At 37.6% G+C, this 288358-nt stretch overlaps 2 protein-coding genes across 4 annotated transcripts; both read right to left on the bottom strand.

Moving 5' to 3' along the window:
• Positions 1-114076: 114076 nt before the first annotated feature.
• On the bottom strand, positions 114077-274762 carry PXDN (peroxidasin). 3 transcript variants are annotated; one of them, XM_072634323.1, is made up of 23 exons: positions 274137-274762; positions 186654-186725; positions 185219-185290; positions 173776-173847; positions 164652-164723; positions 164008-164079; positions 162092-162261; positions 159704-159821; positions 156924-157093; positions 154625-154897; positions 149751-149867; positions 147945-148103; positions 146452-146564; positions 143508-143664; positions 138898-139006; positions 138121-138278; positions 132015-133518; positions 128490-128624; positions 127349-127557; positions 123207-123327; positions 122569-122701; positions 118076-118189; positions 114077-116661 (listed from the first exon to the last, which is right to left on the bottom strand). In XM_072634323.1, the coding sequence occupies exons 1-23, from the start codon at positions 274187-274189 to the stop codon at positions 116536-116538; spliced, it is 4299 nt and encodes a 1432-aa protein (XP_072490424.1). In that variant the 5' UTR covers positions 274190-274762; the 3' UTR covers positions 114077-116535. The 3 variants fall into 3 exon arrangements, with proteins under 3 accessions (XP_072490424.1, XP_072490422.1, XP_072490423.1); XM_072634321.1 differs by lacking the exon at positions 274137-274762 and adding an exon at positions 251031-251551; XM_072634322.1 differs by lacking the exons at positions 173776-173847; positions 274137-274762 and adding an exon at positions 251031-251551.
• Positions 274763-278084: 3322 nt separating this feature from the next.
• Positions 278085-288093, bottom strand: LOC140520408 (ribonuclease H1-like). The gene is made up of 7 exons (XM_072634324.1): positions 288027-288093; positions 286955-287065; positions 284171-284267; positions 282422-282476; positions 280713-280797; positions 279116-279240; positions 278085-278431 (listed from the first exon to the last, which is right to left on the bottom strand). Exons 2-7 carry the CDS (start codon positions 287043-287045, stop codon positions 278354-278356), a joined length of 531 nt encoding a protein of 176 aa, XP_072490425.1. The 5' UTR covers positions 287046-287065; positions 288027-288093; the 3' UTR covers positions 278085-278353.
• Between the last annotated feature and the right edge of the window lie 265 nt (positions 288094-288358).

Here is a 288358-nt window from a genome sequence, read left to right as displayed (position 1 = left end):
CATGTCAAAAAAATGTGTCTTATTCTGCATATTTAATCCAACACCCTGTAGCAATAAGTACCTTGGCATATACAGGAGGGCCTTCTACACAGGTTCCAAGACCTGCTTTTCTGAAAGGAAGGCAACTTTTGAGGCAATCTTCTTTAATCATATACACCAATAGAGAAAGTGCAAGAAGAGAAATGATGACCAACAAGACAGGGCTTCCAACTGTCTGACCATAAGCAATACATACATCACAGAACACCAGACAGATCCAATTGTCTGACTATTACATACATACCTAGTTATCAGAGAGAGGAGCACCAACATCTGAGTTTTCAAAGACGGGGAGGTTCTTAATGATACCCACAGTTTCATCTGGCACACAACCTTCTTCCAAAAAGTAATCCACTCTTTAATAATTTGGGGTCATGGGTCACAGTACTTTGCAAAATGGTTCTGCCAATTCACAGCTCTAGCTTGTAGCATTTGTCATTTTCCTTTTTTTTGTCAGTTTACAAATCTAATAAGCATGATGTAATACTTGAGAGTCATTTTAATCCGCATTTCTCTAATTATTAGTGATTTGGAACGTTTTATATGGCTGGTTATAGTGTGTATATATGTATATATGTATACATATATATGTATGTAAGTATATATATGTATTTGTGGATGTATGTATGTATATGTATATATTCCAGATGTTTCTGACAACAATAAATTCTGTCATCCCCCAAACAACAAGCCTCTGACTTTTATGAACAGACAACGTCTGCATGGACAATTTAACCTCTGCCCCTACCATTACAAATACTTGTCCGAAGGCAAATATCTCCTGTCAATCCAAAATAAATTATCTGAGAAAGGAACTTTTCACCTTTTGTGGTGGTAGCATTCTCACCCCAAACAGACGTCCTTCTCTAGCAATAAAGAGCTATGGGACCAGCACTGGGGATGAAGGGAAATCCTGAGATCTGCTAACCATTCTGGGCAGCACCTACCATGAACACATTTTTGTCAAGGTAAACATGCTTTTGATTTTGTAATATTTTATTCTCTACTATAATATTATATACTTATTGTTTATATAAGGTATGACATTGCATGCTTGCAAATGTCTTGAAACCTCTCTAACATTTACATGGCACTTTAAAGCTTAAGAAACACTAGATCTACCTTATCTTATTTGATCAGTGCTAGATTATAAACTCCATGAGTGATGGGTATTATAATGGAAAGGACACCAGCTCTGGAGTCAAAGAAATTGAGTTTAATTCTGGTTGTGGCATTTACTTACTACCTGTGTGACCTAGGACAAGGAAGGAGAAGGGCAAGAAAAGAAAGGAAGCATTCATGTAACACCTACTATGTGCCAGGTAGAATGCAAAGTGATTTTTTAAAAACTATTTCATGATTTTATTCTCACAACAATCCTGTGAAATAGGTTCTATTTTTTCAATAATTTTTTTTGTTTAATTGTACAGTTGAGTAAACTGAGGAAAACAGAGTTAAATGACTTGCCCAGAGTACATTAGCTAGTAAATATCTGAAGCTGGATTTGAACTCAGGTCTTCCTTCCAGGTCCTGTGCTCTAATCCACTGTACCACCTAGGTGGGTACCTTTAAAGAAGTGGTCAATTAATCAACCTGACTTCAGTTTCCTCACATGTAGCATAAAGGGGTTGGACTATACGATCTCTAGAATGCCTTCTAGATGTATATCTAGAATCCTATGACCACACCAACCCCACCAATCTAGGGTTTTACACGTATTTCAGTATTTCAAACAATCTGTGATTTCATTAATGTGGGTCATTTGTTTCCTTTTTAAAGAGCTTCTTTACCTGGACCCTTCCTACCTTTCCAGTCTTCTTACTCCTTTATACACACACACACACACACACACACACACACACATTTGTATACTATACTCTTCAATCTAGTAACACAGGCTTCCTTGCTCTGTGTGTGTGTGTGTGTGTGTGTGTGTGTGTGTGTGTGTGTGTGTAAAACCCTAGATTGGTGGGGTTGGTGTGATCGTAGGATTCTAGATATACATCTAGAAGGCATTCTAGAGATCATATAGTCCAACCCCTTTCTTCTAAGTGTGAGGAAACTGACGTTAGGTTGATGAAGTGACCACTTCTTCATCTCTCCTTCCTAACTTCTCCGGCTTCCTCCAGGTCTCTTTAATGATCGTTACTCCCCTCTTCTGACAATCTCCAACTTATCCTTTCTGTATCTTTTCTGTGTATATTGTTTGTATGTTGTTTCCACCTTTAGACAGTTATCTTCTTCGAGGTGAGGGCCATCTTTTTCCTTTCTCTGTGAATCCTCATCATTTAGCCCAGTTCCTAGCACATAGTGGATCCTTAATAAATGCTTGTTGACTGACTGACTGAACCACTGACACACACCCCTGCCACTCTGGCTCCAGGTCAGCTTCCATATTGATTGCTGCTCCTACCACAGAAATTTTCTTTGTGCAGGAACTGCAATGATCTCAGAACTATGCTGACTAGATAGAGCATCTATCAGGATTTGCTATCTCTGGCCCTGGATGCTAGAATCCCTCCATGGGGATCATCACTATGATCCAATGTGATCTCAAGCTCACACCTTGGACACTAGGCTGGGGGTGGGGGATGATTCCTGCCTCTGCTTACCCTCATCTTACTTCTGACTAGTCCCACACTACCATGACTCAAAAGTCAACCTAAAACTAGGCTCCTTGTCCAGTATCCACACCAAAAAATACCTACATACTGCTACTAATCAACACACAACACCCCTCAAAATGACTAACATCCACAATCAGAATCCCAGATCCTACCAGAAAGAACTATGGGTAGCCTTGAGTCCTCTTTGACTGAGGCACTAAACTATAGTCTTCAAGAGTTACCTGAAAGAAGTAACATGGTCTAGGAGAAAGGGGTTTGGGTTTGGATCCAGGAAATGTGGGTTCAATTCCTAACTAGGCTACTTATTCCCTATATTACCTGAGAATGTAAGTTCCTTGAGAGGAAGTTCACTTCCATCTTTGTGTCTCAGCACCTGGCACAAGGCTTTGAGGACTCTGTGCTTTGAGAGCTAATCCAGTCTTTGAGGCAGCTAGTTGGTACAGTGAATAGATCTCCAGGCCTAGAGTCAAGAAAAACTGAGTTCAAATCTGACTTCAGACACTTACTAGCTATTTGACCCTGGCAAGTCATTTTACCCTGTTTGCCGCAGTTTCCTCATCTGTAAAATGAACTCAAAAGGAAATTGCAAACTGTTCCATCAAAACCCTTAGAAGGAGGGGGGAGGGTCACAAAGAGTTAGACATTGCTGAAAAAGCACTAAACAGGCCATACTTTGGTGAGCCTCTGACAGGGCGTGCTGTAAGGGTTTAATGAATGGACGTCAAATGGTTAAATGAATGAACAATTGAAGAAGCAATGTTCTACATTCCACTTGGTTTTGAAGTCCTAAGTTCGAATGGCAGCTCTGGCATTAGCTAGGGAAGTGACATTATGTTACTTCTCCTTTTAGTGGTACAATTGCCTTCCCCATAAAAAAGAGGATTAGACCTGATCATGTATAAGGTTGGAAGGAGTATTTTGCAGTGAAAAGATTCAGTGGTACTCTAGTCAGAGCACCTAAGTTCAGATCCTGCCTCTGACATTTACTATTGTAAGTAGAAGGGCAAGATACAACCTCTCTGGGACTCTCTTTCCTTATAGGTAAAATGGGGGCTAGGGAGGGAGGGAGACTAGATGATCTCTGAGGTCTGTTACCGCTCTGGATCTATGATTCTATGATCCCTCGTGCTCTAAAGTCTGCAAGCTATACAACAAATTGATCATTTATATCATTCCAAGAAAAATCATTTAACTTGAGGGGAACTATAGAAGGGCAAACACCTAGGGCCATGCAGACAAGGCTCAGCAGCCTGCAAAACCCTCTCAGTTTTGTGGAAAGGCATTGCTTAGGATGAGATGCAAATTACTCTTAGAAAATGCAAGAGCAGCTGGCATTTTTTGTGAGTAAGCCATTCCCAATTTAATTACACATGACTCTAGCTTCATTGTCCACTAAGTACAGATACCAGAGCTGGCACATAGAGGAGATGGGGAGCGATATAGGATTGTGGGCCAAATTCCAACTGGACTCAGGTCAGAAAAGCATCCCCTATTTTTGCAATTCCAAAGGTTGATCAGGTGACCAAGGGAACTACATGACCTTGGTTCTGTATATAGAGCCCTCTGGTTTGGTAACTGGCTTTTTAAAAGGAAACAGCTGCTTGCAATTTTTCTTTTAATAAAAAAATATAAGTTTTTCAAATCCTTCTCACTGTTTGCATCAAGTCATTTTACTTTAGATTCCAGATACTGGTTCATTTCATTAACCCTGTCTTCTGAGATACCTGTGAGATTCAAATTAAGTTAACACTCAAATTGGAATACCTGTAGCAGAAAATTTTGCAAAACTAGGAGGAAAAAAAGAGAAAGAATCCTGGAAGCTTATGATCAATTGAGAATATCCACATGTTAAAAAAATAATCATACCTTTAAATTATATTTGTATTTCATTTTTAAATTGTTATCTGAATTTTGTGGGTGCATTTACGGTAGATAAACTCATTTGATAGATAAGAAAACTAAGGCAATATATTCATCAATTTCTTGGTTCACTGTAACTTGTTATTTGCCCACACTGTCTCAAGGTTAAGAATATATATGCCTAATTGAGAAATGGAGAATATTGGAATTGGTAATAATACTGGATCAGCTATTATGCTTAAGTAATATACAAACTATACTAATGATTTATCTAATGACATTTTACAGTTTAAAGAGAGCTTTCTTTCCAATAACCCTATAAAGTAGGATGTGGAAATAATATTACCCCAGTCAGTTGCCAAGATTTGTTGTCAATTCTCCCTTCCCCAATCCATCTCACATCCCATTCCTTCTGTCCACTAAGACAGCCCAATCTCCTAGTTCAGGCCCTCAATCCTTTTCATTTAGACTATTGCAACAGGTGCCTAATTGATCTTTAATCTTTCAGTCTTTTCCCTCTCCAATCCCTCTACCCAAAGGCCAAGATAATTTTCCTAAAGGAAGTTTGGCATCACTACCCCGCACATCCAGTTACTTCCTGTTCCCCCTAGAATAAAATACAAATTTCAGTCTGGCAGATAACCTGGTTCTCCCCTCCCTTTCTAGGTTTATTTCTTCATATTAGCAAGCTTCATACCCTCTATGTTCCAGTCAGATTGGCCTGCTTGGTGACCACCAAACTCAGGATTCCTCCTTCCTCTGTAAAGGCAATCCCCCCGCCCCGCCCCTCCCGCATACTTGGAGAACATTCTATTTTCACTTCTGCCTCTTAAAATTCCCTGCCTTCATTCTACATTAAGCTCACATGGTATCCCCTATGGGAAATCTTTCCTGACTCCCCAAATTGGTAGTCATTTTCCTCAAGTTATAGTCTTTATGCTTATTGTTTGTAAGCATTGTATTAACAACTCAAATGCAACGTAAGCTCCTGGCAGGTAGAGACTGACTTTGTTTTGTGCTTGTATCATGAATGCCTAACATACAGCCTTGTAAATAGAAATAGCTTAATAAAGGTGCGTGGGAACGGATTAGATTCATAGAAGAGAGAATTGAAGTTCAGAAATCAATCAATTAACAAGCATTCATTTAGCACTTCCTATGAGCTAAGCATTATGGTAAGTGTTGGGGATAAAAAGAAAAAGCATAAAGACAGGAGGCAGCATGTAAATATATGGATATTAACAAGATATATATATATATTGTAGATAACAGGTGGTCTTAGAAAAGAAGGTATGAGCAGCTTGAGATGTGCTCTTTCAGAGACAGTGTTAAGTACCTAAAGAAGTTTAACAGTTGAGCTGAGCCTTAAAAGGATGCCAGGCACTCTAAGAGATAAAGGTGAGGAGGGAGGGCATTCCAAGCATCTTGGATGACTAGTGCAAAAGCACAGAAATTATGTGTGAGGAATAGCAAGTCAGCCAGTATTTCTGCACCATAAGTAGCATGAAGGAGAGTAATGTATATTCCTCAGAATGAGAAAGGATAAAACTTATAACTATGGGCAGCGAGGTAGTGTGGTGGATAGAGGGGTGGGCTTAGAATCAGGAAAACTTAAATTCCTGAGTTCAAATCTGGCCTCAGACATTTGCTAGTGGTGTGAGTCACTTAACCCTTTTGTCTCAGTTTCTTCATCTGTGTGTATTCATCCTTCATTGCCAAAGAAGACCATGCCATCAGAGAAATGGAGAAATGATGACACGACTTGCACTTGACTTTGTTTTGAGTGAAGGAGGGCTGTGCAGGTCACCAGCCTCACTTCTCCTCCAGAGCCATCTGAATCCAGTGACCAGATATTCATCAGGATGACTGCAGATGACCCAGGATGAGGCAATTGGGGTTAAATGACTTGCCCAAGGTCACACAGCTAGTGAGTGTCAAGTGTCTGAGGTGAGATTTGAACTCAGGTCTTCCTGACTCCTGCACTAGTGCTCTATCCACTGCACCACTGTGGTAGAGAAGGAAATACCAAACCACCCCAGTATCTTTGCCAAGAAAACCCAAAATGGGGTTATGAAGAGTTGGACATGACTGAAATATGACTCAACCACAATACCAAGAAGCTGTAGTTAAGCGTTTTTAAGAAACAAAGATGTCTTACATACAATAAAAGGATATAAACGTATAAGACTAGATATTATAGAAAGCACTAAAACAACTAAAATTTTCTTGATCTTGCCACATATTCCTATTCTAATACAAGTCGTTGGACTAAAAGGCATCTGAAGTTCCAACTCAGAATCTATTATACTTCTGGCAGTTCTCATTCTTTAAAGACCTGTGGATCTTCAATCATCCATCTGTAATATAATTTACAGGAATATTCCCTTCATTAGTGAATATCAACCTGTACAAATCTTCCCATCTCACACAATTCCAAAGATTCATAAAGGAAAGTTCTTGCCACTAAGTAAGTACGTATCAGCATCAAAAATTTATACAATTTGTCAGTGGAGCTGACATTCAAGAATAGCCATTATCATCTATTTTGCCACTTCAGCTTAAGGACCATTAATGGGAGTTTTCCATATGACTTGTAGCTGAGACCTTCCATATGTGTGATGACTTATCTTCCCCATCCTTGAGAATGGGAACTCTCTTACTTTTCTCTTTGTATATCTAGCACTTAGCACAGTGCTTTGCACAACATAAGCATGTAATAAATGGTCTTTTCTTTCCTTCATTCATTCATAAGGAGAGATCAAGTTGTAACAGAAGAGTTTATATTTGATCAACAGGCAGCCACAGGAGGTGACCATTTGAATATGGTCAAATCTTGGAAAAATCACTTCTGGAAGTTGTGTCAAGAATGGATTGGAATAGAGAAAAACCAATTAGGAGGCTATTGCAATATTACAGGTGCGGAGTGATGAGGGTCTGAACTATAGTTGGCTGCTTGTGAAGAGATACAGAGATAAAAGCAAGAACTGGAAATTAATAAATGTGTGGTGAGAAGTCAAGGATTATCTCAAGGTTTTCAACTTGAGGGAAAAGAAGATGGTCATACAAACATCTAGCAGCTGGAACCAAGTCCAGAGTTGTTTTCCTTACAACTGGTTGCGGCAGAAATATTGGGGAAAGAATGTATAAGGGATCCATGATCTTTTTAAGCAATAAGATCCTAGACTAATAATCATTAAGATTAATATTATTAATAATGACTGAGTTAATTAAAATGTGCAATTCTTTAGAAAGCCTTCTAGACTTATGAACTTCCCAATCCCTAAAAGACTGAACTCACCTAAATTCCATTAACCTTATGAGCATTAGCCTCAATTTATAGATGAAGAAAGTGAAGATCAGAGAGGTTCAGTGCCTTGCTTGGAATTGTACAGCTAGTAAGTATCTGAGACACAGTTCAAATCTGTATTTTTCTGATTGTAATGGTATTATGCCACTCTGTCTGTCACTAACCAAAATTCAAACCCATGTGAACCTGTTATCCATATTGTCACACACACACATACACACACAAATACACACACTTTATTTTTTTACATTCTTTTTTTTAAATTTTGAGTTCCAAATTCTCTCCTCCCCTTCCATCCTTTCTTTCATCCACTGAGAAGGCAAGCAGTATAACTATACATGTGAAATCTTGCAAAACATATTTCAATATTAACCATATTTCACAAAAAGAAAAATTAGAAAATAATAATTCAATTTATACTCAGAGTTTATCAGTTCTCTCCAAGGGGATGGATAACACTTTTTCATCATGAGTCCTTTGGAATTGTCTTGGATCATTGCATTGATCAGAATAATCAAGTCTTTGACAGTTGGTTATCATTACAACATTGCTGTTTATTGTGCACAAAGATTTCCTGGTTATTCTAACTTCACTTCATTTCAGTCCATATAGGTCTTGCCATGTTTTTTCTGAAACCATTCCATCATTTCTTATAGGACAATAGTACTTGATCACAATCATATGCCATAACTTGTCTAGCCATTACCCAGTTGATAACCATACCCTGGATTGCCATCACAAAAAAGAGTTCCTGTAAATATTTTTGTACATATAGGTCCTTTACCTTTTCCTCTGAGCTCTTTGTGATACAGAGTTAGTATTGTTGAATCAAAGAGTATACACAGTTTTATATCCCTTTGAAATTTGTTTTAGGATTATTCCCCAGAATGGTTGGACCAGTTCACTATCCTACCAGCAGTTCCTTAGTATACCTATATTTTCATGATGCCCTCCTGCATTTGTCATTTCTAATAAGTGTGAGGTCTTACCTCATCATTGTATTAATTTGCCTTTTTCTAATTAATAATGGTTTAGCTTCATTTTTTTTCTTCTGAAAACTGCCTATTTATATAGTTTGACCATTTATCAATTGGGAAATAGCCTTTATTTTTATAAATTTATTTCAGTTCTATATGCAATATATATTTGAGAAATGAGGTCTTTACCAGAGAAACTTGCAATAGAAATTTTTGATATCACTTCATTGTCTAAGGTACCTTTTAGCATAATGTAGTTTTTTTGATTATTTCTTTTATTTAGTGCCAGGCCTAGAGGCCTGAGGGCTACCCGAGTCTTACCTTACCTCTATCGCAGGTCTTCTGCTGGCCAAACCGGATAAACGTATGAGAGAAGAGACTTTCCGGAGTTGAACAAGGGTTAAGCTTTATTCAGGGTCTCAGTTACATGTGCAGGGGAAGCTCTTCCTTAGGAGGGAGAGAGAAAATCTCCCAAGGAGGCAAAGATTTTACGATAAGAGATTGGAAGCAGAAGTGTAAGTGGGGAGAGAGGGGGAGGGGAGAGCGAAGAGAGGGAAAACGGAGCCCTCTGTCCTGTAAGGGCCCCTCCCGAGCTAAGAGAGCCTTCAGGCTTTCCTGACCCTACTTAAGCTCTCTGGCCGCATAGTTTGCACCTGAATACCGTGCCTGTTAGATAACAATAGGTGTGCCCAGATCCGGGACAGTCTCGAGGGGGACGCTCCTCCCATCACGTTTCTCATGGGAAGAGGCGGAAATACAGGAGATTGCTCGGTCTCACTCCTCGATTCCCTGGTGTTTTATGGGAGGCCTCGTGAGAACTCTAAGATTTAGAAGTTCCCACCTTTACCCGCCCGAGACTGTCCACATGGAATTGAGTTTCCATCCCCAGCAATTTAGGTCTATTTTTCAGTTTTGGGGGCAGAGCCAAGATGGCAGAGTAGAAAGACACATATATGTGGGCTCTCCCCACACAGTCCATAAAATACCTGTAGAGAGGGACTCTCAACAAATTTTGGAGCAGCAGAAGTGGAGAACAACAGAGTGGAGATTTCCAGCCCAGGGTGACCTGAAAGGCCCACAGGAAATGTTGGTTGCACCAGACCCAGAGGGGAGCCCAGCCCATTCTTGGTGGTGTGGTGCACAGCTTGTGAACAACCCTCAGGGGCAAAATCTCTGGTCCCAGTAGCAGCAGATTTGCAGATCCCTCAACCCACAGGCCCCACAGGTCAGTGACAGGGTTTTTTCAGCTGACCAGGAAGGGAGAAGGACCTTCTCATAGCTCCGGCCTTAGGCAGGGGCCACAAAGGCCACATCAGGCAGGCGGCAGCAGTTCCCAAAGCAGTCCTTATAGTAGCCCGTATCCATTGCTGAATCGTAAAAACCCTGGGGGCACTGAGCAGCCCATTCTTACCTCAGCTTTGTGTAGAGGCCCTGAGGGAGCTGATCTTTATCTCACATTGAATGGCAGCCCTGCCCATGCAGCTTATCTAAATCTCAGCTCCCAGTGCTAGCTTGGTGGAACTGCAGGCCTGGTGGCTGTGGAGAGGAAACTCTGCTAAGATTCTGGACACAAAAATCTCTCCCAGCTATCAGACCAGTGTACACACTTGATTGTGCCACCTTGGAGGAAATGAGATCTTACAGATCACCAGAGTATACCCTACTCTTGACAAAGGACCCAAAAGTCAAGTAACTGGTTGAGAAAATGCCCAAAAGAAGGGAAAAAAAATGAGACTATAGAAGGTTACTTTCTTGGTGAACAGATATCTTCTCCCATCCTTTCAGATGAGGAAGAACAATGCTTACCATCAGGGAAAGACATAAAAGTCAAGGCTTCTATATCCCAAACATCCAAAAGAAATATTCAAGGGTCTCAGGCCATGGAAGAGCTCAAAAAGGATTTTGAAAATCAAGTTAGAGAAGTGGAGGAAAAATTGGTAAGAAAAATGAGAAAGATGCAAGAAAAGCATGAAAAGCAGGTCAACACCTTGCTAAAGGAGACCCACAAAAATGCTGGAGAAAATAACACCTTGAAAAATAGGCTAACTCAATTGGCAAAAGAGGTTCAAAAAGCCAGTGAGGAGAAGAATGCTTTCAAAAGCAGAATTAGCCAAATGGAAAAGGAGGTTCAAAAGCTCACTGAAGAAAATAGTTCTTTCAAAATTAGAATGGCACAGATGGAGGCTAATGGCTTTATGAGAAACCAAGAAATCACAAAATGAAAACAAAAGAATGAAAAAATGGAAGATAATGTGAAATATCTCATTGGAAAAACAACTGACCTGGAAAATAGATCCAGGAGAGACAATTTAAAAATTATGGGACTGCCGTAAAGCCATGATCAAAAAAAAAGAGCCTAGACATCATCTTTCATGAAATTATCAAGGTAAACTGCCCTGATATTCTAGAACCATAGGGCAAAATCAATATTGAAAGAATCCACTGATCACCTCCTGAAAGAGATCCAAAAAGAGAAATTCTTAGGAACATTGTGGCCAAATTCCAGAGTTCCCTGGTCAAGGAGAAAATATTGCAAGCAGCTAGAAAGAAACAATTCAAGTACTGTGGGAATACAATCAGGATAACATAAGATCTAGCAGCTTCTACATTAAGGGATCGAAGGGCATGGAATATCATATTCCAGAAGTCAAAGGAACAAGGACTAAAACCAAGAATTACCTACCCAGCAAAACTGAGTATAATACTTCAGGGGAAAACATGGATTTTCAATGAGATAGAGGACTTTCAAGCATTCTTGATGAAAAGACCAGAGCTGAAAAGAAAATTTGACTTTCAAACACAAGAATGAAGAGAAGCATGAGAAGGTAAACAGCAAAGAGAAATCATAAGGGACTTACTAAAGTTGAACTGTTTACATTCCTACATGGAAAGACAATATTTGTAACTATTTTTTGCTTTTGCTTTGACCAAGATCATAATTACTATCCCTGCCTTTCCTATATCAGCTGAAACATATTAAATTCTGCTCTAGCCTTTTTAACTCTGTGTGTGTGTCTTTCTCTTTCAAATCTGTCACTTTTAAACAACATATTGTTCGATTCTGGTTTCTAATCCATTCTGCTATTTGCTTCTGTTTTTTGGGTAAATTCATCCCATTCACACTTGCCCAATTCTAAATTTTAAAGAATTATTTTCTTCAGTGAGCTTCTGTACCTCCTTTTCTATTTGGACAATTCTGCTTTTAAGGAGTTCTTATCAGTAGATTTTTTTGCCTCTTATACCATTTCTCCAATTCTATTTTTTAAGGGAGAATTTTCTTCTGTATATTTTGTGCCTTTTTTTTTACCAATCTGTTAGTTCTCTTTTCATAATTTCCTTTTTCTCATTTTTCATAATTTCTCATTTCTTTCTCTAGTTGTTCTACTTCTCATATCTTTCTTTAACTGTTCTAAGAATTCTTGTTGGGTTTGAGTTGAAGTATCATTTTTTGAGGCTTTTTTGTAGCTGTTTTCATATTGTTGTCTTCTTCTGGGTTTATGTCTTGGTCTTCTCTGCCACAGTGGTAGCTTTTTATGGTCACATTCTTTTTTTTTTTTCTCTTTGCTTGTTTTTCCAGTTTATGTCTTGATTTTGAACTTCATGCTAAATTTGGGCTCTGCTCACTTGGGGGTGGAGAGGCCCTGTGTCAAGCTATAGATTTTCTTGTGCTGCTGTTTTCAGAGCTAGTTCTGAGGGTCTGAAAGTTCTTGTTGCTTCCAAGGTGGTATGATCCTAGGAGTTAAGGTCAATGCTCTCTTAGTCTGAACTCTGGTCTTTATCCAGAAAGGGTCCCTGGTCCTCTGTAACCACAAGCATTAGTGTTCCTCTCTGCTTTGGTACTATGACCTACTTTGGTACTGTGACTTGCTCCCTTGTGCTGAACCACCCATCCTCTTCTCCACCCTGGAACTGCAAAACAGAAATTTGTATGACAAAGGAATTGCCAATCAAACTGTACACAATGCCAGCAAGGAATCCCCTGTAATTTGTTTCTGACCAGTTGTCTGATTCCCTTACTGTCTCTGGGCTGAAAGCATCCAAAACTGCTGTTGCTGCTATTGCCCCATATGTGGGCTCCAGACAGGCTTCAAAACTACTGCTGCTGCAGCTGTTGCTGCTGCCTCACATATGGGCTCCAGACAGGCTCCCACCCTGCTGCCAGAGACTTCTCCTGCTGACCTCTTGGGTTTTTTTGGGCTGAAAAAATGCCCCACCCTGGCCTTTCACTGGCTCTGATGTTCCAAAATTTCATTTAAAGCATTGTTGTAAAGTTGTTTGGAAGGGAATATCAAGAGAGGTCAGCTGGATGTCTACCCCTAATCTGCTATCTTGGTACCATCTTGCCATATTTAGTCTTTAGTCAATGTTACCAAACTTGGAGAAGCTCATTTTTATGTCTTGATATAACTGCTATTTTTTCTGGTGATTGAATATATACAATGCATTCTAAGTGGCATGACTGATGTTCTACATGATGAGTCATTAAAGAACAAAACAGTCCCTTTAGCTGATCTCTATTCTAAAATCCCAACAGGAAGAAACATGCTGTTTCTCATGGAAACAGCAAGGAGAAAATGACTAAATGAGAACTTCTGGGCAAGAATGAAAACAAAATAAAAATACACCCTCATTTCCTAATTGATGAAATATTCGCAAATTTCCTTTCTATAAAAACAAATAAACAACTTTTGATGAGAGACAGAGAGAGAAACAGGGAAAAATAAGAAAGAGGGAAATACACAGTAATCACTAACTGTGAAAAATATTTTACAGTAAGTTTCTCTGGGAAGGCCTCTTTTCCTACCAATATAGAGACCTGAATTAAATTTATGATAACACAAGTTATCCCCCCAGTTGATAAATGGCCAAAGGAAAAGGCAGTTTTTAGACAAAGAAATCAAAACTATCTATAGTTATATAAAAAAATGCTCTAAAGCCCTATTGAGAAATGCAAATTAAAACAACTATAAGGTACCACCACACAGCTATCAGATTGACTAAAATGACAAAAAAGGAAAATGACAAACAAAGGAGAGGATATGGGAAAATTGGGACATTAAAGCGCTATTGGTGAAGTTGTAAACTGATCCAGTCATTCTGGATAGCAGTTTGGAACTATGCCCAAAAGGCTATAAAACCATGCATGCCCTTTGGCATAGCAATAACACTACTAGGTCTGCATCCCAGGAAATTTTTAAGAAAGGAAATGAAAAGGAAAAGGATCTCCATGTACAAAAATATTTATAGCAACTCTTTTTTGTGGTTGCAAAGAGTTGGAAACTAAGGGAAACAGTTGGAGAATTGAATTATTGGAGAATAAATGAACACATTTTGGCATAAGATAATTGTGATGGAATATTACTCTCTTATAAGAAATGAGGAGCAGAATTCAGAAAAACCTGGAAGGACTTACACAAATTGATGCAAATTGAAGTGAACAGAACCAGAAGAACAGTATACAAAGTAACAGGACTGTACAATGATCAACTGTGAATGACTAAGCTATTCTCAGCAATAGCGAAGGACTGATCAATTCCTAAGCAATTCAGAAGAACTTATGATGAAAAATGCTATCCACCTCCAAAGAAACAATTACTGGACTCTAAATGCAGATAGAAGTATACTTTGTTTTGAATTTTTTTCTTTGGGTTTTGAGTTTTTTGTTTTGTTTTTTTGTCTGTGTTTTCTTTTATAACTAATATGGAAATGTTTTGCATGATAACACATGCATAATTTGTGTTAAATTGTTTTCATCTGTAAAATAGCAGTAATAGTGATTTATCTCCCTCTCCTCCCCACCCCCTACTTTCATTACTTCATGGGCTTATTGTGAGACTTCTAAGGGATCATATATTAGAGGACTTTGCCATTTTACAGATGAGGAAACTGTGACTTCTTTTCTTTTCTTTTTTAAGCAAAAGTCATTGGGTGAATTGAACAGACTGGAAAGCCTCATTTTTTTTTCTCATTTGATGCTGTACCTACAGTTCCACCATCAGATCTCCTCATGGCTACAGACCAGGTCTTGTTTATTCGTTATGTTCTTATAGAAACTAATAGGTGTATTGATAATGCATTTTTGCTTGTTATTAATATAATTTTGCTTAAAGGGAAGATCTTTCCCATCCATTAATAGACCCATGTGACCTGCTTAAGTCACATGGAACAGGAAGGGGTGGAGCAGGAAGGGTAGAACAGGAAGGGTGGAACAGGAAGATGCAGGGCTAGAGCAGAGCTGAGAGGAAGTTAGTCAGAGAGTAATCAGAGTAAAAGACAGCTGGGTAGTGTGAGTGAGAGAGCTTGTGGTTTGTGGAGTCTAACACAGGGAAGGCTTAGGGATGGTATCACCCCTTGCATTGTTATTGTGTATAGATTTCTTTGTTACTACGATGAATTTGGCTTTATGATGTTGGGACTTGGCTTTATGGTATTTAAATAAATGTTTTGGTTCTGTCTTCCATGTGGAGAGTCTGTGGTATTTCAATTTAAAACTGTGCCACCATATTCGTGGCCGCCATAGGTGCTGTGAATATTACATTGGCGCTACAATAGGCCATCATGATCATGGAATCACAGGATTTAGAGCTGGGACTTAAAACCTCATCCAGTCCAACTCCATTATTTTACAAAAAGGAAATAAACCCAAAGCAATTAAAAGACTCTTCTAAGGTCATGCAGTAGTAAGAAGCAGAACCAGGATTTGAATCAGAATCTTCTAACTCTATATCTGTCATTCTTTTTACCATACCATGCTACTTCCCCTAATATATAGCATTAAAGATGACACTACTTTAAGGATCTATCATTTTGAACCTCTGTGGTAGGAGCTCCTTTAACTCTTCTCTATATAACTTAAAAGTCTTAGAGAATAAGCTGTTAATTGACAGATACATGGTCATCAAGCTAGTAAATGCCAGAAATCTCCTCATCACTATGCCATACCTTTTCTCTCATCAATGAATACTATATTGATTTAGTCTGCAGGTCCTAAAATATTGTCCAGGATGGAAAGCTTCTCTAGCTAAAGCTTTAGACTAGCAATGCAAAAAATAAGTTCTTTGCAACTCTCTCTATTGAAATGGCCATTGCTTGAGATCACACTATTTACAAATACACTGGGCTTGTTTCATCCAGTCACCATCTGTAGGCAATTAATAATGTTCCTTTAATGAGCCAAGTACTCCCCTGCTATCCATTTAGTCAGATTTAGTTAGAGGGGCACCTTGTATAAAAGCAAGCTTCAGCTCGACTTCAGAATAAAAGCCTGAGAAAATTCCTATGAATCATTCTTGTTGGCTGCTCTAATTCTCCTGCCTAGAGATGGGGTTTGATAACTCTGGAGTTACTGAGTTGTGACTGCAGAAATGAGGGGAGACTTTAAAGCAGCCATAGCAAATCAAAGGGAACCTCTTATCTGGGGAAAATACCAAGGGCACCTTCCACCTCATGAACTTTCCAAGTTCCTAAAGCCACTGACACTCCCTGAGGATGTAGTAGAAGCTGCTTTGGGCTTTTTCTCAATCTGTCTGACTTGAAAGTTCTCTTTGTTTTATACCTGTACCATCTGACCTAGGGCAGGTATTATCTTGAAAACATTTGATCATGGAAAACATAACTGTCTTAAGACTTGGAGCTAGAAAGGACCTTAGAGGTCATGTAAGTCAACTCCTCATACTGTTGTTCAGTGGTTTCAATCATGTCTGACTCTTTGTGGCCCCATCTGGCGTTTTCTGGGCAAAGATACTGGAGTGGTTTGCCTTTTCCTTCTCCAGTTCATTTCACAGATGAGGAAACTGTGTCAACTAGGGTCACACAGCTAGTAAGTATCTGTGGTGATATTTGAATTCAGGCCCAGCACTTTACTACATCACCTAGCTGTCCTATTCCCCATGTTACAGATGAGAAAACAAAGATCAAGTGATTTGCCCAAGGTCATACAACTGAAAAGTCAGGATCTGACCCTAAGTCTTCTGACCACAAATCCAGTGTCCCTTTTGTAAGCAGCAAAACACTAATAAATAAGATAAAAAGCTTGAAGTCTTTGTACAATGCAAGTTCCTCTGTGAAATCACTTTTTAGGGCCCAGTCGGTTCTAAGTCTTAGTTCATAGAATCACACAGAAGCCATGTAGTCTACAGAAAGGACCCCCACCCTAACATGTTCATCAAGTTGTGGTCCAGCCTCTCTGCTTGACGACCTCTAAGGGAAGACATTTTCCTACCACCTGAGGAAGTTAACCTGAATCTCAGAAAGCTCTTAGTGTTAGAAAGTCCATAGGAGAGGCTTCAGATCTCAGAACTGGAGGGGATCTCAGAGGTTACCTTGTTTGAATAACATGTGGAAAAGAGTCTCATCTACAGAACTGAGAGGAAAGGGGGAAAGAGAAAAACAAAAGGTTATTCAGGTCATAAATAAGCAGTGTGTATATAATCATGGGAAAAGAGTAGCTAAGAGAATGTCTATCAGTTTGTATTCAAAAAAACAGTGCCAAGGCTTGAGTCAGAAAGATTCATCTTCCTGAGTTCAAACCTAGTCTCAGACACTTACTAGCTGTGTGACTCTGAGCAAGTCCCTTAACCCTGTTTGCCTCAGTTTCTTCATCTATAAAATGATCTGGAGAAGGAAATGGCACACCACTCCATTATCACTGCCATGAAAACCCCAAATGGGGTCACAAAGAGGCGGGCATGACTGAACAACAAGTCATCCAGGTGTATTGATGCATAGCATAGCGGAGAAAATGCTCAAGCTGGAATAACAGGCCTTGAATTTGAATTCCAGCTCTGCCTTTTACTACCTATATGGCCCTTTTGGTAAGTCACTTCATCACCTCTCTGGGGTTCAGTTTCTTCATCTGTAAAATAAAAAGGTCAAACCAAATGAACTGTAGGATCCCTTCAAGCTCTGAGTCTATGATGCTATTACTAGATTTGCAAGCCTTAGGCTCAACACATTGCTTTACCTACTAAATAGAACTCAAATATTTGAGCTTCTCATTCAAGATACTTCATGCTCTGGCCCCCAAGTCATTTTTCCAGTCTTAGCTCCCACTATTCCTCTACCTATATCATACATCCTAGACAAAGTGAGCCACTCATCTACTGAAACAGTCTTTATGTGTTTGCTAGAAAGATTGGCGGGGGGGGAGGAGGGAAGGAGAGGAAGGAGAAGCAGGCTGGCAACAAGCATTTTTAAGCACTTGCTCTGTGTGATGGGGAGACAGATATAAGCCAAAAGAATAACAATTCCTGACCTGGAGGAACTTATGTTCTAATCAAGTAAGATAATATACAGAAGGAGCTAAAAAGTAGTGAGGGGAGAGAAAGGTACCTGGGCGGGGGAAATGGAATCAAAGTTTGAAATGTGGTCATCCTCACCCAAAGTGGAGGCCCCAGGAGTCTTTTCATCAATGAGAGAAGGGGGCCACCATCGCAAGACGTGTTCTAAGGTAAGATGGCTGCAGGGTCTGATGAATGTTCCAAATAGAGGAGATCCCAAGTACTGAGCAAAGCTTAAGGATCAGACTACAGCTAAAGCATGGTGCAAAAATCTGGAAAGTCAGAAGCAAAGCCCAAAGAGGAATGAAGATTGGTCAGCCAAACCTCCTGCCCAAAATGGTGGCCCTGTGAAAAATCACCAGAGGGAAAATGGGGCAAGCATGGTGGAGGATATTCCAGGATGAAGAGGTCCCCAGGCATTGAGGGAGGTTCAGAGGTGAGACAGCAGCTGAAGCATGGTGGCAAAGCCTGAAACGTTCAAGAGGGAAATGAATTCCCCAAACTCAGCCTCTGTTCCTGGCTGATGTGCCCCTATATTTTTGCAGTTATGGAGAGGGAGGTCAAAGAGCAAATAGAATGCAGAGCTAGAATTTAACCTAGGTTTTCTGACTGTAAATCCAATGCTTGCTCTACTACATAAGCAATTCTCAAAATGTGGTTTAGGAACCCCTAGGGATGCTCTAGAGTCTTTGAGGGAGTCTGTGAGGTCAAAACTAACATCATAATAATATGTTTTAATTTTAAGAGAGTAAAAATGGACAGATATAACCTGAATCTTCAACAATTTTTTAAGTGTATAAGGATCCTGATACCTGAAAGTTTGAAAACTGTTGTACTACATCATACCACATGATGGTACAAGGGATGTTCAGATGAACATGGGAGAGTCTCATTCAGGCTGATTCAAAAAGTGAGACTGTTCCACCTGAGCAGAGGTGAAATCTCCCTTTTAATTCTGTGTTTGAAGAAATGACTTCATGATTCAGTTCAATCCAAAATATATTTATTATTCACGTGGTTGTCATATTTTGTTCTCAAAGAGGACCAAAATGACATCAGCATGTTAAAATCAAGTTATAGTGTGTCTGTCTTTGGATGATCAAACCAATACAAGCTCGGAATGCTCCACCAAAGCTCAGTCCATGTGAACATTTGGGGTGAATTCTCTAAATTCACATATCTTCTGTTTCTTTTCAACTACCTCAATTCTGCTTTGCTCACAGAGCACATCAGTCTCTTTAATGAGAGCACACCATGCTGGGCAGTCCTATGCCAGTGTCTACCATGTCTTGCAATCAATTCCAAAGTTCTTAAGAAAGATCAGGAGAGTGTCCTTGTATCGCTTTTTCTGACCACCATGTGAGTGCTTGCCTTGTGTGAGTTCTCTGTAAAATAGTCTTTTAGGCAAATATATGTTTGGCATTCAAACAATGTGGCCAGCCCACTGGAGTTTTACTCTCTGTAGCAGAGTTCGAATGTTTGGCAGTTTCATGTAAAAAAGGACCTCGGTATCTGGTACTTTATCCTGCCACATGATCTTCAGAATCTTCCTAAGACAATTCAAATGGAAGCAATTCAGTTTCCTGGCATAGCACTGGAATACCGTCCAGGTTTCACAGGCATAAAACAATGAGGTCAACACAACAGCTCTGTAGACCTTCAGTTTGGTAGTCAGTTAATATTTCTTCTCTTCTACACTTTCCTTCAGAACCTCCCAAACACTGAGCTAGCTCTGGCAATACATTCGTCAACCTCATTATCAGTATGTACCTCCCTGGAAAGAATACTGCCAAGGTAAGTGAACTTATCCACGGTATTCAAAACTTCTCTGTATGTTCTAATCAGTGGTTCCATGTATGTGTGACGTGGTGCTGACTGGTAGAGCACCTGTGTTTTCTTGGTGTTGATTATTAGGCCAAAATTAGCACAAGCAGTAGAGAATCGATCCATACTTTGTTGCATCTCAGCTTCAGAGGCTGCACCGAGTGCACACTCATCAGCAAACAAAAAAATTGTGTAGCAACAATCCCACCACTTCAGTCACCTCTTATGCCAATAGAAACAGGCATCAGATATGGGTTCAAGTCCTGCCTCTATAAAGTACTGGTTATTTAACCCTAAGCAATTCATTTTCACTTCCAGTGCCCCAGGCAACTCTCTAAGACTACAAAATACAAACCCTTGCAAATTTGGAGGGAGTTTCCACATGAATAGTTTCCCACAATTATAAGATTACAAATTAGTATCAAAAAAATTCAAGTCACTAAGCAAACTAAAACTGCAAACAGGATGGCTAGGGGAAAGCACTAAAAGACTTGGGCACATCCATTCCTGTACACAATTAAATATTATTAAAACTGAATTATCTATTTATTAAGGCATTCCCTGCAGAACCTCTACTTAGAAACATTTCATTAGCAGTTAATTCTTGATATACTGAAGTATTAAATTCAAAGTTTTATATGCACTTGAAAGAAAAAAATGCATTAATTTTAAAAAAACCTATTTCTACTGTTCAGATGTGCTTTCTTCTTCATATATTCATATCACTAAGATTTCCTTGCATAGAATAAATTGAAAAGCTAATGAAGATCAGAGGCAGGTAAACCTTTTCTTCATAGAATAAATATTACAATTGGTATTAAGATCAATGATTTCATTGCTTGCAAACCTCAGTCATTTGAATGTTTGTAAACTAATAAGATTGGAGATTGGAGCTGTCATGTCCCTTGTAGATGGCACGCCTGGATGAGTAAACTCCCCTATCAATGTAGTTCAGAACCTTCTCTTGAAATTTAGTTTTGGAGAGTTTCCCAGAGACCTAAGAGATTGTGACTTGCCTTGTCTGCATAAGTCATATGTAGGATCTGAACCTAGGGCTTCCATCTCTAAGATCATGTCTGTATCCACAATAATAGGCTCCCTCTATTTATAGTTTAGAAAAATTCACTTAATAATTTTCTCTTAAGTTGTCCATTGTTTTTTCTGAAGTATGGTGAATGACTTCTAGTCCTGGGGTCAGAATCTTCAATTCTAATTTCAGTCCCTCCCTGTGTGACCTCAGACAAATCACTTCAGCAATCTGGATCACATTTTCCATCTTTGGAAACAGAAGAGTTGTAGTGGTATAGTATAAAGGCAACTGATTCCAGCCAGATTGAAATTCCTCCACTGACACTAACTATATGACTTTGGACAAGTCACTGTGGGCCACGGTTTCCTCAACTAGAAAAGGAGGTGTTGGACTAGCTGGCCTTTCTCCTCTAGGTCTATGAACCTATAGATCTCCAAGATCTATGATTCTGAGACTATTGGGTCAACATAGGGATAACAATTGCAGAAATGTAGTACGGAACCAGGAGGGGGCAGAAGAGAGCTTTGTAAGTCTTCCCATAGAGAACTGCAAATGAAATCCTCCAGCATGTTTTGTTCATGCTTGACTTCCGGGGCTGGAGGCCAGTAAGAGGGCTAAAGTATACTGGCTATTTCCCCCAGAGAAACAATGGAATGGTCTTCTGCCTTGATCAGTCAAATTTCCCTGTGTTTAGCCCTCTTTTTCCCCTCCCCTCAAATAGATTACTACTGTGGGGCACTTAGCTGCAGAATAAAAGTGTCTTTCTCTCCTCCTAATTTGCACCACACCCACGTGCTGGCTTCCAAGGCAGCCCATTGATTCCCAAATTATTCCCAGACCTTCTTTTCCAGGCTCGCCTGGCTCTAATCAGACTCTCCTCCCACCCTCCTTCCTCCAGCTGTCATATCCCTGTGGATACTCACTGCCAATACTTTCCCCCACCAGCCAAGCATCACACTCCCAATTGTTATCAAGGACATTATTCACTTCCCCTGTATAAGATTTTTGAATCACTCAGTAGGCACACATCCCATCAGGCCTTCTTTTCCTGTATCTTTCACTGCTTCGATCCATTTTTTCCTCACACCTCAATTATTTAAGGAGATCCTTTAGCCACAGAAGAGAATAAGCAGGCTGCTATCTGGAGTTCAGACTCCTTCACAACCAGAATCAAAGGTAGCCTGAGGTCTCAATCCCCCAAAGCATCAGGATTCAGCATGACAGAGTAAAAAGAACACTAGATTCGGAAACAGAAAACCTGGGTTGAAATCCTGGGACCTGTCGTTTACTATATATATGACTTTGGGCAAGCCACTTTCCTCTCCAGAACTAAATTTCTTTAACTGTGAAATTATAATCCAGAATCTAGCTCTACAACATCTCCTCATGTACTTTACATTCTAGCTAAATTGATTAATTTTCTGTTTGCCATCTATGGCATTATATTTCCCATCTCCAGGCCTTTGCATAGACTGCACCCTATGCCTAGAATGCATTTCTTCCTCTCTTTTGATTCTTTGAATCCCTAATTACCTCCTACACGAGACCTTTTGGAGCTCCCAGTTACTAGTGCTCTCCATTTTCCCAAATTCCTTTGTCAATGTTTACTTTTCTATATAGATATTGTCCCAATATCAGTAAAATGTAATCTCCTTGAGGGCAGGAGGTCTTTTTATTTGGTTTGTTTGAGGGGGGTTTTTTTGCATTTTCATCCCCAGTGCCTAGCACAGGACCATAGTATGTAGTCATGTAATGCTTATCCCCACTTTTTGGCTTTCTGTAGCTCAAAAAACTGTAACAAGTAAGCAACTAAACTCTGGTAAAACTCTCTCCAAAGATGGGCTAAACCAGGGTGACAGAAACCAACAGGCCTCAAACCTGTTGGTGAGTTAGGGATGGCTATCCCAAGCACGTGAAGACTTCCCCAGTAGAAGGGACAGATGAGAACTATTTGTTCCAGTGGCCATGGAGGCAGCTAATGCAGGAGCACTAGAGCCATTAGACCTTAGTCAGACAAATCTAAGACTTCAGGTTATCCATTTCACCCCAAGCCATAGCCAGTCGTCCTGACTTCTATCTTGCTACTGGACTTTGATGACTGAAAGAAAGGGAGAGGTTGATGACTGTGCAATTCTGCCTTACTTAAATCCAATTCACGCACAAGTCAAAATATCACTCATGATATAATTGGTCCTCCTCAAAAATGAAGGACAAAAACCAACCACAAAATTCATGTGAAGCCTCTCTTAACCCATTTTCATTTTAATGCTTTCCCTTTGTTAATTATTAACTATTTATCCTGTATATTGTAATTCTCTCTAAATATATATTATATATGTCTATATATACATACATACTTATATATCTTGTTTGTATATTTTTGTTTGTATCATGCCTCCCCCATTAGAATGTGAGCTCCTTGAGAGCAATGACTGTCTTCTCCCTTTCTTCATATCCTAGGCACTTAAACAAAATGCTGGGCACATAGTAGGCAATTAAAAAATACTTACGACAGACATTGAATTGAATTAACTGAACTGAAATGAAATGAACAAGGGGATAGAACAATATAATCTCTTGGTGGGCAGTGGATAGAGCACTTGACCTGAAGTCAAGAAGTCCTGAGCTCAGATCCAGTCTCAGACTGGCAGTGTGACCCTGGGCAAGTCATTTAATCTCTGTTTGCTTCCGTTTCCTCATCTGTTGTTGGGGGTGGAAGCTCAATTCCATGTGGACAGTCTCGGGCGGGTAAAGGTGGGAACTTCTAAATCTTAGAGTTCTCATGAGGCCCCCCAGGAAACAGCAGGGAATCGAGGAGTGAGACCGAGCTATCTCGTGTATTTCCGCCTCTTCCCATGAGAACGTGATGGGAGAGGCATCCCCGCCCTCGAGACTGGCCCAGATCTGGGCACACCTATTGTTATCTAACAGGCACGGTATTCAGGTGCAAACTATGCCGCCGGAGAGCTTAATTAGGGTCAGGAAAGCCTAAAGGCGCTCTTAGCGTGGGAGGGGCCCTTACAGGACAGAAGGCGCCTCTTCCCTTTTCCTCTCTTCGCTCTTCCCTCCCCCCTCTCTCCCCACTTCCACTTCTGCTTTCATTCTCTTACTGTAAGATCTTTGCCTCCTTGGGAGATTTCTCTCTCCCTCCTAAGGAAGAGTTCCCCCTGCACATGTAACCAGGACCCTGAATAAAGCCTAACCCTTGTTCGACTCCGGAAAGTCTCTTCTCTCATACCTTTATCCGGTTTGGCCAACCGAAGACCTGGGACAGGTAAGGTAAGACTCGGGTAGCCCTCAGGCCTCTAGGCCTGGCAATCTGTAACACGGAGGTAATAATTGCACCTACCTCAAAAGGTTGTTGTGAGATCCAATGTGATAATAACTGTAAAGCGGTCAGCACAGTTCCAGGCACACAGTAAATGCTGTATAAATATTAACTATTATGAGTACCTTGGACCTCTAAATCTTGTGCTCCTGCAATTCTCAACGATACCTAGCAAAAGTCACAACAAAGATGCATAATGCTGGCATGGAGCAGTGAAAGGAACCTTCAAGTTAGAAGATTCCACTTACTGGTTATATAGCCTTTGGCAGGTGAGACTAGCCTCGGTTTCCTCTTCTATGGAAGAGGAAAATTCTGAGACTAAAATAAGGTGTTTTTGAAAGTTCTTCCTAGCCTCACCTCAATTCTTCCACGACTTCAATATGGAAATTCTGCCCAGAGGAACTAGAATTGGGAGGGACCTTAGAGATCATGTCTTCTGATCCAGCCCCCTCATTTTGCAGATGAGGAAATTGAAGCTGAGAAGGGTTAAGCCCCTTGCTCAAAATCATAGATCTAGCAAATAAATGATTGGGGATTTAAACTCTGCTCATCTGACTCCAAATCTGGTATTCATTTTACAGAGAATATTTCTGGCATTCACCATACAAAGCTGGGGACACAGGTTAAAAGTGAAAGAGCTATAATCAAACCCAGGTCTCCTAACTCCCAATTCCAGACATTCTTGCACTAACCCTCATATTGGCTCTCTCACCTCTTACAAATCAAATCGGAGAATTATAAGCCCAGAATTTCAAGTTACCTCAGAGGTCTTTTAGTCTAACATTCTCATTTTGCAGGTAAGGAAACTAAGACCTAGGAGTGTAACTGGTCCAACCTCATGCTGACATAGGCACGTACACCTGCATGTCATGAAAAATAATTGCCTTGATTTCCAAAAAGCGGGTGAAAGATGAAATTTTTGTGGGCACCTTGGGGGAGGGGGTTCTTTATGTCTTGATAGTGCCCTCTACTCAGTAAATATTGCTTCAGGGGTGACTCTGGGTGATGTCTGACTACCCATGAGCACCTGCCATCTATTCTGTCAAAACAGCTTCACCATATCACCAGGAGTAAAGTATAATTATTTCCATTACAAAGGGATATAGTTATTGATGGATGTGGATAAGATGTAGTTGCAAATATGGATATAGATGGATATTAATATAGATGTAGATGGAGATGGATAGAGATAGAGATAGAGATAGATGAATATGGAGAGAAAGAGAGGGAGAGAGGGACATGGACATAGATAAAGATATGAATGAATAGGTATAGAGATAGAAATAGATATAGAGATATGTATATATTTTTAAAAATCCAGGTTAAAAAAATTGCAAGGTGGTAAGGAGACAAAGGTGAAATAATAAAGAATCATGGCTTAGTTTTTTGTACTGATGCAACAAACATAGAATGGCTATACTTTAAACTTCGTATTGCCTGTTCACACCATGACAAAACATGTTTGAAGAAGACTAACGCCCAAAGCTGTGCTGAGTGCAGTGGATTGTTTGTGACACATTTCAGAACTTTTGATCAGTCTACAACGTTTGTATGGAAATGTACGGTCACTTCCAGCAGGAAAAGGCCTAGAACAGAAGCCCCCTTCTCTTGCCAACACTGCTACCTCTCTTTATGAACATCTCCTCCTCTCCCCAGGTATAGCTCTTCTCACTCACAGCCAGCACTTTATTAGAATCCCAGCTCACTTTACTGTGGCACTTTCAGGTTATTAACAACAACAGCTGACATTTTTCTAGCACTTTGAGATTTACAAAGTATCTTACATATGTTATCTATTTTTATTTAATCCTCACAATGTACAAAAATCTTCAGTTGAAGGTAATACAAATGTTATTGACCCCATTTTACAATTGAAAAAATTGTGACTAAGAGCACTGAAATGATTTGCCCAAAGTAACACAGTTTGGGGTGCAGGAGATAGGAAGGGAAAGAAGGGAGGAAGAGGCCTTCTGATCCCAAAGTCAGTCAATGCTGTTTCAGCTACACCACACTGCCTCTCAGAGAGGAAAATTAAAGATGGAAAAATCACTGAAAAAGTGTCTTGCAGTTACCCAAATTTACTCTTATGAGCTGCCTGTGCTGGAATCAATTTTAACCAGCTCAAGAGAGCTCATTGTTAAATTTTCAATGTGAGCACTTACACTTTGGAAATTTGTAAATGTTACAGATCAGGCCTTGACTTAATATTTTATTAATTATTTAGACTTAAGAAAGTGCTGAAGAAAATGTTTATGTTAACAATGCAGATTAAACTTAAAAGCATGTCATGTGTCCTTTTCTTTTTTCTGGAGAGCCAATTGTTAACAGTATATGTTTGTCTGTAAACCTGAATTTTTTTTTCCTAGAGACTGAATAAAGCTGACCATGAGCTTCAGGCAAAACATGTGACTTACAGGTCAAAAGAAAGTTCATTATTTATGCACATCACAAACGATGAAAATCAGCCAGAGAAGTTCTATATTGTTAACAAAGATACTTATTTTAAATACAATGGAAATCTTACCTGTGACTGCTAGTCTAAGCTTGGAAGCCAAGCTCTATAATTGAGGAACTGTTATTTTTTATTTGCTTACACAGTAGGATTTGATCCCCCTAACACATAAGAGGTACAGAGATAGAATGGATCCCTAGCTGATGCCTTTGGATGCTTGATGCAACTGCCTTTGGAATGCTAATTACTTTACATGAAATTAGACCATGCATAAACCAAGGTTCCAAAGGCAGTCTTATCTTATCCTGGATGAGACTAGATGTCTACGGACATATATCCATGTAGGTGTAACTGAATAAAAATGAAGCCAAGAGTACACAAAGGTTCTTGTTACTTTGGCCATGTTGAGGGATACACAGTATTTTCATTTCACTACAGATGAAGAGGATGTGATCATCCAACCTCAAAAGTTAGTTAATAGTAAATTGACAATCATTTATTAAACATTTACTATATGCCAGACACTTTATTATCTCATCCCTTAGAGGGGATGAGATACAAAGAAAGGCAAAAATTAGGTACTTGTACTCAAGGAGTTCATATTCTAATGCAGGAGACCACATGCAAACTATGTACATTGGTATTCATTTAATATCATTTTGGACTTCAATAAGGGCCAGCGCCTGAATTAATCAATCAGAAGAAGAGCCTGGACCTAACAGCCTCTTTGTTCTCTGAAGTAAACTCAGAGAATAGCTCTTCCTTTGTCAACAAGGCCAGATAGCACTAACTTAGCATTCTTTATGAGACTCTTAACCAGAGCCACTATCTTGAATAATGGACCATTTTCCATATCTTAATATTTTGTGGCCATATACTATCTTATGGCATGTTAATGGTAAAGAAAACACAAATATCCTGGATTGTAATTTCAATTGAAACTTTGTCAACTCTCTTATCTTATTGTATTTACAACTTATTCAATTATGAAAATTCCTTTCTCATGGTAAGTTAAACACATATGAAGACCATAAATCTGAGGGACACAGACATCCTGGGATTGTCCTAAAACAGATTTAAGCCTAGTCATTCTTGTATCAGACAGTCAGAAGTTTCCCTCTGGCTCCATGATCATGTATCTACTAACTTTAAAGGAATAAACAATATGAATTTACATATTGCCAAGCCTGTTTGCGTCTTTGACCACACTTTCAGGTTGACAACATATAAAATACAGTGTAAATCAGAGCTAATCTCAGAAAGAAGGCGCTAGAAGTAGAAGATATCAGGAAAGACTTCTTGTCGAAGAGGGAATTTTGAACTCAGTATTGAAGGATGCCAGGGAACCCAGGAGGCAAGATGAGGATGAAAAGCATTCTAAGTATGAGGGACAGCCTATGGAAAGGCACAGACTGGAGATAAAGTGCCCCATCTAAGAAACAAGAAGAAACAATTCTTTGTGTATCATAGATTACCTATGGATAAAGGAGAAGGTGTGAGAAGATTGGAAAGGTAGGAAGGGGCCAGGTGGTGAAAGGTTTTAAATGATAGACCTGCATACTCCAGTCATAACAGCCTCTCACCATATTTCCAAATCTTTAAAGATTTGCAGGATACTTTGATGATTTTGTCCTTTTGATTATTACCATTGTGATATGGATTGTAGATACTATCATTCCCTCTTCCTCTACTCCATAACACTTAGAGAAATTAGGTACTGATTTCTCCACAGTCACAAAGAGCCTCAGGAACTAAGTCCTGACTCAAGTTCAGCAATCTTAACGTTACACAGTATAGTTTCTCCGCAATGGTAGAAAGAGCATTTAGGGCTTCTCTGACCCTAATTAACTGGCAAGTCACAACCCTTCTTCAAAACTCTGCCTCCTGTGCTACTTCTGGATGATCTCTAAGTTGCCACCCAGTTACAACATTCTAAATTCATAAATCTTTTAATAGTCAGTTTTTTTGACAAAAGACCTCTCTGAGCTAAAGTTCCTCTTCTATATAATCGACCTCAGGAAGGTTACTGTGAACCCAGCTAATTGGAATAGAATGTAAAGACCCTTTGGAAATTGTAAAGCCTTCTAAAAATGTGAGGTAATATCCAGTGAGGTTGGTATCTATATGTCTATTTTAATAACATTACCAAGCTTGATGAAATTTATCAGAAATTTAGAGATTTAAGGGACCTGGAAGATCATCTCAGCCAACTGCCTCATTCCACAGCTAATGAAAAGAAGGGATAGAGTGTTAATGATGTGTTCAAGGTTATAGAAGCAGGTAGTAGAAACACAGAAATTTGGACCTAGGGTCTTTTGACTTCAAATTCCATCCTCTTTCACTTCTCTGAATCCAAGTCCTGTGTTTCTCCCCCATACCATGCTGCCTCCCATTCCCTGAATTGATCTAATTCCCTTAGTTCTGGCTCCATCTTTGTCAAGTAGCCATCTGTTTTTAATTCATTTTTCCAAGTAGGTTTCTCTACAGGGAAAAGAATGCATTGAGTGACCAGTGCAAGCATATTGGCCCTCCTGGAAGTCCTATTGTTCATTGTAAATTAATAAGTTGGCTTACTGACACAATTTCATCTTGTGGGAATATGGGCAGGGAGAGCTAATTTTCCCAGGACCTGATGATCACCCCTTGAATAACAATAATGGCATACTTCTTCATGTCTAATTCTATAGTCACCAGACATTTGTCTACACATGATCCTAGAAGCATAGCACATTTCATCTTTCTTAAGAGTTTCTCCCTTTGTTTTTGTACTATAAATTTTTAAGTATATCTCTGTAACAGCAAAGACCCTGGCATACATAAAAGGGCCTGCTGTACAGGTTCTTAGATCTGCTTTTCTAAAAGGAAAGCAACTTTTGAGGGGCCAACAATCACTTTAATCAAACACACATACCAACAGAGAAAATACAAGCAGAGAAATAAAGACCAACAGACAGGGCTTCCAACTGTCTAACCATAAGAAACACATGCACCAGTGGTCAACAGACCAATCCAACTGTCTGACCACTACATACATACATAGTTACCAGAGAGAGAAACACCCACATCTGGATTTTCAAATGGGGATCTCTTTATTGGCTACTCAGGATCCCCTCTGACCAAACAAACACTTCCAAGGAGCAAGCCCCAAAGTAAAACCTCACCTCAGACTATTTATATAATTTTCAGAGCTGGAGGGCACAACCCTCTGATCTAGTGCCTCAATAGAAATTAACAAAAGGTATTGAGTCCTTTTAATTAATGGGCAGGCAAGATTTTAACTCTTCCTCTCCCCCTTTAACCTTACATTAAAATTACAATCTCAAAATACCCCTACTAAATGGTAAGCTCCGTGATCTTTGAAAACCACACCAGTACCTAAAAGACTATTCTGTCTTTTGGGCATCAGATAAAGATTTGTTTAATTAAAGTGAATTAAAATTGTTAAATCTTAGAGTTAGAAGAAACCTTAGAGTTCACCTCTATATCACCCTCAACAAGTGGTCATTCAGCTTTTGATCAAATATCTCTGGTGATGAGGTGATAGGTAGATAGATATATGGAGGCTAGATGGATGGACAGACACATAATATGCTCACAACAACCTAGTGTAGTCCTAATCCCGAATAGCCATGAAATTTTTTGCATGATATTCTCTGTCTTGAGTATTGTATTCAGTTTGGGTGCCACATTTTAACAAGTTGGAGAATGAGTTTAACTAGGGTGGTAAAGAAGGGTCTTTTTTTTTTCAAGGGGAGAAAGAGAGAGAAGGAAGACAGAGAGAGGAAGGAAAGAAGGGAGGAAGGAAGACAGGAAGGCAAGAAGGCAGGAAGGCAGGAAGGAAGGAAGGAAGGGAGGAAGGGAGGGAGGGAAGGAAGGATGGAGGGAAGGAAAGAGAGAGGGAGAGAGAAAGAAAGGAAGGAAAGAAAGAAAGAAGGAAGGAAAGAAAGAACATAGAAAATAGAAGGTCAAAGATTTTAGAAGTAGAAGTTAAAAGATTTTAGCCTTGAAAAGAGGTTGGTAGGGACAAGATATAGTAATAGTTGCACTTTAAGAGTTGAAGGAATTTTGTGTAGAGGAGAGTTTAGATTTACTCTACTGGAAAAATTTTCTAACAATTAGAGCTACAAAAAAGTGGACTGAACTGCCTCATGATGTAGTGGTTCCCTCTAACTAGGTCTACAAGCTGAGATTGGATCACCACTCACTGGAAATGTTACAGAGTTGATTTTTGGTCAGAAATAAGAAACAGAATGGTACAATATAAATGATGGGTACAGACTCTGGGAACCTCCTTGAACTCTTCTTGAATATTCCAACTTAATCTGGTTTTTCATACCCAAGTCTGTTACCCTTAACCTAGCCTGACCCTCCATTGTCTGTTGGTTCCCATCCTTGATTACTTCCCACCCAAGCCCTTCATTGTCTGATACCTCCCAATTGCCTTCAGCTGTTTCCCACCCTTGATTATATCACTAGTTACCCCAGTCCCATCCAGATCCTCCTTAGACCCCTCCTCCCAGACTACTAGACCACCCCCAGATCACTCCCACAGCCTTTCTTTATGTAAATTCCATCTCACCTCTATGAAGATGCTCAGATTCAATCCAGTTCTGATTCTGTCTAGCTGAGATTCTATCTGGCCTGCTTGTCAATATGTCACAAATAGTTAGGCTTCTTAAGAGTCAACCCAATATGATGAATCTTTAATAAACTTTGTTTTACTTTGGCTGAAAGAAGATGAGTTAAATTCATTCAGCAGGACCCACTGTGTTGGTATTTTAGGGTCCCAAGCACTCCAGACCTCAACATTATGGTTCCCTGATCCCATCAGAAAGAACACTGATTCTGGGACAAAGAACATGGGTTCAAAATCTACCTCTGATACTTGTTGCTTGTATGATTTAACAAGACATTTAATATCTTAGTTTTCTTATTTGTGAAATGATGGGACTGAACAGTTTGAGCTCCTTGAGTAATGAAGAGCACGTTTATGGTAAGCACGCCAGAACTCAAAACTAGACCAGATGACTGTCTCCAATACTCTTTCCAAAACAATCACTAGGTCAATCAGTCCCAATTAGAGACACAAATTTATAATACCCATCTTAAATAACCATCAGCTCAACATAATTATTCTACAATTATGAAATTCCTTTTGTGTTCATAATACTGTGTTCGTTGCTATAAAGATAAATACAATAAGGGCCCTACTCTTAAGCAATTCAAAATTCAACCGTGGAGATAAAGGATGTCTACACATAACATAATACAAAGGAGAATGTGGTGGTGGTTGTTGTCCTTCCTTTTGGAAGAGGACCAAAATGACATCACCATGATAAAGTCAAGTTTCAGTGTGTCCGACTGTGGTTGATCAGACCAATATGAGCTTGGAGTTCAGAATGCTTAGCACAGATTGGGCACAGCTAGGCCATGTGAACATTTGGGGTGGATACTCCAAATTTGCGCATCCTACATTTCCTTTGTGCTATTTCAATTCTATTTTGCTCATAGAGCACAGCACCTTTTCTGATGTGGGCATGCCATGCTGAACAGTCCTGTGTCAGTGTCTCCCATGTCACACAACCAAATGCAAAGTTCTTGAGAGTGTCCTTGTTTCACTTCTTCTGACCACCATGCAAGTTCTCCATAAAATAGTCTTTTTGGCAAGCATACATTTGGCTTTCGAACAACATGGCCAGCCCATAGGAGTTGCACTCTCTGAAGTACAGTTTGAATGCTTGGCAGTTCAGTTTGAGCAAGGACCTCAGTGTCTGGGACCTTATCCTGCCAGGTGATCTTCAGAATCTTCCCAAGATAATTTAAATAGAAGTGATTCAGTTTCCTGGCATGATGCTGGTAGACTGTCCATGTTTCACAGGCATGTAACAAGGAGGTCAGCATGGAGACACAGAACTGAGCTAAATGTCTACTGTGAGCAGCAATTGAATTGGGAGTCTCATGGGAAGGCCAGAAAGCAGAGTCAGGGCAAGAAAGGCAGGGAGAAACTGCTATATACCTGTAAAATCATTAATAATTAATAAGAAAATAGAATAACTATTGTAATTTGTGTAAAGAAGAAAAATTCTTAACTATTTAATACAAAGAAGAAATAGGAGACAAGTAGATGGGTCTTGTCTATAAAAACTAAACAAGGTTTTAGCAAAAAGTATTCTGGAATATAAATGAACGAAACGTTGTAAAAACAAAACTCAGCAATAATTATTCCTGACAAAATACTAATATCCAACATCAAAAATTAACAAAAATAGAGAAGTAAGACCCATTTCCTAATGAGTAAATCATCAAACATTACAAAATAGTTCTCAAAAAGAGAAATCAAAATGAACACTAACAAATTTAATTCAGCAAACAGTTACTAAGTTCCTCACTGGTGAAACCCACCTAAAAAAAGTACAAATTAACTAATAATATCTCTAAAATATATTGCCATTTATTGCCATTAACTGGTAAAATGCAACTTAAAATTTTTAAATCTTTAGTATTTAACCATTAGTTAAATAATATTAATTTTTATTTTTAATATAATTGATTAATTAATTTAAAAAATAAATATTAACTAAAAGTAACTATATTTATTGTTAGTGCGAACACAGAGGAACAGGCACACTATCTATTCCATTGCTGGTGGAACTGTGAATTATTTCATTCTTTTTAGAAGGCCATTTGGCAATACACAAAGTTGTTTATACACTTTTACCCAGAGTAGGACTATGCCCGAAGGTTGTTATTGGAAGGAAAAAGTAAGATGTCTACATGAAAATATTCAGAAAAATATAATGCACAATAGCAAAAAACAGGAAACAATCTATAGGAATAGTGATTAGAGAACAACTGGACAGAATGTGGTAAATTAATTTAATTGAATGCTATTAATCCACAACAAAATGACACAAATGGATACAAAGAAAATTGGGAAAGGCTATGAATTGCAGCAGGTTAAAAGAAAAAGAAAAAAAGCAGATAGGAAGCAATATCACACTTCAACTATATTTTTTAAAATAACTGCAACAAAATCCAGAAAATATCACAAAAACACAATGATGAGAAGGGCATTCAGAAACAAACAAGATGTTGTCATTACCATGTAGATGGGTGTGTATGTATTCATCCTTCACTCCCTGAAGAAGACCACTCCATCAGAGAAATGACAATGTGACTTGCACTTGACTTTGTTTGAGTGAAAGAGGGCTGTGCAGGCCACCAGCCTCATTTCTCCTCCAGAGCCCTCTGAGTCTAGGGACCAGATATTCATCAGGATGACTGGAGATGACCCAGGATGAGGCAATTGGGGTTAAGTGACTTGCCCAAGGTCACACAGCTAGTGAGTGTCAAGTGTCTGAGGTGAGATTTGAACTCAGGTCTTCCTGACTCCTGCACTGGTGCTCTATCCACTGCACTACCTAGCTTCCCCAATATGTAAAAATAAGCTATATAAAGGATAAATAGGAAATAATTCACAGATGGAGGGTACTGGGATTAAGAAGGTTTTGGAAAGGGGTCTTGGAAAAGATAAAATTTTAGTTGGGATTTAAATGAAGCCAGGAAGGTCAGTAGTTGGAACAGAGGAGGGAAAGTGTGAGAGGCATGGAAAACAGCCAGAGAAAATGCCAAGAGCCAAGAGATAGCGTATCTTGTTTGTGGATCAGCCAGGAGGCCAGTGTCTCCGGATCAAAGAGAACATGTAGCGGAATAATGTGTAAGAAGACTGAACCTAGAAGAACTCTTCAATATTACCGTCACAAAAACACCCAAGGTCAAAGGTGGAAGGGAATTCAGACATTATTTTGAGAAAGATACTGAAGCTCAGAGAGGAAAAAATGACTTGTTTAAAAGACACACATCAAGTAAATGAAGAGCCATGACAAGAATCTTTTGCCTTCTCAAGTCTAGAGTTCTTCCAACAATTCTACAACATTTCCTTCATTTTCATCCTACATATGAAAATTTAAAATTTGATTTAGAAGCCTTTGGAAATTTTCTTAACACTACTTCCCCAAATGGATCATTCAAGTAAGTAGGAAACAACCTCATCAACGTAAAACTTGGACAAACTTGTCAGCTCTTCAAACGAAGTTGTCAAGTATCAGTTGTTAGCGTGACGTGATGAACTATTCTTGTGTGAGTTGATGATTGTCCCAACTCTAACTTGATTCAGACTAAAGGAGGTTCTCCTTGCTAGCATGATGCATTTGTAGTCAAAACTCACAGACATGTGCTGTGTGACCTGTTTGTTCTGCATCCTGCTCCATCCCAAAGTGGTCACTGCTTGCTTTGGCTCATATCAAAAAGCTACATGACTTTGGCTTCAAAGAGTACTTAACACAAAGGCAACAAGTTTGAGTTGGAATCCAACTAATTAAAGGATAGGGATCTGAGTTGACTTTGAGTTCAATGTTGGTCTAACACATGAGACAGGACAAAATAATGTGACATCACCTTGGGCAGTCATAGTAAATAAACAGCAATGAGAATGAAGGAGCTCATGCTTCCACTGTGCTCCACCATGATCAGACTGTACCTAGAATATTGTACAATGACATTTAAGGAGGAATGCTGATAGACTGAGGGTGTCCATGATAATGAGGGAGGAGGATTCCCTCCCTCAAACTCCTCCCTACAATGAGGATCCATGCTTCAAGAAACTGAGCCTGTTTAGCCCTCAGAAAATGTCTTAGAAAAACTGTGATAGCTATGTTTGAACTTTGAAGACCTTATGGGGGAAAAAGAATGAGACCTGCTGTGTTTGCTTTCAAAAGGCAGAATTAGAGAAGCAGTACAGCATGTGGATAAAGTTCTAGACTTTCTCAGGAACACCTAGATTCAACTCCTGTCTCTGACATTCTTTGGGCAAATCACTTAATGTCTCTGAGCTGCTGTTTCCTCCTCTGTAATATGAGTGTTAGATTTTTGTAGCTCAGTCTGATGATAGATAGACAGAAAGATAGAGAGAGAGATAGATAGATAGATAGATAGATAGATAGATAGATAATAGATAGATATAGATATAGGTTTATGTATATGTATGTATGTGTATTTATATGTGCTAAATTGAAAAGGACTTTAAGGAACTTTTAGTAAAGTCAGTTTTTAACATATCAGTATGTCTTGCTTGCCATATATGTAATAGAATGGTATTGTGATTTTAATACCTATTATATATATATTTTTTAATTTAAACAGTAGATTTTCCGGTTCCAAATATCATTTAAAATTGTTTATTTGCTCACCTCAGTGTTTGTTTCTATTGATAACTATTGTTTAGAATTTTTTTAAAAGGTTTTTTTTGTTGAATTAGGAACCTAGCAAAAGATAAGTACTGAAGATACTAAAGACATATGTTCCCAGTACAAGATTCTTGAAAAAAGGAAATGAATGAAAACTCAGCAGATGTCCATGATCATGTTGCTGCCATATAAAAACACCAAGTAAAATGTTTCTCAGTGTCGCCTGTAGTAACCATTTTACTTGCAGGATTTCTAGTTATGGGCAACCTTCTCCAGGAGTTGGGAACTCGACTGTCATCCAGGCATTTCCTAAAGGGCTCATATATACTCTAATGAAGAAAACTTTTGCTCCTACAGATGGAGAGTCTATTCACCGGGCACATTCTATTTACTGATATAGGAATCTAAAGTAATTCAAATAAGCAGATGAGTTGTATAAAGCAGCATGTTGATTTCCCCAAATCACATTTGATCCAAACTCACTCATTTCAGGCTGTTTTCCCATGGAGTCATTATATCAAGAACAGACATAAATATAATGAACGGCCCATATTCACTATTCCCTGTGGTGGTTCTAATGATCTTTGACTGGTTAACTCATTTGCAGGAGTGCTTGGGGAGGGTCTGGAGCTGCTTCTCTTCTCTCCCTACCACATGGTTGGTAGGGATCATCTCCACTATCCCTAAGATAAGAACTACAACTGCTCACACTCTGCGGGCCACTAATATGAACATCTGTTTCCCTAGCACCCAATACAACATACCAGGGTGCGTAATAGGCACTGGCTGATTGATTAACATCCATCTCCTTGATATAACAAAGCTTCACTCATTATCATTGCTCCATGAGAAACATAATAGAATCCTTCTGAACATACTCTACAGGATGGTGGGGTTTTTTTAACATTTCAGAGGAATTTACTTATTTTACTGCCACTCTTCATCCAGAGTTGTAGAGAAAGAAAATGCTTCCAGAAAAATGGGATGATTTTAACCCTGAGGGCATGGGTCTGAATATCATCTCTTCTGCTTTTTATGTTGGCTGCCTTGAGCAAAGCGTTTGACCTTTCCAGGCTTTCCTCATCTGTAAAATGAAGTATTTACATTAAGATCCCTTCCTACAATCCTATGATAGATCTAAAGAATTTTCCCAAAAATCTCTTAATACTCCTATAGTCTAAATTTCATACCCAGTGAGTGATTTTTTCCAGTATATTAGATAATGAATCCTGGCTTCCTTCAAGTTCCAACTAAATTCTCAACTTAGACAGGATGTCTTTCCCAGTTTCTCTCTTAATTCTAGTCCTTTCTCTTTGCTAATTATTCCCTTTATGTCATACGTATCACACATACACGTATCCTTGTACATATGTGTTTCCTTATTGTCTCCCCCATTAGACTGTGAGTTCCTTGAGGGCAAGGATTGTCTTTTGCCTTTCTTGATATCCCCAACGTTTAACGCAGTTCCTGGCACATAAAGTAGGCACTTAAACACTTGTTGACTGATTGAAAAACAGCTTCTGGAATTGACTAAACTGCTATTTGGAGCTACAAAGTTGTTTCTTACCAATATTAGATAATTATGTATAATGAAAAAGAGTACATTCATGTGTGCATGCATGCGTGTGTATGTGTGTATGTGTATGTACTCTGGTATTTGCTGCTAGGTCTGTGAAACATACCCAACTACTTTTTACTTTCTAAATAACTCTGTCCTGCTAAGGATCATCATTTATTTTTTAATGTGGTCACTGCCTTTAGGTAAACTAGGATCATAGATTTAGAACTGGAATGGACATTAGTGGTCATTTAGTCTGACTCTCTCAATTTTCAGATGAGGAAACTGAGGCTCCCGAAAATGCAGCAGCTTCCTTGACTGAGCTTACAAAGGTTAGTTGATTGTTGTCCTTCGTTCTGGAAGATAATCAAAATGACATCACTATGCCAGTGTCAAGCTCCAATGTGTCTGACTGTGGCTGATCAGACCAATGAGTTCAGAATGCTCTACCACAGGTCAGGCACAAATAGTCCATGTAAACATCTGGGGTGGATGCTCTAAGGTAGTAAGTAGCAGAGCTGGGATTTAAAGCTGGGTCCTCTAACAGCAGAATCAACACTCAACCTCTCATTCCGTGCTCCTGGTTAAGCAAAAGGAAACCACCACAGGAAGACAAAATTTACTGACTGCCCTCAGGGAAGAAAATGAACACTTTGAAATATGTAGTTTACTTATGGTTTCCTGTCCTGGATGAGGGAGGATGTAACTAACCTCACCTGATTGAGTTTGTAACTAAGGTGGTTTCATCAGGTGCTTTTTAAGACTTATATTCTCTTCCCCTGTATGAAAGTGACATGATTTATCCATGTTTGATGAACATTAAAAAAAAATACCCTCAGATTTTTGTAACATTTAAGGTTTAGAAAGTTCTTCCCTCACATCCATCATATGAGTTAGTGCAGATGTTCCCTAACTTAGCTGACCTATCTGCAAGTTTCTGGATGGGGAGGAGCTGACCTTTGCTGACTGAAATTCGTTACCAAAATTCCAAGTGGTCAAGCTCTGCTTGGTTTCAACTTCATGGGAACATCATGCCCCCTCTATTATAATCTAATAACCTCTATTATAATCTGATAATCTCAACACCATGCTAATTGACTCATTTTTTGATACTTAACACCAACTCAACTCCCTCAATTGCCTGTCCTCTCTGATTAGAGAGCTAGAAGGTACAGCAATAAACTCCTCCCTAAACCTTTCTTGGGTAGTCAGTTAGTCAAGTGGAGAGAGTGATAGAATGCTCATCTTCATGAGTTCAAATCTAGCCTTGTATGACCGTGGAAAAGTCACTTAACCCTGTTTTGCCTCAGTTTCCTCATCTATAAAATGAACTAGAATAGGAAATGACAAACCACTCTAGTATCTTTGCCAAGAAAACCCCAAATGGAGTCGTGAAGAGTCAGACACAACGAAACAACAACAAACCTTTCTTTATAGAGGTCTCAGAACTGTAAGAATTGTCCAAGTAACTCTCCATTTTCCATCAGCAGCTCTGCTTGTTTTGGACTACATGGAACATCATACACCATGATGACCTTTATCTCCTCAGCCCTTTTCACTTCCCTTTTGTGTGTTATCTTGCCCCATCAGACTGTAAGCCCCTTGAGGGCAGGAACTGTCTTCTTTTTTCCCAGCATTTAAGACAGTACCTGGCAAATAGTAAACATTTACTGAATCATTGAACAACAGTCTAGATATATGTGGTGAGTGCAAGTGAGGAGTAATAGATAACATCAAGGTTTAAAAGCCTGAATGACTAGGAAAGTGGTAATGATCACAATAGTAACAGGGAAATTAAAGAGAGAAAGGTACAGGCAAAAAGAAGAATTTTATTTTGTTTCTCTGAACAATGCCATATCCCCTAATAACTACTGCTCATTTGATGAGAGGACCAGTAACTCTTTGCTGGAACCAGATGAGTAGGATCACAGCATTCAGGATAGATTTCATTTCATTCCTCTGTAAGAAAACTTTGCCAAAGTTCATGCTCAAGCATATCTAGGGAGCAGGAAATCCCACTGCAAGAAAGTTATTTCCCATTGTTTACTTAGAAAAAGGGAACATCTTGCATCAGTAGATATGTACATGTGTTTTCAAAGTACATATATGGATAACCAACTTTCAAAGATAAGCATTCACTGAGGCAGAAAATCACTAGCCTGGGGACAGAAAAACTCTTATTATGAACATAGAATGTTAAGAAGTAGGGGAAACTTAGAGATTCTAGAGAAACAGAAAAGGAAACTGAGTTCTGAAGAAGGGAAATGACTTCCCAGTTAATTAGGGTCAGAGAAGCCCTAAATGCTCTTTCTACCATTGCAGAGAAACTATACTGTATAATGATAAGAGTGCTAATCTTGAGTTAGGACTCAGTTCCTGAGGCCTTTTGTGACTATAGAGAAGTCTATTCCTAATATCTCTGAGTATTAGGGAATAGAGGAAGAGGAAATAATAATATCTACAATCCATATCATACAGGGTTATGGTTATGATCAAAATGGTAGAAGACACAAAATGTCTTTGTTGCTATTCAGTTGCATCCAACTCTTTGTGATCTCATTTGGGATTTTCTTCACAAAGATAGTGTAGTGGTTTGCCATTTCCTTCTTCAGCTCATTTTACAGATTAGGAAACTGAGGCATACAGGTCACATAATTAGTAAGTATCTGAGGCCAGATTTGAACTCAGGAAGATGAGTCTTTCTGTGTCTGGCACAGCACACTATCCACTGCACCAACAGTGCCTTGCAAACCTTTAAAGCATTTGGAAATATGGTGAGAGGCTATTATGACTAGAGCATGTAGGTCTATTTTAAAGCTCTTCACAATCTGGCCCCTTCCTACCTTTCTAGTATTCTCACACCTTCCTCCTTACACATAGGTACTCTCTGATCCAGACATATTTGACATCTTTGTTGTTCTTCAAACAGGGCACTCTGTCCCCAGTCCATGCCTTTCCACTGGCTATCCCTCAAACCTAAAATGCTCTCCCTCCTCATCCTGCCTTTTGACTCCCCTGACCTCCTTCAAAACTCAGCTCAAATTCTACTTTCTGCAAGGGGCCTTTGTAATGGTAATTTAAACGGGAAGATCTTTCCCATTCATTAATAGGCCCATGTGACCTGCCTGAGTCATATGGAAGCCTGAGTCACATGACTCTGAGTCACAAGGAACCTGTGGTGGGAGAAGTTTGCTGAATAAGTGGAACAGGAAGAGGAGGAGCTAGAGCAGAGCTGAGAGGAAATGAGTGAGAGAGCAATCAGAGACAGGACGGATGCAGGCTGCTGGATGTGAGTGAGAGAGCTTGTTTGTGATTTTGTTTAAGGGAGCTGGTTTGTGGGAAGCCTAACAAGGCAAAGGCTTGGGGCTGGTGTTGTTCTCTGCATTGTTACTGTGTATAGATTTTTGTTACTATGATGGATTTGGCTTTCTGGTGTCTGAATAAGTGTTTTGGTTCTGCCTTCCAGGTGGGGAGTCTGTTATATTTCATAATTCAGAATCATGCCAGGATGTTCACAGTTGCCGTAGGTGCTGTGAATATCACACTGGGGCTACAGTCTTTCTTGGTATCTTCTACTGCTAGTGTCTTCTCTCTGAGATATCTCTAATTTACACTGTCTATATCTTATATCTGCATAGTTGTTTTCATGTAGTCTCCTCCATTACAATATGAACTCCTTGAGGGCAAGGACCTTGTTTCTGCCTTTCTTTGAATCTCATCCCTTAAAATAAAATTTAGTATATAGTAAATGCTTAATGAATACTTGTTAACTGAATATCTATTAAATGAGTAACTTGTGACAGGGAGGCTGGGTGATTACATTCTCTCACTTAAGGCCTTTTTCACAATGAAAATGTGTTTTCCTGAGAATGAGAAAAACAAGTAGACTTAGGTACTCTTGGTTTTACTTTATTCAATTATACCTGCATAGATATGTGTTCACAGATATCTGTTACCGTTAAGGATGAAATATGACCGCCTTCAAAGCTGTAGTCTGTGCTCTCAGACAAGTAGAGTCTCAAGTTCATGCAAAGTAATAAGTTCTTCCTCCCTTCCTTTCTTCCTTCCTTCCTCTATTCCTTCCTTTCTTCTTCTTTCCTTTCTTTCTTCCTTCCTTCCTTCCTTCCTTCTTTCCTTGCTTCCTCTCTTTCCTCATTGTTTGCTTGCTTGCTTTTCTTGATTTCTTATTTTCCTTTCTTTAAAGACTGGTGCTCTTTGTCTTATTTAAGTTGGAAGTTCAGGGGCTAATCATGGTCCTACCATCCTGTTGCACTACCCTTTGGCAAAAGAGCTTTGATCTGCTCTTTCAAATTGGGCTAGTTTATTTCTCCTTTGGCAACTTTTTGTCCTCTCTGCTGTCCCCACCCTCACCACCACCACCACCACCACCCCTACTATATGAATTTAGAACTTAGTACAGATAGGTAATCAATTTATCCCACTGCAGCTCAGAATTCCTGAACTTAAGAGATCTAACAGCCTCAGCCTCCTCAAAAGCTAGGATTACAGATATATACCATAGCACCTGGTCTAGTTTCTATTTCATAGACTTATTTCAACCTTTGCCTGGAGCCTTCCATATAGAACAAATGCTGTTACTGTTTTTTTGTTGTTGTTGTTTGGGAGAGGAGGCATTGAGTATGAGTGTATGTTTCCAGACTTGTGATTTCATCAGTTTTGAGAGCTCTGACTGAGGAACTTTCTCTACTAAAGCAGATCTGGGGGTGGGAGGGCTGGGAAGGGGACAATGTCTCCGAAAATTATAGCATTAGAGAGCTGTTTTATAAATACACAGATTAAGTGATATGACCAGATTTTACATAGTATGCATCAGATTGAATTTGAACCCACGACTTCCTGTCTCCAAGGCTAGCTCTCTACACAAAACTGTTATAGTTACATCACACAGATAATCAACCCTTATAGTTGCTTTAAGAGCCATTCATCTGAGCTGTAATTTGCCCCCCTTGACAAGTATTCTGTCCCAAACCCTAAAATTAAAAGTGATTATAACTAAGAGAATAGCAATCCAGGTAAAAGGGTAGATTAAAAGAGTTGTACAAAGATTCTTGAAGAAATCCTTGTCCCCAGCTACCAGTTAATTCTTGAAATCCTACTATTAGATTGTTCTATTAGAACTTCATCTTTTTAGCTTAAGTCTTCAGCCTTTCGAAGTGGAATTAGTTCTGTGAGGACCAGCAATTTTCAAAGCCTCTGACCTGAAATAAGAAGAAATAGGTTCAATGCTCATTTCCATGAGTTGTATAATTACCTGCCCCTCTGTGTCTCAGTTTTTCCTCTCTAAAATGAGAAGGTTTGACTAGATTACCTCTAAACTCCTTCCAGCTCTGTATTGATGATCCTAATTCCTGCATGCACAAGAGTGTTATGAGGAAAACTTTTTGGATACTGTAAAGTGCTATAGACCTAAAGGACTTATTGGAGTGGAACTTCATTGATGCAATTCACAACATTTCTATAAATAACATATAGATTATTATCTGGAAGCTAGGTGGCACAGTGGATAGAGGGCCAGACCTGAAAGACTTATTATCTTGGGTTCAAATTTGACCTCAGACACTCAACAGCTGTGTGAGCCTGGGCTAGTCGCTTAACCTCCTTTGCCTCAGTTTTCTTATCAGTAAAATGAGCTGGAGAAGGAAATGACAGACCACTCTATGTCTCTGCCAAAAAAAACAAATGGGGTCATAAATAGTAGGACAAGACTGAAAATGACTGTCTGAAACTGAATGATTATTATTTTCCCAGTTATGAGTCTGGATAAAAATGCTTTCCCTCTTCCTAAACACCCAGGCATATAATGAGATAAAACTTAGAAAATCTTGCAGTTTCCTGAGAATGTCATGAAAATTCACACCATAATTATAATAATTCTTGGTGATCTTGAGACTTTATGCAAACTCTGAGGATCTAAGCTAGTAATAAATATATTCAAAATAGAAAATCTGAAAAACATTTTTTACGTTTTGGAGTTGACAGTTTCATTCCATAGACAGATAGCCATCACAACACTCAATAAGCTTTTGATAAGGTGTCTTTGTAGAAAGAGTACTTGACATGGTATTAGGAAAGATTTGGCTTTGAATGTTGCTTCTTATATTTATTAATTGCAAAACTTACTTCATCTCTGTCAGGTTCAGTTTTCTCATCTGTGAAATAGAAATAACAATTTCTATAAGGTCTACTTTACCATGTAGGGGCACCTAGGTGGTGCAGTGGATAGAACACCAGTGCAGGAGTCAGGAGGACCTGAGTTCAAATCTCACCTCAGACACTTGACACTCACTAGCTGTGTGACCTTGGGAAAGTCACAACCCCAGTTGCCTCATCCTGGGTCATCTCCAGTCATCCTGATGAATATCTGATCACTGGATTCAGATGGCTGTGGAGGAGAAGTGAGGCTGGTGACCTGCACAGCCCTCCCTCTCTCAAAACAAAGTCAAGTGCAAGTCATGTCATTATTTCCCTGACGGCATGGTCTTCTTTGGCAATGAAGGACGAACACACACACCTTACCATGTTGTTGTAAGGATTAAATGAGTTATTTTATGTGAAGTGCTTTGCAAACCTTAAAGAGCTACTATTATATCTAAAATGCTCTCTCTTCCTTCCCAACTATCCTCACAACAGCCTTTGAATTCTTTTCCATTCCTTAGAGCCAACTCAAATTCCACCTTTTCCATAAAGCTTCCCCTAATTCCTCTGCTCCAACTTCCCAGTCAGTAATGCCCTTCTCTTCTTCTAATATCACACATAATGCATTAGCATTTGAGAATAGCATAGCTTTGAGAACAACTCGGTCATGAAATTTCACTTTGTTTTGTTTTTATCTAGATAAGATTTCATCCTTTCAGGAAATGTATGGAAATTTCTTTCATCAATGCCTGAGGTTAAAGGAGGTTAAAGGATTTACCCATGGTCCCTTAGCTAGTATCAGTCATAGAGACAACTTGAACTCAGGTTTTCCTGACTCCAAGTTGGCCCTCTAACTGCTATATTATGTCATTCTGCCTTTCCTAAATCACTTGTCATCTTTTATTTTGAATCACCTGTATCTGTGTATATACCAGATCCCCCTGCTAAATATAAAGACAAGGACTCTATTTCACAGAAATTTTATTTTCTCCCCAGTCCCTAGGACAGTGCTCTCTGTATACTGTCTTTGTATACAGCACCTAACATAATACCATTTTTCTGTAGAAACACCACCATCAGTGTTGTAAACTGATCTGACCATTCTGAAGAGCAATTTAGAACTATGCCCAAAGGACAATCAAACTGTGCATACCCTTTGATCCATCAATAGCACTGCTAAGTTTATATCCCAGAGACATAAAAAAAAGGAGAGGAGGGAGTTGGAGGGGAGAGGACCTATTTGTGTAAAAATATTTATAGCAGCTGTTTTTGTGGTGGCTACAAATTGGAGATCAAGAGGATGCCCATCAGTTGGGGAATGGGTTAAACAAGCTATGGTATATGATTGTGATGGAATATTATTGTGCTATAAGAAATGACAAGCAGGAGAGTTTCAAAAAAACCTGGAAAGACTTACATGAATGGATGCAAAGTGAAGTGAGTAGAACCAGGACAACATTGTACACAGTAAGAGCAATATTGTACAACAAAGAATTGTGAATGACTTAGCTATTCTCAGCCACACAATGATCCAAGATAATCCCACAATACTATCCCCTTCCAGAGAAGAATTGCCAATATTTGAATACAAACTGAAGCTCTATCTTTTTTACTTTCTTTTTTTTTAATTCCAGTCTTCTTGTACAAAATGACTAATATGGAAATGTTTTACATAATTGTGGAAAAATAAAGAAGAGAAAAGAAACACCCCCTACCTTCTAAGTCCCTGGAGATTCTCACCCTGAGTCATTCTCTAGCTTAATAAGGTCCAAAGGAGGAGCAAAAGCCTCTGTTTGGTTTTTAGAGCTATTTACAGTTTGACTCTAACCTACATTTTCATGTATACCAACTATTGCATACCAATTTCCTTCACACACTAGAAACTCTAACCATATTGGCCTATTTACTACTCTCCACAGCCAAGCTTCTAACTCCTGTGCCTTTTGCACAGACCATTACCATACATCCACTTTATATCTCCACCTCATGAAATTCTCAGCTCCCTTCAATGTTTAACTCAAGTACCACCCTCTATAGGAAGTCCATCCCCATCACTCATTAGCAAGGATCCTCTTCCCAGAAATTTCTTTTTATCTGCTTATATATTTCATATTTAATTGTCCATTTTCAAGTTACTAAAATGTGAGCTCCTTGAGATCAGAGACAGCTTTGATTTTTTTTTTTATTTGTATCCATGGATCTTGGCACAACTTCTGGCAAACAGTAAGAACTTAATAAATGCTAAGGCAGCTAGATGGCACAGTGACAGCCTGTTGTCAGGAAGACCTGAATTCAAATCCAGTCTCAGACACTTACTAGCTGTGTGACCCTGGGCAAGTCATTTAACCTCTGTTAAATCTACTGCCCTAATCTACAGAAGAAGTAAATGACTATCCACTCTGGTATCATTGTCAAGAAAATACCATGAGCAGAACTGGCGTGATAGGATCCATGGGATCACAGTCAGATACAACTGAACAACAACAACAAGGGTGTCATGGTCGCCAGAAGCTTAATAAATACTTATTAAGTTAAACTGAACTAAGAAATAGTAGTTGAGCTGAATCGAATTGAATTACACAAAGTTAGCCTGCCTCATCAGGGAAGTTTGTCATACTTTTTCATACTCATAAATTGGGGAGGATCTTCTTCAACTTCTGAATCATTCTTGGAACACTATGATTCCCAGGCCTAAGCTACTGGCATCACCAATATGGGAGCAGGCCAGACATCTGTCAACTTTGGGGTTTTCCTTCATATACATAGGCTATTTAGTTTAGAATTCTGTTGGGGGGAAGTCTAGCTGACCACAGGAGACAGGACTACATACAAACATGCACCCTCAGAGATTCTGAAAGCAGGAAAACACTCTCTAAATATTTGCTGGGAAAATATTTTTTAGCCCTTTCCGTAGAAGACAAATGCTCCACTAAGTGGTAGTGCTTGCTGCCAGATTTGAGAAAGGAAGCAAAGGTAGGGAAGTGCTTTGGGCATGACACAGTCAAATCTCCTGATTTTTCTCTTCTCTGCACCCACTCACTTGCTTATTTTTTGTTGGCTCCTCACTTCATCTGACCGTGAGACAGCTGCAACTCCAAGAATTACTTTTCCTCATTTGGCTGTTGATTCCTCCTGGAAAGCCAACACAGCTGTAACCTTGGCCTGTTAATTCTGCAATAAAAAGCCATACCACCATGGGGACTGAGAGGAAAACAAATGGCCTTGTGTGAAAAGGAGACCTGGCAGAAGGAGCAGGGTCACTGTGCTGTGTCAATGGCACTGTTCGTAAAGCCAGCTGTCTATTTGTCCGTCTGTCTCAGCTTTGAGTTTTTACACTTGACCCAAATTGCTCACATACCGAAGGGCAATCAACAAGCCTTCTGCTGTCCACTGGGGAATTTTTATGAAAACAAATGGGTGAGAATGGTTGATTTGTCCCAGAGAAAAAAAAGAAAACAGAAAACATGGAAAGTCACTTCCTTTCCTGATTCCCAACTGCTAGTGCTAGTACCTATCTTTCATAACACTTAATATTTAATTAGTTTGTGTATATTTGTCACGTACACACACAGACACATATACATACACACACATTTCTCTCCCCTATTAGAATTTAAGCACTTTGCAAGTAGGGACTATTTCATTCTTTGTATTTGTATCTGTAGGACCCAGTGCAGTGCTGGGTACATAGTAGGAGCTTTAAAAAATACTTTTTGGTTGATTGAACTTCTCCAAATTTTATTGATGTCCACATGACGGAGAAGATGTGGCATAGTATTGTCACTATAGCCATTGTCAGAGAGTCATTTTCCAAGCATTTGCATTTTCCTGAGTACTCAGGAAAGTCGACAGAAAGGCCTTACTTCTCTTCCATGTTCAGTGGGCAAAGGTCAGGTGATTAAGAACTTGTGTAACTTTTTGTTGTCCACGAAGATTTCTGCCTAGTCACATGCCCTACATGGATTTTTTCTCTTGGAAATTCCTATTTCCCTGACTTTCCAAAAGTTCTCTTGCCTGTAAGCACAATCACAGATCAAGGCATGACTGTACTTTCCAAATGTATGACTGCTTCTCCCTAGGGCTTGCATGATACCCCCAATAGTATTTCATCACACCCCATGTCAGCTCTTGATTTCCCTATACTTGTTAAAAACAGGGCATCAGATTGGATATGCTGGCAACCAAAGAAAAGACACTTACGGAGAAGTGAAAAAGAAAGGTACAGAGTGCAATGGAGAGACAGCCTGGGGTGGTGCAAAGAGGGTAGCAATGAATGTCAAAGACCAGGATTTGAACTCCAGCACTGACTCTCACCAGTGGTATGTGCTGAGGAAAATTGTTAAACTTCTCTTAGTCTCCATTTCCTCATTCTAAAATGATATAATATGCCCTACTAATCCTCCAAAACTTTTGTAAAGTAGCATTGTGTAGTAGCAAGAATGCAGGATTCAGTCAGAAGGCCTAGGATCAAGGGCTGGCTTCCTCTCTAACTAGCTAGCTTATATAAACAATTTGTTTGACCTCCCTAGGTCTCAATTTTCCCATCTATAAAATCAAACAGCCACACTAGGTGATTTAGTTCGACATCAACTGACCTTCCCAACAAACATGGAAGAGCAGTGAAGCCTGTCTCCTACCCTGAGTATCCAGGAGAATATCAATGCTTGAAAAATACCCTGTCACAATGGCCCAGTGACAACTGAATGAAATTAGACGGCATTAAGAGAGTTAATCAGTCAACACCAAGTACTATGCTAACTCTGGGGATACGCAGAAAGGCAAAAACGCTGTCCCTGCCCTTAAAGAGTTCACATTCTAATGGTGAGACAAGATGTAAAATAACTATATGTGTGTGTGTGTGTGTGTGTGTGTGTGTGTGTGTGTGTGTGTGTGTACAAAATAGAGAAGGAAGATAATGATTCTAGATTTAGATCTAGAACTAAAAGTCCCCTTTAGAAGTCCAACTTCTTTATTGCACAAATAAGGACACTGAGGCTCAAGATAATAAGTAACCAGAATGAGAGACAGAATTTGAAGCCAGACAGTGTATAGGGCAGTTAAATGGCACAGTGATAAAACACTGCCAGGAGTTAGGAAGACCTGAGTTCAAATACAGCCTCAGGCACTTACTAGCTGTATGACCCTGGGCGAGTCGCTCAACCTTGCTTGCCTCAGTTTCCTCATCTGGAAAATGGATTGGAAAATGAAACAATAAACCACTCCAGTATCTTTGCCAAGAAAGTCCCTATAGGGCCAATGTGATATTCACAGCACCTATGATGGCCATGAATATCCCTGTACAATTCTGAATCATGAAATATAACAGACTCTCCAGAGGGAAGACAGAACCAAAACATTCATTCAGACACCAGAAAACCAGATCCATCATAGTAACAAAGAAATCTGTACACAATAACAGAGGGCAACACCAGCCCCAACCCTTCCCTCTGTTAGGCTTTCCACAAACCATCTCCATTAAACCAATCACAACCAAGCTCTCGCACTCACACTAGCCAGCCTTTCCCAGCTCTGATTGCTCTCTGACAGCTCTACTCTAGCCCTGCCTCTTCTTGTTCCACCCCTTCCTGTTCCATGTGACTTAGACTCATGTGACTGAGGCTTCCATGTGACTTAAGCAGGTCACGTGGGTCAATTATTGGATGGGAAAGATCTTTCCATTAAGAAGCAAAATTATATTAACAGCAAGCAAAAATACGTTATCAATACAGTCCCAAATAGGGTCATGAAGAATTCTAAACATGACTGAAAAACAACTAAACAATGAAAAACAACAGAACTATGACTCCAGAATTAGTGTTTTTTTCCTCCATTCCTAAAGGATCTATGACTAAAATTTGGGAAAGCTCTTCATAGATTACTATATAAATATATTATTGATTTTGAATTACATGACCTCTACAATCCTTTTCAATTCTATAATTTTCTGACTCTAGCCATGACTATGTCAATAGTTGCATAAATCCCTAACTATGTGATAAGCTATCTCATTTTAATAATTATTCTTATTAGAATATATACTGTAAAATGTTCATACATACTTGTTTTGCTTGGAGGAAATTTTCTACCAAGTGTATGAAATATCTAAAGACTAAACCCTTTCCCTCCACAGAGTATATGGCCATTTCTCCAAAAAAAGTTCAGGACTATTGGAGGACTGCAAGGTCAGTGTGGTCAAAACTGTGATATGGTAACAAAAAAAAGACAATTTTAGGCTACATTAATAGAGTTCTGCTATCTAGAGCTAGATAGGTGACCCATATTGGTCTTCTATAGCATTGTGTCAGTTCAGAGAAGATGCCACTTTTAGGTAGTACACTGATAAACTGGAAAATATTCAAAATAAGGCAATCAAGAAGGCTTTAAGCTCATGTCATTACTTGATGGAACTGATGGTTAACCTAGAGAAGAAAAAGACTAGAAAGGACATGATGGCAGTCCGTAGCATAATTTAGCTATGATCTAAAGAGCCATTAATGGACAGGTTAAACTTGACCACAGAAATGCCATAGTAGGAGCAATAGGTGAAAGTTATGAACTTTGACCTCTATGTAAAGAAAAATTCAATATTTAAAGATATCCAAAAATGAAATAAGCCAACTAAAGAAGAAGTTGTTCTTTATCTCAGGTATTCAGGCAAAGACCTGATGACAATTTCAAATATGTTGTAGAGGAGACTCTCATTTAGGAAGCGGGTTGTTCTCAGTTGGATGGATGGATGGATGAGCAACAAATGAATGAAAAAAACATTCATTAAGCATTTACTAAGTGCCAACATTTTTTGCAAAATGGAAGGGGGAGAGGAGTGGAAACAAATATATTATTGAGCTATTAGCTAACACTGAGTTTCTGAAATTGTGCAATTCTCTCTCTCTCTCTCTCTCTCTCTCTCTCTCTCTCACACACACACACACACAAACACACACACACACACACACACACCTCACATAAATTATATTTGCCAGATGTTTTTGTTGAAAACTCAAATCTAATTTTGAGAGAGAAAGTGGGAAATATCACCCCAAGTGGCTTGAAGAGAAGAACCTCAATTTTTCTTTTATTTTCATAATCTGTCAGCATAGATTATTATAAAAAATAGTCATTATATCCATATGCTGTAGCATGTGGAACAACTCCTCTAAAGGAGGGAGAAGGAAAGAATAGGAAAGGCATGCTTTCTTACTCAAATGGATGGAAGTGTGTTAAGTGCTGGTGGAATTCCACACTTTCAGGATCCCCAGGATGCATAACATGCTTGTTCAGGGTAGAAGGTGTTCCCTAACGTTTGTACCCAAGAGCTTTACTTCCTTTCCCCCAAAATTAAATCCCTGTGCTCTCTAATTCCATTTATTTTTCCCCTGACGCCACTCCTACGACATACTTTAGTTATGATGGTAAAGGTAGTGAAAATGTAAATTCTTGGAAGACAGCAGTCATCTCACTATTCTTAGGTTCAGAGATAAAGAGCTGAAAAAGACCCTAGAGACCATCAAATACAACTTCCTTATTTTACAGAAGAGAAAACTGAGTCACAAAAAGGTTAAGTAACTTATCAACTTTTTGAGCCAGGATTTGAATTCAGGTCTTCCCAATTCCATTGCTAGTACTCGATCTACTGTAGCACCAGGGCTTCTTAAACTTTTTTCCACTTGAGACCCCTTTTTCAATTTCGAGTTTGTTGTCCTTGCATTACCTGAGGGCATGCACAGTTCAAAGTGTGTATGTTTTGTGTTCAGAACCAAGGCTGCAGTGAAGTTGCCTGATCCACAGGCAAGTGATGCCAGAAATATCTCAGATTCATTACAAATTTGATTTTGAATTAATTATTTATTGTTGTACATTCAGAAACCTTTTTACTTTTGCCAAAGTTTCCAGGACCCCATATGGGATCAAGACCACAGGCTGAGAAGCATTGTACTATACCACCCAGCTGCCTATTTCTATCTATAACACATAGCCCAAAGCTTCTCACATAGTAGGCACTTGTTAAACAACACATAGAACACATTGTAGGTGGTAAATCTTTTTTCATTGACACTAAAGTTAAGAAAATTCTAAGATTATAGTACAGCAGGAAGGAGACAGGATTTGAGAGCAATATGACATACTCAGAAGAGCACTAGATTTGATATCAAAGAGCCTGGATTTGAACTATCACTCTATTGCATGTACCAAGCTACCTGGCCTTGGAAGGGACTTCAGCAGTCATCTAGGTCAGTCCATACCCAAAAGGAATTCCTATTATAATAGACCAACAGGTGATCATCTAGGTGCTCCCTAAAGATACATCATCTTACTTTTGTACAGCTCTACTTGCCAGGATGATTTTTCTAAATTTGCCTCCATACTTCCACTTGTTTCTCCTGGTTCTGCCCTCTGACATCAAGCAGAATAAACTGAATCCTTACTTCGCCTGCTCCTGATGTCCAGTTGTTTTACAATTGTGTTTAATTTTTCATGACCCCTTTTGGGGTTTTCTTGGCAAAGTTTTCCATTTGCTTCTCCAGCTCATTTTGCAGATTTGGAAACTGAGGCAAATAGGGTTAAATGACTTGCCCAGGGCCACACAGCTAGTGTCTGAATTCACATTTGAACTCAGGTCTTCCTGACTCCAGTTGACACTCTATCCACTATGCCACTTAGTTGACCCACACAATAAACCCTCAAATGCTTAAAGATAGTTATCATGTTCCGCTTGAATTCAGGCTAATTATTCTTCATTCAATCTTCATATAACATAGACTCAAGCCTTTCAATCAATCAGTCCCCATATAGCATGGACTCAACAGTCCGTGAGTAGCCACAGCTGCCTGAATGCGGACCCAGCTAGTTGGGTAACTCAGCTCCTTTCCTGTCTGTCTCACCCTCCGCTTCCTTCTCCTCTCCAAAGGAAGGTAAATGTGAATGGCCAGAAGATTCCCGATTAACGTGGGGTTTACTGATTCCTTCCTCTCCCTTCCCTTCTCTTCTCTTCTCTTCCTTTTTCTTTCACAAAACCTTAAACCTGAAGCTTATAGATTGTGCAACACTAGGCCCCTGCCCAAGCTCCACATAAGGGCTGTTTTCTGGACTTAAGAGTGATTATCAATAGTAACTGTGGCTGTTTCCCTCCCAACCTGATGTAGTTATTTTTTTTTGCTTCATCAAAGGGACCATTTCCTGATTCCTTCTTAAACAGGCCTATTCACCGAATGGGTATTGCCTCTCCCATTGCATTCTGGGTCATCTCCAGTCATCCTGATGAATATTTGGTCACTGGATTCAGATGGCTCTGGAGGAGAAGTGAGGCTGGTGACCTGCACAGCCCTCCCTCACTCAAAACAAAGTCAAGTGCAAGTCATGTCATCATTCCTCTGATGGCATGGTCTTCTTCAGCAATGAAGGAGGAACACAATATAGCATGGACTAAAGGCCTTTCAATAAATCCCCCTATAGCAGGGAATCAAGACCTTTAAGGCAGTCCTCATGTAGCACACACTCAAGACCTTTCGATCAATATCCATATAAACATTCACCACCAGGTTCTCCTGGGAGCACTCTCTGGTTTATCAATGTCCTTCTTAACTCTGGGGTCCAGAAATGAATACAATGGGGCAGGTGATCACATGGTGGTCAGAAGAGGCAATACAAGGACACTCTCAAGGTCTCTCTCAAGAACTTTGGATTTGATTGTGCAACATGGGAGACACTGGCACAGGACCGCTCAGCATGGTGTGCCCACATCAGAAAGGGTGATGCTCTATGAGCAAAGCAGAATTGAAATAACACAAAGGAAATGTAGGATGTGCAAATTTGGAGTAACCACCCCAAATGTTCACATGGACTATCAGTGCCCAATGTGTGACAGAGTATTTCGAGCTTATATTGGTCTGATCAGTCATAGTCATACACGCTGAAACTTCACTTTATCATGGTGCTGTCATTTTGGTCCTCTTCCAGGATGGACCACAACCATCATCTGATAAGGGCAGAGTACAATGAGACTAATACCCTATTGTTCCTGAAAGCTATGTCTCCTAATGCAGTCCAAGATCAGATCAGTTTTTTTGCATACTGTGTCCCACTTTTGAATTGTACTAAATCTGTTGCCCACTAAAACCCTGAGGTCTATCTCAACAAAGCAGCTATTTAATATGCTCCCTATCTTGTACTTAAGGTGTTGATTTTTTTGGTATTCGAGTTTAAGACTATCTCCATGTTGAACTTCATCTTTTCCTATTCTGCCCAATGTTTTGCTCCAGTAGTGTCAAATAAAAAGAAACAGATCCCTGTGGTTGCATACTGATTTAGAAAACCATAAATTAACATCATCTATATTATATTGCATTTTAATATATTTTGTTTAACATTTTCCAATTATCTTTTCCTCTGGTTGTGGGTACTCAGGAGTTTTGCAGCCTGATTTGGGCTTGCCCTTCTAAGTTTGTTGCCTTTGCTCTAGCTTTGAAGATCTTTTTTGGATCCTGACTCAGTTATCTAACATGCTAGCTATCCCTCCCAGTTTGTGTCACTTCATTTCTCTGTACCTCAGATTCCTCACCTGAGGAATGACAAAATGAGGGGGTTGAACCAGATGATCTTCAGCTCTAAATGCTCTCTCTTTTCCCTCTCTTCACCCTTTCCTTTCTTTTTTCCTCTCACTATTGTAACAAAAATTGTCTTCAGGAAGTGGTAGGGAGGGAAGTGTTTTGGTAAGACTTGAAGAGATGAGTTATCCCAAATCCTTTTTTTTTTTCACCAGCTCAGTCCTTGAGAAGGAAGAAAATTCCATTTGAACTGTCTTAGGAAGATTCTGAGGATCATCTGGCAGGATAAGGCACAAGATACTGAAGTCCTTGCTCAAGCTGAACTGCCAAGCATTCAAACTATGCTTCAGAGAGTGCAACTCCAATGGGCTGGCCACATTGTTCAAATGCAAAATACACATTTGCCCAAAAGACTATTTTATGGAGAACTCACATGGGGCAGGTGATCACATGGTGGTCAGAAGAAGTGATGCAAGGACACTCTCAAGGTCTCTCTCAAGAACTTTGGATTTGATTGTGCAACATGGGAAACATTGGCACAGGACCACTCAGCATGGCGAGCCCACATCAGAAAGGGTACTGTGCTCTATGAGCAAAGCAGAATTGAAACAGAACAAAGGAAACATTTGGAGTAACCACCTCAAATGTTCACATGAACTATCTGTGCCCAATCTGTGGTAGAGCATTCTGAGCTCGTATTGGTCTGATCAACCACAGTCACACCCACTGAAACTTCACTTTGTCATGGTGATGTCATTTTGGTCCTCTTAGAGAATGAAGGACAACAACCAACCAACCAATCAACCAACCCTAACACAGTAAGAATATGAAACAAGGATAGAGTGGCACTTAGCTTATCTGGACTACCCTCCCTCCTGGCTCCACTCTGCTCCCCCTCCATCTCCTATCCCTGTCTCTGTCTGGAAAGTCATCAGGATTTGACAATGTGGTCTCACATACCTACCAAATCTGAGAGGCTCTCGCAACATACTTCTTTTATGCTTAATCTTCATTATTAACATTTTTTCCACCTCTTTCTTAAGCCTAAACAATCAACAAAACAAAAAATCAAGCCCTGATTTGTAGTGTTGCATACTTCTGAGGAATAAATGCTCACTAGGCTCTCTAACTGGTTTGCACTGGCTCCTGCACATCTCTATTTCTGCCCTTTTTTTTTGCCCCCACTTTGAAGCCCCAGAGAAATACGCTTAGTGTAGGTATGAGTCTAGTCAAAAGTCTTCCCAAAAACAGTCCCAAAAGGGATTATTAAGATCCTTATTTCTTCTACCACAAAAGTGCTTAAAACACAAAATCCTCATAAATGCATTTGACAAAGACTTAAAGCATAAATCAATAACCTATAATTAATGATACCTTCCAATATTTTGTGGCACTGCTAGCCCACATTTCACCTTCACCCCAGCTTACCACCATCTAAACAAAATCCCTCAAGGTCCATATATTCTGGTCAGCCAGCGCTTGGCTCCTCTTCCTGGTAGTAATCACATTCTCCAAGAAGTGTGTAGTAGCTGTAAAGAAAACCTCCTGTTACTATCACCTGACCTCTTGAATCTACAAGGTAGACACCAAGGTTAGAAAAAAAAAATCTCAATATCATAGATTCATTGCATTCAATATGGGAAAGAAACACAAAGCAGAAGAAACAGCCAATTCTCAAGCTCATCTAGATTGGTACATGTTCTCACTAACATGGATAAGTAGCCATCACAGCTATAGAGGGGGAGGAGCCCCTCCCTATCCCTTATGGAAATTCCAGGAGAGAATTGTCTGAGTCCTAATGATGGGGTACTGAGGTGCATATGCTTGGACCACAATCCTAAAATCACAATTCTCTTTAAAAATCACATTTCTCCCTAGCCTTAAAATACTATTCCAGGAAGTTTCCACTCAGTCAAGAACATAGCCTGCCCCAGCAACAACCATTATCTCCCTTCCTGCTGCAGTAGCCAGCTGTACCTATAGAACCTATTATTCTGAACCAGCTGTGTACTGGCTGAACGGGCTGTGTACCGAGTCATAACAACATGTACTACTCACTGACCAGTCACATGTATCTTAGACTTAGACATACATATACTCCCTTACGTTTATCTTATCTAACAAGATATTGATGAGAGCAGCCTGGGTATTTCTTAATCAGCCCTGATTGTTAGTTGACTTAGTGGCATTTCATGCCTAAAAATCACACCTCTAGGTAGCCCTTCTTATGCTATTTCCCGATGAACTCTGGGTAAAATACCTGAGCAGTACATACCAAAAGTGCATGTTCCTTAAGAACTGACCACTCCTTAATCCCAACACAAAACACCTTGTTAGCATATTTGGCACATGTTTCCTATAGAATATCTTATATAAACTTTACCCGTTCCCCTCTAAGGTTACAAGTTCCCTAAGAACTCTTGTTCCCTGAAAAGCTTAATAAATCTTCACCTTGACCTCAATAATGCTTGAGTCTGTGAACTCTTCTCCAGATGACCCAAGCAGTGAATTTCAGTCTTGGAGTTCTTGTTACCCTTCTAGCCCTCATCCGTAAGACACAGGTTCAGAAAAGAGAAAGGAAAGAGGAAGAACAGAAATTGTCTCTCTCTCCTTAATTCTACTGAGTGGGCTGCTATTGCTCCTCTGTAGCCATTACAGGGCTAAGGGGAGGCACGCAATCAGTGTTTTGCCTTTGAATGTACTTTAGCAAGGGGTCTGCTCACCAGAAGGTGCCAGGTTGCATGCTCAGAGCTCTAGTAGATGTAGTCTAGCATATATGTATTCTAGCACATATGGAGATGGCTACCTTGATTACAAACCTCTCCTTTATATATCACTTTAAGCACTTCTCCTTGTATTAAACCCATGAAATAGCCAGTACATGTATTCCCAATCCCATTTTTACAAATAAAGAAACTGATGTTCAGCAGTAATAGGTAACTTATGCAAGGTCACCCGACTAGTAAGTGACAAAGCTGGGATTTACATTCAGTCTTTATGGTTCTAAGTCAGAGGCTAGTTTCAAATAAAGGTAGCTATGTGTTGTTGGAGCAGGTTCTGCTCAGGTAGTTACGTGTCACAGTAGATAGACACCTTGGATAAGGAAAACCTGAATTTAAATTCTGCCTCAGACACTTACTGGCTATGTAACCCTGGGCAAGTCACTTTTCCTTTCTAGGCCTAAACAATTTTCTCATATATAAAATGGGGATAATAATAGCAGCTATCTCACAGGGTTTTTGCAAGGTTAAAATGAAGTAATAAATGTGCGTAAGTGAATTTAGGCCATTACGCAGAAAATCCTCCTAATAATTAATTCTATTCAAAAGTAAATTCCAAAGTAAATTGGTTTGCCTGTAAGATACTGTGAGCTTCTTATCACCAGAGGGCTTCAAATGGAGCAAAACTGACCCCTTACTGGATATGGGTTTAACCAGATATTCTCTGAAATCTCATCCAATTCTGAGCTTCTGTGTAATCAACTTAAACAAAGTATCACTTATATCGAAGACTGCAGTTAATTTGTAAAACTTCATAGTCCTTAAGTTGTGTAAAATACAGTAATTACTGTATTTTTACCCTTTCAAGGTAGGAAAAACATCTCATCTCTAAACTAAATTGACAAGGCTATTTTCTATCTGGTCTCCTGGTTTCAGAAAAGTCTAATTAAATATAGCTCAAGCCTCTGAACTTAAATGATGACCCAGACAGGGAAAGTCCACAGGTCTCAGTCTCTCTGTGTCTGTGTCTGTGTCTGTGTCTGTGTCTCTCTCTGTCTCTCTGTCTCTCTCTGTCTCTCTGTCTCTCTGTCTCTCTCTGTCTCTGTCTCTGTCTCTGTCTCTCTGTCTCTCTCTCTCTCTGTCTCTGTCTCTCTGTCTCTGTCTCTGTCTCTGTCTGTCTCTCTGTCTCTGTCTCTCTGTCTCTCTCTCTCTGTCTCTCTCTCTCTCTCTCTCTCTCTCTCTCTCTCCACCCAGAAGCTTATAGCAATTATCCCCTTGATGACCACCAGAAAAGAGTGGGCAGCTAGGTGCAGTGGATAGAGCACTAGTGCAGGACTCAGGAGGACCTGAGTTCAAATCTCACCTCACACACTTGACGCTCAGGAGCTGTGTGACCTTTCGCCAACTCACTTAACCCCAATTGCCTCATCCTGGGTCATCTCCAGTCATCCTGATGAATATCTGGTCACTGGATTCAGATGGCTCTGGAGGAGAAGTGAAGCTGGTGACCTGCACAGCCCTCCCTCACTCAAAACAAAGTCAAGTGCAAGTCATGCCATTATCTCTCTGATGACATGGTCTTCTTTAGCAATGAAGGACATACACATACACACACACACACACACACACACACACACACACACACACACGGAAAGAAAGCTCCTTTCTCCACTGAAGGTTTTTGGATACACACTCTCAGGCTCTGGCTCAGCACCCAATTAAAGGGCTTTTCTTTACCACAGAATAAACCAATTAAGTGAACAAGAAATAGTCAAAGAATACTGAGCATGCTCTGAATCTTAGGCTGCTTCCGCCTGGACACATCAGCCTACTTCCACAAGTAGGCTCACCAATGTCCTCATGTGGGTTATCACCTGGCAGAGTACACTGTGCAGGCTCTAAGGGCTGGGCCCCCACTGGCCAACCCCCTTCCTTTACATATATGTATACATGTCGGCATGCAGCTGATATTTAAAATGTTCCAAGTTTTGCAGAGCATTTTATACATATTATCTCATTGGTTATTTGAATGACTATGAGATACTACTACAAAGATTATTACTCCCATTTACAGGAGACTGAGTTTCAGGAAGTTAAAATAATTTAACTATGGTCACACAGCTGATAAGAGTCAGAGACTGGCCTGGAAGTCAAGCTCTTTGGATTCCACTTGGGTCTGGTTTTCTTTCCATGACAACATACCAAGGTCAAAAGTCATCTGAGGACATGTCTTGCCAAATCCCTTCCAGATTAGCAAGAGTCAGAGGCCTATGTAGTCAGCTGGGAAGTCAGCTGTGTCAGACAAAGGCCAGAAAAATAATTTGTGTACATATACATAGAAATTTATGTGTGCATATACATATGCATGTGTGCTTATGTATGCTTGTTTTATATGTACATGTGTATGTATATGCATGTGTGTAGGAGTATATGTATATATATATATATATTCTGAAAGCATTGTTTATTTTACTAAAGTAAAAGTTAAATTAACTGAAACATTTCAGGAATATGCATTTGGCTTGTTTAATTCTCTCTTAAATTAAGAAATTAATTTTCATTTTAAAGGGGAAATAATTTCTGAGTATGTGTTTTGAAGAGGAGGGGTATTTCAGCTGAATATTGTTAAATCTCATTTTGTAGAGAAGAAATTCCAAATCCCAGCAGATGAAATGACTTAACCAAGATTGCCCAGAATTAGTAGCACAACTACCAGGGGTGGGGAACTTGCAGCCTCAAGGCCACATGTGGCCCTCTAGATCCTCAAGTGTGACCCTTTGACTGAATCCAAACTTCATGAAACAATGGTTACTCTTCTTAAACCTTGCCTCTTCTATTTGGGTGATCCTGGGGGTGTAAAATTTTCTAGATTTTCACTTGTATTCCATTCATAATTCCTAAGGCCAGAGATTTCATTGAAATGCCCCTCTTTAAGCTCCCTAAATCTTGGTCACTAACATACTAACTCTATAACCTACCGATAAATGGCCCAGAGTCACATGATTCATTTACGTCTTTGGGGGAGCTTATAAGGAAGGAGAGAAATAAACATTTATTAAGTACCGACTATGTTTCAGGGATTGTGTTAATTATTTTATAAATATTGGCTTATTTGATTCTCACAATAACCCTGGGAAATAGGTACTATTGTGATCACCTTCCTATAGTTAAAGACTTTAAGTGACTCACCCAGGGTCATACAGCTGGTATCTTAGGTCACATTTGAATTCAGGTCTTCCGACTTCCAAGGTTCAGCGCTCTACTCATACCACCTATCTGCCTCTATTAATGTTTTTAATTATTATAAGGCTTAGTAATAAGATCAAAACCATTTTCCCCCTCTGATCTCAATTCCTATTGGGTTAGTGGGGGAAGAGGAAAAAAAATTCTTTCCCTTCCATTCTCAACAGTCAGAGAAGGTTAATCTTCCCTGACTCCTTTCTGTAATACCAGCTATTCAACTATTTTCCTCCATTGCAATCCCTGTGCACTAAATGAATTAACAAACATGAGTCACAAAGAAATTATGATCAACCATAGTTTTACATGAAATCAATAAAGAATTAGAAACAGCTTAAATAAATAGAGAAATCATGCAGGAATGTCAGTTGCTGGCACTGGAAAATGGAAATAAAGACCTGGCCTGTGTAGTCAAGCTTGTAGTGCACAATATCTAATCTCTAAACCAGCATTGCAGAGTCTCTGTAGGGGTCTTTCCCTCTTCTTTTCCATCCTCTTCCTCTCCTCTATCCATATGTCTCTGCTTCTGTCTCTCTGTCTCTCTCTCTCTTTCTCTCTCTGTCTCTCTCTGTCTCTCTCTTTCTCTCTCTCTCTCTGTCTCTCTCTGTCTCTGTCTCTCTGTCTCTGTCTCTGTCTCTGTCTCTCTCTCTGTCTCTCTCTCTCTCTCTCTGTCTCTCTCTGTCTCTCTCTGTCTCTCTCTCTGTCTCTCTCTCTCTCTGTCTCTCTCTCTCTCTCTCTCTCTCTCTCTCTCCACTGCCCTCTCCCTTTCTCTTTCTCTCTCTCTTCACCCTCTCCAGTTTTACCAGTACATTCTACTCCAAATCCAAACTCCAGATGAACTTCACTTAATAGTCATCCCAGGTTTACCTTCTCTGGTTGGAGGGAATTACATCTCCTGGTATTTGATTGCTTAAATAAATATATGGCCTCAGTGACTTTTTTTATAATTTACCTCTTTCTCACAAAAGTAGATTTTAAGAAGAAAAATAAAAGGTATGATACATTAAAGAACTTGCTCACTTTCCCAGAATCATCCTGGTTTCTAATGCTACTTTCAAGGGAGAGCTAGCATCAGAGCCACTAAAACTCTTCTCCAATTACTTGTGAATTGGGAAAATTCTATTTACCCATTTTACAAAATCCTGGGCAGAGGCAGACCTCAACTAATAAAAGCCATTAGAAAAAATAATTAATTGGAAGAGCAGTCCAAATATATTTAAACCATAGTTAATCAATCCCCTATGTAACAAGGCTCAAGCAGAGGCCTTCAGGAACATCCGATGTTTATGAGTATATGGGCAAGGCCATTCCCTGAAATAGTTCTGTTGAAAAAAAGAGTTTTCTCCTCTTACACACTCCTCTCATCTTACTATAAAGGGTTTTTCATATAGAATGCCTTTGTAAAAAGTATCTGTGGCTCATTTTAAAGGATCAAGGAAAGCAAGAGAGAAAAAACTAAGTTTCAGTCAAACAAAAATAGACCTTTTTAAATACAATTTTACATTCTCACTGTCTCTCTGGATCTCTAACCCATTCTGTCCTTGTGTCTCCTTCTTTGTCTATTTTTCCCCATTTCTTCATCTTTTTCTGTCTCTGTGTGTATCTCTCTCTGTCTTTCTCTACCTCCCTCAGGTTCTGTATATATTTCTCAGCATCTATCTCTCTTGAGAGACAGAGAGAGACAAAGTGCCTCTTTCTCATGCTCACCCATGCAGAATATGGAATGTTTAGAAGCCTCAGACTTCAAAATTTCCTTTGGAACATAACCTATGGATGGCCAGGGGAATGAAAGAGAAAAAGAGTCACAAAGATACGAGGTGTCTCCGCCCAAGTTTTTAGAGGGCAGTAGAAATCAGATTGCTTTATACTATTTTCCAGAGTGTAAATAATGAGACTAGCCCTTTGCCGTGTTACTCCAAACCTTGCAGGCTATGATAGCCACTGCCTGCAAAAACATCACTGGAGGAAGCTGTTGAAAAATCTGTCTAGTCCCTATGGTTACCACAGAGTAACAAGTTGTTCCCAGGAAAGTGGAAAAAAAAAAAGAAAGAAACATTATGAGAAAAACAGAGCCTCCCTAATTTACAGCCTAGAGGAGGGAGGAATCTCCTTAGCTAACATACCAGCAGAAAAGAACACTGTGATTATGATTCAGAGGACACAAAACAGGATCTAAGAGTCAACAAGGGCATGAAAATAAACAGACCTAAGCGGAGCAAAATACGGTCATGACCAATAGGTCCCTGTAGATTTTCTCTTCTCCTCACCCCACCCCCAACCCTACCTTTTTAGGAGGCTTTCTAACATGGCAATGAATCCCGCCATCCTACTCAAGGCTGCAACGGGGCCTAAGGCCTCTGGGTGGAATGTTCTTCTGCTTCCCAGAAGAGCTCCTTTCCCCCCACTGCTCCTAGGGCCTCTCTTCCCAGTTTATTCTCCCAAAGCATTGCCATGAGCTGGCCCCAAGGGCCTCCATGTTTTCCAATCATTCAGCCCCTGCCAGGTAGAAATATTTGGCTTGAGCTCTCCTGGCTCCCCATTATACAAGTCTCACTTTCCAGACATTCTTACACCACACTCTTCCCATGCAAGATCCTGGAAGCCAGGGAGGCTGCTGGTTATAGCTAACTTCAGACAGAGCTGAGGGCAGCACCCCACCCTGTGTGCTATGTCCTTTGAGGCAAGTTTTATTGATCCATCAGTCCTTCCTAGAACACACAGGTTGCTTCAGGGTCCCCATTCCAGAGGCAGATTTGCTTCATGTATCCAAATCATTTCAGATACAATGACTTTGGAAAGCAGACCCAGTGAATTTCCTAGGTTGATCCTAAAACTTCCATAAGAAAATAGATATCAAGAAAGAGTTTCAAAGAATCTTTTTTTTAACACACAGAAGAAATTTTGGGAGACAGATAAGCAGGGCAATGTTAAATTAAATATATATATATATTTTAAAAGATATACCTAATAGAAATCATGACATTTTTTCCTGTTCTTTGCATAAAGAAATGCTTATGTTGGTTGAAGTTTATCAAGTTTATAATAGTAAAAAATGTAAATATAAAAATATAATAATAATAAAAAGAATTTTTTAAAAAAGTATTTATCCTCTCTAGGAATGTTGGGTCTTGGGACTTGTTAAGAGGTTCTGTCATAGCTTCCTTTCTTTACGCTAGAGTTGTCTTGTTCTTGCTGTTTCCACAGCTTGAAGGATCCTTAGCCCTAGACTTTAAATCTAGAAGAAAGACCTAGACTTTATATCTAGTCCCATCCCATTTTTTTACAAAGACAAACCTAAGGTCCAGCAAGGTTAAGAGGCTTGTTCATCACATAGTTTGTGGTAGAAACAGGATTTAAATTCAGGTTCTTTTTAATTCCAAAACCAGGCCCTTTTTCTTACAGTGTGTTGGAATTGATCAACAAAAAATAATCAATAATCACCAAACATTTGTGTCAGGCATACAAAAACAAAAATAGAAAACAATCTATGCTCTCAAAGAGCTTACATTCAATTGAGGGAGACATGCTCATGAAGAAGTAAATACAAAATAAATACAAAGCGTATCTTGGTGGGAAGGCACAAGCAGCAGAGAGAATCAAGAAAAGACTCATGTAGAAGGCGGCACTTGAAGCACCTTTGAGGAAATTAGGGATTCTGAGAGTATTTTCCAGGCATGAGGAACAGGTTACATAAAGTCATGGAGATAGGAGGTGGAATGGTTGGTATATGTGAAGAATAGTAAGAAGGCTACTTTTGCTACATTACACAATGTGTGGACAGCTACATGGCACAGAGGATAGAGTGCTCAGCTGCTAGTCAAGAGGACTCATTTTTCTGAGTTTAAATGTGGCCTCAGACACTTATTAGCTATGTGATCTGGGAAAGTCACTTAATCCTCCTTGCGTCAGTTTCCTCATCTGTAAAATGAGCTGGAAAAGAATATGGAAAACCACTCCAGTATCTTTGCCAAGAAAGCCCCAAATGGGGTCACAGAGAGTCAGAGATGACTGAAATGGCTGAACAACACCATAGTGCTTGGAGGGGCAGGGGAGCAAGGAATTCCTAGGAGCTACAGAAATTCAATCTGGCCATATTAGAGTGACAACACCAAAGTGACAGAGAAGTTCTTAGACCAGGTAAGGAGTTCCTGGACTAAACTGGAAGCTACAGGAATGAGACCCATCCACAACTGAATGGTAATATGGAGTGATAGAGGAATTCCTAGATCAAGCCAAGGACCTGCTTCAAGCTAGGAGCTTAGATAGCTAAAATGGAACAACAAGGCACAGAGCCTCAGTGATGAGAAAGAACCCAGAACTTGCCTTTCCCTGGCATGGTGAATTATGTGGACATAGCATAGTGCCTTGCACATAGTAAGCACTTAAGAAACGTTTGTTGACTTTGACTAGTGGCCAGATGGAGATGCCACCCTGTTTTGTCAGGTCAGTAAGAGTGGAAATACTGGACCCCAGGCTTGGGAGATGGAAAAGTTACAATCTAAGAGCTCATTATCAATCAATCAATTGACAATATCATAAATCCTATGTGCCTGGCACTGTGCTAAGTATTGAGGATATAAAAAGAGTCAAAAGATAGACCATGCTCTCAAGGAGCTCATAATTTAGGTCATAATCTGGATGGAAGAAAGGCAGGCCCTAGGGTAGACTTTCTGGGACTTTATGTTATTCCATTCCATCACCTGAGAGGAATAACAGGTATACCAAAAATGACCATGTCAAACCACCAATGTTGTCATCCTGCTTCATATGTAAGGACAAGGCAATCAAAAAATTCTTTATTCACATCACTGAAACCAAGATGAATATCTTGACAGTCTTAAATTGCTTGAATCATGAATATCTCCAAGGACAGAATCTTTTACTCCTGTATTAAGGAACTGTCACAAAAGAATGATTTTCAAACCTCCAGGTATTACCCTCAGATTTCCTCCATGTAAGAACTATCTGCTTGTCAAGACCACTGAATTCCTCAAAGAAAAATAAAATCTTTAGTCTATCTTTAAAAAAAAAAGAAGAAAACTCTCTTAAGAAAACTTTATAAAACTGGAAAATGCCATTGATCATCACTTCCCCTCTTTGAGTTTAAGGTTCTTTCTCTGTAAATTTGGGTGGGGAGTAAAATGGTTACTTTCAAAGATTCTTCTTTCTTAAAAGTGAAGAATTGAAGAAGAACCTTTAACTACTTCTCAAAATTATGCTGCTGGGCCCTCAAAGGCAGAAATGTTAGGATTTTATCATTTTCAGGATCTAGACTTCATTAGTCAACCATGCATTTTGAAGCTTTTCCATGCCTTTATGACTGGTCATCATGAGTTTCAGAAGCAAAAAAAAAAAATCATTTCCTCATGGCCAAACTCTCTGATGAGTCTCTGAATTTAACTAGACTGATCTTTAGATGATAAATACACAGTTCTCACATAGTGGGGTGGGGGTGGGTGGGAGTATAGTGGGGAAAAGTATTGAGTTTGGCTTCAAAAGAGATCAAACTTCAAATCCCATCTCTAACACTTGGACAAGTCATTCTACCTCCCTGAAACTCAGTATATTTCTCTGTAAAATGAAGATAGAAATAACTATCTGTAGCACCTACCTCAAAGTGCTGTTGAGAAGATCAGATGAGAGACAGTATATGTGAAACACTTCAAATCTCAAAATTGTATATAAATGTATATATGTACATACATAGATACACACATTTTTACATATATATACATATAAATACAAATATTTGTATACGTATATGTGTATTTGTATCTATCTACATCTAGATAGACATAGGTAAAGATAAAGATTCTGCCCAGCTCTGGTTTGTATTCTTCCTGAATTGTCTTTGAAGACCTAGGAGCACCTTCACCCTACCCCACCCCCAATGACTAGAAGCTTAGTAGAAGAATGACAAGCTCTCATACTATCTAACCAAAAAACTCTTTCTTTTTCCTAAGCAGTGCAAGAAAAAGCACTGAGCCTGGAGTCAGGAAAACCTAAGTTCAAATTTAGCCTCAGACACTTACTAGTTATGTGACCCTGGGAAAGTCATTTAACCTTCTTTGAGTTTCCTCATCTGTAAAAAGAGCCAGAGAAGGAAGTGGCAAACCAGTATCTTTGCCAAGAAAACCCCAAATGGAGTCACAAAGAATTGAGCACAACTGAAATGACTGAACAATGATGATGACAAAGAGTATTAGGAAAGTGCTGCCAGAAAAGTCAGGAATCGCAGGGGAGAGTCCTGGGCAAATTGGAGCAATGAGAAGGCACAGGACATTTAGGTTTAGAAAATAATAATAGGAAGGGAAAAGCATGATCATGTGGAGAGAACATTGGATCTGTAGTAGGAGAACACTGGTTTGAACCATGTCCCATATGATATTTTTCCCCTGTCTATACCTTGGTTTCTTTCTCTATAATACAAGAGAGACTCTAATGCCCCTCCTAACTCCACAGCCCAGGACTCGCAGGAAAGTGTAGAGATGAGAAGATTACTCTACCACATCACAAAGAGCCAAACTGAATCTAATCTCTCCCACAAAGACGGAACTGCACAACATTTTGCTTTGTAAAGAAAACTTGTGATAGGGCTCTGAAAGTAGGGCTTTCACATTATGGGAGTAACTCAGATTACTTCCACTTGAAGCATGGAGATGGATAACAGTAAAAAGAATGTTCATATCAATCAAAAAGGAATTATTAGGAGCAGGTAGGCATCACAGAATATACAGCATCAGCCCTGGAATCAAGAGAACTTGAGTTCAAATCTGGCTGCAGATACTGGACACTTATTACCTGTGTGACCCTGGCCAAACCCTATTAAATCCCTATTGCCCAAAAAAAAACCCAAAAACAAACAAAAAAGACAATTGTTAAATGCCTACTATTAAACCCCTATTGCCCAAAAAAACCCAAAAATAAACAAAAAACACAATTGTTAAATACCTACTATTGCTAGGCACTGTACTAGGCTCTATAAATTTAAAAATGCAATAAACAAAATAATCCCTACTCCCAACAGGCTTACATTCTAATTGGGGAAACAACAAGGATAAATATAAGTACATTAAAAAAAGAATAAAATTATTATCATATTACATTATTATTATAATATTATAATTCCCTGGTCTGATTAAGCTTCAGTGACAAAATAATTGGATATTATGGTATATTTCTTTAAATTTAAAAAAAAATGAAACCTCTTACCTTCGTAGGTGTTCCAAGATTTTGAAGAAGTTATATGGAGCAATAATTTTCACATCTGTTTTTGGCAGACATTTCTACAGTCAGAGGGAAACAGGGGGCTGAAGCACTTATTCCAGGGATTAGGAGCAAGACCCCACTTGATAAGTGCTTACTAAACAGCTCACCTCTCAACCTCAGAGCCAACAAGTCTATACAGGGGAAAAATAAAAGTTGCCTGAGACAGTAAGACTTGGTCCTTAAAAAAAAGAATTCTTGTCAAAATAAATACCAGGGAGAGGAGAAGGTAATAGCATATCCCAAATCATAAATTTCTTTTTTTTTCTTTTTAGAGTTGTAAAAGACCTTAGGGATCATTTAGTTCAATGCTCTTTTAATAAAGTGATCAATTTATTAAATTCTTACTGTGTCTCAGGCACTGAGCTAGAGTCCAAGAAAAATGAAATAGTCACTGCTTCCAAAAAGCATATATTTTGTAATAAATGAGCCATTGTCTAGAATCATACATTAATTTTTGACAGAGAACAAAGTAGAATCCAGGCCTCTGTACCCCTGGTCCTGTTCTTTTAAAAATACACCACAGCCTCAAAGACAAGATACAGGGGGAAAAGTGCTAGATCTGGAATCAAAGGACATGGGATTGGGGCAAATCACTTAATTTGGAACTTAAAAGTGCATTGCAAACACTTCATTTTTTTTTTTAGAGAGCCAAGAGTTAAACATGTACCAGTAAACCCCTAAAACCATTCTGGGCCTTTGTTTCTTCATTTCTAAAATAGCAGGTTCCAGTCAATTCAATCAACATTTAATAAGCACTTACTATGTGCACTGAACTACAAATACGAAAAAAGTCTCTATCTTCAAACATCATACAATCTAATGAGAGAAGACAATACAGGAAAGGAAGCTGGAAAGAGATTAGGGCTGAACCAGGGAAGTCTCATAGTCTCTGGAGTTCAAACCAGATAGAGCTATAGATGGAAAGTGAAGAGTTAATTAGGGCTAGACAACTTCTAAGGTACTGTCTAGCTCTCATTCTGTGATCCTACAATCATTAAAAAGCTTTCTCATTCTTATAAAACTCTTCACAGGAATGTGTCTAGCTTTGAGCTTCTGTCCTCTGTTAACATTATTATATTTGCCTGAACTGATCTTTCTTACAACCTCCTCCTTCAAAACTTATACCCATCCTTTAAGGTACAGGTCCAGTGCCACCTCTGCCACAAAACCTCCCTGATCTCCTAGATAGAAGTGGGCCCTTAGTCATCTGAACTCTCAGGTTACTTATACATACTAACTGCCTTGTCCCTCATACCACTGGTTTTTGTACCTGGTCTTCCCCACTATAAATTCCTTAAGAATAGGAATCCTCCATATCATCCAACACAAAATTAATCATTGACTCGTTGATATTGCTTTAGAGCTGGAAAGAAGCTCTATATTCTCTAACCTAATCTCTTCATTTTGCAGATGAGGATGCTAGGCAACAAAGAGGTGAAATGATTTGCTCCAGGAAAATGGTTGGTTGTTGTCCTTCATTCTCAAAGAGGACTGAGTCAGGGTCAAGTTACAGTGTGCCTGACTTGGACTGATCAGACCAATACAATCTCGGAATGCTCTACCACAATAGGCACACGTAGTCCATCTGAACATTTGGGGTGGATTCTCTAAATTTGTTCATCTCATGTTTTTTTTTGAGCTACTTCAATCCTGCTTTGCTCATCGAGCACAGCACCTTCTTTGTTGAAGGCAGGCCACACCAGGCAGTCCTGTGTCTCCATGTCACACAATCAATTCCAAAGTTCTTAAGAGAGACCTTGAGAGTATCCTTGTTTCGCTTCTTCTGCTCACCATGTGAGCACTTGACTTGTTTTAGGCAAGTTTATGTTTGGCATTCAAACAACTTAGCCAGCCCATTGGAGTTGCTCTCTCTGCAGGAGTCATTAAAAAAAAAAAAACCTTTCCAGAATCTGTCCTGGGTTTACTGCACAGCCAATCTAATCTCCCTCAACCACCATAACCTCAGTTATATTCTTAGGCACTGAGGCTGAGAGACAGAATAATCATTCTAAGGTCCTTCCAGATCCTTAATCATCAATCAACTTACTGGCTCTTAGAATCTTTGTCTTGCTTCAAGGCTCAGCTCAGATGATACCAGTTCACAATGCCTTCAATGTTCCCAACCCACTCCTTTGAATGTAAGTTCCTTAGGGGCAGAGAATCTTTGCTGGTACAATTATATTGTCAGCACCTAGTACAATGCTTTGCATAGAGAATCCTAGGATTATACACCAAGAGTTAGAAAGGACCTCAGATCTGGATCTCACTTCATTACCAGATGAGGAAACTGAGGCCCAGAGAAATGGAATGATTTGCCCACGATCACTTAGGAAATAAACATCACAAGTGGGATATGTGGCATTCCTTCCACTATATCATGTTTGAATTGAATTGAATCAGAAAAGAAATACATATACATATATATACATATATGTATATATATGTATATGTGTATATATATATATATATATATATACACACACAGAAATGGATGTGGGCCAGTCATGTAGAAAGACTATGCCACAACAGAACATCTCTTGTGCTGTACCAGTATGGTTATAAAGGTAAGAGATCTCAAGGAAGGTCTCCATTAACCAGTGCCTGTATGGAAGATTTACAAGAGAGGAAATAGCTAAGTTACATGGGATGATTCGATATGAATGTTTTATGATTGGCACCATTGGTGGGAATACCCACAAAGATGACTTCACAGATCTGTGGAAGTGCCAAAATGTAAGAATGATTCATTATTCTTCCTCCACTTGCCCTTCACACCAGTCCCATTCTCAAGCTGTGTGGTTAATTAAGATGTGGTTGGATTGCCTCTCCAAATATACAGCCTCACTAGGAAATTCCATTCATAATTAAGAAGAAGTATAACACAGTGGACTCAGAGACAAAAGCCCTGTTACCCAGAGTTAACCCTGATGCTCACAACTGTATGAACCGGGACAAATCATGAAACCTCATTTCCCTCAGAAAGCACTCCATAACCCACAAATTTAGAGGAAGGGAAAACAAGAAGCTATAAATACAATGTTGTCCTTATAACTGCAAGCCCAGACCATCTGAGATTGAGGCAGCCCTCCAGGAGACTTCAGAGACCTGCTCCTGAAAGAAGACATTTGGTGTTCCCCTACCATGTAGATGGCGGTAGCCTCTTTCCATTAGCCTTATGGTCAGAATTTATTGTGTCTTTAAAACTACCAGCCTGAGACAGTTCCTCTCTTTCTTATGGTGTCTAGGGGGTGAAGGCTGTTCATCCATATAGCAGGGACATCATGAACTAAGCTAGGTGGAGGAAAGTAGCAGCAAGGTTATAATAAGTTCATGTATGATCTTAGATCCAGAACTGGAAGAAATTTTGGAGGCCATCTATTCTAACAGATGGGGAAACTGAGGCCAAGAAAAGTCAACTTGTCAAAGATCATATTGGTAATAAGAATCAGAGCTGAGATTCAAACCTAAGTTCAGTGACCATAGAGCCCACGCACATTCTACTATGCCACATTGCCTCCACAGGAAGATGGGTTCAGATTCCATCTCTAACACTTACTCTGTGACTATGAGCAAGTCATAACACCTTTCTCAACCTCAGTTTCCTTATGTGTAAAATGGGGAATATAATGCCTGCAAGATCCACCTCATAGGATTGTGATGTTCAAAGGAGAAAATATATGTGAAGAACAACACAAACTTTACAAACAAGCTGTAAAAATGTAAGGTATTTTTTATAATTTAGAGGTATTATTAGCATCCATATAAGACTCTCCAAGCATGGTTTGTGATAGATGCTGTTTCAAGAAACTGAGAAACCACTTGAGTGTGTAAAAAATGGCACAGACTGTGGAAGCCAAGCACACATCTTTTCTTCAGAAATGAAGTCTTTCAAAAGTAAGGATATCTCAGACACCCACACACCCACCCTCGGGGGCCTGTGGTCACATCCTTTGAGCAATCAGACATTTGTAGGGAGGGTGGGGGTACTCTTCAAACTAAAAACAGTGCCTGATCCTTAAAGCCATCTGTGCAAAATGACACAGACCCAAGGTTTTGAAGAATTTAAGTTGAAGTCCAAAGAAATTTGACAGAGTTCAAATAAGGTTTTCAAGAAATATTGAAAATTCAACTCAGAGGATGAATTTTGGACTTCTTCAGGATAAGGAAGGCCAAAATTAGCCTTCAGCTGCTCGTTGGTATCCTGTCTGTTAATTTACCATTAAGCCACAGTCTAAGGACTATTCTGTTGCCTTACCTGATATGAGGGCTCTATTCCTGCAAAGCTAGTGTAGGTTGAATTTTTTTGATCAATTTTTTTTTTTATTAGATAATGCAGTAAGTAAGAGTGCTGATCCTGGAGTCAAGAAGACTCATTTCCATGAGTTCAGAATTGACCTCGGACACTAGCTGTGTGATCTTGGGCAAGTCATTTAATCCTATTGGCCTCAATTTCTTTATCTGTAAAATAAGCTGGAGAAGGAAATGGCAAACCACTCCAGTTCTTAGTCAAAAAAACCCCAAATGGAGTCACAAAAAGTCAGACACAACTGAAATGACTGAATAACAACTGTCAATGCCCTAGGCAAGCTCACTATGTAAAGAAATAAACAGTAAATATTTTGGTAATACAAATAGCCTTTATATATGAGAAAAGGAGGACAAATTTCAAGGCTAAAAGAAGTTGGAGCAAAAACATGAGTCAATGCAAGGTAGGCAGTGGCGAAGCTGAGCAGGCCAAGTTGACTGGAGCTTAGAGATACAGAGTAGAATAAAATTATCTCATCTCTCTTTCTCATCTGAAATATCCAATCAGTTTCCAAGTACTATCTAGCCTATGTCCACAGCTCTCACATCTGTTACCTCCTCTTTCCTCACATGAACTTCACCCCAGTTCATCTTGGCTAATGAAATAAGAGCCCAGTTGATTTCCTCACTTCAGCCTTTACCCTTTCCAATCCTTCCACAGCAACCAAAATAGTCTTTTTAAGACATAATTCTGCTCAATGCTACACCCCTGTTCAAGAATTTTCTGAGCTACCTATTGCCTGTAGGTTAAAACACAGATGGATCAGCCCAGCAGTTAAGGCCCTCCAAAATCTTATTCCAACTTAGAAATGCATTTATATTTTTCATCACTCATCACTCCCTTTGACAAACTAGACTGTTCAACAAACTCATTCTGTCATCTTCCCTGCCTTTGTGTACTTTTGCAGATTTTCTCCCTATACCAGGAACACATTCTTTCTTCGTCTCTGCATGCTGAACTCTGCATGCAGTACTCAGCTTCGGTTCCCCCTCTCCATGAACTTTTCCCTGATTCCTCCCCCAAAACTTTTCTCCCTCATCAAGTGTTCCTAAAATACTTTGTCAAAATGTTTCCTTTGTTCCTATCACACTCTACCTTGTATTACATTTCATTGTGTATATGTTCTACCTCCCTTAGTAACACACACACACACACACACACACACACACACACACACACACACACACACACTTTGAGGGCAGGGGTTGCTTTCTTTTTCATCTTTTTAATCCTCTGAACATCATAGTACTTTTCATACGGCAGGTTTCTATATTCCTTTAAATGAATTGAATGATACATAACAAATAATAAAAATAATATATTAGAAGCCCTTTGATATGATACAAAAATTTTTCTTTAGGGTCTAATAGTAGGGAGGAGAAGTTATTGCTGGCTGGAGGGAATTTGACCCCAAAGAACTAAAAATGAACTATGCCACCATAGAAAGATGGTGAACTACAGGGGAGGAATGATGACTATAGTGATGAAAATAACCAATATGTTGGTTTGTTTTACTTAACATACTTCTTTATTACAATGGAAGTGGGGGGGGGGGGGCATGGCATTAAAAAATGACAATTTTTAAGCATCATCAATGACTCATTAAAGATAACATTCAAGTTTTAATTTAAATAATGAGTAAGGCTTCAATAGAGGGATCTGGGAATGGTGGGTGGATTAGAAGTCACTTAGACTTTCTCAGTCACAGATTCCTCATCTATAAAATAGAGATAATAATAGCACTGTAGTTGTTTACATGTAACTGGGGAAAAATTAGGTACTAAGTAAATACCAAAAAAAGCTATGCTTTCATGAAAGAAATATGTCATCAACAGTAGAAAATGTTTATCACTTCATTTGTTAGCTAAAATATAATAAGGTTTTCAGATTCAAATGATTACTTAAATTTACTGCCACAAGTCGATTAATTATTCTTGTTCAGTTGAGAAAAAAACTAAGCATATATTTACATGTAGTGAATGGTTTTCTTATCCTTATTTAGAAATACCTTGGTCTTTAAAATAAAATGATAATTCCTTCTGCAAAAAAATAATAATAGCTCTGTAGTTCCAGGCATAAGAAACAGCTTGAGAAAATGTATGAAGGTGGAAAAGTACAAAAAAAATGGGCAAAGGATATCAGAATGTAGTCCAACAGAATGGGAACACATTGGGAAATAGTACTAAATAAATTCATCAGATGTGATAACATTCTTTGTTACTCATTAGTAAATCAATAAAGTTGTTTGAGGAAGGGTAACCTTTTCATACAATCAAGCACAGAAATGGTAAATATAGTTCAGTAAGCATCATGAGCAGCATCGTGCAATTATATGTACCATAAACTAGGTGGTACAGTCAATTGAGCACTGGGGTTGGAGTTAGGTAGACCTGAATTCAAATTCTGCCTTAAATAATTACTTAGCTGTGTAACCCTAGGCAAGTAACAACCTTTCTCAGTCTTTGGCTCTTCATCTGCAAAATGGGGATGGATAATAATAGCACCTACCCTATAGGATCAAATGAGGTAAGTAAAACATTTTACAAACTTAAAAAATAATACATAAATGCTAGATATTATGTACAAAGGAAAAAATACAAAATGAGCTCTGCTACTATAGTACCTTTTGCACATTTATCAGACTTTTCTTGCTCTCAATTTTCTTCTCTAGAAAAAATGAGGGGATTGGATTATGGTCCCTTCATCCTCTAAAATTCTACAAAGCTATGTGGATTTTTTTCCCTTTTTTGAATCATAAACTTAGAATTGAAAGATACCACAAAGACAATCTAGTCCAGCCTAAGTCAAATCTTAAATTTCATTTAAATGCATTGAACAATTGATCAAACAGATTCCTGTGATGGGGAACTCACTAACCCCTGAAATGTTTATCATATTTTTGAATGGATCAAATGCTGAGCTACATCTGCTTCCCTATAACTTCTATTCTCTAGTCCTGGTTGTGCCACCAAGAAGAATAAATCTATCCCATCATCAACCTAACACTTTCAATGTTTTTTTCACATTGATTTTATTTTTAATTGAAGGAATAAAACAAATATTTCTGTAACATAGTATAATAAAAATATGATTGCACATGAAACTGTGGATCTGTTATTAAATATCTGAAGTCAGCCATAAAGTCCTCCTCCAAGTTTTCTCTTCTCCAGGCTCAATATTGACAAGTCTACACTTGCAATGATTTCTAGCCAGTTCATCTTCCTCATTGATCTCCTCTGGACATAATCTAGCCTGTCAATGTCCCTTATAAAATGTGGTGGCCAGCAGTGAGTAAGAAATTCCAGATGTGGTGTGACCAGAGCAGAGAAAACTGTGACTATGACTTCCCTAATATTCAACCATATATTTCTATTAATGAAGCCAAATATCACAATAGTTTTTTGGCTGCCACGTTTTGCCACTGATGTATTAAACTTGCTGTCCACTGAAATTAGCCCTTCTTTTCATGTGAACTGCTTTCTAACCATTCCACCATGCTGTCTTTTTCAACTGTGAAATTTATCACAATTACATTTCCTATCTTCAGTTTCATCCTGTTGAGAATTTTTGACAATCTTGACCTTTTCATCCAATGGGTTAGCTCCTTCTGAGCTTTATCTATCCTTTAATCTAAGACATTGATCAAAATGGTGAATAGAATAATGTCAGAAAGATATACTGTGTGCCTCCTTTCAAGGCAGCATTGATCTATTTATCTTGTCCATGGCAATATAATGAGAAACTTCATCAAAGGTCTTAATAAAATAGAAATCAAGAAATACTTGGAAGAGCTAAGCTGATAAAGTAGAGAAAGTAACCCAACCAAACTCTCCCAAGATTCCCTTCTGAAGAGGGCACAGTCAATAAAATATTGAACTAAGATATTTTTCCAGCCCAACACAACTTAAAAGGTGGGAAGGAGATAATATATGAGAATGGGATGGGGACCAATCTGTTTTGTTTTCTTTATTTTTGCAAAATAGCTAATATGGAAACAAGTTTTGCATGACTTCACATATATAATAGATGTCATTTTGTTTGCCTTCTCAGTGGATGGAATAGGGGTTGGAGTGAAGGAGAGAATTTGGAACTCAAAAATAATTTAGTGAATGTTAACAAACAACAATTAAAAAATAAAATACTGCAGTGCTTTTGATATAGTTTGTAGAAACATCACTTCCTATAGTGCTTCATGAAGTCCATGTTATTATTCATGTAAACACTCTTCCTACTGATCTAGATCACATCTCTTTGATGAGCAGTAGATAGCTTTCCTAATTGAACTGTAGTTTTTTCTCCTCATCCCTCAAATTAAGATGGGGTGGCCAGTTTGTGATTCATAAGTCTTCCTAAATTTGATACATCTTGGTCTTCAGATGATGAATTCACAATTAATGGCTAGACTTGAAGCCCTTCTAGTCTGATGGGACCTGCTGAGCCTATGCTCAACACTGCAATGAGGTACCAGGGCTAAGACTTCCAGGAAAGAAAGAATATTGAGAGGACTCACAAAAATATATGGCTATAGTAATTGTGGGCAACATAATAGGTTCTATGCATGCAAACATTTTTGTGGTAGCCCTTTGTGTGGTAACAAAAATAAGAGACTAAAGGATGCTCATCAATTGAGGAACAGCTAAACAAAATGGCAGGTGAATGTAATAGAAAACTCTGGCACTTTACGGAATGAAGAAAGAGATGATTTCAAAGAAACATGGAAGATATGTATGAACTGATACAGAATAAAGTAAGCAGAACAAGAACAATTTATAATATAAAATCAGTAATATTAAAAATGAACAATTTTGAAAGACCCTGATTGACTAAATGATCAACAATGGTTTCTAAGACAGATAAAGAAAGATTCTGTCCACCTCATGACTGAGAGAGGATGGACTAACATGCAGAATAAACAAGCACATTTTAGGATATTATTAATGAAGGGATTTTTTTTACTATGATTATGTTATTGACAGAAAAGTTCTATATTTCTTTTTTTCAGAGAATTAAAGGAGACAAGATGATAAAATAAATGCTTGATATTAAAAAAACAAAATATTAACATTTAAATATATTACATATTTTAAAAAGAAATCAAAATATATACCTATATGCATATATATACATATACACACATACTATATATACACATACATATATATAGACATATATATATATATACACACACATATGCATTCTTCCTTTCACATTACTCTATATTGTGGAAGTGGTCCTGTTTGGGGAAAAAACAGTGGCCTAAAAGTCAGCAGACCTGGGTTCCATAGTCCAGGCTAAGCTGTTCTATACTGATGTGGCTTCTTGGAGCCCTAGTTTCATCTTTACCAGGAGTGAAATTAGACTGAGAACCTTTCCAAAATCTAAAAATGTAAGAAAATCAGGCATGAACTACATCTTCCATGAATATTTTACTTAAAGGTGGAGCCAATAAAAACAAATGCTTTTATTATAAAACAAAATTCATCAAATAACAATTATTGCTCATAGAATTAATTAGCAACATCTAAAAGCTGAGACAATCAGGTAGAAAAACCCTTTGAATATTTTGATCAGATACTTACCAGATGTCTAAGACTGACAACAAAGAGAAATAATTGTTGGCCCATTTATCAGCCTTCTAATCCCAAAGTACAGAACATATATCTGCATCTTTTGATGGTATCAAGTGGCATAGTTGCCATATGGACTCAGTTATCAATGTATAATAACCTTCATTTATAGAAGTCAATTGATTTTTTAAAAAAGATCATACAGGTTAACTAGTCCAATCCCCTCATTTTCTAAGTGAGATAACTGAGGCTTAACCAGGAAAATGAAGTGATTTACCCAAGGTAAAAAAATAATTTCAATTTTCATCAGGAAATACTTGGTAGATTCAAATTTTAAGGTGTAAGGTTATTATGTATGAGTCAGCTGTATGATATGGCAGGCAAGAAAGCTAATATTCTCTCAAGAATTACTGAGATGAGGATGTAACAGTCTGTTTTCATCCTTCCCTAATCAGGTTATAACTGGAATATTATTCTCAGTTCTGGGTTCATTTTATGAATGACATCAATAAGAAGCACAGAAACCAAAAGAGGGCAATCAAGATGCTGAAGGGTCTGGAGCCATATGAAGATTAGTTGAAAGACCTGGATATGGACCAAGCTTGACCCCAAAGAATAGATAAAGGAGAAGGTATTTTCCCATCCCTTTTATAGATTTTGGGAACTAGAGGCATAGAATTCATCATATAATGCTCAACTTTTTTGATATGTCAGTTAGTTTTACTGAACTTTTTTTCCTCCTTTTTAAAAATTCTTTATGGCAGCAAAGCATAGAGGAAATCTGATCTGGGAGTCAAAAAGAACTGCCTTCAAGACGTGCCTCTAACACAACTGACCATGTGACTCTGGGCAAGTCAGTGCTCTGGAAAACTCTTCAAAACTGAGATGGAGAGAAGACAAGATAAGAAAAGAGGCCCATCTATGAGTTCACTATACCAATATAATCACAGGTTAGGTTTCTATCCCTATCTCCTTAATTCTTTATTACAAGGGAAGGCTCTCTGGAATAGGAAAAGGGGAAACAGTGGGAAATGTAGGTGATACAAAGAAAATGGGAATCAATACAATTTTATTTTAAAACAGAAAAAAAGGACTGGGAATGTTTAGCTTGAAGAAGAAAAGTCATGATGGGAAGGGTTAAGAGAAGGGAGCTTGTTAGATGCCTTCAGTTTTTGAGGGGCTGTCATTCATAAAAGGGATTAGATTTTTTTCACTTGATACCAGAGGTCAGAACCAGGATTAATGGGTAAAAGTTGCACAGAAACAAATTTAAGATCAATATAAGGAAAAACTTCCCAACAATTAAAACAGCCTGAAAGCAGAAGAGGCTACCTCAAGAGATCATGATTTCCCCTTTGGAGGTCTTTATACAAATGGCAGATGGCATAACATTAATTTGTGTATGGTGATTCTTGTTCAGATGAGGGCTGAATTGGATGGCCACTGAGGTCCCTTCCCATGCTGAAATTCTGCAATTCTATGATTATTTATCATGATGAAAATTTGGTGTTGGTAGGAATACTTGCATAAAGTCATGTATTCAGGGTTTTGATGATATTAATAATTTGCTTAAGAACATATCAACAGATACTATTTATTCTAGATCTAATCCTTTGGATGAATTCCAAGCTTGAATATGCTACTGCCTGGTAGCATGCATATATTTTGAAAAGAAGGATGAGTAAAAACAATAATGTTCTTATCCAATTTTCTTGACAATTGTTTTGAGTTGCAAGGAGACAGTCAATCTACTAGAGTAACAAACTATGGAAACCTAGGATTAAAAAGGTGAGTGGTGCATAAAAGTAAAATAAAACATAACTAAATTAATCTGATATAGTGACAATTCTGGATATGGAGAAAAGCACTGGATCTGGAATAAAAAAAAACTAGGGTTCACAATTTCACATGTGACAAGACCATCTGTGTAACCTTGGAGCAGTCAGTGGGTCTGTGACTATTAGTGTAAGTAGTAACTATTAAGTTCCTACTATGTGCTGGGCACTATGCTAAGCACTAGCTAGACAAAGAAAGGTAAAACAAAAACAAAATAGTCCCTACCTCAAGATGCTCACAATCTAAGGTCAGAGATAACATGCAAACAACTACATACCAACAAGATATGTATGGGATAAAATGGCGGGGGAAGAGGCATCTCAGAGGGAAGGCACTAAGGATAAGGAGGATGGGAACAGTTTCTTGTAAAAGGAGGAAGTTTAGCTGAAACTTGAAGAAAGGCAGGAGACAGAGATAAGGGGGAAGAAAACCACAGGCATGAGGGACAGTCATAAAAAATGCACAGAATTAGAAGACCGAGTGTCCTGCACGAAGATCAGCTAAGTCAGTGTCACTGGACATCCTTTCCTCTGTGTCTGTCTCCTTCGCTATAAAATCTATGTAATTCTTTAGATACTCTGTACCCAGAGTTTACAATATTGTTCTTGTCAGCCCGGAATAAAGAAAAGCCAGATTTGGAGCCTGGAAATCTACATTTAAATTCAGATTTTGACATATCTGAGTAACTGTGGACAAATCACGCTTTTTCTACTTGGTGTAGTGAATAGAGAACTGAACTTGGTAACCAGGAAAACCTGAATATAAGTCCTCCTTTGTTAGTTATGTAACCCAGGACTAGTTACTTAATCTCTCTGAGCTTCAATTTATTCAGTTATATAAGGGGAATAAGATTAACACCTCTCTCATAAGCCTGTTGTGAGGATTAAATAAGAAACACAAAACACTTCACAAATCTTAAATTGCTACAGAAATGTTAGCTATAATGCTGTTGTTTTTGTCCTTATATGTTTATTACTCTGAATTTCAGTCTCTATACCTGTTTTAGAAAATGGTCCCACTATTACAAAAACAGTGCTTTTCAACCTTAAAAAGGTTGAAGTCCTGTTTTCCAGTGTGTGTGTGTGTGTGTGTGTGTGTGTGTGTGTGTGTGCGCGCGCATGCGCGCAAGAGAGACACAGAGAGAGAGAGAGACAGAGAGAAACAGAGACAGAGAGAGAGAGAAGAGACAAAGAGAGAGAGAGAGAGAGAGAGAGAGAGAGAGAGAGAGACAGAGACAGAGACAGAGAGAAACAGAGAGAGACAGAGAGAGACAGAGATAGACGAGAGAGAGAATGTTTCAAAGATACTTTATGGTGATTTTCATCACTGTCCCTGAATTCTGTTCCAGGATGACACCATCTTCATTTCTAATGGAAGAAATATGCACATGTTTGGAGACTTATGGGAACAGGGTCACAACATTTTCCCAAAACACTTGCCAACATATTTGCTTGATACCTAAATAATTCAGCTCCTAATATCAGTTTTATTATTATCATGATACTCATTTGTAAAGCATCCACATTGAGAATTTACTCAATCAGATAACATCACATCTAGATAATATGAACTACTGAACAGAATGAATTTGTGTCTGGACAGAATGAATTTGCTTCCAAGAGGGTAGTCAGACATATAACCCTTTGCTCAAGTCTCAATATTATCACATCCTATTAAAGCCAATGTGAATTATCAAGACATCTAAAACAGAATAATTCTCCTAAGTTCAATACATATATGAGTTGCTTAATCAATGAATAAATCTCATGCATGTTATTACTTATGAGGATATGTATTTATCCTTCTGAGTACCTGCATGATAAAAACTATCACTCCATGACAAAGAATATTTTACAAAAGAAACTCTATTAATTTTCATATCTAGTGTTCAAGATTAAGGAGATGATAATGATGATACACTCTTACCTTATTAGACAACAATGAGAGTACTGTGCTCAGTTCTAGAGGCCATATTTAAGGAATGACATTGATAAGGTAGTGAGCATGCAATGGAGGACAAGCGAAGAGTCAGCATGGTACAATGAAAAGAGTACTGGCTCTGGAGTAAAGGGACATGGGTGGAAATGCCACCATCCCATAATATTTGTGTGACCTTGAGCAAGTCACTTAACTTCCCTGGACCTTAGATTCTTTATTGACAAAAGGAAGGGGTTAGAGCAGATAGACTCTGAGGTCTGAGAGGCTGTCATGGTGGGAATCCTTGAAATCATGCCACTTGAACATCAGTTGAAAAACAAGAGATGTTAAGACTGATGAAGAGAAGACATAGGGGGAATATGATAGCAATGTCTGAAGTATCTGAAGAGAGAAAGATTAAGCTTGTTTTGGTTGATCCAGAAAAGTCAAACACGGAACAATAGATACAAATTTCAGAGAGTAGTAAGGGAAAAATTAGGCTTGATGTAAAGAAAAACTGCCTTGTATCTAGGGATTGACCAAGTTCAAATGAGAGGCCTCAAAAAAAAGAGCATCTTGTCTGGTGTAGAGGGGATTCTCATTCAGGCCTGGATGGAACTGGATGACTTTGGAGATTCTTTCCAAATATCAGATTCTGTGAGTATCCTGGCCTCGTGATGTCTTTGTTATTTCTCTTAATACTGTAAAGAACATAAATTATAACCAGATAGAAAACAGTATAAGCTCAGCATGCACAAATGGGCTACAGATGTTAGTGGCAGTAATATTTAAGTGCATTCCAAGCTCCAATGAGCTAAACGGGAATCCATGCCAGGATACAGAGATCTGATAACATGACCACGTGTCACCAACTGGCCCTGCTTCAAGAGGAAGTTTTCATTCACAACTGTCTTCCTCTGATTATGAAACCAGAAGCTACGGAGTTGTCAGTGGGCTTTAGGGATATTTAGGCAATGGCAATGAAAAGAGGAGGTTAATACATCTCATAAACTTTGCAATAAAAAGTCACAGTGCAGTCATTCCTCACTTATCTAGAGATGACTCCATTAGAAACATAGACCTAACTCGAGGGTGGGCCAGTCCACCATGAGGACCTTAAACTGAGGGGGAAAGGAGACCAAATGATAATGCTGAACTGAATGTGCTCTCATGCCTATATCTAGCAAATTCAATTACAAAAAAAATTAGTTCATTTTTTCTATAGTATCTTAAGGGCTTTTCACAGAATCTCTGAGAAGTACAATCTATAATAACTAATATCTCCATTTAATAGCTGAGGAAATGAATGACTCAGCTATTATCCTAAAGCTATTGAAAGATGGGGCTGAGATCTGAATCTATGTCTTCTTACTCCAAATCCAGTATTTAGCACAAAATTGATGGGACAGTAAAAATAGACTTCATTAATTCCACCCCTAAAAGTACTCTCAGACCTTCATTCATAACCTTCTTATCCTTATTTTTCATACACTTCTAACAATCTCAGTTACCTGGCCTTCAAACCCACAAGGGATGGAGCAAATAGATGAGAGGCAGAATATCCATCTTCTAGGATTTATTTTTCTATTAAGTTTGTTTGAATATGGACAAGTTATTTCCTCTTTCCTAGATCTCAGTTTCCTGCTCTATAAAATTAGTTCTTAGTAGATCTCTTGGATCCTTCCTTAGTCTAAAAGTCTATGAATCTGAGTCTATCATTATAAAATAAGGAGCACTGTGTCCTAGTAGCTAGCAACCTAGCCTAAAAGTCAAGAATATCTGGTTCAAGTCTCACTTCTGACACATACTGACTGTGTGACCCTGGACTTAAGTTCTCAGTGCCAGAGGGGTCAAACAGCAAACAACCTGAAATTGTAGGACTGCCAATCTAACCAAATTAAAATGTAATTGGAGAAATGTTTAACAAAATAAATAAAATATAATATGATATTAATTTGTGGTTTTCTAAATCAACGTGCTGGCTGAAGTAATCCATTTCTAATAAGGTTTGGCACTATTGTTCTAGGCAATCCTCTAAAGCTATAAATTTCAGAGAAACTGCCAAGGCACACTGAGGGCACTTCCTTATATGAGAGTTCCCCTACGCAAGTGAAATCACACATTCAGTCCCTACGGCTGTGATTATAAACATCAAATTAGAAGTAGTTGTAGAATCATAGTCAAGTATATGGACTGATAACCATAAGAAATGAGAGCTGACTCAGAGGAGACAGAAAAATGGGGAGGAAAGGGACAAAACTCAAAAAATCAAAATAGTTTGCAAATGTGTGGGCTAGTGCCTAACAGCAGCTCACCTCAGTAGCTCTTGAGAGCCTTGCTTAATTCAAGAACACTGAATTAGCTGATGTTCACAGTGATGGTCCTAGAAACCAAGATCCAGAGTGAGCTTTTTAGGTACCCAGAATGATATGCTTAATTCTTATTTTCTTTTAGTCTGGTCTTAATCCACAGTCCATATTAGTGAAGGACTATTTAAAAACTTAGGGGAGAGATTAAACTTATATTCATAATATAAAAATGATCTAGTCCAATCCTCTCATCTGATTGGTAAGGAGACTGAGGCTAAGAAAGAAATGACTTACTCTAAGTAAGAAAGAGACATAGTCGAGACGATAATGCAGTCTCCCCAGTTTCTGGAATCTTTCTATGACCCCATGCTGCCTCTAATTTTCATCTGACTGTCTATTTTGCTTAGAACAATTTGGCCAAATATTCCACTGTATATTTTTCTCCTATTTTTAATTCAATTCATAGCACAGAAAGGGAGAGAAACAATCTTCCACTCTAAATAAGGAGAGAACCATCTTTTTTCCAGTATCAATAAAGCTTTGTCCACATAGATCAAATGAGCATTCTATTTATTAAGTGTTGATGTGTGTTGTATTTGGCCCATATACGGATGATTGCTTCTTTTTTTCTCCTTATTTTTTATAAGGGGTAATAAGGTCACTGTAATCTCATTCACTTTAGTTGAGTCCCAAAGGGAAACATGTTTTCAGAAATAAAGAGAGCTTTATATGTCAGTACTCCGTGTATCTATGATCTCAGTGATGTGGGTCCTCCCTTCCATGACAAAGACTATATCCCATTGGTATTTTCTTGTTTTACATAATTCTTGTGTATTTACTATAAGTGCATTGGGATAAACTCAGTGGGTTTGAGGCATTCCTTAAGGTCTTTCGATATGATATGGTTACCATAGCAGCATTCAGACTGTCCATTTGCTGCCCTTTGCCTTTTTCCGGTCTGCTTTTCTTATGATATATTTTCTAGCTGATAACTCTGAGGGTTTGCTTCACTTTTTTCAAGCAAGTCCTTTTTGGTAATACGTTATAGCTGCCTAAGATTATATTTCCCTCTAGATTACTTGGAGCTTTGAGTCTTCAGAAGCTTTAGTATGTCTTAAGACTCACAGCCATATAACATAAAGGAAATAATTTTTGCATCAAAGAAAATTTTTTCTTTTGTTTTATTTGATATCATTGGAAGTCCTGTACAATTTCCCAAATGCAATATAACCCACTTTCTTCGTCCCATTCAGCTCACTGTTTATGTGCCATGTTCTAGGGCATTGATAGTAATGGAATAACTCAATGAATTATCTATCCAGTTATGTATCATACTCTCCATAATGGGCATATCTTATCCATTTCATTCTTCACGTGTATATGGGTTGGCCAATATCTTTTGAAAAGTCATGGGCCTAACTAGGCAGGCACTATAGTATTCTCTAGTTTGCAACTATCAGTACAATTTTATCATAAAAAACAGCATCGGTCTGACCACACCATAAAGATAGTGCCTCTTCCATTAGATGCAGGGACAGACACCTTTCATGACATTGCTGAACATGGCTTTACTTTATATAAACCCCTTGAAACCGATAATCAGAATATCATCAAATAAAGTTGACTATCACTGAATATAATAAGGAATCTTTCCTATCTACTTACTTAAAGTATTACTTGTAAATTTTGTTTAAAATGTGTGAAGAATCCTTGTCACAGAAGATTCTTTAAGGCTGTGTTTCCTTATTGTTTATAATAAACAAATAATAAAAACTTCAGGATCTTTTACCCTTTGAACCTTTTAGTCATACGTGATCCGATATAGAAAATAATTTGTGAAATACTACTTAACTCCTCATATTTTCACCAAGGACATACTCAATATGTATGTAGATCACTCTCATGAAAAATTATAGAAACAAGAAAGGTGACATATGTATCTGAAGGTACTGGTGTCTTCCTCCAACCCACCTCCACCCCTTTCTTAGTAATAATATTATTCATGGTTGATTCTAATAGTTATATATCTTCCTCTGTGTATACACATATACACATATGTAAATATGTGTATATATATACATTTATATGTTTATAAAAGTACACATATATGTGTATATATTTGATTTCTCAGTGCTTTCAAATTCATGTCACTTCTGACATATTTCTTCTAGATGCTTCTTATCTGATTCGACTTACCTTTCCCACGTCACCTTTTTAAGCGCCATTTTCATTTCCTCACATAGTATGACTGTGGTCACTCTCCCTCTCCAATGCTGAACCATTGCTATAAAAATCCAAACCAATCTGGGAATGATCTAAAGTGACTATTTCCCTTTTTATCTATGTATCTCTGGCACCAAGCACATTGCACCGGATGGATGCATAACAAATACATACAGATTAATTTGTTGCCTGATGTGGTTTTTCAGTTCATTGGGTTTCCTCTTTGTTTTCAAAGCTTCACCATCATTGAGCGGATCCTAGTTTAAATATATTCCTTTATGATTATTTCTTTCTTTCGGCACCAAAACCTTATTTGAATTAGTTGCTGCAATTGAACAGTTTCTTGCTCTCATCTTTATCCTTCTAGCGTGGTGAACTTGACCTTTGCTCAAGCAAGTCAGTCATCTGAATGTAAATAAGAAAAACTTATATTATCAAGTTATGGCATTTAGCTCCATAATTTTTATTCTACCTGAATTATAGGGTTCTAGTGAAGAATGTTTTATCAACTATAAAGTGATATAAAACATGAGCTACTATTATTGAACTGTTATGAATCTGATGTTTGTGAAGTTAGCAGTAAAGAATTATTATCATCATTTTACTTTTTAAAAAACTGAGGCTTAGTGAAATTAATGACTTGCCCACTGTCACTCAACTTAAAAGTGTCAAAGCCCCAGGTGTACAAAATATTTATGGAAGCTCTTTTTTATGTTGGCAAAGAATTGGAAATTGAAGGGATGCCCGTAAGTTGAGGAATGACTGAACAAGTTATAGTATATGGTTGAGATGGAAGACTATTTTGCCATAAGAAATAATAAAGGGATTAGTTTCAGAAAAACCTGGGAAGATTATATGAACTGATGCAAAGTGAAGAAAGAAGCATCAGGAGAAAATTGTCCACAGTAATAGCAATATTATAATGATCATTGTTTGTCCTTCCTTCTAGAAGAGGAAGGTGATGTCATGACTTGCAAGTGAATTGGATTTAAGTGAGGTAGCGCTATGCAAAGTCATCAGTCTCACTCTCTCCTCCTGAGCCATCTGGGTGTAGTGGCAAGATATAGGTAACGATGACTAGAGATGGCCCTGGATGAGGTTGGAGACCTTGATCTTTTTAAACTAAGATTTTTCCCAGGTCTCAATTTGTCTGAAGCAATACTCATTCAGTGATTAAGGTCATATAAGAAATGAGGCAAAAAAATGGCCTCTTTTACCTAGTTAAAAAAAATTAATCTGGGAGGGTAAGCCCTCAGGGTTTCTGGCCAAAAGAGAAGCAATTGCTACTTACATTCACTCTGAGACATCAGAACCCAAACAATGACCTAAGTAAGCTTAGGCTGGGACCTATTCTTGGCCAATCAGTGAGAGTGCGTAATAAATAGCTCTGATCAATACAATGATCTATGACAATTCCAAATGACCTATGATAGAAATTGATATACACATTCAGAAAGAGAGCTGATGAACTCTAGGTACAGAGTGAAGTATATTTTTTTCATTTTCTTTATTTTTCTTGGAGTGTTTTTGGGGGGAAACAATATGGAAATACATTTTGCAAGGTTTTACATGTATAGTGAATTTCATATTGCTTGCCTTCTCAATGTGGGGAGGGGGTGGGTTGAAGGAAGGAGAGAGTATGAAACTGAAATTTTAAAAAGCTGAAAGTTAAAATAAAAAAGCAAAAAATAAATTTTACATTCTTTTCATTACACTATACTATTCTATACTATCTCTTATATTTAAAATAAGAAGATTGGACCAAATAATGTCCACCTATATAGACATTTCCAGTTATCATGAGATCCTACACAAAGATCATTCTTATAACCAGTTTTTGAGTTGGAAGATGTTTAACAGATTTCTTGGAGTCACACTGCTAGTTTTTGGAAGAAGAGGGACTAGAAAAACCCGGGTCCTTGCATTCCTAATCATTCAATTAACTACTCTGTCAAAAACCATTTACTAAGTGGTTTGCTGATGATACAAAAATAAAAATAAAACAATCCTTTCCCTCAAAAAGCTTACATGCTTATCATGTGCTGCTTCTTTGACAAACCGTACTGACTCTGAGTCACTGCCACTGAACTAAAAGGAAAATTTGGCTTTTAAAAAAGTCATTATTTCTAGTACTCAGGAAAGAGACACACAAGTTATTCAAACTTAGAGTTCAATCTCACCATGCTGACAGAGGAATTACTGAAAGATATGACAGCATCTCAAGGTGTAAATGGAACATTAGAAGTATGGACTACTACTAATGGATCTTTTGTAAACTAGTGAGACAAGAGATCAAAACAGGGTCTGGGAAGAGCTAAAAAGCAAAACAAAAGCACAACTGGGTGAGAGATGACTTGAGAGAATTTTCATTCTGAGTTAATAGTCAACCATTCTGCATTCTCCACTGGAGTAGAAGGCAAACACTTGAGCCAAATGTGCGCCAGGGCACTGCATTCCTGAAAGAGAAGAGGCCAAGCTAGGAAATATCTTCAAGCACTCAGAGAGAGAGAGGAGTGGAAAAGTATACTCTTCAATGGCTTATTTTAGACAGATTAATTGCCTGAAAGAATCTGGCATTCCTTGTCTGAACAATTATGTATTTTTTAATATGTTCTCTGGCCTGTTGAGAGAAGGTAAATGCTTTGTCTTGTCTCATAGGAGAAAGCAGACTCTGTATTTAAGTTTATAGATTAAGGAGGAAAAATATCATGATTTTTCAATAAAAGACGAGCCAATAGTAGAGACTGAAAGTTAATTTTTAAAACATGATTAATAGGACCATACTCCACAAAAGCCCTCCAAGGAGTCGATTTAGAGTCAGAGGACATGAGTTCAGATCCTGCCTTCTATTACTTACTATCCTGCCTCTATTGCTTACTAACTTTGGGTAAGTCATAATTTCTCTGAGCAGGGCTTTATTTCCTCATTTATAGAAAGAATGAGTTGGACTAGATGAAGTCTCAGGTTCATTCTAGTACTCAGTGTCTGATCCTATAATCTTCTATGACTTATCAAAGCACAGAGGTGAACTTTGATTTTTGAAGGCTATCCTCATGGGTTTCATTCACCACCGGGTCCTACCACACTGGAAAGAGTTTAGATATCAGCCTAGTGAAGAATTATATATTTAAGATCCAAGGACTAGAATAGCTAAGTTTATAGAGGCTCACTACTAGGCTGATTCTTTGGCCATGTCAACTATCCAAGATTATTATTTACTTCAACCGTAGGAAGATGTGATTGTTGAGTTAAACTATAAAAGGCTGTCAGAGAAAAAAAAACAAATTAGACATTCTGCTTGGTGGCAGAAGGTAGAACTAGGCATTATGGGTAGGAATTTCAGGGAAACAGATGGATGCTTGATGTTGTGGCAAACATATAAAGAAAGCCATCTAAAGATGGAATGGGCTGCCTCAGAGAATAAATGGGTTCACTCGCATTGAAGGCCTTCAAGGAAAGGTGGAAACTTGTCAGGAGCATGGTAGAGAGGATTCCTTTTCAATTATGGGTTAAACTATACAACCACTGAAATCCCTCCTAAGTGTAAGATTCTGTGCTTATGTAACTTAGTTAATAAGATCCATTCTATGTCATCCATAGCACAGTTCTGAGATCCTATTAAGTATTGAATACTTTGAGATACTAGGAAGGACAAATTATCATATTTCCCTCATGATATCTCCATCATACTGAAACTAGTAAGCAGGAAGAACCAATGTATTTTTAAAACACACATACAAAGTTATTTAAGTATGAATTGTTATAAGGAAATTAGTGTTTGTGGTATGCACCTGGACTGAACCAAGTCAACATGTTTCAAGGATTACTTCATGGCTAGATATTTTTAAAATGTTTACAAAATTCTATCCAGCAGCCCTAGAAAGGATCATACTTTCCAACACCAACTTTTATTGTGAAGCCTATGAATGAATTGCCAATGCATTAATGCCAACTGATCCTGAACCTCAAGCTTAATCTTTCTCTTTAAAAGTCCCTAGGGCATTGATTCTAACAGCTCAATTTCATCTCTCTATAAACCACCTGTTCTTGACTACAGCTGCAGGTTTCACAGCTCTCCATGGTCTACGAATGAATTTCCAAAGATGCCAAATTGTAATGCATGTATACATCACTTCAAGGTCGTTTTGCAACAGTATGTCACATCATTTTTGATTATGGATCGTGCTCTGTCCCATATCCCTCCTTTTATGCTCTAAATTAATGACTTGAAAATTGCATTATTCTTGTAATTCTACTATAAATTCTCTCTCTACTTTGGGTCTCAAAACAGCCCTTTCATACCAAGAGAATTTGTTGAGACAAATGTTTCTTTCATCAAAAGGAAAAAAGCCAATCTTTGCCATACTTGGAGCATTGTCCATTTTCAGAGCCTAGCCCCCTGGAGAAAAGAACATTAAATGTTGCCCTAGTAACCTGAATGTGTTGATCCAGGGATGAAAGTGCCCAATTTAGACTCAGAGAATACCATGCACAGGTCATGGTAACTGGTCCAAAAAATAAAAAAATACATCAGGAAGAAGAAGAAAAGGTAGAAGAGAAGGAATAGGTAGCATATGAAAGTGGATAGCCTCAGAATCAAAATTGCTTCTATTGTCATTTAGCTTCTGATGCTTACTTTCCTTGCTGCAATCCTGGGCAAGTCACTTATGTTAGAGTCCCCAAACAAGTACCTAAGTCTATAAGCTGCAGAACAGTTGACAATCAGCATCGAGAGAGGGAATTTAATATCTAGGAATTCCCACACCACTGGAATTCCAGTTCTGGACAAATAATAAAAGTAATTATCATAATTTAAAATAATATCCTAGTCCAAAGAATGATGCCCATCATCTATGTCAGGAACCTTCCTGTGTATTTTTGTGGGACAGGAGAAACCCAAATAATCCTATTCCTACACTGATAGCATTTGTTATCTAAACCAGGGGTGGGGAACCTGGGGCATCGAGGCCATATGTGTCCCTCTAAGTCCTCAAGTGCAGCCCTTTGACTGAATCTAAACTTCACAAAACAAATCCCCTTAATAAAAGGATTTGTTTTGTAAAACTTGGACTTGGTCAAAAGGCTATACCTAAAGACCTAGAAAGCCACATGTAACCTTGAGGCCATAGGTTCCCCATTCCTGAACCATTTCTTCAGTGTAAGAAGCCACATTCACACATTTATTTGGCTATCTTTTATTAAGAACTAACTATGTGTAAAGAACTTTTATAATTTGGGGGTTGAGGAAGAACCTAAGGATCACAGAATCTTAGAGAAAGAGCCAAACCTTATAACTGGCATCTGATGGTCTTAACTGCATCTCCTCCTTTAGTGAGGAAACTAAAATCTAAAGAGAGACTAAGTGGCTTGCCCCAAACCATAATGACAACGCTTAGAACAGATAGCAGGTCTCGTGACTTTCGGTCTTTCTACTGTACCGCACTGAATTTCATTGTGCCCACCTTCGTAGAATATATTACCATTTGACAGTTTTTGTAACTTTTATTTTTACTTGTAGCATTATTTCATTTTTCATTTGTGGATAACTTACGTCTCCAACTAGATGGCAAGTTTATCAAGGAGAGGAACCATGTTGTATTTCTTTTGTGTTCTCTATAAGAGGAATTCTCAAAGTGTGGTCTGGGGACATCCAGGGATACCTGCCTTTCAGAAGGTCTACAAGGTTGAAGCCATTTTTATAATAAAACTAATTAATTTCTAGTCTTATAAATGATTTCTACTAATTTCTAATTAGAACTATGGACAACTAAATGGTACAATGGATAAAGTACAGTGCCTAGAGTCAGGAAGAATCATTTTTGTGAGTTCAAATCCAGCCTCAGATATTTAATAGCTGTGTGACCCCAGGCAAGTCCCTTAACCCTATTTGCTGCATTTTTCTCATCTGTACAATGAGCTAGAGAAGGAAATGGCAAACCACTCTAGTATCTTTGCCAGGAAAACCCCAGATGGGGTCACAAAGAGTCAGACATGATTGAAAAAACAATTAAACCACAACTAATACTAATTTAATTTCATATAGCTCAATATAACCCACTGTAACTCAATTAAACAAAAGATCTTTCAGGGTGAAGAGTCAACAATAATTTTTAAGAGTGTAAAGGAATCTTGAAGTCAAAAAGTTTGGGAAGCCCTATCCTGTAGTATCTAGCACCTGCCAAATAGTGCCTTGCACATAGTTTATGATAACTGCCTCGTAATCCTCATCATAATACTTAGTACTTGTGTGGCCTTGGGGGTGTCACTTAGGTTTCCTAGTTTTTCTTTTCTCATCTGTATGAACCCTCAGTTCTCTTACAGTTATGATGCCTCCCACGATTGCTGAGATTGGTCATACAAGGCCTTAATCTTATCTTCTTTACCACGTTCTGTGCACAAAGTAATTGCTGCTTCTCAGCTTCAGGTGCAGCCATCTGTCCTCCACCACTTATTCCATCTCCCCTCCATGACAGGATCACCTGAAATGATTCCATTTGGAACACCATGAAATCTTGACACTTGCCACTTTCCATATTCCCATCACTGACAGGAGCTACAGTTATTCCTTCTATATAGTGACTTTCCCCATCATGGTTTCGATAACAGACTAAATGGGGGCAGTTTTGCAGAAGCCACAGATAACAGGAAGGCCAGCAGACAACACAGAAAAGTTTAAAAACTTAGAAATGCATAAAATATATATATTGTATTGCATAATACCTACACATTTTATCTTTCAATACCATAATAATTCAGACTTCTTCTCTGGTATGAAGGGAGGATCAGAAAGTTTTACATGGATTTTCTAGTTCATGGAGGTGCCATGCCCCTAACCCCTTTGATAACTATAGTCACTAAATACTGCTGAGTGAAAATGCATAATTCTATCTCTATGTAAATTTCATTTGGGAAAAAAATTAACCTTTTTTGATAAGACATACACATACAAAGTATCAACAACCTTATCTAACTTGATTGGGTATAGTTTCAAACCTTAACAGTTATTGCTTCAGATTTCCATGGTGAAGACATTAATTTCTTAAGATTCCCTGCAAGCTATGTCCTGTGTCTAATAGAGAAAAAAAAAAATGTGGATGACCACAAGAACCATCTGTGAAGGAGAAGTGTTAGCTTATTTTTTCGTTGTGACTTTAGGCTCCCACAAGCCTGTAGCCAAGTAGGCACTAGTGCTTCCAATGACACTTTCCATCAATCAGAGCTCGGGGTGGAGCTCAGATGCCTTTCCTTCCAGCAGGCTATCAAATATATGCAGCTGACTTGCAGCTGTTTTTGCTTAAGTGCCCTACAACCAAAAGCCTAAGAAGGGCTCTCAAAGACAGAAAAAAAAAAATCAATGTATGTATATGTAAAGCATTTCCCCAGATTGATTTCTTTCATTCCTTTTTGAGTAAATGAAAAGAGTTTTTAAAAGTTCTTGGATGTTGTTTTGCTAGGCTATGTGTAGGTTATATTGCTGTAGTGGCAAGCACATTGTTAGGGGGCTAATCTTGCAATAGAATTCTTTACTCTCTGCTCTTCTCACTGTGAGTAGGTAGTCACTGGAGTGAATAATGAGCTAGACCCAGAATAGACTGGCTTGGAGATGGTTCTTTTTTGCTCTTCCAACCAAACTGGCTTATTTCCTACTCTTTCTTATACAGCGTTCCATCTCTGATCACCGTGGTTTTATACACACTGTCTCTCTTGCCTGAAATGTTCTCTTTACTTCTACCTATTGCATTTTAATACATACTGTGTTGTGTCCAATAGTGCTACTGTGATACTGATTATGTCTCTGACTCTAACCAGTTAAGTCATTTGTCTTCAGGCCAGTCCCATCTCCCTCAATCTAAATCCTAAATCCTCCTGATGATAAGACAGCTGCGTTATGTTTAGACCTAAATCAAAAGCCCTTTCCAACTGCCTTGGAGATATTAAGTGTCCCATCACTGGAAGTCTTCCAGCAGAGACTGAATAACCACTTGTTGGGGCTATATTAGAGGGTAGTATTGGCCACATTTAGGTTGGATTACATGTCCTCTGAGGTCTCTTCAAGTGCTGAAATGTCATGTGAATATAATTCCTAACCATGTGCCTTCGAGCAAGAACGTTTACCTGTAATGTCCTTAGCTTCCTTCTCCATAAAATGAGAACATTCATGAGAATATTATTGCCTCAGGAGAAATAACAAAAAAAAGAGGAATTCAGAGAAAATATATTAAAGAACTGATGCCATGAAGTAGGATGTACATAATGAAAATAATAGGAAAAATAATAAGTATGTACCCGTTACTTTAAGGTTTGCAAGTTGCTTTACATATATTGTCTCATGTGTGCCTCATAACAACTTTAAGAGGCAGGCGCTATTATTGTTCTAATGTCTGAGATGAAGGAAGATTGAGAGAGATTAAGTTTAGTTCAGTTACATATTTATTAACCATCCACTATGTGCCCGACACAATGCTAGGGGCTAGGAATAATAATAAGAAAAAGACATCCCCTGCCTAAAGCAGCTTACAATCTAATGGGGACAATGCACAAAGTGAAGGGAGGTAGAAAGGATTTTTCAAGGAGTCAAAATCAAGCAGAGGCTGCTGATAGAAAATGACAAGTTACCTGAAAAATTCAGATCTTTGTCCTCTGAAAGGGAGGCTTTGGGAGCAGTTTAGTGCTCTACCCTCCAGCCCTCCAACCAGAGACGACAGGTAACTGAGGGAGTTGAGAAAGTGCTGAGGATCAAAAATTGAGAATATCAACATGGTGATGAGGTTTCAGGTGATCACTTTATCCTGGATGAGTCATAACATGCCTTGGAGTTGAAACCAAATAGAGCTGCTGGTGGAAATTGCGGGATTACCTGACTTGCCCAGGGTCAGGCAGCAATGAAAATGTTGGAGTCAGGACTGATATGTGGGTCTTCCTGACTTCAGGATCAGCAGCCTATCCACTGCACCACCTAGTTAGCTGTCTAAAACAGTAGGTCTCCAACTTTTTGTTCTCAAGACCCATTTACACTCTTAAAAATTATTGAAAACTCTACAGACTTTTTACTTGTCATTTATAGATATCAATATTTATTGCATTAGAAATTAAAATGCCTTAATATTGCTGTGAAAATAGCTTTAATCACCAGGACTCCTTGAACAGGTCTCAGGCACTCACAGATGTCTTTAGATCATACTTGGAGAACTGCTGGGCTACAATAACATTAACCAAAAAGAGCATTAAAGGATAAGTTATTTTTAATTCTCTCTTTCTCTCTCTCTGTCACCCCTTATCCCTGAGTCCTGGGACTATTTTCCAAATATTGGAAACAACATTTGCTGTGAAGGTGAGGGAAATGTTTTTCCTCTTCCTGAAATTAGAATGTGCACAGCTGTCCATACATCACCCTAGCCACTGGCAAGCCATGAGCAGAAGGCGGGGAGGGGACGGTGCCATCAAGAATAAAATCAATTTTTTTCAATAGTCTGTCAAAAGAAGAAATGAAATAGAACAGGAAATCCCTCCAGGCAGTCTTTAGCTGTAATTCCCCTTTGCTTCCTGTGATTTTCCTTTTGATGGAGACAAAGGCATCCACATCATGTATCAACTATTCTGTGTGACCAATAACAAGAAAATCAACTTGTGGCCAGTTAGAGGCTTATTAAGAGTTTACTACATGCCAGGCACTGTGCCATGCATTGAGGATAAAAAGAAAGGCAAATATATTGTGTCTGCTCTAGAGGAGATCTCAGTCTAATTGTGGAGGGAACATGCCAAATAATTATGGACACTTAAGATAAGTAATGGAGTAGCACCAAATATCAAGCATATCTTCCCTCTGCTTTTGGCAAATGACCATTTGAGTAAACTCAGTCCAGTATGTCCTAAAAATCAAAGGCTTCTTTCTTTTTTGGCCTAGTTAACAGCCAGAATAGTCATGTAGTGAGAATAACAGATAAGAAATGGATACTGAGTGCTACAGTCATACCCAAGGAATGTTTAAAAAAAAACACACACAAAATCTAAAAGGAGGCATCCAGTTTATTAAATAGCTTTTCTAAGGAAGATTTCTGGAAAACCATGAATAAAAGTTGTGCAGGGTAGGAAAGTTGTAGGAGCCCACATTAATATGATCATAAATCCATGAAGTATAAGTAACCTGGGTAGGTGGTATGGTTAGCCAATTATGTTTCAACTAGAAGATTCTTAATGAAGGATATAATTATAAATTATGTCAGCTTAGCCTAAGCTCCAGTAAGAACTCCAAGACATTTCCTGAAACTAAGCTTTATCTGGAAGGCAGGTTGGCATAGTATACGGTGAACAGAGCATTTCCCTTCAAGTCACATCGAGGTTTCATTGGCCATAAATCATCAATTTATGACATGATCTTGCACAAATTACTTAAATTCTCTTCTCACTCAGCTTACCTCACTCTCAGGACTGAATCACCTCCTCACCAACAGCCTTGTCCACCTATGGATGACTACTCGTCACCCTTACTCTTCCCTCCCAGTTCTTCCTTATGTTTTGTCTTTCCCTATTAGAATGTAAGCTACTTCTAAGTAGGTACCATCTTGTTTTCTTGTAGTTGTATCCTCAGCATTTAGTAGAGGAATGGGCATATGGTAAATGCTTAAGAAATGTTTTTATCTATCTAACACCTATCTCTCTATCTAATCTATGTATGCCTCAGTTTCCACATCTGTAAAACTAAGATAATACAATCCCTTACACATAAATATAAAAGAGACTGATATTGCCAGAGATTTTCCCTCTTTCTCAAGAATTTTCATCTTAAAAAGGGAAGAAGTCAAAAGAATGGAGTTTAGAAGATACATCTTCGCATATCAATAGAGACAGGTTAGAGAAATACAGACATGAACACACACACAGACACACACAAAATAGTACAAAACCTCCCTAGTAACCACATGACTCTCTACCACCTACCATGGTTATTTATTTGTGGTATTGTCCCTTATACTTACAAGTCTAAGGCAGAAAACATTTTGTTTTTATTTCACACTCCCAGCATGGTGCCTGCCACATAGTGGGGATTAAATAATCCGGACATCCTGATATCATACAAACCAGTCACTCATACTCTCTACTCAAAAGAACAACCCTGGAGATAAATGAGTAAAACATCACAAAAGCAAGGCATTGTTTTGCTAACATTAGTAACTACACAGAAGACCTCTTTAAATGTATTTCTCTATAACAACATAATTGCTTTCATTTTAGAATCTACCCCTTTCCCAATCCCAAATACTCCAACTTTTAGAAAACAGATAGTGCCAATTATACATCTTGGGGATGGGCAGGGACAGAGTGTGGAGCTAGAAGAGGTAGGATTCCACACCATGCTCTCTCCTCCTCACCTGGAAAGCTACCCTCAGTGCTACACGAATGGCAAGCATTTGGTTAATATAGTCAATGATGCACCAGCTCCATTTCTCTATTATTAGAATCAACTAAACCTGCAAAAAGATTTTTTAGTTTCAAAAGTGGGAGATCCATTACCAAGAGGAAAAATGGTTACCGAAAATAAATGAATGAGTCTTCAAAAATCATAGCCCCTCGAAACAGAAGGCAACTTCAAGATCTTCTCTCCTTTCATTCTGCAGAAAAAGAAATAGAGGTCCAGAGAAATGAAATGAATTATCTGAGATTGTACAGCTGGTCTTTGGAACAAATAGGTCTAGAACTCAGGTCTCTGGATTATTAGCACAAGGCTTTTCCCCATTATTCCAAGGTATCCTTTACTAAATATTGCAGAAAAATACAAAGAAGTATAAGAGAAGACCCCTGGCTGCAAGGAGACTATATATTAGTGGAAAGAACAGTGATAGTAAAGTCAGAGGACCATGATGCTAACTTCCTATGTCACTTTGAGCAAGTCACTTCTAGGTCTCAGTTCCTAATTTATAAAAGAAAGAGCTACAAATATTCTAGTTACTGGGGTAAAATCCCACTATTCAACAAAAACTGCTGGAAAACTGAAAAGGAGTCTGGCAGGAATTAGATTTAGGCCAGCTTCTTGTACGACATGCCAAGATTATATATTTTTGATCATTCTGTGATAGTATTCATTAACCAGCACCAAATGATTTGCAGGAGAAAGAGAATGAGACAGATAGACAGAAGAGACAAACAGAAAGAGACAGAGAGAGACAAAGAGACAAAGACAGAGAGACAGAGAGAAAGATTAACAACCTAAATTGAATTTTTTAAAAAAAGCCTTCTGCTAGACACTCTAAGCACTTCTGGGAAAATGTAAGAGAACACCACCTGGAGAGAGGAAGCTGTCTTCTGATAGTGCCATGTGAGTCCCATTTGGATTCCTTTGTCACTGTACACATTTTTGCTTTCCTGTTCTTACCTCCCTTTTTAACAACTTATTGATCAATGAGGGAGGATATTTACAGCAAGGATTACCCTCAATACCCCTACACCTTATTGGTATTTACATGACAAAGAGGAAATTACACTAATCAATCTTGTCTCTCAATGTTTTTGAGATATTCTGGATCAAAATATAGAAGAGGTTTCATATATACATACATATGTATGTATATGTATGTGTGTATATATATACATATGTTGAGATATATACACACATATGTATGTGTATATATATATATAATATATACATATTGCTTGTCAACTTAGGCAGCAATTAGAATAAAGGGAAAGGTTAAAGATTTTCTTTTCTGTTTACATGAAAATAAAAGCCTTCAAAATAATTCTTAAATATTCTTTTGGAACACGTAAATGTCAAAATTTTTGTAGTACTTTTCTGACCCTCATCATCTCTTAACTGAACAATTGGTGTCTCTGTCTCAGTGTCTTCCCTCTTCAATCCATCCTTTGCATAATTTCAAAATGTCTATTGCTAAAGCAAAAGGTCTATCCATGCCACTCCCTTCCTCAAAAAGCTTCAGTGGATCTCTTTTACTCTTTTTATTTTTGGTGAAGAAATCAAGGTTAAGTGACTTGCTTAGAGTCACACAGCCCGTAAGTTTCTGAGGCCACATTCGAACTCAGGTTCTCCTGACTCCAGAATTCTATTCACTGTACCACCTACCTGCCCCTTCTTTTGCTCTTGAATAAAAGAATGAATGCCTGTTGCATTTAAAGTTCTTCATAATGCAACCCTAATTTATCTGCCTAGATTGATTACACATTTCTAACCCTCACACATTCTACATCTCACCTAAACTGGCCTCCTTGCTCACTGTACAGAAACCTAATTCCCAGCCTTTAAGTAGACCAGTTCACATGCCTGGAATGCTCTCTCTCCTAATCTCCAAATAACAGAATCTCTAACTTTTTAAGGTGCGGATTAAAAGCCACCCACTACCAGAAAAACCGTATTGATCCCTCTTTTAACCTTTCATTTCCTCCTGAAATTACTCTGAATTTTGTCATTCAGTAGTTTTCAGTCACGTCTGACTCTTCGCCACCCAATGTGGGGTTTTCTTAGCAAAGATACAAGGGTGATTTACCATTTCCTTCTCTAGTTTTTTTTTTTTACATTTTGCAGATGAGGAAACTGAGGCAGAGTTAAATGACTTCCCCAGGGTCACACATCTAGTAAGTATCAGAGGCCAGATTTGAACTGTCATCTCAAGTCCAGGTCAGATACTCTATCCACCACCCACTTAGCTGCCCTGACATAGATATACTTTGTGTATATCTATGTCTAAATATATGTTTATAATTGAAACACTTAGATTTACTCTGTGTGTGTGTGTGTATTTGAAATATATATGTGTGTATTTGCTTTGTGTAATATATATTATGAATATATAATCAACACTTTCTTGGGCTCCCTTTAATTTGCTATGAGGTCTTATATGTCTGTATGGCAGACGTTTATTTATTCAATCTTAGAAAAATAACAGGGATAGAGAGCTGGCCTTGTACTCAACCTGAGTTTAAGTCTTCTTTCTGATACACACTAGCTATGTGACCAAGAGGGAGTCATGTGATGTCTCTGCACCCCAGGCCACTTTCTAAGACTTTAACTTAGAGCTGAGTTGCTGATTTGTGTTTCCTCTTATTTATGAAATCATGTGCCCAGGTCAAAAAATAACATTGCATTTTATTTATCTATGTGGATATTATTCCTTCCCAGTAGGAGAGCTTCTTGAAGGCAGAGACTGATTCCTTTGTGTTGTTGTATATTTAAATATGTAGTCCCTTTGTACCTTGTACATAGTAGGCATTATTGCTCTTGTTTGTCCTTTCTCTTCGACACAGCTAGCTGGATAACTCAGCTCCTCCTCTCCTGTCTGCCTCCCTCTCCCCTTCCTTCTCCTTTCTAAAGGAAGGAAAATTTGGATGGCCAAAAGATGCCTAGCTGACTTAGGTTTTACTGGCCCCTTCCCTTCTCTTCCCTGTCTTTTTCTTTCCCAAAACCTTAAACCTACTGCACTCTGAAGCTGGGACGCCAATGGGTGCCTTCTGGACCCTCTAGCTTTACAGTGATTATCTATAGTAATTCTTACTGTTTCCTTCCCAGTCTGACGTCTTTCTTTTTCTTGACCTCATTAAAGGGGCCATGCCCTGGCTACTTCTTAAACAGGCCTATTCAATGAATGGGCATTGCCTCACCTTAAGGGAGTACCTGCAAAGACCTTGGCCTAAAGGGCCCAAGGTCTCCCAGTGCAACCTGGGTCATCTTCAGTCATCCTGATGAATATCTGGTCACTGGATTCAGATGACTCTGGAGGAGAAGTGAGGCTGGTGGCCTGCATAGCCCTCACCGACTCAAAACAAAGTCAAGTGCAAGTCATGTCATCATTTCTCTGATGGCATGGTCTTCTCAGGCAATGAAGGAGGAACACAAAACCTTTCTTCTCAAAGGGGACTAATGACATCAAGTGCTGTCTTGACTTGCAAGTGATTTGAATTTAAGTGAGGCAGAGCTGGGCAAAGTCATCAGCCTCACTCTCTCCTCTAGGGCCATCAGAGTTCAGTGACAAATCACAGGTCAAGACAGTCAGTGAAGACCCTAGATGCAGTGGGAGACTATGGCCTTTTGAAGCTAAAGTCTTTCCCAGGTCTTGGTTTATTTGAGGCAATGCCTATTCAATAATTAAAGGCTAGGTAAGAACTGAGGCAAAAGAGGGCATAGTTTGCCTTTACAAAAGAATCAGTCTGGGAGGGAAAGACTCTCAGAGTTTCTGGCCAGCACAGAAACTGTTGCTATTTACACTCACTCTGAGCCATCAAAACCCAAACAACCAGTAGATACTAAATAAATGTGTGTTGGATTAAATTAAGTATGTTAAGGAGAAATATGACCATTTCCCCCCAAAATCTCACTGGGATGCTCATAGGGTGGAGGCATCAGGGGGATGAGGATAGGGTTGACTGACAAATTAAGGAGTTCAGTATGGGTTCCCACAAATGAAGCCCAACTTTAGGGTTAGTACTCAAAAGGTGCTGGGTTCAGTGAATTCTCTTTCTTTCCACGGATTCATTTGGTTACCTCTCCTTCATTTTTTGTTTTATCCTTCCCAGGATCATACATGGAGAGATCTAAGCAAAGGTGTAGTGGTAAATGTTTAATGATCAGCTCTGGGAGGAGTGAAGAGGGAGGTATTCATGATACACTTTTAAGTTCAGTCTACATTTTTCCCCCTTTCTCCATCACTTTATTATGAATATATAATCAACAAAATAATCAGTCAAGCCTTGATTTTTAGTGGTTGCTTAATAATCAATTCAGCTTCTCTATAATTTCCCTGGTATAAGGAACTTTAGAAATGATATGGTCAAACCCCCTTATTTTATAGATGAAGAAAAAGCAGGTTCAAGAGGTGGTGTTGCTCAATTACTTAATCAAACTCTTTGGTTAATTTATTAACCCAGCAGCACTATGTTACAGTTGCCTCATATGAAGATCAGACTTAGAAGCTTCTGCTTATGAAACTGATGCATTATCTTCTGTACCGACCATCCTTCTCTTGATGGTGGCTTGGGAGAATCATTAATACACAAAATCATTTGATCACAAACAGAGTATATTTGGGAACACCAAAATATTGCCATTTGTTTGCTCGTCACCAAGGCATTGTTCTAAGGCACAGATGAGAATGTCAGCTGCTGTACATTCCCTGAAACTAGGGTATGAAATATGCAGCCCACCAACAAGCTGCATATTAGGATGAGCTCCAATGTTTGGAATTTCCAAATGATTCTTCCATATTTTCCTACTCAGATCCCTACATTTGTTCACCTTAAGAAGTGGTACATTCCTCTCATTCTAGGAAATCTTCAAGCAGCGGCTGGACAACCTCTTCTTATAGTGGGGATTCCTTCAATGTAAGAGTGGAACTAGATGACTGTTAAAGTTCCTTCTAACTATCAAAAGTACTGTGGTTTTTGAGGTCTTCCACTTTCCTGGGCTCCGTTTAATTTGCTATGAGGTCTTATATGTTTGTGTGGCAGACTTTTATTTATTCCATCTTAGAAAAATAAGTGGTTTCTCTCAAACAGTTCAGGATGTATTTTTAACACAGTAATTTTGTGGAACTACCTTTCAGTAAATTCCCATGTATTATCTTGTTTCTTCCTTTCAAAGGGATCTCATTTTAAGGATGTGGTCTTTAACAAAATATGCAATTTTCAATGACAGAATTATGTCATTAGGGGTGGGGTGGGGAAGGTGTAAAATCACATTCAGGATCAGAGTTTCTCCTCCTTTTTCTTCCCAAAGTCTAATGCTATTTTGGAGAAGTTTTTAATATAGTGAGATATATATATGTGTGTGTGTGTGTGTGTGTGTGTACACATATATATATATATATATATCAATTCAGAACTGTCTTTTTAAGTGACACTGGAGTGTATAAAAAGTCAAATATGAGCATATGTCCTAGAATTGGAAGAGATCTTAGGAGTCATCTAGTTCAGCCCCCTCATTTTACAGATAAGGAAACTGAGGGACTGAGGCAAAGTGACTTATCCAAGATGAGACAGATAATAAATGTCAGAAAGGGGATTTGAACCCAGATCCTTTGACTACAGGGAAAAATGACTATTTTTCCCTGTCTCACTCTATTTCCAGTAAGTCTGACCTTTTCCAGTGGTTCTTGCCCATCTTCAATGTTACCACGGTCAGTCAATTCTGTGGACCTCAGAAATTTAAGGCAACTTCATGTGTGATCACCCATTATGTTCTCAGGAACAATTATAAAATTTTTTTCAAATGTTTCTTTAGTAATATGTTTTTGTAGCTCTGACAGTGAATAAGCTTCTGACTACAGAAAGCAAAGTTGTTCTGGGAATTTCAGTGAACAAGGAAGGCACTTGGATTTTCCTCCTGTAAGAATTATATTTCCTTCCGCTGGTGATTCTGTTGTTTGAACAAAGAAAGGCTGAGACACGCTGTAAAAACAGATGGAAGCAATGTTATTTTTAACAAACTGAACTGCACAGAAATGAAAACAGTAAATCTTTATTCTAGAGATTTTAAATTTAACAACTTAGAACCCCCAAATTTCTGAACAGAACAAAAAGAAAAAACTTATCCTAAGCTATTAAATTAGAATTATTCAAAGGAAATGCCACTCCTATTCTAAGAGACTTCAGGACATAGATGAAATTAGTTCTGGAGTCAGAAAAAACTGAGGTCAAATCTCACCTCTGGCACTTAGTAGATGTTTGAAAACAAGCAATTCACTTAATCTTTCTAGCTCCTTGTTTCTTCATCAAAGACCAAGAGACTGAGAGAAACAGACACAGAGAGAGAATAATTCCTATAGTGGATATAGAGTTGTAAAGATCAAATTAGATAATAATCACTTTAAAGCTAAATAAAATTCAAGCTATTGTTGCATATCCCTATAATCCCTGAGGTTAAGGCTGGTGGATCACTTGAGCTAAGGAATTCTGAGCTGCCATGAGCTAAGTCTTTTTATCATAGTCTGCACTAATTATGGTATGAGTATGGTGAGCCCCCGGGAGCGGGAGTGCCACTAAACTTGACTGAGAAGAGACAAAGTGGCCCAGGTCAGGAGAAAACATCAGAGCTTCCTTGCCTGACTTGTTTTTGGAGGGGGTGTACGGGAGGGGAGAGGGAGTGCTCCCAGAGGCAACTCAGCAGTACAGTAGATAGGATGCTGTCTTGAGTCAGGAAGAACTAAGTTCAAATTCATCCTCAGCACTTCTAATTGTGTTATCCTGGGCAAGTCTCTTAACCTTTGTCTACCTCAGGTTCCTCAACTGTAAAATAATAGCTCCTACTTCAGAGAGTTGTTGGGAGGATTACAGGAGATAATCTCTGTAAAGTACTTGGCACCTGGTAGGCACTTAATAAAAGCTTATTCCCTTTCTTCATGCTGATCAGTAATAGAGTAGGCCAATGAATGATTGCTGGGCTTCCAACTGAGATGAGCTAGGGGAAACTAATCCTTAAAAAAAAATGAATGTCAATAACTACGATGCCCTACAAATGTTAACAGGAATGAAATTATTCATTAACTAGACATAATCAAATTAGCAGACCTAACCTTATCTCCCCCTGCCCCTTCAGAACTTTAATTTGTGAGTCTTTAATACTGCCTCACAGCTGGTTTGGGAAGGAAGAGAAGTAAAGTAGGCAATGAGAATAATGTGGAAAGGTCAAGTAGAAATGACCCCAGGGTCTTTTCTCAGATGTATGACCTTTGAAAACTACGCACAATTTCTTTATTTCTGTTTCTCCACCTTTCAAATGAGGACAATACCTGTGTGACATGCAGGGTTTGGGGAAGGATGAAATTAAGTGACATACTGAATTTACAAATTGTTGAGAAAACCAAGTCTCAAGCAATGCTCAGTGTTTATGCAACTTCACCTGCTATAGGAGAAAGATTTTCTGGGATGGAAAGACCAGTAGTAGATCAAGGCCCTTTTGATGGTTGTGTGACCTCAGGGGGAAGAAAATTCTCTCAAGATCCCTTTTTTCTCATCACTCCATCTGGAGTCTGTTGCCCTGTGTAGTTTCAACTTCAAAGAATAAGATGCCTCTCCCAGGATAAGTTTGTCACCTCTAAACTCACCACCATGCTGCAAACTCAAGCTTTGATTGACTTTACCTGCCTCAATCAGCTTTCCCTTCTGTTTGGATGGCTGCAAGGTGGAGTAGCAAACTTTTCCTTTACAGAAGGCAAAAATTGTACTCTCAGATCATTCCATCTTGCATCTGCTGTCCTGACTGGTTTCACCTTCACAGAACAAGATGTGCATGTGCTGAGTATCTCCTGGTGTCCTGTCCCTCTCCTTACTCCCCCACCTTCTTCCTCCTTTTGTATGTGCTCTCTCCCTTTAAACTGTAAGCTCATTGAGGACAGAGACTGTCTTTCTTTTTATAAATTATATTCCCAGGATTTAGCACAATGTCTGTCACATAGAAGATGATTATTGGATTGGCTTGGTTTTGTAAAACACGATAGTAGGATTAGATGATCTCTAAGGTGCCTTCCAGCTATAAGATTCTTTAAATACATCTGTTGGCTCATAAATCCCTCCATAACCCTATATGTTATCTCCCCACCTACTCTGAGATCGAGTCATACTGCCCTTCTAGATGTTCTTCAAACATGGCACCCCCTTAGCAATCCTGATCATAGTCAAAGTAAAAGTGAAAGTAGACCTAATTAAAAGAGATAAGGAAGGAAACCACATCTGGCCAAAAGGTACTATAGACAATGAAGCAATATCAATACAAAACATATATGTAACAAGTCGTATAGCATCTAAATTCTTAGAGGAGAAGTTAAGTGAATTACAGGAAGAACTAGACAGCAAAATTGTCCTAGTAGGGGATCTCAACTGTTTCCTCTCAGAACTTGGTAAATCCAACCAAAATATAAACAAGAAAGAAGCTAAGAAAGTCAATAGAATATTAGAAAAGTTAACTATGACAGACTTTTTGGCATGATTTAGGCATAAAGGATGACACCATAGGCAAATTAAATGAGCAAGGAATAGTGCAGCTATCAGATCCATGGGTAGGGGAAAAAATTCATGACCAAGTAAGAGATAGAGAGCATTACAAAATGTAAAATAGATAATTTCTATTATATTGCATTAAAAAGTTTTTGTACAAACAAAACCAATGCAACCAAGATTAGAAGGAAAGCAGAAAGAAAGGAAACAATCTTTACAGCAAGTGTCTCTAACAAAGGTCTCATTTCTCAAATATATAGAGAACTGAGTCAAATTTACAAGAAAGAGTACCAGTCACTCCTCAACTGATAAATGGTCAAAGGATATGAACAGGCTATTTTTGGATGAAGAAATCAAAGCTACTATACATATGTGAAGAAATGCTCTAAATCACTTTGATTAGAGAAATGCAAATTAAAACAACTTTGAGGTACCATCTCATACTTATCAGAGTGGCTAATATGGCAGAAAAGGAAAATTATAAATGCTAGAGAAGATGTGGGAAAATTGGTACACTAATGCACTACTGTTGGAGTTGTGAACTCATCCAACCATTTGGGAGAGCAATTTGGATCTATGCCCAAAAGGCAGCCAAACTGTGCATACCTTTTTATCCTGCAATACCAATACTAGGTCTATATCCCAAAGAAATCATTAAAAAAGGGGAAAAGGACCTACATGTGCAAAAATATTTATAGCAACCCTTTTCATGGTGGCAAAATATTGAAAACTGAGGGAAGGCCCATCATTTGAGGAATGATTCAACAAACTGTGGCATATGAATATAATGGAACACAATTGTGCAATAAGAAACGATGAAAAGGCAGATTTCAGAAAACCCTGAAAAGACTTGTACAAAGTGATTCAAAGTGAAATGAGCAACAACCAAGAACACATTGTACACAGTATTAGCAACAATGTGTGATGATCAGCTCTGAATGATCCAGTTCTTCTCAGCAATAGCATGATCCACGACACATGCAAAGGACTCATGAAGAAAAATGCTACCCATATCCAGACTCTGAATGAAGATCAAAGCATATTTTTTCCACTTACTTTCTTTTTTCTAGTGTTTCTTTTCTTTTTGATCTGTTTGTTTTCACAACAATTCTAATATGGAAATATTTTTACACAGTAGACCATGTATAAACTATATCAAACTGCTTACCTTTTCAAAAGAAGGGAGGGGAGAGATGGAAGGAGAAAAATGTGTAACTCAAAATCTCATAAAAATGAATGCTAAAAATCTTCTTGTTTTGTAATTGGGGAAAAATAGAATGCTATGTTTAAAAGTTAAAAGTGACACCGCATTTCCAAATTCCATCATTTTCACTGGCTGTGCCCTATACCTGGAGTATTCTCCCTCCTCATCTATGCCTGCTAGCTTACATGGTTACCTTCAAGTCTTAGTCCCATCTTCTGCAAGAAGTCTTTCCTATTGCTCCTTAATGCTAGTCACATCCATCTGTTAATTTTCTCCAACCTAAATCTTGTTTGTGCAAAGTTGCATATTGTCTCCCATATTAGTAAGCTTCTTGAGAGCAGAGACTGCCTTTTGCCTTTCTTTGCAACCCCAGCACTTAGCACAGTGCCTACATAGTATGAATGCTAGCTGACTTAAAACCATTGGGTTCTAAAATGTAGAAGCAGAAATTTCATAGTATGTTAGAGCTAGAGGGCACCTTAGAAGTCATCTAGCACAAACCACTCATTTTAAGCATAACCCCAGTTCCAAAGACCACAAACAAGAGAGAGGGAGGAAGAGATAGAGACAGGGAATACTAGATCTCACCCAAGGGGAAGTTCCCTTAAGTCTTTAATTTAATCCAATGGGGATAGGGACATGAAGATTAGTGCTGGCTCCTGGCATGTCCTCCGTAAATCTCTTCCTTCAGCAAACTGAATTGAGATTGGCCTCTTCCATCTTCTCTCTTGAAGCTAAGTGCCTGAAGTCAAAAGAGCTTCAGGGACTGGAAGAAAGCTCCAAAAAGACTGGAAGAAGAAAGCAGAGCTCACCTCTCTTTTGCTGTCACCACCTCCACCCTTTCCCTCATGCAGGAACAAGGCACTGATCAGGAGAGAATCACATAGTCCTTTGAGATTGAGATTGAGCTTTGAGATTGAGGTTACAAGAAAAAGTCAAAGAAGTAAAATGGTTTACACAACTATTAAGCACCAGAACTGAGATTAGAACCCAGGTGCTCTGCTTCCTCATGCAAGGCTCTTTTTACTATATACTGCTATTTCCTGAACTGCATGAGCCTCAGTTAATCTGATAAATGGATTCTTGAAAAGTTGCATGTAATTAAAATATTTCTAAATCAAAATCATTTCAAAACTTACCACATAAAGGGACTATATGGAAAATCAATTTAAAAAATTATTAAATTTCTGTTATATGCCAGGCTCCTATGCTCATTATTAGTGATACAAGGAGAGTAGAATGTCAGTTTCTTTTCTTAAAGAGCTACATTCTAGTAGGATTGGAGTAACAGAACTATTCCAGTTATGATAATATCCAATCGAGATTAAAGTGACGAAAGGGAGATCCTAACAAAGGGCTTTAAGAGTAGTTGAGAAGGAAGAGAACACTTTTTGGTGTGGAAATTCATTAAAAGAAGACAAGCTCCTGATTTGTCTGTATTGGAAAACCATATTGTTAGTCAAGCATTTATTAATCACTATGTGTCACACATTATGCTAAGTACTGAGGACACAAAGAAAGGCAACAATCTGGTCCCTGAACTCAAGAAGTTCACATTCAAATGGGGAAGACCATGTGCAAATAACTATGTATAGATATAAGGTATACATGGTGTAAATTGGGAGTAATCTCTCAGAGGGATGGTTGAAACAGTGCAAGTAGGGTATTAGAAGAGAAGGGGGACAAGAAAGATCTCCAGCATAAGGTAAAAGATGAGCCGAGTCTTGAAGAAAACCAGAAGGCTGAGAAGAGGAGGTATATTCCAGGCATGGGAGACAGCTAATGAAAAGATACAGACAGGAAATGGAGCACGATGTTCAAGAAACAGCAAAAGGTCAGTGTGGTTTTTCTTATAGTTCATGGAGTGGGGTAAATCAGAACAGATGAGAAGGGTCCATGTGGTGAAGGAATTTAAATGCCGAAGAACTTTTCATATTTGGTCCTGGAGATAATGGGGAACTATTGGTATTTATTGAGTAGAGGGAGACATAGTCAAACCTGTCCTTTAGGAAAATGACTTTGGCAGCTGAGTGTAGGATGGATTGGGGTGGGAAGAGGCTTGAGACAGGAAGACCAAACAGAAGGCTACATAGTCTAGGCATGAGGTGATAAAGAAGGGTCTATATCAGAGTGGTGGCTATGTGAGTAGAAAGGTAGAATGTGGAAAGATGTCATAAAAGAATAAACAATAGGACTTGATAGCAGTTTGGATGCATGGGATGAGTGAGAGGAGTCAAAACTGACAAGACATTTCAGGCATGAGTAACTGAGAGAAGGGTAATGCCCCAAATGGAAACGGTAAATTTGGGAAGAGGGAAGAGTTTTGGGGAAAATACAATGAGTTGTGTACTGGACATACTGAGTTTGAGGTGCCTATGGGACATCCATTTCAAGATTTCTAAAAGGCAATCGGTAATGTGGGACTGGAACATAGAAGACAGTCTAGAACTGGATATATACGCTCCTACGTAATAGGCTGTGGTGAAACCTTTAAAAGGAGATTTTACCCAGACTAAAAAGGTCTAACCAATACATGCATGTCACACCAGTTAGTCAAATAACTTTTAGAATCATGTACATTTCTTCTAAGAAAAATATTGTATACCAGGGGAAAATGAGATAATGATAGGAAAGCTACCCAGTGAAAAACTTGCCACAATATATGGGATAAACCTCTGAAGTGTTCCCCCATCCATTCACTCCCCTGATCTCCCCTAATACATTTATGTACTGTTTGGAAGGTGGGGTGAAACAAAAAAGGGCACTAGATCCTGCCTTTGGGTCTGACTCTTAATAATTATGTAACCCTGGACCATTTGTTTAACCTCTTTGAGCTCATTTCCTCATCTGCAAATTGTAATAATCCTTGAACTATTTATCCACTAAAGCTGTTGTGTAGAAAGTATGTGTAAACAATAGAGCACCCTAGCAATGTATGTATAGCTGTCTTGTAGTACTTACCCCATGCTGTCCTACAGTCTGGTGACTACAAAGCAGCCCAAATTAAATACCACAAAACCAGTGAGTTAACAATGACCTTCCCCTCCCTAGGAATGCACAGATCATTGTGTTCTGCCACTCTGATGCATTATCATGAAATATTGTGTATGTCAGGTCCCTTTACTAAATTGTAAACTCCATGAAACAGGGAGAATGTCTTATGTAAACTCTGTATCTCCCCCTGCATCCAGGACAGTGTTCCATGCACAAGAGAGACTGCTTGTTGAATTAATGAAGTTTATAATCGTCTGTCTTATCTGACTCACTAGACTGGAAACTTGAGGTCAGGAGATTGTCTTATTTCTTTCAATTTCCCAAAGCACATGGTAAATATTCAGTATATGTTTATTGAATGAATGACTGGAAGGAACAATCTGACCTTGGAGTCAAATATCCTTGGTTGAAGTCATAGATCAGCTACTTCCGAGTTCTATGTCTTTGAACAAGTCATTTCCTTTCTCTAAATTTATTTCCTCATCTTCCAAATTAGGAGTTAGACTAGATCTCTAAAATTCCTTTCCAGCTCTGACATGTTATGTTTCTGAATGGACATTTACCATCATGAGAAGTCAAACAAACCAAAGGGGCTAAAAATAAGTACTACCCATAACTAGACCTTTCCTCCATAAATCTTTGCTCCCCACTGCTCTAATGAGTAACAGAGGTAATGTTCTGCACTATGCCCAATGAAGGTCAAGGATGCTGAAAACATATGGTCCCTAATTTTGCAAAGAGGAGAAAAGAAAGTTGAAGGATGTTATAAAAAGTGAAAGGCAAGTTTCAATTTAACTAAATTTTTGCCACTTCTGTGGTTAAAAAATAAAACTAACGTAGACTAAGTATCATTTTTTTTGCTACTTTTTATACTTCAAGACTTGGGATCAGATAATTATGGATAGGCCTTTCACTTGCGTAGACCACCATTATTTACTGGTTACAACCATCCTATGCTTTGGTGATGTTTGCCCCTGTGTTTTCATTAAATCTTCCATTAATTCATAGATAATCCATCTAATGTGCTAGACAACTTCCTTTAATGTCCACACTTCAAATAGCAGTGAAACAATCAGGTAATGCACATTTAATGATTGGGGTTCATCACATTATTGACCTGCTTCTCTTTCCAATCACATACCCTTGATTATGTCTTTGAGACCAATTTTTCTTGCATGTCATTGTTGTTATTAGGCTATGGCCTTCTTACATCCATCACATACCTTTCCTTCACTCTTTGGTGAAGCTGCCATTTGACTTTTCAGATCATAGCATTCCATGACTCATAGCCATATAGATAGCACTGCCAGAATGGAAATATGGCACTAAATATAAAAACACCAATATAGATATAAATATATATACATATGTATACAAAGGTGTATGTATGTACACACACACACACACAGTCATTGTAAAGGAGCAGGATAATATTGAATTCCCTATGAGAAATGATTTTGAAAAATTTGTTATTAATTTTTACTCAGAACTAAGCTGTTAAAGTAATTCTCAAGATCTCATTTAAAGTAGATCTCATTTATAAACCAGTGACTATTCTATTTTAAATCAAGTCTCTGTTGTGCATTAAAAACAGATCTTTCTTTAGGTTTAGGTTAGATTGTTCTTTAGGTTCTTGAGATTCTCTATATATTCTGACATATAGAGAACACGGATTTAAAAGGTAGTATTGGCATGGGTATTAATTACAAGTCAAAAGGCTGGTTCCTAGTTAAAACTGTGCTGTAGGGAAGGAATTTTATTATTTAAACTGAAAGAATTCTGAGGTTTTCACCTCCCAGCCAGGAAAATGGCAAAAATCATGAAATATGGCAATAGCCTATATTAGAGGGATGGTGAGAAGACAGGTGCAGTAATAAATAAACTGTTGGTGGGGTTGTGAATCTCCATCCAACTATTCTGGAAAACAATTTGGAATTATAAGAGAAAAGTTTTTGAACTGTCCATATCCTTTGGTTTAGTGATCCAGTTCTTGGGCATATTCTCCAAAGAGATAAAAAAACAGAAAGAAAAGTCCCATAAATTCCTAAATATTGACATTTCTGCTTTTCAAGGTAGCAAAAAATGGAAACTACGTGTCCATCAATTGGGAAATGGCTGAACAAGTAAGTTATGGTACATGAACGTAATGGAATATTATTACAGACAAGCAATTTAGGGAAATAAAGGAAGATCTGTAAGAACTGATGCAAAATGAACCAGAAATACGTGCCATCAAAACAGTAGTCTGCACAATGACTATAGTAGTATACACAAAAGCGACAGCAGGATGCAGCAGACCTCAGAGTGACTGCAATAACCAGTCGTAATCCCAGAGAAGAGATGACAAAGTACTTCTTTGGAAAAGCTAAGGGACTACAGGAATGGCATGATGCACTTCCTGTCAGACTTGGCAATTTTGTTGGTTGGTTTTGTTTGAGTGTTTTTATTATGACGAACAGTTACAGTGGGAAGGAGGGTGTATCAGGAAATGACTAAAGGATAACAAACTAAATGCATCAATAACAATTTGAAAAAAGGCAGCACAGATGTGCATACTACTTTTATTCTGGGTTTTTCTGGACATGCCCAGCTCACCTAACATGGAGCCATCCTGAAGGCCCTCTGGAACATGTCCACATTGCCTCTGCATCTCCTGCCAGGGGCATGAGTGCAGTCTCCTTTGACTGCCTGTATCTTTAATTCTGGTGAAAGGGAAACCATAGCTGTTTTGGGTTCTTTCTGCTGCTTTCTTTCTGGCTTATAATTGATGATCATAACTCACCCACAATATGAGCACTATGAACTGAACTGGAGAGAAAGGAAGGATTTGCTTTCTCTGCTCCTTTGATTTCAGCTCTGAGAAATGAGCCGGGGAGTATTTCTTTCTGTCCTGTGTTGTTTGGTTTTCTTCCTCATTTTTAAGTGCCTATAGTGACCTCCACAGGACCTGGAAGTTTGAGACATGGCAACTTTGAAACTAGGATTCCAGGTGAGATGGTGAAGCCAGCCTGCCTGCCCCATAAGGAAAGTTTGCCCAGAAAAACCAGGTTGTCTGAGACAAGCCCAAGGTGGGCTTTGCATTCAGAACTGGGATTGTGTTCAATAAGAACTGAGCTTGATCTGCTTCCCTTTCCCCGAGAATGATGTGGTATAAAGGAGGGAGCAGGGAGCTGGGGGTAGGGAGTGATTCATGCCTTTCACCTGAGGGGAGTAAGTGATAATACTTTTTTAAAGGAAATATACCATTGTAAAAGATAATCTGTTAAATAGAACTGGGGTATAGAGGTCTCCTTATACTTATGAGAACCCCATCTGTAGGGGATAAAGTCTTTTTGCAGAGAACCTAGATACCATTCTTCCAATCCCCTTAAGGGTACTGAAGAACCCTGAGGGAGGAGTAAATTGTAATATACCTTCAAGTCATAGGAGCCATGGTGGTCCGTATTACATACTTATTGGTACCAACTTGGATCCCTCTTAGGCAAAAGTTTGCCGTAGGAAAAGTTTGTCCTCACTATTGCTTGTCTCCCCCCTGAAATGTGATTGGAATATGTCACCCTTCCCCTTGTTCCCAGTACAAAAACCTTTAAGGCATTTCCTCAAGTCTTACAAAGAAGAATCCCAAATCAGTTATTTACATTGCATTCCACAATGACAGAAAAATTAGTCTAGAGTTAAAGGAATTCCTAAGAACAAGAAGCAGGTGGGGAAAATTTGTGTGGTTGATTTGGAGGGGGCCAGGAATTGGGTAGGCACACCTTACCCACTGAACATCTCACCTGTCTCCTCAGTTCATTCTTCAGTCAGCAAGTACATACATTTTATCTTTTCAGTGAAATGTTTCGCTTTTAGAATCACCAAATAAAGAACTAGGAAGACTTTGGAAATCAAGTCCTTCATTAATGAACCCGATAGCATTAGTTCTCAATGTGTGGTCAAGGGACCCCCAGGTGTCCCCAAGATTCTTTCAGGATGTTCTTGAGGTTAAAACTGTTTTCATAATACTAATAAGTTGTTTTCATTTTAAACATAGGAAAATATCAGTAGACATAACTCATATAAAAAGCTCCATGTAATGTACAGAGTAATTTTTAATATTATTAAGAAGTCTTGAGACCAAAACGTTTGAGAATCTCTGGCCTACAGGAAAGAGAATATTTTGAATATCCGCCATCCCATGTTTATGTATGTGACCAGTGTTACAAAATGAGAGTTACTATCTGTTTATCTCTTGCAAATCCCCATACTCAATACCAGACCAAGAGTAATGAACACAGAAAATAAAAAATGCCTTTCTATTATAGGACTGAGTGAAAGAGAAATCAAGTCTCCACTTGAAAATGTGGCCCATTTATTTGAAACTGGGAAGCATCATTACACAGTGCAAACACTTCTTTGGTAAATGTATTGGTTACATTGAACATAAGAAGGGCATTCTGCTCTTGATAACAGAAATGTAAATAAATATGTACAGTTTGCAACATATTAAAGCAATATTCTGACAGTGGCTACTTAGAAAAGTTCATCCAGGCACTAACCACTGTCCTTAAAAAAAAAATTAAACTGGTGATCCAGCAGACATTTCGAAGAAAATTACAGAATGTTATTGCAAGGCACAGCTCGGCTCTTCCGTGAATTTTCAATTCACTGACGACGCACTTATTTTGACAGATGCCTTGGTCAGGCACTCCAGCATGTTTGTTTGTTTGTTTGTTTGAACCCCCTTTTATATTGTCTAAGTCACACGCATCACAAAATACCTCTCCAACAAGAAGCTATTAAGACATGGCAATCTTTCCACAAGAGTGGAAAAACCATTGTTATAGTTCCTATACCTGAGCATTTTAAAACTACCCTAAAATTCTGAGGATAAGTTAAGAGACACATTTAACTTTTCCTGGTTGATAGAACCCCCTCCACTGTTTAATTTCAAATACCTTCACCAGAGAATTGAAACAAGTCCTATGTTCCATGAAATTCAAAGAAACTTGAAGCCATTTAATATTATTCGAATGTAAGGTAAAGTCAACCAACCTCAGTGCATGAAATCAGTTTGAAGCTTCTTAACGTTGGACTATCAAATGTAGCCCATCACAAATGTGCCACAGAGTAATAGCATGCATAGCCATGTTCTGTTAACAAAGGACACTATGTGCCATGGCTGTTCCCTGACTCTCTTTTGAATGATGCAGATTATGTCATTTATTTACAAAAAGGCATATCATCCCAAGACTTAGTCACAGTCAATGTACCATGCATGAGAAAGCCTCATCTCATAATCCTGGGCAGAATTATATCATTTATTTTTTGGCCTACCCTGCAAAGTGATGATCTTATGTGCTTTCACAGAAAACAACTGTGCAGTTTTCATACCTATTTTCTTTAGTTCATGTTCAGAAAACAAAGGGGTTCAACTGGGGCAGGGCAGGAAGAGAGGGGAGGGTGACACAAATACAGCCCAAGTATAAAAAGAAGAAAGTTCACATGAGGTACAAGAGTTGCCTTTCGTTGAAATGTATGATGGCAAAAGATTCAGAGCAACAATACAAAAGAGGAAGGCCTCTTGCATAATGGAGCCAGCTTATCTGCCCCTCTAATACTTATCTGTGGACAGCGGTCTATAAAATATAAAAAGTGAAAAATGTAAAGAAAAAACACACACACAATGAGGTATAGGGATTGACCGTACATGTACAGCATACCTGGAAGCTAATAAATTCTCAACATTCAAATACCTAATCAGAAAACCTAGAAACAAAAAGTCAGGGCTTCTACTGTGCTTTTACCCCCAATAAATGGCACTACACCTCAGAGCAGTGGCTGTCTATTGGAAGTTTTTGGCAGTACACCCAATAATTAACAGGTATCTTAATATACGAAATGGTATGAAATACAACTTTCACATTGTCTTAAAAAACACATTTTGTGGTTTTGCAGGTCAGAAATTCAAACCAGCTGATTCCTAAATATAAGTTCATAGATTCATTACAATCATACTTAAGAAGAGACAAAAAGGGAAAGTGGTATGAATTTTCACACAGGTTCGGAGGAAAAGTAGTGTTGGATTTATGATTAAATGCTGATGACCTATGAAATATCACTTACACGGCTAACAAAAACTGGGGGAGCACCAATCACTTTGAGGTTCACTTGGGGGAAAAAGGATTGTTAAAAAAGGCCATGTTCCACTGTTAATACACTCATACAAGATGCTTCTCAACTTGGCTAGCATGCACTTCTTTTGTAAAGGTTGCCTGAAACTTCGTACCCACTTCATCGGGCTTCTTCGTTATCCACCCTATCTGGTCCTCCTGAAGTCTTCGTTTCTCAGGGCTGTTCTATATTAAGACTGAGAACTCAGCCGGGCACAAGCTCATCTTTACCTACTGCTCAGAGGTACCGCTGGGCTGAATTGAAATTAAAATAACATCACAGTAAATCACTGGGGGAGGGGGAGGAACCTCGCTTGCCTGACTGTGCAATTTTATAATAGCACCAATTTTTAATTTAATACAAAAGAAAAACCTGAGAAGCCTAAGAGAGGTTATAAAACCATTCACCTACTTCCCTTTCCATACATTTATATTGGGGAGGGGGGTGCCTGTCACCTGGGAAACTAGATAAAGAATGCACACAGCATTCGACTCTTTAACAGCATCACTTTGATGTTGTGAAATGTCTCCATTCTGGATATTTTGTTAAAGCCTGCAGTTATCTGTGTTAGCCACCTGATCTCAAGGTGGCTCAGCAGAGAATCCCGCTCCCACCCACCCCCCAAAATGGATACAGACAGCTATGGCTTCGTTTGCTTGCTAACGGTGTTTTTTAAGCAGACTGGACAGCATTCTCCTTTGATCTTCTCTGGGGCTGGACAATCTGTCGGCTGACAAGATTCTACGAAACAAGTGATCTGGCCATCCTGTGGGAAAAAGATGTCATTACTTTTGATCTATAACAATGACACTAAAAATGCCCTCACTGTGCACACAGATACTCTTTTGGACATTTATCCAGTTTATCTTTTGGAGTTCTTCATATACTTATTTATATATATATATGTATATATATTTTTTTTTCACATACTTCAAATTCTATATTCTGTGTGAGTTTTCACTTAAAGAAGATCTTACTCCTCAGGTTTAGGTTGGATTAGATCACAGTGGCAAATTGAGATAGAAATAGAGGCCACTGATCTGTACATGAATATCTATGTGGATGGCATATTGATATAGCTTTCAAATGTAATATTATCTGTTTTATTGTATTTTTCTTCATATTGTTCAATTTTGTTGTTAAGTTGTTTCAGTCATGTCCTAGTCTCCATCTGAGGATTTTATGGCAAAGATACTGGAGTGGTTTACCAGCTGCTTCTTCAAGCTCATTTTACTAAGGAATTAAGGCAAACAAGGTTAAGTTACTGCTTGAGGGTCAGATAGCTCTGAAGTATCTGAGGTTGTATTTGAACTCAGGTCCTCCTGACTCCAGGCCCGCTGCTCTTTTCACTGTACCACCTCACTACCCTAGTTAAGTATTCCCAATTAAATTTTAATCTGGTTTGGGCTGTACCTGGGATCTTTATGGGCCACATATTTGACACTTTTGGACTAGATGATCTCCAAGATCCCTTTTCAAGTTTAAATTGCTCTGAATTGTAAAGTTTTCTTCAAATATTGTATTATCATGTGGAAGAGTAGGTATAATGGAAAGAAGATATAGAGGCAGACATGGCTATAAGGAAAAACTTCCTCCCATTAGAGCTATTCACAAGTGAAATGGCCCACCTTACTGATAAATACTGGTTCTCTACTATTAGTAGTCTTTAAGGAAAGGATGGATGATAATTTCTTGAAAGTATTGTTGAGGGGATTTTAGGCCAACTAAGGTTTGGACTAGATAAACACTAAAGTTCCTTCCTATTCAGACATTTTGTGAAATTAGATCCTTTTTATTAATTTCCCAACTTAAAGCTGGTTAATCATAAAGAATTAAGCTCCACCTACCCCATATGGATATTTTTAAAATGTAAAATAAAGAACAAAAAACTCAGAAGTCAAACGCCTCAAGACTCCCTAGTAGCACAAAACACTGCTTGCTTAAAGGTTTCCATCATTTCCACCCTTCCCCATCATCAAAGAATTCAGAGGGTTTCCCTGTCTTGGCTGACCTCTTAGCTTGGCTTCTTTCCCTTACCCCTACAGCAACTGATCTATGCCCAGACAGAGAGACCTGGGATGTTTGCTAGCTAGGACCTACTATGGATGGAGAAAGTAAGGTAGATCTGAAGTGCCAAGGAGATGACTAAAACTGAATAGAGGGATTTCTCACATACTCACTTTGCATTCACACACAGTACATGAATCTCTTTTCCATTTGTCATTGCTTGAGTATGATTTACCCTTTTCATCAGTGCATTCAGTTTTACTGAGGCGTGATTCAAGTTTCTTTATCTGTAGGAAGATTTAAATTTAATTAGCCACTTCTGAATAGTTTTACCCATGCACTAAATCTGACCTCTCACCTCACTTGTAATTCCATCCTCCTCTCCCCAGTGCATATAAATTGACCTTGCTGATCTCATCACAAAGAATTCTTGGGAAAGTGCAAATCAAGAGGTTAGAAAACAGAAATTCATTACTTCATTACTGGGTTATTTCCTAACTTGACACCAGATAAAAATACACTACATAATCTGGCAACCAAGTACTTGAAGAAAACATGGAAATCTAAAAATCAAAAGCTATTCTAAAAGGTTTGTGAATACTTGACTATATAGTGATAAACAAAAACTTTCCGTGTAAATATTTTCAAACAGCTGAGTGAGTGCACTCTAGAGATTACCCTGCTTATGAACATCTTCAACTACAGATGTATACTTAAAAAGATTATGTTAAAGAGAAATGTTCCTCCTAAATTTTTGTTTGGGAAAATAAAGGATACGAATGGCATGCATTTGATTTGAGTTTATTCTTTCCTTGTGGCACTTTGCTACATAAATCCAAGATGTTCCCAGAGCCTGGAAAGATAGTTCCTTAAAATAAAGAGTACTCTCTAAGTGCTACAGTTGTACATGAACATTTTGAGATGATGAATGGAAAAAAAGCAGAAAAAAGAAATGGCTAGAGAGAAAGTAAATGAACAAAAAAGACTTGCCACTCCCTTCCCCTGTGCCCCCAAGTATCTCTTATCACCCAGGTAGAAAATAGTTCAGAAAGTGTACACTGAGGCAGAAGAATTAAATTGGACACCACTGCTAACATGGGCCTCCTGGAGATTTAATAAACATACCAGTTCCTTACCAAATCAAAAGAACCATGGCTCCCTTAATAATTCAAAATCTTTAATTAAATTGTCTTATTGTTTTCCCATAAGTTTAGGTACAAATCAAATTTACAAATTAAGACCCTTAGTTCTAAGAAGCAAAGACCTAGAGGATCTTCCCAAATGATGAAATTACTTAAACATTCTAAATCTCTTTATAAAAGTATATGCCTACTATAGAGGATATCAATTGTAGGCTAATTTTCCTAGAAGGGAACAATTAAGCCATTCATAAATTAGAGTTCTGACAATATATTCATTGCCAACTTCAATAGTTCAAGGGCCTAGAATTTCAATTTGGCCTCTCCCTTTAAAATTATCCCTTCAAGATTAATTCAGTGAAAAACTATATATATATATAATACAACATGTTGATAACCAAAAATAAAACTACCTGACATCAATAAATCATTTTTAAAAGTTTTTAACATGTTTTGACATTCATTTCTGTTAAAAACAGTTTTCAATGTCATCTTTTCAAATGACATGCTGAAATTATATGAACACAACTATAAAATGCTTTTTCCACAAATAAAGACAGATCTAAACAATTGGAGAAATATTAATTGCTTATGGGTAGGCCAAGCCAGTACAATAAAAATGACAATACTATCTAAACTAATTTACTTATTCAGTGATATATCAAACTACCGAAGAATTATTTTATAAAGCTAGAAAAAAATAACAAAATTCAATAAAAGGTCAAGAATATCAAGGGAAGCAATGAAAAAAAGTGAAGGAGGATGGCTTGGCAGTAACAGATTTCAAACTGTATTATAAAACAGTAATCATCAAAATAATCTGGCACTGGGTAAGAAACATAGTGGTGGATCAGTGGAACAGAATAGGTATATAATATACAGAAGCAAAAGACCATACTAACCTAGTGTTTGAAAAACCCAATGATTCAAGCTCTGGGGGCAAGAATTGAAAACAGTATGGCAGAAACTAGGCACTGATCAACATCTCACACTGTATATTAAGACAAGCTCAAGATGAGTACATGATTCAGACATCAAAGGTGATATCATAAGCAAATTAGAGAAGTATGGAAAAAAATTCCTGTCAAAACTATGGATAAGGGAAAGGTTTAACCAAGAGCCAAGATGGTGGAATAGAGGAAGCATTGGAGCAAAGTGTAAGACAGATTGGAGTAAGTAGAGACTTGAGACAGTGTAATGTTGGGGGGGAGAGTTAAAGATCTTCCCCAGTCATTAATGGGTTTTAATTCCTTTGGTTAATTTCTATTGAGGCACTGGGTCAGAGGGTCCTGCCTTCCAGCTCTGAAAAGTATATAAATACTCAGAGGTGAGGTTTCACTTTGGGATTTACTCATTGGAAGAGTTTGTTCGGTCAGATGAGTGTCTGGGTAACCACTAAGGAGCCCCCCAGCTTTGAAAACTCAGATGTTGGTGCTTCTCTCTTTGATAACTATGTATGTATGTATGTATGTATGTATGTATGTATGTATGTATGTAATGGTCAAACAGATGGATCTGCCAGTTGATCTGTGATGTCTGTATTGCTTATGGTCAGACAGTTGGAAGCCCTCTCTGTTGTTCTTTATTTCTCTGTTTGTATTTTCTCTGTTGGTATATGTGCTTGCTTAAAGTGATTGTTGACCCCTCAAAATCTGCTTTCCTTTTAGAAAAGCAAATCTAAGAACCTGTACAGCAGGCCTTCCTGTGTACACTGGGGAACTTGCTGTTAAAGACAGGTAAATCAATTAACAAGCTATTGCAATAGTCCACTTGAGGGGGAATGGGAGCCTGACATAGCGTGGTGACTATGTAAGTGGAGAGGAGGGCATTTATAAGAAAGGTGTTGTGAAGATGATAGCTTGCCATTCCTAAAGACAAGATCTGGCAACAGATTAAATATGTGGGGGGATAGAGAATGAAGAATAGGGAATGACATTAAGGATACACATCTGGATGAGGAGGAGGAGGATGGTGCCTTCAATAGCAATAAAGAAGTTCAGAAGAAGAGAAGGGTTGGGGGGGGGGGATAATGAGCTATGTTCTAGACAGGATGAACTTGAGATCCTATGGGACATCCAATTTGGAAAGTCCCATGGGTAGTTATTGACTCAACAATGAGGGGAGACAGACAGACAGACAGACAGACTAAGTTAGATATATAGATTTGAGAATTATCTTAATAGACATAATTGAACCTATGTGACCTGATGTGATAACTACATGAGACATTATAGCAGAAAAATAGAAGAGGACACAGGACAGAGCATTGAGAGGTTACTCCACAGTTAATGGGCTGAACATGAAGATCCAGCAAAGGAGATTGAGAAGGAGCAGTTAGACACAGAGAGGAAAAGAATCCTCACAGAGGAGTGTCATGAAACTCAGAAGAGGATGAGGTAAAACCACTAGATCTGACAGTTAAGAGATCATTAATAACTTTGGAGAGAGCAATATCAGTTTATTGATTATGTCAAAAGCTAGGTCTTGGAAGGGTGGAAGGAAAGGAAGCAGTATTACTGAATAGAACTTTGGTGATAGAGGAGGGGAAATGAGAAGAAATGAATGATTTGGAGTATAGAAGCTTAGTACTCTACATAAGTCTCAAACCTGTCCATGTGGGTTCTCTCATTCCTTCTATCCTTCAAGAAGTACTATAGTAAAATTCAGCCCTCACAAAAGGTACCCCACATGCATTTTTTTCAGACAGTTCATGAAGAAAAATAATTCATCAGTACTAAAAATAAGAAGGGGCTAAAATGAGAAGGGCTGATAAGGGGATATGAACTATGAATATATGTCTACATATACCACTTATATCTGGACATATATGTGCAAATATGTATCTAGTATGCACCCCCAAACTGCTACTACTTCAATGGTTGAGTAATTATTCAAGCGAGTAACTGTTCCATGTCAAAACTTTCTATTATAAATTACCTTAAAAATGCTCAAATCCTTGGAAAAGTAATGCCAATATATCCAACTTGTAGAACAATTTGCAAAACATTTTCATGTTCACTCTTTTTCCAATACACAAGAATTCCCTGCATGTATTACAACCCTTGTTCCACACGAGGAAGCCTCCATACCACAGAAATGATCCAAAAGTCACATTAGACAAGGAGAATGACTTTGTACATGGCCCTCGGCTCTCATACAGCTTTGATAATAGCCCTGTGCTTGACAGCATAGCACCAGACCCCTCATCTGAAGCACGTAGGTGTTCCTTGGTGGTCTCTCATTCTAAGTCTGCACCTGATCAGGTTGTAAAAACAATGAGAACCAAGAACAACCTGGCATGGTTGTGGGTAAAACTAAAAAAGAACAGCAAAGCAAACAAAAATAATCTACATGCTCTGCACTGCTGAGTTTCAATAACTGCAGCATTACTTTGGGAGGAATGGAGGTGTGGCACCATTTATGACTTGGGAAATGATGCAGGAATATCGAGATATGCACTTAAAATGGGCTACTTTCTATGCAATGTAGAACTTCGCAAGGCAACTGTCACTAGCCTTTCTGGTTACCTGTTTTCTGAGGCCTGTGATGGTCTTTTGCATTTCCAGAACAAATTCTTTGAAGTCATTTGTGGCCGGTACATTCATGTGTTCATCAGAGGAAGAAGTGAAGTTACTGAAAGGTTTACTGTGCTTTACAGTACTGCAGCAAGGATAAAAAAATAAACAAATGCAATGTTAATATTTGTTCCCAACTGTGTCATTTTGAGAAAACACAAGAATACATTCTCCCCAATGTAAGTAAATAAATATACAAATAAAATAAATTCAATTGGGGAAGAAAATGAGAAAAACAAACTTTGCCTATAGCTAAGTCCCTTGGAATTAGACCACCTGCCCCTGAAAATACAAAAGATGAAAATCAAACTGTCAAGGCTAAATTGGAAGACTTCTTCAGTCTAATTTCCCAAGCCTAGTTTAGGCTGCTTAGATTTATATCTACCTATCTAACCCCAGTCAGCAGAAAAGGAAAATGAAACATAGACTTATACACCCTCCTATCTCCTATATCTATCATGACCACTATTCCTTTCATGATCAGTAAGATATAATTCAATAATAGATGATACCCTACAGCTAGGACCATTACACATTGCCATGAATGCAAACCATCTGCTATACAAAGTTTTCTGTACATACAAGTATACCTTAGTAATTTTCGTGCTTTGCTTCTCTTTGTAGGCTTGTCTTCCTGATAACTGAATTCAAGAGAGCGTTTTCCTCGGAAGTGATATGAAAATACATTAAACTGCCCTCTAGTCCTACAATCTAAAATTATAGACAAAAGAAATATTAGTTATGGCATCTCTAGTTTTATATTCCAACAGAAATAGAATACATTTTTGAAATATAACCCAATAATCTTGAGGATTATGATTGCTACTTCCAACACCACTCCAGAAGTTCTTAGTAGCTCAGCATCTACTGCCACCTAAAGCAGTTCATTGGTTTCATGAAAAAACAAACATATGCTAGGGAAAACAATATTGCTTCATAGGAGGAACTAAGTGTCATGCATGTGGGCAACCACTTAAATGGCAAAGCAAGTAGCAAAGTTGTACTAACTTTGCCACTTTAGAAGGTTTATTTATAATGCATTCATGATACTACAGTTAAATGATATTCAAAACAATCTTAGAAAGGATTTTCTTGTATGCCAAACAGGAGCATTTGTAAGCACTAGATTTAATCATAGTATCTGAAATCTGAGGACCTCTGTTCAAATACAAGCTCTATGGTTCATTATTAATACTTACTAGGTAAGTCACTCCCCTTCTTTGCATCTCAGTTTCTTCATTTATAAAACAAAAGAATAGGGGAAAAATGATCTGTAGAGTCTCTTCCAGCTGTAAATCCTATCATCCTATTTGTCAGTTTTATTTTAAAATAAAACCTATTATTTCATTGGGTTAAAGAATTAAATTGGTGAAAAAATTATCTCTACCAATGTAGAGTAGCACCTGTTAGTCTTAAAAAGTTGCCCAAGGGACTGAGAGGTAAAATTATTTGGACACAGTCACATAGTCTGCAAGCATCAAAAGCAAGACCTAAACCAGGGGTGGGGAAGCCATAGCCTTCAGGCCACATGTGGCCCATTAGATCCTCAAAAACTTCACAACAGCCCTCTGAAATAAAAAATTTGCTGCATGAAGTTTGGGTTCAGTCAAAGGGCCACATGCAACCTTGAAGCCACAGCTTCCCCCCCTGAAAAACCCAAATCCTTCTAACTCTGAGGCCTGCTCCCTCTATTAAACCATAAGGCCTCACTCTGGAAGTCTATGAGTTATAAATGCTAATAAAAGATTTTAAAGACAACATATATTTCAATAAAATGTACTTTTTACAATATTATAGATTATATACTAGTGTATATATATGTGTGTATATATGTATATATACGTATACGTGCGTGTGTGTGTGTGTATATAAATTATACATCATTCAGAACCACTCCACCCTGTGAGACTCGGTGGCTCTACCAGCCACAGTCAAATAGTACAGATACTAGGGGAGCCGTAAAACAGCAGGGCCTGAAAAGACTACTCTAAATCCCCAGTACTAAACTTTGGCCTATAGGAGATCTAGAAGACATTGAAGAGAGGCATCTGAATGCTCCTCTGAATTTCCAGTGTGTTTTCTGGGAAACAGAATGAAAAAGTGGAAAAAAACACACCAAATTTGGCATGAGAATGGCTGGTTCAAATTCTGGTTCTCCCATACAGTCTTAGGCAAATCATCTAACCCCTCTGAGCATTAGTTTCATCATATGAAAGAGCTGGAACAGAATATCTGTATGGTCTCTATCAACTCAAATTTATGATCCTACTCCATAAAACTTGAAGTGTACTCAAAGCAATTTTGAAGATGAAACAAAAACACACAGATGATATGAAGAGACATTAACCTTGTGAACTATGCCTTAAAATAATTTTTAATGAAGGGAAAAGGCACATGATTTTAGTAAGCAAAATTCAGACCCACCAAGCCTAAATTCCTCACGTTGCTCTGTGGTTATGGGTTTTTTTGGTCTAAAATTAAACGGCCAAAGCATATTAATTGTCCTTTGACCTTAATACATAGGGGTGCTCAATAAATATCCAACTGAGTTTGCTATAAAATAATGTGACCCTAGACAGTTGCCTCGTGTTCTGAAAATGGGAAGAAATATGACTCAATTATCTTAGAGATGGCTCAGTTTCTCAAACAAATTAACTGACGAGCTCCTTAGAAGATAAAGGAATGTGAAGGTTAAGTCTTTCAAAGGAAACTCAGATTTTCTGACCAAGTGAACAGAAAAGCTGGCTGTACTGCTTCTTGGGCAGCTAAAGGCAATCTGGTTTAGTTATCAAAAAATGAAAAGGCCTTTTGTGTCTGGTCAAGGAAAAGAGTCTTGGCTTTTCCCAGAGATTTGCAAAGAAAACAACTTTCTTCAAATATAAGAACTTGCCCTCTTGACATTCTGGTGGAAAAGTATTTTGAGTAGAAAAATGCAAAGGGAATATAAAAAACAGATACAATTTTTCAACAGTTGGAATAAGAAGACCATAAACCACTAACTTTAAAGAAAAGCAGGTCTCCACTGAGAACAAATGATTCTTGATTGGATTATTCCAACATTTGTACTGTAATAATAATGAAACGAACCCTAAGCCAAAGGGGAATATTGGGTAATGTTGATGATCAATCTTAGCCCTGGAGAACAGATGAATATAATTTTCTTCTGTTCTGCATATGGAAATATTCATGTTTGATGAGGTTTGACAAACACAATGTAACAAAAAAAAAATTAAAGTGAAAATATAACTCCCTTTTTTCTTTGGAGAGGTGAAGGTATAGAATATTGCCTATGTTGTCTGAAGTAGCTTTTGTATTCAATTGTTCCATTTAACTTTTTATTTGCTACAAGGGAAGCAGAACAGATTGGAGATAATAATGGGTAAAGATCAAAAAATGCCTGTGACAGAAAAACAAAAGGCACAAATGAAGTGTTAACAAAAAAAAAAAATTATTAAAAAGTTTTAAGAAAGAGCATCTAGTTGAAAAGTAGTTGGAAAAGGTAGTTTGGAAAAAGTAGTTGGAAAAGGTCTTAGCTACAAATATCAGTCATAGTCTATCATATAATCCATCAAAGTCCATATTTTATCTATTTCTCAGTTAAATCAATAACCTGCCTACTACCATTACATACACATATATGTCTGCATATATATGTATGTATGTGTGTATATTATAGATATATATAGAGAGAGATATATGCATGTACATATAGAGAGAGAAAAAGCTCAGTTCTGTAAAGTTAACGTGTTGGGTTTTTTGAAATGCAGATTTCTCTTGAAATTCTTTACATAGTCAAATCTGCATAATATATTATATAAAGCAAGAACTGTCTGTATGGAGAGACAAATAGACATGACAGAGAGAGAGAGACAGAAAGACCAAGAGTCAGAGAACAAAGTAAAGAGCTAGCCTCAGAGTGAGCAGATCTGGGTTCAAAACTTGCCTCTGTCACATACTGGCTTCTGATCCAGAGCAAATCAAAATGCCCAGTGCCTTAAGCACCAGAAAGGGTCACCTTCATTGATAGCAGGACTTCTCCACTAGAAACTCTCTCTTCCAGTATAATCACAGACTCAGTCAAAGAAAGAAACATGTGGCCCACTGGAGAGAAGACTGGATTGGGAGTCAGGCAACCAGGAACTGTGTCCCAGTGCCACAACTGCTAAATTTATGTGTCTTTTGAAATACTGAACTACAGGGCAAACAAAAAAACAGAAATTCAAAGAAATGTGAAAAGGTGAAGTAGGAGCAGAAGCAAAATCTATGAGACAATTAAAACAGACCACTTCCCACAGAAAGCTATCAAGCCAAGTAGCAAAGGGCTATTTTTAAAGATCAGTCTGGACTCTGGTGGTCCAATTCAATAAGATGCTTGACCTAGAGTGTTTTCAAGCCTAATACTAGCTCCATCAACATCATGATTTGTAAGTAGAGGAGTATATGATTCTCAAAGCAATGTTATGTACAAGATAGTTCTCCAAAATGGATTGCAGAAAACAAGCATTGTTCTAAAAATGATATAACAACTCTACAGAGTATATACAGCAAGAATTATCTCCATTTTATAAATGGGGAAATCAAGACCCTGAGAGCTTAATTGACCTAGTCAGATTCAAATCTACTTATTTTGTTTGCAAATCCAACGTGGTTTCTCCTAGTTCCTGCTTTACCTCCCACAGCCCCAACCAGCAATTGCTAGTAGCCAATCTGCTTCCCTCCTTTACGCACAGACCTTCACAGCAATCCTGCCACATTCTTAGGTCCACTTTGGGGATTTCATCACAGCTACCATAGCCATGTGGGAATTCAGCCACTCTGAAGACATCTCTTTGCACATGAGTGATGTTGTCAGAATTGTCGCACAGAATTCGGGCAAGAGATGTTTGCTTGATTTGTGTCAACTGAGCAGGGCTAAATACTCCAGGGTTTTCATACCATAACCTGTCATTTGGGTGAAGGAAGGGAGAAGGAAAGAGAAAAGAAGAAAGGAAAATAGGGTCAAATAAGCAGAAGTAAACCCCAAATAACTAGAGGTAATGTACTGAAACAATTCCTCCAAGTCTCAAATTTTAACTCCATGAGAGGATTCTGATTTTTGTCAGACTCATTTATAATTTAAGACAACTGCAGATAGTTAAAGGATCTTGGAAAAAAGTCACCCATCCTCTCCAGGGGCTCAGTTTTGTTAAATGGAATAGATAATTTCTCAGTTCCCTTCCAAATTCTGATATTCTATGAAATATCATCCACAGAACACAAAACAGCTGGTTTGGATTTTTTTTAAGGGCGACAATTAAATCCAATAAACTAGCCTTTAAGAAGGTCATAAACAAACAAAAAAGGCTACATCTTTGGGGAGTAAACTAATAACTGAATTATTTAGATGATAATGAATTGTGAAAGTCTTGGTATGAGTTCATGCATTGAGTATTTTATACTATAATATAGATTAAATCGAGAACTTTTAAAAATATCTGTATAATTCATCAAAGAAACTGTAAATTTTTATAATGGTACATTCCTTGTAAAGTATGCCTAAAAGATTTTATTTAGCAAAACAATTATTCAACCACAGAAACATATAACATAGTTAATTTGACATTGTTTCCATGATGTATATTGCCGAGAAAGGAGACTCAAAACATTTAAAGTTATTGTTTTTAGAAAATCTACTAAGAATGAAGAATACTTTTTCTTCCTAGTCAGCCTCAATGTAGAAGACCTAACCCATCTTCTTCCTACCTCTCTCACCCTGGGAATCCTGGGAATCATAATGATAGTAATAAATAATAATATTCTGGCACTGTTAACGTACACTCATTAAACTTCAGTTGGTGTTCCAATGAAATAACTGGCCAGAGCATGCAAATTACCTGTCCCCATCTCGTAGACGTTTAAACTGAGTACTTAGAAGGCACATCAAAGTTGGGCCCAGTCTGCTGCCAGGAACCAAGTCTTCCACCATGAGGGCAGGAAATAAATCTATATTCAATGGCGAACCATATAACCTATGACATAAAAAGCTTTTTAAATTTCCTTGACAAAGACATAAGTATTTTTATTTTTAAGATTTTCTTATTATGACCTTAGTTTATCTATGACTTTATCATTATCACAAACATTCCAATACACAAAAATCAAAAAGAGGATTATATAACAAATTGTCAACTATTCAGTACAGTCTGTTTTAAAAAATGTACACCATTAAATTTAACAAGTTAATAAGAAAAGTGTCCTTTGTGACTTCTGAATACTTTGCTGTCTTCCTTGTATTTTTAATGCTTTATTTATGCTATTGTCCTTAACAAAAACTAACTTTTGAAAAAACTCATGCAAATACACAAAAAAAACCTTTTCTACATGACATTTCTATATATCATGCCCTCTTTGATAAGGTTAACAGGAAAATATATCACAGAAGTTAAAAGTGAATAATATTGGGGGAGAGGGGAAGACAAGTAGAATTCTACAGTAATAAGGAAGGGATGGGGGTAATGGGTGTCACTTGAACATCACTTTGAATTGATGCAAAGTGAAGTGAGAAGATCCAGAGCCATCTATACTTTAGCAACAACGTAAAAATGAACGGTTTTGAAATACTTAAGAACTAAGAACGATGATCAACCATGATTACAGTGGATCAATGATTTAGGATTCTGCTCACTTCCCAACAGAGGTGAAGAGTGAGACAAACATGTTTGGACATAGCCAATGGAGGAACATATCTTCCTTGACTATGCATATTTATTGCAAGGGTTTTCTTTTTCTTTCCTTTTTCTGGGGATGGATGGATGAGGGTGGGGGGAAGATGAGGACTGTTAATTGAAAAAAAATTTATTTAAGTAAAAGGTGAATGAGGCTCCAAGCAGATATTTTCTTCCTAGGTAAATATTACAACTAAAGACTAAATTGTGGCAATAAATTAAAGAATGAATCTCAAATTTATAGTTAAAACAAACTTGTTTTGCTGATAGTGATCATTGATATATGCAAATATTGAAATTTTCAAATGAAAATTTCATTCTTTGGTGACCCAAAACAGTACTGGAGGAAGACTCCCTTTAAATTCTGAAGAAAAGTTTTGTGAATGGAAAGGGGCCATATAAAAAGAATGAAATGATAAACTCAAAAGGTGTTGGAGAACACAGATAGCTTCTAACAGTTGAGGACTACTCACTAGTCTCAGTTTCCTTTTTTATGAAATGTAGACATTGGACTCAATGATCATTGAAAGTGAGGCAAACAGGTTAAATGATTTGTGCAGGGTCACATAACTAGCAAGTGTCTAAGGCTAGATCTGAACTCAAGAAGATCCAGGTTGGGCACTCTATCCCCCATGCCACGTAGCTACCCCCAGTGAATAGAATGGATAGAGTACTGGACTTAGAATCAGAAAGATCTAAGTTCAAACTTCACTTCACTTATTAGTTCCTATGACCCCAGAAAGTCACTTAATCTCCCTTTGATTCAGTCTCCTCATCTGGGATCCTTTCCTTAATTCAATGACACCATGATCTATGGATTCAAACTATATCAAGTGAGAAGTTTGCAAGACATAAAGAATGCTATGAATGCTTAATCAGTACAACAAACCAGGCTATGGAGCATCTATCCCTGAGACACTTCAAAAAATGAAAGATAACCCATTCTGTTCTCTAAAGGTTCAGTCATGTTCCTGAAATCAAGTGACCTCAAGTTCCATTCCAGTTAAATGATTCTAGCTAAGTAGGCTAGATCTACTTTCTTACAATGAGTATGTGCAGCACAAAACCTATAGTTTCTGAGGTATAGAATCAATGGAAATTGTGTTCTATGTGATAGATTAAGATCATCAAACTTCTCCATATAAAACAAACACCATCAAAAATGAGAGCAGCAACTTTACACCCAGGACTAGAGATTTATTCTCTGAGAGACAATTGTCATGCTGAAAAAAATATACTAGAATTCTGTAATTATGATTTCTGCTTGCTGTTTGACTTACTAAGGAATGCTGTCTATGGTATTTTCAATTTTAGAGAGCTACTCCTGAGTTGTGATGAATTTAAAGTAGACAATTAACAGCCAGGTTGGTTTTGGTATGAATTTTGGTAGCATGATTTTTTTAAAATACATTAAAATTTATCCGTGTTGTAGCATCATCCCCTCAAAGTTGTGACTGGGAGGAGTGAAATAAGGAGCACAGGATGGAGCAAATGTAGATTCACAGCTCCACAAAGTGCTTATCAAAGAAGCTACACCATAACTAAGGGGAACATCTTGAGTATCCCAAGTAGGACTTCCAGCAACAAAGACCTGTGATTTCCATGTACTCTCAAAGCTTGATCCCATTTTCCCTTAGATTCTGTACAGACTTTTGGGAGACTGCATAGTCTTTCAGTGAAATGTCTTGAATCAACTGTTCTACCAGTACCACTTTAGTAAATGCCTTCTTTCTAAAAGCTAACAAAAGGTCTTAAATAGAATATTTAAATTATTAGTACAATAATACTTTGACAGATCCAGGATCTTTTTGATATGTTAGATACATCTTCACATAACTCTTCATCATTCATCATTTTTCTATACACCTCTAATCAGTCCTCCACAAGGGGTCCATTCAGTGTGTTGGGGGGCCTTCTTTTAGATCCCTTGACTATGTAGAAACCAATGAAGCAGGACTACTCTGTGTACACTATGGGTCTCTACAATGCCCCTTGGGTGACATGAAATGTTGATTCTTCAGAGACCTTGGTTGTTATATAACTTTAAAGCCATACCATATCATGAATAAAAAGACTGTATTGTTACATATCACCCTTTCCCTAACTATGGTCTTGGAGACACAGAATAAACATCAGAAGATGAAAAGTATTAGGTAGTAATATTCTTCCTTTTAGCTAAGGGATCCTTGTCTTAGTATTTTTTTTTTATTTTTTTCTCTAAATACTAAAATGTAAATACACAATAAGAAAAAAGAAAAAATATTAAAAACTTAAATATTAAAACTTAAATACAAAATAAGAAAAAAACATGCCATTCACACAGCAGAACATAAGAGAAGATTCAAAATATATAGCATTAAATTTCCATTTTGAGAAGGCCTATGTAATAAATACTATGTGTTGAGAGCTATCCATTTTTTCTTTCTTTACTTGTAAGTTTTCTTTTGTTCTCTACTTTCTTTTTCCCCTCTTGCTCTCACCTCCCTCCTCCCCACCCCATCTTAGTTTTTCTGAATGATCTCTTTCTCTTGGCAACCCTAGCAGAATATTTCAGACTGTCTTATAAGATGCCTTGTACAATAAAGCAACTTTGTGACATGTTTATGAACATAATATGACCTATCACTGTCCCACCCCACCCCCAAGTTTGTATACTATTCCAAAAGAAATGTCCAAATTTTCTTTGAAACTTACCCTCTAAGTTTCTCTCGAATGTCAGGATTTTTAATTTCATTTCTCAGATCTTCAAAAGTGGAGGCAGAGGAGAGATTACAGTACACTCTATAGTCATGATAGGGTGGAATACCATGATCTCGGCCCCGTTGGATATTGATTGCTGCTAGATCCAGGGCCACAGTATGAGCCATAGAGAACAGCCTCTCTGTCAATTCAGTATTCAGCAACTGAGATGGCACACGCATCTTTCCAGCAACACCAAACAATCCTCTTAGGAGGGGGTCGATGCCACCTTCGTTGACAATCCGGAATGGCGAGAAGAAGGCCTTATGCAGAGGTAGGTGACCCTGTGGGATGGGCTCAAAGTTCTCATCTAGTCGATACAGTAGTGGATTGATGAGTGTGTGACCAAACCTAAAAGCTGCCGTTGCAAAGGCATTGAAGATGCCAGAGTTAACACTGGGGTCATAACCTTGATATTCCCCAAGCATCTTCATGCCAACCTCACCAAAGACCTTAGGTAGCCAGTGGTTATATGTGATATGTTGTATTTCTGCACCAACAATTTTACGTGTCTCATAATATATAGTGTCACCATCCCAATGGGGATTGAGTTTTAGTAATTCAGTAGCAATTCGATTATGTTCTCGAAACCACAGTGTGTGCATACTGGTCAATCCAAGCTGCTCATTAGCACGGTGATCTCCAGCCAAGAAGCAAGGAATAGGACTTTCATTTTCATCTCTCATGCATTCTGTTGGTGGCCCAGTTGCAAAGGGAAGAAGAGGCTTCCCTGATCTCTGTACTATGCCTTGTCTGAGGAGGCCTCTGTGGCTGGCCAAATCTCTGATTTCCTGGGCTTCATGATCTGAGCTCCCATAAACATTAGAGGCATCTATATATGAAGTGAGCTGATTGATCTGCTCTCGGGGATAGACTGAGTTCATGAGCAGGGAGGTCATGCCACTGCCACATACTGGGCTGGAACGTACAAAGAACATACAACGGGCACCATTTCTGACTCTAGGGTCATTGGGTGGAATCATAATTGAAAAGCAGGGAGGATCATTGGTACAGACAGAACTGCAGTGCTGACCATCAGAGAACCGAGCTTGACTGAGGGCAACAACTGTGGAATCCAGATCATGGTCGAGAAACTGACCCCACTGCATCGTCATGTGGGTAAACTGCTCATCAGGGGTAATTGATTCAGTTCCTATCAAAGTAGTAGAAACCAAACGAGGCATGGGGAGTGGGTATTCATTATAAAGTCGATTTGGATTAATACCTCGTGGCAAATTAAACCCATTTTCATACACGGATTTCAAGAGTCGTTCAAAGGCAGTCAGAGATGCACCCCACATTGGATGTTGCAGGTTATTGCAAGTTCCATCATGGGTCCTATATTTCTGATGAAAGCACATATCTGAACAGTTGTTCACTCGTCTATGAGCAGTACAGCCAGACAAGTTTGCAATCAGACTCAGGTACTGAGGAGAAACTAGGTCATTGTAATGGTAGCCTGCAATGAAGACCAAAATAAAAAAAAGAACCCAAAAAGTGATTATTTGTAGATAAGAAGCAAAGTAAATTGCAACCCCAAATTTTTTTAACACTTTTTTCACTCCCTTGGTTAAAATGTTAAATTAAACTGATATCAGAGTAAAATATAAGCTCCTTGAGAGCAGAGGAATTAACATCTTTGTCTTTCATCACCAATGTCTACCTAGCACATTAAGAAAGTTTTGTTATACTTGTGTGAATTGAATCACACAAACACAGGCATTGATGCATTAATAAAATCATCAGTTATCTCATGTGGAAAGACTCTAGGGCCTAAAGAGATCAATTACATTTCTATGCAAATAGTAGAAGCTTAGTAAGTACCCAATGTGAGTTAATCAATAGATCTCGGTACTAAAAAGGTGAATAGAAAAGGAGATGATCTAGCTATAACCAAGCACTTTTAGAATGACAGGGAAAAGCACTGGAATTGTTGTCAGTATACTATGGTTCAAACTGTGACTCTGCTCCTTATTAAATGCATGACCTTGTCTGGGCCTCTGGTGACCGACTCACTGTAGAATGAAGTGAGGGGTAAATAGAGAACTGGCAGAGGCAGCATGGATTAGCGGCAAGGGTGCTGGTCTTACAGATGAGAAGGCTTGGATTTAAATCCCACCTCCAACCCTTACTGGTTGGAATATTCTGGGCAAATCAGTTTACCTCTCTCAGTCATAGTTTCCCATAAAATAGCTCCAAACTTAAAAAAATTGTTATGAGAACGAAATAAAAGATCAGATATGTAAAAATAATTTTGTCAGCTTTAAAGAGCTATGTCGATGTCCATTATCATCATCAACAAAAAAGCATCATCTATAAAAGGAAATAAATGTGAGTGAAGGGAACATATTTTTTTTAAACTGGTGTCTCACTTGAGAAAAAATATTATATTATATACATCTAGTTTTCCTTAAAAAAATTCAGAGCCAATTTTTCCTTTAAATACTTCTCAAATCTAAATTTCACAATACTTAAGTTGATGAAAGGCAATAATTTTTAGGAAGTCACAAAATTCTCAATCACAAAAAGCAAAATAGAACATGAAATAATACTTTTTATCAAATTTTCTACGTAACTCATGCCAAGTCTTAGGAGCTTTCTCAACACTGTGTCACCATTTTTAGCCCTTGTAGCCATAAGTCTTGGGCAACATACCATAATCAGATTCCTAGAATAAAGGTTTCAAATACAGAGAAACTATACAATGAACCAGCACTTAGGTGCTCAGTGGATTTCTTTTCATGTCTTACTATAAAAGTTATGATGTTCTAGCCTAGTGTGTAGCTATGGTATGTAGTATGCATATGCACATACACACACACATATATCTATATGACTAAATGTAGACATAGTATATTTGAATAAATAAAATCAGCTTGCATTCTGGGTTCAGAATTTTTAACAAATTAAACATGGATTAAATTGGTTTAACATATGGTTTAACAAATTAAAAGATGCTTTCAGTAGCACACTTATCCAAGGTGTCAGAATAAAATAGGAAGAGGAATTATTTGAGAATTAGGAGCTATTATAAATATTCAATGAGAGTTTCACATTTAGGTTTCCCCTATTAAACTAGAAGTTTCATGAGAGCAGGGATAGGGCCATACCTAAACTTTATTATTTCAGAAACCCCCAAAAGTGGCACACATTTTTTGTATTCAATAGGTGCTTAATATATGTTTGTAGAATGTATGAATGAATGAATCCTCCAAGTAAATATCACTCAAAGGTGATAAGCTTGACAGTTACATTAAATTGTCCTCAAAACTACAGGATACTTAAAAGGACTATAAAACTCTTAATATCACTTGACAGAGCAATACTACTGCTAGGTCTATATCCCAAGGACATTAAAAAAAAGAGAAAAGTACCTATTTGTACAAAAATATTTATAGGAGCTCTTTTTGTGAAGGTCCAAATTGAAAATTGAAGGGATGCCCATCAATTAGGGAATGGCTAAACAAGGTATAGTATATGATTGGCTGCAATATTATTGTACTATATGAAATGACAAGCTAGATAATTATAGAAAAACCTAGAAAGCCTCATATGTACCGATGGAAAATGAAGTGAGCAGAATAAGGAGAACACTGTACACAGTAACAGCAATATTATATGATGGAGAACTGTGAATGACGATGCTGTTCTCAGCAATACAATGATCCAATCACTCAAAGGACTAATGATGAAGCATGATATCTGCCTCCATAAAAAGAAGTGATATTGTCTGAATACAGACTGAAGCATTCTATTTTTTCTTCTTTCTTCCTTTTTTTTTTTTTTTTTACAATTTGAGCCTTCTTGTACAAAATGACTAATAAGGAAATGTTCTGCATGATTTGCATGTATAATATATTATCAGATAGCTTGCCACCTCAGGAAGAGGTGAAGGGAGGGGAAAAAAGGATAGAATTCTGAACTCAAAACTTTTTAAAAAAAATGTTTAAAAAATTGTTTTAACATGTAATGGGGGGAACAAATATATTAAAAAAAACCTACTGGGCATTTTAGAATATACCATTATTTGTTTTAGCTTGAATAGTTTGGAAAAAAATAACATTTTATAGCCACCTAATTCATTAGTTCTCATATGTGGTCATGTGATAAAAATAAGAGACAATATGATAGCCTAGAAGCTATTACATTGCCATCCACAGCATATTAAAAGATCTCAAGGAAGGTCATCAGTATTTTGAATCAATCTCCTATGAAAAAATTAGTGCAAAAACACTGATGAGAACTACATAGAATTAAGCACTTCAAGGAAAGTCATCAGTATTTTGGGGGAAGGTAGTTATGTTAATTTTGTTTTTACCAAAATAGGAAAGGTATAGTATAAATGGTTCTGCTGAAGTGATCCACAAGCCATAAAGAAGGACCATTAATTTAGCATACTATTGAGTGGAGATTAAGGCACTGAAATTGCGTGGATCTGGTAAGACTCCTTTATTCTAGTGCACCATGGAGAAAGCCTTCTTTGGGGATGGGATGAAGCAGAATAATGGAGTGGGGGTAGGTAGGAGGCTCTTTAGTCTCTCCCTCCAAGACTGTGACCATGAGGTGAGGTCCTTCTGAAAAAGCCAATGGTCCAAAGTCAAAACTTCCAACATTTCCCCATGCAGGGAAATGTACATGGAACCTGGGCCAAGAAGTAGAAGAGAATGTATGTTGCAAAGGAAAGTACAATGGTTTTTATAGAAGAATGACCAAGACTTAAATCTCAGCTCACTTCTTACTACCTACATGACCTTGGACATGTAATAACAGCTTTCAGCCTTAGTTTCCTTACCTTAAAAATGAAGTTTAAGACCTCTGAGGTCTCTTGTGAGCTCTTGATCCATTGATGACCTTACAAGAATCCCCAAGAACACATATAAGCCTACGTGAACCCACAGGCAACAGGTATGGAGCAGTGCTAGGGAGAGACATTCTACTTCCACACTGAGAAAGAACTACTTTTAAATCCATACCTCTCCTTCCTGGGTACACATATTTTCAAGGGAGTCATCTATCAGAACTCCTCTTGTGAGGAAGGAATTGGCCACTTTATCAAGGAATCTTGACCAGAAAACCCACTGGAATGTTCCACAACACATTCCAAGCTATAAATGTCAAAATACATACTAATGATTCAGTCTGGTACCTTTGGATGAATTTCTTAGAGAATAACTTATGAAGATCGGAATTGTAATCAAATTAAAATGAAAGGATATGGTGAGTTTAGAACAACCAATACTTGCCCACATTTTGAATGGGTAATGAGAAAAGAAAATAAGTCAAATATCAGTATTATAAATTGCTTAAAATTAAATGCTGGAGTTTTGGGTTTGTTTTTTTTTTTTTTTACTTCAGCTGCTAGGAGGGAATAGTGAACAGAGTTAGCCTTGGAGCCAAGAAGACCTGGTATCAATCCATGTCTCTGAAACACAGTAAGTAACAATAATTAATCCTGCACCAGTACTCTAACTTCTCAGTGCTATTAAACTCTGAGTGGCAGAGATAGTACTGACCTTAATTGGTAGAGGAAGTTACTTCATCAAGGCATTTCCTATGTCAATAAAGTCACGAATCTAGTCACTATCAATATTTTGAACTATTAAAAAAACTAAAAAGAAGTTTTTCTACTTGCATAGCTAAGAGGAGTCAAATTAGTTTATTAGAGATTTGTAAATTTTAAAAAACTCCTAAATGACCTAGACACTAGAGGACTAAAATGATCCTTTCATTCATTTCTGCAACATCTATAGGAAAGGAAAAAGGGAGGGGAAAGGGGTGAGAAGAAAAAGGGTGAGAGGAGAAAAGGAGGAGGAAAGAAAGAGAGAGATTAAAATTTTTTATTCAGAAATCAGCTGCTAATTTTTTCCCTCTCCACCTCCTCCCCTCCTCTGGTGTTATTTCTTCAAGAAATTACTTAATACATATTTTGTATTTTTTAATATTTGTGTCATTTCCTCTGAATAAAATGCAAGATCCTTAAGGGCAGGAATTGTGTTTTTAACTTTGCATCTCCAGAGCCTGGCACACATTAGGTACTTAATAGTTTAAATTAATTACTAACTTGTTCCATTCAGGTCGACCATTAAACCATGCTGTACATGCTCCTGTATAAGCTGCAAAGTCCTTTCAAAGATTTCCCCAGCTCTTGCTTGTTCCACAGTGTAAGGATCTCTCGGATATCGAAATAAGGCCAGCAAGTCATTTGGGGAACGAGGGCGGCTATTAAATTAAAAGGAAAAGAAAAAAGGGAGAAAACACAAATCATGTGACCATACTACTAGAAGATGGTTGAAGAGAGAAGACAGGAATAAACCACCAATACACAGAAATGAAGTATGTTTTTTGCTATTTCTACAGCTGAATAGTCTATAGAAAAAGAATGTACTATACCTTATTCACTCATCCAAAAGCAGAAAGCAAAATTTTTAAAAAAGAAAAAAATCTGCAATTAATACAAAAGAAAACACAACCTTGATTAAAATGCAACAGTTTAGAACTGCGTGTGATCAATATATTAATAGTTTTTTTTATATTTTGCTTCTATCAGATCATTAAAGTAACCAAATAGTTCATATTAGGTGAATGTTTTATTTGTAATTTGTAAATCATAGATATGCTCTTATTTGGAAGGTCAACTTTTCCAGTTAGACTGGTAAGCCATAAAAATTAGCCAGATGTCAATGCTGTTTGTTACTTAAAAACTAAAAAGCAGTTGAGTCCTTCAGCAGCAAACAGAAGACCAGTAAAATTTCTATATGGAAGTGTATCAGTTTTTTAAAAGTTGTCCTAGTCAATCAGAGGGAGCTGGGAATTCAATTTTTTTTAATCTCTACCATACCTGTCAAACAGATGTGTTCGTGTTGAATTGATGGCTCTATCGACTGTTGCTATTGCCTCTACAATTGAAGTTGCCACGAAAGGATCTCCATTTCTACTGACATCAGGAACTATGAAAGTACCAAGAAGTTGCCCATTACCAGAAAAAAAATACCTATACATATTACTCATAAAATTATGTCTAGACACTACATCACTAAACCTTACAAAGAAGGATACAATTTTTTTTTTTTTGTCTCAGGCTCATTTTTTAAACCAAAGTTTGTTACTCATCACAAACTCTATTCAAAAGTATTTGCTCTGTATTGAGGAAATTAAAGCCTTTCGTTTTCCAGACAAGATTCTGTAGGTAACAGGGGAGGAGGGGGATTAAGTTGTCTAAACAGTGAACTGCTTGATTGTTTCATGACAGAGTAATGGGAAAAATTCACAATAGACCATACTGAATGGCACCAGTCACACAGCTTGACCTCAGATGGATTTTGCATTGACTCTTTAAGTTTCAGCACATCTAAGCAGAAGTACACATTTCCACCCCCACTATCCAAGAAGAACAAATATATGATATAATGGCAGAATCAGTGAGACCACTTTGAATCTCTTCTTAGAACTGCTAAGATCAGTGACTGATATAGAAATCTGAGTGACCATGTGTTGGCTGAAGACAGATATTCTTTTAGATTTTAGGACTCTACAGAAAGTTTTCATTTCCTTCTGCCCCTGGGCCCAAAAAATTACACATAATTTAGGATATATAACATATCTATGTATATGTATATGTACATACACACACAAAATATACATTGATATTTACACATACATACACACAGAGTGGTACAATGGGTAGAGCAGTAGACCTGGTGTCAGGAAGATTAGTTGCAATCTGACCTCAGATATATACTAGCTGGGTGACCCTACCCATGTCACTTAACTTCTGTTTGCCTCAATTTCCTCATCTGTAAAATGAAGATGATAATATCTACCTTCTAGGGTTGTTGTGAGGATCAAATGAGATAATTGCTATAAAGCACTAAACACAATTCACATAAGCTATATAAATATTAGCTACTATTATTATTTGGGCTACACATAATTATGTTATGTAATTATTATGTGAACATATAATAATGGAAGGGTGTTGGGCCCACTGGACAAGGAATTATAAAAGATGGAGGTTTGTGTCCTGACTCTCATACTTAGCTGTGTGACTATAAGCAAACTGATAGACCTCTCTGAGCTTAGCTTCCTCCTCTGTAAAACTGGGGTGATAAGAATGCTGACAATATTCTCCCTTCACAGAGTTATAATGATGAACAAATGATGGAAATAACTGTGTGCAGAGTGCTTCACAGACCTTAAAATACTGATTATTTTTCCTTCCTGAAAAGGATTAATAGTTCAAAGGATTGAAGGAGGGGAAGGAAGAAATGTTGGTGAGGTAAAAGCAAAAAGCATTTTAAAGTTAAAGTCTTAAAGCATTATGTAAGTAGGCCAGATATTATTATGCTTCCTACATCCTTCTTTAGAGATGCTGGATTCATCCACTGTACCACATCAGAGAGACAACTCTCCAAGTCTGTGCATCAGAATTTGTTCCTTTTTCCAACAAGTCTGCTGATCCTCGTCAAAGTTCTTTCTTGCAACTACTGCTTGGAAACTAAAAGAAATGGAAGATTCATAAAGAAAGAGGAAGAAAGTTATGGTCATTCATTTTTTAAGGAATGAAAGTTGGTCTTCCTGATTTAAGTGGGACAAAAGAAGAGACACTGAGGATCTTTGATTTGGGATAGGGAAGACAGCAACAGGGCACATACCAAGAACTACTCTCATTTTCTCAAATTTAAGACAATGGAATGATTTTTTTTTATTTTCTCCTCTAATTATAAGGTTATAGATTATAAGAGCTGAAAGCGATGTTAAAGACTATCTACCAACATTTCTTATCTTATAGATCAGGAAACTGAAACTCAAGGAGATAAAGTGATTTTCCCAAAATTGCTAATTTACAATAAGATCAGTTGAAGGAAATGACTTTTTAAATAATTATTATAATTTAACATGACAATTATAATAGAAGCTAGCATTTATATAGTGTCTAGTATGTACCAGGTATGTGGTAAACATTTTACAAATGTCTCATTTGATTCTCACAACAACTTTAGCAGGGAGGTACTATTACTGCCTCCGAAACTGAGGCAACCGAGGCAAACAAAGGTTAAGCAACTGGCCAAGGATGCACAGCTAAGTAAGTACCTGAGGTCATATTTGAACTTAGGTTTTTCTTTACTCCAGAACCAGCATTCTATCCAATGCACCACTTAGCTGCCACAAGGACAAGAAAAGATTCAGGTTAAAATGACATCTCTCATGACACATGGGAAATAAATTAGATTTGTTTTATATTTTGCCCAAAGGAGAAAACCAAGAAAAAATAGAAGCTTCAAGGAAGCAAATTTAGCCTTGATCAAAGTAGGGGAAAATCCACATTCTTAATAATTAGGGTTTTCCAATAACATACAGAGGGCAGCTGGGGGGCAAAGTGGATAGAGTACAGGTCTACAGGCTAGAAGACCCATCTTCAAGAGTTCAGATCTGGCCCCAGACAATTACTAGCTGTGTGATGCTGGATAAGTCACTTAACCCTGTTTGCCTTAGTTTCCTCATCGGCAAAATGAGCCAAAGAAGGAAATGGCAAACCACTCCAGTGTCCTTGCCAAGAAAACCCCAAATGGGGTCACAGAGAGTCAGAACATGACTGTAAACAAATGAACAATGAATAGCATAAAAAGCTATTTCTGGAAGTAATGAGTTATCCCTTATTGGACTATCTTTAAATAGAAACTGGACGAAGACTTGTTGGTTATTCTTCTGGGTGTTTGGGTTGGACTAAAACCTCCTTTAAACTCTAAAATTCTGTGATTCTATGATTCTGTAAGAAGCAGAGTCTGTGTTCTTTGATTCCAAATCCCATGCACTTTCCACTTAAAAAAAACAAAAAACTATATTGCTTCAGCACGCATGGTTGTTTCAACAACACAGCAGTCTCCAGGTCTCATTAATTCTTTTATAGCTGTCACTTCCCCTCCAACCCTCATCATCACTGTCACAGCTCTGATCTAGACATTAATACCTAACCCTGGTCCCTAGCTTACTGTAGCAGATTCTTAACTAGTGTTCTTGCCTTTAGGTTATTTTCCTTTAAGTCACCCTGTGTTCTGCCACAATTAACATCAAATTCATCATATAACTCATCTTCTAACAAGGTTTCCATGACCCCATATTATTTACCAAAGTCTCAACTCTTTTCTTTAGTTTTCATAGTGCTGCATAATCTGACCCCATCTTACTCAACTTTATATCCCAACATATCCCCAAAAGCACCTTTTACTTTAGTCAAAGAAATTTCCTCATTGTTCCTGGAACATACCAAGTAATTTTCTTCTCACTAGCTCATATGACTTCCCCTCTCCTGTCTTTCAATGTGTTTAAATACCACACATCCTGAAATTTTTCAGTTCAAGTCTTCTGTCTTCTACAAAGCTTCCTTAAGTGCCACTCTTTGATTTGCCCCTTCTCATCAATTCTATACTTTACAAGCTCTAAAAAATCTGCTGTTTGCTTCTGTGTCAGATGTAAATACAAGTCTCCTCTCCTCAAAAAGATACTAATCCCTTTGAGAGAAGAAGAAATGCTTTACTGCTTTCCATAGCCCCTAATGCAGTTGTGGTACACACAGCCATTGGCTAAAATCTTTTTGTATGATTCAAGTTGATCCATATATCCTTTCTTATGCAACTTCATAAATAGGCATCTTACACCTAATCGTAGCAATTAATAATGAGGACTTACTTCATTTTTCAATTGAAGAATTTTCTACTGTGGAAGGACATAGTTTTAATGGATCAGATCGTGTGTGTGTGTGTGTGTGTGTGTGTGTGTGTGTGTGTGTGTGTGTGTGTGAAAAGATATGAACCAAGGACATTTTCTGAGCAGATTCCCCCATTTCTGAAACACCTCCCTTATGCAGGTCGATGAAAGAATAAATGTTATTCTTCTGAGAGCAATTTCGAGAGTAATTTTACTGAGGGGACGGATTAATTGGTGTGGGAAACAAGGGAGATGGATATTCCTTCCATCAATGAAAATCAAGAACACTTCTACATTTCATAATCTTAGAGAGCTACCTGGAGAATTTAGAGGTTAAGTGACTTGATTCAACTGCTAGTATGTGTCAGAAGCAGTAACTGAATCCATATCGAGCCACTACATCCCTTACAGAGATAAGTCTTGTGAAGAGAATTGATCAAGCTGACATAAAGGTGGTCTGCAGTAGTGAAAAGAGCAGCAAGTTGGGAATTTATCTACTGGTTCAGCTCTGTCCACTTTGGATTAGACCCTTAAAAGCTCTCTCATGCCTTAGTTTCCATATCTACAAAATAAAGGGTTTTGTCTACTTAACTTATGACATCACTTTCTTCTCTAAAATTCTACAATTCAAATATTTTCAAATGAACAATCTGGTTTTTTACGTTGTAGGGTCTTGGTGCTTGCTGAGTGAGATAGCTTGTACAATTATAAGAAATAATTCCTATTGGCACGGCTAAGTCTTACCATTAACACTTAGGACCATACTAACTGAGGAATATCCGATTGTGTTCCGGGCAATACATTCGTAGCGACCTTCATCAGCTGGTCCAACGTCATTTATGGTGAGAAATCCCTCTGAGCTAATGTGAAATTTGCCACTTTCAGTTACCTGCACTCCATCCTAGAACAAAACAGAAAAATAAGTCTTTTTTTTTACAAAAATGGGAAAAAAGGACTCAGTCTTTCTTAATCCTATTTTTCTCTTAAATGATTCTCCAAGATGAAATCTCTTAAGGTGTGGTCTTAGCCCAGCGTAAAATTGAGCTCCAGAAGGAATTTAATCTATTTCATTCAATACCAAACATTAGCAGTAAGTAGTATTCCAGCATTCTTTTATAAATGTTGTTCTTTTATAAATGTTTATAAATGTTCTTTTATAAATGTTTTATAAATATATTTATAAAAGAAACTATAACAATTCACTAAAAAATTAAAAGTGAAAAAAATCAACACAGATAAAAAGGATAGCATATGTACCTTAAGTATATTCTTATCTGTTATAATCTTAAATTAGTTTTCAAACTGAGAGCATGAAAGAAAACCCTCTAAAATGGGCATGGCTTTTTAAAGCAGACTTTAAGCATGAAATAAAACGTCCTTTCTTTCTTCCTGTCTACCCATGTTGTAGGCCATCGCTTATTTGAAATACAAAGCAAGAATTAAAAAGCAAAAACAACCCCTCCCCCCCTCCACCTCTGAGCATGACTTATTCCTAGCTAAGGATTTTGGGGGAGTTTTTACAAAAGAAAAGAAAAAGAAGAGGATGACTCCTTCCCTTTTCTACTATAAAAGAGGGAAAAATTCAGACCTAAGGGTAGTTATAGATATAGTGGTTACAGCAGGAGCAGGGACCTTCTAGGTCCTCAGGTGTGGCCCTTTGACTGAATCCAAACTTCACAGAACAAATCCTCTTAATAAAAAAGATTTGTTCTATAAAACTTGGATTCCCATAAAACAGGAAACCTGAGTTCAAATTTTACCTCAAACTGTGTGACCGAGCAAATTACTTAAACCCTCTTTGACTCAGTGTCCTTAACTGTAGAATGGTGATAAAAATAGCACCTGTCTTCCAGGACTGTTGAGAAAATCAAATGAGATATTATTTGTAAAACACAGCGCAGGGCCTGGCATGATGGTAAACATTTGTTTCCTTCCTTTCTTCACTAGCCAAACATGTATCAACTAAAATTGTCCCTGAAGCAAGTTATTGAGTCCCTAGGTATATTTCAGAGGTTCTTTAAAAGTGGATCAGAAAAGGTACATTTCTTTTTTCTCTAACCTCTAACTGAAATTTAGCATTTCCTTCAGTTATGAATGGAGACAAATCTCCCCACCCAGGAGTCTACAATATCCACAAGAATGCCAGAGAGGTTCATCACAAATTTAAAAAAAAAAAAAAAAAGATTAAGAACCTCTACCCTGAAGAAACACAGAGGGGTTTTCACTTGCTCCTGACCAAACATAAGTCTTAGGAATAAGGAACTAATTCTATAATTCTATAAATTTCTATAAATTCTATAGATTTTTGTAGGTATAGAAGGTTCTTGTTGTACGTATAGAAGGTTCTTGCCCAAACCAAACACTTGGGCTTTTGCAATCCTCATCCTTCAAAGAAATATCACATATTCTCAATATATTAATACATCAAGGCTGTTGGGAGTCAGGACACATAGTTCTAACTGTCTCTAGCTTGGACAAGACATTTAACTTCTCTAGGATTAAGTTTCCTTATCTATAAAACAAAAGGGCTGAGAAAACTAGACAGAGAGGTACAATTTTTTTTAACAGATATAGAAAGGAACAGAAAAAATGCCTATTGTTTGATGAATTTTCATCCTTTTGGTTATTCCTTGTTGAATGTAAGGAGGGTAGCTTGTTACACTGTTTTTGAATGTTTATTGATTGCTTTTGCTGACAATTATCATTTACCTTAAAATATATGAATGTAAGTTTCTTGAAAGTAAGAATGGTTTTCTATATGTCTTTGTATCTCAGGTTCAGTGTCTTGCACATAGTAGATGTTTAATAAATGTTTGTTGAATTGAACTGAGGGGAAAATAGTTAATGAAAGGACTGGATCTGAGCCCTACAAGTTCTAAATGGTATTATTCCATTTGTTATTTTTCCTGCTTTTCAAATTCAATTCAATTTGAAAAAATGTTTATTTGAGATGCCAGGTTCAAAATAAAATCTTATACCAAGCAGAACAAGGAAGACATGGATGAGCATATTTCATTTTATTCCTGGGGAGAAAATACAAAAAATTCAGAATCATGATTAACAGATGAACATGACACATATATGTAAAAGCAAAGTAAATAACTTACTGGACCCACTAATAACCCATTTGAAGTGTTGTATTTATGTGTTTGTCATATATGTGTATATATACACACATGTATACATATGGACGTACATGGTATTGTACATACAAGCATGTGTGCATGTATGTATGAATACACGCACAATATGCCTACCCATGAATAAATATATGTGTACATGGCATGTTATACATATATAATAGTACTATATTGAATGTATTGTCATATATGAATCTGCCATGAAATCTCCTTGACATCACAAGTGGGATTTTATTTGTGGACAAAAGAGACAGAGTCAAACAATGATACAAACTACAGTAGCAGTTCCTCTTAACTGATCTGCCTATTTTCATTTGGATGGTGACTGTAAGATTGTTATTCATTTCTTGGGCATTTCATTAAAAAAATTTTAGATATAAATTTTGAGAATTTCTTCTAGTGGGGCCAGCCCCAAATCTGCCCTTTGTAAGCCCTCTCTGCTGCGATATGGGACAGTGAATTGTTCCACACTTAATCAACTTCACCAGATAATGGTAAAGTCTAAACTACATTTCTGTGCTCTTAAGAAATACAGTCACAGAGATTACCTTATTCCATGTTATTACTGGCACAGGCTCTCCTTGAGAACTGCAAGGAATCTGCACATTGGTCCCAACCTCCACTGTCATATCCCTTGGGACACTGGCAAACACCGGAGTAACTAGAAGAAAAGTGATATGTGACTATTTAATGGGCATTACAAATAGAAAGTGAAAACATGATGACTCCTCTCCCTAACCAAATGAATCATTCAATTCCAATCAATACATATTTTTAAGCACTTATATACAAGGCATCAAGCACAGTAGGAATGGTGGAGAAAATGAATAATTGGTGGCATCCCAGAAGAGGTGGCACTGAACTGAGACTTGAAAGGAAAAGCAGGATTCAGTAGAGCTGAACATAAAGGAGTATATTTCAGGGCAAATGCAGGGAGATAGAATGCCGAGTTCAAGAAATCCAGTTTAGTTAAGTAATCCAGTAATTAAATCCAGTTAGTAATCCAGTTCAACTAGAACATATTGTGTATAAAGGGGAACAAGGTAAAAATAAGATTGAAAAGGTTAGAGACGTTGTAGGAGACTTCAGTGTCTCCAGTGGAGAGCCACAGTAGCTCACTCTGTTCTCCTATGCTACCCTACCTCAGGCTCTGCACCATCCCCCACCCTACTGCACCATGGCTGCTTAGAACTTTCCCACCTTCCTGAATTAGTGCATTCCTACTCATCTAGGGGTATGGTACAGGTAAAGGCTATTAAATGATGTTTTAGAGAGGACATTAGGAGAAAACAGTTGTATGTAAAGCTGAATATTCAGATGAGTGAGGCTTCAGCAGAAGGTTGACCACCTAGTCATGAATGGTTTTAGTCACAACAACTCAACAAAACATCTGCTAACCCATGGTAGAGATGCAATCCATTGCAGGAAATGGTACCTACGCAATCACCTGAAATCAATGAGTCCTTGAAATATAAGCTGATTAGAGCAGTTGAAAAGCAAGAGTCAAGAGGTGGAAAAATAGAAACAAATGATCAAAGAATAAAGAAATAAAATGAAGTCGATTTTGTTAAAATGCTCCACCAAAGTAGAGCTATTTTATGGATGAAGTTTTAGGGAATATTGAATAAGTACCACAGGAGAGTACATAAAGTCTTGTTAACTGAAAAATAGATTTTAAAATAAATAAGGAGCTCATTTATCAAAGAAAGTCAATTTCCCCACACTTCATAAATAACCCCTTACTACTCAGTCATTAGACAAGAATAAGTCATTCTCTGAGTATATTATGCTTACTTAACAAAACTAAAAGAAAACATGACCCTACACATATTCTTACAAACTTTTTTGAAACTAAAAGCCAAAGAATTAAGGAGCAATAGTATGATTTAATGGCAAACTTTATAAATCCAGATTTTAAAAGTGAAATCTGTAATTCCTAATAAGGAACAATGAAATGAAAATCAGTAAAGATGAATAAATATATTTGTTCTAAAATAAATGTTCACAATTCCCCCTCCACACCCCAAACAATAGACTTTACCTCTAGGCTGCACTGTCAAATGCACAGACACCATCTGAGATCCAATGATATTAACAGCTTGGCATTCATACTCTCCCTGGTCATGAAGGGCAACTCCTGAAATCCTCAAAGTTCCCGATGAAAGAACTAGATGTCTTCTATCTACTGAGAGTTGACTCCCTGAAATATAACAAGAGTAAGGTGTTTCCTTGGCACTGTAAAGCTATACAGAGAAGATTATGGTGGAATAGAGAACTAGCCAAGAAAAGAGGAAACCCTGGGCTTAAAAACCTACATCTGATACATACTGGTAGGGGAGGGCTGGAGCCAGCTCATACCTGCTCTAGAGAGATAACTTTTAAATTTCTAGTGTTAACATTTATACCTTAGAAAATAGAAAACATTGCAAATCATGGTTTGGCTTATTGTTTATTGACTAAACTTAAGAAAGTAATGGAGATAATGTTAATAATGTAGATTAAACTAAAAAGCATGTCATATTTCAAAGATCTGATTGTTAAATATTTATCAGCCCTAACATATTGGTAACTTTTAATAAGTTGTTTAATCTGTTGATGCCCTTGACACTCGAAGGTGTCTTAGTTCCTAAGACTGTGATTTGAAGAGCAAGTGATGATCTATTGTGGTAGAAGGAATTCTTCACTAGGAAATACCAAAACCAGTGAAATCCTAGATCTGCTTTTGTTTTTGTTTTCTAAAGAACATACAATGATATAATAAGTGACTTGAAATACATAGGAAATCATGAATTTGGCAACCTTGGACAGCACTTTTTTAATTACCAGTTTGAGAAAACAAGCACTACAAAAGATTATTCAATAACATGTCAGCATAAAGAGTATTGACCTTTTATTCCAAAGGCCCTAAATTCACTTATTATCATTCCCCAACCCCTGAATATTAACCTTGGTCTGCATGAACCCATATGAAATTTCCTTCAGTGAAGATATCAAATAAAGTCAACAGCTCATTAAATTTGATGTATCCCCTGGCTCTAGACTAATACAATTCTTCCTGTTTACATCAGGAGAGCATGTGAGAGATCCTGCAAAGAGCTATGCACCCATATACCAAAGAGATTAGATATAGGCATCCCACAAAGAGACTGAAATTCAAAAGAGGAAGGCACATTGGGCCCAGCATTCATCTACCTACAAATGGGCAATCAAAATTAATAAAATTATCAAATAAACTAGCTAACAAAATATGGAAGAAACAAGCATACATAACCACAGTACAAATATAGAAATATGTAATGTCAGTATCAACATAAAATCAGTGCAAGGAAACTTAAACAAATAGATTAAAAACTTTTTTCTCTGTTATATACAACTCCCCAGTTCTGCCCAACCCCCACCACAACTTTCCCAAAATACCTCTTGTTTTTCTTCTGATGTCATTTGGCAACTGAATTTAACTTAACCCAGATGGCCCAACTAGGTGGGGAGAGAGATCACTATAAATTCAGAATTGGACAATCCAGCATTCCCTCAATGAAGCCAGGTTTTCTCAGCATCTGAGATAATGATTTACAGTACACACACCCTAGCAATGGAAGCATTGCATATGTGGGACTTTTAGGAGCTCACTGAGAATAAACCATGTCCCAGGGTCAGAGAGACAGCATTGGGAAGTCCCAGCTCATCTGGGTTTAGCCCAGTAACTCCCTAGATTGACAGGAAAAAAATTGGGCAGTTTACCCTAGAAACCTATATGAATGACAGGAAACTGTACTTTCCATAGTTTTATCAGTGTCTTTGGGGTGGGAGAAAAGAAAAAAGAGAAGTACAATATTCGAAATCTCACCTCCTTTAGTCCAGGCAATAACTGGTTGTGGATAGCCCTGGGCTTCACAGTGGAAATCAACTGTGTGGCCCTCAATAACCACTCTGTCTTGAGGGGTAACGGTGAAATGAGGCACAGCTGCAGGAAGAAAATAAATTATTGGAAAAATTAAATCAAAGGGGAAAAGAATAATTTCAAAGTACTGTAGCATAGATATAAATGACTATAATGCAAAAATAAACAGTGTGTCAAGAACACTTCCTTCTATATTCTGTACTTTATTTTCAGAATATGAATTGTTTGATGATGTCCTTGGGCCTTTAGACCACTCTCCTTGGAAGGGTGAGCATGGGGGGATAGCATGGCACAGGGGAAAGTGCTGGATTCTTGTGTCAGAACACCTGGGACCAAATCTTGATTCAACATCACCTTTACTCTAAGAGTTCCTTTTTTTTTAATACCAAATAAATTGTCAGACACATAGCTGACATTTAAAAATTTCTTATTCAAACAAATTGTATTACTGAGTCAATGCAAACTCTTTTGTGTGGCAATCAAGGCTGTCCCCAGTCTATTGGGACTATCTTACCTTTCTAATTTTATCTCATAATTAATTCCCCTTCTGGTCAAAATAAATTATTCTATACCTTACCCCTTTCTCCTACTAATAAAGTCGAATCCATCATCTCTAGAGGCAGCCCAGTTCTAGTTCTCTGTAGCTCTAATTACTAGGAAGTGTTATTTTTACTGATGTCTCACTTCTTTATAAATACTGGGAATTAAACTTTCGCCCAATATATTTATTTCAACTGTGTTTTACTCCACTCAGTTGCTACAGTGTTGATTTTTACTTATGTTTCTTCCTTAATGATGAGAATAAAGTATAGAATATTGGTTATTCATGTTGTTTCTTTCACCTCCCAGGAAGATGAAATCATCATTAAAGCAATTCAAGAAGTTACTCTCTGTTCAGTCTTTACCAAAGAAAGATCCAATAGATGAAAATTGCCATCAGTACTATATCATGCGTCTGTGTCAGGTTTATCATCTGCTTCTCAAGCTTCTCATTCATTTCCTGTTTTCGACTGCACTGAATATAATAAATTCCCACCACAGTATCACTTGTGCTTCTTTGTCTACTGATTCATGTATTCATTACTTCCTAGACTATGTAGTCTTCATATACAAACTGATTCTGTCCCTTCTTTTATCTGAGTTGTATACCCTACCACTGGCATATTCTAATTAGGACTCTTGTCCCATCAAGTCTCAAATTGAAATCCCTGCTTTGAAGCCTTTAATTTACTTTGCTTTCTAGTTGAATTCAACCTACATTTAGTGAGCACCTACTCTGTGCAATGCACTATGCTAGGTGGTTAAGACATAAAGACAAAAACAAAAATTGTCCCTTGCCTTCAAAGAGATGACATCCTGCTGGATACAAATTATGTTCATAAAGTTGAATTATGCACAAGATAATTTCAAGAATCAAAGAACAATAGCACCTGGGAGAAGAGGGAGACTAAGAAAGGCCTCATGTAGGAGGTAGCACTGGAGCCATACGTTGAAGGAAGCTAGGGCTTCTATAAGTTGGAGCTGAAGAAGGAATACATCAAAATATGAGAGACTATATCTTGCAAAGTACAAGAAGGTGGACAATGGAATGCAATACACAAAGATCAGCTAACAAGCTAGTTTAAACTGGGACAGTAGAAGAAGGGGGAAAATATGAAACAGAGACTAGAAAGGTAGTTTAAAGCCAGATTATGGAGAGAATTCAATGCAACATTGAAGATTTGTATTACCCAGGGGTAATAGGAAGACCCTGAAAATTTTCAAGTGGAAAGTGTGATATAATTAGAGATGAAATTTAAGAATACCAGTTTGGTGATTTGTGGGGGAGGGATTGTAATGGAAAAGAATGAAAGCAAGAAAAACAATTCAAAGACTGTTGCAATAGTCAAAGCTAGAGGCATGAATAAAGAGAAGACAGCTGTGAATGTTAAGGAAGCAGAATTGACAAGATACAGTCAATGATGGGATAACCAGCTAAAGAAGGGGAGTACTGGGAGATGGAAGATTCAAAGATATTTGCAAAGTTTCAAATATGAGTTACTGGAAGGATAGTGACATCACTGACAGAAATGGGAAAGCTCAGAGGAAGGACAGCTTTATTGGGAAATCTGAGTTCCATTTTGGATGTGTTGAATATTACCTTATTATATTATACGCTGAATATTCCCTCCACGTATCTGTGCATTTACTCTAAGAAAATAAGAATTGTTGTCTCCCTGATTCTGGATGCTATGGAGTATTTTTAGTCTCTTCTATCTGTACCTTATCAATACTTGTGATACCTAACAATGTCAACATGTGAACAATTTCTTCCCTAATGTATAGCAGGATAAGTTTTGTTGTGTATTTTTTAAAGTGATAGTAGGGTATCAAAACAGATTAGATTCTAGAAATGCCTGAGGTCATTCTCTTTTCATGATTACCACTTATTAAGCCTTTATTGGAATACTATAATCATGTTGGGAACATGAAAATTGATGAGAGTTGAAGAGGATACAGAAGAAACAACTGAATAAAAGTTGGGGAAAAGATAATAAAGAAAGACAAAAGGAAATAAACACTTGAAAAAGCAAAGAACAAAAAATTAGTTTGCAAGTTAATAAATGAGAAGGGATACTGCATCAGTGATGGCAATAGCTGTTCTCATGAATGAATGAAACAAAGAACAGGCTTAAATTACAGAACATGGAATTTGTGTTGTACATCCAAGAACTTGATGAAAGAGGGGAACAGAATAGTACAAATGCAGCCTTTATTAAATACCAGCTATACATAAGATACTACGGTTAGCACTAGGTGAGACAGAGAGGAGAAAGTCGCTGCGTTCTCAAGGAGCTTCCAATATAGTAGTTAATGGGACACCAACACAGACAGGGTTAATCCATGATATTATCTAAGTGCCATAAGACATTATACAATTTCCTTCTCTGAGGATAGTTAAGAGAAGTATCAGAGTTTAAGAATACTTCAAAGGATTAAGATGTATCAATCGACATAGTATATTTTTAAAAATCTATAATCCAAGGAAACCAGAGCTTGTAGAATGAAAATTTTTATTTCAAACTAAAATGATAATAACAGCTTGTAATTTTTGTATTTAAGATACACTTGAATAATAGGGTTAAATTTCCAATTGGTATGCTAGTAGCCCTCCTAGTGTTAAAAACTTGAAATGGAGGATATTTTTATCCATTAGTGTTTATGGCAGCTGGGTGGCACAACAGATAGAGTGCTAGGTCTGAAGTCAGGAAGACTCATCTTTATGAGTTCAAATCTAGCCTTAGACACTTAGTAGCTGTGTGTCCCTGAGCAAGTCACTTAAAACCAATTTGCTTCAGTTTCTTCATCTGTAAAATGAGCTGGCGAAGGAAATGGCAAACCACTCCAGTATCTTTGCCAAGAAAACTTCAAAATAGGTCAACAAGAGTGAGACACAACTGAAACAACTGAATGCCAGCAATCGTAACTAGAACAAGATCGAGTTCTTACTACATCTTTCTGTGATAGAATGAAGGTAACATTATCTCTGTAGTCAGAGAACCTGGATTCAAATGTTGCCTCAGATGCTTACTATCTGTATGCCCTTGGGAAAATTACTGAACCTTCCTGGGCATGAGTTATCACATCTGGAAATTGGAGAGTAGAACCAGATAGTCCCTGAGGTCCCTTCTGGTTTGAGAGCTATATGTTTCTGAAATTCATACGCTGGCCAGAATTACCAAATTACCAGTACCATGCAATCCTCTTTAAAGATTATTAACTGCAGCTGTGCTTATGTGACTATACCAGGCATACTAAAAATTGTCCAATTGAACTAACGAATCATACAGGGTTCACTGAACAGTAACACTGATTGTACTAAAAGATTGTTCTAACTGAAGCCTTTTAGTGCAATCAGTCAGTCAATAAACATTGATTAAGTGCTTACTATGTTCAAGGCACTGTGCTAAACCCTGGGGATACAAAAAGAGGCAAAAAACAGTCCCTTGTCCTCAAGAAGGTTACAATCGAATGGCCCAAATAAAATCTCATCTTTTACAGAAAACCTTTCCCAACCCCTCTTAATCCTATGCCTTCCCTCAGTTAGCTATTTCTTCTTTATCTTCTATATAACTTGTCTTTATATACTGGACCTGCAGTCAAGAAGTCCTGAGTTCAAATGTGGTCTCAGACAATTACTAGCTAGGCAAGTCACCTCACCTTTGTTTGCCTCAGTTTCCTCAACTGTAAAATGGAGGTAATAATAGCATCTACCTCACTGTTGTGAGGATCAAATGAAATTTTAATGTGTTTAGAACAGTGTCTACTAGAGAAAGGCTCATTTCTTTTCCCTGCTTCCAACAATGATGTGTCAGGTACATTATAAGAAGTGTCATATATGAGTTGAAGTAGGTGAACTTTCAGGATGGCAGAGATACATTTATTTTGCCATAACCTTTGGGTTAGAGAAGTCATGGGAGGATTATTTATTGCCATAAAACACTTTAAAAGAGACAAAATTAAGTATTTTGTTAATATTATATGCTTTTTAAAAAAATTAACATACATGAATATGCAAAGCGAAGTTTAGAAAGGAGTAAAGAGTAATAGAAGAAGGACTGGAATGAAAATCGAGAAACTTGGGTTTGATATAACCCTGGATCTGTCAGTGTGACCTAAAAGCTACTTAACATTGGGGGAAAGGGGGACTCAATTTTCTCACCTAAATATAAAGAGGGCAGAGAATGGATTATATCAGATAATCATTAAGATCTATTCCAGGTATAAAATCCCATTATTTGCAAATACATGTTTCTTCTTTCATTTTTTATGACACTTACCTTGCACAATGATGTGAGCTGTTGCATGGATACTATCTATACTGTTGGTTGCAAAACATACATATTCCCCACTATCTTCCTGTATTACTTTTTCTATGTAAAGACCACCAGAAGGAGTAATGTTGACACGTGGATCAGTTGGCAAGGGTGTCCTGTCGCCTTTTGTCCAGGTAATTCGAGGTTGTGGATGGCCAGTGGCACTACATTCCAAAGTGACACTTTCTCCAACCAACACCTCTGTGTTCTGTGGCTGGATGACAAAACTGGGTCTGGCTATTCCAAGAATAAGAAAGAAAGATGGAAAGAAAACAAAAATTAAAGCCTTGAAACCATGTCCACCAACCTAATACCCTACTTTGTCTAAATATCTGAATAGAAAGAAATACTCACTTTGGTGCCAATTCCATCTACCTTTGCAATATATAATACTCAAAGGGTGTCAAACACAAAGCAAAAATATTTTTGAAGCAAAAACCTTTTTCAAAAGTGTTGTCTTAGCTTTGTGGAAAACAATTCATTAACTAAGATCAGATATACTTTATAAGGTCTGAGCTACAACTATTGATACTCTTTTATAGGACTGTTCTTTCAAGGTTTCAAACATTTTACTATTCTATTTTTTTGGGGGTAACGGAGAAACTTAATCGGGTTTTCAGAAAGAAAAACAAATTCAACAATCCATTTTAAACTATTCAATTTTTTGGCAAATTCTTTCCCAGTTTAGATAAACATACAACTTTAAAGGAGTCTAATTCCACATCAGACACTCACTAGTTGTATGACCCTGGGCAAGTCACTTAACTTTGCCTTTATCCACTGGAGAAGGAATAACAAATCACTCCAGTATCTTTGCTAAACAAAACAAACACACACAAAAAAAACCCACAAACCTACACACACAAAAAAATTACCCATACTGGCTCATGAAGAGTCGGACACAACTGAAAAAACTGAAAAACACAACCAGAATTTTCATACTATCTTGTGTTGTATTTTTTTCTACTTTGCGTTATTCTATACCAATTTATCAGGTTTAATGCCTCTGAAGTATCCCATCATGTGGAATCATATTCTATAGTTCCCTAGTCTTTGGCATTTGGTGTAGCAGGGGCATAATGGATTGGAATTGAGTCTGTAAGACCTGAGTTTGAATCCTGTCTCAGACACTTACTAGCCTTGTGGCACCAAGCAAGTCATTTAACTTGACTCAGTCTCATTATCCTCTACTCTGCTAAATGGGAATAATAACAGCCCAACTTCACTAGGTTGTTGTATAGATTAAATTACATACATACACACACACACACACACACACACACACACACACACACACACACACACTCTGTTGGTTGCAAAACATACATATTCCCCATTATGTTCTTGCATTACTTTGTGTGTGTGTATATATATATATACATACATACATATATCTTTAAAGAACATATTAGCACTACGTAAATGACAGATATTATTAGTGTTGCGATTCGGATGGTTTACAATTTTGCATTGTTATAAACAGTAGTGCTAAAGAATTTTGTTATATATATGTGTGTGTGTGTGTGTGTGCGTGTATATATGTATATATACAAACTTTCTTTTATGTTACTTATGTTTAATCCTCCAGATGGTTAAAAGTGTAGAAATAGTGTAACTTACTATTCTTCCTATACTATCTTTGCCAAGCACCATGGTAGTTGCCCCTAAACAATCCAAATAGTTACTTTTAAGATTATTTAAATCACCTTCTCATAAAATAACTAATTAATTTATGAATTTCTGTGCTAAAGAAAGTATATTAGCAGGGAATGAATTGAATATGTGAAGAGTTTTACTTAGCAGCATAATATTCAAATGGCTCAACTTTCAAATGAAACACCATAGATTGTTATTATCATTGCCACTTAGACTCTTGATAGGTAGAGATGAGAATACTAACTTACCATCAAGAAAGCATGCTATGTATCTTGATCTAGTTCCCTCCCCTTCCCCACAGACCCAAGTAATGATGAAGGACCTAAGGATCCATCCAATAATTTAGACCACTCTGTGATTGGTAGCAGTCCTCCATACTCGTTTTTGTGACCAAAGTCCAACATTTCATAGCTGATTGCCCTAGGGGGAATTAGACCATGTAATACAACAGTTCAAACTAACCTACTGGTTTTGAATTTCCCAGCTTGGCCTAGTCAGCATTATTCTGCTAATAAAGCAAGCTACCTAATATGGAATAATAATCCTGGAAAATGGAAAGAGTGAGACCCTGGTTAAAAAATAAAATTCCTAACTGATATCAGCTTACCTGGAGAACCAAAGTATCTGAGGGTGACTTCCTGAGTTTTCACTTCTCCTGCTACATTTTTTGCCATACACTGGTAAATTCCTTGGTCTGTCTCCTGAGTGTTCTGAATCATCAGAGTTCCATCATCTAACAAGTTTAAACGGGAATCTGTTTTCATACTCAGCTCGTTACTGTAAAGATAGAAATCTAGTGGTCTAAACATGTTTTTAAGCACACAAGCAGAGGAGATGCCTCTAAAGACAAAGAAAAACACTCAGGAATACACTGGGAGACAGGATTCTGAACTGCACCAATCCCAAGGTGTAACCACATCTTGATGCCCTCACCAACTCTCAGGGAAGGCTAACCATTCTTGGGTAGTCTTGTAATATGTAGTCCCTAAGAAGGAGCTATACGCTTACCTCTGCAGTTTTTTTGGTTAGAATATAAGCTCCTCGCAGGCAAAGACTGTTTCATGTTTGTCTTGGCACAATACCTTGCAGTAGGTGCATAATAAATATTTGATGAATGGAATTGAAATATAGGCTTAAATACTTTAAAGTGGACAGAGACCTAGAAATAATACTAAATACAACCAAGAGATCAAAGATTTTAAAGAGGCACAACTTTTTCTGGGGTATGATTGATTCAAAGTTTAAAGCAAAAATATATTTACAAAAAGAATGAAAAATAATCATTTTGAAACAAAAAAGTTACCCAGGCTTAACTCTTCTCCACTATCACACTTTTATGATGGACAACAAATTGGTACTATCCCCAAACTAACCTAAATACCTCTTCTGCCCCAGGGCACTTAACAGATTTATCTTTCACATGACTTTAAAGATTACTTTAGACAATTATAATCTCTAAATTGAATCCTGCCACATACAATTGTCTTTACACATTCCAGCTTCGCTTGGTCATGCAGCCAAGTTAATCAGCCAGGGACGGAGGGGCTATCACATACTACCACATGACCTTGCCCACCTCACAGTTTACCTTCCTTTCTCTTGTGAATTTGCTTTAGATTCTCATTGGTTAGTATACAGAGACAAAAATAATGAGAATTTTAACAAGATCATGATCTGCAGCAAGACGTGAAAGTTTGAACATTTCAAAAAACATCAACATACTCAATCATACAGATAGAAATGAGAAAAAAAACCCACTATCTTTGCTAGATCATCAAGATGGACCTTTTTTTAAAAACACAGACAAAAAGTAATATTTTTTGGCTTATAAAATGAATGCAGTCTTCAAAGTCTAAAGCATTACATTCTTTAAGAGAAGGATAAATACAGGAATATTTTGCTGGAAGTGAAAATTAGATGAATCTTTTTTAAGTGTTAACTTTACATTAGAAAATTATGATAAAAAATCTCAGCAGGGGAAAAAAAATCCTCCAATATATTTAACGTAAAATTTCTCAAATTAAGTAGAGGTTAAAGGATCATCTTTAATACCTATTTTCTCTGGTTATCCTATTCCTGCCTCCAAACTTTCTGTAACTATGAATAAACTGTCTTCTCTCCATCAGTCTGACAAAGCATCTTCTATCTTTTAATCAGGAACTCTTGAAATTTCCTAACCTCTAGGAAGCTTTATTGGCTGACTGGAGAATTGGCAGCTCTACCAGATTCCATGTATGGGAATCATAATATCCCTTCACTCTCCATTAATAATATGCACTTATCCAACTTGTGATATAATCACTTAATATAGCTTATGTAATTATTTCACTGCTTAATTTGGTTTTCTTTGTATCTTCTATATGTCCATATATACCAGTGTTATCTGAAATTAGAAGTTCCTTGAAGAATTATTCCTATTTAAATAAATCTCCCTATGTAATTAACAGCTACAAAAAAAGTACAGCAGCAGGCTTTGTGTGAAGATGTCAGTAGGGGTGTGGGGAGACTCAAAAACAGGAATTCAAAAGGTGGTGTTTCCCTATTTAGGATTAAAGGAAATCTTTTCCAGAATCATGTTTAGAGCTCAGCTATATTTAGTTCAGGGAAAGATGAATGCAAAAACCACTACAGTCCCAACGGGTTACTCAAATTTCTCCCTACAGGATAATCTGAAACCTGAAACAATAAATGTTCAAAGAAATCACCCCTCATCCAGCTAAGCTTACTGGGGATAATTGCCACAGTTTACTACTGTCTGGAGCCATGGCCACCAAGTCCTTTAGACTCAAAGATCATAAAGGGTGAATAGAAGCCCAAAAAAGAAGAAAAAGAGGAATTGAGGGGAGGGCGGGAGGGAGAAGGAATTTAATTTAGAAAAAAGTAAAAGGAATAAGTAGCCCTTTTGTCATTTGGCTTTGACAGCATTATATATCTAGTTAAAGACCATCAGTTGACAAGCATTTACTCCAAGTTTACTGTGTACCATGCACTGTGCTAAATATTGCGTATACAATGAAAAACAAAAAGATAGAGCCCACAAGGTGCTTACATTCTAATAAAGCAGAATATGTTCCATTGTTTGATTAAAAAAAAAGTACTCAGGAAAAAATGTCTATACTCTAACTTAGATCAACATATAGTTGTTAATCAGACTGAAGATTTTTTAAAGCTTCCCTGAATCTCTGCTTATAGTCTCAAAGCCCAAGAGAAAAGCAGGAAAGATAGGAATGAGATGGGGAAAACACAGCTCCTGTTTTCATCTCTCAATGAAAAAGGAGTGTAGGTTTTGAAGACTCAGTAAATATGGTAGATGGTGATTATTTCACATGCAAAAATATTCATTATCTATTGTATTGCAGTCGAATAATTTTTCTTCTTCCAACTTACTTGTTTCGAAGCCATATTATTTCTGGTTTGGGATTGCCTTCAGCCCTGCAAGTGAAATAGACCGTATTCCCAGAGGTCACATCCGCATCCTGAGGCTCTGATGTAATCCTTGGCCTTTCTGTATCAAGAAATGGAAAGGAAATACTATTCGTTTTAAAATTGTCAACTAAAATTAAATGAGGATATTTTACTTTCATAATTTTTTAAAATGACGTAACAAATGTACCATAGTAAATATTTTATGAAACTCTACAAGTGATTCCTTGCACAGAAGGCTATTTTGTAGTTGGAATATTACAAATGAATTGAAAACTGTTTAGTAAGACCTGTCTCTAAGAAATTTTATAGATTCATATAGCCAAGGAAGTTTGTAAAGGGAATGTCAAACAGCTATTACATCTCTATGGTAGGCCCCATATTTGGAGGATGATTTTTCAAGCAGCAGACCTGGGAACATATGACCAAAAAAGTCCAAAACAAGTGAAAAAGGGGATCCAGTATAAGACCACAGCTATACTGTCTAGATAGATATTCTCTGTTAACAAGCCAGCAGGGATAAACCAAATTTATATTTTTTCTTTCATATTTATATAGCCCTTTATATCATAGGAAGGTTTGTTAACAATAATTCTGTCCAGTAGGTAGACTTGAGTATTATTATCTCCATTTCATAGTTGAAGACTCAATAAATCATGAAAGACACTATTTTTGTTTTATTTTGTTCACATCATACTTCATAACTTTTGATATCAGATGCATCCGTTTATATTCCTCTAGACAAAAAGAGTCAGGGCATCTTATGAATGGGAATGGAAAATAGCACAAACTCTCCCCAACAATCCAAACTCATAAACAGCTCTATGCCTAGTTACAGTGATGGAGTCAGAAGACCTGAATTCAAATCCCCATTTTGCTATTCACTACCTACGTGATCTTGGAGAAATCATTTCCCTTTAGTTTCCTCATCTGTGAAAGAAGAGGTTGAGAACTGATGTTCCATTAATTATAGGTGTTTCATCTCTAAATTGCATCTCTGGTTTTACACAGATATTCTTAAGCAAGTAAGGATAAAAGTTACATATAACAAAACAAAAGACATGTGGCTCATCTGGATGACTATGGCACAAGTCAAATTCAAATGCTAAAAACATTAAAAATAAATTACCTTAATGAAATTGCAAACATCGGTTGGTGGCCACAGACTTCTGATTTCTTTCCAGTCAACTCACAACTACATTCTCTATCCATCATGCTCCTACTCTACTATCTTTGACATATTTCTATTCAAATCAGGTTATGTAGGCTTCCTTAGGAATTATTTTAAGAAGTTCTGTTTTCTTGTCTAACCTATTCTTTTGGTGTTTCTCCCATAGCAATCTCTGATTCCTTAGATACAATATATATATATACATATATATATGTATATATATATATATACATACACACACACATATATATACGTTTTCTATCAGGTTCTCTCCAGATAATCACACATGGGTCAACATAATGAAACTTAAGAACTAATAAGAGTATTTACTACTGCAAAGCCAGACTCCATTTAAAGTCAGGAAAGGAACAGGTTAGATATTGATAGCATCCATTCACCTGTAGGCAAAAAGACTTAAGGCAGCTGACAAACGGGAATGGGGAACAACCCAAACTCTCCCCAAAAATCCAAACTCACAAAACAGCTGCTTAGAGTGGTGGGTTCAAAAGGTCTCAGTTAAATCCCTATTATGCTAACTCACTCTGTGACCTTGGGCAAGTGATTTCCTTTCTCTAGGCTCATCTATCAGATAAGAGGTTGAGAACAGGCATTCTATTAAAGTTCCATCATCTTTAAATCCTATGATCATGAGATGTACCAGCTTATCCTATTTAATTATACCACTATTTCTGGATATATCACCAAATCCTTTCTGCATTTGCTATTGGTCATTTTTTATTAGTTTCAGAAGCTCATTTCTCCTTCTAAAAATCCTGGTCCCAACATAGAGAAGAGATAAAGTAAGATAAGGAAATAGGTAAAGTAATATCCATTGTGATGGACAGTGTGAGATATCAGGAGAAGCTGATCTCAATAAAAATCAATTATGCTTCAGAAAAAGAAAAGGAAAAACCAAAAGTTTTATTATTTAAAAATGACATTGAGGAAAGAGAAAATAGCAATTTCTTAGTTGCTTTCTGAAATTCATTAAAAAAATTTTTTTAAGGACAAGTAGTAACTAGCTGCTGTACAGAGACCTGTGCCTATTTAAGACATGATAGTTTCACATGCATCTTTGGAAGAACCAAAACCCAATCAGAAATCCAATCTGGGAACCTAACAGGGCTTATTTCAGTGCTAGTAGACAAACTGAACTCTAATTGTGCTAAAGAAAAACTCACCACAATTCAGTTCTTCTGGTGTTATAGTGGCCACAGACCTCCCTTGGATCCGTCTGGGATATTCACAGGTGGCAGCCGCCTGGGCATTTCCAGACTCTGCATATGTCTTCAGCAGGTCTGCCAACCACAGGATTTCACAGTCACAATGGAGAGCATTTGAATCCAATCGCCTTTGAACAAAGAAAAAAAAAACCAGTGATAAATTAGAAATAAATGAATATGGCTAAGATTGACAGACATGGGTGTGAGGGTCCAAAACACAAATCTAATCCAATCCAAACATATTGCTTACTACCTACTGTGCACACAGCCCTATATTAGATGGACATACATGATACATACTGTGTAAGAATAGTCCCTCCTGAAAAGACTTACAATCTACTTGAAGGTACACAGAACAGAACCCAAAGAATACTATAATCAGAAGGCCCCTTTGAATTCATCTAGTCCAAACACCTGAATTGAATGAAGTACAAATCCTATTTGTATCATCCCTGAAAAGTGATCATCCTATGTTCCCACTTACAACTGTAGTGGTGAGGAAACTCACTCCTTAATAAAGAATCCCGTCCTATATTTGGAAAACTCTAATTATAAGAATATTCTTCCTTCTGTTGGACTGAAATCTACTTCATTTACCTTACTAAGTCCTCTCAGGAGTAAAACCGGTTAAGTTTAATCAAATGAAATATCTATAAACTTGTAAATTTTGAAGCTAGCTTATCATATTTCTATCAGTCTTCTGTGCTTCAGGGTAAATTCTTAACCACAATGAGTCTACCTATAGCATCTTACCCATATTCCTCCACAACAACATTAGGACAGTCTTGGTCAAGTACAGACACATCTACAATGGTTTCCCCAAACTAGTTATCAAAAAAGAAAATGAGGCAAACCTGACACAACTTTTCTTACATGAGGCCACATTGGCTCCACTTCATTTGGCACCCATTTTACAATACTCTGAGCTTTTAGTTCTACTTAGATGTATATGTCTTTTCTCTTCAAGAAGAAAATAAATTCCATAAAAACAGGAAATTTGTCCTATATTCCTTCATATCTTCTGCACCATGCCTACCACAACTCATAAAGTAGGCATTCAATAAATGTTTTGTTGACTGACAAACATTAGCAGTATGCAGGAGTAATCAAATGATGATTAAGAATGGGGATCATTGTGCTTAATATTTTATCTAAAGGAATATATTTGTTCCTTAACAAAGACTTGAAATACTGAGAGATTGATTTCTAACTGAAAAAAAATTGCTAATTGTGGGGATAAATGGTCTTATTCTGGCAGGCTTTGAAGAAAGAGTGTATTTAAGTAAGTTTCAACTGTTTTGCCTAGAGACAAAAAAAATGGAACTGGCAGAATAGAGTTTATTTCTTCTTAGTCTATGTGGAATTAATACAATACGTGGTGCTAAAAAGCAATTAGGAGAATTTAAATATGAGCTTAAAGATATTCTCCACTAATTTTTACAAAATCTACCAAGATTCACTCAATACAAATGCTTAGATTTTTATAACCAATAGTTTTACCCACAAAAAAATAAAGCATTTGCTTTGTTTGTATCTTTTATAACAGATTTTCTGATTGGTATAATCCCCTATATATCCATATGGTGTCATAATCAAGAAACTAAAATTGGAAGTGGAAAACTTGGATACCATTCATTCCTAGTTCTACTATTGATCAACCTAGTGACATTAAACAAGCCATTCAAGCCTTTATGAATATCATTCTCCTCATCTGTAAGAAAAGATCATGACAATATTTAAATGCTTTTAAGTTGTTATAAGAAAAGACAATTATGTACTACATGCATTATAGAAATAGGAGTTGTGGATTTGCATATCATAAATGTAGAGTTTGACTTTACTGAAACTTAGATTTGAAAAATTAATTTACTTACAATCTCTTCATGGAATCCAAGTGACTAAATGTTCCAGGCACTAAGTGAGCAATTCTATTGTTATGTAAAAATCTGTCAAATGAAAGAATATAATGAATCAATGGAAAGTATACACGTTCTATATGAATGGTGAGAAGTCTGTCTTTCAGGAGATTTAAGTGACTGTTTTCTGCTTCATTTAAAAAAGGTCTTGTTGTCATTATTCTACATCACCGTTGATTTTGTTGAAACTACTCAGTAATTGTGAGGTAAACAGCATTAATGTTCAGCCCAGTTTCAATAATGTTAATTTTTTGAGAAAATATATTTTAACTTTTAAAAATGGACACTGCTTAAACTTAAGACCTAGTGACCAGCAAAATTAATGAATAGGATGACATCATTCCAAGGTAACTACTTATTATTACTGTTCTAGGCTGGGAGTCTTAACCTTTCTTGTGTAATGTCCATGATACATTTCTCTGAGTAATGTTTTTAAATGTATAAAATAAAAGTCACAAGTTTACCAATGTAACCAAGGGATAGTGAAAATAAAAATGCAGGATTTTTTTTCCCACCCAAGTTCATGGACCTCCTGGTTTCCATCAGATCAGCTCAATAACTCCTGGGCTGGAGTAAGCAAGACAAAAAGAAAGAAAACTTACAGCCTTTCAAGCTTGGGAAGATGGTTGAATGATTCTGGGTCCAAAGTCTCAATCTGATTAAAGTGCAGATATCTATAAAAGCAAAAATTAAAAACTATCAAAACTTATTTTTGTCAATTTTCTTCAGAACCATTATTTTCCACTGTAGAAGGGATTATAAATTAACTATAATTTTCATAGAAATTAAAAGGATCATTCAAATATGAAGATCAAAATGAAAAGTTGAAACTAACTTACAGATTTAGAGTTTACATATTTACTTATAAGATCAAATTTACATAAAAATCAATATTATATATTAATAAAGTGAGCAGTTAAAACCAATCAATTTTTTTCAAATGTGATTTCATCATCAAATGCTGTCATATCTATTAACAATATTTCTTATTTTTAAATAATATTTAAAGCCATGATCAATTATTTTGATAGAGCTATTTTCACAGATCCTAAGATGGTATTGCCCACTGAATGTATCTGTGAAATTTTTGTTTCTTTGAACGGAGTATTTAGTTGAGTTCAGAAAGATACTTGATTTTTCATAGGAAGTAATAATGTTATCTTGGGCTGCATTAAGAAAACCAGAGCATCCAGGACTAGGAAATAATAGTCTGTCTTTCCTTTGCCTTGTTCCAACCACATCTAGGGTATTGTTTTCAGTCCTGGACATTACATTATAGACAAGACTGGTAACAAGGAGAGAATCCAGAGTTCTCTCAATCATGTCCCATAAGGATCAGGTGAAAATAGTGGCATTGCTTGGCATAGAGAAGGCAGGAGAGATTCAAGGGAGCATTTTCTAGGGCCTAAAAGTATGCCAAGTGAAAGTAGGATTAGACTGCAGCCCCAGAGGGCAACAAATGCAAAGAAAGACAAACGGAAGCTGAAAAATAGATTTAGGATTAATGGAAAAAAAATAAATTTTTAACAATGAGAATATCTGATGGTGCCCAGGATGTATTAGGTTTCCCCCTACTTGAGGTCTTTAAACAAAAGCTGAATGATGATTTGTTGAGAACATTACAAAGGGGACTTCTGTGCAGGAGTAGATCAGACCACATGGCCTCTGAGGTCCCTTCCAACAGTCCTTATTGATTTTGTACATATCACAGAGAATACTTTGCAAACGCTCTTTGACGTAATAAATGAAGAAATTCACAGACAATACATATGCTCTAAATTTGGTTAGAATGCAGGACTTACTAACTAAAAATAAATCCATTGATAAAAGAATGAATAAACAAATTATGATACAAGAATGTAATGAAATATTACAAATGATTCAGAGAAGCACAGGAAGACACCCAGAAACCTATGGAGACTAAAACAGAACATATACACACAATTACTATGACAATGTAAATGGAAAAAAAAGAAAGAAAAAAGAAGGAATTCTTTGCCATTTTAGTGTCCCATTTTGGTCCTAGAGAAAAGAAAAAAGAAAAAAAACCTCTCCTTCCCTGTTTTGTGAAGAAAATGAACTATAAGTGCAGATCATTATGCCTAATGTAAGGCCTGGTTGATGTGGTTAGTTTTACTGAAGTGCTTTTTTATCCTCTTTTAAAAAAAAAAAAATCCTTATTATGAGGGATAGTTCAGCTGGATGTGATAGCTACCAGGGAGACTAAGACTGGCAGCCCTCTTGAGCTCAGGAGTTCTGAGTCACAATGGGTTATATTAACGAAGAGTTTACATTAAGTTTAGCGTTAAGATGAAGAGTACTGGGAGTAAGAGACTCATCAGGCCACATATAAAAGAAATAAATGGTACAGGTAAAAGCTCTCACAACGGTGACGTCCATGAGTGACTCTTGTACTTCCTGAAAAAGATAGGGAGAACTAGTCTTGGTTCACTGTGTAGGATAAGGGAAGGGATATATTTGGAAATGAATTTAAGTAAAAACAAACTACATCAATAAAATTTCTAGAAGTTTATTCAAGGGTAAGATTTTTTTATTTTATTTTTGCATGTGGAAATCAAGTACGTTGTAATAAAGATTTTTCAATAAACAACAAAAAAATCATGAAAAATTTCCATAAAATGCCCACCTAGTTTTATAGTATCTGAGACATCAAATTCTTCTCCACCTTGGATTCATATCATTAGCAAAGTTAGTAACAATAGATTCCTTGCATTTGCTGGAAAAATACTTCTTTGGACAAATTGATTTCTCATTATAAAATTGGTTTTGCTAAGATAGTAATACATCGTGATGGATTAAGAATCTGGATAAAGAATAAAATATTTTCTAGTAGCAAAAAGATCCAGTGGAATGAACTGGTCATTATTATCACAGGCATATATTTTATAGTGACAATATTACAACCGGTTTATAGTTCCATTCTGCAGCTGCTGCTCTGTTGTTTTCAACTCCAAGGAACAAGATTTCCTTCCCAGGTTAAGTTCATCACCTCTACTCTCATCTTCATGATACCAACTAGGACCTTGATTGACTGCCTTGCTCAGCACTCTCTCCCTTCTGATTGAAGGATTGGAGAGGAGAGTAACATAATCTTCACAAACTCTTCCTTTATTAGAGGGCAGAAACTGAACTTAAAGGCTCACTCCACTCTGTATCTGCTTTGCTGCCTGGTTTCAACTACATGGAACAACATGCCCCCATTCCAGGTACCTCCCTTGTGTCCTGTCCTCCCCACACCCTACCTAGTTTTCCTGTTTTCTTTTGTATGTTATCTCCCTCCACTAGATTGTGAGCTCCTCAAGGGAAGAGATCATCTTTCGTTTTATTAATGGCATTCCCAGCACTTTATATAGGACCTATCACATAGTAGGTTCTTAATGATATTGAATCCAAGTAGAAGGAATCATTTAAAATATCTTCCCTCAACCAATCCACCCACTCCACTGGGAATAACTGAAGATCTGTCATTCCAACCCTGACTTTTCTCACAAGTTTCAAGCCCATATTTCCAGATGCCACCTGAATGCCTCCACCAGGAAATACTGCTTATATCTCAACATTCCACATGTTCACAACTTTCTCCTAAAACATTTGCTTTTGACTTTATCATTTATGTCAATGGAATAAATAAAGCTTATTTTGTTCTGAATTTTCCTTTACCCTCACCTGTGATTTTTAGTCAGTTGTTAAGTAGGATTGATTCTACTGCCCTAAGATCTTAAGTTTTGTATCCTTCTTTGTAATCCTATGACACACCCTGCCCCTTTCCCCATCACCATAGGCTTTCATCAGTCACCCTAAATTCTGTGATTCTCATTTCCAAATTCACCTTCCATATATGGACACATTTGGAATTCAGTTGAATCTGCTCCCCACATAGGCCAGGGACTGATTTACTCAGAGCTGGAAGAAGAGAATTACCACTTTCTTAATGAGGCTAGAAGTCACATGGTACAGTGATACAGGAATGGAACTTAGATTCCCTGGATCTGGGTTTGAATTCCCCCTCGGACAGTTCAGCCTGTGTGACCTTGGGCAAATCACTTAATCTCTGAATCTCAGCTTCCTCATCTGTAAAATAAAGGGAATTAGACTATATGACATCTAAGATCACTCTGGTTCTAAACTGATCTATTATCCTATGATGACTAAAATAAAAGTCTGAGGAAAAGGTGGATTTGAATGTATGTTGTCATTCAAGTCATTTTCAGTCATGTCTAACTCCTTGTTGACCCCATTTGGGGTTTTCTTGGCAAAGATACTGAAGTGGTTTGCCATTTCCTTCTCCAGCTCATTTACAGAAGAGGAAACTGAGATAAACAGGGTTAAGTGACTTACCCAGGGTCACATAGTTAGTAAGTACCTGAGGACAGCTTTAAACTCAGGAAGATGAGTCTTCCTGACTCCAGCCCAACACTATCTACTTCACTACCTATCTGCCCACTAGAAAGTACAAATTACCACGATTAGTAGAGACACAATTTCACTAGCATTCAAAATAAGTTACCAAAAAAATGACTTCTCAAAACACAATTTAATAGCCCTTGAATTTAGCCACTTCAAAATCCCAGGCAATCAATCAGCAAGCACTTAGTAAGTGCTTTGCGTCAGACACTGAGCTAGACTCTGGAAATACAAAGGCAAAAATAAAAGAGTCCTTGTCCTCAAGGAGATTACAGTTTAGCCAAGAGAGACAACATGTCCAAATAAAGTACACAAAAAGAGAAACAAAAGACATACAAGGGGGAGAAGGAGAAAGCACCAGCAGCTGGGGAGATGAGGACAGGATGCATTTAGGAAGGGACAGCTGAGCAAGTCTTAAAGGACATAAAGGATTCTAAGTGACAAGACAAAAAGGTAGCACACTTCAGACAGGGAGGATGGCCAAAGCAGAGGCCGAGGGAGGGGAGACAAAGTTCTTTGTGTAAGGAACAGCGAGAAGGCCAGATTAGCTGGATCACTGAGTTCAAGAGGGGGAGTAATTAAACTTTAAACAGGGCAAATAAAGACAACAAATATTCAAAACATAGGGATGGGCTTTCTCCACTCAAGATGGGGGGAAAATCTTCACTGGTTAATTAAATAGTTAATAAAATTTCTAATTACGATTTAAATATAAGTATGTACTTCTCCGGCACAATTGCTGAAATATTACATTTCAAATAAATTATGTATGATCATGGGCAATCCATTCAACAACACTTTCTATTAATTTTCTTTAGCCTCTACTTCCTTCTCTTTTAAATGGGGATAATAATACCTACAGTTCCCCCTGCCTTATATTTATACAACCTCTCCTCCCCATCCATGTTGTGAGGAAAGTACCCTGTAAACCTTAAAGTGATGTCCAAATGACAAAAATGACAACACTATTATGACACTGTCTCCCGGAAAAAGTAGTGAGAAAATGTACCTCCTTCTCTTCATGACAAAGTTGAGGAATGAACCCTGAATGTACTGTCAGAAACATGTTAGATGGTCTTGCTCATTTTCTCTTAATTTGTAAATCTTTATAAAAAGGGATGAACCACTGTACAGGGATGGGGATTAGATATTTTTAGAAATAAACATGATATTTTTTAAAAACATCAATAAAATTTTTTAACTATGTTTCTCATGCTATCAAATGAGGAAATTTGTTAGAGATCTTTCTCTGATCCAAGGATCTTAGAATTAATGTAAATTTTTATAGTCTCAGAATAAAGCTGTATTACCACTGTAATCTATGACCTTTTCAGGAATTGCAAAGTCAAGTTTTACTGCACAATAAATCATGAAAGACCTGAATTCATATCACATCTCCACCAATTACAGACAGTTCTCACTTCAAGTAAATTCACTTTATTCAGCTTTACATAAAGAATTCTGAAGGAAATCTGACATTTCAAAAAAAAATACCTATGTTAATTTTACTTTCTTTCTCTCTCCATTGCTGCTCCTGGGCACAGCTCTCAGCTGCCTTCCACAACCCCACACGCAAAAAAAACAAAACAAAAGAAAACAAACAAACAAACCCAGAATCCTTAACAAAGAAACCCTCCAAGTGTTTGTCAAGAATGGACAGCCACACCCACTGCCACCAAAACAGGGGCCTTAGTTTGAGACCTCAGGCACAGATAGAGGGGATCTTTGCCAGCTCCACCCATCTGCCCTCATGTCTGACCCCAGGTTTCTGGCCCCATATATCTGTCTTCCATCCATTTATGTTTTGGTACCTCAAGTCTGCCCCTAGCCCCATCCTCTCCTGTCTGTGTACATCTCCAGCCCACAAGTATCTGCCCATCGTGTGTTCTTTTTGTCGCCCATATGGCTTTTAGAGTAGAAGTTCTTAGTCTTTTTGTATCTCATACACCCCTTTGGTAGTTTGGTGAAACTTATTTACTCCTCAGAATAATGTTTTTAAAGGCATGAAATAAAATACATGGGATTACAAAGGAAGCAAATTATATTGAATGCAATTATCAAAATATATTTTAAATGTTTGTAGACCTGCTAAAGAACCTCTTTTATAGAAGCCTGATTTTGTCTTTGGCATCCCTGATCCTTTAGCGCAATCACTTTCAGATCACATAATCCTACTTCCAAGTCTCCTCCCCATCTTGGTTTGTAACCTGATATTGATTTCTTCGGAAGATGGTCTAATTGGTTCTTTACCCTAAATTTTATCTATGCTACAATTAAGAAAGCCCAAACCAAATATTACCTCCTCTAGGAAGTCTTCCTTGATTTCCCTAGAGTCAGAAATGGCCCTTTCTTCTTAGACCTTTATTGAATGTTCTAATGTACTCCTCATGTGTTTTTTCTAATATAGATACTGTCTGTGTTTGATCCCCCTTACTAGGGACTGTAAGCTACAGGGGGGTAGGGAACAGATTTTAACAAAACTCTCTATTTCAGTGCCTAGCACACTACCTTAAATACAGTAGGCACTTAATAAAGTATTAATGAGATCATGAGTGTTCAGTGATAAGACTCTTCAGTTAGTTTCAAAGTGGGGCTTCTAGGTGGCACAGTGTATAGATCACTGGCTTTAGAGTTAGCAAGACCTAAGTGAGAGACCTGAGACATTTGCCAGCTGTTATCACTGAGCAAATCACAACTTCTATTTGCCTCAGTTTCCTCACTGTAAAATGAGGATAATAATAGGACCTACCTCCCACAGTGCTTGTAAGGATAAAATGGTATTTGTAAAGTGCTTAGCACAGGGCCTCACACATAAGAGTTGTTATATAAATACCATTAACTTTGTGGTTGTTATGACTGTTATTTCTCTTTTTATACGGCCAAATACATCTATTCATATTCTTCTCCTTTAATTCCTTTCTCATATCAAGATTACCTGATTTTTCAAATGATGATCCTATACACACACATACACACACACACACACACACACACACTTCACTAGTATAAAAAGGACTTAAGTCTTAAGCTGTTGTCAGTATGTGACTGGGAGAAAAAAAACATCACAAACATGCCAAAAGACAAAGAATGACATTGGGTGATCTTTGCTATCTCATTTACCCTCTCATAATTCTTCTCTGACCCATGCCTCATTAAGTAGACTACAGAATACAAGCCAAACCATGGAATTAATGCTCAAATGGAAATGTGAAAAAGACAAAAGACATTCTTACATAGAAATTCTTATATAATAATTCTCTTACAGTTTCATATTCAGGATTCTTTCTAATGGCTATATTACTCCATGAACTTTTTTTCAAAAATATTTTATGGTACACTAATACAGGCACTGGAAAATGTGTCAGCCATGAACCAATATGTCACTGGATCAGTTATGACAACATATAGTTGTTTCTCATTAATGTAGTCTTCTGCTTCAAAAACTGATTCAAATATTTGGAAAATATAATAGCAGCATATTTTGTGGTAGCAAACAGTTAGAAGGAAAGAAGGTACCCATCAATTAGGGAATGACTGAATAAACTGTTGTAAAGGACCCTAATGGATTCTTGGGCCTAAAAAAAACAATGGCTATGAAGAATTCTGAGAAATTTAGGAAGACATCTATGAAATATTACAAAATGGAAAATGTATAACCAGGAGAACAATTTACTTGATGACAACAATAACATAAAACAGCATAGAAATATTTCAAAACTCCACTTAATGCAATGACCACTCTAGATTTAAGAGGACTAATGATAAAGCATCATCAGAGAGGCGATGGACTATACATACTAAGCATGGCCAACATGTTTATTCATTTTGATTAATTATAATTACGTTAGAAGGCAAAATTCACTACCGAGTAGCAACAATAAAAAAGAACATCCACAAAACATTTAAAATACATGTTTATAAGAATTAATCCAAGAAACTAGATTAGTGTTAAACAGCTGGTTGTATCCAAATAAAACTGACACAAAAAGCTTATGTGTTCTTTTCTATATATTTCAGCAAAAAGATGTTGAGCTGTTTTACAAAAAGTCCCTCTTGTGCAGTTGCACAATCTGTGAATAAAACCAATAAGTCCCTTTAACTTAATCTTGGGGAATTAAGTCTCTAGAGAGTTGCAATTTAGCAACTTCAGTGAACAAATGGTAATTCAATCCAAAGATTATTTTCAAAATGACATCAATACATAACAATATATTCAGTAAGAAATCCCATATGGTGATTCTACTCAATAACAAGTGACCCATGTTTTCAAATGAAAATTAAAAATTGTAAAAATATCTTTCAATGTCTTTCAATGTATATGTACTGTGTGTAATGGGGTCAACATGAAACCTCATTCTCCCTACCCCCAATGCACCTTCACTAGGTGGTCTCCCATGGAGCCTGTGTGGAAGTGAGTTTAAGTTGCCTTGGCCACTTCCTATGAGCCTAGTTTTCTTGGATTCAGCCCTAAAGGACTTAGAATTTTCAAAGAACATCTTAGAATGATGTAGTGATGCCTTGGGATCAGTGATGGCAACAGTGGAAGGGGGATACTTCTAAAGAGGATTGGCCACTAAGCAACCCACTTGGCTCTGGTGAGGGAAAATCCAAAGGGGAGGCAAAAAGAACTCCCCCGCACTTGGTAGACAAGGAGAGAGCAAAACTGCACATTGATTCTCCATTTAAAATCTACTGAGTGACAACTCATCCTCTGACTCATATTCTTTTGACGCATTTTCCTCATCCCAGCTATTAGCCCAGGGACCAAGGGATTTCGTTGTTGACCCCAAGCACTGAAGAAAATGTTCTTCATCACTGACCCAAAGCACATATGACCTAAAAGAGGCCAAAAGAGCTCAACTCGTCTTCACATGGGCTCCATGAGAACTAATACAGCAAGAACACATCAGAGAAAGATTTTGTAGATATCCCCCATTACATATGAATACATTTACTATAATAAGATTTGTTTATCTCTCTACTCCTTCCCCACCATATCCTCATACACACCCCCACACCAACCCAATTTCCCAAGAATTACAGAAAATTACAAAGGAATTGGGAAAGGAAATTACAAATATGTAGACACAGCAGAAAGGCAACAAACAATATTGGTCAATTTTTGCTACTTCATGTACATGTACATAATTAAAAGTTCATTTAATTCATGTCCCACTGAGCATATACATGTAGCATGCAAAGCACAGACATGAGTCAAAGCCACACACTCTCCCCATTGAAAAGCAACCAAGTAGATGATATGACTAAAGGTAGAGCATGGGAAAGAAGGATGGCACTTACAGTTGCTCTAGAGAGGCAAGTCCCTTAAATGCTTGCCTGTCAATTGACTGGATTTCATTCTTGTATAAATAGCTGAAACAAGAAACATTGGGGAATATTAGTACACACACAAGACCTGACAAGGTGGAAAAAGAAGAATTAAGTTGACACATAAAGACAGTTTTAATATGAATGATTGAATAAGGGAAACAAATATGATGCTCGCACAGTCACTCCCTCTGTCCCCTCTTTCCAGAAGAAAAACATCATGAGATGAAGATTAAACATGCCCAGAGCGGAGGGCAAGGGAAGGGAGAAAAAAACTAAACTCAACTTCCTGGAAATCAAACCTTTCCCATGGGCTACCACTGGAGCTTCACAATGGTCAATTCTGTGCTCCCCAAGTAGTTTCTAATACCCTATCTGAAAGTTCTAAACTAACTGAAAATACTTATTCCCCACATAACACAGAAACCAACAAAAAATAGCCATAAAAATGCAAATACGCCATACAGTTCTACTCCTGACACTTTGCCATCTCACAAATATTCTGGAATAAATACTGGTAAATCAATTTTGTTAAAGTTCAAAATAGCACCTTGAAATACCAGCACTAGATTTCCATAAAAATCAAATGGGCACCACACAGTAATACCAGGGAAAGTAACCTGGACTAGGGGCTAAGGAAATCTTGAAAACCTAGATACTGTCAAGCCTGCCTGCTCATTTTTAAATAAATGACATTAACCTCAAGGCTACACCTGTTTGTTACAGGAATATCTTAAATAAGGAATGCCTAACCCTAGTGTTATAAAACCTAAATGATTCAACAGAAATTGATGAAGTATCTAATGTTTGCAAATTTCCATTAGGCCTTTTAGATAAGGCAAACCAGACAAATCTCTCTAAAAGACTTAACAGAAATTTACAAACATTAGATACTTCATCAATTTCTGTTGAATCATTTGGATTTTCTAATACTAGGGCTAGGAATCCCTTATTTAAGATATTTAAGTATAGCCAATACAGGGTATCCACCACTTGGAAATGGGCTATAGTCTACTCATGGAGGAATTTTCACCAGGAACATTTGCTTTGGGTTTTTTTTTAACATGAGATTGCAGAAGTGACTTCTAGTCAACTACAGATCCCTAATCCCTATTTTGAGAGTTTCACAAGTCCTAGGAACTCATTTGGGCTTCCCTCTTAAAGATGAAGCAAGGCTGTTGGGGTTTTTTGTTTTCAATTCTCTTAGTTGTTTTGTTTTATTTCATTTACAATTCTGTATTTTTCCCTAGTTCTCTGAATTGAAGAAGGTCCTGAGGAATACAAGAAGGTTACTTGGTTAGTTTTGTATAATGAATAGACTGAAAGACCTAGAATCAGAAAGACCTGGGTTCAAATACTACCTTTGACACTACTTTGTGACTGAACAAATCCCTTAATACCTCTGGGCCTCAGCTTCATCACCTGATAAATGAGGGAGTGAACTCAATTATCTGAGTTTATCTGTATTTATCTCAATTATCTGTAGTCCTTCTAATTCTAAGCCTATGGTTTTATGAACTATCTTCAATTATTAGTAAAGGTACACAGAAAAATTTGTTTTAACTAAAATGAATTCCAATTCAATGTAATTTAAAGACATTAATCTTCAAAATAAAGTTAAGCTAAACTTCCTAGGATGAAGAAAAGAAAAACCAGACTGAACTACAAATTTCTGGCTGAGAAAAAAAATCAAACGTACATTTCAAGTTCAAACATTTGTTTTTCTTTACTTTTTCTTTAAAACACCCTTAAAGGAGGGGAATGAAAGGTGTAAGGAATAACATCAATGGCAGGGGAAGGAGTCTTAGTGATAAATCATAGAGCTAGTATATTATATATAAGTTTGAGCTGTTGTGTACAAGGATCTCCCTGGATCAATGTCTCCTTTATAATTAAGACTCTGGAGCACTAAAGCTCCCATGTAATATAAAAACATCAGATGAACACATTTATTTTTAAACAAAAGATATAGAATTTCATGCTCAGAGACACATAATCATATTTCAATAGTGACTGCTAATGTTACTTTTAGTTCATGTTAAATCTGTTTATTTACCAGAATCAATTGTTTGCCATACTTGGTCTTCAAATAGAATTATCTCTTTGAGTACTAGGCACATGAATAATTTTTAATTTCACCAAAAAATTTCATAACATCACCTATATTTTCATTATATTTAATAATTGTGAATTTTAATAGACCTGATGCTGGCAACTAATTGACATGGTGAAATGGCACTGGATAGGAGATGTCCATATTTGAATGAACCTATTCTTGATACAGGGATTAGTCTGGATAACTCTTTTAGGAACATAGGTTTCCTAAGATTTCTATTTTAATTTCTACCTAGGTTTCAGAGTTGCTATGAGGAAAGCACTTCTTATTTCTTTTCTTTTTTAAAAATACCACCTCTGTTATTTCATTGGTATATAGCAGATATATCAAACTCCCAGCAGCTGAGCCTGATTAAAATATAATTGGAAAATGTTCAATGAAATAAAATGCAATACAACAGCAATAATGTTCATTTCTGAGGGGGTTTTTTTTGACATTTCAAAAGATTTTTTCCAACTATATGTAAAAACAATTATTTTTGTATTTTGTATTTTAAATTTGTATTTTAAATTTTTGAGTTCCAAATTCTCTCCCTCCCTCCTCTCCCCTGCCTCCTCCTCATTGATAAGGCAAGCAATGATTGATACAGCTTGTACGCATGCAATCGTGCAAAACATCTTTCCATATTAGTCAGATTGTAAAAGAAAACAAAGACCAAGAAGAAAATATAATTAAAAAAGAAAAATAAAGAAAGTTTTTTAAAAGTAAGCTTTGATCTGCATTCAGACTCCATCAATTCTTTCTCTAGAGAAAGATAGCATTTTTCATCATGAGTCCTTCAGAATTACCTTAGATAAATACATTATGGAGAATAGCTAAGTATTTCACAGTTGATCATCATACAATGTTGTTGTTATTGTGTACAATGCTCTCCTAGTTCTGCTCATTTAATTTTGCATTACTTGATGTAAGTCATCCCAGATTTTTCTGAAAATATATTGCTCATTATTTCTTATAGCACAATAATATTCCATCACAATTATATGCCACAACTTTTTCAGCCATTACCCAATTGATGGACATGTCCTCAATTTCCAATTCTTTGCCATCACAAAAAGAGCTGCTATAAATATTTTTGAGTACATAGGTTCTTTTCCTTTTTTTTTGCTCCTAAATCTCTTTTGAATACAGAACTAGTAGCAGTGTGTTCGTCCTTCATTGACAAAGAAGACCATGCCATCAGAGAAATGATGACATGACTTGCACTTGATTTTGGTTTTTTTTTTGAGTGAGGGAGGGTTGTGCAGATCACCAGCCTCACTTCTCCTCAAGAGTCATCTGAATCCAGTGACCAGATATTCATCAGGATGACTGGATATGACCCAGGATGAGGCAACTGGGGTTAAGTGACTTGCCCAATGTCATGTAGCTAGTGAGTGTCAAGTGTCTCGGGTGAGATTTGAACTCAGATCCTCCTGACTCCTGTACTGGTGCTTTATCCACTGCACCACCTAGCTGCCCCACTAGTAGCAGTATTGCTGGATCAAAAGGTATGCACAGTTTTACAGCCCTTTGGGCATAGTTCCAAGTTGCTCTCCCAAAGGGCTGAATTAGCTCACAGGTCTACCAACAGTGCATTAGTGTCCCAATTTTCCCACATGCCCTCCAACATTTATCATTTTCCTTTTCTGTCAGGTTAAACAAGCTGATAGGTGTGAGGTGGTGGGTTGTTTTAATTTACATTTCTCTAGTCAATAGTAAGAACATTTTTTTATAGGACTATAGATAGCTTTGATGTTTTCATCTGAAAACTGGCTGTTCATATTCTTTACCCATTTATCAATTGGGGAATGAATTTTACTCTTACAAATTTGATTCATTTTCAATCTATTTGAGAAATGAGACCTTTATCAGTGAAACACTGTAAAAAGTTTTCCCCAGTTTTCTGCTTTCCTTCTATCTTGTCTGCATTGGTTTTGTTTGTGCAAAAACTTTTTAATTTAATGTAATAAAAATTATCCACTTTATATCATGTAATGCTCTCTATCACTTATTTGGTCATAAATTCTTCCCTCTTCCATACACCTGACAGGTAAACTATTCCATGCTCCCTTAATTTGCTTATGATATTACATTTTATATCTAAATCACGTAATACACTCTGCTATCCCTCTTCCATTTTGGGGTAAGCTAATCCCATTCACCTTATTTCCCTCCATACTACTTTTTTCCCTTTTATCCTTCTTCTCTCTCTTCCCTTCACCATGTCCCTACTCAAAAGTGCTTTGCTTTGGACCACCACCTACCCCAATCCATCCTCCCCTCAATCAGCCCCACGCCTTTCTCTTATTCCCCTCCTCTTTATTTCCTTGTAGAGCACAATTAGATCTCTTTCTATTTAAGTTTGAAACCACTAATGCAGTGAATTCCTAATAAAGAGTTCTCTTCCTCCTATTCTTTTTCCTTCTCCTTCTCCTCAAGCTCCTTCTCTACTCATTTCCATCAGAAGCTATGCTGAAATCCATGCTAATTTAATGAAAATTAGTAATAATAGTGACAAAGTTCACAAAACATTGTTACATATATTATTTCATTTAACCAAAGATCAGAGAGTTGCCAGGGCTACTGAGGGATTAGGTAACTTGCTCTTGGTCACACAGAGCCAGTATAGTACGTCTGAGATGGTGTCAGAGGCAGGACTTAAAGCTAGATCTCTTGGACCCAGTGACCATCTCTCAAAATAGACTATGTTCTGCTGTCTCTCTCTCAGATGATAATGACGATGATGGTAGTGGTGAATATACTGGCAACGACATCTGTAAAGATTAAGGTCATTCTATGAAGAACTAAAGGAACCAGCACTCCCCTCTTTAAGTGTAGACAACATCTCAGTATAAGCACTATTTCTTAGGCAAATCTATAGGAGTTTGTAAATTTCATAGGGGAATAAATATTTATGATATAGTCATTTCATGCTTTCTTTAAAAAAATTTTTTCTGCTCTGCTCTTTTTAGTTGAAGCTGGACAATAAAAAATTCTCAGTAAAGGTCTTCCCTACTTTGAGAAAATGTTTGATGGAAACTGATCTGCCTGATTGTTACTAAGGGGAAAACATACTTATATTCTGAACTTTAATGATCCCAACTATTTTTGCTTTGTATGAAGTAGGTTCATAACTCAGGTGAACTGTCATTTTTCACATGCATCATTTACTTATATTGTCCGCAGCATGGGATATTCTCATTTAATGTTTCTAAATCTGTGATATTTAGGACTTCAGTGGCATCAAGTGGGCAACACTTTTATTCTTGTTGCCCAAATAAAGCAGAGAAACCTGAAGCAAAGGTTAAATCCACTTCAGTTACTGAATTACCGAAATCACATAATTTCAAAGTTGGAAGAGATCCCAGGCATGAGTTAGTTAAAACTATTCATGAACAAGAATTGTCTCTAAAAATGCCCAAGTGTAATTCATCTTTTTACTCCAACCCCTTATAAGGGGGAATATATATTACCATTCTACTCTCAAATAGCTTGAATTCTGTTAAAAAATGTCCAATTATCACACTTAAATCTGCCTCTTTAAAACTTTTACCCATGATTATTACAGTAGTTTGCTTTCTTGGACTAGAGAACAAACCACACAGGGGTTTCAAATACTTGAAGAGAACTCTCATGTCCCCATTAAGTTTATTCCTTTCTAGGCTAAACTTTTTTACTTCCTTCAGCAATCTTCCTATGGCATGGACTCAAGGTCCTTCACCATTCACCTTCTAAATGTTTGGTTTAAAATTAAACGATCTAAACAAGTAAAAAATAACTGAAATGTTAAAAGAAAATTTAGTTTCAAAATCCATGAAAATAAAGTTAAGGGAAACTTCATATAAGAAAAAAGAAGGTAAAAAAACTCCTTACTAAAAACTATAAATTTCTAGCTAAACAAAACTCGAGTCACATTTCAGGTTCAAATATGCCTTTCCTTTTTCTTTACTATCACTTCTCTTGAATATGTTATTGCCATGAATCCTCAAATCCATATAAGGAACCAATCTCTTAACCTTGTAGACTATATTTATAAGTAACTGACCAAACAGATAGATTGTGTCAGTCGTCCTTGAGTTTGCAACAGATTTCCTGCTAAGTAAAAGGCATCATGGCATAGTGGATAGTGAGCTGCTTTCAGTCAGGAATGCCTGGATACAATTCTTGTCTCTGACAGTGAATCTGAGTGAGTCTTTAATCTTTCATTGCCCCTGCACCATTCTAACTCTATAAGTTATACAACATGTGTGAACTGAATTGGTAAAGAAATTTTTCTCAGAAGGAGTTCCCTATGCCAGTGAAATTATAGTTCTGATCGTAAAAATAAAATAAAAATTAAGTTACAAGTACAAGTCAAAATAATGCAGGTCAAGTCTCATTTTCCTGAAGAAATGATGTTATGAGAGAATTGAAATCCTAACTAATGTCCTGACTGTTTACAGCAATGACAAACACTATCTTCAATCATTAATTTTTGTTGTTGTACAAGTCATTCCAGTTGTTTTTGACCCTTCATGACACAATTTGGGGTTTTCCTGGCAAAGATTACTGGAATAGTTTGCTATTTCCTTCTTCAGTGGATACTATGGACCCATTTTGTCAGGCAATCAGAGGTAAAGTGACTTGCCCAAGGTCACCCAACTAAGAAATGTCTGAGGCTGGATTTGAACTCAGGTCTTCCTAACTCTAGGTCCATTGCTTTATCGACTAAACTATCAGCTACCTCTAACTATTGATTACATAGTTCTATAATGTTTAGTACAAAGAGTTTTTTTAAAGTTAAGTAAAGTAAAAAATATTAAGAACTTCCTAAGAGAGAAGATATGCACAGTAAGTGGGGAAGACCTCCAGAAAATAACAGTAGGGTCCAAAGGATAAAAAAAAAAAACCATAGGATTTACAACTAGGAACTTGTCCATTCCCAAATGTGGCCCAGATTTAAATGTAATTTTTAAATACTAAAAAAATACAGAAAAATATGTAATATCAATATGTAGTTTTCTAGGTCAACATGTAGCCCACAGAAATCCTTTTGTACAGGTGAGTGGTTCTTTTCTATTTGAGCTGAACACCACTGATCTAAGCTAAAAAGTCAGATTATAAATAAGGAAACTGAGGTATAGGCACCTTAACTAAAGTGACTTAAAATGAATAGTTGACAAGCATCAAAGCCAAAGAAGTTAAATGACTTGACCAAGGTCATACACCTGTCAGAAAAAAGAGTCAAACTGAGGTCCTTGGACTCCAAATTCAGTACCTCAAGAACTACTTGCACTTGAACCAAAAGGGATTTATCAATTAGGATCTTGTGAACTGTTTATAGCACTTCCAAAAGCCAGCTGAGTAGACTAAATAAGCTAAGTAGTCTGCAAGCCTTGAATGCTGCGTCATAAAGAATAATATTAGTACTACTGCCAACAGTGAATCACTGTTAGGTAAGGCAGTGTCTGTATATTGTTGGACACAATTTAGTTTCTTGGTTACAAAAGGACTAATTTACAACTTGTCTCAGCAGGAATTAAGCAGACTTCCTAATGGGATTATTAGTGACATTTTTATTTCCTATTTTTAATAAAACTGATTCAATAAATAACAATTTTTATGCTATTTCAGTAGCTAACTTGAACAATATGAATACATGAAACCAAGGGAGAATTTCTATCCCTAATAAAAGCAGTGTGATACAGTGAAAAGTGATGAATTTGAGGTCATGAGACCTAAGTTTGAATTCCTGTTTCATCACTATGGGATCCTGAGCAAATTGCTTAGCCTGTCTTGAGTCTCGGTTTCTTTACATCAATTATAAAAGGCTGAAGACCTCTAAACTCTACTTCCAGCTTGAGATCTATGACCTCATAAAGGTGAACTCATACAAAGACTCACCTTCCAAATCACTTTGGTTCTAAACATATAAAATGGAGTAAAAGATATCTGAAATTTAAAGGTGCCCCTGAAATCCTTGAACTATATTATTCTACAGAAATTCTCAAAACACATTGTACCAACAAGGTCCATGGGACAGGGGAAGTTGAAGAAGAGGAGATTCAAATAAGTTATTTGATAGATAAAAGTCCACTGTAGTGGCTTCTAACCTATTTTGTGACATGGGTCACTTTGGCACTCTCAAGAAGTCCAGAGTTCTCTTCTCAGAATAAGAGTGCATAAAATAAAATACATAGGGCTAAAAAGGAAATCAAAGGTTAATGAAAATAAAGATGTATTTTTTTTCCCATTCAAGTTTATAGACTCCCCCAAAATTTCTACACAGACCTCTTGGAGGTCCATGGATCCCAGGTGAAGAATGGTCCCCATGGTCCTTTGGAAAATTTCCAACCATCTATACTACAAACCACTATGCCTTTCTGTATCCCTTTCACCCCTCTTTGGCATGCCCCTTCTTCCCTCCACTTTTCTCCCTGAGTAGTGTCTGCTCTCCATCTACAAAGATCACTGCATTCATATGACTTGATCTTTTCTGGAGAAAGAGATGACAGGATTGCTGATTCTTTTTACTGGAAGAGAAAAGAATAAATGAAGTGCATGGAAACGTGATAAAGAAAGGGAACTATTGTTTCAAACCAATCTTTCTTCTAAGATGCAAATAATTTCCAGGCACGTGTTCCATGATCTGCTTTCTAAAAGACTTAAGTTTCATTCTGGGAATTATAAAGCAATAAAAATAAGCTTTGAAATTGCCAGGTGCCTATGAGAACATAAATGGATGATTTAGTTAGCAACATTATACCTGTCATTTTCCCTTAATTCCTCCTCTGCCACTTCATCATAGCATGGAGTTGGCTCAGAATTTACCAACATAGTCCACACAGTCAGGTCTCGCATTCAGCTGTTAGAATGTCACTTTATGCATCAACCTCATTTTCCATTATATATCTCTCATTGTCCTTTGATGATAGGCCTGATAATGGGTGTCACCTGAGGACAAATCTAGTTAAGGTCCAAGAGGCTCCTCATTCCAGGGCAGGCAACAGGGTGACCAATTTTTCAGGTATAGCAATTCATGGAAACTAAGGTGTGAAGGGTTACAATCTGCACAGGCAGAGAACATTCCCATAATGAAACTTAGGGTGCATAGATCAAGATCTGAATGGACCTTGGAAATCAACTAAACCATCTCCCTTATTTTACAACTGAAGGAACTGAAGTCCTGAGAAGTTAAAGTATTTGCAAAAGATCAAGCAAGAAGCAAAGAAGATATTCACACCCAACTCCTTTGCCTTCAAATCTAATAAATGTTCCACTAGAAAACTGTGAGTCTTCCATTTAATAAAAATGCCACATGAGTGGCAGTAGTTTGATATAACAACTCACATTAGAAATTAGCAAGATTTGTAAAAGAGCCTAGAAAAAAAGAGTACATGTACACTTATTTTCAAATATTTTCATTCAACAGTTGTATTTGAGTAAACAAGGAGAAACTGAACTCTGATTTAAAACTATCATTGCTAACTCAATTATTCTGCACTAATAATATACAAAGAATCAATGCACAGGAAAAAAACACAATTAGAAGTATAAGTGAAATTTAGCTGAAGAAGCTGAAGAAAAGGAACCAAAGCTTTTAGGGCAAAGTGAGACTACATAAAAAGGATTCCATTAATTCAAATAAAAGTCTTAAGTTATCCTCCTGATAGCTGTTTACATTCTTCCTGGTGGGCTACAAACCAAAACTCTGGCACCAATATAAATAAGGATAAACAAAACGTAAAGACGGTCATGATCATATGCTATTAATTCCAAAGAGTCCAGATAAATGTGCTATATGCTTCTAATCTGTCGTGGAGCCATAACTTGAACTCAGAATGTTGTCCTCCTCTTAACCCTTCCTCCTAATTATAGTGCCTAGTAATTTGAAACATAAATGATTTTCCCTCCTTGGGTGGCCAAAGGGTACAGAGCTTCTAAAATCAAAAGGGAATTCACTGAAAAACAGAAAATGAAATGCAAAAAAATAAATAATTAATATGACTATAAATCTATGCCCTACAGCTTGTTGCCTACTTAATGTGGTGGAATAATTGTGACAAAAAGTTTAAAACATATATATGTATGTATAATGTGTGTTTGTATATATAAATATTTGTTAAATATAATTATGTATGTTATATATTTATATGCTACTTCTATTATAGGAGCTATATTTATATTACATATCTAATAATAGCTTATATATGCAAATGTGTTTAGCAATGTAATTCAGGCAGTTTGTTTTCTATCTGAATACTCTTGGATATTCAGGTAGAAAATAAACTGCCTGAACATCAAATGTCTATAAATAAGTTCAGTGTCACTAGGATCATGAGGTTTTAAAACAAAAACTATCAGCCTAGCCTGTTAATTAGCACTGTCATTTTATGCTCACAACCCTCAAAATATTCAATTTAGGATTACGTGGACTAAAGGAAACTGGTATTATCCCAATGGATTCTTGACAGAACACCTTTTTAAGTTGTTCTATCTATAAATTTAAAGCAAGTGCGTGAGAATATGTTCAAATGTATTATAATCTGGGAATAGCATTAAATTTTATTTTTTCAAAGATTAATAGCTCTGAGGAAGCCAACAAAATTAACACATAGATCGCTGTATCCCCAGAATTGTGAGAATCTGAAAAAGAAAATAAAATCCAACAATATCAGGTCACTTATACAGAGGCATGGAATACTAACAAGATAAAGGGAAAGGGACAGAGAAATCATGTAGCAAAATATCCCATCTATTTTTATCTCCAAAATTTCCACATAAAATTCAACATTTTAAAAGGGAAAATGATGTTTTTTCATAGAATTCTAATTCAAAATGATGTGAAATGCCAAGAATTAAACAGAATAAACCTTGGGAAACAATATCACAGAGGAATAGTGCTATTACTGTTAACTATTACTATTTTCTCTTTATTCAGCCTATTTTACTGAAGCTTTAGTATCAAATCACTAATACACAGTGTGTGTACTCTAATGGTCCATTCTAACAATCCCTGAACGTAATCTTAAACCAGCTTCTGAATATAGTATTTGTATATGTAAATAAAATCATATTTATCAAGTATATATTTATGTATTAGCTATATATTTGTTACTATTATATATTAGCTATAGCTATATTAAAAATATACAATATTATCTATGTACATCTATATATATTACATGTAAATACAAACATGAATATGTAAATAAGTTTTAATTAGATATTTTCACCGACTAAATTGCATATATTATATTTAATCTATAAATCCCGTGATTATTTGAATAGTCCAAAATTGATTATATAACTACTTGAATTAATGGTTTAAAAACTTACAGATATTTTAAATTTTCCAAGTCTTCAAATGACCCACTGGGTATTCTTTTAATCTGATTGTTGTTAAGAAGTCTATAAAAAGAAAACAAAAGGAATCACAATAATTATTTTCTTGAGGCAGTAAACTATCTAAGCCTTATAAAAAAAAATCACTAGTCTTCAAAGAAAAGGGGCAGCTTTTAACTTATGAACCTTAATACAGTATCAAAGAATTTTTGATATGGAAAGCTGTGACTCCTTCACTTTACAGAAAATGAGGTCTAGAGAAGTGAAACAACTTGCCAAAGATAAATTGCTGGTACAGCAGCAAAATAAAATAATAAAGATGAATAGATAGGGGTTTTTCTTCATTTCTAAACAATGTGATAATAATAGTAGCTCAATAGGTTCAGCAACATTATGATAAGAGATTTTCAGTGATAGAGAGAAAATTTTGAACTCAAAATCTTGTGGAAGTGAATGTTGAAAACTAAAAATAAATAAGTAAATTTAGTTTTAAAAAGATTTTTAGGATTTTGTTAACATTCAAATTTTGTTTCCCTAACAAAAATTATTTCTAACACATACAACTTTCAGCTTGTGCTGCTTCTTGAACTCAAGACTGATGAATAGTCATCATTCTAGCTGCAACGGTCAAACGCTGGACAGAGGTAAACCTGGGTTTTCCCAGGATTTTATGATGGCAGAATGAAAGCTATAGCAAGTTAAACCAACCTAGAAAGGCTTAAGAGGATGGGGAAATGACAATTTCTCAGTATATCAGTTTCCTCTTCTCCTGAAAGAGGCAAGCAGTTTGCAATAAATGATTGCGAATGTCCCTTCCAAAGCTAATATTCTGGGATTCTAGGATTCCAGACCAAGCAAGAGACTATATGTCTCTCATGTGAAGATCTGTCTACTTGTTTTATCACCGGAACATGATGAGGACCATTATTTAACAGATTTTTTTTTTTTTGGCCTGTGCAACTCATGAACCCAGATTCTAAAAGGGATTCAATCTATTTCAGTAGAAAGGATCTACTTGGATCTTTTGAGGGAATGAAGTTGGAGCACACAAAGTCATTATGAAGTTGGCTTTCAACATAAACATTGCTGGACATACAACCCATTGCAAAAAGCCTTATTGTTACAGACCTAGAAATGACCATCAAGTCAAACCTTATGTTGTAGGTGAAGAAACTTGAGGCCTAGGCAAGTGACATAGCACCACTACATTAATGGCAGATCTAGAGCAATAATCCAGTATCCTGACTCCCACCCCGAGATAATGAATATAAAGCATTTCATAAATCTGAAAGCACTATATAAATGAGCTATTATTAATGCGATGATTTCTATACCTCACTCCCCCCCCACTATGCATACAATATAGAACTAGCTATCTTTTTAAAAGACAAAATTTTTATTATTTTTTCAAAAAATAATTTCAACTTACAATGTATTCAAGTTTTTCAGTCGCTTAAATGTTCCCGGCTGGATTTCTCTAATTCTATTAAATCGTAAGTCCCTGTGGGAAAACAAGAACATAAATTTTATTTATACTTTCTTTAAGACTGAGGATGAAAGTTGGGAGATTTGCAAGCATCATTTGTCATTCCCTAATTTCATGACATTTTTTATAACCATGATGGCAAGGTGAAGACAGACTAAGAATCATGTACCTACTGATTGACGTATATAAATGTATCCACGATTTTTTTTTCTTACTAATGCCCCCTCTGCCCTCTTGTCTTGCAAGTAATCTTGAATGAACAAAGAATATATCAGCAGCGCACAAGTTCCAACAGGTCCTTCCAAGGTGGAAAAGCTTTAAGTACATATGTGGTAACCAAGTACCCATCATCCAAAGATCGGGCTAGTTAAGATCTGGAAAAGGCTGGCCACCAGGTGGTTTCTTCTTCCTCACCAACTCACAAATCCTAAAGTACTGAAGTCTTCATCCAAGGAGGATAAATATTCATAGCAAGGAAATCCTGCATCCTTGAAGTAGGTTTTTTGGGGGGTTTGGGTTTTTTTGTTTGTTTTGCTTTGGTTTGTTGTTGTTTTTAACATCCTAGGTCCATTGCTATCACTTTAAAACTCAATGTCTCAATAAACCTAAAGACTGGGTGCGAGCTGGTTGATGGAGAAGGTAGACAGGAATTACACATAATGCCAATAAAGGGACTCAACCATAAAACAGTTAAAGCAGCCGTGTAAATTGTGCAGCCTCTCTGGATTTCTCTAAGATGTTTTCATTCCCTGAACTTTAAGGAAACAGACATACCACCATTTGATAAGAAATTTAAGCCTTAATCCCTTGGAAACTGGAGACATATTAAATCAGAAAAACAGATGCCCATACAGTGTATATGTTTTTTATCATTATTACTATTATTAGCTCCAAACATGAATTTCAAGCAACTGTAGCGGGCAGACCTTAAAAATCTATCTGAAATCAATGAGACCAAATATGAAATTCACAGATGCAACCAATGAATTTAAGAGATTAAGGTCTGTAAAACTCTAAGCTAAACTGGGGAATGGAATCAATATTCCATAAAACAATTTTTAAAATTCATTAGCCCTTATTTATAAGTAGTTATAACAAAACCCAGAAGGAAATGATAGGAAAATAAGACAAATTACACTCAAAATAACTATAAGTGAATGTAAAATATTTGAAATGTTAGAGAGGTAACCTACCAGGACACAATCAGGATTTATATAAATCTAACTATAAAAGGTCTTTGCTTTTTAAGAGAAGACTTTAAAAAAAAAAAGGGAAGATTTAAATAATGGAAGTGATAAACAGCACTCATGGCTGAGCCAACGCCCACATGATAAAAAAAGGAGGATATTTCCTAAATTAATATGCAGATTTAGTGCTACACTGGTAAAACCACAAAGGGGTATTTTATTGAATGAGAAAAAAATGACAACAAAATTCATTGTTATAAATAAATACTCATGGGGTTTTTTTTTGGCATTTTTGTTTGTTTGTTTTGGCTTTTGACTTTTTTAAACATCTCATAGGAAGTTGATGACATAAATGAGATTATTGAGAGAACACTTAAGGATCCTTGATAAATTTAAGTCACTTGGTCTTTATGTGCTTGACTACTGAAAGAACCAGAAGATAAGATTGCTACATCACTGTTAGTATTACTTAAAATATCATGGAAACATAAGTACCGTAAGATTGGAAAAGGGCAAATGTTTTCCCTATTTTAAAAAAAAGGAAGACAAGTCTAGCTTATAGGCCAATGGGCTTGATTTTAATTTACAGCAAAATTCTAAAACTCATTAAAGAGACGGTCAGTGAACATCTAGTAAAGTGAGCAGTAACCAAAAAGAATGAGCATGGATAAAGAAAGAACAAGTCATACTAAGTGAACTTTATCTCTTTTTTTATAGAAGTTATTAAATGATAGGTAAGAGGAATGCTCTAAATGTAGTTGACCTCCATTTTACCAAAGCACTTATCAGTGCTTTAACACTTTTAACAAAGCACCTTATACTTCTGGTGTGGAAAAGAGGGAAAGATGTGTACTACATGATCGTAAAGTTAGTTGAATTTGGAATTGATTGAAATGGCCAGGCTCAAAGAGTAGTCCATAATAGTTCTAGGTCAAATCAGCAGTCCCTCCAGTAGATCTTGAAATGGTCTTAGAATATATACTTAGCCTGAACTGTATAACATTATTCTCAGTGCCTTGGTTGGCACATTTTTCAAATTTACTACATAAAGCTGAGGAAAGCCAAATCATGTAAGATGAAATTAATAAGGATCAATGAAACAATGAGCCTTTTTTAAGTACTTATTTTGTGTACCAGATACTGTCTAATGGGTGGGGGTTACAAAGATAAAAAGTAGAAGAGTTCCTACCTTACATTTTATTGGGAAAAAATAATAAGGTATAATTAAAAGATAATATAATAAAGTGATTATAAGACAATTAAATGTATATATTTAAGTAAAATCTTATACTTAGGTTCAAAAATTCTACTTTACATGTAAAAGACTGGGGAGGGAGAAGGGGAAGTTTCATGGAAAGACAGAAGTTTGTCTAAAAAGATGTTCTTTTTATTGGTTTGCAAGCTCAAAGGGTCAAAAGTGGCAAAAATGACAGTAAACAAAGGCAAACGTAACCTTGAATTATAAGAAGTACTGGAATGAGGAGATAATAATACCATTTTACTCAGCCCTCTTCAGACTATATATGGAATAGTTCATTCAGTTTCCATTCTAGGAAAGATACTCATAAGCTAGGGTCCAAACAAGGACAACCAGAAGTGAAGGACACAGAAGCCGTACTAAGGCAGTATCGGTAAAGAAAAGGGGGCAGGGGATTGTAACATGGGGAAGACAGAAAATAAGTTTGGCACAGTGGAAAGAATGATAGATTTTTGGAGTAAACCACCTGGAGGTCAAATCATACCTATACTATGCACACTGCAGGAGAAACCTTGGACAAATCATTTGACTTTGATGGGGGCACTGTTCCTCAACTGTAAAATAAGGGGTGGGGTGGGGAAAGGGTTTCTAAGGTCCTTTCCAGATACAAATCTATTAACTCATATATACAACAGCTGAATTTTAAGGGCTGCCAAATAGAAACAGGGTCAGATTTATTCTGTTTGACCCCCTCAGGCAGAACAAGGAGAACCAATAGATGGAAGTGGCAGAGACAATTTTAGGATTGATCTAAGAAAAAAAAAGTTTTTCTAAAATGAGAACAATTCCAAAGCAGAATGAGCTGCCCTGGGATGGGAATGGTTTCCCTCTCATCAGAAGTTGTTCAAGCGAAGTTTAGATAACTACTGCTTGGATGGGGCAGGTTCTTTTGAAGTTACAGGTTGGGCTATATTGCCACTGCAGTTTGTGCCAATTCTGAAATTCTGTGCTTCATTGTTTTTTGTGATAGCATCAAAGGAGAGAGGGGTCCTTCTAACTTCCCTTCAAGCTTTAAAATTCTTTGACTCTGGAATCTCCACTTCTTGAAAATCTCATCTTTCAGGTTGAGAAAGTGGTCTGATTTAATTGCACATAATTACAGGAAGTATTTGATGTGCAAAAATATAACAAACATCTCCACGTACCATTATTAATTCACAGTACAATAAGAACAATAGGAGTCCTGCTTCTGCCAAGGCATATGAAAATATCATTATAAGTCAAAAGCTAGTCTTATAACTTTTTCAATATTTGGCAGGCTTAAAAACCAATTCACATTTTATAATATGTTATTACTTTTGTAATGACTGCATCTTAAGAACTTAAAAAAAAAACCCAAACACTCAAAAATAACCTACCAAGTTGCTTTTTAGGAATTATATTACTATTTTTAGCCTGTGGGGAAAGCAATATAACTAACTGCTTGCAACATTAATTTACTTTCAGTTACTTCTTTAAGATCTTTTTAATCCATGATAATACACTGATAAGTTAATACTTTATACTTATAAACACAGAATCAATTTAATGTTCATTTTAATAAGTTCTAAGTAGTGTGTTTTTCCACTGCATACAATCAGTGGCATCAAGTTACAAAAAGCATTGAATTGATCAATTGCCTAAAATTTTTTTTAATACTTTCATTAAAAAAATACAATCTTTCCAGTTACAAGAAGAATAAAAGCCTTTATCCTAAGTACTTAAAACAGTTTCAAAGTTCATTAACTTGTTCCACTAAGTGAAACATCATTTAGGGAAATGATGTGCCTAGGGAAAGCCTGTGCCTTCCAATTTTCACTCATCAAATATTAAGAAACCTAGGTTTCTGGTCCCAGCTTCACCACTACCTGAAGAGGTCACAATGGAAATAATGTAGATTTGGGGGTCAAAGGACCATAGTTTGAATCTTGGCCCAGTGATTTACAACCTATGTGACCTTGAACAAGTTATTTAACTTCTCTTGGTCTGTTTTCTCATATATAAAAATGAGAGATTGTACTACATGCCTTTGAAATCTCTCCCCATCCAGATCTAGGACTGGTTATCCTAAAGGATGGGCTCCAGGGACTTTGAAGGTCTCTTCCAGCTCTAAATCTACAATCTAGATTTGTGATCTCACTTAAGTGGCTTCTTTCCAGGTTTTTCATTTGTTACACTGAGAGGTTGAACAATCAGGAGTTTCTAATCTTTTTTTTTTTAATCATAAAGTCTGTTAGCAGTCTGGTGAAGCCCATGAACCCCGTAATAATGAGGTGGATAAAATAAAATACATGTTATTGCAAAGGAAACTAATTACAGTGAAATAAAGCTATAAAAATTTTTTTAAAGCTCAAGGATCTCAGGTTAAGAATTTGGGGGTTTGATTATGGTACAATAGACTTGGATGTTAAAGGGACATTCAGGGTAATCTAATCTCTCATGTGCTTTTCTTAAGAGAATTTTCCATTTTTTAAATTTTAATAGAAGTAAGAAAAAACTGATAGTAAAAATCTTTTCTGGAATGACTAGATGTAAAAAAAAAAGTCTCAGAGACATGAATTACCTTTACCAACTGAAACACAGAACCATCTTTTTTCTTCACAAATGAAGCAGATGGATCATGTCAAGTCAGTCACAAAATGAGTACTGTCAAACTGGGAAAAACCCTCTAGGCACACTGGGAATTTTAGTCCATCTCTTAAATGGGATTCAGATAACAAGCCTTGACAGGTATTAGGAAAGGGGAGTTTTCAGGGGGATGTCTGTCTGGAAAAGACAATAGTTAAGTTGTGTATACATCACCTAGATAGAAAGGATGCTTCTCTTTTGAAAACACACAGGTTTAGTCAAAGTAATAGTGTGTCTGAAATTGTCAAACAGACATCTTATTTTTTAAAGAGAAAGTCACTGTGAGCTGTAATCACTTATAAAGACACTGAGAATAATATTGTTCAATTTTAAAGACAAGGCAACTAAAACACATTGAACTAGAGAGGGGGAAGAGGAGAAGAAAGAAAGTGTAAAAAGAAAAGGAATTTTTAAATTATCAAAAAAAATCATATAGCTAAATATTACTCAAGAATTGTCTGAAAATATAACTAGTGCCAAAACAAAATTAAATTTAAATTTTGTAGGTATGTATGAAGAGCTGAGTCTGACCAGATGCTAACTGCCACAAGGAAAACAAGGAGGAGGGAAAGATATATGACCTCACAATTACAGAAAAGATTTGGGGAGAATTTTGTTTGGCCTCTTAGCATGGTGAACTTCCAAACCTCAAGAAGGGCATATGTTAATAGCTATTAGATGTGCAAAAGAAAAAAGACCACTTAAAGAGTGACACTTCATGACCAGGAGAAACTTGTTGGTGGGTGGAGAATGGAGAGAGGAAGAGGGGAAGTATCTTATAGTATGACAGTTTCTTGAAAATTACAAGTTGAATGTGAGCATGAGCAAACCTAGTGGCAAATAAAGTTATATCAGATGCATTATTTTACATCCCAACATTTTCCTCTCCTCCTAATGCTGCAGATATTAAAATGCAGTCATTTCCTCATGCCATAAAAGCAGTGTAGCACTACTCTATACCACAACAGAATGAAAGGAGGAACAATGAATGGAGGAACAGAGGTGACAGTGTGTGTGTGTGTGTGTGTGTGTGTGTGTGTGTGTGTGTGTGTGTGTGTGTGACCATTTGGCACTCCACTAAGCCTGAGGAAAAGTGCTGGCATCCAATTAGAGCCAGTTCTGTTCCCATCCTTCCCCTCCCCACCAAGTCACTTGGAACAGAAACCTAGGCAGGTGAACCCAGTTAGGAGGAGGCTGAGATTCTGAGATTCTGCCCCAGGGAAAACCCTATTCAAGGAGAGTCAGAAAGTGAGGAAAAGGGGATAATAAGGAAAAAAACTGAAATTACCAAAGATCTTAGGAAAAAGAAAACTCAAAGAACTTAAGCATAAGTAAATAAACTAACAAGATGTTAATAGCAGAAGGGAATATGATCTCCAGACTAGGTAAAAAGATTGTAGGCATCCATGAATCAAAATTTTCAAGATATAATGAAATATGTCAACATTTGGTGAGGTAGAGGACCCCTGAAGAGTCTCAAGAGAGCAAAGAGTTATAGCAAGAAGTTATTTATCTCTTGAATGATTTAAAAGACAAATAAGAATTATGAAAGCAGAATTTATGACCTGCACAGGTGAAATATTGGGGAGAATAGAAAAACTTGAATTCACAATTGAAAGTTTCATGGAAAAAAGGGAAGAAAAAAAACAAAGAGGTTATGTGATTAGGAATTTCTAAAATGTGAAGGACAATTTGAAGGAAGAGAAGCAAAAAGCAGTAACATTAAAAGAAAACATAATCTCCACACAAGCAAAATATATTTATCTGGAAAATGCAATGTATAGAGACAACTTAAGGATTATAAGGCTTCCAGGAGACCCCAGTAACTAAAAAAAAAAGGACTATGATCTGGGTGACTAGGAAGATGGCAGTGCTGTCAACGGGAGGATGGCATGAGAGACATTGGTGGGGTGGGGGCATTGATTGTGATAGCAAAGTTTTAGCATGATTTCTTTCCAGTGTCTAAAGCATATTAAAAGAAGGCAGACTGGTCATTTGGCAAGATTGAGATATGAGACAAATGGGTGGCTGGAGAATCTCACTCTTGCAATGTGGGGAGAAATCAGATATGGTCCCCTGAATATTGATTAGACCTCCAATGAAGAATTTAGGAGATCACAAGGATGTCAACCAGAATGTATAAGCACAAATGGGTGGCAACCTTAATCTTTGCAGGGTACTCCTAAATCAATAAGATAATAGTTCTATTTTTGTATTCATATGAATGAACAAAAACATTATTATCCTTTTTTGGTTAAATTAAACGTTTCTTAAGGTTAACTGGAGAAATTATATGTGTTTAAAAATATCTTTCACTTCTAATAAGATTATCCCTCAGTATCAATACCTCTCAGAAGAAGTGTAGCTTATGGATTTAAAGGACTAACTATAAGAGGTAGGAAAACTTGGCCTGAAGTTCTGCCTCTGACTCATTAATAGCTTAATCCCAACATATTCCACAGCAACTCTCCTACATTCCACTCTGTTATAAGCAACTGCTTATCTGAAAGGAGTGGTTATCTGAGTAGAGAGCTATTGCACCAGGAATTCTCCCACAATAATGAAATTGAATATATACCAAAAAAAAAGGAGGGAGACCCTTCACAAAACAAACAAAAACTCTTTCCCATTACTCCTACACATTATTTCATTAAAGACAGAATACATTTTGAATCTATGTGAAGAAGGAAACAAATATTTGAGATTTAAATACTTAAGATCTCCATTATACAGCAAATACTTCACTTTCCTTCTCTAGCTTTAATGACCATTTTTCTCCAGCTAGCATACAGAGACATTTAGTAGATATCAACTTTGATGAACTTTGTAATACACAACATGGGTGAACATGTAGAGTCTCTGGCAGTGGAAGCTGGAATGAATGGGTATTTCTTTCTCCTAATGATATCTCCAGGATCTCAGCACTGAGTAAATCAGGGAGCTCATGTTTGCTTTGGACACTCTCTTTGTTCTTGCATTAGAAAATGCCTGGAGTCATTGTATATATATATATGCCAAGATTTAGAAATGAGGCATATCTTTTGTCTCTGCCATTGTTTTGTTCCATGAGGGTTAGCACAAAATATTTCTTAATGCATAATGGTGTACTTTGAGCTGACAAAACAGCCACATTTTTATCAGAGAATCCAGAAGCAACATTAGAGGACATCTAATCCAACACATATTCAAAAGAAATATAACCAACATGTGGTCATTCATCATCTGACTCAAATACCAGAAGGGAAAACTCTCCACCTCTTGAGAGATCCCATTGCACTAATAAATAGTTCTAATTTTTAGAAAGCCTTCTCCTATTTATGCTCCTAGTTCTGCCTTCTAGAACCAAGAAGAAGTCTAATCCCTCTTTCATATGATAACTTTTCAAATACTTGCATATTGTTCTCAGACAGTCCCCAAATATTCTCTTCTCCCAGTTAAGCAACATAGATCCTGCAATCAATCCTCATAGGTCTGGAATCTCTACATGTTATCATAAATGGTTTTTCTAAACTGTGGCATCAAGAACTGACCACAATAGTCTAGCTGTGCTCTGACAAGGAACAGAGTATGAACTATCCCCTGGAAACTATCCCCCAAAATCTCATTAGGTTTCATGATGGATTTTTTTTGGGGGGGGTCACATCATACTGTTGACATAACACACTTACAGCTCACCTTTTATTGATAAACTAACCCTACTTCCTTGTAACAGCAAAGACCTCAGCATACACAGGAGGGCCTGCTGTTTGTCTAAAAGGAAAGCAATTTTTGAGGGGACAACAATCTACTTTAATCATGTACATATATCATTTACTTAGTTCATATGAAAAAATCAGCACCCTGAACTTCAGGGAAAATACAAACAGAAATTACAAGCAGAAATTACAAACAGAAAGACCAACAGACAGGCCTTCCAACTGTCTGACCGTAAGTAATACATACATCACAGATCAACAGACAGATCCAACTGTCTGACCATACATACATAGCTACCAGAGAGAGAAGTACCAACATCTGGGTTTTCAAAGACAGAGGGCTTCTTAGTAGCTACCCAGAGTCTCCTCCGGCCAAACAAACATGTCCAATGAGTAAGCCCCAAAACAAAACCTCACCTCGGAGTATTTATACACTTCTCAGAGCCAGAGGGCATCACAACCCTTAAGAACCATTGTCTCATTAGAAATTAACAAAAGGTGTGGGCTTTCCTACAAAATAAATCTCCCCTAACCAAGCTTCCCTTAATGTGAAGGTCCATTAATGGATAGGGAAAATCTTTAACTCTCCTTAACATTATACTCTTCCATTTTCTATTTGTCAAGTTGATATTTTAAAATCAAGTGTAAGAATTTACATTTACTCCTGCCAATTAAATTTGACCCAATGCTTTAAACCCTTCAAGAATTTTTTGGATCCTAACGCTGGCATTTCATATGTTGTTACCCTTCTCATTTATTTGTCATCTGTAAATTTAATGAATTATGTCTTTATCAGGTAATCAGTAAAAATGTTAAACAGTACAAGGCAAAGCTCAGATGTCTGGAGTATACCATGAGTGCTCTCATTCTAAGATGACATGGAGCAATTAATGGGTACTTTTTGGTAGTCCAACCACCCAACCAGTTCCAAATTCATCAAATTGTATTCTCATCTGGCTTACATTTCTGTATCTTTCCCATAAGGCTACTATAACGTACTTCTCCAAAGGATTTACTAAAATCAAAGTAAACCATTTTATCTACAACATTCATTAGTTTAATAACTCGGGCAAAAATAAAGCTGTCTGTTATGACCTTTTGTCACCACTTCCTTTCACTATTCTTGTCCTTTGGTCTTTTTCATGATCCCATAGGGGGTTTTCTTGGCAAAGATACTAGAGTGGTTTCCCATATCCTTCTCCTGTTCATTTCACAGATGAACAAACTGAGGTAAACAGGTTTAAGTGACTTTCAGGGTCACACAGGTAGTAAGAGTCTAAGGTCACATTTGAACTCAGGAAGATGAGTCTTCCTGACTACAGGCCCAGTACTCCATTGTGCCGCCTAGCTACCCGCTTTTAGTAATCAGCTCTTTAATGAACCAATCTAGAATTTTCCAGGAAATTAAGTCAAGCACAAGACATAACATTTGTAGCTTTTGAGACACCAAGGTCAACCCCACTACAGAATGAGGCTGCAGACTCTACAATTCTCCGTAGGATGCCTGTGCTTGGTAGATAATCCTTTCTTGTATTAAACTACTATTTCTGAATCCAGGTAACTCTAATCCTTTAATTCTCGTTTCTGTGTGCTAAAGCTACTACTGAGTAAATATAATCCCCTTCCACCTTATAGCCCTTCAAATATTAAAGATTACCATATCTAACTATACTACCTCATTTCCTATCTATTCTGTATATATGTGTATATGTACATGTCTCCTATGACAGCATTTAAGCTCTTTAAAGACCGGGGCTGTTTCACTTCTATTGCTGCCATCTCCAGTGCACAACACAGCGCTTAGCATATGGTAGGTCCTTAGTAAACTATATTATTTATCAAAATAATAACATTTCTATAGCAGTTCAGGTTTGTAAAGTGCTGCATGTATTACCTCGTTTGCACTTCATCACAACCCTGTGAGGTAGAAGCTATTATTATTTCCAAATAACAGATGAGGAAAGTGAGGCTGAGAGGGATTAAGTGCTACCCCCAGAGTCACAAAGCTAGTACAAGTCTGAGGCAGGTCTTGAACTCAGGTCTTCCCAACTTTAAGTCCAATACAGTTGGCTGATATGATCTTTAAATTCTGACATGCTCTTAAGTGCCCTTACAAATGTTAATTATCTTCCTCTGGCTATCAATCAGCCAATAAACAAGAATTTATTAAGTGCCTCCTCTATGCTAGGCACAGTGCTAGGAATACAAAGATAAAGCAGCCTCTGTCCTCAAATTCTAGTGAATATAAACTTTGTCGATATCTCTTTTTAAAAAAAGTCCAACATCTATCTCGTCTTCTGATTTCTCTCTCTACACTATTCTCAAAGATTACCAACAGTGGTTCATTCCATCATCAAATCTAATTGTACACCATAAAATGTAGTGTTTACATGTTTACTGCTGTTTCATCTTTTTTCAATATCTACCCCAATAGGAAGTAATCACTTCATAAATTATTAATAATTTTGTGGTCCACAGATTAAAACTGAGTTAGCTGAACATTTTGTTACTTTGTTATGTATAAGGCATTAAGAGGTCTTATGTGTTGATCTGTTATAAATTAATTTTATTTATATTGTTATGCATAAAACTAAGTAAAATACTTGCATTATTAAGATGCATAATGTTTCTATGTATAGAAAAATAAATGATGTGGAAATCACTTTGCTGAGAGTCACCCACACTGGATTTCCTGAGAATTATGAAAACCAAGCTACTCCCCAGGGGAAAGGACATATGTACAATTCTCAGACACTGACCATCAGAATAGAGCTAATAAAACAAACTGAAAGTTTGAACTTGATGTCAGGGCCTCTTTGTTGGTAAATACTATACACATCTGCAAGAAAAAATTCCTAAATCAAATGCTTTCAAGCTTTCTGAAATTTACTTTGAATTCCCTACCTGAATAATAACTTTTAGCACACAGAAATTAACAACAAATTCATAATCTGTCTAGTAGAATTCTTAGGACCTCATCGGGCAGAAAAATAGTTATCAGGCAACTGTATTAGAAATTTGACATAAAATAGAACTTTTAAGCAAGTTTTGAAAAGTAAAATGAGTTAACATAATTAAATCTAATACAATGTTAGCTCTTTGAGAGGAGGGACTATTACATTTCTCTCTTTGGGTCTCCAGCACTTAGCACAATGCCTGGTACCCAGTAGGTTCTTTATAAATTGTGGTTGAAAATAACTGAATTTTTACCCCATCTCTATAGTCCTTTAACACTTACAGAATACTTTCTTCACAATAACCTCATAAGGTCTATATCACAAGTATTATAATCCCACACTTTATGGATGGAGGAATTGAATCTGAGACATAAAAGGACTTCTCCATAGTCCTACAATTGCTAAATATCAAAACTTGGACTGGAAACCAGGTCTTTTCAGTCCAGTCCAATTTGACCTCTTTTTCTCACTCTACCACAAATGTTCTTGTAAAAGGGACAGAAAAGATCTCTGGGTTTTTATCACTAATAGCTGCAACTCTTTATAAAGGCTACCATCCTGCTCATCTGCAGTAGAGATAGCTTCCACAACAGCAGTTTCCCAAAGAAATGAAATCATGAGCCTGGGAGTCACTACAGCTTATTAAGGAGGGAACTGGGCATGATCACACATATTTTCATGATTTAACTATCTCCTCTCCTCATATCTTATTCTTTCATGCCTCATCATTGCAAGGAGTGTCCCCTGGGTTTCTTATGGCTATGACAACAAGAACATAAGTGATTGTGGGTACCACCCAACTGAATACACTTAAAATATACACTATTTCTTCTGTCTGAAGACCAGCTTTAAAAAAAGTAGAGAGAAGCTCACACTAAAGGCTGGCAGCCTGGCAAGGTATCTCCCTATAAAAGAGATAAAAATACAAAAAGGTTCCCAGTCTGTGTCAGGGAATAGGGAACAGAATATTAAGAATCACACATTTTTTTTAGACTATAACCATTCATGTTAAGTTCTGGTATTCTTAATAGACAAGCCTTAACCAATGATCCACCCATTAATAGATACATCAATAGAGGGGCTAAAAATACAGCCACACTGAAATTCTCGCTAAAAAAAAAACAAAAACAGAACACAGAAAAGAAGTCAAAGCTAAATCAATAGAAGACAATTCATAGGTTCTCCTCTGGGAGACAAATAAGAGTTGGCAGGGTTGGTTTCTTCATGCATCCAAACAATAAAAGCTGACATTGGTACAGCACTTTAAAATCTGCAAAGCACTTAGTGTATTGTAGGGATGACGGTGATTTTATTATAATGATAGTAAAAGTTGGAACAAAGGGAAGCTAGGTGGTTCAATGGATATAGCACTGGATCTGAAGTTAGAAAGACTCATCTTCCTGAGTTCAAATGTAGGCCCAGACACATACTAGCTGCATGACCCTGAGCAAGTCACTTATCCCATTTGCCTCAGATTCCTCCTCTGGAAAATGAGCTGGAGAAGGAAATGACAAATCATTCCAGTATTTTGCCAAGAAAAGCCCAACAAAATCATTAAGTATCAGACATGACTGAAAAAGTGACTGAATAACAACAAACATATCCAATATCTTTCATTTTTATTAAGTGAAGCTCCTAGGGTGTCATGTACCAAAAGGGGTATGATAGGCATTGAAAGGAATTTGCTTCAGTTTAGTTCAAAACTTTGCTCTCTCTATGCACCCAACATGTTTCCCAGGCATATGCCCTCTGATCTCTCTCCTATGTGTTATCCAGTCCATGTACATTCTCTATGGGCATTCCCTTTGCACTTGTGTGAAGACTCCTCATCTATAAAATGAAGGAGTCAGACAAGAGGATTCCTGAGGTACCTTCCATCACTGAATCCATGACCTCATGACAATACAAATTCCATGTTCTTGCTACCTTTTCTGTTCCCTGCTAAGCACAAAACAAGATACCAGCTGTGCTATTCATTATCTTTGTGATACTAGGGAAGTCATTCATTTCTCAAGAAAATAAGCAGAGAGTTATGTAGCCAGGTGTCACAGTGCATAGAACACTCGTTCTGGAGTCAGGAAGGCTGAGATACTTACTAGCTGTGCAATCTTGGGTAAATCACTTAACTTCAGTTTCCTCTTCTGTAAAATGGAGTAAGAAGAGCAACTCCCTCCCAGGGTTGTTGTGAGGATCAAATGAAATATATTTGTAAAATGTTTAGCACTATACCTGGCAATGTGATCCTTATCATCATCATTAAGGTCTCAGTTTCCCCATTTGTAAAATGAGGGGGCTGGGTCTTGCAGATCTTCTAAAGTCCCATCCAACTCTTAACCTATGATTCTTTGACTTCTGATTATTCTGAACCACAAATGACAGGTTTTGCTCTGGATTAGCTGAAGAATCATTCTAATGCACTCCTCTCTGCAGGCTTCCATCCAGAACAGCCTTCTCCCAAGTCCCCCCTCAGAGTAGTCTAAGAGTAGAATACAGCTAAGCCAATTACTCCAGCAGCAGGAAAGAGCTCAACTCTCCTCTTCCATAAAAATGCTGAGCTGTTAATCAAGCAAATTACAGTTACCTCAGATCAAACTTCAAAAGGGGCTCAGGAAAGTGTCCAAATTCATAAGCCTCAGAGAGCCCCATTGTATGGAGAGAGCTGGATGTGTATATCAGATTGGACAGGTCTACTCCATAAAGCTCCAGATCATTCTAAAACCTATCTGGGAAAGCCCCATGACTGATGATCTGGCCTGACCTCTGCCTTTGAAGAAATCTGCCCTAGCACAAAGTTAAACCCAGAGCCTAAGAAGAAGAAAAAAGGGATTAAAAGCATTCGATAGAATCTGAAAAGTATAACCCAGAATTCCACTACCCAATGATTTATTGGCCTGATACTCACTGATACAACAAAATTACAATATGCGAGGGCAGAAATGGAGCCTTTGTCAAATATTTTCAGAACTGAAAAGGGACCTTGAACTTCCACTTCAACCCCCACCCTCCCCCCATTTTGTAGATGAGAAAACTGAGCCCCAGAAAGGGTGACTTGCCCAAGATAAAAAACTAATTAACAACAATGCCAGGATTTGACAGGAAACATTTCTTTCTCCAGTGTTTTTGTTTATTCAAATGCACTATATTGACTTCTTAAAGTTCATCTAAACAGAAAGAACCAGGGATATGCAAAGAAAGTACCTCAATTCAAATCCCAATTGTGCTGCTGGCTGTGTGACCTTGGACAAGCTATTTTCTATGTGAGACTCACTTTCCTCATTTCTAAAATGAAGATTTTGAAAGACTTCATCTCTAAGATTCTTCCAGCCCTGAGTCTTATGACATCAAATATTTCACAAGGCTCAAAGAAGATAACATAAAACACTTGGCAAACTCAGAAGCACTTTGCAAATGTCAGTTACATAATCTAATCCCTTCATTTTACAGTTTTACACTGTAAACTGAGGTTTACAGTGGGGAAATTATTTGCTTAAAGTCACACAATCTTAGCAATAAGCTAGGATTCAAATCATGTTTCTCTGCCTTAACAAATACTCCCATTCCAATGCCCTTTCCATCACACCATATTCCTTCTCAATTTGTTTTATTGCAATCAGCAGTTATTAGGCACTTACTGTTTAAGATGAACGATACTTCAATATTTTTGTCTATTCCCTCCACCAACGCAGATCATAATTTTTCACTGCAATGGTAGATGGTCTTTGTTAGTTGCTGGGCTAAAAAACTCACCACCCAGAAAACTTGGTGACAAATTTCTCTAAGACAGGTTCTCAAACAACAGACATACCATCTACCTGGGGCTTATAACTGATATTCTACAAGCTTAATAAGACTTACCAGAACACAGGGTATTATTGGCATTTTCTTCAAGAACCTAGGATCACCTTACAGGAGAAGGGCTTTAGTGAGGTGCCAAATCTCAGTGGATATAAAAATCAATTAATACTTTTTAAGTAAAATCAAAAAATAATTTTTTGAACATGCAAGGAACAGTGCCTGGAACACAGTAGGCACTTAATAAATTCTTATTGATTGACTATGGGTAAGTCACTAGGTGAGATAAGGTAGTATAAGATAGGTCAAGATATTCTCTCCATCCTGTCATGAACCCTTCAAAACAAACTTCTAAAGAATAGTCCCTATAATAGACTAAGTCACTCAGCTTCAGAATCCCACCTTGGGGCTCTGCTGCCCTGGTCACTAAGTACGTTTACATGTTGTTGTTCAGTCAGTTCAGCATCAGTCATTTTCAATTCTGTCATGACCTCATTTGAGATTTTCTTGATAAAATTACCGGAGTGGCTTGCCATTTCCCTCTCCAGCTCATTTTACATATGAGGACACTGAGGCAAACAGGGCTAAATGACTTGCCCAGGGTTACAAAGCCAGTTAAGAATCTGGGGCCAGATTTAAACTCAGGATAATAAGTCTTCCCGGCTTTAGGCCCAGTACTCTATCCATTGTGCCCCCTATTTGCCCTTGCCATATCTAGCCAGCCCCAGATTCAAACATGCTTCATCCCAAACATCTTGCCCTTCACTTAGTTACTGCATACATGCTACCTCCCTTTCCAGGTTTCTCTGGGAACCATACTACACTTGCTTTTGGAAAGGATGTATCAGTGGTGTCAATCAACTCAGCTCTATTTCCACTGCCACCCCTTTATTTCCTAAACCAAGGTCACCTTCCCTTATGAGACCTACCCTTCCAAGGTCACCATTCCCTTATGAGAATGGAATCCCCTATAACAATGTAGCCTCCCAGTAGGCAGGAACTATTCTTGCTTTGGCATCAGTATTCCCAGCACTTAGCATATTGCCCAACATACATTAAATACTTAATGTTTTTTTTTTTTTCCATTGTGTTTTCAGTTCCCTATCATTATCTAGGCAAAGAAGTTGAATTCAATCCAATTCACCATTCAGTAAACATCCACCTGCAGGGTTCTGGGGTAGAAGTTCACTCCATCAGGAAGGCTCTTGCTAATCCTTTCTCTCTTTGTTTTGATATGGTAATTTAGGAGTACAGTAAATTAGATTACAAAAACAATCTTCTTACAAAGAAAGACTTTACAAACTGAATTGCTAACCCTTACATGGGAAGGGAGTTCAGAGGACATTTAATTGCACTTGTATGTGATGAAGAATCCTTTCTCTAACATCCAGACAAGTAATCATAAGAGCAGGACTGTCTTAATATCTTCCTTCCTCATCTTCTACTCCACTCCAGCCCCCAGCCAAGGCCTGGTATATACTTTGTTGGTTGGTGGTTGTCTTTTGTTCTCACAGAGGACCAAAATAACATCACCATGATAAAGTGAAATTTCAGTGTGTCTGACTGTGGCAGATCAGACCAATACGAGTTTGAAATGCTCTACCACAGGTTAGGCACAGATAGTCTGTGCGAATAGTTGGGGAGGATACTCCAAATCTGAACATCCTACATTTACTTTGTGCTGTTTCAATTCTGCTTTGCTCATAGAGCACAGCACCCTTTCTGATGTGGGCACACCATACTGAGTGGTATTATGCCAGTGTCTCCCATGTTGCACAGTCGAATCCAAAGTTCTTGAGAGAGACCTTGAGAGTGTCCTTGTATCACTTCTTCTGACCAACATGTGATCACCTGCCCCATGTGAGTTCTCCATAAAATAGTCTTTTTGGCAAGCATACATTTTGCATTTGAACAATGTGGCCAGCCCAACAGAGTTGCGCTCTCTGAAGCATAGTTTGAATGCTTGGCAGTTCAGCTCAAGCAAGGACTTCAGTGGCTGGTACTTTATCCTGCCAGGTGATCCTCAGAATCTTCCTAAGACAGTTCAAATGAAAAGTGATTCAGTTTCCTGGCATAGTGCCAGTAGACTGCCCATGTTTCACAGGCATACAACAATGAGGTCAGCACAATGGCTCTGTAGATCTTCAGTTTGGTAGTCAGTCTAACACCTCTTCTCTCCCAAACTTTTCTTTGGAGCCTCCCAAACACTCAGCTAGCTCTATCAATGCATGCATCAACCTCATTGTCAATGTGTACATCCCAGGAAAGTACACTACCCAAGGTAAGTGAACTTATCCACAGCATTTAAAACTTCTCCATTTGTTGTAACCAATGATTTCATGTATGGATGGTGTGGTGGTGGCTGATGGAGCACCTGTGTTTTCTTGGTGTTAATTAGTAGGCCAAAATTAGCACAGGCAGCAGAGAATTGATCCATACTTTGTTTCATCTCAGCTTCAGAGGCTGCATTGAGCACACAATCATCTGCAAACAGAAAATCATGCAGCAACACTCCCTCCACTTTGGTCTTGGCTTGTGGCCTACTTGCCATCAGTACGGTAGTTGACCTTGATGCTGTGTTCATCCTCATTGAAGGCATCTGACAACGTGACTGAAAATATCATGTTAAAAAGCATGGGAGCAAGCACACAGCCCTGTTTCATTCCATTGGTGACTGGGAAGGCACAAGAGCATTGTCCACTATCCAGAACCTGGACAAACACACCATCGTGAAATTGACATACAATATCAATAAACTTCTCTGGGCAACCAAAGTTTGACATAATTTTCCATAATTCCCTCACGACTAACAGTGTCAAAGTGTCAGATCTGAAAACATTGTGTACAGACCTCTGTTCTGCCCTTGGCATTTCTTCTGGAACTGTCAGGCAGCAGACACTATATCTACAGTTCCTCAGCCCTTTCCAAAGTCACACTGGCTCTCAGGTATATGACCATCTTCCAGGTGAAGGGTCAGACTATTAAGGAGGACTCTAACAAGAATTTTGCCAGCAATGATTAAGAGAGAGACCTCCCTGTGATTGTTGCAGGACAATCTAGTCCCTTTACCTTTATAGAGATGGACAATGGAGGCACCCTTGAACTCATAGTTGGCAACAGTGGAGCAGAAAAGGAGTGGGCAGTTTTAAGAGATTTGGTGTACAGCACTGCATTTGCTTATCTGGGTCAGAACACTCACAAACACCAAGACTGATTTAATGAAAATGATGGGGAAATTCAGATGCTGCTAAACGAAAAACAAGAACTCCACAAGATATACCAAGAGGGTAGTTCATCCACCTCTAAGAAGGCATCATTTAATTCCATCAAAAGCAAAGTACAAACAAACCTTAGAGAGATGCAGGATTCCTGGCTCAGTAAGAAAGCAGATGAAATTCAGTTTTAAGCTGATAGTAACAATCCAAAGTGCTTTTATGATTCACTGAAAGCTATTTATGGACCAAAAACCTATAGTGCATCACAACTACTCACTGCTGACAGAGCCACACTGATTGATGATAAGGACATAATCCTAGAGAACGGGCTGAACACTTCCATAGTGTTCTCAATAGACCATCATCAATCAATGCTGAGGCCATTGACCATTTACTTCAGGTTGAAGTCAATCCCTCCTTAGCTGAACTTCCAACTGAAGAAGAGGTTTTGAGGGTCATTAGGCTCCTTTCCTGTGTCAAAGCACCTGGTGCTGATACTATTCCAGCTGAGATTTACAAGGAAGGGGGACCATTGCTCCTACAGAAGCTGACTGAAATTTTCCAGGTTAAATGGCAAGAGGAGGTTATCCCCCAGGAGTTCAAGGATGCCTCCATTGTCCATCTCTATATATGTAGTAAGCACCTAATAAATGCTGGTTGATTTGACTTGGTTATCCGGCCTGCCCTTGGAGGCATCTGGAGATACCCAGTGAACTGAAGTCAGCCAATCAGGTTTCAAATCCCATTTCTCATGCTTATTATCTGTGTGATCTTCAGCAAGTCAATTAACCTCCCTGGGCCTCAGTTTCTTCATCTCTATAATGAACAATTTAGGGCTAGTGAAATGGGATGTCTTGCGAGGCTTGGGTTCCTGCTTATTGGAGACCTTCAAACAGAAGTTTGATAACTCCTAGTAGGACTCATTACAATACAAATTCCTTTCATGCAATAGTTGGACTACATGGCCAATAAGGTATCTTCCAACTCTGAAGTTCAACAATTCTTTGATTAGAAGACCTCTGAGGTCTTTTCAAGGTCTAGATCTATGATCCCATGATCCTGTTTTCCTGAGGCAGCACATTCCACTTTCTATAGCTATGATTGCTAAGAAATTTAGCAATTACAATTAGTTAGCATCTAGCCTATAAAAATAAGGAGGATACTCTTTTTCAGTCCTTTCATGAGTCTGACAGATTCAACTATATTATAAATTCCTTGTGTATAAGCTATGAAGCAGCATGGTATAAAAGTTTATTGGAAAACTGGTCATTTTTTGCCTAACATAGATCTGGGTACTTCAATACACCACTGTTACTATATTCTGCCAATTGCATTATAAATGCACGTACCCCTAAACATTTTCCAAACCCACTTTGGTCCAGGGTGGAAAAGATGACGGGTTCATGAAAGAGTCAGATGCCTGGATTCTGGCTCCAGTCCTTCCAGGAATTAACTGTGTGAACCTAAAGAAGTTATTTCCCTTCTCTGGGTATTCAATTTCCTCTTCTGTAATACTTGTCCTGCATACACCACAAATCTGGTATAAGCATTAAATAAGTAAATTCATAGAAAAGCATGTAAATCTAAGGTATTGTTATGATTATGGTAATAATGAAAGTCTATAATCTAAGCAATTGTCTCTCAGTGACCTAAATTTCCTCCTCTATAAAATGAGGCAGTTGAAATGGACATTCTACAGATCCTTGTGTCAGTAACTCCTACCATCCTCTGGTTCAAAAGACCTTATCTTATCTGGTAGAGAGCATTGTTTAAAAACTGCCAACACTTGAAAACTGCCTACTGGATAATGTCAAAACTCCTGGTTTTATACCCAAATCCTCAATGATCTGACTCAAAAATATTTTCATAGCCTTCACATCCCACTACATCCCTATACAAACACTTTTTTGTTTTAAACTTTGTAAAATTTTTAATTACTTGACAAATAACAAACATAAATATTTTCATATGTAAAACAAAGATTGTATACAAACTAGAAATCTATTGCATGTAATCTTTAAATATATATATATATCTATACTAAATTTGATACAGTAGTACTAACACTGACCATATTTGACTCCTTTTGAACTTCCTTCTTACTCTTTTCTATAAATTTTTAAAAATATTTCATTGAAATTATTTTTCTTTCTTCATTATTTTTAGGCACCACTATCACTGCTTTCCTCTTTATCCTCCCACACTTCTCTCTCACTACTTAAGAAACAAATAAAAGCCCTACCTTATTTTTTTTAAGTATACTCAAGGAAAAAAAAAAATCACACCTCAGTAATGTCTCACTCTGCAACAGTTCTTCATCTCTCCATAAAAAACATGCCTCATCATCATGGTTGGTCATTACATTTATCAGTGTTCTTAATTCTTCCAAAGTTGTTTTCTTTTACAATATTGTATTCTGTATATTGTTACCCTGGTTCTGTTTAATTCAATCTGAACTGTTTATACAAGTCTCCCCAGATTTCCATTAATTCATCCATTTCATGATTTCTTACAGTGCAATACTGTTCCACATACATTCACATATCATAATTGATTCAACTTTTCTACATCTACAGCAAACAACTTCCTTTCCAGATGAAATCACCTATGCTATCTTATTCTAATACATGAGCTATTATCAGAACAAGGGATATTTAGCCTGGAAGAGAGGATGGAGGACACAATAGTTGTTTCCAGAAATCTGAAGGGTTATCATAGAGGAGACAAATTAATTTTGCATAGAAATGGTGGGGGGGAATCTATGCCTGGACCCATGGTATTTTACATATTTATCAAGGACATGGATAAATGAAGACGGAGCATGCTTATCAAATTTACAGATGATGCACAAAGTTAAAGAGATAGCTAATACATTGTGCTGAAGAATATAAATCAGAATTTGGGAAGAATCTAATAAAATGAAATTTAAAAGGGATAAATTTATGTTTCAGCCTTGGTTTCAAAAAAATTAACTTCACAAATATAAGCTGGGGAAGGCTTGATTAGACAGATGTTTATCTGGAAAAAATAATGCTGATGTCTTAGCAGACTAGATGCTCAATGAATCAATAATTTGATGCAGCTTTTTTAAAAGATAATACAATAGGTTGCAATGAGGAACTTATTACCTAAGACTAGAGAGGGAATATCATGTTCAGTTCTCTTCTCCTTCCCCTATTTTGTCTGGTGACTTCATCAGCTGCCAGGTATTCAATTATCTCTATGCTGATAATTCTCAGAACTAACCTTTCCCCTGACCTCAAGACTCACATTTCCAATTGCTTATTTGATTTCTCAAACTGTATTTCCCATGGACATCATGAACTCATTAACTCTCCCCTCCCCACCAAAAGACTGTTTCCTCTTCTTAACTTCCCTATTACTGTTCAGTGTAGTTACCTAGTTACCTCGATTCACAAACTTGGTGTCATCAACTCTTTACTCTCTTACCATCCTCTCCCACCCCATATACAATCTATTACCAAGTCCTGACATGTCTACATTCACAGCATCTCTTATGTATACCCCCTTCTTTCCTCTGACACTATCACCACCCTGGTGCAGACCCTCACGCCTGGACTATTGCAATAGCCTGTTGGTTGGTCTACCTGCCTCAACTCTCTCCCAAGCCAGTCCATTCTCCATTCAGCTATCAAAGTGATCTTCCTAAAGTGCAGTCTGACAAAGTCATTGCTTCCTTCCCCTTCAATAAACTCCAAAAGTTATCTGGCTTTTAAAGTCCTTCATAAACACCCTTCTTACACCTTAGTCGCTTCCCCATACCATGTAATCAAGGTGACACTGATCTCCTTGCTGTTCCTCACTGATGTTCCATCTCCTGACTCCATGTATCATCACTAGCTGTCCTTCTTTTCTGGAATGCTCTCTTGACTCATTTGATTTTCAGTTTCAGCTAAAATCCTACTTTCTGCAAGAAGCTTTATCCAGTCCCCCCACCCCACTTCATGCTAGTGCCTTCCCTCTGTTATCTCCAGGTTATCTTGTCTATACACTGTACGTAGTTATTTGCACATGGTTGCTCTTATGAGACTATGTATGAGCTCCTTGAGGTCAGGGAGTGTTTTTGCCTTTCAGTTTCCAGCACTTAGCCTGGCACATAGTAAGTTCTTAATAAATGCTTACTGACTTTGAGATCATGCCACCTAAGGTTCCCTTAAAGTAATTAGGGATGTTTAGCCTGCATAAGAAAGTACATTGGGGAAAACAGGAGAGTGGAGAGGATGAGAATTGTTCTTAATATTTTAAACATTGACATATGAAAATCAATTGGATTTGTTCTGCTAGGTCCCCATGGGTAGAACTAGGAGCAATGAGTTGAACTTACAAAAAGGCATGCTTAGTCTGAAGAAACAAGAGCTTTCCAACAATTAGGACTATTTAAAAATGGAATCGGCTGTCTTGGCAGATGGTTGACTCTCAGTCTCCAGAAGTCTTTAAATAAAGATTGGAATATTATTTCTTGGGTGTGCTATAGAGGGGATCCCTTGAACCCAAGCCAGAATTACAGAAGACATTCAGTGAGGAATCCTATTATCCTATTCCTGCTCCCATTATGAACAAATATATTCTAAAGAATGGCAAAGTCTACCTCAGAAGTAGAATCTGGGTTGATAAGGAAAGGTGGGACCAACTGCAGATCACCCAAGGAGAATCCAAATACATCAATAGCCTGACCATCATGATCTGGGGGACAAACGAAGAACCATGGTGTCACCAAGGTTGCTACCAAAAAGAATGCCAGCCCCAAGCCACCCTCTCACCTCACAAACTTTGCATTATCAAAGAGTGTCACTATGGCTGAATAGCACAAGAAATTGGATGAGATAGAGACTGCACAAAGACTATCCAAGGTCAACAAATACATCTGTGAAAAAGATCTTGGATATCAACAAGTCTTATGAGAACAATGAGCAAAGAGAGGCCAAGTACAATCTGTAATAAATTGGATTTTTCATTAAAAACTATATATTCCGGTATAAGTTGAAATAGATGGCTTCTAAATTCAATTAAACTCTGAAAGCCTATAATTATATTCCACTTCTGTATCCATTGAGTAGAACTGTCAGTAAAAGGAAGGACTTCTTAATGATTACAGCTGCCACCAATGAGGTCATGAATTTCTATCACTGAAACTGTTCAGGTAGAAGCTGACTACTTGTCAGGGAATTCCAGGAAGAAAAGAGATGGGACTAGATCATCTCTGAGGTTCCTTCATTATCTCAGACTCTATGACTCTGGAATAGAAGAGAAAAGTAAGCATTTTCTCAGAAAATTGGAAGATACAACCAAAGATTGAGCATTAAAGCCATAGTTTTCTCAATAAGCATGAGAGTGAAATAATAACAAAATCCTCACAGATCTTCCTAATTAGGATAGAAATGAATGAATGGAAACAAAATTCTGGGCAGTAAAAATGGAAATATAATCCCTTGTAACAGGGAATTGGAGCTATTTCTTTCTGGGAAGACTTAGGAATTTCTTCCTGTTACAAAAACAGGACACAGGTGCAAACAAGAGAATATAAACCTTTTAATTAAAACAACATGCAGTGATTTATGGCTGCATATTTTCCTCCAATGTTAAAAAACTTATAAAGGCAACTTGCTGATGGACCATTTCCACTAAAATATTTCCTCTACTGGCCTCTATCTCCTTCTTGAAATGCCACCACTGAGGAGTTTTTCCATTGGACCAAAGGACAATTTTTAGGTGATCTACAAAGTTCCTCCTGGGGAAGTCTAGTTTAGTAGAGGAAGCAGAATGATATCATGGGGAAAAAATGGGATTTGAAGGCAAAGGATCTCCTTCAAATCTTGACTCTCCTAACAATTAAATGAGACAATGTGATAGTAAATAATTGTCATTTTAAACATATGTGAAATCTTAGTCAAGTTACTTACGCTATTTGGGTCTTAGTTTCCTCTCTTGTAAAATAAGAGGTTTGGCCTAAATAACTGCTAACATTCTTCCTACTCTAAATCCTATGAAATTAAGGAGATCAAACATAATAAAACAGACCACTTAACTGCATAAAACTTTTAATATTTGCATGAACAAAATCAACGAATAAAAAGTTAGAAGACAAATGATAGGAAGGGGAAATGTTTGCATTAATAATTGTAAATAAGAGACTGATATCTAAAACACACAAATTTATAACACCAAGAGCTAATTCCAAATAGATGTGGTCAAAGGATATGATAGTTTTTAAAAGAACTGCAAATTATAAATGACCTCATGAAAATATGCTTCAAATCATAAATAGCAGTAAGAAAGATGAAAAATGCAACAATTCAAAGATATTTTTCATCTCATACCACGCAAATTGGACAAGAGGACCAAAAAATGTGATGAAAGGAATATAGGCATAAACTCATTGATACCATATTAGTAAAGCTGTGAATGGTCCAAATACTGTGGATTTCAACAGGGAATGATAACAAAAAAAAAAACAAGACTATCCTGTCCATACCCTTTGACCCAGCAATAATCCCCCTACTAATAGCACCCACAAGAATCTCCCCGAAAAAACAGAAGAAACAATATTCACAGTAACACTCTTTGTGACAGCAAACAACTAGAAAAAAAGTTGGTGGCTTTTGACTAGGACATGGATGAAAAATCTACAGTATATTCCAACACCTTAAAGAGCCAACAATCCTACCTACCTTCTCATTTAAGAAATGAGAATAAGACAGAGATAGTAAGACGTCATTTAACAACTTGCTCGGGATCACACAGCTAGTTAAATATCTGAGTAGATTTTAAACCAGCTTCTTAATTCCAAGTCAACACTCTATTCACTATTCCATTCTACCTCTATCTGAATTTAATCAAACAATTTTGTGCCATAAGAAATTAGAAATATGAAAAATTTAGAGAAATGTGGGGATAGTTATTCAAATTAATAGTAAAATAAGTAGAATCAAGAGAACAATTTACACAATGATTGGGACAATGTAAATGAAAAAATAAACAAGAGAAAGTAGGATTCTGAGTAATGAAAAACCACTGGAAGTCTCAGAGAAGATATTGACACATTCCCTCTCATGGCAAGGAGATAAGGCAATATGAGAACAGAATATCATCACTCATCTATCAGCTCTATTTGCTTAATTGTTTTTCTTTGTCACATGGGAAGACTCAGTCTGGTGGGAAATGAATATGATGTAAAGAAAAAAGACATCAATAAAATATTTTTAATTAAAAATAAATAAATCCTAGGATTTTATGCTCTCCTAATCGAAAATGAAGCAGTCCTAAAAGGATAACACAGTAAACTCTTATCGATCCTTATTTTTAAAAGCTGATTAAATCCTTGGAAGTTTGTAGGCTGCTGGACATAGGACCTCAAGATGGGATAAAAATGGCTCTAGCTTTAGGCAGCATGCAATACAATTTTATCCATGGGATAGAGAAAAGACACTGGGTTTTTAGGATAACAGACAAAATTATTGGCATTTAATCCCCTCCCAGAATGGAAATTCCATGTAGACAGGTCCAATGTTATACCTAAAATTTTTATATTCCTCCCTTACCCTCCACCATACTCTGCACACAGTAGGTACTTGATAAGAACGTTTGATGTTACTGTAGTTAAGAAAATAGCAAAGAAGAAAGAGCACACAGAAAAGGGAAAAATGAAGGTAAATGTACTTGATTCAAAAGTTTAGAACTAGAAGAAGCCTTAGAAATGACCAACTATGAAGCCCTCATTTTATAGATGAGAAAGCTGAGTCCATGTTGCAGAGCTAACACTAGAAGCCTTTACATCATACATTACTGTGCCACCACTACCAGCAACCCTCTCCTCTACCCAATCTCACCTTCACCCCATTTAACATTTTGTGACTTCTCCATGGTCCACGTTGAATCTTAAAAGTGTTAATAATATTCAATGTCTTCTAATTTACTTTTTTTTCTTAAGAGTTATTCTCAGCATAATGGAGGAAAGAACTTTGCCCATCTGGACACAAAGACTGGAGAGCCCTGTTGAGACACGGAGCTTGACATATCCATTAAGGCACCAGGGAATAATCTGAGTACAGAAAGAAATCAGATGATTACAATAACATTTCTGGCTCAAAGCTAAAGTAACAAGGGTATTTGAGAAAGAGGTTAATGTGACAGGCGTAGTTTGTGAAAAACTGGTCAATACATTTTGCAATTTATTGAGAGCTTGTATTATGACGGAGAAGCAAAAAGGAAGGAGTTAGGTAAGACTAATGACTGTCTAGGTAGTAAGGCTACAGTGGTTTGGGGAGACGTATGCTTTCCTTTGCTTCAGACCATAGGATTACTACCATCAGAGAAGATACAGTACATGTTCTCAGCTGTACCATTTGTCAGAGACCTTGGTGGAAGAAGAACTAATTGAGGTTTTCTTAAAAATGCTCTGTGTGCAATGCTCCTTCTTTCAGGATGGATTCAAGGACCCCAATAACTTTTTAACGAAGGACCATAACTTTAATACTCATGTTAAATATTCATATAATCAGTCACCTTAAATTACTCAACTCGTTCCAGATTTAACCTTTAGGCAATGGAGCTATAAGAAATCTTCCTTCCATTTCATTACAAATGACAACAGAAAAAGCAAAAAATTAAATAATGGAATATTTCTGTAGTTTCTCTTCAGTCACACACCTCTCTCTTTCCTCCAACAAAAGGCAAAAATAATCTAAGATTATTTAGGGGAAAAAAAAACAAGTGAAAAGTTTGGGGAGTGCAGAGTCCTCAGCAGTGGACGCGTTCTTTCATTTCAAAGAACAGCTCTATTCATCCTAAAGACAGCCCCTGGCTATTGAATCCAACTGGTTCCAGCAGCTTCTTCACAAAAGAAATCATATCATCATCCAACAAAGACTCTATACAAAATGGGAAAGACTTCATTTGGCCACAGGCTTCTCCCTTACCAGTAGTCTCTTCCAAGAAAACAACTGAACAACTACCCTACTTACTTTCATACCCCAGAGGGAAGAATTAGGAGCAATGGCAGAAAATTAGGAGACAAATTTAAACTTGATAAAAGGTAAAAGTTCAGAAAAATGACAATTAACCAAAAGTGGAAAGGCTTGCCTTGGGAAGTACTAGGTACCTTGCTCTCACTGAAGAACCTGAAGCAAAGGTCAGATGACCACTCAGTGGTGAGAAAAATGATTATTTCTCTCTTATACTAAAAATCAATTAATATGGGGGAGGGGCCTCAATAGGACTGATTATGAGATCGGATTAACATTCTCCTGGATCTTAGGTGAGAGCCCCCACCTAGCTGAAGAAGCTTAATTCTGATTAAAGAGTAAAAATAATCTGATCCAGGTAAATTCCAACCCATGGTTCAACTATATAAATAGCTTGGACAGAGGTGAATCCCTTTGTCTGGACTGCCTGAGGTGGTATGGTCTAGGTGTAAAGATTGTTTCTTTGTCCAAGAATGATAGGATCAGAGTCCTGTACCCAGTCCCTCATTAGAACAGGCCCACCTCTTATTATAATATTCATTTTCTCATTACTTTTCGACTAATCAGAGTTGATTTCTGCCTGCTGGGAACCCTCACTTTTCCCAAGGGTACATAAGTGTTGAACAGCCTCCATGACTCATTTATAAGAGAAAGTTAAATGACTATCATTTTATTAATTATATATTAGCCAGAATTAATAAAATTGACTATAATTACCTAGAAATTACATCTCTGGGACTTCTCATTCATCCCAGTGGGTACATTGTACACAGAATTTTATTTATTCTTGTATGGACTGGACTAAGTAGCTTGAGATCTCTTAGAGCTCTGAGATCCCATGATTCTATCAAAAAAAAACCAAGGAAAAAACTAGGGCCCCACATGGCATTTTTGGAACAAATACTAATATCCAGGAATATTGTCATAGACTCTTTATGCCCTCTTTATGCCCTACCTATGGTAGAGTATTCTGAGCTCGTATAGGTCTGATCAGCCACAGCTGGATACAATGAAACTTGACTGTAGCATGGTGATGTCATTTTGGTCCTCCTCAAGAACAAAGACAACAACCACCACAACCATTGTCAATAGATAAAGATTTTCAGCATTCATACTGAATATTATAAGCACACTTATGCACCCAGAAAACAAACTATATTTAAATTTGGCCTCACTATAGATAGTCTCAATGCTTGTAAGCCTTTCTCAGCTACAGTAGCCCAACTGTTTAATACCAGTGCTTCCTTGGTGAAGCTATACAGCTGTGAATTATGGAATACCAAACAATACAAACTCAACAATGCAGGTGACCCAAAAGACAATGGAACATTCTATCATGCTGGAAAGACTTGGACTATGGTCCCAGAAACAGGTTATGTCTGCTTTCCAAGGACCAGACCAGCTACTAAGTAAAGTGAGGTTCATCACCAGTATGTAGGTCTATTGACAACGACAACTCATGAAGCAAAGAAAAATATAAAAGGTCCCCCAGCCCTGTCTGTCTCATCACTTTCTGGCAGAAAAAGGAAAAAGAGAACACTGAGCACAATTTTTAGACACTCTATAAACATTAACTTAACTGTGACTACTCTTAAACCAAAGAACCTTGGCCAGCTACCAAAAAAGGGGACATTTTACCAGAGGAACTAAATTGTCTATCATGACATTCTCATCATAAACAAAAATCAGAAGATTAATTTACAGCTAAATAGAGAGATAATTCTCAGGTTCTCCTGGGAGAAGCAAACAAAATATAATACATAAATAAAATATAAAACAAGATATAATGGGGTAGGCTTTATCATGCATCGAAGGGCAACAAAGGACAATTTCAATGTTCATGATAAAGATTTTCAAGAAGAACATGATAAAAATGACTTGTTTATGTTATGCCAATATCCCTTGTAGAAGGTGAGGAGGCAGAGAAATTCAAAAAAACTTGAAGAGAATTTCTACTACCTACTTTAATAACTGGCAACTGGCAATGTCCATGTGGGAAGAGGAGTAAAAGATTTGTGGATTATACAAAAGCCTAATATATATTTATCAAGAATATTTCACTTCAGGAAGAGAGTTAGAAGGCATTAGACATTATGACTCACAAATAACAACGTAATAACTGAAACTGATTTTCATATTTTAAGAGAAAGAAAATAACTAGTAACTAATGCGGGAATTCTTTGATTCAGAAGTCTGTGTATACTTTATACTAACACAATGATATCAATGTCTTTCCACAGCACAAGTAAATCATACCAGAAGAATAAAAATGAAAAGAAATAATAAGCAATTATGACAATTGCAATTTCATCAAGCTCTCAACGAGAAAAGGGGAGAAATAGACAATAAATCAAACCTCAACAAAAACTACTATCAATTCCAAAGGAAGTTTAGCAATAATTAGGAGACCAAAAGAGTTTAAAAGTGAACTAAATCAGCAAATACTTGACCTCTTTGACAAGCAGAGCCATGGTGGTCAAAAAATAACAATGTAGAGTACATGCCCATTTTTCAGATGCAGCAGAGGAAGACAATAGAATGTTATGAGTAATATCATCTCATAAAGCAAGAAGCAATGGAGGGAAAAATAATTTTACAGAAATGTTGCTAGAAGCCCAGCTAAACAAACAGAGTAATCCCGAAACTGTTTAAAGATGAATCAGAAGGAAAAACAGTCACAAAATAGAAAAGATTTGAAAGCTTCTTTTATAATTCTTTTCACTATTGGAGACAATGGTTAAAAGATAAGAAAAAAGGCAGACTTTTTACACATAATATTCTACAACTCATCTGTTTTTCTAGAACTCCTCTGTTCAGTCATACGATTAGCTGAAAGATGTTTAAAAAATACATTATTCCATTGTGCTTATTATTTGTTGACCATAAAATAAATCTTTCAACACAGCAAAACACTGTCTTAAAAGCCCCCCCCTCCAATAAGGCATCTCTCATGCACAAGTCAAAATCAAAATTTAAAATGTCTTTAAAAACATTAGTTAACAACAAAGAAAACTATTCAATGACACTTTGATTATTAATATCAAGCTAAGCATAAAGCAGGAAGACATATTCTCCAGAGGTGCTTGCCATTACCAATGAGGGTTTCTTCAGTATGGAAACCAAACAGAAAAGGGATAAATAGTTATTATTGTTCATCCAAAAACCAATGACATCACAAGTGATGTCTTGACTTACGTGGAAACTGGATTCAAGCAGAAGAGGGTAAGAGGAAAGTGTTTCCCAGATGCCCCTTCCTGCAGAGAATACAGTGTTGAATGTATTAAGTCCCATCTCAGGACATTGCAGAGCTTCCTAAGTAAGAGTCATAATCATTTTAAAGAGACTAACTACCCAGACTAGAAAAAAACAAGTAGATGAAAAGCTAGAGTTCATGCTATAATAAACAGAGTGAAGGACAAGCTACAAAGATCATTCCACAGGATGATTATGTTGGATAAATGGATGAGCAAATGGATAATGAGTTGGGACCAGAATTGAACAAGAGTATAGTGAGTTGGAGTAATGTTAGAAAACTGAACAATACTTTTAATAACTCTACAAATCTTTCTGAAAAAAAGTTTTTCACAGGATTTTTCCTGTAATGTTGTATAACTGGCTATGTGTCACAGAATATCAATCTCAGCAGAATTAATGTTGAGGGTCACCCAAAAAGGCACGAAGAAGCTGTGAGACCAAGCAAAGTAGGATCTTTTGCTGTTTTTGTTTAGTATAATCGAGAAGTATAATGCCTCTATTTGAATGTGATTAAAGATCTTCCCCACCCAATGATAGGCCTGCCCCGGAGAGGGAAGCTTGATTAGGTGAATTGTTTTGTAGGAGGGTCCCAAGTACCTTTTGTTTCTTCTATTGAGGCACTGGATCAGAGAGCTTCATGGCCTCTGGCTGTGGAAAGTGTATAAATACTTTGAGGGTGAAGTCTTACTTTGGGGATTAGTTTCTGGAAGAAGGTCTGTGTGCCAGATGAGGGTCTGGGAAGCCACTAAACAACCCCCACCTTTGAAAACCCAGATGTCAGTGCTTCCCTCTCTGGTAACTACGGTCAGACAGTTGGACCTGTCGATTTATGATATATGTACTGCTTACGTTAGAAGCTCTATCTGTTGACTTTTGATTTCTTGGTATTTTGTCTAAAGTTCAGAGTGCTGACTTTTTTCCTTGGCCTAAGTGAATGATACGCGTGTTTGATTAAAGTGAATGTTAACCCCTCAAAAGCTCTCTATCCTTTCAGAGAAGCAGATCAAAGAGCCTGTGGTAGCAGGCCCCACCCCGTGTGGGTGCTTATTGATACAGAAGCATATAGTGGGCATGAGCAAGTTGTGACAAATTCCCAATCAAGAACTGAATAAGTAGTATAAAATATATCATCCAAGAGATGTATTACCAAACAATAAAGTGCATATAGTTGATCTCTCCATGGAGAATTAAAGAGAGGACTTAGACAAGAGCCACACTAGGCAAGGATGAGTCAAAAGTTGCATCACTGGAGTGTGTATAGATTCCTCTCAAGTATAGCAGTATTTATGGAAAGACAAGGACAAAAGCAGGATAAAGAAGTTTAGGAGGAGTTGTGACCTCCATGGGCAAAGGGAACACCCCCACATCATAAAAATACAGCATCTAAATATAACCACATGCTCTCCTCCCCCAAAAGAAAAAATGTTAAAGAACCAAATTTCAACATTTGGATCAATCTTTTTCTGAATTAATGAGTAACTTCAAGAGCTACATTTTGCTCATATTTCACTTGGTTGTTTTAGAAAAAGGAACCTCCAGAGGAACTTTTATGTATCTAATTTGTCCAGAATATCTCAATGGTTCTGACTATATGTTTTGTACCTTTCTTTCCACCACTCCAGAATGCCACCAAACTCAATCACCACTGGCTAAAATTTCTCCTCAGATACCTTAGGCAGAGGAATTCACAAATCCTACTTTTTCTCAGTTTCCAAGATTCTCCCAGTAAATGAGACTAGCCAAGGCTAACACCACTAAATACACCCCCCCACCATTAATCTCAATCTGAAGAGTTTGAAACTACTTGAGCACGTGAGTTTTCTGATTTTTAATGACTACAAAATTCTTCCTCCCTAATCATATCACTTAAAAGTTGCAAAACTATTCTTCTTTGAGGGACTAATTTTTTATTTATTAATTTATTTGTTTTCAGTTTTCTATAATCACTTCAAGTCTTACATTTTCTCCGCCTCCCTCCCTCCTCCATTCCCAAGACAGCATGCAGTCTTATATGGGTTCTACACATATGTTCTTATTAAACACATTTTCACATTGGTCATGTAAAACTATACTTGAACTCTCAGTAAGACACTGGTAAGTATCAAAACCCAAAATTATCTCAAAAGATATATGACTTCAAAATCTTCTAAGTAAGAGTTAGAAGGGATTTCAGAAGTCATTATGTATCTCACCCATAACTGAGTATGAAACTCATCAAACAAGATAGCAAATGAGTCATCTAACCTTTGAACAAAGCCCACTGGAAAAGGGAAATGGTCATCTACTCCACTTTGGTAGAGTTCCAATTGCTTGGAATTTTTCCCCTACAATTTGTCTCTGCAACTTCCACCCATTGTTGCTAGTTCTTTCTCCTGGGGCCAAGCAGAACAAACCTAATCTGTCTTCCAGGTGGTACTCCTTTCAAATACTTTGTCACTGTGTGAACAATGCGTGTATCTCCCAATATATCAGATGAGAAAGATTTTAAGTTACTTTATAACTGAAAACATACTCACAAAACAAGAAACATTTATGCTTACGTAATTTACCTCTGTACATTTCTTACGTATTTATAATCAACCAACAAGAATTTTTATTAAGAACTTAATGTGTTCCAGGAAGTGTCCTAAGTGCTGGGGATACAAAGAGAGGAAAAACACAAAAATACTTCATGAATTCAAAAAGGTTATATCCTGACAGATGAGACAATTTATAAATAAATGGGGCTATAAAGGACAGATTCAGAGTAGAAAAGTTTCATGGAGAACACTCTAACATAGGAGAATAGGAAAAGGACTGAAGACCATTTTACATAAGGATTCGTTAGAGAAAAGAAAACTTAGGGAAAATCTAATAGTATATAAAGGACTATCTTGTGAAAGAGTAACTAGATACGCTTTGCTTGGCCTTCAAATATAGAACGGGAACAATGATTGGCACATAGTAAGAGTTTAATAAATTCTGTTCTATTCATTCATTCATTCATGGACCCTTCTTATCTTTGACTTCCTTGGGCTGCATGTCCAGCAGTGGGATCTCTAGGATAAAGCTTTTGTCTTTTCATGAAGTAGTAAAAATTCTGCATTAAATGGTACCTTAAAGATCACTGAGTTCATTCCATATCTGAGTGAGTGAGAATCCTCTCTACAACATCAATTCAACAGGTAGTAATTTTATGTAGTTGTATGGGATATAAAACATAAAACAGGTCCTGCCTTCAAGAAACCAATAGACATGGTTTTACAGCCTCCAGAGGTGGAGAACTCATGGCTTTCTGCACTAATCCATTTCACTTTGAGACAACAATAATTATCAGGCACTTTTTCCTGCTATTGATGTTGCAGAAAGGGCACTCCCCTTAGGGAGCTTATATTCTAATGGAGGAAGATACATATAAAGGAATGGTGGCCAAAGAGTTGTGGTCTGGAAATTCGTAGTGATGACTTAGGAGACAGTAGAACAGCCCAATAGCATTCATTCCTCAAGCAATGGTAATTGTGATTTTATTATAGGTCTCAAAGAAAGAGTGGAGGGGGAGCAGATGAAGGGTAGGAATAGTATCAGGGCATAAAATAGTTGGGGTGAAGATGAGGATGAAAAGTCCAGAGATTTGCCCAATGGCATACTTCCTCCTGAGAGTTATATTAATAACTAATTATTCATTTGTGATCTACCCTTTTCCTTCTATTTCTGTTAAAACCTGTTCAAGTCAATGAGTCTCTGAAGGGCATGGCTGAGCGATGAGAGCGATCCTAGTCCTCAAGGCAAATGCTCCTTAACAACTGGGAGAACTAATTTCTGTTTGAAGTATAAACAGAATCAAATATGGGCAAGCCTTTACCTGGAAGAGGAACCCCCAGAGCTTGGTCCTTTCCATTAGAGTTCAAGGCAACCCAAGCTTATGAAGAAGACAGCTAGTCAGAGAGGGAGAGATAGATATGGCTTCCCCTCCCAAATGCCTTGGGGCTTCTGAGTCTCATGATCAAGCCACCAGGAGCTGAAGACTTTTAGTCCACTTCATTAAATCTCCATCTATCAGGGTTGACTTTCACTTGTCAGGGGAGTTCCCTTTCAGAAAGAATTTAAGCATGTTGAGGGTCTCTAGGTGTCTTTAGGCAAAGAGAGAAACCACTGACCATCTTTTTTATTGATTGCCAGCTACCTTAATTAATAAACTGATGACTAATTACGCAGAAACTCTGTTGCTTGGGGTTTTCGTTCATCACACTCCACAACATTGATTCTGGTGGTCTGGTTTGAAGGATAAATCAAAAGAAAGAGTAACAATGGGGAGATGGCAAATATATGCCAAAATATTTACAGCAGAATTTTGTGTGTGTGTGTGCGTGTGTGTGTGTGTGGTAAGAAAGAAATACTGATTGGGCAATGGTTGAAAAATAATTGGCCCATTTATATAATGGAATATTACACCAGAAGAAGCAATAAAGGTAAGGAATTAAATAACAAATAGTAAAACTGGTACAAACTGATAGAAAGTAAAAAAAAAAAAAAAAGGAGTCAGAGCAAAGACTGGAAAGAACTTTAACAATCCTTTTATTTTACAGAAGAAACTGAGGCATAAAATGGTTCAGTGAGTCGTGTTAAGATCATACTGTTAGAAAGTATGAAGGGTCAAGGAAGGACTCTCCTCTTTCCACTGTACCATATTACTTCTCAAGTAAGTAGTGCCAGGAAAACAATAAATACACTGACTATAATGCTGCAAATGAAAAGAAAAATGAAATAATGTCCAAAATAAAATAATTAAAATAAATAATCTTGGCCCCAGAGAAGTGATGAGAAAATAGACTATTCTCCTTTTGTGGGAGAGTTAGAGACTCTGGATTTAGAATGTTGCATATGTCTTCAGACATATGCAATACCCAGAGGCTATTAGCTAATTCTTCTTAACTATTTTCTTTGTTACTAGGGAATGTTGGGATGAGAGAGGAGGAGAATTAATGACTGATATAGAAAGAAAAGTTGTCAATAAAACTTAATGTGGTGGAAGCTGGGCATAGACCAATGCGTGACACCATACACAAAAATAAAGTCCAAATGAGTACATGATCTAGCTATAAAGATTGATACCATAAACAAATTAGTGGAGCAAGAAATAGCGTATTCATCAGATTTATGGAGAATGGAGAAATTTTGCCTAAACAAGAGATAGAAAACATTATGAAGTGCAAAATGGATAATTTTAATTACATTAAACAGAAAAGTTTTTGCACAAACAAACCCAATGCAACCAAGATTAAGAGGGAAGCAGAAAACTGGGAAGGAATTTGTGCAACTAGTGTCTGTGATAAAGGCCTCATTTCTAAAACATATAGAGAACTGAGTCAAATGTACACGAATACAAGTCATTCCCCAATTGATAAATGGTCAAAGGATATGAACAGGCAATTTTCAGAGGAAGAAATTAAATCTATCTATAGTCATATGAAAAAAATGCTCTAAATCACTATGGATTAGAAAGATGCAAAGTTAAAATAACTCTGCGGTACCACAGTATCACACCTATCAGATTGGCTACCATGATAAAACAGGAAGATGATAAATGTTGGAGAAGATGTGGGAGAGTTGGAACACTAATTCATTGTTAGTGGAGCCGTGAGTTGATCTAACCTTTCTGGAGAGCAATTTGGAACTATTCTCAAAGGGCTACAAAAATGTGCATACCCTTTGACCCAGCAATACCACTTCTAGGACTGTATCCCAAAGAGATCATAAAAATGGGAAAGTATCCCACATGTACAAAAATATTTATAGCAGCTCTCTTTGTGGTGGCCAAAAACTGGAAATTGAGGAGATGCCTATCAATTGAGGAATGGCTAAATAAATTGTGGTATATGAATGTAATGGAATACTATTGTGCTATAAAAAATGATGAACAGAAAGACTTCAGAGAGGCCTGAAAAGACTTATATGAACTGATGCTGAGTGAAAGGAGCAGAATCAGGAGAACTGTGTAGACAGCAACAACCATAATGTGCGAGAATTTTTCTGGTAGACTTAGTCCTTCATACCAGTGCAAGGACCTAAAAAATTCCCAATGGACTCTTGGGGCAAAATGCCTTCCACATCCCAAGAAAGAACTATGGAATTGGATCACAGAATGAAGCAGATCATTTTCTTTTGTATCATGTTTTGTTTTGTTTTATGATTTCTCCAATTCATTTTAATTCTTCTATGCAACATGACTAAGGTGAAAATGTACTTAGTAGGAATATACGTGTAGAACCTATATAAAATTGTATGCCCCTCTCTGGGAGGGAGTAGGGAAGAAGGGGGAGGGAGGAGAAAAAAGTCTAAGATATATGGAAGTGATTGTAGAACACTGAAAACAAATACAATAATTTAATTTAAAAAAAAGAAAATGAAAAAAAGAAATGAAGAAAAAGGAAAGGAAGAAAAAACAAAAAAGAGCTAATGTCAATAGATAGCTAGGTGGCATAGTTAATACTACTGAACTTGGAATCAAGGAATCATAAGCATAGAGATGATAATTTAACCCATAGGAGCTGATAAGGACACCAAGTGAAACAGTATAAAGGGAGGAAGAGCGTCTCAAACAAAGACATAGAAGATATTGTTAGTGGGCAAGACCTAGATGAAGATCCAGCAAAAGTCAAAAGTCAGACTCTAGAGAGTGAGAAGAAAGTTGGAGATATCTTAAAAGAAGGCAATGTGGTACAACGGAAAGGGCACTGGTTCCAGAATCAGAAGACATGGGTTTGAACCTCAGCTCTGCCACTTTTCTTCCTTGCATGATCTGGGCAAATGTCTTCCTCTTCTCTTGGTCTCAGTTGCTTCCACTATGAAATGAAGAGTTTGGATTAGATGATCCCAAGGCCTCTCACAGCTCTAAATCCTAAGTCTCCTGACTTCCAAGTCAGTATTTATTGATGTGATTTAAGTCTTTCAACTAGAGAGGTTAGTTAGGAATGCAGATCAATACAATGGAATCAACCACAGTGAAGGACTCCTAATGAAATGTTATCCATCTCCAGAAAGGTGATAGACTCAAAAGTCCAGATCAAGGCACATTCTTTTTTAATATGATCAATGTGAGAATTTGTTTTGACCAAACATACTACAACAATTTTGTTTTTCTTGCTTTCTCAAGGGATGAGAGAGGAGGTGGCAGGGAGAGAATTCAGAACTGAAAATAAATTGAATTTTAAAAAAACTAGAGAGGTCAGGTACAATTTAAATTAAGCTCTGTTTTATCTAAATTTCCTTGTATGTTCCATGGCCAAACTTTTTCAATAAAGGAATATCAAAATTCTTAGTGATGTTTTCCCTTTTGGGAATAATATTTTAGGATGGCTAAGAAAGTGGTAAAATGAAATCATATAAATATTATAAATCACAAAAATAATACAACTAATAGTGATAATAATAATGGTCTAGTTTTTTATAGTTTTAAGATTTAAAAATTGTTTTCCATACAACAACAACCCTGTAAAGTAGGTAGCAAAATTTCAACCCCAATGTATAGAAGTGTAATATTACATCAAGTGCAACATGTCAATGAAATTGAAAAAACATGAAATCTTAAGGTTATAAGGGACCTTAAAAATTATCTAGTTTAATTCTCTCATTTTACAAATGGGGAAACTGAAGAGCTGGGGTAAAATGACTTCCCTCCACTGTCATATATAGTTAAGTAGTAAAGTCAACAGGTACAACAAGGTGACCCAGTGGATAGAGCACTGGGCTTCAAATGAATAAGACTTCATCTTCACGAGTTCAAATGCAGCCTTAGCTGCGTGACCCTGGACAAGTCATTTAGCCCTGTTTGTCTCAGTTCTTTAACTGTAAAATGGACTGTAGAAGGTAATGGCAAACCACTTCAGTATCTTTGCCAAGAAAACCCCAAATGGAGTTACAGAGTCAGACAGGACTGAAATGACACAACAGTGAAGCCAATGCTCATATTTAGATATTTTGATTTCCAAGTCCTGTACTCCTTCCACTATATCCTCTGACTCCTTATTCTCATAAACCTTGAACTTTTCCTTAAAGTTAATGCATAAATGGCTTCTATTGCCATCACTGTCAATACTATGGGAGTTTGAAACAAATTGGGTAACCCTAAGAATGACCTTTAAATCAAAGCTACTTGAATAATTTTCTAAATGCCTAGGTCAGTCAACATTAACTAAGCATCTGTTATGTGTCAGGCACAACATGCCCAGCACTGGAAAAATAAAAAAAGGCAAAGAGAGTCTTTGCTCCCAATGATGGGAACATAGAAACACGCTATAAACAAATGAGCAATACTTAGGATCAATTGGAAATAATCAGCAGGGGGAGGGCGCTAGAATTAATCGGGAATGAGAAAAGCTTCCGGTAGGAGGTGAGATTTTAGCTGGCAGGTAAGCAAGGAGGGAGAGCATTCCAGGCATGGAGAACGGCCAGTAAAAATGCCCAGACAGGAGATCAAAATGGGGACGGGGGTGAGTTGGGGGAAGAAAAAGGGGACTGAAAGATCCAGTTCTACTAGGGCTTATATTCAAAGACAGACCACTAGAATTCAAGGTTCTTCTTGTGGTATCTTCATACATACCCTCATCCACTCAAGTGAGTAGTAGTACACACTCTGTTCAACACAACTATTTTTACAACGTAGTAAGGGAATTTGGGGATTCAGGACTATTCAGACTATTCAGTCTTTTGCCCAATATCTTTCACTTTGCTCAATCAGCTTAAAATAGTTTTAAAACATTAGAGGCGAGGCTAGGCTAGGGGCTCTCCCAGCTATCATTCTCTCCCTTTCAATAGTAATTCCTCTTCTAGCCCTATCCTGTTAGAGAACTGCTAATTTATTCTACTTCTAACTCCAAGCTATTTTGCAAGCTCAAACAGATCTCTTTCTTTAAGCTCCCTGGGTCCTAGGAAAAACAGGGTCCTCTATGCAAGCAGGGCCCCAGAACTAGGGGACATAAATCTTTCAGCTCCTAGTTGTTGAATCTTCTGTCTTACCCAAAGGTCCACCCACCGGCTTCAGGGGCAAACTGATTTTCTCACAGTCATTTAAAATACCAACTTGATTTCCTGTCCCCTGGGCTCTGCCCACAGAAATTCCTTGACCACCCTTTCCCTTGGTTGAGGACTTAGTATCTTATTCTCACAGTTCCCCCGAGATACACTCACCTCTAATGGTCCCTTTCTCAGTTCCCCTTTTCTTATTTCCTTTTAAATATATGAGACCCATAATCATTTCATCACAACTACATTTTACACCTTTTACTATTGGCTAGTTCTGAAATTTCAAGCTCTTCTTGGTACAAACATCTCCATCTAAGATCACTATATCTCACTATACTTCACTTTGTGAAAAATTACCAGGCATATTAGCATGTCATTAACTCCTCATTCAACCTTGACAACTGAAAATCTTACTGTCCCACTGGGGGAGGGGGAGATTGGATTATTTTCCTTTAGAGCATTTGGAAACTTAAAGTCGTGTGTGTATCTATGCGTTTATGTGCATATGTGTGTGTGTGTGTGTACAACAATTAGGTTGGACAGTAGTGAGAAATATGATTTCATTAAACTTCCAGAAGAACTCCCTCCACCAAAAGAAGTCAGTACCTGATACAACATAAGAGTCTTTAAAGCCATTTAACCTGAGGTCCATGGATGGAATTAATTAATTGGAATTTTTAATATTTTAATAATTATTTATATTATAATAAATATTTATTTGCAATGTAGAAATATTGGAATATAAATGTATAATAAATACTTATAACATTCAATTGTTTTAATATTTTGATAACTGTATTTAATAATTGACTTCCTTTCTGATCCAATATATTTTTATTTCATACATTTAAAATATTCTGAAAAGAGGTCCATAGACTTAACTAGACTGACAAAGGAATCCAGTAAACAAAAAAAAAGGTTAAGAATCCTTGCTTAACAGTTGTCCAGAGTATGAAGATGGCAAACGACTTGCTCAAAAGCACAGTGTGCCAGTATGACCTACCCAGACTTTTAAGTCTTTAAAAGCCTTCTCTTTTCTATATCACCAACAAGGACAGATTGTGTGAACCTGCCAGTTATTTAACCTTTGGGTGACTCTGGCATCTACCTCACACTGTAAATGGTAAAGATCTACATTAGTCAAGGGAGTTTTGTTGAGAGGAGTTACCTACACTAGTGGTGTCAAACTCAAATAGAAATCCAGCTTGCTTAGGGACTTAGGAAACTATTAATTAACATTACCTATGTTGTACTGTATTTTGTTAAACATTTCCCAATTACCTCTTAATTTTGTTGTTTTCAGGTTTTTGTCAGGCAGTTTGGGGGGCAGGAGTTTGACACCTCTGCCCTATACCAAAGAAATCACAAATCTAGTTTAAAAAAAAAAGAAAAATTACATATATTTAGTGTCTTGACAGTTTACAGAGCATTTTCCTCACTCTATGAGGCAGGACAATGCAATTATTACCAGTCCTTTACAGAGGAAAACACTGGGGGTCAGAGAAAGCAACAAAATAACTCATTATTTTACTCTCAGGAAAAGCCATCTCATGATCTGGGTCAGTTAGGGAAAGTTCTACGAAGTGGGAAATTAGAACTTGAATGAAGTCTTGGATTTGGAATGATTAGAATATTGCCAGTGCCTGCCAAATAAAGCATGAACTTTTGACTCTTTAATTCAAGGGCTTCAATAGCATTTTTAGCCTTAGCGTAGTCTTTAACTCATACTCTATATTCTATCAGGGGTGGAGAACCTGAAGTCTGAAGCCTCGAGGCCACATATGGCCTTTTAGGTCCTTGCATGCGGCCTTTTGACTGAGTCCAAGTTTTGCAGAAGAAATCTTTTTATTAAGGGGATTTGCTCTGTGAAGTTTGGATTCAATCAAAGGGCTGCACTTGAGGGCCTAGAGGGCCACATGTGGCCTCAAGGCCACAAGTTCCCAGCCTCTGAATCTAGCTTAACTGACCAGCTGCTCTACCTTCCTTCCTATCCTGGCCTCCCCCAATCCATTTCTTATACTGCCCTCCCTGCTACAGTGTCTTGGCTCAAAGGGGCCCCATCCCTAGAAGACTCAGACCACCCCCCCATGTAGAAGGCCTTCCCTTCCTTTAAGATCCCTTCAATGACCCCTGTTTTACAAAGCCTTCCCTAATTTCTAGGTGTCAGTGACCACTGAGGTGAAAGTGATCTCTCCCTTCTCTAAATCCTTATTACATTCTGCCAGGACATCCCTTTGTCAATATCACTTTTGCCATAAATATTTCTAATTCCTTTTCCCTCTTTGAGCCAGAGCTTGAAAGAAGAATCTTTGAGGTTTCTATAATGTTATCCCCAACATCAACAACAGTGTTTTGCATACAATAGGCACTTTTAAAATGTATGTTGAATTGAATAGGGGGGAATCATAGGCTCTGAGGACCATAGACTAGGAGCTATTAGGGTCTCCTCTATAATTCAACTCCCTCATTTACATATGACATTGTTGGGGGGCAGGGGGCGGTTATGGTTTAAAAACAAGGGAGCCAGAGCCCAGAAGCATGGATCCTATCCTTCCCGACTCCCTACAATGTGAAGAATATACTACAGACTCTTTCCATCTGGATGAAAACTTTTATCCTGAAATTGATTTTGAATCTGGAACTTACATATGGAAAACACTTTGGCTTCCCCCTCTATCTGGACCACTCTGTTTTCCCAATCTTCTTCAAACATCCATTTATGGAGACTGGCCAGGTTGGCCATGTCTCCTTTTGCAGGCTGCATGCTGTCTGTACTCTTTTACCATGTCCTCTTCTCCCCTATCTCTTACCTAGAGGATGCCTTCATTTTCCCTTCATCCTTTTCAGGTTCCTTTAATGTATTGTTTTTCTCTATAAGAAAGTAAGCTCTTTGAGGACAGGAACTATCTTTCTGCCCCGATTTGTATTCTCATCACTTAGTACAGTACCAGACACATAGTAAGCACCTAAAAGCTTGTTGACATACAGATTAAAAAAAAAGCATCCCTCTATAACAGGGTTAGGGAGCTTTTTTCCTAAGAGAAACCAAAAGAAAAAAGGGGGAAAAATAGAGGGATGGACATGGACACACACACGCACAACAGACAACTGATGGCCAAGTCCCAGACTGAAAAATAATTCATGGGTTGTCATGCCAATAAAAACATTGCCCACAATGATGCACTCAAATTCACTGCAGGCACTATAAATGCTATTTTAAAGTTAAAAAGCATATCTCATGGATATATATTTTTAGAAATGCTTGCTGTCAACCAATAAACAACAGGCCAAATCTGACCCCCAAGGCTTTTAAATTCCCTAGCTTTAAAGGAAGTCTATTTCCCATTGGAAACTAGGGAATGTGTACATCCTATTGCTAATAAAGACTTGAGCTAAAAGAATCAAAAAAACTGAAGATTCTTTTCCTGTGGAAAAAGTCAATCATATTTTGTCAACAAATAGCAGTTTTGAACATGCAGTAATTCAGTGCCATAAGTATTTATTATGCATTATGCATCTGTTATGTGATAGACACTGGCAATACAAAAGAATATCCCCAAAACTCTCTATACTCAGGGATATTACATTCTATTGGGGTTGAAGGTGCAGTGCACAAGTAAGCAAAATAACACAATTTCAAGAGGGAGAATTTAATAAATGGGGGACCCAGAAAAATCTACATAATGGAAGTGGAACTTGAGCTTTGCTTTTTTTTAATGTTCACTTTTATTAAATGTGGTTCAATAATCTAGCCCTTAGAAATCTGTTTTTCACATTTAATTATTTTATTTTTCTCAATTACATGTAAACGAAAATATTAAACTTTTTTAAATTTAAGTTCCATATTCTTTCCCTCCCTCCCCTTCCCCCTTTCTAGAGAAGACAAATAATTTAATGTAGATTATACATATGCAGTTATGTAAAACATTTCCATATCAGCCATATTGCAAAAGAAAACACAGACCAAAAAGAACAAGAATAATAACTAAAAAGTTTTTTTAAAGTGTGCTTCAATCTGCATTCAGACTCCATCTGTTCTTTCCCTGGAGGTAGATGGCATTTTTCATCATAAATCCTTTAGAATTGCCGTGGATTACTGTGTTGCTAAGAATAGCTAAGTCATTCACAGTTAGATCATCATATAATATTGCTGTTATTGTATACAATATTCTCCTGGTTCTGCTCATTTCATGTCATGTCAGTTTATGTAAGTCCTCCATGATTTTTCTAAACCATATGAGTCATCATTTCTTATTGTGAAACAATATTCCATCACAATCACATACTAAGACTTTTTTAAGTCACTCCTTAATTGATGGAAATCCCCTCAGTTTCCAATTCTTTGCCACCACAAAAAACGTGTGCTACAAATATTTTTGTACACATGAGTCCTTTTTCTTTTTCTTTGATCTCTTTGGGGTACAGACCTAGTTGTGGTATTGCTAAGTCAAAAGGTATGCCCTATTTGATAGCCCTTTGGGCATAATTCCAAATTACTCTCCAGAATAAGTTTATAACTCCAGCAGTGCATTGGTGTCCCCATTTTTTCCACATTCCCTCCAACATTTATTTCTCACTTTCCTTTTCTGTGATATTAGCTAATCTGATAGATGTGAGGTGGTATCTCAGTCGCTTTCATTTGCATTTTTCTAATCAATAATTACTTAAAACATTTTTTTAATATGACTATGGATAGCTTTGATTTCTTCTTCTGAAAACTACCTGTTCACATCTTTTGACCATTTATCCATTAGGGAATGACTCATATTCTTATAAATTTGATTCAATTCTTCATATATTTGAAAAATGAGGACTTTATCAGAGAAGCTGTAAAATTTTTCCCCAGTTTTCTATTTTCCTTCTAATCTTGGTTGTATTGCTTTTGCTTATGTAAAAACTTTTAAATTTAATTATCCAATTTATATTCTGTAATGCTATCTCTTCTTTGGCTGTAAATTCTTCTCATCCATAAATCTTATAGGTAAAACCTTCTCCTATTCCCCTAATTTGTTTATGAACTTACCCTTTATGTCTAAGTCATGTACCCATTTTTACTTTCTCTTAGTATGTGGTTTGAGATGCTGGTCTACACAAAACTGCTTCCGAGTTTTCCAAACAATTTTTGTTAAACGGTGATTTCTTGTCCCAAAATCTTGGATCTTTGTGTTTGTCAAACACAAGATTACTCTGGTCATTTACTACTATACATTGTGTACCTAATTTATTCTATTGATCTACCACACTATTCCTTAATCAGTAGCAAATGCTTAATGATCGCTGATATTGTCAGTCAGTCGTTTCAGGCATATCCAACTCTTTGTGACTTCATTTGGGGTTTTCTTGGCCAAGATATTGAAGTGCTTTGCCACATCCTTCTCTAGCTCATTTTTAACATATGAAGAATTGAGGCCAACAGGATTAAGTGACTTGCCCAGGTTCATATAGCTAGTTAAGTATCTGAGAAGAGACTTGAATTCATGAAGATAAGTCTTCCTGACTTCAAGTCTGGCACTGTATCTACTGCACCATCTAATTGCCCAACCCTAGTTGCTCATTTGCTGATTACTACTTTGGCGTACAGTTTCAGATCTGGAACTACTAAACTACCTTCCTTCACATTTTTTTTTTATTGATTCCCTTGATATTCTTGATATTTTGCCCTTCCGGATGAATTTTATTATTTTTTTTTACCACTGTAAACTGATTTTTGATAATCTGATTGGTATGGAATTAATTTAGACAGAATTATCATTTCATGATATCAGTTTGGCCTACTCATGAGCAATTAATATTTCTCCAATTATTTAGATCTGATTTTATGTAAAAAGTGTTTTGTAATTAATTATATTCATATATTTCCTGGGTTTATCTTGGCAGGTAGACATCCATGTATTTTTCATTATCTACAGTTGTTTTAGGCTTATTTTCTTCTTTTATCTCTTCTTGAACTGTACTTTTAATGAAGCAGGTAAGCCTATAAGTAGAGATGAAAAAGGAAGACATGCCCATCACCTGTGTAAAGGTATGGATAACAGAGAGAGAATGTTCCATGGTATGAATAGCTAAAAGGCCAGTTTGCCTAGAATAGAAAGCATGTGAACGGAAATAACATAAAATATGTGTTAAAAGACTGAGTGTTTCATAAGAACATAAATGTGAATATCTAATATAATGAGGAAAGCACTAGACCTAAAGTCAGTAGACCTAGATTTAAGTCTGGACTCTGCCTATGTGCCTTTGGCATGTTACTTCCCCTTTCTTGAGATTTAGTTGCTTCATTTATTTTAAAATATATATATATGAAAATTGGCCTATATCAGGGGTTCTTAACATTTTGTGGCACGGACTTCTTTGGTAGTCTGGTAAAACTATGACTATGTATTTTTTTCATCCAAGTTCACAGATACCTTCTAATCTATCCATGGACCCCTTTTCTTAGGGGTGGTCTGTAGGTCCCAGATTAAAAAAGATAAGGTACTCTCCAAAATCCCCTCTAGTTTTAACATCCTATAAAGTTATTTCTAAAGTAATAGTATCCCCATTACCTGCCAATGAAAGAAATAAGGGTAATATTTCACTTTTGTTCAACCTTACTAATATAGAATCACTCTCTGCTTCAGTTTCTGTTGTCCATACTTTAACACTTCAGAAAATTTTGCATATAGTATAGGTACTCCCACTAAAAAAAACTCTAGCCCTTTAACAGTTTTTTTGCAGCCATGTCATAAGTTGTTATGGGAAAAAATTACTATTCATCATTATCATCATTACCGGGTGGCTCAACTTCTAGCGTACTACACTTAGCTGGCTGGTTTTCACGTAACTAATTATGACCAAAAAAAATCTCTCCAGCTTGGTGGGATCAATCAGTTTGTTTTGTTATGTCACAGCCATGAAGAATCTGGGACCACCTCCCACTCTGAGGAGGCATCAGAGTAGGTCTTAAATGGAGAGTGTATTGTCTTGGCAAATTAGTATCAGGTCTCTGTAAATAAAGGAACAAAGGGAGTTATGAGAATAAAAATGGATTTACAGCTTGGAAGAGTCCTTAGGAATTATCTAGTTTTATTTTACACAGATGAGGAAACTGAGACCCAGAGAGGCTAAGTGTCACACAGTGACATCAGTGTGATTGAGGTCACAAAGCTAGTGAACAGCAGAGCTAGTGGAGGAATCCATGCCTTCCCATTCCAAATGCAAATCCCTTTCCCACCATAATATAGTGCTTTACACATGCATGATAGCTGTAAATAACTATAGGACTACAGCATAGGAACAGCTACTTGTACACTAGAAATTATTAAGCATTATTAAGAGGCTACTATGTACCAAGCACTGTAAGTATTATGGACAAGAAAACAAAAAATAGGCTCCTATTTGCCAGTATCTTACAGGGAAGAGAAATATATATAAAGTACATGCAGGATAAATATAAAAAGATAAAATACAAATAAATACAAAGTAGTTAGACAGTGGGTTAACAGGGAAGATGTAAGTCCTTGGAGAAGATCAGGAAGAGTTTCTTGGAAAAAGTAGTCTCTGAGCTTTGGATTGAAGGAAGAAAGGAATTTTATGAGGATTTAGTAAGTATTATATCATACACATGGGGTGGGGAAGCAACTAATACAAAGGCATGGTGACTGGAGATTGAAGATTATATGTGAGAAGCAGAGTAAATGACAATTTGAGTAGATCCCAGAGTAGCAAGGAGGAATAAAGTTCAAAGAGATTAGAATGATAGAAAGACCAGTCTGTGGAAGTCTTTAAAAGATTAAAAAGTTAACAGTCTATCCTACAGGTAAAAGGAAGCTATGAGAGTTGAATGAATACAGGAGTAAAATGACTAGATCTGTGATTAAGGAAGATTACTTTGGTAGCTGTGGGTATTATTGTTGACCAGACCAGTGAGAGATTAGAGGCAGGGAGATCAATTAAGGAGGCTGTTGCAATGATTTGATCCAAAAGTGATGAGGAGGCTGAACTAAGGAAAGCAGAGAGGTGAAGAGGTCAGAGTGAAAGATGCTGTAAAGGTAGAAAGAGAAATCAGATTTGTCAACAGATGAGATATGTGCAGTAAGAGAAAGGGAGGCACTGAAGATAACTCAAGAGGTTATGCACCTAGGATACCAGATACCGGATACCGGAAAAATAGTGATGCCTTTGAAGGAGAAAGGTATCTTTTGAATAAAGGTGGTTTTGGGGAGAAAGAAAATTAAGTTTTATTTTGGACATATTAAGTCTGAGATGTCTCCAAGACATCCAGTTTGAAATGTGCAGTAAACAACTGGTGATGAGGGACTGAAACTCAGGAGAAATACTGGGGCTGGGAATATAATCTGGGAGTCTTCTGCATAGACAAAATAGAAAGGTTAGAGAAAATCATATTGGTGAAAATATAGTTCATTTTTAAGCATCTGTGAAGACTGTCCTAATACAGACTTAACAGGACTTCTACATTATCACAGTAAATGGAATGGTTTATCATTGAATGTGGGAGAAAAGAAGAGAATATACAGAAATAAACTTGATTTTTTTTTTAAAAAAATCAGCAAAAAAACATAAAAATAGTTTTAAAATCCATGTGTAGCTCAGTTTGGGGTTTGTTTTTTTTTTTAAGAATTTGTATGAAAAATTACCACAAACAAGAAAGAACACTTTATGGAAAAAACTACATAAGTCAAGTATTTTGTCCTATGTAATATACAGAATAATAATTTAAATCAAAACTACTATGAAAGGAATAACTTGGGATAAGTATTGCATGGGTCTTTGAAGAATTATTTAAGAATTTCTGCTCCTGTGAACAAAATGGAACTCCAGTGACCTGGAAGTTAATGTACCATCAAAGGAAAGAAATAAGTTTCCTCCTGAGAAGGAGTTAGTCACCCACTGAACCAGACCCAATATTATTAAGAATGCTAAATATGCTAGTCACTGCAAAGAACAGTCTTCATCCTTGAGCTTATCGCTGAAAATAAACTGTAACACACCAAACTCCAGCAATATTTTGACACTGAAGGATATGAATGATATAAAATAAGTTAATTTCTTTTATTAACCAGTTGCATTTAATGATTTCGAAGTAACCTAGAGGGTAATGGAAGAAGTTTAGTGGGTAGAAGCATCTTCCTGGGGGAGGAGAGAGAGTTAGCTGATAGTACAAATATAATGACACACATTTATAAATAAAACTAGCCCTCTAAAAGTAGTATAGAATGCAAGTATCATCAAGGACATGTAACACCAAAAAGGAAGGCAGATCAATCATATAGTGAGGACAAAAGATAGCCAAGTACATATATTGCAATGTTATCCATAAAATACCACATGTCAACAGGAAGGACTTCACTGCATTGGGAAGATCTTCTAAGGAGGATCTATGAAAAATCACAAAAATCACACAGGATGATAAGATGTGAAAAGAATGCCACCATCATGAGATCCCAGTTCTACTGAAGCCTTAAATAGATAGCTATCTTATCACATTCAAATTATTTCACCTCATTGGACCCCAGCTGACCCATTTTTAAAGTGGAGAATAAAAGCAGAGGGTTTGACTGACTGACCAATCTCTTAGGGATCCCTCCATCCCTAGAATATGACCTTCTATGTCTTTTCAGGTCAAAAGCATCAATGCTTAGGCAGTGACCAAATATAGAATATGTTTGTCACAAAATGGGCACTTTCAGGAGCTCAGATCTGAAATCAGAGTTGTCATTATTATGTGATAGACATGAATTACTTGGTTAGTTTTTCTATCTGTATAAGCTGAAAACTTCAATTTTTTGGAAATATACTATATTCATCAAAAAGCACTGATTAAACAAAGCATGTAAATTATATTCAATACAATTGCTCCCAGAACAGGATCTTCTTGGAAGAGATGAATTGAACTTAGGTTTCCACAGAAAATGTGTAATATCTGTCATACCAGTGATAATCATTTAATATTAATTTTTAAACCCTCAATAAGGGCCAGAGCCTGAACTAATCAACCAGAAGAGACTGGACCGAACAGCTTCTTTGTTCTGTGAGTAAACTCAGAGAGTACCTCTTCCTATGTCAACAAGGTCAGATGAGGCTGACCTAATATTTTCTTCTGTTTATGACCATTAAGGATGAGACCCTTAACCCAAGACATTATCTTAAATAATAGGACTTTTTTTTAATATTTTATGGACACATAATATGATATGGCATGTTAATGGTAAAGAAAACATAGATATCCTGAGTTGTAATTTCAATTGATATGTTGTCAACTCTCTTATCTTATTGTGTTTACCATCTATTCAATTAAGATATCACTTAGCTTGTTTGACACTTTAACCAAACTTTCAGGTCAACACCAGAAAAACTGTACATCAATTAAGGGAACTCCTTTAAAGAATTTATATCATATCATTCTAAAAAGAAAATGAGGAATATGGGAGGAGTGTAGACCCATATGGGGTGCTGTTTAGTGAACCTGGAATGCTGGCTAGTGGGAAGCAGGTGGGAAATTTGTATTGAAAGCAGGGCAGATAAACCTTACATTTTCTGAAGCAATTGTAGTAGTCCATTAGGAACTACCCATTCATTCATTCAATAATGAATGTAAAAATTATTAAAATCATTCCTGGCTTCACAAACAGATGTTGTCCTTTTTAGACTGAATATGTTTCTCACATTCTCAATAAGTTTACAAAGTCAGTCAAAAGATTCATCTACCAATCCACACAGGAAAAACTAAGTGGATAAAAAAAATATTGACCATCCTAGAAAACAAATTAAAATTATTCAAGAAAAGTAACTAAAATATTTATATTTTTTCACTTCAAAATTCTACTTTAGGCACTATTTTCTAGGAAGGTTTTTAACAAAAAGAAAAGACCCACATGTACAAAATTATTTATAACAGCATTGTTTGTGAAACACAAAGGCAAAATTAAAATATCCAACTAAAAATTAGCTAAACAAAGTAAAGAACCTCAATATTGATAGGCATAAAGCTATGCCATAATATAGAGAAGCCTAATATTGGAGCAAGGAAGATTTGTGTTCAAGTCCTATCTTTGCTACATAATAATTTTATTGACCATGGGAAAGTTACCTAACCTTTCAGTGAGTACTCTAAGCAACTCTCTAAGATTATAAGATACAGAGTAAATGCTTATTTTTATCAGTGAAGGATTTTTCCACACTGGAAGTTTCCCATACTAATGGATTCACTGGTCCAGACTATTGATAAACAACAATACTTTAGTCAAACATGAGTCAATATTAATACCATAATATCAAAGTTAAAAGCTATAGTCTTTCAATTTTCAACAAACTCAAATATTTCAGGAATATACTTTGTAGAAAATAAGAAGTTTGGTAGTGGGAAATAATTCTGGTAGTGGGAAATTTGGTAGTGGGGAAACAGTCAAAATAAATATATTCCCATTTTAAAAAAGAATGAATATTTCCCTGATTATGACAAAAAGTTGTGCAAGTAGCCCAATGAGTTTGTCTTTTAGTACATATGTCTTGGAAAGACATTATAGTTAGGTGAACCTAGAACTAAAGAAGGAAAGAGATCAGATTGGTTCATGTGGGGAAATGCATGGCCTTATCCAGGATCCCAAACTTTTACCTGTGGCAAAAACCCATCTTTTTAATACCAATATTCTCTCAGTGGTGTTATATGTCTGCAGGTCATGGAACCCCCATGATATCAGAAAATTCATACTCTCAGAGGAGAGTAAAAGATACACAGTAGGGTTACATAGTCTATACACATATTCCCAATGATGACTTGCATGTATGACGAGAAAAGGAGGTAGACCAACAATGAAGAATGAATGGTCAGCTAAAGAACTACTACAAGATCAAGAAGAGTGGCGTTCAGTTTGTTGTAGATCCTCCATGTAGGAATTACATACATGCTTATTCCAAGAATCAAAGAGGATGATGGAGTACTTACATGGATAAGATCACAGATTCTCTTAAGTAAAAAGCAGTCAGACACTAGGGAATTAGGAAACAAGCAGACAGGTATTCATCTCAAGAAGCTAAATAATACCTCACTTTTTCATAGCACTTTAAGGTTTTCAAAACTCTTAATCAAACGTATTATCTCATTTGAGTCCAGTAACACCACTATGAGGTATGTACTATGGATACTGTGCCCATTTTATACACAGGGAGAGGGTAAAGGAGAGGTAGAGTGGGGCGAGGGAGATGGAGAAGAAGAAAACAGAAGAACAATGAGTTCTCTAAGTAGGATGGAGCCAAGGTCTTTCTGAAGTCTGGATAAAGCATCTGAAGAAGTGTGTGGAAGTGGGAAATAGAGCTTGCACAGTTCTTCAAAGAAAATAACCTGCCCATGCCCTAATTTAGGATATGTTAGGCTGAGTTGATACTGGAAACCAATGAGTACATATTCTTGGGGTAGATCAAGACGTCAGGGAGGAAAAATAGGTAGGATTTGAAAATTAGATGGCAAAAATTTCATAACCTACTTAAGGATTATTCTATCTCTTGTGAAAAAGCTATCAGGAATTCTCTCCAGCAGAAACTTTAATGCAGCATGTCTATACACATAAAATTAAACTTGATGTTTTCAAAATTTGCACTCCAAAGGAAGCAAATGACTAGGGGGACCCAAGGGAAAAAATGGAGCAGGTTTCCAAAAATCTTACGTATTTATATAACAATGTTAAAATTAAGAAAAGTAAATGGGAAGAACTGGAAATATTCCTAAGGGTGGATAGGCTAGATGGCTAGAATACTAGGTACAAAATGTTACAGAAATATTGCCAATTCTTGATTCACAAGAGCTGACTGCACAACTGGAACATTACCCATTTCTCTTGCTTCTTCTCCTTCCCACTGCCATCCCTTTACTATCTCACTACTTATCTATAAAAATATAATGTCTTACACATAATAGGTGCTGACTAGCATCTGTTGAGTCAGTCAGTTTTGCCTTTTAGGGAAAATCAAATAAAGGTTTCAGTGGAGAAAAACAATTATCTAGGCAATTTGACTAAAACAAGACTTGGCTCTTTTCTATGAATTTCAGTTCTCCAGGCTATTTCAGCTTTGACACAGACAATTAAAAGTAGCTGTGTGCCAGAAGTTAAGAATAGAACTGTTCATCAATTATTAACAAATTGCCTAGATGTTCAAAATGATGTATTCACCAAAAGTTTCTGGTGAAGCAATACCAGATAATCACAGACATCTGACAGGTCTCTACTAATGACCTCCAATATTATTATAATAAGTTAATACTTCAAGAGATCTGAGGTCTCATCAACATAGCACCCATCCAATAGTAGTATACTCATGTCTTCTGATAGATCTCTCATGGAAGGAATATCTAGCTCTACTAGCGGGCCTTCTCTAATTCTTTATAGATAAAATGAAATAGATAGCACACCATTATGTTATCGTAACTATAATTTTATATACACACATAAAAACTTGTTCCAAAAGTCCTAGTGTCATTTTAAACTGCTAAATTTTTAAACTTACATGCATACGCAGACAAATGATTCCGGCCTAGACCTATCAACCAGAATTTATCAAGCACCTATTTTGCACCAAGCTCTGTGCTAGGCACTGAGGATACAAATATAAAGAATGAAATAGTCTTTAAACTCACAGATTTATAAGTGCTAGAATTTCAATATAGTCCTCTGATTCTGAACAGTGTGCAAGATATACTACATAGAGGTAGAAAAAGGGTTGAGTTTAGGCATAATTATCCTTTAAGTGACAGGACTTGGTAACAATGTTAAATTAAGTTTCCTAGATCACTACAAGACAAAACAAACCACCAACTTTCCAGTAAATTTCCTTGGCATGCCAATGACAAAAGGCTTTCTAGTACACATATCAGAGTGACTAACTAATGCATAAATTTCCAATGCATTGTTAATGCTATCCACCTACTGGACAGAAATATAATCCTAGAAGGTAGGTTGAGAAAGCATAACATTCTAAAGAAAAAAAAATTGAATATGGAAAAGAAAAAAATTTGAATTAAGGTGAGCTTAGTCATTTATTCAGATTTGCCTAAATCAAAAGACATGCACACACATACACACATAAACTGTGTGTATATACAGTTTATAAAGAACCTAATCTTTAGTTATATTCAATCAGAAACGGGTTCTTAGATTCACTTAAGACCCCTTAGCACTCAGTACAGAGGCAGGCAGGCATGCTATACACAGTGAGTACTTAATAAATAATTAACTAACTAGACAAGCTGGAAGCTACAACTGTGAACATTCCGTGCTCCCATTCCAAAATATACCAACATAAACACCACCACAGCTGGTCAGCTGCTCACTCCTTATTCAAGTATGAAATCATTCAAGAACTAAACATGTTAGGCCGGGGGTTGATGCTTCTGTGTGTTGTTCTCTATAGACCTAACTATCTACAATAGGTACTCAAATACTTCTTAAAAGAATGAATGAATAAATGAAGCAAACAACCATTTATCAAGCAAAGATGTGAAAATTACAAATGACAGTTGTAAGAATAGTACACACTGACAACAGCGAGTAAAACTATAAAAGACATAGCATGTATTTATTAATCAAGCTAGAGCGCTGCTACTTATTTGGAATATCAGTTTAATCCTAAAAGACTTCAGTTATCTGTAGACTATATTTCATAGGCATTACTGATTTTACTGGGCAGTTTGGTAGTACAGTGAATAGAGTGCTAGGGTAGGAAAACTTATCTTTCTGAGTTCAAATCTAGTCTCATACTTACTAGCTGTGTAACCCTGGGCAAGTAACTTAACCCTGTTTGCCTCAGTTGCTCATCTGTAAAATGATCTGGAGAAAGAAATGGCAAACTACTCCAGTATCTTTGCCAAGAAAACCCCAAATGGAGTCATGAAGAGTTGGACATGACTGAGAATGACTGAAGAAAAACTGATTTTATTTGGTGAGTTTGTGATCATATAGAGATATTACAAGTGACAAGCAAAAACAAAGTATAATTCCCATTGTTTAAAAGTTAAATAAGTATACTTGGAAATTGTAGATTTTTTTTCTAATCCACTATCTGGATAAATCCTCAAGCAATTATTTAGTAAAATTATTAGAATTTGGAAAGGGGAAGCTATCAAACAGCACTCATTGAATATAGACAATATACAAAAATCAGCAAGACACCAGCTGGGCTCCAGTTATGGATTCAATACATACGGTAGTCTGTAGAAGACAAAGGGAAAGGTTGGGAATCAATGAGAATTGTTTTTAAGCACTACCTCTGACTGGGCGATCATGGACAACTTAGATCCTTAACCTCTTAGTATTCCTGTGACTCCTGTGGAACTCTGTAACATTATAAATTGCAGATTTAGAATCTAGTGCTAGATCTGCTTTAGTAGAGGAAATTCTCCCAGTATAACTTCCACCTACATTAATTAAATCACATGTCCAACCCCACCATCCCACAAACAAAAATAAGTTTTCAGCACTTGAGTGAGTCCACTGGAGAGGATTCATTAATTAAGTAAAGATGTTATTTTTTAATATGTGGAGTTTCAGAAGCAAGTGCAGTAGGAAGAGCTCTGGATTTAGAGCCAAAAAACTTGAGTTTAATTCCTAGTTCAGTCATTAATATTACTTAATGAAATTATTCACAATATAAGCTCCTGTGTGACTTCAGATAGGTCACTTAACCTCTCTGGGCCTCAGTTTCCTCATGTGTGAAATGAGGTGGCTGAACAAGACTTCCTTTAAGGTTCTTTCTAGTTCAAAATTTATGAGCCCTTGAACTCCTAAGGTCCTTTTGTGCTCTACATCTATGATCCTAGGAACTAACCCTCAGTCCTCAGAGTTCATAGTCTAGTCCAGCAGATAAAACAGGTGTGTGCACATGGGCGCATACACACACACACACACACACACACATACACACACACACAAACTAATATAAGATAATATCTATTTATGTGCTAAATCATCAAGTCATCATTCTAGTAATTGTATTATAATTATCAGAGAAAGGTTCATCAAAACACTAATAATTGGAGCCAAACTTTGTTTTGGTTTTTGAAGACCATGAACTGCTTCTACGTACACAAATGATATGATTTCCTCTTGTCTTCTCCTACAGATTTCTCCCTCCATCAACCCCACTCTCTCGCTTATCTTCATTCTTCCCCTGTCTATTGGCTGTCTCCTTGCACTTTACAACCATTCTGATATCTACTCCATCCTCAAAAAAAAACACCTCCCTTTAATCAATCCATTCCCACAAGCTATCATCCTATACCTCTCCTTTTTTGTGGCTATACTTGAGATCATCTACAACAGTTACTTATATTGTCCTTTTCTTTCATTCTCAACTCTCTATGATTTAGCATCTAATCTCATCATTTAGGTGGAACTACTCTAGATAGGCTAGCTCTGTGAATTAGGAACAAAGGATTCACAGCTAGAAAGGGCTTTAAGAGATAATCTAGTCCAACCACAGAACTTTAAATATGGGGAAAATGAGACCCTGAGAAGTAAAGTGATTTATTTAGCATCACATACGTTGAGAGAGGCAGTTCTTCTGACATCAAATCCAACATTCTTTATACTACTTCATGTTGACTTCCCTTTTACTTTAATTTTTGCTGTTTCCCTTCCAGTAATCAGGTAAGGAAACCATTAATTAATTCCAGAGGCCAAAAAAAAATTAACTATGGTCCATAATTTTTTCTACTTCATTTTGATGTCTTCTCCTTGTATGAATCTTGTTTTTAAAAGGGAGAAAGGAAATCAGTACAGTGAGAATATTGCAGATTGTCATGACACAAAATGGAACTGGAGATATTTAATGTGAAGAAAAGGCTTTGGACTGTAGTACATGATAACTATATTCAAGAATCTTAAAGGGCTACCACTTGGAAGACGAATTTGACACTTTCTGCTTGTCCCCAAAGAGCTAAACTTGGAACATGGGATAAAAGTTGCAGAGAGGTAAATTACAGTCCCATATAAGGAAAAGTCCCTAGCCAACCAGAGCAATGCAAAAATGCAGTTGGTTGCTTTCAGGAATAATGTGTTCATTCTCCTTATAATTCTCTAAACAAAGGTGAAATTCAAGGATGGTATAGAAAGGAATTTTTCTAAGGTAGAGATGAGGCTAGTGGTCTAAGATCCTTCTTCCCCCCCACTCTAAAATTTGTATATGTAATGATATTTTAAATGGGAAGATCTTCCCTTAATAGGCCCATGTGACCTGCCTGGGTCACATGGAAGCCTGAGTCGCATGAGTCTGTGGAAGGTGAAGTTTGCTGAAGGGGTAGAGCAGGAAGAGGCACAGAGCTGAGATGAACTTGTCAAGTGAAATTGGTCAGAGCAGTCAGAACTGAGGGAGAGAGAAGAGGCAGCCAGCTAGGTTTGAGACTATTTGTGGGAAGGCCCCATCATGGAGAGGGCTTGGGGCTGGTGGTGTTCTCTGCATTGTTATTATGTATAGATTCTTGTTACTAGGATGGATTTGGCTTTTTGGTGTCTGAATAAATGTTTTAGTTCTGTCTTCCACATGGAGAGTCTGTTCTATTTTGAGATTCAGAATGATGCCAAGATATTCATAGCCGCCATAAGCACATATTTTGTTGGTGCTACAGTATTCAGTGATTAGAATAAAAAAAATAAACACCTACTATGTGCTAGACACCATGACCAGAACTGTGCATACAAGGGGGAAAAAAATTAAGTCCCTCCCATTAAGGAACTTTCATTGTGTCAAGTGAAACAGTATATGTTCACATAAATAAATAATACAAAGTAAATATGAAGATAGCTATATGAAATAAGGAAGACCTAAATTTCAATTACTAAAAGTAAGTTCAGGCACTAGCTATAAGATCCTGTGCAAGTCACTTAACCTCTTTCTGACTCATATTTCCTCATCTGTAAAATAGGAATAGCAACTTCCTCATAGGAGTTTTGTGAGAAGAATATGAGATAATTTTTATAGCGCAAACTTTAAATCACTTTATTTAATTTAAATTTTTTGCAAGCCTTAAATCACTTTATCATTTTGAGCTTTATTACTATTAAGGTAATGGGGAGTAGAAAGGGAAAGTAGCTTCAGGGAAGGATCAAAAAAGGCCACTAGTTGATGCAATAAGTGCTTTTGATCTAAGGATTTGGGAGGTTTTGTTGGTTTTTTTGTTTTTTTAAGGGAAAGAAATTCTTCAGAAAATGTAATTCTCTTGCATTATGTTAGCCTGCCAAAGTTTTAAAAAGGAGAATACTTTCAACATACAAATTCTCCAACTGCAGATTTTTCTATAGTACAAGACACCTGGCCTGAAACATCTACCATGGATCCCAATGTGACTAATCATTTTCACACCACATAGCAAACTGGTCACTCAAAATGATCAGTAAAATTTGCATTCACTTATGAAAAGCCAACAATTTTCTTTTGCTCTTGACAAAGGACATTGTGAGAAGTTAATAAAACTGAAAAACAACCCCATTCTAGGCAGTTTGATGGCCTTCCTCAAATGAATGGCAGTGAAAGACAAATATACTGTGAGGTTGAGAAAAGCTGTACTCGTGATATTTTCCCAGGATGACATTAGTACTTTTTAAGTCACTTTGAAAGTCATGGGAAAAAAAATTTCCCTATTTGTAAAACAGTATAAGGATTCTTCATTTAAGTAAACCCTAAAACACAGAAATTTGTATTGATAAAGTAGGAAATTTGTTATACATAGCCAAATAGGATACTGTGTTGAAAATCAGAGTTCAACAGTGATGAGAAATAATATTTCAGACCAACTCCACAGAACGTTATAAATACCCACATTAAAGGAGGAGGAGGGGAGAAAGCCCTGAGAGTTGTAAGAGCAGGAACAAGAATTGACCTAAGCAGAAGACATTGGAGGGAAATGTAGAAAGTATTACCCCTCTCCCCCTCCAAAAATGCAGTTTATGAGAAAAAGTATTGGATTTTCTAACCTTGGCTATGCCACAAAAAAACTTAATGTGATCTTACTTAAGTCAAGTGTTAAAAGATTAAGATCTCTTTCACCTCTAAAGTTGCAGGAGTCTATTAAAGTGCTTTTAAGTTACCTTTTAAGATAGCTAATTTGCTCTAATGTCTGGCATAGCAGCTTCATGCCTCTGCTACAAAATGGCATGTCCACAAGGATGCTCACTACAGGGAAGGGTAGAAAAGAGCAAAGCAGAATACAATTGATCAGTGGGAAAATCAGATTCCCTTCAGTCAGTTTTTTTCCTGGAACACATGTAAAGTGAAGAGGATACCTGTAATTTTGTCACCAAGTCTTCACTAGAGCTATGAAAATAGCTAAAGGGACCAAAAGTTCATTTCTCAAACTGCATACCATGATCTCCAGAAAAGATCTCAGGGAAGCTGATGATAGCTTAGAGATCCTGAGGTCGAGTGGAAAATTAGAATCAAATGTAACTTAGCTGATTCTAGTATTGGCTTGAGAGGTAGTTAGATACTTTGCCACAGACTACCCAAAAGAAGGCAGCAAGTGACCAGGTAGATGACTCACAAGCATGCGTCTATGCCAACAAAGCTAATGTGTCCAAGAAGGTGACTCTTCCATTGCTGCCAGAGATGAAATCTTCTGTTAGCTTTTCTATACCTCTTAAGGGCTTCCCTTCCCACTATCTCTTTTCCTTCACATATTCCACCCCAACCCATAATGGGGAAGAAAGAGAGGGGATAATAGCTAGCTGGGATAGATAAAGTGAGGCATGTGTGTGTGTGTGTGTGTGTGTGTGTGTGTGTGTGTGTGTGTGAGACAGAGAAAGAGAGAGACCAACAGAAACACAGAGAAAGATAAGAGAAATGTGGTTTTGTAAAGAATTGGGAAGAAGTCAATGGATAAAGACTGAAGATTAGAGAGAGAAGGGGATGATAGAGGTAACAATATCAGAGACGAAAGGATGGAATGGGGTGAGAGCCACAGGAACAAGGGTTAGACTTTGCAAGAAGAAAGGTTACCACTTCTCATGAGACAGGAGTAAAGGAGGAAATGGTGACAGAAAATATTTTAGTGACCTAAGGTAAGGAGGAAGGGAGAAGAGAGATCTCCAGGCATATCCTTCCCCCTACCCTTTCTCTTTCTCTCTCCCTCTCCCTCCAGTGAAGTACTAAGCAGAATGTTCAGTCAAGATGGTGGTGTAAGGGGATGCCATGTGAGGTTTGAGAATGGATAACAAATTCTGAATAGCCACTATGGTGAGCTGAATACTGAATTAGGGAAAAGTGTAAAAGGACTACCTTGCTTCAATAATGGTCAGTTGAGATTATATAACAAAAATTTGCACTGGACCCAGTCAGCAAGATAATGAACTGTCCACTCTGAAGGCACTGTTCAGAGGACACAGATATACTAAGGCAATAGTGTGACCCCAAGAGGTTCACAGTCTATTGGAGCATGTACAGATTCAAGATGACATGTGCACAAGTAAATATGATTCAAGGCGGATTGTGAGGATGGCAAGAGACTAAAAGGGCTTAATGCAATTTTGAGCAGGGAGAGATAATTTTCAAATATGGTGGCTAGATGAGGGAAAAATCAGAAAAGGCTTCAAGGAGGAGGTGGTACCTGAACTGAACCTTGAAGAAAAGGATTTCAACCAACCTATTTTTGAAGACTTGATTCTATTAACTCAAAATAGCAAAAGCTGAGGAGAGAGAAGGGAAATGAAGGGTATGGAAGGAGACTAACCATGGTAGGACCTTCTATATGGAATGAGATATATTAAAAGATTAATTGGAGAGGGATTTGTTTTGTATTATACTTTAACTTTGGGACATGCTTCCAAAGATTTACTCTCAAAATCAAATAATAATAACGAATAAGATATTTTTAAGCCAACAAGCCATTTCCAAAATACTTCACTGACCATCCTAGAAAATAACATACTGTGAAATGTAATGGAGTTCCCTAAAACAGCTACATTTGCAGACATCAAACCCAAATATAAGAGTTATAAGTGTTATTTTACATGTTCCCTATATGTTTACGCATGAGTATCTTGTCTTTTCCTATTACATTTGAATAATGTCAAACAGCCTGAATGACAAGCTGATTCAAACCATTATTTGAATTATAAGAAAAAGAATCCCTTAAATTGCTTCTGGACCTACTTCTGAAATATATTTCAAAATTTTAAATAAGTTGTCTTTAGAGGTTGTAGTGGCCAAAACAATGAATCACCCTGCTGCCAGTTTGTTGAAGAACTCCTCAACTCACTTGGTCCAGAGATCAGGTTCAGGACTCACATCCACAAGTCTCAAACTTTCTTTCCAACTTGCTAGGAGTTACTGGCCAAAGTTTCAGTGATTTACCTTGAAAATCCTGGGCCACTTTCATGACATAGGTATTGGAGCAGACCTTAGCAATCAATCAACAAGTATTTATTAAATATCTACTAAGTATGCAAAGCACTGTGTTAAACTGTGGAGGTACCCTTAGAAAGAATTAAATTACTCCTCAAGAACTGAGCTTTTATGGGGAATGTAAGATTACACACACACAATTATAAGGTTAATACATATATATGTACATACATATATAGTATCAATGCAAAGTAAAAAATACAAAGTAATTTGGAAGTGAGGTCATTAGAAGTTAGAGGGATGGGAAAAGACTTCATGTAATGGTCCCTAAACTGCTTAAGGAAAAGAGAGACCCTGAGGCAGAGAAATTATTTCTGAAAATAGTGAAGAAGAAAATTCTTTTCTTTTTTTTTAAACGATTTAGTCTTTTTGGCTCCCCTCTCACTTGGTGAACCAACTTTCTTTTCTAGTGCCTTGTCTCTATTAATTATGTCCTGTTTATCTCACACAGTTTATATTTGTACATACTTATTTGCTTTTTTCCCCCCAATTAGATTGTGAATTCCTTGATGGCAAGGACTGTCTTTTACCTTCTCATATCACTAGCATTTAGGGAAGTTCCTGGCACTTTGTAGGGTGCTTAATGTTCACTGACTGCCTGAATCATCAACAACCACAGTTTACCTAACCAGACTAAGAAACATGTTCTCACCTTACTTGACCTGTGTTATACACATATTTTACATTTTCTAATATATATATAATATACGGTATATAATATTATCTATATTATTACTAAATGAAAAAGTCAGTACAATTCCACATCCTTGTTCACCACCTGTAAGAATCCTTTCCATAGCATGGTTGGAAATCTACTGACTTCCCCCTCCCCCCATGGAGAGTTGTAAATTTTGAAAGCAGAAATGTCATAGTCCTTCAAGCTCTTTACCATTCTGTACCACTGACCTCATGCCCTATGCCACTTTTAGAAATACAGAGGGTTTTTTAATATTTACTCAGCATTAACACTAGTACACACATGTGATACCATCTCTGTCCCCTTTAAAGAATACTTAACACTTTAAAGTGTCTTTCAAGTAGCAAATAAAGTTTGAAGAAAAGAGTAGATTAGAAATATTAAAGTCTGGCCAGAGGAGTATAATACTTGCATTGTCCCAGTTTTTCCACTGACTCATAGAAGGATTAAAAATACTCATATCCAAAGAAACTTGCTCTGCCCTTAAGAGAAAACATATATATAATATGTATGTATATATGTATGTATGTAGCTGCCCCATTGAACATACAAGGAGTACCACCACCTCCACTAATGCAGGCTGGAAAGACTTATCACTGAGGAGAACAACTTTCAAAGGCAATAATTGACCCCACTTCCCCTACCTCCTCCCCCCTCCCTCAAAAAGCCTACAGGAAGCTTACTTAAAAACAGAAATCAATGATCAGTATGAAAGGTGTTCTGTAAATGTACTTTGTTTTAAATGTAAGAAACACTAACCACCCACTTCCTGAATAGTTCACTAAAACTTTTACAGCTTCTGCAGGACCTCATTCCAGCCTGCCAAAATTTCTTTCACTTAGCCAAGAAAAGTGAAAACTATTTTTGGCATCCCAAAATGCAGCTATGGGCCATTAAATTATATTCAGTATCTAAAATGAATGGCTGCTTTTATGGATTTTGAAAATGTCTAATCAAAGTTTAAGTGCAAATTCTGTGAATACACTAAATCCTGTAGCGAACTCTGGTGGCATTTGTGTATCCCAAGAAAATACACAAATTTGAAAAGATGGGAAACACTTTCCTTGGGGAAGCCCCAAGACAGCAGGCAGTTTTTACATTGGATTTGTGTTAGGAGGGAATCTTCTGTGAATCGTGCTTTTCTTAACTTGAATGTGAAAAAAAATATATTATATTATAAATGTAGCCTGTTGCATGTCAAAAGTAAATCCAAGTATTTAAATGAATGAACGGGTTTGCAAGCAACAGACTACTTCCAGGTAGATGCGGGAGGTGTGTGGAAGGCTCTGAAATGTTACTCTCAATATTTTCTGATTCCTTTCCTCACAAAAACTTGTTCTGAAAGATCTGAAAAGCTTTGTATGCCCTAGGAGGTAAAAGTCCTGGAAAACTTGGCAAGCTAAGTTCAAGAGAAAACAGAAAAGGAGCAACAGTGTCTAATTTGTGGAATTCTGGTAGGGGGAGGGTCTTCGTTTTCAGACTCAGGTAAAGCTGGTAATAGGAGATTTAACGATCACAGAAAGAAGAGGAAACCACATTTTCCGGTGCTGGGAAATTATTGGAGTTAAACTAAAGAAAGGAAGGGAGAAGAGGAAAAGAACAGGGTAGAAAGAATAAATGTAAAGAACTGGAGGAGGACCTGGGTGAAGGGGAGAGAAAGAGGAAGGAGGGGAGTGAGTGAGGGGGAGCAGAGGGAGTGACAGGGAGACAGGGAGCAGGAGAGGGGAAAATTATAAGATGTGGGGGAGAAGGAAACTGGAGGAGGAGAGAATAGGGAAGGAGATGAGGGAACTGAAGCATAATAAGAAAGTGAGGGAAGGAGAAAAAAAGAGTAGGAAAATGTAGGAAAGGAGAGCGGGGGTGGGGGGAAAAAGAGATGGAGAAAGAGAAAAAGGGATTTCCCTCGCTGCTCCGGCAGCTTCCAGGTTCAGCTGTGGAATCTCCAGTTGCTAACAAAGGAGACTCCCTCTGGCATCAAGCAGGAGTCCGGGGAGAATCTCCGTAGACAGATCCGCTTCTCGAAGTCTTACCAAGTATGGGGCCAAAAAAGACAAAGAGCTGTGGGGCCAGAGCCCTCAATCCCCACCCACTCCACTCCCCAACACACAGCAAGGCAAACCTCAGCTCCCAAACCCGCGCCAGCTCCTCATTCATTTGTTTCCCTGCTTCCCCCACCCCACAAAGATGGAAGGGGATAAACTTTTCCCAGCCCAATCAATCACAGCCCACCCCTCCCGGGAGAAGCCATAGGAATCTCACAGCCCACCCCCAGCCCCTCAGTAAGCCACTTACAGGATGGAGGTCTGGGGTGAGACCGCAGGGACGCTCTCCAGCATTAGATGCATGCACCGGACGGTGGTGCGGAAGCAGAGGCAGCGGCTGGGACACCCCCCATTGCCGCCGCCCCCACCGTTGCTGCCCAGCTGCGGGGAGACCCCCACAAAGACAGCCGAGCTCCAGAGCAGGAGGAGCGGGAGCCAGCGTGGGAGACCCGCTCTGGAGGGGGCCATTGCAAACCCAGGAGCAGTAGTCTCGGGAACGGGAATCGAGGGGAGACGGCCTGGGGGGCGGGGGGATGGCAAGGGGGTGCGAGAGCCGGCGACGAAGAGCAGCACCCAGCTTTGTCCCGGCTTGGCTGCCTCTACAGAGCCAGACCGTGGCTACACAGCGGCAGAGGCAGCAGAGGCAGCAGCTGAGCGGATTTCCCCAGCTGCCCAGAGGGGAGGGGGGAAGGGGAGCGGAGAGGTGGAGAGGTGGGGGGGGGGGGGGGGGGGTCCGGCCAGCTGTGCACATGCGCCGTAGATTCTCTCCCCACCCTTTACCCACTGAAGCAGGACATTTAGTGGGAGAGGGCAGGGGGTGTGAGGAGAGGGAGGAGGGAGGAGGAAGGAGGGGCGGAGCAAGAGAGTGAAAGAGACCAGTCTGCGTGGCTCAGTCGGAAAATTGTATGCACAAAGCCTAAGGTTCCCGCTGGTCTCAATGATCCAATATTGGACACGTGCTACAGCTCAACAAGTTGATAATCATGTCTACGTAAACTTCACGGAATGGGAAGTTACAGAAATCCCGTGGCTTCCCTGAATGACAGTCTCTGCTTTGGAAAGAGATTTAAAGGGTCTCAAGCCCCACATCCACTGAGGATTCCTTTCTTTTGTAGCCGAGTTATCATCCAGCCTCAACTTGAAGTTGTCTAGTTGAGGCAGAGCCCACTGCTCCTGGAGCATCAATTTCCACTTTTGAATAGCTCTAATTGTTGGGATGCTCTTCCTTACAAGGCGCTGAAATCTGCCTCTGTCACTTGCACCCATGTGCTCCTACTTCTGCTCTCTGGTGGCAAGCGGAACAAGACTATCCCCTCTTTTACTGACAGTCTTCCAATATATTATCTTTCAACAAGTTGAAGGCCTTCATCATTCCCTCCCCTAATTCTCTTCTAGCTAAAGCTCCTCGGCTCCTTTAGTCCATCCCTGCAGGCATGGTATCCACTCCTTTCATTAATCCTGGTTTGCCCTCTTCTGGACAAGCTTCAGTCTGTCTTCATCCTTTTTAAAGTGTGGATGTGGCTTTCTTACAGGGAATATCAAGCAAGAAATAGCAGTGAGAAAGTAAATTTCAATGGGAGTCTCCAATAAATAATTTTAGAAGGAATTAGTGAGGAATCATGATATCCTTCAAATAAGTAGACAGTTGAGAAAGTATAGGAAAGTAACTAAGGAAAATGTCACCTTTCCTGGGGAGTAAAAAACAGTATTTAGGGAGTCTCTAGATGAAATCCAGATAACGGATGAAGGAGAGTGGGAAGGGCTTAGAGAAAGTGCTTAATTCAAATCAGTAGCTCCCACATGCAAGCCACTGTGCTGGGTGCTGGCCATCCAAAGATTAAAAAAAGACACCACCTCTGACCTTAAGGAACTTACATTGTTAGTATGAATTTTCTCACTAATGGCAAATATACTTTCGGAAGGTCATGAGTTCCTATGAGAGCTGAATGTCCCCTTGTTTGCTATATTGTATTCCCACATGGCCCCCAATATCAGAAAAATTCAACAATACATATCATAAAGCAACAATTGTGAGCAGAGAAATGATCCAGGAGAGACAAAACAAAATTATGTAAAACATAGTTCCTGGCCTCATGAAGGAAAAATATAGTCTAGTAGAGAGATGTGATAAATAAGTAAACTTCAATACAAAATAGGAATCCTGTCCTCTCTATAGTCCTTACTCTGATTTGTTTTCAATCTCTCCCTACTAGTTGCTTCCCTACTGCCTAGAAACATCCCCTTGTCTCCCCTATCCTCAAAAACCACTGGCAAGATCCATTCATATTCACTAGCTAACATATCTTATCTCTCTTGCCTTTTGTGGCTAAATTCCTTAAAAAGGTCATCCATGTATAATAGGTACCTCCACTACATTTTCTCTCATTCTTTTAGCTCTCTACAATCTGACTTCCAATTTCATCATTCAACCAAAATTTCTGTCTCCAAAGTTACTAAAAATCTCTTAGTTACCAAATCTAATGGCCTTTGCTCAATCCTCACCCTTCTTGATCTTTTTGCAGTTTTAGACACTATTGATCACCCTCTTTTTGATACTCTCTTCTGTCCAGGTTTCCTTGACACTACTCAATCCTAGTTCTCCTTTCTGACCTCTCTTCAGTCTCTTTTGCTGGTCCTTTATCCAGGTCAAGTTCACTAACTGTGGGAATCCCACAGCACTGTGTCCCGGCCTTCTTCTCCATCTATATTATTTCATTTGATGATAGCGTCTGCTCCCATGGTTTTATAGTTTCAGTTATAATTTCTTTGCTGATGATTTTCAAATATACTGATCGAGCCCTAATCTCTCTGATGAACTCTACTCTGGTCTCTCATTACCAATTGCCTATTTGACATCTTGAACTGTATTTCCCATGCATCCTAAACTCAGTATGCCCCAAACTAAACTCATTATTTACCACCACCACCACCCCACTTCCCTCCCCCTCTTTCTAACTTCCCTATTACTTTTTAAATTTATTTTATTCTATTCATTTATTTATTTTTTATTATTTCATTTTATTCTATTACTGTTGAGGATACCATCATCCTCCTAGTCACCCAGACTAACAACCCAGATGTCATCCTTGACGTTCCATTCTCTCTCACCTCCATACTAAATCTTTTGCCATAGGCTGTCAATTTGCCTTCGGTAACGTCTCTCATATTCAGCCCCTTCTCTCCTCTGATACTGCCGCTGCCCTGATCCAGGCCCTTAACACACCTGAACTATTGAAATAGATTGCTGGTTGATTCTCTGCCACAAATTTCTCCACACTGCAGTCCACCACCTTCTACTCCTTTGCATACTCTGCTCTTCTCTATATCCAGCTGTCAAAGTGGTCTTCCCAAGAGGAGATCTGACTGTCACCCCTCTACATTTTTGTAGGGGGGAATGGAAATAAGAAGACTTATTGGGACACTATCATAATGGAATAGTTCAGGCTGCTGCTGCTGAGGGCCTATCTTAGTACTCATAGGAACTGAGAGGAAAGGATAATATGGAAAGAAATTGCTGAGGAGAGAGCAATTTGGAACTTATGCCCAAAGGGGTACAAAAATGTGCACACCCTTTGACCCAGCAATATCACTAATAGTGCTATATCCCAAAGAGATCATAAAAAAAAGAAAGGGCTCCACATGTACAAAAATATTTACAGCAGCTCTCTTTGTGGTGGCCAGAAACTGGAAATCAATGGGAGAATGGCTGAACAAGTTGTCATATATGAATGTAATGGAATACTATTGCTATAAGAAATGATGAACAGGAAGACTTCAAAGAGGCCTGGAAGGACTTAAATGAATTGACATTGAGTGAAAGGAGAAGAACCAGGAGAACTTTGTACACAGCAACAACCACAGTGTTGTTGTCCTTCATAACAACACAAGGACCTAAAAAATTCCCAATAGACTTTTGAGGCAAAATACCTTCCATATCCAGAAAAGGACCTATGGAATTGGATAGCAGAATGAAGCACACCATTTTCTTTTGTACTATGTTTTGTTTTGTTTTATGGTTTCTCCAATTCATTTTAATTCTTCTATTCAATATGACTAAGGTGAAAATGTATTTAATAGGAATGTATGTGTAGAACCTATATAAGATTGCATGCCATCTCAGTGGAGAGGAAGGAGGAGGGAGGGGGAAAATCTAAGATATATGGAAGTGATTGCAGAACACTGAAACAAATAAATTAGTTTAAAAAAAAGAAATCACTGAGGTAAACCTGACAGGATTTTCTACTAATTTCTATAAAAGAGATGAAGTAAATGGAAAGAGTCAAAGATAACACCACAATATGTCAACGGTATTGTTATTGACAGAAATAGCTAAGTGAGAAGGACTGGGTTTGGGCAAAAAGATAAGGCCTGTTTTTGATACCATATTTATGAGGAACAGAGAGAAAGCCAATTTGACTGGAACCTTGAGGGAAAGAGTATGTCAATGCTGCAAATTGATCTAAAAGGATAAGCATTGATCCATTAGTTTGTCGATTAAAACGTGATCATAGTAAAGAAAAGAGAGGTGGAACAGTAATGAGACAGGATAGAATGATCAAGAGGTGACTTTTCTAAGTGTTTGAGAGAACTGAGCATATTTGTAGAGACTGAAATGTGAAACGGGAAAAGGTGATGGGATAAAGCAAAAAGGATATATTGGGACAAGGTCCTAGAAGAGTCAAAAAACAAAAAAGATTGAAATCAAGAATACTGGGTAGCATGTGATGGAGATGTTTTTTCCTCTGAGACAAGAAGAAAATGGCCAATGATACAGAAAAGTTTTGAATGGTAGAAGTTAGTTAAGGGAGTTTCCATCTAATGACCTAACCTCAATGAAATATCTTCCTAGTCTAAATGTGAATTGTAAAGGTATTGTTGGGGACTTCAGAAGGAAGGAAAAGGTTTGGAAAGGTTTCTGTAATGACTGAGATAGAGTCAATAAGCATAAAGCATGATTGTTGAGCAGCAATAAGGACCTAGAGGACGTTACTGTACATAGATTTATAGTTGGAGAATTTTGTTTGATTTGAAGGCTTTCCCCAGGAAAACTCAACACTGGGAGCAAAAGCAGGGGGAAGAGATGTTGTGGTTATACAAAATTGAGGATAATAGATGGAGTGGCAAGTTAGTAAGTATTCTAGGAGGAAATGGATTTCTATGATCTTGGTTTGTGAATCATTAGACTGTCAGACCATGGAAACACTCTGGGTAGGGAGGCAAGTGAAGAGAATAGACTGAAAAAAATGGAGAGGGATGGGGATTAAAGATCCCTTAAAGGCAAATTGTAGATTTAGCATGAGGAATGAATACAACACATAGAAGTGTGTGGTTTAGAGACCACCGACTCAAATAAAAATCAGAGACTTCTCAAGGTAGAAGCAAAGCAGCAAGATTTTATTGTGATCTCACAAGAAAGGGCATCTCCTCTCTGATAAGTAATCAAGAGAATAAGGCAATTACAGAAGGCAAAGATGGAGATTATATGGTCCTAATGCAGATCCCACCCCTCCCCCCCACTGGCCTTTTACTCCCATTGGCTGAGAGGCAGGCTCACAATCTAAACACCACAGAAGGATGACAAAGTTCAGAGCTAGGAATTTTAGTCTCCTAAGTACTGCCATTCTGTGAGATGGTGAGGTTTCACAAGGTACAGCCATGCTGGTGTGTGTTTGATATGGAATAGAAAAAAAATGCATTGGAAAAGTCAAGGGGCTTTGTGGTCAGGGTATTAGAGGGGTTATCCAAATGAATTTTGAAGTCCCTAAGGATGATGGCACAAAGTGAAATAATGTAGAAGACCATGAGCCAGGTAACAAAGACACTGAGAAAGTTGAGAGTGACTAAGAAGTGAAGTCAGTAGGGTACATCGAGGAAATCTAAGTAGGATACTAAGCAACTAGGCTAAAATCAATCACTCAGTGAATATTTATGGAATATCTATCATGTGAGGAGTATCATGGTAGCATGTATCATGTGAGAAACCGTAAACTTTACTGCTTATACATCTAGAGCTAGAAGGGACCTCAGTGGCCGTATAGTCCAAATCATCATTTTATAGATAAGAACCGAAAGAAGAACAAGATAGGGGATACATAAAAGCTTACAATCTAAATACATTCATAAAACATAGTGACATCAAAAAAGTGGAAAATTAGATGACTACTAATGGAAAAGCGGCATTCAAAGACAAGTTACCAAGAAAGAACTAGATTCCACGCATGGGTAACTACTTGTGAAAATGCATAAAGGTGAGAAATGGAGGTATAATTGACAGGTTTTGAGAAAATAGCTAATAGTTCAGTTTACCTAGACTGTAGAATACATAAAAAGTAATAATATGGGATAAGAATAGAAAGGTAGGTGGAAGCCAAGCTGCAGAAGGGTCTTGATCAACAGTCTAAGAATTATCTTTTGTTCCACAGGTAATGAGAAGCCACTGAGGGTTTTTTGTACAGGAGACTGACAAAGTCCCTCTCATTAGAGGTAGAAGTGGGACTGAAACCTCTGTGTCCCATTTCTAGATCATACTATTAGAGATCTAGAATTAGAAGGAACCTAGAGGTGAGGTAGTCCAACCTCTTTATTTTTCAAATGAGTAAACTGAGGCCCAGAGAGATCAAGTGACTTGTCCAAGTTTATACAGACAACAAAAGTAGTTGAGCCAGGATTTAAATCCAGGTACTGTTACTCTAAGTTTAATGGTCCCTCTACCATAATAATCTTAGCAGTAAGCTGTCCTACCTCTTAAGTGCTATTCAAAAACAATAAACATTCATTAAGTGCCTACTATGTGTCAGGCAAGTGCTAAACATTGGGGATACAAATAAGAAAAAGGACTACAGTCAGTGCCCTCAAGGAGTTTACAGTCTAGTTGGGGAAGACAATACACAAAAGGAAGCTGAAAAGCTTGGGAAAGTGGAAGTACTAGAAGATACTTGACTCTGAGGCATGGTATTGGTGGGGTGAACCCAAGCAGAGCAGCTGGTGGGAAATGAAGAATTGTCTGGGGAATTCTGAGCTCTCTGCAAATGGAGGCTTTGGGAGGAGCTTTTTGCTTATCCGTCCAGCTCTCCAGTTAGAGTCACTGATGAGGTGTGTGTCAGAGCTGAAGCAGTCTCCATGGTGTCAAGTTTCCTGGTGATGATCTTATCCTGGGGAGAGCATGATATGATTGATGGTGGTGGTATTGAAACCAATCAGAGCATCTGTTAGTAAGTACATGCTACAAATTTCCCACACCTAACTATACGAGCTTCATAAGTTGATTTGATCAAAAATATTCATTACTCAGTAACTCAACTTTTGGGATAAACCTTTCCAAATTTAGCTTGATTAGTCTTTGGATACTGTCATCTGACACAAATTGTTCTTGAAGCCATGTTTTCTTGGTAGAATCTTTCAGAGCCTTTGGGAACCCTGAGTTATCTCCATATTTCAGTGAGGCTCTGGATGAAGACCTCATTGGAGAGGTATAAATCCCTTAAAATTTGATTGAAATTTAATTTCCCTGTGTAAAAATACACCTTAACGGCTGTTTATTACATAGAAACCTGCTTTTACCTCTCTACTTCAAATATTGAGACAACCTGATAAAATTCCAATTTTAAGAAACCAAGGATGTGCCCATTAGAGAATGACTGGACAAGTTATGGTATGAGAATGTGACAGCAAGCAGCTGTGCTGCAAAATGTTATGATGGCCACAGTTCCTGAGAAGACTTGAGAGCAGAGAAGAACCAGAACAATATTGTAATGATGCGCAACTTTGAAAAACTTGGGAACTCTCATCAATGCAATTATCAATGCAATCATGATTCCAAGGGACTCATGACAAAATATTCTACCTACCGCCTGACAGAGAGGTGATGGACGTAGAGTGCAGACTCTGACATATGCTTTTGGACATGACTAATGAGGGCATTTGTTTTACTCTATCACATGTATTTATATAGTTTGTTCCTTTCTTTTTGTCCCCAATGAGAGAGTGAAGATGGAAGAGAGATGTATTTTCATTGATTAAAAAATATTTTAAGGGGAAAAAAGCAATTTTTGTTCCGTGAAGTTTGGATTCAATCAAAGGGCCATACTTCAGGACCGATAGGGCCACATGTATCCTTGAGGGCCCAAGCTCCCCAGCCCTGGACTAATGGGGTTCCTTTCATGGCAAAATTCCAGAATACTCCCTTCTTAATTCAATAATGATACAAATGATTATTAGTAATCAATAATTTGGGGAGATCCACAGTTCTCTCCTTCTTCTAAAGTCCAGATTTTTAAAAGTTCAGTCTCTTGAAGGACATTGCTGATAATGAGATTGACTAACTTTCTTGTTTAATACCCTGCCCTGCTTTAGGTGAGGCATATACATTCTTAGAATAGATAACCCAAAGCTGGGCATGGTCTGGGTACAGAGATAGTTTCTCTGTCCAAGGGTGATTATAACCTTATTAATAAAATTATCAAGTTACCCAGAAACTATGTCTCTCAAAACTTTTTAATTGTCACAACATGACTCCAAAAGTCTTACTTCCCTATCTCTTATCATACCTAATAACTGAACATACTTAGCCAGGAAGAAAAGGCTTTCTGTTCTAGGGTCTGAGGCCAAAAACTCTAAGCCACCATTCCTTCTTTGGTCAGAAACAGGAAGGTGATAGAAGATACTTTTTATAGGATTGCTACTCATTCACATCTCTACCAATACGATGAGCCCCTAAGAAAAGAGGGCCAACAGATTTACTAAAGAGGTTCAAACTGTCCCAGGTTGGACAATAGAACAGGCTAAAGCTTCTGTACTAAAGCACTTAGCCAAGCTCTCCCAGCATTCCCCTTGAAACAACTTTAAAATAATGACTCAAATCAAAATCTGGAGTGGCAGAGCCAAAAAAAGGTCAGGATGAGACATTTTTCCAGCCAGAGACATCTTGGGATGTTGGAAGGAGAGATCCATGACATGGTGGTTGGGGAGGAGGAAGAGGCTAGTCTGGAGCCCAGGGGTTTGCAACACAAGTGGTAGGACTTGGTGATGCTTATAGAAGCAGTAGCAGCTTATGAAACTCTCAGGGAAGACCTGCCAACTGGTCAGAAAGGGATTACAGAGGCCCCTGTGCCAGCACTGGATGCAAGACCAGAGGCTATTTGGCAACTCCTTTGCCTATATCGGTCACAGTTCAAGGGCAGACAGGCACCCTTGCAGTGCTCAGGGATCAGAGACACTGAGTAACAGTGTAACTTCTGGACCTGAGGAAGCAAGGACCCTGAGGAGAAGTATTGATTGAAATCCCAAGGGATTAGGGGCCCTTCCTTGTTAAGGACCAGAGCACAGACCAAAGGAACAGTGACCATATCCCTCCTCAGATCACACCCCTCTTCAGATCATATCACCTCAGAAGTTTAAAAAACTTCCAAACACCCAGAACTAGCTCTGAAAACAAGAGTTTGAAAAAGTCTGAAGCTTGGGACAGTGCCCCTCTCCACCCCCACCTGGGAACAAAGCTTAAATGGAACCTAAACTTCAAAGTCAGATCAACATTAGGATTGGCCTAAAAGTAACCACTGCTCTTCCAGATGAGTCATAGATATCTAAGTCATAGATAGATGATAGATAGATGGATGGACGGACGGACGGACGGACAGACGGACGGACGGACAGACAGACAGACAGACAGACAGACAGACAGACAGACAGACAGACAGATAGATAGATAGATAGATAGATAGATAGATAGATAGACAGATAGATAGATAACTTATTGATTGAGTTGAATGGAAAAGAAAAGGGAAGAGAGGCATCTTTGGAATGTCAGAACATGCATATGTGTGAAGAATGAACTTCATCCAGGTCTAACTAGACCAAAATGATACTCTTTTTTTCACAGTGTCGAATTGTTATCAGTCATTGTTGAAATCATCTCAGTTACTCAGGGAGGATATCAAGTAACTAGCATCCACGAATGATCTCATTAGGATTTCTGTGTGCAGACATTATTCTTGGTTTCAGATCAAGAATGTTTTGCTCTACTCCAGTGAAGCAGAAAGGTAAACACCACTGTGATAGCATAACCTTGTTGGAGGGGAGAATTGTTCAATATTACTTGCTGGACTCTGTGTGTGTGTGTGTGTGTGTGTGTGTGTGTGTGTGTGTGTGTGTGTGTCTGTCTGTCTGTCTGTCTGTGTGTGTGTCTGTGTCTGTGTGTGTTTGGGGGTAAGGGAGTTGTTTTGAAACCTGGATTCTAGAAAACTGATCCTTGAAGGGGAGAGTATGAACATTGAATCAGGAATCTGAGCACAAGGAAAGAAAAAAACAGAAGGAAAAGTGGCTTATTAGTTCTAGTTATATCTATCATTCTAGTCCTACCAATGAGTTAGGAGCTGAAGAGATTCAGAAACAAAAATATGGTGTCACCAGGGTGTGAGTGTTAGTCTAATCGAGAAAGAAAAATTAAGTCTTGAAGGAAACTTCAAGTCAAGATGTGGAAAAGAAGATTATGGAAGGGGATCAAGGTAACCTAGAACATGTGGCCTTGAAGCCATGGACCTTCTAGAGGAAGGAACTCAAGCGTTAGCCTAGGGCAACATAAAAGAAGTCAGTTTCATGATCAATGGCTAAAGTGTAAATTTGCTTCAGTCAAACCACCCAGGAGAGTGGGGATAGGTAAAGGTGAGAGAAAGCTTCCAAGGCTAGAAGCTTTAGGTGGTGGGGGTGGAGAATACCTGGAAAGGTCTCTGATGCTAAAAATAATATAGATTAAAGAGCTTAGATGCAGAGCACTTATATGACTAGCTCAAGGTCATGGTCAGTGTTACAGCATGGACACAAATTTGAATCTCTATGCTTTATGACATATATTATATAAATGTTATATATGTATATCTATGTGTTTTATATATGTTTCTATTTATACTCTTTCTGTTCTACTCCACTGCCTCCTCATATCTCAAGTTCATCATCTCAGTCTCTTAGCCTGAGTGCAGAAAAACAAATACTATATGCCTTGAGATTGCAATTTGCCAGGAAGTCCACTGATATGAGGGCAACTAGGTAGTACAGTGGATAGAGCTGAGGGCCTGGGTCAGGAAGATAAGTTTTCCTGAGTTCAGTGGTCTAGAGTCAGGAAGACTCATCTTCATAAATTCAAATTTGGTCTCAGATACTTACTAACTGAGTGACCCTGGTCAAGTCACTTTGAAGGGGTACAAGCCCAAGCCAAGATCTTTTCCCTTTTGATCGGGAGGGCTTTTGTCCCATTAGTCTGAAGGGCTTAGAAAGTCTGGCCTTTGGGGTGGGGGTGGGGGGCTCCTTGGATTCCCCTTCCATTTCTCCCAGGCCAGATACTCCCTATCTTCTATTTAGCATTCTTTTGATATTCCTCCCTTTGATCCTATTACCAGCCACTCCCATCAGAATCTTCCCTGTGTTTGATCTAAGGAGACCATCTCTGGCACCCCAGACTACCTGGTGACACCTGCTTCTGGCCCAGGCCCTCCATTATCTGATATCTCCTGATTATCTCCAGCTGTTGCCAACACTTGACCAGTCACAGCTCCTTGGACTTCTCCTCAAAATCCTCCCTAAACCCCTCCTCCCATCACCCTAGACTACCAGACCACCCCCAGATTCCTCCTACAGTCTTTTCTGTATTTGAGGTCCATCTTTGCCTCCATGAAGGCACTCAGATTCAACCTAGCTCAGACTCTGTCTAGCTGGGATTCTATCTGGCCTGCTTGTGAATATAAGTGTTACAAATGCTTAGGTTCCTTAAGAGTCAACCCAGCAAGACAAATCTTTAATAAACCTTGTTTTCCTTGACTTTAAGAAGGATTGAGTCAAATTCATTCAAGTAGGACCTGGTGTGTCAGTATTTTGGGGTCCCCAGCACCCCTTAACCTTGTCAACTTAACCCTATTTGTCTCCTTTTACTTAAATGGAAAATAAGCTGGAGAAGGACATGGCAAACCACTCCAGTATCTTTGCCAAGAAAAACCCCAAATGGGGTCACAAAGAGTTGTACATAACTATAATGATTGAACCACAACTACTACTGATATGGAATTTTCTGCACAAAATATGTTGGTGTTGACCCAAAATAGAAGTACCTACCACTGGCCTGGGGTTCCCAGGAATAGAATTATCATTTGAATTAGAGATTCTACAAGGGGTGAGCCTCACTAATGCCTTTTCAAACCACACAGATATAGGCTAGAAACCTAGAACTCAACTTACATGTAAGGAAGAAGGGAAGAAGGGAAAGGGGGTAAGTCAAGCAAAAGAAGATGAACTAAGAGAGAGCAAACCCTGATTCCCTGTGAATGTGTATGTTAAGGACCAGGATGCAAAGGGTGGAAGCTGCAGAGTAGATTTCAGCTGTCTGTCAGCAAGAACTTCCCAACAATTAGAGGTAAAAAAGGAAAGTGAAAAGTTGGTGCTTTTTCCCTCACTAGAATTCTTCCTACAGGGGCTAGATAAGCACGTGTCTGCGATATTGTAGAGATACTTGTTTAGATATGGGTTAGACCAGATAAATTCTGAAGTCTCTTCCCACTCTGAGATCCTTTGAACGCTGATAGGCTTCTATAAGTTTGCAACTTCTCCTTTGGGACAACATTTTATTTTCCTGCACATTTGTCCTTTTAGTACTGACTAATAGTTGTTATTCAGTTGTTTCAGTCATGTCTGACTCTTTGTGACCCCATCTGTGATTTTCTTGGCAAAGATACTTAATGTTTTGTCATGTCCTTCTCCATTTTACAGATGAGGAAACTGAGACAAATGGAGATGATAATCGTTTAATATAAACTCTAGATTTTAGGAAAGGCCAGAGCTTGAAGAGTCTGGACCTTGATAATCCTTTGATATAAACTTTAGATTTTAGTGAAGGCCAGAGTTTGAATTAAGAATAACCTGGACCTAATAGTCTCCTTTGTTATCCTAAGAGAATGCCTTTTGGTTTATCAGCAATGCAAATGAGGCTGACAGTAACTTCCTTACCATATCCTTCTCCTGGCATTTCAGTGGTAAGGAAAAAAAAAAACAGATGTCCTGGGTTATAATTTCAACTTGTCAACCCTGTTAAAGATGCCCTTTCTTGTGTCCACAACTTTAAGGGCCTGTTTAGGACAGGATGTGTGTCACCAGAGTAATGGGATTTTCTCCTTATCTTATGTCACAGAGACATATGCTACAGAAAGGAACTTCACACAGTTTGGGATCATAAAACCGATTAACACTGCTTGGTTAATTTTACAATTTGTTCAACTAAGAGAGTTCCTTTCTCAGGGTAAAATGTATATAAACCAGAAGATTTCTGTACCAGGTAGTCAGATAATTTCCTGACTCCATAATATATTATGTTCTGTTTTCTTTAAAGGGAAGTAATTAAATAATAACACATGCCTTTAGCCTGATGCCTTTTCTTTAACCAAGTTTTCAGGTTGATAGAGTTAAGTGACTTGCCCAAGGTCACACAGCTAGTAAGTATCTGAGGCCAGTTTTGAACTCAGATCTTCTTGACTCTGCATCCTGTGCTCTATCCACTGTACCACCTAGCTGACCCAATTGAGCAATAGAACCCTTAAAAACACCTAATATAAGGGCTGGATATTATTTTTAGGGAAAAAAGTAAAGAGATAGAGCTTTTCCTATAGGTTAATCTTTTCCTACAGGCTAATCTAGATGTCAGAGAACCCAGATGTAGAGAGTAAAGAGGGTAAGAGGATGAAACTAGTAAGGGGGAGGAAAGTTACCAACATGCTGAGTACTGGGACTTACTAGAGGAAGAACACTGTGGTCTCACAAGGCCAGAGGGTCAAACTACTTTCTTATACCAAATCTTTTCATTGTGGCCTGGGGCTTTGCAACAGTAGTTCTATCACCTAAACTTTTGTCCCAGGTAGTAACAGTATCCCCAGAGGCCAGGTCCTGGGACATCTCAAACAGTATTGTTTTGTGGTCTAGATTTCTGGAGCTTTGAAAAAAATAGCAACAAAATCGTTAGATCCATGTAAAAGATTAGGATTTCATCCTTAAGGCAAACTCTTTAGCATTTTTATTTGGAGGGGAATTAGGAGGATCCATTTTGTTTTTCATCATGCCCCTTCTCAAACCTCAGCGTTTCTGAGTTTATGCCAATCGTGCATATTCAGGGGTCAAACTTCTTTGTATTTAGAATAAGATGTTTTGAATTTAAGCGGCAAAATGATGAATAAGAACAAAAAAAATTATTCTTCCCCAAAATCCTTTTTAGACATTGCATGGCTTCTTTTTAAAAAGTTTTATTGATACCTTCTCTTTTCATATCACAGACATTTCCATGCATCCCCTGACTTCCAGCACCACACCCCAGAGATAAATACACCCTTCTACCAACAACAATAACAAAAAACAGTCTCACAAAATCATCAAAGTCAGCCCAATTGGATAAATCCATCAACAAGGCACACGGGCTGTCTATAGTTCATCTCTTGTTCTGGCCATCTGACCAGCCCATCTTTCAACAATCACTTAGATCTCTGATGACATCCTATACACATTTTCTCCAAAGTACGCTCTTTGCCATTTGTTGTGGCCTGATTATACTCAACATGTGCTTAAAGGGATCTGTTCTGCAAACTTGGACTCAGCCAAAAGGCCAAACCCAAGAACTTAGAAGGCCCCATGTGCCCTTGAGACCACAGGTTCTCCACCCCTGATTCTAGTCCATTTTCCTCACTTTGCAGGAGAGGATATTGAGGACCAGAAAAAGAAGTTGACACAAGTACTAAGTACTGGCACTAGAATTTGTGTCTACATCCTGTAACTCCAAATCCAGTGTTATTTACAATATACCAAACTTTCCCCCTTATCTCATTGATTCCAATCTAATCCAAGTAGCATTTGTGAAGAACCTATTAGGAGCCAGAGGTACAAAAGAAAAATAAGAGAAATACTTGACATCAAGGAGTTTCCACTGTACTGATTCATTAAATCAAGGATTATTAGAGGTAAAATGTATTTGGAGATCAGGTAGTCCAAGTTCATTTTGGTAATAACAGCCCACATTTCTATAGGTCTTCAAGGATTACTCAATTCAATTGAATGCAATAAACATTTATTCACTATTGTGTGCAAAATACTGGAAACACTTTGTGAGCTCCTTGAGAGCAAGCTTTGACTTTTTTTTTGGTATTTCTTCAACATGTGAGCAATGATCACTAAGGTAAAAAAGAATTATCCTTATTCTCTAAGAGTTTACATTCTTTGCCAGGGCCAAGGAGGGGATACTATACAAATTTTTAAGGGGGGTAAAAAATGACCCTCGTGATCACTCCACCACCACCACCACCAGCACCACCATCCATTGACAAATAAATAAATAAATATGAGATAATTTGAGAAAGTACCAGCAACTGGAAAGGAAAGATAAAACTTCAGGAAGAAAGTGGCACCTAAGTTGCATCTGAAAGAAGAGAAGGAATCCAAGAGGTAGAAGTGAGAAAGGGAGTATACTACAGGCAGGGAGAATGGTTTATAAATATGCATGGGATACAGGAGATAGAATGTCAAGTTCAAGGAATGGCTTCTAATCTAGTTTGACTGGAACTTAAGAGTGTATGAACAGGGTTTGTAATAAAATTGGAAAGGTAAATTGGAGCCAGACTGTGGAAGACTTTAACTACAAAACTATATCAGTGTTCCATCTTTAATAGCCCAGCCAGCAGACATAATTAACTTAAAACAAAAGCATCTATTGAGATGACTTCACAGGAACAATGGTAACTATGTCCAAAAAAGCTATAAAACTATACATACCCATTAACCCAACAATACAAGTTGTGGTTTCATGACATGTCTTGGTGGTCCATCTCAAAGAATTTAAGAGTCAGACCACCTCTAATCCAGGTAGAAGTGTTTATTGAGCATTGATGCCCCTTAGAAGAGGGGCTAGGTTCCAAGAGAAACCAGCAACTTCAGTGAAAGCAAGATTGATTTTTTTATGGGGTAAAGATGAAATTACATAACAAAAATTATTCTGAATATTAAAAAGGCAGGAAGGATTTGTTAAGGAATTAGGTAATGGAAAGGCGTTTGTTAAGGAATTAGGCAATAGGGGAGGGATCCCAGCCTCAGTGGAACTGCTCATGCATTACCCACAATGCATAGAGGAAAACATATTGGGGTGGGGCTTGTATGTATGACAATGATATTATAATAATCCTCTCTACATCTCAAGTTCGCCTAAAGGACAGCTTTTGCTATTACTGCACCGGTACCTACTTAAGGCAAGATCCTTTCATTATTTTGGGGTCCACATGCTGGTTGGGCGTCCTAGTGGTGCTGCTCTCTGATTGGCTGGCTATTGTGGTTCTGTCTGAGATTAGATGGATGTAGAGCTTGAGTACGTGGACACACCTGTTCAAATATGTGAATTGGATCTGGGGGAAATAGCTAGCCAGGGGCAGTGACTGTGTTGAGAGTTTGGGGGCCTGTGGTGTGGTTAAAGCTAGACTGTGTGTTTAAATCAGGACATGCCTGCTGTTCAGTGGGGCCCATAAGGAAGTTAGAATACTGGGGCTGGGGGCAGCTTTATTTTCTATCTCCACTTCTAGGTCTGTATCCCAAAAGATAAAAGGAAAAGGACCGATATGTGCAAAAATATTTGTAGCAGGTCTTGGTGGTGGTAAAGAATTAGAAATCAAAGGGATGCTCATCAGTTGGAGAATGGCTGAACATGTTGTTGTGTTGGATTGTGTTGGAGTACTATTGTGCTGTGGGAAATGACAAAGAGGATGGTATGAGAAAACAGAGCAAAGCTCCTATGAACTATGCAATGTGAAGTAAGAAAACCAGGAGATCATTGTGCACAATACTTGGCTACTCTGATCAATACAAGAATCCATGACAATTCCGAAGGACTCCTGATGGAAAAATGCTACCCACCTCCATAGAGAACTGATAAACTCTGAATGAAGGTTGAAGTATAGTTTTCTCATTTTTTTGTCTTTCTTGCTTTGAAATATGGCTAATACAGAAAAAGAATGTTTTGCATGATTTCATATGTATAACTAATATATTGCTTGCCTTTTCAGTGGATGGGAAAAGAGTTGGGAGGAAGAGAATTTGGAACTCAAAATTTAAGAAGAAAAGAATGTTAAAAAAAGATAAATTTAAAATGTTAAGAATGGGACTAAAAGTCAAAAAAGAAAGACATGCCAAACCCTATGTTGCACCCCTAGAGCCCTGGAGGTGCCCTGTGGTGGAGAGGGGCAACCTGCCAGTATAAATAGGTTTTGTGTGTGTGTGTGTGTGTGTGTGTGTGTGTGTGTATGTGTGTGTGTGGTTTGTCCTTCATTCTTGAAGAGGACTGTGACATCAGGAAGATGATGCCACGAGATGCAAATGCATTGGATTACAGTGAGGTAGGGCTGTGCAAAGTCACCAGCCTCACTTTCTCCTCCAGAGTGATGTGGGTCCAGTAGCCAGATGTAGATCAGGAAAACTGGAAATGGCTAAGCAGTATAAATAGGTATTTAAAGAGTATATACTACACTTGCACATAGTAGGAGCTTAATATAGACTTATAGACTGAGTCATTATCTCTTTACAAAAGCAGAGAACATATTCCTGGATCCTCAGAAGTTTTCAGGGCTGATTAAAATTCTTCAGAGTCAAGGAAAACCAAAATACTGATTACTGTTGTTAGGAATTTTACTGTTTTTTGTGACCAGCAAAGTAGCTCTGTGTCAATAACACAGAATGCACATCTGCATTTTACTTCCTGCTCCTTAGGCCAGGACTGAAGAGTTTTAGAATAAGAAATTTGAAAGCATATGTTTCTATAACAACTCATATCTCCAGTACCTACTAACTTTTCTATAGCATTCTAAAGTTTACCTGTAAAGCACTTATCCTCATCATTTCCTTGGAGATAAGTATTTTACCCACCTTTTGAAAGATGATTATTTTTTAATGATCAGAGATCTTCCCTTCAACTTTGATGTATCTGTGTCTCTCTGCATGGTATAGTGGACAGAGAACTTGGAGCCCAGGAAGATCTGAGTTCAAATCCTATCTCACACACTTACTAGCTATGTGACCCTGGGCAAGTCACTTAATTCTTCTCAGTTTCAGGTTCTTTATCTGTAAAATGGAGGTAACAATAAAGAGCATCTACCTCACAGGTGTTGCAAGAAACAAATGCAATAATGTATGGGAAGAGCTTACAAACCCTAAGAAATGCTAGATGAGTGTTAGCTTTTATAATTATATAATAATTATGGAATTCACAGAACTAGACTTCAGGTTTGAGATGTTATTTCAGCCTTTATGCTATTTATAATTTTAAAAATATTTTTATTAATATGAACTTGAGGAACATAATCATTTATTTACTCAAATAACAGAAAAAGAGGATTGTATAGGACATTATGAATCTCAATTACATACAGCTTGGTTGTTTTTTTTTAAAAAATGTATGTCAGATTTAACCCTGTAATTCCAACAGGACACTAGCTATCTTTGTTTCCTGAATTTCCTTCTGATCTCTTTTATTTTTTTGATGTTTGATTAATGGTCTTTTCCTTTTATTATCTTTCTTTTTCTTTTTTTTGGCATCTCTATTATTACCCTTTCCCACTCCCCTCTGCCATTTTGCAGAGGAGGAAAATGAGACCTGGAATAATGAGGTCTCTTGTCCAAAGTTACACAGAGGAGTCCGCATAGCAAGGACTGAAACCCAGACACTGTGCTGCCAAGTCCAGCACTCTCCTTACTTCCCCTTGCAGTTTTGTTTTTTTACTCCAAATATTAAAGAACCAGGGATACATAGCCACACAGTAGGGCCCTGCTAAGATTTTCTCTGTCAGTTAGACAAATGGATGGGAAGAAATGGTTTTAATATTATGCTAAACAAGTCTCTGAAAGCCAGCCTTTCCAAATAGTTATGCATGGAGTTGTCCAACCTCGTTCCCCTTTCACTTAGTGCCCCTCAAATAACTAGCTATGTGCCTTGGTCAATTCCACACACTAGATCTCATTTTTCTCCTCCATAAAAAAGAATTCTCTAGAATGAAGAGTTCTTCAATTTTAGACCTGCTGCTGAAACTCATAAATGTGTTTATATCCAAACCAAAACTGGGAATAAGGAAATAAAGGTAGTAGGTCTTTGATATTGCTCTTAAAACTATAGGTCTTCAGATTTAGAATATCTTACCAGGCAAGGTTCTGTATTCTGTGAGGAGGCGGGAGCTCACTCAATAAATGCTTATTGAATGGAATGAAATTGAGGATGGTGGGCATTGTAGGGCAGAGGACAGCAACTCTGGGGCTATGTTCTAAGGGGAAAGGATTATTGAGATTTTTAAAAAAGTATTCCCAGAATCCTACTCTGCAGAAGGAACACTGGAGTTTGAATCAGGGGCTCTAAGAGGCCTATATTTAATAGTTAAAGTAAATGTAGACAATCCCCTTTCCCTCATTGGCCCTCAATGTTCTCTGTAAAGTGGGGATAATGATACTTGCTAGAAAAGCTATTGAAAAAGTCAATCTCAGAGCCAAGAAACCTTGGGTTCAAATCCAGCTGCTGACACATATTTTGAATCCTTTGCAAATCATTTTACTTCTGAATGTTCTAGGCAACTTTCTAAGACTGCATGTTGTTATTCAGTCATCTCTGACTCTTCATGACCGCATTTGAAATTTTCTTGGCAAAGATACTGAAGTGGTTTGCCATTTCCTTCTTCAGCTCATTTTACAGAGGAGGAAACTGAGGCAAACAGGGTTAAGTGACTTGCCCAGGGTCACAGCTAGGAAGTGTCTGAAGCCAAATTTGAACTCAGGTCTTATTCGATTCCAGGCCCAGCCCTTTCTCCACTGTACCACCTAGCTACTCCTTACAAGCTGCATGGACTGTGCCAACCTGGCCCCTATAACCTATGCCAATGCAATCCCACTTCATTCTTTAACCTAATACTTTCACTATCTACCTCAAGAATTGTTATGAAGAAAGTCTTTGCAAATGGTAAAATGTTATGTACATATATCTGCGTGTTAATATTATTGTGTTTCTCCACAAATATATTTTTGGTTGGGAAGTGAAAAGCGCCAATTTAAAAAGCAGCTTCTTCTCATATAAAATCTCCCAAGAGTACCAAGAGCTGAAAAAAGGACCAAATCTCTTCTGGTAATTATGTTTGGTTCATTTAGACAACTACATCTTGTGTCCTGCAGAATAATTTCACATTTTATTTTTGGTCCTGTTCACTTCCAATTTCCCCAAGAATACAGTATTAAATTCCCCATGATTCTTATTTAGGTGGCTCTCTCTGGACTTTTATGCTTGCCAGATGTGAAGGAACTACCATTAGGACTGGATGCAACATAATTCCTCTTCTTACAGTATGATGTAAGTCAGCTTGACATTCCCTGAGTCTCTGAGACAGAGGTGAATTCCTCCATCTTAAATATATCAGATGGCTTCTGAATTATGGTACTTAAAGTTAAGTATATTGTTTTGGTCTTACCACCCACAAGTGAACCCAAAGAAATATGGGTGTAGTAGAACACATTGAAAAGGCACAGAATAACTTTCCCTTTTGGAGACGTTGATATTAATCAGCAACGCTACTTCCATTAGTGTCATGAACCAGGAATGTAGTTAATCCATCAGTCAATAGACATTTTCTAAGGGACTTCTGTGTTCTAAGCATTTTGTTAGATACAAAGACAAAAGCAAAACAGTCCTTTCCCTCAGGGAGCTTACGTTGTACTGGAGGAAAATAATATTCTCATATTTTACATAAGTTTATAAAAACACATACAAAGCAACTACAAGGAAATGTTGGAAGGAAAGGCACTGGCAGTTAAGAAACAAAGAAAACCCCCATGCATAAGGCGGTGAGATGAGTCTTTAAGGAAATCCAGGATTCTGAGAAGGGGCTAGGAGCAGGGAAATCATTCTGAACATGGGTGACAATCAAAGCAAAGATATGAAGGTAGGAGCTCATGTGTGAGGAAGAACAAGAAGGTCCTTTTGTCTGAACCATAGAAATGGAATATTCAAAGAGAGAGTTATACATAATACTGGAAAGGTATCCACAGGACCTAGACCAGTACCTGGCACATAATAGGTAACCCATAAATCCCTGTTGAATTGAATTGAATACTTTACTTATTCTATCAAGTGGCTTTTAAAAAAAAAGAACAAAGGAAAAGGGCAATACTTAATCCAAAGGAATGAATCTTTAATTAGGAAATTACAATTAATCTCTAATTAGGGAGAGGAACAGAGAAGCAGGGCTCCAATTTCCCTCAAATCCCATCAAATAGGACCTAAAACTAAGGATATTTTTTTTATTAAAGTGTATATTCTACATTGTATTCAGAAATCCTCTTCCTGAGTTCAAATTTGACTTTAGACATTTACTATCTACATGACCAAGGACAAATCACTCAACCCTGCTTGCCTCAGTTCCTCATCTCCAAAATGAGCTGGAGAAAGAAATGGCAAACCACATCAGTATCTTTGCCAAGAAAACCTCAAATAGCGTCACGAAGACTTGAATGTGACTGAATAACAAAAATCCCTACCTATCCAATCTCATTTCCTAACTCAAGAAGCAGAGCATTCCCTAGAGTCTGCATCCTCAGAGGGGCCTGTATCCTCAGACTCTTTCCCATATACCTTTGCTTTACATGGTTCCCCTAACCAGAAATTCCCTCCTCATTTCTTTAGATCTCTCCCCATATGTTGCATACTTTAAGGTCCAGGGCAAGTCTCCCCTCTCTGTGAAGACTTCCTCAGGTCCCTCCAGCCCACAACAATCTCTGATACCAAGGATCTCCTGCTAAACAGAATCTGAACCCCACTGCAAATCATGTCATCATCTTGATGTCATGGCCCTCTTTGAGAACAAAAGACAAACACAACAACTTAAAAATCACAGAATACCCTATTTTTTCTGTGGATTAGTGGGTATACCCACCTTCAGTGGAAGCAGTTTGTGAATTGTTTTTCCACAGTGCCTAACACAGAGTAATTGCTGATTTCAATATAATCGTTATCAGAGGGTTTTGTTGAAAAAATACAGAAAATTTTGGTGTCTTGAGCCCTTCATTTTGGTAACTGCTCCAGTTAGCTTAATTACACTCAAAAGTAAGAAGTTGAGTTCACCTGCCTTGGTAGTAGGTCCAGTTCCCTAACCCTTTGAAGTCCATCACACATTTAAGGTTTAAAAGATCTGAAACACAATCATAGGTGTCTGTCCCATTGGAGTAATTTTAAATAATTACACCTAATCTTACCACAATCCTTTTGGGAAAAATACAATATTATCCAGAATTATTGGCAAAGTATTTTTTTAATGACAAGGTGGTAAGTAATTATCCCTGGAGAAGAGATGAAGAGGGATGTCTTTCCTTTCAGTAGACTGGGGGAAGGATTACAGGTTTTGAATATTACATACAGTGAAGAGAAGTGGTTACTCTTTTGGATTGATTTTGATTAACTGGTTTTCTTTGTTACAAGCATGGGCCCATTGGGAATAGCAGAAGGGGAACATCTGGAATGATCATAATCAAAAATAATGAATAAAATTTATTATTAAAAAATGCTAGATCACCTTTCTCAGATGTGACCATCCCAGAGCCATAGCTAAGAATTTTAGTATGTGGGGCAAATTCAGTTTACCTGGACAAAGTGTGGTAGTAGAAATATCCACTCCTGCAGATGATTGAGGTTATTTTTTCATTCTCAAAGACTATCAATGACATCAGGAGGGTAATATATTGACTTTCAAGTAAATTGAATTTGAGTGAGGCAGAGCTGTGCAAAGTAAAGTCATCAGCCTCCTCCTACAGTCATCAAAGTCCAGTGGCAAAACATACGTCAGGAAGACCGGCGATGGATGACCATGTAGTGGGAACGGCATATTGAGATAGATTGGATACAGAGATCATAGAAGTTGAGGAGAATGAAGAACAGAGAAGTCAGGTATAAAATGTTAAGATGAAGGATTGCAAGCCAAGTATTGGACTTATTGGGGAAGGAGGGGGATCTGAAGGTTTATGGATATCAGCAACCAAGTTCTAGACAGGATGGAATTAACTCTCAAGGAGGACTGCTGAAGGATGATGACAGAGAGATGCTATGAAAATGGCAGTGAGTATACTGACTCCTGTGTGGATTTTGAGAGAAAGAATGGCAAATGTTGGAGACTGTACTGAGAGAAGTATTATCATAATGAAGAAGTTAGGTTTCAGGGAACACCAGAAGATGGAAAGAATGTTAGAAGGCTGGAGAGAATTTTGTTAGTAATAGAAAATTCCAAAGAATTCAATAGAAAGGGAAGGCAGAGAATAGGGACTGGAGAAAGCTAATACTTACCTTACTGTGTTGTGTATGTGGAGAGAGAGCTGAGCAAAGTGGACAGGACGCATTTTCTTCACTGCTTCTACCTGCTGATTCCTTGACAGTCTCAGATGTCTTATATGGTGCAGATGCCCAAGACATGAAGCACAGCGGTGGCAGACCACTCTGATAGAAGGGTATAATTCCAGGAAAAGGTTCTAACAACCCTTTGAGGCAACAACTTGATAGACAGGGAAAAGAACCCCGATCTCCCTGCCCCACATCAATAACTGAGCCAGAGCCCCAGACCCTATTGCTATGTCTGCCTCCGGAGAATCCTAATATCCTAAAAATACTTAGAAAGCTAGTAATGCTAAAGATCTTAGATTTTCAGGGTGGAGGAAGAAAAGCCAGAAAACAATCTTCAGAACATGCTAAATTCTTCATAAGTTGAAGTTCATGGTTGGATTAATTTTTCACCACTCTCAGGCAGTTTTGTTTTTTTCTTTTTGCAAATAAATCGATGTAAAATCTGGACTCTTGTCATAGACCCTTCAATGGAAAAGTTCATGTTTCTTTAATTTTTCCTGTTGAAATCATGGTTCCAAAGTAGAAGGAATCTTGTTCATTACCCACAAGGAGAACATTTTCAACTGAGTGCCAACCAAGCATTTTTGGTCATATTCTTGAAGCATAGCACCTGGGACATCTAGATTCTTGCTTATTGTCCAACACTGCCACTTGCTGGTCATCTCTTTTAGTGCTTTCTGAATACTCCTAAGAGCATGATTTCTATCTAGAACATGAAGATGGATGCATATCAGGTAGCAAAGGCCATTTGAACAAAGGCCTAGTGTGTTGATGGTGAAAAGTAAACTGTCCCAGAGAATTCAGGTAACAAACTCTTCATGTTAATGCTTCTTAATAAAAAAAAAATCCTCACTTTAAAAATAAAATTAATCGATCAATATGGCTTTTCAGAGTCCCATCTCCATTAACATATTCTAGTGTTATTTTTATCAATGACTTGATTGAAGGCAACAAGGTGATGAAAATTTATGAAGAACATCCAAGTTCATTGGATTATCAAACTAGAACGTGTAAAAAACAAAAACCAATCACAACAAAACTACAGACCACTTTTTTTCTTTTTGGGGAGGTAATGGAGTTAGGTGACTTGCCTGAAGTCCCAGTAAATGTCTGAGGTCAGATTTGAACTGTCCTCCTAACTCCAGGGCTGTCACTCTATCCACTATGCCACCTAGCTGCGTCCACATAAGCCAATTAAAAAACAAATCCACACCCATGACTTCATGAGTAGAAACCCATGAACTCACTGGGAGATATTTCCCCCTATAACACCCTCAAATTTATCTTTGCACACTCAGCTGCATAGCATCTCAACTCCTGTCTCGGTGTCTTTGTATTGGCCATCCTCTCTGCCTGGAAGTCACTCGTTTTTGAATACTTCAAACTTCTTTAGCTCAAGCACTACCTTCTTTTCTATCTGAAGCTCCTGCAAGGGAGTGACTGCTTCTTTTTTGCCTTTTAGCCAGCCATGTCACCTAGTACAGTGCCCACAACTTTGAGAAATGTTTGATACCTTTTTTTTATTTAGATCACCCTCCCCCCTCTTAACCTCCCCAAAGGGGATCTTTTACAATTCTCTCCCCCCCTACCCCACATCCCAACCACCAGCTCAGAACTGTAAAACATTAAGTGGATAAGTAGATAATAGGTTGCTGCCATTACAGAAAGAAACCATTACCCATGAAAGCTATATATTATCATATCAGAGTAACAGCCAGACAGGCTGGCACCCACCCAGCTGTGGTTTTCTTTCCTCTTCATTAGCATTTTTATTGCCTTCTTTCCATAAATTTTAGGGTTTCAGCCCAAGGATAAATAAGACTGGGCTATACCAGGTTCTGTTTCAGGAAGTTAATTAAGTGTTTATGCCAAGGGCAGAATTAGGACCGCTGCTTAGAAGTTACAATAAGGCAGTTTCCAGTTACAAGTCAGGAAGGATTTTCTAACATCGGGACTAGATACTAGAATGAGCTGCCTGCAAGGGTTAGTAAGGTCCTCATTGCTGGAAGGGGTCAAACTTGAATAAATAGAGTGCTAAGGACAACCTTAGGTGCTGAGATACACAGATACAAAGAGTATATAGTGTCTGCCCTCTAGGATTGTACTCTACCAATCTGTTACTAGACATAAACTCATAATAGTGCAGGATACAAGTGTTCTGTGAGTGCTAAACTTTTACCAACTAGAAGAATGAAAGGTTTCCTGGAAGACATCTCATTTCAGTTGGTCTTTAAAGGGTTAGGGATATTGAGCGGAAGAGAAAGGGAATGTGGCCCCTGGCTGCTGTTTGAATGGACTGAACAATTAGCACATTAAGAAAAAGTACTAGGGGTAGAAACTCTGGAGTTACAAGAACTGAATTCAAATTTGGATCCTGTCTTTAAGCACTAGTGTTGATTTTTGCACCAACTGCTGAAGAAGGGTTTGGCCTCAGACCCGGTCTCTACCTCATCTCCCCTCACTTTAAAACAAAGGACCTCTAGGACTTTGAGGGAATCAGAGGATTTTGGACTTCCCATTAATGTCTGAAGATCTGTGTCAGGAGCCAAGAACAGACAATCTCAGAAGTAAAACAGATTCAAGGAACCTGTGCAGAAACTGCTTACCCATACCTCGAAAGAAAATCTCTACCTCAGCAAAAGAAGTCCAGGAACTGAGTTACCCTTGCCTAAAGTGTGTTCTATGGTGGAGCCCACTTTTCCCTGAAAAAATGCTTGAAGTGCTTGAGGCATCACAGACATATCAGACGTTTATACCAACCCTTCATATTATGCCATCTAAATTATCTCTGTAAAAACTAATTGTTGGGTTATCTAATTGACATCAACTATAACCATAGCAAGAGCCATACAGGGGTTTTTGAGGGATAGTATAAGGAACCTCTTAACGGTTCAGGGAAAGCCTTAAAACCCAGAATGCTCCCAGTAGCCACACTTGGCGGGGGAGGCATTTCTAAGAGTTTTTATTGAATACCAAGGCCCATGAGAAGATCAAGCTATAGTCATATGAAAGTGAAGTACACTCCCTGCTCAAGGAGTTTCCATTCCTCAAGGGGAAAACAAAGCGTTTTATGTTGGGTATTGCAACAACTACTTTAATTAATATATAGGCTTGTGTTCTGCTTTCATAAGCAGAATTGCTGGGGTTTAGAAGGACTACAGTGGAATTCTGATAATCATTAAACTGTATCAATTTAATTATTTTAACTTTGACATTGAGAATCTATAACAAACTTATATGAGCAACCAACGTCCAGAATTGCAAAAGTATAAAAGCATATTTTAGCAAAAAAAGAGGAAATATTCAACATCATTATTGATCAGAATATCACTCCAATTGTTGACTTTTTCTATCTTTGTCAAAGCCTTAAGATTTTTCTTAAATGGAAGAAAGAGGTGGGGTTTGTTTCATAAAGTAAAAAACTGCTTATCAGAAGGGTCAGGGGAGCCATAAGCCAGACATAATGAATTAATGAGAAAAACATGAATTGAATTCCTATTCCCCTATTAAGTTCCCCAAGCGTCATGCTCAGTACTGCGGATGGGCCACAACTACAAAATGACAGTCTATGGTCAAGTTCACTAAAAAGTCATAAGAACACACCAGAGCGGCAGATTGCATGGCCCAGATAAACATTTTTAGATTGTTGGAAAGTTAGATGACATTGGGATACTGTAGGGCATAGAAGCAGCAGGGCAAATGATAAAGCCAGGAAGTCCTCAGAAAGCAGAGAGGTTTGTTTCATAGTCCATTTTACCTAAAGGGAAAAGTTGGGATTTCCATTACCCTAAAGTCACTCACCTGAGCAGTCAAGCAGTCTGGATTGGTTTCCAGGTGGCTCGAGGCAAGAGTTGAGCAAGTCAAGAGTTCAGTTGGATCTGACAGAGATGAGGATATTTGCCTTTCTCTTTTTATTATTAGTACAATGTGAACAATTTCTACAGTTATGTATAGTATTTTGTGTATATTATTGAAGAAAAATTAAAATAGCACATAGAAAAACAAAGAGAGCAAATGAAGAAAATGACCAAAGATAGCCATGGAAGACAGCTACAACACAAGGAGGGGGAAAGGGTAAAGAGATTGATCCAGAGATTATATTGCAAGGTAAAGGAGGGCAACATTTTAAATTGCACCCTCTGCAACGTATTGATTGCGTCTTCTCACTTTCTAGTTGCTTCTCTGGCTAATCTTCGAGCTTGAACATTGCCTTCAACTTTCGAACGAGCAGGTACATACTTCTGTTGAAACAGAAAAAAAGGCTGAAATTTAATTAATCTCAACTATTCCAGTACCTTTAAAGGAAAACCTCAAACACCAGTTGCTAGATTTAAACAGTTAGCATTCACAAGCCATATTACAGAAACGTTTCAAATCCATCTCAATCAACTGAAAGAGAGTGAATGAATTTCATACTAATAATCTGGTTCTTTTATAATACCAACTATGAAATTTTAAGCACTTAAAATAATGTTTCTGGGATCCTTCCCTCCTTTCTTCTGGTATGCCTTTTTAAAAAGTTTCTTTACTTAAAGGGAACAAGGGAAATTTGTGAACTGTATAGGGTCTGCCTGGAGTTTCAGGATGGAAGTAGGTAACTGTTATATCTGTTTTATAGATGTGGTTATGTTACTTACACTGGCAAGAGTCAACTGATTATTTATTAGGGTCTGGATTTTTTTTTTTTTACAGTTGGGTTTAATTCTTAAACCATTCATTCTCCAATTTTTTTTTATACTGCAAGATTCAGCAATTTCCTGTCAAAAACGTATTTTGTATGGAAAGCTTTTTAGTATCCTGAGTTATAGGCAACTTTAAAGACAGATTGCAACATTACACTTTGAGCTTTGATTTCTAGAGGCCATTGTTACCTTGAGTTATGGCATCAGAAGAGAGAACTCTCAACAAAAACAAAAATTCCTCACCCACTCAACCTTCATGTCCCGAGTCATTTCATCCAGCTTCTCGAATTGGTCTTTGTGGACAACATCTTTATTTTTACTTGTTTTCCAGCCATTTTCTTTCCATTTGTCAATCCATTCATTCATACCTGTGTAATTGAAAAATATCTTTCCTTAATTTTTTACTTTTTTTCCTAATAAAGCTTTCATAATTTTTTGAAAAACATTCCCCCAGAGACTTCATAATTAAAGGGAAAAAAACTAACCAAATTGCTATAATTAGAACAAATTATGGATGACGTATATTGATTGCATTTACCCCAACCAGTGTCTAAAAGCTCATAAAAAATTATGACCTATATTCCCTAAATTGTCTTAAAAAAACAAAGCAAAACTCCTTGTACATCATTTCATATAGATAGAAGGTATGTGTGTTGTACATGCAAAATGTTTCTCCTATTACCAATGGTAAACTAATCTCTACCCCAGTAAATATTAATCTTATTAGGAGTACTTGGTTTTCTCAGAACAAAAGGTCAATATATGGATTAAGGATTCATGGATTGGAGAGAGTAGTGGGGGGGAGAGTATCACTTCTTCATGGATGTAGATCATACCATATCCCCTTTATGCTTTTATACAAGAAGTCTTTTTAAGATTTGCCATGGAGAAAAATTTCATTACACTGCAGCCCCTAGAAACTTACCTAGACCAATCCCCAATGACAAAGGCCCATCAAAGTGGTAAGGTAAACTAGACAAGCTTTTCTAGACAAAGAGCATGCTCATTTTTCAAGTCAAGGTCTTTAAGCAGCCAGGGTTCTCTCTACCTCCAACAAGAACACACTTACTGGTAGTTCAAATTCAGTTTTCATTGCATCCAGTAGAAGAGGCAGAAATATTCTCACCATTTTAAGGACGTGAAAACTAGAAATCAGGTAAGTTTAGTTTATCAATACCATGTAGTTGATATCTCCAGGAGCGTATAGTGGGGCTAGAACACAGAATTCTACTGCTTGGTTAAATTTTAACTTTTTCAAAATTTGTGCTTTTATCATTGTCAGTTCACTCCTTCATAGATACAGACCCTTTCACAGCATTAATCCTGTAGAGTTCTTAAAATTCTCCTTAAAGGATCCATGAACCACACCATGTCTGTTGTTTCTCTCATCTTTAACCCTTGGGAGATAATCAACCATACAACCTCATTGGGAAACTATTTGTGCTAATAGGCTTTTGTCCATTCATTCCCCTTCCCAGGAGCTTAGCATCCTTAAATGTTGCACAATTTCTCAAATAAATGTAGTCCTAATCCCATTAACCTGCTGTCTTCACTACCATGTAGCAATGTAGTACAAGGGAAGAAGTAATGATTTTGGAAGACCTGGGTCTGACCCCAAATAGAAGTGGTTTCAATACTCAACAGCTTTGGTCAGTCCCCAGGACCTGACCACCCAAAGAAATATAAAAGTGATCGAAACTAGAATCTTTTGTTCACCTTAGACTTTAGGATTTCTTGAGGGTGGGCTTTTCTGTTTGTTAGGCTTTTGGACAGGGGTGAGATTGTCTCTTTTCTCTAAAGGCACCATGACTATCTCTCCACAAAGTAGTACAAATCTTACCTTTGGTGATAAGTTGATTATCTGTGAACACAGTCAGTCTGTCTATATTTTGGGCCTTTGCTTGCTCAATCCCTCTGGTAGCTGCCTTGAAAAAATATTTACTTGTTAGACATCACATTCCTCAATTTTCATCATTCTAGTGTTAAGTAAAAAGGAATTATGAAAGCATGCTTTTTGGTGTAGGGGTTCTCAGGACCACCCCACTAGCTCTGTGACCTTAGGTTGTGAAAACATCATGACTTCCTCCCTCTTTTTTTATCTGTCAAATAAAGATAATACCTAGACAACCTATAACACATGACTGTTGAGAAGCGTTTTAAAGGACAGGTAATATATAGTAAGTAGTCTAACCCTGATAATGACAATGACACATCTTCAATATTACAACTTGAAGCTTGGAGCAATGAACTGGACTGAACCAGCCTCTTAAGCTGGAAAACAGGGTGTCTTCCTAATATATTGACAGCAGTGAACATGGGATGAGAGAAATGGCAAGTAGAGAAGGTGCAGTAGGGGCAGGGTTTCGGGGTCCCATTTTATTGGGGTTTTGGCAGTACAGTACACACTCTTATCTAAGTCATTTTAGAGTTAGTTCATGAGTATTCCAATATCACGTCAGTATCAGTGAGAATCAGTATCACTTTAGGGATCCATAATTTACATAGTTTTGTGATGGGATGTTAGAGGGCCCTACCCTGGGGCCTAGCTGGCATCTGCTAATTTAGCAGTATCAGGACGGCTTCTATGCTCCCTAATTTATAAGGCTGTTTTGCAACTTACTTCTATGTTTCCCTTTACAATCTTATTTCTGTACTACTACTTATATACTTACTTAAGTAAATTGAGGGGAACCATAAAAGACACGATTATGACAAAAACTTATATAGTATCAGAAAAACATAAATATTGAAAATATTCAGATAATTTTGAAGGAGGTCCCAATTTGAGTTGTCCCTTTCAATGGATAAGAAATGGAAGAATATTGTCAATGGGAGGTTGCATGCTTGTGAAAGCTTTTCCTGTTTCCCTGATAAGGGAGCAAAAAAGTTCTTAAATATTTATTCTTATTCCTGGTACCTTTCCCAGTTCCATAGATGTAAAATTTTTCAATTCAGTAAGGGTAAATAGATTTATGAATGTCAGCTAGGTGGCACAGTCGATTGTACTGGACTTGAAATTACAAAGAGTAGATTTCACATCCTATCCCAATACGCTTAAAAGTTTTGTTTGACACTGAACAATTACTTAAATCTCTCTCAATCTCAATTTCTTCATTTGTATAATGGGAATAATAACATCTAAGTCCCATAGTTGCTGAGGGGATCAAATGAGACAATACTTTGCAAACCTACATATAAACGTAGTTATTAAATGAACATCTTACATCTTTCTCAAACACACAGTTTCTTCAAGGTTTTTCCCCCTTACATCATGGATGTTCCATGAAAAAAAACCATCATTTAAATAGTTACTTCAATAGCTGTTACTTTTAGAAATGGAAAAAACTGGGGCTTAAGGGATCATAGTGCTGTTAACTTTGAAGAAAGAATTGTTGAAATTAGTTCTCCTTACACACTTAAGTGTAACTTAAGTGCTGTTAGACCTCACAGTTCCTTTGTAACTAAAATTATTATCAATAGAAATGAAAACCTAAAATGACCAACTCTAGAATGATTTTTTTCTTCTAAAGATCAAGACCTACAACTTACTTCTAATGATGCACTTTGGTTTGTCTGTCGTCCAGAATGTGTGCCACTTGTGTTTCTGTAAAAAACAAACAATAAAAACATAAAACACAAGCTACTCCAGGTTAGATAGACTATTTTGGATTTTAGAAGGTTAATGAGTGGGAACATTGGTTTCACATTTTTTAAAGTAAGCCTTGATAGGAACCATTCATTCCGTAAAACAAAAGATACTGTCAACCTGAATTCAGCAGAATAGAGCCAATATGGCAAAATGGAGGTCTTTAATCAGGGCAAATGACCTCCAGTTCAGGATGCCACCCAGCAAGTCCTGGGGTACTCAAGCAGGGGGGTGGGAAAAGGGTTTATATAGAATACTAAACTGAGGTAGAGAGAATGGCCAAGCTGCAGGTGGAAATTAAGTTGTTTTGCAAAACAAGCAAAAAGCTTAGGTATCTTTGGAGGGCGGAGTTTGGGAAATTTACAAAAATATTCAAGAGGTTGAGAGTGACATGGAGAAATTTACAAAATAATCAGATGCTTCAAATGACAAAGTCTAGTTAGCCTCAGGCCTGGAAAATTGAGTCAATAAACAGTAGGACAATGTCAACAGCCCTAGATCATATGGCTGCTCTATTCAGTATTGCTTTGGATAGAGCACCAGTGCAGGAGTCAGGAGGACCTGAGTTCAAATCTCACCTGAGATACTTGACACTCACTAGTTGTGTGACCTTGGGCAAGTCACTTAACCCAAGTTGCCTCATCCTGGGTCATTTCCAGTCATCCTGATGAATGTCTGGTCACTGGATTCAGATGGCTCTGGAGAACTGAGGCTGGTGACCTGCACAGCCCTCCCTCACTCAAAACAAAGTCAAGTGCAAGTCATGTCATCATTTTTCTGATGGCATGGTCATCTTCGGCAACGAAGGATGAACGCACACTAGAGCTGTAGTGCTGCCCTCATTGTTATATGCCTGTGAAACATGGACAGTCTACCAGTGCCATACTAGGAAACTGAATCTCTTCCATTTGAACTGTCTCAGGAAGATTCTGAGGATCACCTGGCACTGAAGTCCTTGCTCGATCTGAACTGCCAAGTATTCAAATGATGCTTCAGAGAGTGCAACTCTGATGAATTGGCCACATTGTTCGAATGCAAAATGTATGCTTGCCAAAAAGACTATTTTATGGAGAACTTGCATGGGGCAGGCGATCACATGGTGTCCAGAAGAAACAATTCAAGAACACTCTCAAGGTCTCTGTCAAGAACTTTGGATATGACTGTGCAACATGGGAGACACTGGCACAGGACCACTCAGCATGGCGTGCTCACATAAGAAAAGGTGCTGTACTCTTGGAGCAAAGCAGAATTGAGACAGCACAAAGTAAACACCAAGATGTACAAATTTGGGATATCCACCCCAAATATTCATAAGAACTATCTGTGTGCAACCTGTGGTAGAGCATTCCAAGATCGTATTGGTCTGATCAGCCACAGTCAGACATACTGAAATTTCACTTTATCATGGTGATGTCATTTTGGTCCTCTTTGAAGACGAAGGACACCAACCAACCAACCAGCCAACTAATGACTCTAACTCCCAAGTAAAATTCAAATTATTTGTATACGTAAGAGAAATAAATTTTTACTATTGGTTTTCCAAATAGTTCTCTCACTTCTTCATAATTTTGCAGTGCAATGCTCTGAGAGAGGATAATTTTGGATCTTACCTCTTTAAAATTTTTTTTACAGCTTCTTTTAAGACTACTTACAGATAATGGTTTGGTTCCCAGTAGACACCAATACCTCCTCGTGCTTCTTCTCTTCCATTATTTTTGCAAGAACCCTTGATATACACAGTGTTAGGGTCTGTAAAACACATATTTGTGCAGTACATTACTCTAAATGAGACTTGAAGTAATTATTAATTATTGCATTGTTTGAATCTATACTTTCATGACAACAAGGAAAACATATATTACTTAGATGCTAGACTAATTTAACGCTTAATTCAGAATGTCAATGCTGACCCCAGAAACTTCCATGGAACCCAAAGATTGATGCAAGGAAATTTCCAGTTTCCTGAGGCCTACGTTTTGATCAATTTCTGTGCCTTATTAGGAAATTCACTACGTGCCAGCCAATCAGATGTCTGTTTCCTTGCTCCTTTGTTTTAAGCCTAAATAATGTGTAACTCAGAGTTTAGGGGGAGCAGGCCACATATTTTGGCTCTGCTCTTTGGAAATTAGTAAATTCCCACCCCTCTTGCCACCCCAAGACTGATTTTATGATCTAATCTTAGATTTGAAATTCGGGGTTAGACTAGATTCCTGTGGCCCTAAAACCAGAGAGGCCCTCATGTTTACCAACCAAGCAAAATACCACCATTTTGCTGTGAATTAAATTCCAAACCTGAACCCCATGGTTTATGAAAGACTTGGATTCAAATCCTACCTCATTAACTAGCTGTATTACTCTGGACAAGTAACAATCTCCTAAACTTCAGTTTTATCATTTGAGATAGGGGATGAGGCAAATACTATCATCTGACTGGGTTATAGCGAAGATAAAATGAAATTGTAAACAATTTTGTAAAGCTGGTAGTAAGGGCTCTTTTCTTCTACAGACCTCTTTTCTTTGTTTTAGAGCAAAGGAAAGTAGAAGGTGATCCAAAGATCTGCAAGTGTTCCTAAACTTAAGGATTGTCTGGAGAACTAAGAAGTCAAGGTCAGGTTACAGTTGCCACCATGTCAGAAGACAGAACAGGAATTCAGTGTTCCTTCCTAGAGAAGTATCTACTAAGCCAGGCTGTGGGTAGTTTACTTTTTAAACATTCATTCTAGATACTACTATCTTTTACATGTAATTATTTACATTTGTTAATATATGCAAATTATATACAATTAATATTTATTACATATCTAAATCATTACCTTTATCTATTACTAGAATGTACAATTAATTTTTTAAAATGTATTTGGGGGGGGTCAACATATGAGATGCCTTAAAGGAACTTTCTAATTTTGGATCATAAATTGAGAGGTATAGAAGGGATACCCCAGAGAACAATCTCATCTATTTCCCATTTTACAGAGGAACCCTGAAACTCAAGACAGAAAAATCACTTGCCTATGGTCACACTCAAAAGTGTTAAGTAGCAGAGCTGTATTCATATGCTGGGCCTGCCTCTAAATCAAACACAATTCAATTTTTAAAAAAAGGCCCATAGGAAGAGAACTGCATAGTTTCATAACTAAGTTCTTTGTCACTGAGCAGAACTTCTACTGTTGCCGGACAGAGGCTGATCTGTTAGCCAGATATCGAACCCAATATTGCTGATACAGACTGAAGGGAGATTTGTCTCATTCATCTAGCCTTTATGAGGATGCATATTTTAAAAACATCTACTCAAATTTACCATTTCAATTCATGAGACTTCCCTAGGACTCAGGTTGCAATTTCTCCCTCTTTTTAAATGATTCTATCTGAATGTTAAAAATTGAGCCCATTTCTAGACATTCTCAGTGTAGTCAATCAGGTTCTGGGTCCTGTTCTCTTGCAATAGTTTTAAAAGGATAGACCAGAGGTAGCTAAAATAGACACCATTTACTCACTCACTAAAGGTGTCGACAAAATGCTGTCTTCTCCATCTGACCTGACCCCCCTCCTCAGCTGGCAATTATGTGCAACAAAATCATTAAGCACTGTGGGTGGATTTTCTAATCTGTTGGATGAAGTTGGTGGATTAGGATTAAAAACCTAGAGTCAAGTGACGTCAAAAACTCAACTCTTTCATTTACTACTTCGTCATCTTGGGCTGTCACATAACCTTGCTTGGGTTTAAATTGTCACCTTTGTTAAATCGAAGTAGGGGTAAGATTAGATGAATTGCTGAGATGCATTTTAGCTTTAAATCTTAGATCCCATGACCTGGGAAAGCCTTAGGAGACAAGACAGATGGACAGAGCAGCAGGCTGCCTCTGATTTCTCCCCAGGTAAGTATCTGTGTGGGGTACAGAGAGGCTTACCAATAAATCAGACACTTAGAGATATTAACAGAAAAAATAGTTCATTTATTGACTTTCTCAAGAAAGGGCTCCCTCAGAGTACCCAAAAGATGGCTCCCAGGGAAGAGAGAGAGGTGTGTTCAAGTGAGCAGATTACATAGGTCCTAACCTCAATCCCCTCCTCCCTAGCCACCTTCCTCAGGGCTCATTGGTGCAACCCTGAGAGTCCAATCTATTCTAGGCAATCTACCCCAGCAACGGAGAACAAACACAGTTTTGAGTTTTTGCAAGAGTAAACAGTTTTAGAAAAAAAAGGAAAGGGGGAGAGGGGAGAGGTGTTATTTCTCCCCTGCTACGTGCCTAAAAACAAGGAGGGAAAGTGGGAAAGTACAAAATATGTTGAAAATATTTCTCTACAAGGTCAACCTACTGCAAATGTTTCACCAGGACAAGAAACAATTAACTCTTTGAGGAGGCTTCACTCTTGAGAGATCCTCAGAGATCATCTCTCACACATCCCTCCCCACCTCAATTCCTTTGGGGGCTTACCTGATGCCTGGTGTGGTTGCCCGCACCAACTTTCAGAGCCTCTAGTCTCCCAGCCATAGTCATAGCTTCTTGGATTGTATTTCCAACTCATCTTCCAATCTCTCCAAAGAACTGGTGAAAAAAGAAAATGTGTCTGACTTCAGATATGGTGAACTCTCAAACTGCAAATCCAGCACTTTTAAAAGCCAAGAAAAGAAGTGGGTGGGGCTCCAAACTACTGCCCAGACTCCACCCCTTCCCCCCTCCCCCTTTTAATCTTGAAAAGAGCATTTTGTAAAATCTTAGTCTGACCTTAAATATGTTTTTATCACCTGGCCAGTTTTCCTTTTCCCACAGTTTCTCCCCTTCTCTCTCTTCTCGCCCCTCCCCCCCTTCTTCCAAGGTAAGAAGCCCTCACTCCTTCCCTTCACATCTTTTATCTTTTCATATTCATTTATGCTTTCCTTTAATTTTTGTTAAACTACTTGGTGCTAGTAGTGAATACAAAAAAGTACTGTGTAGGGAAACAATTCCTTTCCTTCAGGTGTTCACAAACTAGTTAGAAGCCTTACTGTAGGTAATCAATGCTAGCTGTACACGTGTGGATAGAGTGATCTCTGAAGGCACAGAGGAGGAGGTGGGATTTTGGAGTTGCTTTTGGAAAGAGGGTGTGTTAAATTTTAATTGACAAGAAAGGAAAGGAAGTCTTTCCAAGGAAAACAAAAGAAACTGGTTAAGTGATAAGAATTTGTCTAGAACCTAGTCCTAAGAGTCATCTGTTTGAAACAAGAGAAAACCTGAACAGTTCCTGTGCTCAAAGAGCTTACAATATATTGAGGGAAACATCATGTACACAGATAAAAGATGTAACTCATAGGTCTACTTTTAATAAGAAAAAAATATGAAAAGGTAAGGTGTCTCCTTTGCTTAAAGTTGGAATCATTTTCTCCCATGACATTGTATAATATGGGGGATTCTTGTTCTGTTTGAAATCCCTCTGGTTACCCAACTTCAAAGAAGCTAAAACTATGTGTCAGTTACTTCTTGCTTCCTCCCAACCAATAAATCATTAGCATCTCTTGCCCCTTCTCACTATCTCTTATGAGGTCTTTGTCAATATTTCCATGAAGTGCAAAGCCATCTTTAATTACCACGTGATTTCTAATAAATCATAAAGGAAAACAGCTGTCTCCTATCAATGTGGCTTCATTATTGTTGATTTTGTACAGACCTATGATTCAATTGTAGTAGGGAATTCCCAGTGAAGAAACACCCTCTAACCCTACATTAACTGATGAGGAATACATGACCCTTGCTCTTTTTCCCAAATGAATTTGGGTGTCTTCTGGGGGGCAGAGGCTGGAGCTGTTGAGATTCAAATTGAGTGATCAGTAAGAAGTACATTATCTCAGGTACCACTTAAAG

This window comes from Notamacropus eugenii, chromosome 1, assembly GCF_028372415.1.
Source record: "Notamacropus eugenii isolate mMacEug1 chromosome 1, mMacEug1.pri_v2, whole genome shotgun sequence".
Lineage (NCBI taxonomy): Eukaryota > Metazoa > Chordata > Mammalia > Diprotodontia > Macropodidae > Notamacropus > Notamacropus eugenii.
This window is presented reverse-complemented; position numbering and strand designations above follow the sequence as displayed.

What these genes read in the sequence shown, in the direction of transcription:
- LOC140520408 (XM_072634324.1), bottom strand. Translation starts at nt 287,045, where the DNA reads ATGAGTTGGAAATACAATCCAAGAAGCTATGACTATGGCTGGGAGACT. An exon ending in ACCAAAGTGCATCATTAGAA is followed by an intron (nt 280,798 to 282,421) that starts GTAAGTTGTAGG and finishes TATTTTTTCAAG; the next exon opens with GCAGCTACCAGAGGGATTGA. An exon ending in TAATCAACTTATCACCAAAG is followed by an intron (nt 279,241 to 280,712) that starts GTAAGATTTGTA and finishes TCAATTACACAG; the next exon opens with GTATGAATGAATGGATTGAC.
- PXDN (XM_072634321.1), bottom strand. Translation starts at nt 251,248, where the DNA reads ATGGCCCCCTCCAGAGCGGGTCTCCCACGCTGGCTCCCGCTCCTCCTG. An exon ending in TCACCCCAGACCTCCATCCT is followed by an intron (nt 186,726 to 251,030) that starts GTAAGTGGCTTA and finishes GTTTTCCCACAG; the next exon opens with GGACTTACGATTTAATAGAA. An exon ending in TATGGTCCTAAGTGTTAATG is followed by an intron (nt 139,007 to 143,507) that starts GTAAGACTTAGC and finishes GTACTTTCATAG; the next exon opens with TTCCTGATGTCAGTAGAAAT.